General features: G+C 49.6%; 7 protein-coding genes across 9 annotated transcripts; 6 read left to right on the top strand and 1 right to left on the bottom strand.

The window, feature by feature from the left end:
- The first annotated feature begins 17,605 nt into the window (after window positions 1-17,605).
- On the top strand, window positions 17,606-21,399 carry LOC116495700. Of its 2 annotated transcripts, none has more exons than XM_032198368.1 (6): window positions 17,606-17,787; window positions 17,880-17,939; window positions 18,188-18,493; window positions 19,210-19,285; window positions 19,488-19,574; window positions 20,272-21,399. In XM_032198368.1, the coding sequence occupies exons 1-6, from the start codon at window positions 17,613-17,615 to the stop codon at window positions 20,714-20,716; spliced, it is 1,149 nt and encodes a 382-aa protein (XP_032054259.1). In that variant the 5' UTR covers window positions 17,606-17,612; the 3' UTR covers window positions 20,717-21,399. The 2 variants fall into 2 exon arrangements, with proteins under 2 accessions (XP_032054259.1, XP_032054258.1); XM_032198367.1 differs by having other exon boundaries at window positions 18,185-18,493.
- A 59,678-nt stretch (window positions 21,400-81,077) lies between these two features.
- On the top strand, window positions 81,078-140,659 carry MYT1 (myelin transcription factor 1). Of its 2 annotated transcripts, none has more exons than XM_032198433.1 (23): window positions 81,078-81,121; window positions 102,231-102,331; window positions 108,840-108,894; window positions 110,433-110,463; window positions 113,450-113,512; window positions 114,244-114,488; window positions 115,336-116,211; window positions 116,786-116,920; window positions 118,356-118,446; window positions 119,965-120,078; window positions 121,541-121,755; window positions 124,392-124,516; window positions 125,230-125,499; window positions 126,024-126,178; window positions 127,416-127,478; window positions 127,694-127,762; window positions 131,411-131,473; window positions 132,092-132,175; window positions 135,796-136,017; window positions 136,612-136,703; window positions 137,557-137,660; window positions 137,750-137,893; window positions 139,349-140,659. In XM_032198433.1, the coding sequence occupies exons 1-23, from the start codon at window positions 81,097-81,099 to the stop codon at window positions 139,487-139,489; spliced, it is 3,483 nt and encodes a 1,160-aa protein (XP_032054324.1). In that variant the 5' UTR covers window positions 81,078-81,096; the 3' UTR covers window positions 139,490-140,659. The 2 variants fall into 2 exon arrangements, with proteins under 2 accessions (XP_032054324.1, XP_032054323.1); XM_032198432.1 differs by having other exon boundaries at window positions 124,311-124,516.
- Window positions 140,660-153,081: 12,422 nt separating this feature from the next.
- PCMTD2 (protein-L-isoaspartate (D-aspartate) O-methyltransferase domain containing 2) lies at window positions 153,082-164,450 on the top strand. The gene is made up of 7 exons (XM_032198198.1): window positions 153,082-153,161; window positions 154,401-154,595; window positions 156,682-157,014; window positions 157,966-158,068; window positions 159,864-160,035; window positions 161,045-161,168; window positions 162,655-164,450. The coding sequence occupies exons 3-7, from the start codon at window positions 156,708-156,710 to the stop codon at window positions 163,032-163,034; spliced, it is 1,086 nt and encodes a 361-aa protein (XP_032054089.1). The 5' UTR covers window positions 153,082-153,161; window positions 154,401-154,595; window positions 156,682-156,707; the 3' UTR covers window positions 163,035-164,450.
- Window positions 164,451-170,718: 6,268 nt separating this feature from the next.
- Window positions 170,719-212,984, top strand: LOC116495699 (peroxidasin homolog). Its single transcript, XM_032198366.1, has 23 exons — window positions 170,719-170,882; window positions 180,136-180,207; window positions 187,528-187,599; window positions 187,828-187,899; window positions 190,670-190,741; window positions 192,255-192,326; window positions 194,049-194,218; window positions 196,374-196,491; window positions 198,016-198,185; window positions 198,591-198,863; window positions 199,037-199,153; window positions 200,432-200,590; window positions 201,958-202,070; window positions 203,279-203,435; window positions 204,897-205,005; window positions 205,742-205,899; window positions 207,005-208,508; window positions 208,986-209,120; window positions 209,747-209,955; window positions 210,480-210,594; window positions 210,968-211,061; window positions 211,380-211,497; window positions 212,747-212,984. The coding sequence occupies exons 1-22, from the start codon at window positions 170,719-170,721 to the stop codon at window positions 211,473-211,475; spliced, it is 4,221 nt and encodes a 1,406-aa protein (XP_032054257.1). The 3' UTR covers window positions 211,476-211,497; window positions 212,747-212,984.
- Window positions 212,985-216,340: 3,356 nt separating this feature from the next.
- On the top strand, window positions 216,341-222,931 carry LOC116495736 (tyrosine-protein kinase Srms-like). The gene is made up of 8 exons (XM_032198416.1): window positions 216,341-216,696; window positions 218,761-218,882; window positions 219,650-219,816; window positions 220,793-220,931; window positions 221,349-221,507; window positions 221,944-222,125; window positions 222,280-222,436; window positions 222,738-222,931. The coding sequence occupies exons 1-8, from the start codon at window positions 216,341-216,343 to the stop codon at window positions 222,929-222,931; spliced, it is 1,476 nt and encodes a 491-aa protein (XP_032054307.1).
- A 4,254-nt stretch (window positions 222,932-227,185) lies between these two features.
- On the bottom strand, window positions 227,186-229,713 carry PPDPF (pancreatic progenitor cell differentiation and proliferation factor). The gene is made up of 5 exons (XM_032198375.1): window positions 229,591-229,713; window positions 228,769-228,858; window positions 228,052-228,126; window positions 227,760-227,856; window positions 227,186-227,528 (listed from the first exon to the last, which is right to left on the bottom strand). The coding sequence occupies exons 2-5, from the start codon at window positions 228,821-228,823 to the stop codon at window positions 227,417-227,419; spliced, it is 339 nt and encodes a 112-aa protein (XP_032054266.1). The 5' UTR covers window positions 228,824-228,858; window positions 229,591-229,713; the 3' UTR covers window positions 227,186-227,416.
- An 8,754-nt stretch (window positions 229,714-238,467) lies between these two features.
- Window positions 238,468-251,460, top strand: EEF1A2 (eukaryotic translation elongation factor 1 alpha 2). The gene is made up of 7 exons (XM_032198270.1): window positions 238,468-238,648; window positions 242,478-242,657; window positions 243,518-243,814; window positions 247,522-247,672; window positions 248,983-249,239; window positions 250,188-250,422; window positions 251,097-251,460. Exons 1-7 carry the CDS (start codon window positions 238,505-238,507, stop codon window positions 251,222-251,224), a joined length of 1,392 nt encoding a protein of 463 aa, XP_032054161.1. The 5' UTR covers window positions 238,468-238,504; the 3' UTR covers window positions 251,225-251,460.
- Window positions 251,461-257,604: the final 6,144 nt, after the last annotated feature.

Genomic DNA, 257,604 nt, shown 5'->3' with positions numbered 1-257,604 from the left:
AGGGAGGGAAAACACAATTACGGTGCGTGAGACACATAGTTAACGTAAAAGCAACAAAAGTGACCCAAATGGCAAGCCAGCAGCTATTGAGCTGGCAGCATTGTCAGTAATGGAGCTGCTCTGATGTGCTGCTGTGCCGGCTCCTTCCCCGTGCACCGGGCTTTTATCGCCGCTGCGCATCCCAGGCTGCTCTGTTGCCATCGTGCAGCCTGTTCTTAGAAAACAGGTCGGCTCTTTTAACACTCTTGAGCATTCGAGTGAGTCCAGGAGATGTCGGAATGGGTTGATAAGTGGCTCTGCATTGTCTTGGCTGTTGGGTGTTTTGCTCAAATTGCTGCTTCCCGAGGCTCTGCGCTGTGATGGAGCTGTTGACTCGCGCCCAAGCAATCCCAGGCACGCAGCTTTTGAGGGAGGCGGAATAGCTGAAGAGAAAAACGGGCTGGGAGATCACCTGTTCGGGGGAAATGGCAGAGAAAAGATGTTCTTGGATGAGCTCCTGCCTTCTGGGGTCCCGTGGGTGCCGTGGTTTGTTCCTGCCGGGGCCTCCTGGCTGGGCAGGTTTGTCACCGCAGCTGTGCTGCTTGGAAAGAATAAATCGAGGCATGTTTTCCCCTTTCATCTCCCTTTTTTTTTTTTTTTTTTTTTGTCAGGAAAACCGGGATGTCTTCCTGCTGGATTTCACAAGCAGGAAATCAATTGCTGAGAGGTTCCCGCTGGGAGATTTGTGTCTCATGAAATTCATGCCGGGGGCAGAGAGGCAGGCTGGGGAGCTGGGGAAGACAGCTCTGTCTTCCTCCTCTCTGCTGCTTTAATTGTTTGTAATGACTTAATAAGCAGCACTAAACAGGAAAGCTGATCCTTCCCTGCAGCAAGCACAGGCATGAGGCATTTTATTAACTTTCCTAGAGCCTCTGCTTGGAATTTCTTTGCTGTATTTTTCTTTTTTGTGGCCTCCATCCAAAGCCTCTGGAAATTGATAGGAAAGCTGCTGTTGACTCTGTGGTATCAAGGCTCCAAGTACTGAGCCAGAACCAAATCAGGTGGTGATCTTGGAGGGAAATAGCATGGAGAAATGGCATAACTCACAGCCATGAAAGTGTCTGCGCCTTGGCACCCTGCGTATGCAGGTGTATACCAGGGGGAGAGAGCAAATTAAGCATGAAAAGCACTGTTTGCTGAAGGATGGCTGGGAATAGCTGGTCGTTCAGGCTGGGAATGAGGAGGAACTCCTGGCCATCAGCAAGAGGAGATGGATGGAGAGCTGCTGTGCATCCAGCAGTTCGCTAGCTCCTATTTTCAGCTGCAGACACTGCCCCAGCTGTGAGTGTGTTCAGTGATGGTATACAGGTGAGGCGAAGGAGTTTGCCAATGATAACTTATGGAATTTTGTCCAATGGCTGGAAAATCCAGCCTTTGATTTCAATATCCCAAGAAATGTCCACTGCCTTGTACAGAAAATCAAATGAATTTTATCTTCCAGTATTTAAGTCAGTGTTAAGCATTGTCCCCAGCAGATGCCACCTCCCTTCCACACAGGGATGGAGGACAGCATCGCCCAGCACCATTTGTGCCAACAAACATTAACCCTCCAATTTATTCTCGGTAACAGCACGTGGGGCTCGGCAGTGAATGGGTGCTCTTCTCTGGCCAGTGGGCATTTATCACCCGTGAGCTACCCTGCAGCAGTGATGTGGAAGAAAAGCAGAGCCCAGCTCCTGCCCTGACCTCAGGCTGGATCCTATGGGTCCCACCTCACCCCTTGGGTGCCCCTGGCTAGATTTGCATATGCCAAAATCACAGCCACACGCGTCCTTGCGAGGCTGCGTGGGCCTTGATGTGACATGGAGACATGCACCTCGGTGTCAACAAGGTGACACATTAATGCTGCTGCTGTCGGCTTGTCAGGCAGTGCCCACACAGCCTGTCAGCAGACATCAGGGGAGGAGAAGGCTCAGGAGAGCAGGGATGAAGTGCCACACGCCACCCTGTGCTGCCAAGGGCCGGCTGGGAGCCAGGACTGGGGGGTGACCCGCGAGGGGCTGTTGGCCGTGTCAGTGACAGACTAATAATTATCTTTGCACAAAGGTGAAAAAGCAGCAGTTCGCATGGCCTGAATAAGCAGATCTGATGATTCTTGCTGCGTGTTCCAGGAGCTGTGCCGATCTCATTTGCTCTGAAATATTCTCTGTGCAGCTTAGCTGGGAACAATATTGAAGTCCTGAACCTACTAATAAAAGTCACACATAATCCAGGAACAGACCTTTGCCACCCATGTTTTCATTTTGGGTTGGTTTCTGCTCTGTACAGAGGGTGCCCAGGTTGCTGCATGGGTGGGAAATGGTGGCTGAGCCAGGTGGGTGTGAGGACTCTTTTTGGTGGAAAGCCACACTTCACAGGGCCATAAAGTGGGTGTCCTGGCACTTGGCAAAGAGGAGAAAATCCTTTCTGCTCAGGCTGAATGGCAGCGAGCTAGATAAGCAGGAAATGAAGCTGGAGGATGGCAACTAGCACGAGAAAATCAAAGGGGAAATGACAGCCCAGGTTTGTCTGTGTCACACTGCCGAAGATTAATAAAAGCAGAGGGGCAGATGGTGTGGCAATCTCTCACTGCTTGCTGAGCTGATTAATGCTGTCTCACTTTTCTTGCTGCTTTTGTCTGTTATGCTGACCCACGTTTCTGTATTTGATAAGGAACATGGGGCTGGGGCCAGGCTCCTCCTGCTGCAGCCCGTGTGGGCTGCAAGTGTACTGGTGGTCCTGAGCCCACCTGTGCTGGGGGTGCAGCTAAACCCTTCCAAAAGTCACTTTGGGTAAGGCAGGCCTGGTTTACGTTTCCTTGAGTTTGGTGTTGTAAACTTCACTGGTTGTTTCTTTAAAAAAATAAAAATAAAAAGGAGGTGTTTGTCTGTACTAGCTGCGTGGGTATTGCAGGCTGTGTATGGCTGATTCCTGGGGGATCAGCGTGAAAGCCACATTTACCAGCTGCTCCAAAATAAAACTGACAGGAGAAATATAAAAAGTGATGAACAGCAGCGAGCTGCAGCTCTGTTGGGGTGAAAGAGGCATGTGGGGTGGCTGGATCTGGCATTCCCCTGCTCCTGCACACCATTAGATCCTGCTGGAAGCCTCTTGCACAACCTTGCTTTGTTATAAATCATCCCTGCAGCATGGTTGTTTCCTGAGGTGGATTCAGGCCCAATCCTTTTGGCTGCTGAGTATCCATGGAAAGTCCTGTGCATCTTCAGACCCAGCACTGTGAAACAGCTTAGTCCCCTCAGGCTGCTCTTCAATGGAGGTTTTCAGTCTGCAGGATTTTTTTCTGCCCACAAACAGGACTTGATTTGTATAAGATGAAGCATTTTGGGTTCCTTCAGCTCCCTCATTGTTGTATGCAATTGTTCATGCACGTGGATGAAGTTGGGTAAAGAGAAATCATATTCCTGGATTGCCTTTCTACCTACCAGTCACTCAGATAAGCACAATCCTCCCTTAATGAGGATTAGACCCAGGGTCTGAAAGCTCCTGTGATGCCTCCAGCACTGCTCTGTGCATGGAGTCAGAGTGTGCAGGATGAGCAGTGGGACAAAGGCACATGAAAGGCTGGAGAACAGAGGGTGTCAAATCAATCCATCCTCCTGGGAGGGATGCAAAGACTCACTCACAGATCGCAGACTCAGGACTGTGCTTTCAGCCAGCTTCCAATTCCATGTATTAGAAACACCAATGCGTTTTCTCATAGTAATGAAAACAGCTGAAATAATTATGATAATAATACTTATAATTAAAATAATAACATAATTATTCACCACTCACAATTTGTTTTCTGGTTTGTCCTCACCCTGCATCTGGCTTCTGGTTACCTCTGTCCCCACAGCTATACAAACAGTGTGGTATAGCCAAATAAACACAAAAAAGACAAATAAAAAAGACAAACCTTATTCTGCAGTGCTTCGAGCAAACAGGAGCACGAGGTGATGGAGTGTGTATAAGGGCTGTGGGTGTAACAGCTCAGAACGTGGCAGAGCAGTTTTATATTATTTTTAGAGATCTGAAAACATTGTTCCCAAAACAATCTCCCCCTCCTCTGTGCCGTCGTAAAACAGAAAAAAAAAGGAGAAAATAGCAGAGGTTTGATTAAACTGGCTTTTTTCGGTCTTAAAATAGCGTCAGCTTGATGCCTGATATTTTAGAAATTGGATTAGTAGCATCTATTTCATCCCACCAGAGGGGTGGATTTAAGGCTTCCATCAACAGAAACGCTGGGTGCACGAGCGCAGTTTGCCAGCCCTGCCACCCTGGTATCTCGTTGTACTATTTTAAGCAGCCTCAGCCAGATGTATAAATACACCGGTACAAACAACAACAGAAAGCAAATGTTCCACCAAATGGGGAAAAATAAGAAGGTGGGGTGGCAGCCCTTTCCAAAGAGCTCCGGTTGATTTTGAAGAGAACAAAAAAAGGCTCGGCGTGCTCCTTTCCGTGGAAAATGCAGATGTTTAATAGAAATATATTTTTGGGGCTGTTGGTAAATGCGCTACGCTTTTAGGTCTGGGAGGAACAAACACTTTGTTTTCCTGAGATGCTGCCTTTGAGAGGAGAATTGCAAATATCCTGGGTTGTTTTGTACGGTGGATCAAATGGTGCCGGGCTGTGATTGCCTCAACTTTGGGATGTTGGCACAAGGCAGGCAAGGAGCAGCCGGGTGTCTTTGCCAGGACCGCTGCATCCGCAGCATAATCCAGCGGAGCTTTTTCCTCCTGCAGTCTCATTTGTAACCCGAGGTACTCCAGGGCTCTTGAACTTGACGGCTGTGGAAGTTAATCAGTGTAATTACTGACAAATGAACTTGCTGCCTTCTTCCGAGCATGGGTGTGATGAGCGTGAGGTAACCCCGGGAGCGCTCGCCAAGAGGGGGCTTGTTCTTTGGCAGGGAGGGGAAGGAAATTGGGCTTGTAGTAACCAGGGCGACTGGGCTTCCTGGGAAGAGGGAAAGAGGCAATTAAAGACGTGAGCTCTGCTTGGGATTATTTGCATTGTTAGCCTCAGCACTTGGAGACGAGGCTGCTGCCTCGAGAGCTGTGGAGCGCAGCATGTCCCTGACCTGCTGCAAGCACCAAGGGCTGAGTCAGTGGGCAGAAAATTGACCCCATGCCAGCCACTGGCTCTCACCTTCCTGGTTTTTGGAGGTTTTACCTGTTTTTTTGAGACTTTTTTTTTTTTTTTTTTAATGTCATCTCTGAGATACCCTATCTCTCAGGTGCAGCCCTGATGAGGCACAAGGTTGTGCCTTGTGTACCATGCAGGATTATTCTTAATAAGCCACATCTTTCCTCACCTTTACTCTTATGCTTCTTGACTCCTACCTTGTAATGCAAGAAACTATGAATAAACCAAAACCAAACAAAACACAAAACCCACAAAAACAATGGACAGGGAATGGGTTAGGCATGTAGGAAAAGAAGTGGAGGCATGCCTCGGGTTGCCTCTACCTCTTGTTCCCCTCTCACACAAGCCCCCTTCACTTCTCATGTTGCTTGCAGCATGTGCTCAGCTGTTTTCTCATCGTCTCCCTGGACTTGTTTCTGCTCTGGGCATCATGTTTGCTATTTGTTAGTTGCTGGTGGTTTTTTGTTGGTGTTTTGTTTTCCCCGTGTTTCTTTAAATTGTTTACCTTCATTTTCCGACCAGTTGGAGTGATGTGCTTTCCTTACCTTTTATTGTTTGATTTTTTTTTTTTTTTCTCTTATTCATTTTATTCTCTGGATTCAACTTCCCACTTGCCTTGTGGCTGTTATGTGTCAGTTACACGCATATCAATTAATTCTCTGCTGCCTGCCTCAGCCAGCTCTTGCAAGGGGCCGAGCAGCTCTCTTGGGTCCATCCCATTTTATGGAGATGCCTTTAAGCTGCCCATGTGCTTGGACAACTCTGGTGGGGAAAAGCCTTGATGTTATAGGTGTGAAGTGACAACTTGCAAGGACAGGAATTTCCATGACAAATCGACCACTTCAGTTTGGGGAAGATCTGGCTCAGATTGGCAAAAAGGAGCCTGCCGGAGGCACGCAGGCTTGGTGGGATGGCAGCAGCTCCTCGGGATTTGCGGATTTGGGGCTGGGCCTGCTGCACCACAGGGTGTTGCTTTGGGGTGCTCGGGCAGTGGGATCAGGCACCCCTGTGAGATGTGTGTAGGGAAGGGTTATGAAAAGCCAACCTGCTTCACTTAGGTTGCCAAAGCTTATACAGAAAAAAAGAAAATGATAATGGTATTTTGGAGAATTTGGGGATCCTTCTTGTTTCTTTGCCCCCTTTGTATGAGGGCTGGAAAGGCAGAGCTCATGTGATGAAAATCCCGACTTTATTATTATTATTTTTTTGCAATGTTTTCATCACAGCAGGAGTCAGGCTAAGAGGATGTGCCTGTCTTTGCCTTAATGACAGTAACGTTGACAGCGGGAAGCTGGTCAGAGGTACATCATTGCTCTGTCCTTAATTTTCCCTGCAGAACCGAGGGTGATTTAATAAATGAGGCACAGCCAAGACCTTTCTCTCATCTTCTGCTCATCAAGCAAAACACCCCCCCCCCCTCCCCAGTCACACTTCAGCTTCAAATACGTCATTTGCATCTGGCTGACCTTGGCTCTCCCCTACCCAGGGGAAGCTGAAGAGGTGGGAAGCCAGAGGCTGTGGTGGGTGAATCATGAAATAGCAACCGGTGCCTGCTCCTGAGCAGGGTGTGCTGGAGAAACATCGTGTGCTGTGCCACGGGAAGACGAGAGCAAATAGATTAAACCGAAGATAAAAAGATAGGAGGGCACCTAGTCAGCTATTGTTGAAGAAAACGTGGAGAGGGGAGTAAAAAATAGCATTAAAAAGTGCCAGAGATCATTATTAACTGCAGCACAGGTCCATGGCTCTTCTAATAATAGGGTATGTAGTGAATGCTAGAAATAATACAAGAAGGTGTTGAGTGGGGGCTTTTACTGAATGGTTAGGTGAAACAAAGGAATACTCTTATACTCATTCTGGTAGAAGTTTTATTCTTATTTGAGCAAGATGCTTTTTTTTTTTTTCTTTTTTTTTTTTTTTCTTTTCCCCCTGAGATAATAGCCACACTGAATATACTGAAATATCTTCCCTATTAGCTCCTGCAGGATCTGGATAAAGCCCTCATTCAGGTAAACTTGAATCTAATGTGTGTCTGCATAGTAATAAGTTAAATTGGAGCTATCAAAGTGTGGCAGGAGTGCGGATGTGCTGAGGGCTGCTATAACTCGCTCGCCTGCAAGTAGGCAGAGTAAATTAAGAGTGGATGAGCCATGAGTTTGAGCAGAGCAATTATAAATTATGTCAGTTTAAGGGGAACATTTAAGTAAATTAAGCTAAGGGGCTGTCTTTAGTGCAAGCCAAGGTTTAAAACAGGCTTCTGCTGAAGAGGACTTTGTAGACCTGGCTCCGAACAGACCTGCAGATATGAGCATCCAGCATCTCGAGGCAGCTCAGGGCTTGAGCAGCATTTTATGGCCTTGGCCTTGACTCTTGGGCTATAAAAGCTCCTGTGAAATGAGCACTAAAGTTATAACTCCCCGGAGAGTTCTCAGAGCCCCAGCTGAGAAAGGTCTACCTGGATTTTGGGGACAGGATCTCAGTGCAGAGCACATACACGTGCCATCAAACTGCATCAAAACACCTTTATGGGGGGTTCGTTCCCAACACCGGTCACCTGCCGTGTTCTTTGGGAAGGAACAAACTTTACAAGGCATAGTTAAAAGAATTTCTCTGGCAGGTTCACAGCTGTGCGAACGTTAATAAACCCAACTGGCTATTTACTGTGCAGTAGCCGCTAAGCAATTATGTTTTGTCTGTAGGCAGCCTAATGAAACCAGCAGTTAACGACCTAATGAGAAGAATTTAAACCAGCCCACTGTTCCGCAGAGGCATCACTTTGCTCTCCCTGGCTTCCCTGTACTGTGTGTTTTCTGGAGGAGTTTAGAGCTGGTAAAATAAAAATAAACAGCCTCATTTTGGAGGAGTGGTGATGCATGTTCCTGTAGTGGAGTTTTGCACGTGCGTGCCCAGATGTTATGGCACTGGGGTCACATCACAAAGTCAATGTTTCTGCAGGAGCTGGCAAGCAGGGAGCTGTGTGCTAACACAGCACGGGAAGAGCAGAGTGATTTTTATTTTATTTTTCGGCAGTTCTCTCTGAGCAAGGCAGAAATCTCCTCCCCTCCCAACACAGCGTGTCGGTGTCACAGCAGGGCAGCAGAGTGCTGAGGGCAGGATGCGTCAGTGAACAGGAGATGGATGGAGAGCCCAAACCATGACTTGCTACTAACCGCAGATGCCCAGCATGCCCTGTCTGTTCCCCAAAGTGATGGTTTTTGGAAAGCATCCACCGTTTTTGTGCTGCTGGAGTGCCCGGAGCCTCTCTTCCTTTGTACGAGGCAGCCTGAAGGGTCACGCTGCTAACGAGCAAACTTGTTCAGTCCTTCTCCGGCTCATCAGCGAGGAGAGGACGAAGTCATTAGCCATCTGTGCTGGGGTAATTACGCAGCACAGCCTGGCAGGCAGCCAGCAGGCAGGCAGGCAGGGGCTGCTCTGCCCCTGGGACTGATGCTGATTTTCTCCTCTGGGGCTCAGTGCAGCTCTGGCAAAGGGGGCTCAGGCTGCTTGTCCTCTCAGGTGCCCTCCGAGCCCAGCAGAGGTGGGCAAGGAGACTGCCAGCATGAGCTCTGACTCTCTGCAGTCCCTCTCCTATTTTGTTTCTGGTTTCTGTAGCCTAAAAAGCAAAAGTTTGCATCCTTTACTGACCCAGCTCAATGTGGATATTGTGGTATCTGTATGGATAGCTAACCCTTTTTGTGTAAGTTGATAAATTTTTAGATCAAAGATGCTCTGAAAGCTGCTGTGCTGGTTATAATTCCAGGTTGTTTTTGATACAGCTTTCCACTGACAGCAGTGAATTGTTTTCTGGTTTCTTTGAATGGTCTGACAGTCTTTTGGTACGTAACGAACAGAAGAATGTATTTTACCTTCATTATATAAATTATTATATGATGTCTAGCCTCTTTGTCTTTCTTCTTCAGTCCTAAACAGCATGCTCACTTCAGTGTGTGCTTTTAATTGTTTCCACTGCTTATCAGTAGACTTTTTGGTTCTGCCACGCATGTTTTGAGCCAGGTGTCTGTGACTCACTGCAGCATGCACTAGGCATCAAGTCAGTCTAAAGAGGAACTTCAGGATGTGTTCAGCCCTATTTTCTCTTCCTCCCTGTACACTTACTATAGGTTTGTTATGAACACTCTTGTTTGCCAAGCCCTTGCTTGTGGCTTAATCCCTTTCCTGAATAATCAGTTGTTGGGTTTTAATCCCTTCTCATCTGTGAGGTCTGAATTTTGAAGTGCTCTGCACATGCTCTCATACTCATCCTGTGCTGTCCTTGATGGGAATGTTAGGCCTTCATGGATCACTTTTCAAGCATGTCCTGAGAAAGGTTTTTGAGATCTTTGAAGGGTTTTTGGTGTGGGAATTGCATCCCTAGTGTTTGATGGTGGTGGCTGTTGCCCGAGTTGTGAAGCCTGCTGAAAAATGCTGTTTCTTCCCTTCCAGGTGACTGTTTTCTTCAACAGATTACGAGCTTTGGGGATTTCTTTTGAAAGGAAATATCAATGAATCTCTGTTTTGGGCTCCAAATTGGAATGGTCATTTTTTCACCAACACCTGCTTGTTATCCAGTTAGGCTTATTATCCAGTTATTATCCAGCATCTCCTGTTAGAAGCTGGGCTTAAACAAACCTTTAAAATCTATAACTGATCTCCTGCTACCTGGCTGGAACTGGAAACAGAGCTCTCAGGCTTTACTCAACTTAGCTGAACGTGCTATTGCACATCTAAAATGAGTGGATAGTTGCCTATACTGGTCCTCTCCACCAGTGTAAGATATGCATTCAATGAACTCAGTGCCCCAGAGGTATTTGGTTATGTGTTTTCCTCACAAATGTATTTAGATGAGGTATGTGGGACTCATTTCTTTGAAAGAAGGCGAGGAAGAACAGCTGAGGCTCCCTCTGTCAGGCCTCGCTACCCAGCAGTCTGGCACAGATGTGCTTCTGAAGAGCTTTGCAACTTGTCCTTATTATGTTCTATGTTTGATTTGATGAAAGAATTTTTAATGAAAGACCTTTTCTGTACTGTAACTGAGCTCCTAATCTTATCTGAAAGCAGAGCAAAATCCCTTCAGAAATGGCATTTGAATAACAGCCTATTTGCATTTCCCGCACCGCGATGTCACTCGCAGGAACAGCTCTTTATTTAGGGGAAGACAATCAGCAGATTTCTCTGAGTTAAAAGTACATCAGTGATGCCATGTGGAGTAGGTATGAGAAACAAACTGTCTCACTTTCCAGCTGAGCAAACAAGACCTTCCTTGGTCCCAAGAAAATGAGAAGTTAGCTTTTCCTTAGAAAGCACCTGAGACTTTGTGTAGGTTTTCCATGACATCCCTGGTAGGTCTTTTCATTTACTGTTGGTTGGAAGGAGACCAAGCCCCAGCCTGATGGGTGCCTGTTGACCTGAACTCTGATGGACAGGGCCAAAAAGTCAGCGTTGGATTAACCTAAAACCAGCATCCAGAATTTGGATGGGGCTACGTGGAGCACTTAAGACTAGAAAATATTTGATGGTGATCTGTGGTTCCCACTCCAAAAACGATGGGCAATGCAAAGAGAGACCAGTTTGCTGCCTGTTCTGTGCAGAACTGATGGTGTTGAGCAGCAGAGACACGGCGTGAGTTGGTTGCTGGTTTGTTGGAGCACATGAAGACCTGCATCTCTGCTTTGGTCCATAGAGCAGAGCACAGTGTTTTACTAGACAACTACCTGCACAGCAGGCAGGATGAAGAGGAAAACCTTCCCCTGCCACTGGTAATGCTGTTCTTGTTGCAAACACGAGTTACATCTTGTAGAAGCCCGTGAAGTTCATGCAGTGAAAACTGGGCTGAGCTCAGATCAATTCTGTCCTTCACTAGGCAAGTGAGGACTGGACCCTGCCCCACATTTCCCCAGCTGGAGCTGAGAGGAATGAATTGCATCCATTGACAAGGTGAGAACTGTGTCATGTTTTTGCTTGCCCTGTGCAAGAAATATCCTAATTTAAACCACCACTGTCTTCTCAGCTTTTGCTCCTTCCTCTGCCTCCTTGCACAGATGTGCATCTCTAGGGAGAAGACCCTATCCATTTTGGTCCTGTCAGCTCCTCTCTCCCCCTCGTGCTTTGTGCTTGTGTCTCTTTGTACTAATTCACTCTTCCCTGAGAAGACCTCCATTACCAGAGTAATAGGTACTATTGAATCAGCCTTTGATGTGACGAGCAGTGGATTTTTGCAGTCAACGTGTCAATTTAAGCTGTGGCTGTCATGCTAAAAATAAAAGATCAATTCCCTCTTCCTGGAGAAGAAATTAAGGAAAAAACCTTTTCATGTTTTGAACCGAGTGTGTAAGGCTGAAGAGGGTGAAGATGGAGATGAGGATGTCTCCTGAGAGGAGTAAATTTGTCAGTTTAGCAAATTAGAGAGAGTATGCTTACACCTTTTAAGTAGTCAGGTACCAAAATAATGTCACTGAGTAGGCAGGGCTGGGGTGGGGTTGTTCTCCCTGCTAAGCAGAGCCATGGATTTTGACAGATTATTCACACAAGAGGCCCAGAGAACCATCTGTCCGAGGACGATTTCTCTGTTTGTCTGATTTTACAGTGTGTTGCTGCAAACCTGTTCAGCATTTTCCTTTCCCCTGTGTCCGGGGTGCTTGGTGGGACCCCCATGGCCCCTTTGTGGTGGCACCTCTGGGCCCTGTGTGGTGCCAACCGCGCTGGGCCTGCAAGGCCTCGGTGCTGCTTCACTTGGTGCTGTGACGTGTAGGAGGGGATCTGATGAATTATTCAGCAATATTAAGCACCCTGTGAGGAATGATTAGCAGCTGTGGTTATGTAAGGTGAAAGCAGAGGATTTCACATGTTTTGGTGTTCAGGTTGCTGTGCCTGGGGACATTGTGGGGGGTGACACGTCCCTGTGGCACCTCAGTGCAGTGCTGTGCCCATGCTCCCTGACGAAAATAACTGCTCTTTGTAGCCCACTTTGTGCTTTCTGCCAGAAAGGGGAAGAAATGGGGGAAAACCAGCCCAATAGAGCAAAGCTGTGGCCAAGAGCTGTCTTCTGTCTGGACCCCATGGAGGGGGCTGGTGGCAGCACCCTACCCTGCCCTCCTCCTGGGAGCTCGTGCCCCATGTGCCCCCCCACCGGGCTGTACTTGTGCTATCTCACTGACAAGCTCACAAAAGAAGCCCAAGGAACCAGCCAGCCAAGCAGATAAGGAAACAGATGTTGTAGAGCGCAAAGGTCAAATAAATACAGACAGCTCAGGAAATAGGCATTGCAAAATGATGCAAAGCTGAATAGGTGAAAAGAAAGGCTTCTTTGAATGGAATTACAACGGGGAATCTCTTTTCTGCAGAGGAAAAAAAAATATTCTGATGAATTCAAGGCAACAAAGAGAAGAAAGGGCTTTACATTTACCAAACTGCAAGATATTCTGCCAGGCCTGCGGACTGGAAAAAGCATTTGACAAACTGCAGTGGGTAGGACTTACGTGTACCAGACTAGGTGACTGCTGACCTGGGACTTGCCTTGCTCCCCATTTCTGAGTGATTTAACTTATTTCTAGCCTATTAAGAAAGAGACAAATCTCTAATTAAAATACATTTAATTCCAGCCTTATTAGCCTGGATCATGTTTCGGTGTTCTCGTACCACCAGCAGAGAGGGGACTTGTACTTATTGTCATTAAAAATGCAGAATGCCACCAGGTGGTCTCTCTCTGGTACAGGCAGTGACTTATGCCACTGCGTTTGTCTCACAGATGGCCACAAAATCACATCCCAGATCCATTCTAATGACTTCCGCAGCCCTAACAGCCATCCCAAGTGGGACTGGGGACAAGGGGGATTTGCTAAATGCCTGGGTCCTTCTTGCAGCTCGTGCCCTGGCAATGTTCAGGTCTGCTCCCACCAAACCCCACTGCTTGGTGTTTCCCACATTGTTGCATTGTGGCAACAACAGTCATGAACCATGCAGCTCTTTTCCCTCAGTTATCCATCTATGGCTGTGTCTTGAAATGGTGAAGCGTGCACGCTGAACGAAAAGGAACACTGCAGAGGTAAAACACAAAGGGAGATTAAAGACACCTACATTTGCTATTTAAATCCCATTAAACATCAATTATGATCATCCTGATAAAGACAGGGCAGCATTTGAACAGCCGCTGGTCTTGGTTTTGTAAAATGCTGATCATGGTTCCTTCAGTGCTTCTCTAGACAAGTTTACAAAGACTCTATCACTGTCCCTTAGTCACAGCTGAAACTTAAATCTCGGCACATACAGCTTACAGGGTGGAAACGTGCTGGTGCTGGGGGGGCAGGATGAGATTTGTTTTCAAAGAGCCAGGAAATGCAGAGCTGGAGGTTCCCAAAGCAGCAGCTCTGGTACAGCCCCCAGTCAGAGTCTGGCAATGGATTTCATAGTCAAACACAGCATGGCAAAGCTAATCAGGACTTGCTAATTCCCATGAAGTCATATGCTTCAGATTCACTTCAGACTTGTATTTTCCTGGAATAACTCAACAATAACACCATGTTTACGAATGGAGTCTTGGTTTATCTGCTGAGACCACAGTTTGTCTTCCTCTTGTGGTCACTGCAACCTTTCTTCTCCCACTGCTTGCAGTAGAGCCCCTGCCCACTCCTGCCCCCAGGACTAGTCATCCACTGGGCTTTGCATACTGATGGATTTTCAAAGCAAACCAAACAATATTTGCTTCAGCAAGGCCACTTTGCAAGCAGATTTTATTGGACCACATCCTGCATAAAAACAGAAATCCAATCTCATATCCATTGTCATGTGCCTATTATTTTTCTTCTCATCATTGCTTTTTCAATTCTTCTTCATGTGTAATTCTCCTTCAGCAACATCATTCAAAACGTCATAGAATTCAAATATCGCTGCTTTTACACTTGTATCTGCAGTGATATGTTTCCTTATCTTGGATCTCTATTTAATATCTTGTTTTCCTGGGCTGACAGCTGTATTCTTTGAGCTGTGAATATTGCCATTCAGGGATAAAGACATTTTCTTGCCCTGTGGTTCTGTATGATGTCCTTTGCTGATATCTCACTGAACATCTGAAGTCTCCACAGCATCCAGAGCTGCTTTTGGCTAAGACAAGACAGACAGCCCTGCTGGATTATTCACTCCTGTGCTGTATTTCCATGTCCTGCAGGGGCTGGAGCAGCTTTTGTGGACTGGGCTGAGGTGGCTCCAGTCCCTGTGCCTTTTCCTGCAGGGATCCAGCTCAGACCATGGCAGGGTGGGTGCCACACAGCAGCTTTTCTTCACTGCGGGCTCTGACAAAGCTGATGCCTTGTATTTTAGCTGGGTTTCTGGGAAGTGGCAGCTCAAGGTATTGAAAACCTGTGTCACTAAACCCCTGGCTGAGCTAGTCTGTGGGATTTGGGGTTGCTGTGCTGGCTGTCTCCTGGTTCTTGAGATAACTGATTGTTAATGAGCATCCCAGCAAAGTACCTGGGCTGCCCTGGGGCTCTGCCCTCAGCCCCTAGCAATGTCCTAGGTGCCCACACCAACCTTGGGACCACCCCAGCAGGGGGATTTTTTTTGTGATGCCCCCACTGGCTGCAGGCTGTGACCCTGCACGCACCAGTAATTAAAAAAAAACACTCCGGTAGCAAACTCTAGGTGTTGCAGGGGTGGCATTTTGGGGAGAAATTCACAAAGACTGAGCTGTTCCTCTCCAGCTTAATGTTTGTGATGAACCACGGGGGAAAACGGTGCCCCAGAGCTGACTGCCACCAGCGTGCGCTGCGGCAGCCAAGGGGCTGAGCGTGTTTGTACACACGTGTGGGGACAGATGGGCGAGTGGCAAGGGGAATCCCTCTGCTTCCTCAAGCAGAGATTGCTTGTATTGTCCTTTTCTGTACATAGCAGGTAACAAATGAAGCAGCTGGCGTGCATCTTAACCAGCCAGAGATCCGGAGGCAGGGGGAGAAGGAAAGGCGCAGCCAGTCCAAAAGATGCTTTGAAAGGGAGAAAACCTTGCTGCCAGGCTTCCTTCCAAGAGCAAATTCTCTCTCTCTTTCTCTCCCTTTTGGTGCTGTGTTATTCCTCCATGGCCAGGAGGCTGCAGGCATTTCAGATCTCTTCTTCAAGCCCATGTTTCAAAAAAAGGGCCTGCAGAATGTTTGCTTCTCAGGCTCAGCAAATGGGAAGTGCACAATGCAGCCGTCTCTAAGCCTCTCTTCTCCTGTCTCGGGGAGAAAGGAATTTGCCAAGCCCTAGAGCCTGACTCACTCGCTGTGTGAGCATGAATTAACCAGGAATGTTCGAGAATTATTCCTGAATAATTCATGAACCTGAATTAATCATGCATTTTCATGAATTATTCATGAATAACTCATGGAAATGCAAGGTTTATTCATGCTCCAAAAAATCCAAGGCTTTTTCTCTTCTCTTCTGCTTTCTCTCCCTGTAAGAAACAGACCTGAAACAAGCTAAGGAAAAAAATATATATGTATATGGAAAAATAACAGGAAAAATAATGCTGAAACAAAACAATCGAGAAAAAAAGAAAGCAAAGGGGCTTTTTTTTTCCTCCTTTTTTTTTTTTTTTTCCTTCTTTTTGTAATGCAGTGGGGACAGCAGGTGGGAGCTTTCTAAGCCAGACAAAGGAGACCTGAGAAGGAACTGTGGTGAAGGGACAAGCCCAAGGCAAAGGACTGTCCGGCCACCTCCTCTCCTGGAGCAGGCAGCTGAGATCTGCATAGCCAGGAGACATTTTGCAAGACTCAACACCTGGAGCAGTGCTAACCAGGCAAGGACGAGCTCTGTTGCTATCAGGATTTTGATCTCTCTCTCTCTCTTTCTCTCTTTCTCTGTTTGTGCATTTGTGTAGTTTTGTTGTGTTCGGTAAGGGAAATGAGCACCTGGTAAGTGGGGCAGGAAGGAGCAGCAGCAGCAGTGAAGATCAGTGCTTTTTGCTTTAAATGTTACAGAAAGGAAAACACCTGTAGGGAGATTTGGGGGGTTGGGGTTGTTTGCTGTTTAGAATACAGGAGCTCTTGAAAACAGCTGTGTTTTGGGGAGGGAGAAGTCTCAGCTTTCAGTATATCCCACTCTGCTTGGTCTCTGTGCCCTTCCTGGGGTTACGCAGAGGGCTGGGTGCAGCCGCCTGCTGCAGAGCATCCAACCTCCGTGGCTGGCAGGGGGACGTGGGGAGCAAGCCGTCAGCGCATGGCGAGCTGCTGTATGGTGCTGCCTTATAAAAATAAATGGCACGGCGTGTCTCGGTCAGGGGAAAACGATTGGAGCGAGCCAGATGTGAGTCTGTGCCAGCAGGGCAGGCTGGCGGGTTCAGGGAGGGTTACAGCTCCTGCAAGCAGCTTTGCTGCAGCTGCTGGATGGTGGAAGGGGGAAGGAGAAGGAGAAAGTTGTGCAGGGTGAACTGAAGCTCCCAGGTGAGGGGAGTCATGGCCAGGCTCAACTTTAATGGGGATATGGATGCAAAATGAGAGATGGCAATAAATTGGGGCATAGCTGCCTGTCTGGCCAGTTTGTCTCTGCTCCACCACTCCTCTCCCTGCCCCAGCTCCCTGCCATTGGCGTCGGGCACTGAAGCCATCCTCCATGTGCTGCCTGGCACTGGGGCTTAGCCCCAGTCCCCAGAACCCTTCTGCCAAATGCGGAGCAGGACAGGCTGAGGGATGCTCTGCCAGAGCCCTTAGGAGCTTGGGCAGCTGGTCCCTGCCTGGTTTTGTGCTCATCTGTGATGTGTGGGATGAAACCTGGAAAGAAATCCTCACTGAGCCTGGTCCTCAGCTGCCCCTGTGGCTTGAGAGGGTTTGAAAGCTATTTGGCTGTCTTCGATGTCTCCTTTGCTGCTCTGTGCCTCAGTTTCCCTTTGTGTGAAATGGAGGTAAACTGATGTCCTCTTTATCAAAGCAGTTTGACATTTCTGAAAATAGCTGTACAGACAAAGGGAAGAGCATTTCCTGGAACACACCTGGGTCTTTTTGAGTCTTTTCCCTGTCCTGCCTGGATATTGCACAGATCTGGTCCCCCTCTGCAGCAAATCGCTGTAGCCCCATTGATGTCGATTGAGCCGTGCTGGTTCATGCTGGCAGAACCAGCCCGTGCCTGCTCAGTGGCTTGTCCAGGGTCTGCCCAACACATCCCAAGTTTGAGCAGCCCCTGCCTGACCCCAGGTGATACCACATGTGGCTGGAGTCCTTCAAATTAAGTTCAGGGACACTGAAAGATCATGGGGCTGTGCCCCAGTCAGGACAACCCCACAGGGGAAGGATTTAGGACAAGACAAGCACAGCAGGAGAGGGATGGGGAAAGAGGAACAACAGGTAGAAAAGATGAAAGAGGAAATATTTTGTACCTACGGGGCTTGCAGCCTCAGGCAGAGCCCCCTTTATGAATTTCTCCCGAGCACAAAGCCGTGCTGCGATGCTCTCCTCCTGCTCTCCTGCTCCAGGTGGGCAGTCCCGATGTCGGCCAAGCTCTACGTCCTCATCAGCTGGCCCGACGGCAGCCGTGTCATCAACATCGAGAACATCAAGGAGCCCCGCAAGCCCTTCCACCTCTACACGGTGGGCGAGCAGGTGCTGGCCCGCTGCCCCGGCTTCAGCGGGCTCTACTGGGGCATGGTGGAAGGCATCAGCGGTGAGTGAGGGCCCTGTCCTTGGAGGCTGACTTGGGGCTGCTCAGGAGGGAACAAGGTTTGTGCTGAAAAGTCCTCTCCTCTCTTCCTGCAGAGCACAAAGATGTCCTGGAGAAGAAGCTGCAGGAAGACAGACAGCTCCTGGGGACGTTAAGTGAGTAGTGTCCCGGCTTTTGGAGCTTTTAGTACAGCGGGATGATGGGTTTGGGGTGAAAGGAGTTGAAGATGGCACCTTTCTACCTTCCCTGGGGCTTTCTGGGTGGGGAGCTGCTGTGTGTGGTGCTGTCCCATCACAAATTTCCCAGCCCTGCCATCAGGGTGAGCAGTGGCGAGCGGGAGGTGGGGGATGCCCAGCACCGACCCCAAATTGTACGTCTTGAGTGTCCACTTTGCTTTCAGAAGATGAACCGGCCAACCACAGCATGATGCCACCTCAGGCAAAAAAATCCAGGAAAACCTTCCCGAAATGGACCCCGGGGAATGCCTCCAGGAAATATGGGGACCGGAGTTACCCCAGCAAGCCGCTGCTGCGGGCAGCCGAGGCTGGCCTGCCTGGTGATGTTGGCAGCTCCTCCATCATCAAGGAGAGACGTGCCCTGGGGCCACCCCACCCAGCCAGTGCCTTCACCCCTCCGGCCCCTTTTGTCACCCTTGCTGTGCCAGGGACATCCCAGGGTGAAGAGGACAGGGCTGGCACCGCTACCAGAGGTAAATGGGGCTGTAAATCAGGACCTTGACTCCTAGCCATCTCCTGCTGTTGGGCTGGGAACCTGTGTGGCTGCCAGGACACCTCCACTTTGCTCCAGGTCTACAAGGGTCAGAGATGAAATTTTCTGGTCCTTTTCACCCGTGAGATCTTCAGGAGGGTTGTCTACAGGGAGGTGCATGTGCAACAGCATATGGGATCTGCTGAGCCAGGCTCCAACTCTTTCTCCTGGGCTAGCAGCTCTTTCCCTGTCAGCCAAGAAAACAATCCAGCCTGCCTGAATAACCGTGACACCCAAAAGTCCTGTCCCTTGATTAGCCAAGTCTTCTAAGGCTTGCCTCTTTCTTTGCCTGCTTTTCCATCCACCAGTGCATGTGCTAACCAGTTCTAGAAATGCATGGGTGCATTCTCTACGTGCTGACTAACAGCAGGGTCCAGAGACACACTGGTTCCTCCTGCCTTGCCCACTGTTGTTTTTGTTTTTTTTTTGGTTGAAAGCACAAGCAGCCCTCGAGACACCACCTTTTCTAAAAACAAAATCTCAATTGTTCAGTCCTGGAAAGCAGGTTTGGGTCATTCTGGTTATGCAAAGAGAACCATGTGTTGCCGTGCAATTCGGCACGAGTGCTAAGATAATTTGTCCTGGAGACAAAGGGATTCAGGTGCTGGCCTGGTCAACAGCAGGCTTGTTCATTTTGTCCCCCATTCCTGCCTCTAGATTACGTTGCCCTGGCAATGAAGAGGAAGTCAGATGGCATCTTGTCCCCGTGCCAGCAACACGTCTGTCTGAACAGGTAACACCTGGCAGCACGGTGAGGACCCCGACTGTCTCATGCCATATAAAATCATTTCATGCGATGTTTTGGGTTTGCTGTAAGTGAAACCAGAGTTGACTTTGCTGCCAGCCCTTAAATTCCAGATAATTCTCAGCAGGAATGAATGCAACAGGAACGTGGAGCTGGTGGCAGTGCTTCTTAGCTTGCTTGTTTCTTCCAGCTGTGAAGAACGAAAGCTGGATGCTTTGCAAGAGACGGATGCCTTTGAGAGAGTTCAGAAAAAAATCGGTCCTGGTGAAATGGAAAGGTAATTAGCAAAAGGAGGCACTTGTTCTTAACTGTATTTCCCTCACTACAGAAATGAACACTGAGACCACAGCTGGGTGACAAAACGGTGCAATTTTAGAGCCAAGAGCTGCTGAATCTCAATGTAATCAGAGCCAGGTGTTTCTGATTGTAGGGCTCAGTGCTAGAGATGCAGGAAGGCTCTAAATCAGTGCAGAAACCACAAAGCTCTTGCCTATAACCATCAAAATGCCACCTATCGTGTTTGAACATGGTTGTGTGTTGCTTGCTTTATTGTCCATTACTTTAACGACAAGTACCCAGTGATGAAGTAGCTACTAGGGACAGTTTTACTGCAAAGAAACATGTGCCAAAAATCATGTTATGGCACTGGTATTGTCATTTCTTGTGTGCCCATTGTTTTGTACCATGGATAAGTACCCCCTGGGAATACTGGCCTTGTATCTTCCTTAAAACTGAAAAGAAAATTGGCCATCAAAGTCACCAGGCATGCATGACGAGGTGGGGTTGAGAGTTGAATGTTTCTGAGCTTCTGGAAAGCCTTGACCATGTCATTTTTTGCTCCTCACCCAGGCATTCTGGCAGAGACCCTGTCCTGGGCCCACTTGCAGGACGCACGTCAGTGCTGCTTGGGTTTAGCAAGAGCCATGGGGCTGTCTTCCCTCTGCCCATCTTATCCTTTGGCTTTAATTTTTCAGGGAGAAGGTAGAGCAGCTGGAGAGGATGGTCTTGGACCTGCAGCAGGACGTCCTCTCTCTGAAGAAGAAGGTGCAGAGGCTGGAATCCCTCTCCTTCCAGGAGGAGCCCCATCGGCCGCCCTGCGAGGTGGTGGAGCTCTTCAACGGCTACACCAAGGAACAGCTCAAAGAGGCCATCCGTTTCGACCAGAAAATCAGCACGGCCTGCAAGACTCTGCTCTACAAGCTCTTCACCTCCGACTACATCCAGAGCCACTCCATCACGGGGCGGAGGGGCAACACGTTCCGGGAGGCGAAGCCCATGATGGACGAACGCTGCATCAAAATCATCCGGGTGCTGTTGAAACAGAAGTTTGGCGATCACCTCAGCGACACGGTGATCACGGAGAAGATACAGAACGTGCAGAAAGCCCTGAGGCAGAAGTTTAAGACAGAATGTCTCTGACAGATGGGGGATTGGTGTCTCTGGTCATGGTGCACCTGAGGAGCCCTTCCAGGGAAGATGCGGCTGCAAGGCTCCCCTGATTCCCCTGGAGGAACTCACCCAGCAGATCTGGGTGCTCAGCACAGCACAGACCTTTCTTAAATGTCTGTCTGCTTTAATCCGGGGGGAATTTTGCCCAGCTTGGCTAGAGTTCTGCACAGCTGCTAGCACTTTACAAGCCCCTTCCTCTGTGGTCTGTGTGCAAGCCTCAGGGTGCTGTCTGCGTGATGGGCTCCGGAACTTTTGGGTGGATAAACTCAAAAGCTTGAGGGTAACAGAAGGGCAGACTCATTAAAGTAATGCCATAAAACCTCCAGAGAAGGATTATTTCCTTCCCCCCCCACCTCGCCCCTTGTTTTAATGTGGTTGTATGGAAGAAGTGTTGAAACGTTTGCGGTAATGAAATCTGCTGAACAAGAGAAGTCTCCCGTGGAAATTACATGACATGAATTTTCCTTTCAACACTCGATTATCTCCATGGAGAAATCCTGCACATTTTCAGGTGGGGAGGAGGGGGAGAACAAAATTTGTCCCAGTGCAGCTACACCTTTCCACCTTTCCTTCAAAGAGCAGACATGTTATGAATGCAGTCATTATAATTTAAATACAGTATTTATATCTTAGCTAAGAAATTCCAGGTACAATCAGGGTGTTTTTTTTTTTTTCTGTATGAGAGGCTAAGGAGAAGGACTAGAAAAACATGTTTGTTTGTCTTTTTTTTTTTTTTTTCCTTTCTAAATAGCTTAGAGCTGGAGTTTGGGTCCATTAAAAGTATTTTTAACACTGAAAAAGTAACATGCTGGCAGCTGTCCACCTAACAGAAGGGCCGCAAAATACCAAACATTCCCTTTTAAACAGGCTTCTCAGATAAGATTTTTTTAAGTTTAATTTTGAAATTATTGAGGAAAGGAAACATCACTGGCTTTGAGTTAATCAAAACATTTGGTTTAATTCATATGTTTTGCAATGTTTTCAAGTAATTACTTTCTTTAAAATTACAGGAGAAATAATAGTGAAAAATGGATGTACTGAAAAACACAGAGCTACTTTGGAAAAGCAAAAAGAAGTGTGTGATTTTCAGAGCTTTCCTCCCTGCCCCCTTATTTCTAATTGAAAAACAAAACCATTAAGTAGGGTTAGCACCGTGCAGCATGTTGATTTTGGTGGCAGATATGCCTGCCAATATTTTTGGCGCTGTTTCCATCAGATGTGTTCAACACTCATGCCAGACTGCTGTAGCCAGGAACTGAACATATTCCTTCTGTTTTCCCAGTGCAAATGCCCCTCCAAACTCTCATGCAGAAGTGTTTTTTGGCGTTTTTTTTTTTTTTTTTTTTTTTTTTTTTGCTCAGAGAAGAACCCTTGGGATGCTTTGGATGGGAAAGCTGGAGGGAAGGCTACAAAGGCACAGGTGGCTCAATTCTGTTGTGCTGGTTTTGGCAGCAGCCCCTGGGGCTTTGCAGACCTTCCCTGCAGGGTCGCTTTCCAGTTTCCCCAGCTGCACCCTGGCCGCTGGGCATGATGGTGGGGATGCTGCCTCGGACCACCTCTTCCTCCTCCAAGCCACTTCCCTGTGCACTTGTTTCACCTTCAGCCAGCCTCCTGGCTCTTCATCATATCCACCTCAAAGCTGCAGCCTCACAAATATCATTTTTTGAAACATGCTGCTGCCTTCCTCCCCCAGCGAGCCCCCTCCGACGAGCTGCAGATCATTACTGCACGAGGAGAGAGAATCAGACTGCAGGGATGGGCTTGCTGCGGGTACCGACGGCTCCTGAAACAAGTCTTTAATCAGCTCCTCTGGAAGCAGCCGAGCCAGGCGACCTTTCTGCTTGCAAGGCCCTTTGGTGGCTCCCTGGGAGGTGAACTTCACAGCCTGATGCCCTCACTGATGCTCAGCCAAAGCTCCCCAAAAGCATGGCTGGTGGCACGGGCTGGTGGCTGCTCCCTGACTCCATGCAGCAGCCTCAGCACAAAGGAGTTGATGCTCAAATGGACCCTTCCAGGCAATAAACCTTGTCCTTAGCTGCTTTCAAAGGCTTTGATATGGCAGAGAGCGCTGAAGAAAGGCTACACAGGTGGCTTTTCGTTAAACTTCAATTTTAAGGTATTTGTGAAGTGGAGGCAGCATTTGCAGGCTAATTGGGAGCACTTGCAGACACCGATGATCAAGCAGCACCACGAGGAAGCCCGTGCTCACAACTCCCTGAACTCCAGCTCTGGCTAATCGGCCTCGAGAGAGAAGATCAGAGCACAGGGATGTGACATCCCTTCAGGGATGAAGGGGTCAGGGAAGATGGAAGAGGAGGAGGAGGGTTTATGCCAGATCCACTTCACCTGGGGATGTTCAAAGCCTGTCTCTCTGAATGATGAAGGGCAGCCTGACTGAATTGTGTTAACCTCTCACTTCTAAAAGAATCGCTGGCAGAAGCTGGACAGGTCTTTCTGCTGAGATGAATTGTGTGGGTGGAACCGTAGCATCCCATTAAAATCAGCGCTCCCCTCCTGTTCTGGGCACTCCAGGGGCAGCAGGGCACGGGCAGGGAAAGCTGGGCTCAAAACGCAGGCTGGGCTTGAAGGGAATTTTGCAGTTGGTGCAGAAACAAAAAGGAATGGGATTTGTCCACCTCTGCAACATACACGGCAGGTCTGAACTGTCCAGTTCTCTTTCCCTTCAGCAGGACACAGAGGTCCTGCTCCTCCGCTGCTTGCTCCCAGAGCAAACCCAGCAAGGCAAGAACAGCCAGGAGAGATGCTGCTGAGGAGAGTTCACAAGGGAAAAAAAAAAAAAAAGACAAACAGCCAAAACAAGAGGGAAATTCTCTGGTGCTCAATCCCGTTTGTTTCAATTTCATCTCCTTGACTCTGCCCGGGGGATTCCAGTGTCCAGCACAGGCAGATTTTAATTTGCCCATTTCTGGGCTCATAAGAAACACACACTGCTAAATCTCTCAATATCTGCGCTGTGTGAATCCCCTGGAAAATGTAACACAGTTTATTGAAATCATGCAAACTGTGAGTATCGGTTAAAGGAATAATGTTTAAACATAACTAAATCCTTTCTTGGTTTTCAATCAAGTGTTACAGAAGCTGGCTGCAGTTCCAGGAGGCCCAGGCAGCTTGCTCAATGCACTTGGAAAAATCTTCTGGTGCAGAATTGGAGGTGGAAGTGTTTTGTGTTTGTGGCTTCATCTGGTTCGAGATGCTCCATCACCCAGCCCGAGGAACTGGGACGTGTCCTGGGGATACCTCAGCTGCAGGGCCAGTGGGATAGAAAATGCCAGAACTTGGTCTTGAAACTGTCACATCCTAGTGGCATTCAGCACACAAATAGTGTCACAGGATTTTATTTATCTATCTATCTATCTATCTATCTATCTATCTATCTATCTATTTATTTATTTATTGATTCTTTCTCTTTATCTTATATGGCTTTTAAAAGAAGTGAAAGACAGAAAATACACATAGAGCTGTGCTATACGTGTATATGACATTAGCACTTTTGAAATATTTTTAAAATCTGCAAGTCACTTTTCATTGTTTTGAATTTTTCTTGAAAGCCTGACTGCATATTTTGGAGAGTGTAGCCACAAACCTGGTAGGTGTGCAACTACATCAGATTTTATAACTTTCATCTCTCTGCTTCAGTCATATACTCATTACACATGATTTTTACCAGTATTTCTCTGTCTGCAGTACATGATTACATTATTCAGCCTCATCTCTCTCTATCTCCTCCATCTATTCAGAGTCAAATGGAGCTGGGGAGATCATTATTAAAACACAGAAAGCACAGAAATAAAATTAACCATAGCACCAGTTCGCTGTGTGCTGAATACACTGAGGAAATAAAAAGGTCTTCCACGTCTAATAAAATCTGGATATGAATTACTTCATAAGAGCTTAAATGAATTATATTCAGAGGCCAAAAAGAGCTCAGTGCCCTCCGACTGATGACAGCTCTCGTTGCCTTGGCGTGCAGCGCATGGAAAGATGCCATAAAATCTTCAGAGTCAGGTACTGTCTTCTGCTCAGATGCTTCAGGAGTGCAGACATCACTTCGGTCCTTGCCCAAGTGCCTGGATGGAGGAGGAAGGACCCTTCAGAGGAGCGGTGGCATCTCAACCATGTGCTTACCCCAATCCTGTCCTCCCAGGAAGGATTTGAGGCATGGAAGTGGCTTCTCAGCTTCTTCTCCTTAGTGCAGGAAGAGGGCTGGTGTCATCCTCCTGTTATCTTCTTTATAAGGCCCCAGCATCCCCTTGTCAGTGTCTTGCACCTCCCATCCCAGCACATCCCACTCCTCCAGCACGCTCTCTCCGCACCATGCAGCTTGGAGGCACGCTCTCCTTTAATCATTTGTTGTATTGGGTGTTGTTTTTTTTTGTTGTTTGTTTGGCAAAAGGACTTAGCTGGAGCCGTGGGGACTGTGTGCCTAGCTCAGAAAGGGAGAAATTAGCACCCCACAAAGCCTACAACCGCATGGGGCTTATTGACTGCTCCTCGTAAATACAAGCGGCGTAGCCCAGAGAGTCGGGTGTGCGAGGGAAGAGGAGGCTGCAGAAGCAACTCACTCTTGCTAATGAATAATCGTTAAACTCTTATGATCTGAAGGAGATAGGAGTTTATTATTATTACCATTAATTCTAGGAGTACCATGCCCAGAGATTCAGAAGGTGGAGATGGATGAGTTCGTGACCTACATATTACAGGCCAGAATTTATCCCGGTAATATGAGAAAATCAATCATTTCTTAAGTGAGAGAACTGATAAAATCACTGACTTCAGTGGAGCAACATCATCGCTATTATATTTTCAATACATTCACTGGAAAGGTGCTGGGGAAGGGTCAAGCCCCTCTTCTGTATGTCTTAAGTGTATGAGTTTGTCCTGTTTCTAGGAGACAGGAGTGATGTTTTCATCACTCCTGCATCCTTGCCTTCGTTTGCAGGCAGGATTTCCCAGCAAAACCAACTGCAAAAGGTCTTTGCAGAGCATGTTTCCTAATTCTTGAGCCAAACCAAGAAGTCATTGGGTTTGCATTTTCTGGAAGCCCTGCCTCTCTGTTCAGCCTGTCCCTGCGTTGCTTGCCTCAGACTGGCATCGCTGTATTCATGACACTTCCAATGAGACCATCAGAGTGAAAAATGAAATCAGCCAGTTTAATGAGTTGTTTTGGTAGAGGAATTTTACAGCTTATTGTAATCTTGCCATTAATTTCAGTAATTCCTATTTGTATAATATACACCGCTGGTTTCGTTTATACTCCAAGGAGTGCACAAGGAGCTTGTGTTTTCAGGAGGGAAAACCATCCCCGAGAGACCCCGCAGCACCAGGGACAGACCTGCTTTCTGGTGCATGATTTGAAAGCTGAGAATGTCTGTCCTGTGCTTTTTTTCCCCCCTGTGTTGTGTACAGGCCATAACTCACCCTTCTGTGCTTGCTGGATTCAGAGGGCTGCATTTACAAGGTCACTCAGGAGCCAGAAATACAGACCTGAGCAAGGGGAGAAATGCCAAAGCACAGATCCACGGCAGGTGCCTAGCAGCACCTGCAAAGCTCGCTCAGCATCTGGCTTTACTGTTTTGCTCCCAAATGCTCTTGAACACCCCTTGGATTTGGCAAAGTTCATATTGCTAATAGAAGAAAATGATAATTCGCAGACTCCGATGGTTTGCCCATTTTTATCCGGAATCTGCAGCGGGTTGAGATCTGGTCCCATGCTCATTAAGTGAGCACAGAGGGTAAGGAGTGGAGAAGAAACAATCAATAGGGAGCAGCCTTGTTTGCAGACAGTGCCGGGGCGAAGGTTTATTTCTGCCTCTGCAGAAGGAGGCTGGTGCTCCGAAGGGCTCAGGAGTAACATGAAATAGGTGCTGAGCTCAGCAGCTACCTGTGAATTTTGGCTGTGGCTCCTGAAGTGTGCTTGCAGGGCCCGTACAAAGGCAGGTGATGCCAATGTTAGCAATGTTAAACATCTTCACTTTAACTGAATTTGATGCCTGGGCCAAGGGAGCAATTCCAAGGCGTATCTACCCGCTGTTCTCTTTAGAAATAGCCCACTAACCCTGCCTGCCCTTGCGAGACTGTACCGTAAATCTGCAGTCATCTGTGGTGACAAATGGCCTGAAAAGTGGGGAAGAGGGGAACCCATGCTCTTCTGTGAGAAGAAAGATAAGTTAATTTTTGATTAGGGAAGACAGCAAATGGAGGCATTTCCAGTTGCATGGACATTATCCTGCCATTTCTTATTAAAATTAAATGCCTAACAGTTCCAGTTACCATAAATTAGCTGCAGAATATGTTTTATTGTGTTTTGTGGTCTCTGGGGCTTACATGCCAGAAACTTGTAAAGAGGATAAATACGTAGAAGGGAAGCCTCCATTTAGGCTCATTTTGAATTTGTAATGCCTGGTTATTAAGAGTATCACATAGCAAAATGTCACACGTGATACCCATATGGTGCAGCTCCAGCTTCGGAGAGCTCCGTCTTTATGGGTAACAACATGGACAAGTGAACGGGTCCCCAGATGACAAACTGAGACACAACTGAGCACAGAAATTGTTTTTTTCCTTTCTGGGGCTGAAAACAGGGGTGATGTTTTTGGGAAGCCACTGAACTGCTATCTCTTCCCATCTCCTTCACATAATGCCAATGAAAGGTCTGATTTTCATTGCTGAAGTCAGGGTGAGTTTTATTCAATACCTTCAACCTGCAGGAGTTCATCTTCAAATAAAATAAAATTATGAGAACTCAATTGGATTCAGTTTATAGTCCCTGAATTTCAAACTGAAAATAACGATCCATAGGCAAAATGCAAATACGATTTTTCCTGCATAGCGAAATGAGAGAGGCTGTTGAGAACCTCATGTTCTTTGCTCACATTAAAGCTTTGAGTGCAGAAAGTGAATTGGCCAAATTCTGCCTGAAATATGCTGGATGTGTTTTCAGGCATGTAAAAGAGATGAGTAAACCTTCCTCAGCTTGGAACATCCTCCTCCAAACCTTCATGTTTATGTGCTTAAAGCAAAGGCAAGATTTCTTCTGGCTAATCTGTGGGTTTACCCTGTGTACTTGTCATTGAGCAATCCACTTCACCATGGTAAAAGAATCAAAGAGGTTTCAGCTTTTTCCCCTACCCTAGCCTTCCCTGTCTTGTAATGTTAATGAGTGATAATGCTTCCAGATTTTTTCACAGGCTATTGCTGCTGAAAATTGCTTTGGTGCACTGGGACTCTTATTCACTGGTATAACAAGAGCTTTCTACAAAGCAGAGGAAGAAAGACCAAGGAAATGTTGTTACGAGAAACCCTATGATGGTCTGTCTGACTTTTATCTTGTCTCAGGATCAACTTTTACCGAGTGGCTCCTGTCCCACCTTGCCAGGCATGTGCCAGAGCAGTGGCACAGCTCCTTCCCTTGCACGGTGCATGGTGACGCACGTATCCACAAGGCAACAATTCCCATCCAAATCGAAGAGACTCTAGGACATGGACCACAGCCAGCTTTTTGTGATTAATGAAGCTTAGATCTAGAAGATAAAATGCCAGAGAGTGTATTACCTGGGGTGAAATCAGTGGTGAAGAGAGGCTGGGGCAGCTCTGGGACCATGTCCCTGTCCTCTCCTTGCTGCTGCTGTGAGCGCATCTGGCTCTGGGTACTGGGGGGCTCTGTGGGATTTGGATAAATGATATTTCTTTTGAAATGGTGGTAGCTGAAGCATTAATGCAGCGAGGAGGAATGGGAAAGGCTTTCTGATGTACTGAATTATTTGTCTGTGATGAGTCTGCGACAGAGCAAACCCCAGCCTCTCCTTGAGGCTGTACCAAAGGAACCTGGCTCGCAGGCAGCTGCCTTGCCCTTAAACTGGGCATCACCGAGATCAGGAGCTGACCACCTGGACCTGTGCAGGGAGACAAAGGAGGAGAACTTCTGAAATCCTTTTGCCTTTCGATACAAAACCAAGTCCCCCACACTCCCCCTCACTGTCCCCAGTGCTGACTGCACCAACTTCATGCCCCCGGATTTCATAGTCCCATGGGGCGCTTGGAAGAGGAGTGGATGCACGCGTGGTACACTGGGGGCAGACTCAGACCTGAAGCTGCCTTTGCAGCTGCTGTCCTCTAAGTGCTAAAAAAAAAAAAGTGCTCAAAGCAGTAAGAAGCAGAGGTCGTACGGCTGAGTGCAGACATTTCCCTTCCCAGTTTGGCACTGAGCAAATGCATTTGGCCTCTCCTGTCCTTCAGCATCTCCCAAGGGGGCTGGCCGCAGGTGTTTCACAGCTCTGCAAAAGCAGAACAAGAGCCATCCAGCCCGTGGGCGAGGTGTAGCAGTGCATTCGGAAGGACGCTTCAAGGCAGCTGTATCCCAAACTTTGGAGGCGTTCGCTCTGCTGGGAGGCAGGGCGTGGGTGGCACCAGGGATTTCTAGACTCACGGCGTACCATTTCTGAGGAGATAGGAGCTCTGGATATTAAATAGCCTGCAAGGGAACAGGAACAGCTGCAAAATGTTTTTGTAGACCAAAGGTACAGCTCTGGCTGCGCTGAGTCTGAAAAGTCAACAAGTAGATTAAACAGAAGCGTTTAGCTCTTAGTGCTGAGATATCCAGCCTGGGGCTTGCCACAGAAATTGATTGTGAGAGACCATAATTGAAAGGCTATCTGATATTTCTAAATCTCACAAGATATGGAAGCTGCAGAAGGACACAGGCAGAGAGACAGCGTGTGTATGCTGTGTGTGTGTCCATCCTGCCACGAACACAGCCTTCCTTGTGAACAGCCGCAGATCCTCTTGTTCAATACAACAATTAAAATTAGTAATTGTTTCCATCCAAAGGAAAAAGAAAAAAAGAAAAAAGAAAAAAAAAAAAAGAAAAAAAATAAAAAAAAAGAAGAAAAAGGAGAAAAAAAAAAAAAAAAAAAAAGGAAAAGAAAAAATAAAAAAAGAGGTAAAAAAAAAAAAAATTTACTATTTGCAGCCAGCTGAGCAGGAGACCAGTGAGGGATGCACCACGATAACTGCAGAAAGAGTGGATCCACATACTGGACGTGTAAATATGATTGGAAATATCACTGCATAGCCATTCTTCAGGAAAAGGGCAGGGCAATAGTGACTGCTCTCCTTTTTCATCTACTTGGAATAGAATTGCTCAAGGTGCCAACCCTTATTTCTCAGAAACAAATTAACTTATTTTTTTCTTCGCTGGACATAAATGCGCCTGTTTTCTTTTATTTTTTAGAAAAAAAATGAGGAAACAAACCTTCCCTTATTCCCACAGTTCAACTTTGGTAAAACTATAGCTTAGAAAACTCTACATATTAATAGTGTGAATCACTTAAGTGAGGTACATTATGTTTTCAATTTCCATGATGCTTTTAGTGTAGGCAACTTATCAAGGACTACCGTTTAATCTGTTGTAGCAATCTTGAACATTAAAGCCAGGTTATTTCACAAAGGGATATATTCCTTTCACTGGGGAGGTTAATATCACCCATCATTATATTTGACATTTGGGCCTGGCATATTATTTTTCCTGCCGTGTCTGAACGTAGCTACCCACTCCTCGCAGGAGCAGTGTTTGAAGTGGGTACATTTCAACCAGCTGCACACATCCACAAGTGTCATCCTAACAGCCTCATCACTGTAAATAAGAAAAGACAATTTAATGAACAAAATGGGGAGGGTGAATTCAGGAAATGAAATTTTCTCTAGTGGGTAAGCAAGCAAAGGGAAAAAAAAATCTCATTGCTGTGCATGCCTGCAAAAGAAACACCGAGAGGGGAGTGGGTGTCACGCTGTTCGCAGGAGCATCTCCAGAACAGCGTGAAGGAGAGCATCCCTGAACTAATGCTATTGAAATGCAGCTGATGTGCCTCCCCCCGTTGCCTGCAGGGGTTAATTTCATAATATGGTCGCCAACAGGGCTCAGAGGTTGCCCCTGCTGAGAAGTGGGGCCGGGGCCAGGAGCTGACGTCTGACACCGAGCAGCACTTCACGTCCTTCAAAGCCAACGGGCTCCGGCTGGCTGTCACAGGAGAGCTGCTTGAATCCGAGCCTAAAAGGACTCTTCAGAGCTGAAGATGGGAAAATCCACTTTGAATGTCGGTGCTGGCCTGGTGAAGGTACTAATTCTCATTTAGGTAAAGTGCCCTTCATTCAACAGCCAAGGGACCCTGTCTCACGGCCGCCAGTGACTCACCTGTGGCTCTACACGAACACTTCTGCTTGGCTGTCAAGTCCCTTTTTGAATCCTTCTTGCTCCCTTTTGGCTTTGGCAAGTGCAGACTACTGAAGGCGAAGCTCTAGAAGCTGTTCTTGAGCACAAACAACTTGGGGACCTTACTACTGCCACAAGATGTCAGCAAGATATAGAGCTGAGCAAGACCTTAGCAAAACCAGCGCCTTTCTGCTTAAAATATCAGCTCCTTGAATTAGCTAACCAGTTGTGATGGGTGGAAGCCAGCAGGACCGTGATGTAACCTTTGCATATTAAAGAAAAAAATAAAAAATAGTCCTATTCCTGGCTTTGTTTGTTCAGCCTTAGAGCCTTAGTTATGTCTTAATGAGCTATGAAAGCAGACCAGTGGACGGAAAAGGAAGAATAGGACATGAGGAGACAGCAGTTCAGGAGAACGAAAGAGTAAGTGGAATTAAATTACCACCAATTTCTGAGGCACAACAATGTACTCGTGGATTTCATGGGGGATTTAAACAACCAATCTTGAAAAAATTCTCCTCCCCTGAAAGCCATGTTATCAAACATCATTTCCACAGTCCCTTCCTTTGATTTATTTTCAAAGCCAGACAATAATGCTCCCATAATCTCTTCTGCTTTCATTTTTTATCTGTTCCTAACACTGAGACGACAGTGGAGGAAAGACCCCAAACAGCAACAGCAGCAGCTCTGTCCTTCATCTAGTGCAGCGCAGGCGATTTGAGACCAATGGGACTGCGCAGGACTGAAATATCGGGCTGAAGCAGCCAGAGAGGGAACGAATACTCAGCTTCCAACCTCTGAGCACTGCTTGGATAAAGAGACCAATACGCAGGATCAAAGGCAGCTGCCCTTTGCCATCTGGCACAGCCCTGTGCTCCTCTGGGCAACACAGGGACTTCTGCCAAGAAAGTTCTCCTTGTCTTGGACTAATTCGAGCAAAGTACCCCTACAGAAGCCATTTGGAGTGACTGTAAAACTCGCTGAACTCAACAGGGCTGGGACTTCAGCATGAAATTCTCTTAATGCTTAGGTCTTAGTGCTTAGGTCTTAGAAATTCTCTTAGTGCTTAGGTATATTTTAATACAGTCACAGAGTCATAGAAAATGGGGTAGGGAGAAGGCACCAGGATGACACAGAAATCCACTATTCTATTTTATTTTATTTTATTTTATTTTATTTTATTTTATTTTATTTTATTTTATTTTATTTTATTTTATTTTATTTTATTTTATTTTATTTTATTTTATTTTATTTTATTTTTCTTCATAAAACACACCTTTGGGCTACCTGCTGGTTTTCATTCCATCAGCCCAAATTTCTTCATTCCTATGCTCTGATTTAACCCATGACACCTCTCTGCTCCAAAGGAGCTACCGATGGAGGAGGGCAGCTCCAGCCATTGCAAGCCCCTTGTGATATGCACCTCCAGGCCCCTGTCTTTCTTCTTGTCCCCACACAAATCTGCATCTGCCTTCAGACCCAACTCTCATGGGGATTGCTGTATTTTTTTTTATTTTAATGACTGCAATTTTGTTTAACTTCGCCCCTGAAGAGCTCTGCAGTGTTCGTCGGAGCTCCAAATACGAGTGCTCCTTGAATCTTTCCCCTAAGTGTTCCTATTGCTGTCAGGAAGGAATATTAGAAGAGTGTGTCCCTGACTTCCACCGCCTCATTTGGAGCCTGTGATTCATGTTTGATAGCATCCAGCTCCCATTACTGCCAGCTCTGCTTTCCCAGGGTTCACTCTGCAGCCTCGCACACGGCGTGCCGAGCAATAAGTTTTTATGTCCCGTGGGTTTTTATCCATTATCCCCTCTCTGCCCCCTTTTTTTCAGTGACTTGGATCCCCTGCCCTGCCCTTCACCACCCTGCTGACCTGGCAGAGCACGTGCTGGCTGGCCAGCAGGATGTTGCCAGCTGGACATGCAATGGATGAAATTTTTTGTTTCACTCCATTTGCTTCACTTGGGCCATCGTTTTCACTGAGCTTAAATGTGACACCCTTCCTTCCTTTCTTCTAGCTCTCCTTCCACACATAACTGAATGATTTTGTAAAACGGTAGTGAAGAGAACATGGAGAGAAGGTAGACCAAGCAACACATCTGCAAAAGCCTCATCTCCTTTGGAAACCAGGACAAAAATCTGGTTGCAAGGATGTTGAAAGTGCAGGGAGAGGATTCATCCGCAAGTGATGCCACAAATAGTTCCTCCTGGGCGATGCTTGTGAATGCCATTTGATTAGAGCTCGTCAGCATTGTGGGGTGGAACAGCTGGGCTTGTTAATGAAAAAGCCTTTCCTAGCAATATGCAGCTATTTTGCAAGGCAGGATTAGTTGAGACAAAATAATGATTTGTGAAAAAATTAAAAATAAATAAATAATAAATTAAAGATTTCTATAATATTGCAACATCCAATTGTGTTATTAGGGAGAAAAAATGTCATTTTGAAGGGACTTTTCAGAAGGAAACCAGTTATTTATAGGCGTACTTTGTAAAAAGAGGTCAGAGCAACTGTCTGGGTTGCAGAGAAGCTCATTAATCCTTTCTCTCCCTTCCCCATGCTGGGGCAAGCAGCTGCTCTCGGGCTGTGCTCAGCAGGGATCTGCAGACCTGCACTGGCCATGGACGAACGCTGCCTTCGGTCTCCTTGTTAAGGACAGTTCCCACAAGGAGTGAGCCCTCCAGCCCCAGAGGCAAGGCTACTTTCCTAATAGGTGCTAAAATCACCGTCTGGGTGATGAACGGCTTCATGTCAAACTTCTTGGGAGACCCTCAGATGATCCCGGCTCATTACTGCCTTGGGCCCCTCCTGGCTGCTGCCCTTAGAGCAATTTTTTGGATTTTTATTATTATTATTATTATTATTATTATTTATTTTTTTTCCCAAGTGCTTTGGTGAGCTTTGACTCACGGGCCAAGCTCCTGAGTGGCTGCGCTCTGCCTGACTGCGCCTCTCGTATTCTGGGAAATGAGATAAACGCTGGCACAGGATTTGCATTGCTAATTAGCACGCAGTAAATGAGCTGGCATCCCGTGCAACAGGCACTGACGACACACACTAAGGACGCCGGCTGGTTTTGCACCGTGGTGCCTGCTGCAGCAGGGCAGGGGTGGCTGGGACCAGTTTTATTGAGCATCTCCCCTGCACGAAGCCTGGTACTGCCCCAGCTGGCACGGAGGGGACACGTAATGCAGCAGGACATCAGCACGAATTAAGGCCAAAAGGTCTGGTTACACCACGAGGGAAGAGAGCAGTTCTGAAAATTCAATTAATGCAAGGATTAGGAGATGAAAACCAAGCAAGGAAAAGTTAGACAGATGGTTCTTACTAGGTAGGAGAATAGCACAATGATTTCTTGTTCTTGGAAAATTAACAAGAGCCTGTTTAATTGCCCTGGGAGAGCTGTGGGTGAGTGTGCCTGGGTGCTTGGATCTTCATGTTGGCTTTGCTTTATTTTCAGCTGTTCCAACCAGCATCACTTTGAGCTGTTTCTTGTACAAACAAGAGGGAAATCAACAATAAGTCCTTCACCATGAAGTAGAGAAACATTATTCTTCTCTCAGGCTTGTTTATAAGTCACTATATGTTATGTCTGCAAAAGCAAACACCAGTCCACCTGTGTGACCACTAAATAATATTAAGCTCATATAAAATACAAGGCTTTCTCCATGGACACAAAGTACTTGTTGAGAAGCCCAACGATACTGTGAATTAACCAAAGAAGTGAAGGACTGAACTTTTTTATTTTTATTTTTTTCTTTCAATGTTTCTTTTTGGAAATCCTGCAGACCGAAGCCCTGTCACTCATTATTCAAGCCATCTGCTTCCTAGAGCTGATAACGAAGGGCAGGCTCCAGCCTCCAGTTCTGCTGGTTATCACTTGCTGGCTAATCCGAGCTGCTTTGCTTAGGAAAATAGGTGTAGCCACATGCAAGGCTGGTCAAGATGTGCTTTGCTCTGGCTGCCTGGGTACTGTGCCTGCATTTTTGCACACAGGTATGTATGTGTGTGGCTCCTCTTTTCCTCTGAGACCCTGTGCAGTCTGTAGGGCAACGGGGGCAGCTACATCCCAATATCTATCTGGGGGGTGAAGCCTGCAGGCTCAAGCCCTGGGCTGTGCCATGCTCTATCCCCAAACTTCCCAAGAAAATCGAAGCCCAGAGATCTGCAGAGGGAGGATTGTTTGCTTGTTTGGGATTACAGGGTCAGAGGAGCTTTGGTGTGGTTCAACCTTTTAAGGACACTGAAGCACCATGCTTCTAGAAGCCAGGAGATATTTCAGTCTCATCACGCTGGTTCAAGAACGTTATTTGTTGGCGATGACAGCTTTGTTTTACACGAGGGAGCATTATTGAATGCATCTGACAAATTCAGGCAGGAGAGCCCTCCGAGGCATTACCCCCAGGAAGAAGGGCTGATGGGGCTTTTTTCCTCTTGTGCTCTTCCTAATCCCACCAAGACCTGGGAAAGAGACAACAAAACCTTGGCTGTATAGAGTGAAGTGACATGATTAGAGCACGCTGGAAGCGGTACCTCCTCGAGGGTCGATATTTGACTCGAGGTACTGCAGGGGCGGCATCGATTGTGCGGGGTTTTGGCTGTGATGCATTGGCACTTCAAAGCACCAGGCTCTCTCCATAGCTCAGGCTCCAAGCAGATGCTGGCAGGTGATTATAAATCCATGCTGAGACGGGAAAAACAATCTTTGGGGACAGCTTCAGAGCTGACACTGAGAATGTCGCAAATGTTCCGAAATAATTCAAAGTCTGTCAAAGTGGAGCTGTGCTTTCAGCTCAAGTTAAGGAACACGTGGGCCAACTTTGTGAGACTCTCTAGCACTGCTTGTGGATCGCAGATTCACATTTAATCTTTACATAGCTGCACTTTTCTTTATGCATTCATTGAGTGAATTATACAGGGCCGTTGACTACCTAATAAAAATGGGCAGAAAGATCTAACGAGGGATTCCCAGAGCAGATCCTGTTCCTCTCCTTGCACAGGGAAGGAGCCAAGGCCAGGACACTGCAGCCTTTTTGTTCCTGCCCTGCTCCGTGTCCTCCTGGTTTGCTTCTGATGCTCCTGCAGGAATGCTGTGCCCATGCTGGAGACAGAGCCAGTCACGGGTAGGAAGGAGCAGGGGATTTTTGCAGTTTTGGAGAAGTAATTCTTAAAAAAAAAAAATGGAAATGTAGAATCTTGCATAACCCTCAAGCCCCTGTTTGCACGATCATAGTCCCAGGATAGTTTTGGATGAGGTTTCTGAACCAGGATGGCTTTGTCACAGGGAATTAGTCCTCAGCAGGGTGAGCTAAGTGGCTTAAACAACTCAGAGGGGCAAAATATTCCTGGTCCCAGGGAAGAGAAAAAACAAACAAACAAACACAAATTGCTTTCAACCTCCTGTTGCTTTCAGGATCCTCTTCTGAGATATTTACCTTCCCAAAAAAAGAAATGAGTTTATCTAAGTTTGTTTTGCAGCTTGTTTTCAGTATGTGAATGTTTTCATGAAAGGCAGAGGTAGTGCTGCAACAGTTCATGTCAAACTGTTCTTTTGCTTAGAAAGGAAATAAAGAAGTAAGAAATCCTTGCTAAGGTACAAGCCAACTTCAGCTTGTTGTTCTGAGATTTTTAGAAAATGTTTTATTAATTAAAATAAATATTTTAAGTAGAATTTTCTCCATTTTTTTAAAGTGTTTTCAAACTAAGAAAAAATCATTTTAAAGAACAGCAACAGTTTTGAATGGGGAGAAAACAGCAGTCAGTATACTCCCTGCTTCCCATGCTGCCTTCAGTGAGGGGGGAAGTGATGACGTGCCAGTAACACCTTTCTTCTTGCTACTTGGAAAATTGCATTTTGCCAGACGTGCCACAGTGTGCATTGCATTGCAATGAAGGGGGCAGGCAGCTAGCCAGCTCTGCAGCTGGCTCAATAGCAGCACGCAATAAACCTTATAGTAGTAAAGGGATCAACATTTTCCACCTGTGCTTTTTACTTATTTAGCTTTGTGTTCATTTTATTAAGGAAACTAATTATTTGATTGCATAAAGTTCTGTAGAGATAGCTTTCTTTGGAGAATTTGAGAATTTTATTAGAAATTTAGGGTTTATTTCTCTTGGCATGATCCCCCCTTCCTGCCATGCGTGTACCAGTTCTCCCCAGTGCCTCACCATTAGCTCTTGTCAGGTAGAGGAGCTAGGTTATCATGTGAATATATATATTATTTTCTTACTCCAGTGTAAATCTGGACATTTCCTTCAGGAATAATGCCCTTTCTCTGTGTGTATGCATTACTTCTCTATTTCACATGCCTGTTTGCAGCACCACTAACAAGGGCTGAGATTTAGTTGAGTATTTCAGCCCAAGAGGTTGGAGCACGACAGCCTTTGTGCTGTCTGTGGCTGTTTTTTTTTTGGTTAGAGCTCATCAGGAACTGCTGTCCTCCTCCTCCTCATTCACTCTCTCTCGCTCATCATGAAAAAGAGCAGTGTGTTCATTTCTGATGTTAATCTGTGGATACAAACCCCTGCCCGTCTCAGTACAGGGCACTGCAATCAACTTTGTGGGTAATGAGGATATCTCACCGAAATGAAGAAGTGTCGGCTGCTCGAGCTGCCTGACTCAGGCAGGAGGAGAAACCAAAGGCAGTCGTTAAAAAGAAAAGAAACCTCATCCTGGCACATCTAATGGGGATGGCTGATCCACCCCTTGTGTCCAGCTGAGCCTGGGGGATGAAGAGGGGCTGCTGAGCCGAGGGATTGCAAGGGGTGAGTGATGTGAAACTCGAATCAGATGAGAGGACCTGTGGACCCTGTGCTCTGATCCACCTGAAAATAATCCCTCCCGAGCATATGGCCTTGGTGAAAGCCCACAGCTGGGTGATGCCGGAGAGCCAGGACCTGGACCAGGGCCTAGCAGCCAGCAGCACGCCTGCTTCTGGTTTGCAGAAGCCAAAAATAAATGCAGCTTGCATTTTCCGGTTCAGTTCCTCCTTTGTTCAGAAGATGTCAGGAATATGTTAACATCACTTGGGCACCCAGACACAAATACAGCGCTTTGTTATTAATAATAGATTGGCAGACAGACTCGAACAATCCTCAGGTGTCTTTTTATCAACCCCAGACTGCCAGTCTGTACACGATCCTGCTAAGCCCTTCAGGTGAAGGAACATAAATGAGTCAGGTTTTAAATCTGAGTTTCTTTCCGTACTCGGCCTGCTGGAAGAACATCAGCTCTGGGATTGCTGCTGGGCACCTGGGATCAGCTGAGGCCACAGGGGATGCTGAGGGATGGGGCAGGCCCCTGGGAAGGGGGAAGGTGAAGGGATGCTGCCTGAGTGCTCTGGTCTCATGCAGGGGGGAAATTGGCCTCTGTGCTCACCGTGACACCAAGTTTATTCCTCCACATGTCCCCTCTTTTCTGTCCTTGCTCAGGATGCATTCAGCAGCCCCACAGGAGCAGCACAGACCTTGGGGAGGACCTGGGCCACCCTGAGCAGCTCGTCCCCAGCAGAACCCCTCTGTGCTCCAGCTGTGAGCCCCCCACCTCCTGGCCATACCCACCTGCACCAAAATACATTCCAAGGGGCCTTTTTCTTGGGTGAATCATCCCATTTAGAGTTTTTTAACCACATCAGTCCTCCTGCTAGATACGGCACCTGCCTAATTTTAGGCCTGTGAGTCCCAGCACAGCTTCTGAGAAGGAAATATTTACCGTCTTGGAGTGGTGCAAGTGCCTGCTCCACACACTCCAAGCACCAGCACGTCTGCTTCTGCTCCAGCTTCGTTGGTGGTGTCAGGGTAAACAGACAGACAGCTTTGGACTTGTGAGGAAAGGCTTTTAGCAGCATGCATGGCCACGGCCAGCAGCTGCTAATTAAAGTGCAGAGAAGGACCGGTTGCTAGCGGAGTGCCAAGTGAAACACTTCTGTAGCAGGTTTTTCCCTTTTCTTTTCTAAATACAGAAAAAAGTAAGAGTGGGGTTCTTGAACCTCTTCATTTTAAGCTTGTGTGTTATTTGCTTAAAAGCCTGTCAAAATCAAGAGGAAAAAATAATAATTTCCATGTTCAGGTATATGATTTTTCCCTTTAAATTGAAGCATTGTTTTAAATGGTTTCAACCATCAAAGCTTATCTAGCAGAGATTTAAATTCAAAACATATTTAAGAAAGATAAAGAACCATTTAGCTTGTTTATTTTTCAGTTGTCTTTGTGAGAGTCAGTGTGAATGAACAGGAAGGAAACATTCAGGTATCAGTATTGGTAGAGAACAGAAGACACGAATTTGAGACTAAAAATCAACATGTGTTTGCGTAGGCCTGATATTTTGTTCTATAGGAATCCTCTATTCAAAATACTCAAGGGGGCCAAGATGTTACAAAAATAATGAAAAAGAGAGGAGTCCTGCACAAACCCAATCTTGTAGGTACCTTCTGTATGAGTAGGCACCTAAAGGTCACAAGCAAGGGTCACTGTTCAAGAGTGGATGAAAAAGCTCATTTGGGATTTCATTTTGCAACAGTGGCTGGATTTCTTCTCAGTTGGAAGAAAGCATTTCACGCAGCAATGAACCTTGCTCTTTTCTTGTGTGTCCAAAATGAGTTCATGAGTCTTCAATAAGGAAAACAGAGTGAATCACTAAGATATAATATTTGCTGATGAGTCTCCATCGTGGAGCAGATTGCTGTGCTTTATCACAAGGAAGCTCAACAGGAGGATGGGGCTCAGCTTCCTCAGCCACAGCAGCCTGCAATGATCACAGGAATCTGCAGCACAGAGTTGGGAAAAGAAAGTAAGCCTGGTTCAGTTGCAAGTAATTAATGAATTAACACACTTTGCCCTCCTCCTCCCCAGCCTACAAACAGCAAAGGCCAGGGAAGGAGCAGAGATGGTTCTGGAAGGGCTGGAGGTGATGAAGGTAACGGTAATTATTTAGCAAAAAGTTTGGCTAGATATTTTTTTAAGTGAATAAAAGCTGGGCTCTGAAGGAATAGAGATTTTTATTATTATTATTTTTCTATTTAGTAATATTTAAGCTATCAGTTAGCTCTCAAAAAGCCTGGGAGAGCAGGGAAGGTGCAGCCTTTTCCTCTTCTATGGGGTGGCAGGGTGTTATTGTGCAATCAGGTGGAGTTTTAAAGGGTTACTTGGTGTTAAAAGCTGAGAATCTGTAGGTTGTTTCTTTTTGCTGGGTGAAGAAATGCTTTCTGAGCTGCAGCCCTAGGTCCAGACAAAGCCATATGCTTGCATCTTGAGTTGGGTTAGGGAAGTTTACCTCTTCTTGCCTTGTCCTTTATCCTACATAAAGAAAATTAAAAGGGGATCATTAATCCTAGTGATTAAGTGTTGGAGTGCCCCTTTTTCTTCAGGGTTTCTCTGTAATTCAGTGTCTGATCAGCTAACCAAAGTACTTTTGAAATAAGAAGGGTTTTGGGTCTGTGTCCTGTTTGCACAACACCTGTTATAGGGCAAGGTGTTCAAATACCCTCTTGGCTTCAGTTCTATTGATGCTGGCTAATGCTTGGTATCTTCCTGGGGCTGCCCAGATGTGAGGGAAGTAAGCTGGAAAAGTTTTTCACACAGAAGTTCCTAGAAAATTATTCAATATATATATATATATATATATATATATATATATATATATATATATATATATATATATATTTTTTTTTTTTTTTTGCAGTGTAAAAGTATTTGATTCCTAAACTCTAATTTGATGGATGTGTGCATTGTTCCAGCAGTGAAAATGCTTAATTCTCTTAAATTCTCTCATTTCTCTAAACAATCCTCCTGTGTTTCATGCATTTTCTAAAAGCCTCCACTTCAGCAGCCTTTCCAAACAGCTCAGCGAATGTGTCAGAACCCCTTACAAGCTGTAAAGCAGGTGATGGAGATTACAAGGACGATTTCACCCATCACTGAAACACTCTTTGCTCAGGGAAGGAAAGCAGCATCCCTGTAGCTGTGCACCACCAGGACACCTCCAGCTGCATGGGATGCAGAACACTAATACAAATACAATTTGGGGACTGAGAGAGGTGCAAGCAAGGTGGGACAGGAGGCAAATAAGTGGACTGGAAGCTGGCAAGGAGCCTGGGTACTATGGAGTCCCTAGGGAAGCTGGGCAACCCCATTTACTTACTATGGAAGCAGCAGATAGATTTTGGGGGACAAATGAGGCACCTACACCCCAAAATTGGGCACCAGGTGGTGTGTGGCCAGCCAGGGAGCCTGGAGACACAGTTCCAAGGCTCCTTGCATTCAGACAGCAGATTTCAGCTCCCTCTGAGCTGAGCAGGGACCTGGAGGACCATCCTGCAGAGGAGAAACTAATTAATCCACCAGGCTGAAATCCCTGCTGTAAACCACTTCTCCACCTGGGCATATTTCTTGCAGAGCCTTTGAGCAGCCTGAGGATGACAGAAACTGGGGAGCAAGATGAGGGGGTGGGGAAAAGAACAGTGTTTTCGTGGTGAAACTCAATGCAGATGCTGCATAGGAGTCAAGAGAGATAAAACAAGCAAACATTAGGTGCCATGGGAGGGAAGGGAGAAGTGAGCATTTTTCTAATCCCTGAATTTGACAGCTAGTTTATATGAAATAAGCTCCGAAGGCTCCTGCCTTCCCCAAGGTATTTTCTTTCTAAATAGATCTATAGATACACTAATTAGCCAAAGGAGAAGTACAGGAGTTAATCCCTAATCATGTAAATGTGTTGTTTCAATTAATTAATGCACGTGGCACTTGTGCTCTAGTGATAGGCACCCTAAGGAAAGGCAGACATGAATGAGAATAATCATATTTAACAGTCTGCTCCCATTTATTCCTCCAAACATGAGCGATGTCAGACCTTCCCATAATCTTTCTCCATAATTCATTGTTGCTCGGCAGTGCCGGGTTGTAAATTAGCCGGAATCACAGCCTGGAAATGATAGTTTTGCAAAACAACAACAACAAGAAGTGTTTACTTGATGGATTGGCGAAGGGACACGAGCAAGGGAGAAGGGAAACACTGGGTCTGCGTTGGCTCTCAGCCCTTGCCTGGGGGTCTCTGTCCCCTGGGATGGGGACCAGCACCCTGTGGGTGGGTGCAGGCAGGGGGTGGGTGCCTGAGGTTTGGGTGCTGTGTAGGGCGATGGCTTGAGAAAGCAGGGAGACTGGGAAGAGGAAAACAAGTCATTGAAGAGTATTTGCAGCCATTAAAAAACTCTTCCCTTAATAAGGGCATCATTGACCTCCTTAACAGCTGCCCTAGCTGTGTTTGCAGCCTCGTGCAAGCACGGTAAAAGAAAGATTCAATTTCTCCTGTTTTCTTTTTTTTTCTTTAAACTAAATGCTAGCATTTTAGCTCAGACAGTCGCTGCGAAGGATAATAAACAGGCCCTGTTTATATAAACCTGAGGGGACTGCAATGTCCTTTCCATGCCATTTCTCAGAACTGGAAGCACCGCGGCACAATTAAAAGCTACTTTGTTAAGGAAAAGCACAAGAGGGGCATGGAGCAAGGCAGGAGGGGCTGCTGGTGGTGTGGGGAGAGGTGCGTGGAGGAGCCCTGCCCCATGGAAAGGGGCTCGTGGGCAACTTCTGCACCCTCAGCTCAAGCTGTTTCCTATCAGCAAGATAAAAATACCTACGAATGGTACAACGGAACATCTGTGCAGCAAGTAATTACCTCGTGGACTGGGCTAAGGCTGCTTTTATTAAAAGGCAGTGTGCTGTCAGGTTTGTCTGAGGACTCTTTGGAGGGCTGGGATGTTTGCTGAGGTTGTTCCTGCATGTTTTCTGAGACTGGCAGCAAACACACCTTTATTGCAGCCTGTCTCCTTGGGCTTTGGAGCCCCAAGGCAGGGGATGATGCTCAGGATGGAGGATGCACGTGTAGCATCAAGGTACAGGAGCAAGGCCCTTGAGGTGATGCCAGGGGAGCTGAGGTTTGTGGGCTTTTGAGGTACATTTGATTTTTTGGCTGCTGTATGTCTGGCTGTAGCCTTGCCATTGCACTGCTAAAAAAGGTAATAAATATATCTGTTAAATACCATTTTGAGGAAACTTTGGAAATACACTACTGGGGTGTTATCCTGGCTGAGAGCAAACACACTTGGAGCTCTTTGGCCCTGTGGACCACATCCCTCTATCGTAAACCACAATTTGATTTTTGAACCTCTTTTTCCCTGTCTTTCCTGGGGCACTTGCACTGTGTTTTCCCCCAGGCCCTTCTCCTTCTCTTAGTAAGCCACTGAACCAATCTCTTAAGAAGTCAACCAGGGTTTCTCAGCATTCCTGAGACTGATGAAGAGGAAGGGTTGGCAGTCCCACAAGCTCTGCCTGCAGCATCGTGTTGTAAACCCTAAACCCCTGCAGCCCACGTTAGCTCCACTGCTGTGGCCACCTCTCTACCTACACAGCAGCAATGCTCACTGCAATTAGAAGTTGATTTTTTCCATTCAACAGGAAAAGAAAAAAAAAATCTGAGTTTTTTTTTCTTCCCTCTGGTTGCTACGGTAACTATTTTGTCAGGCTGTTGGTTTGGGTGTTTGAATGAGGGAAGGTTTAATTTTGCTTCAGCAAATTAGCCCATTCCTTTGAGTGCGATTTCCTCCAGTGGAAAATTCCTGCTGCAGCTTCCCAATGCTTCAGAGCATCCGTTCTAAAGATTGCATCTCTCTGGTTTCCACTCAGAGCATGAAATGTTTCCGTTGTCTCTTTACCTGACGGGCTGCAAAACATTTCTCTCTTTTGAAGACCTCTCTAGGCTGGTACCTTGATGCTTATTTAAAACCACAGTCACTTCTGAAATGAGTCCATGATAAAAAAATTAAAAAAAAAAAAAGACTTAGGACATGCTGAAAGTGAGAGGATTGCATGGAGGCCTGCTCTGAAGGCTGAGGATATCAGTGAAAAATGATGTCTGCAGGAATTTGCTGCTTTACCCAAACCCAACTTGCCTCTGCTCAGCGCTAGGTGGTGACTAACCTCGCTGATGGCATAGGACTATGAAGGGTTTCTAGGTGCAATTGCTTTGCTGTAGCAGCTCTTCCTAAACTGATTGAGAACTACATCAAAGTAGCAGTTTTCTTTCCTTCCTTATTTTTCCCTTGCTTGTGGGTCCTCCTTTCAGACTCTTCTTGGAATTTAGTAGTTTTGAAGTTCAGAAACAGTGTTAGTCTCCTGCTGAAGTGAGTTCACAGCCACTTCATGTCAATTTGTTGAACTGGGCTGTAGTGGGGCAGCTCCAGAGAGGAAGAATTTCCTGAGCTGTTCAGAAACAGGCAAAGAATCTGAAAACCTGATGTTAAAAAACATCGATGTGAAAACCCAGCAAAATCCCCCCATTCAGTTCTGGAAGTGCTTATAATTTATCACAACCATTCTTGCTCACTTAAGTGTTTGCATTTTCATTCCCAGTTTAAATCTCCCTTGAGTTTTAGACCGGGAAACCTCAGCAAAGACAAAAACCCGGTCCTCCTGCCCCTGTCCCCTCTCTCCCCCAGTTGCAGATCCCCAGCATCGCTTCGTGCCACCGATGAGCGAGAGCGCCCTGCCACCTTGTGGGGTGCCTCCGACACGTCCCGGCCTTGCTGCTGCGGAGAAATCCTACAGAAAGTTCCCCAAAAAAACCGTAACCAAATAGAAATCATTGTTAAAACTCCTCACACGGCGGCTCTAGGATGATGGGGATGGCCTGATGCTAAAAACCCTACAATATCAGTGCAACCTCTTGGGAGAAATATGATCTTAATGCCTGCAGTGCTCTTCCTTGATTTTTTTTTTTTTTGGTATGTGCAGGTCTCTGAGGATGTGAGAGACATCAGTGCTTGACGTCTCGGGATGCTTGCTCATTTTTGGGAGGAAGGTGTTTGTACAGGGGGCTCCCTGTGTGCTGGCCTGGGGCTCACGCTACCCGTGGGCAGGTCTGGCAGCTCCCAGCCTCTATCTCCCACTGCTTCTGCTCAAAAATCAGAGAGGTTCTGCTATGAAATGGGATGAGGATGGCAGGGGGTGCTGCTGTGTCCCAGCGTGATCCTGCCCTGGGAATGCTGAAACACAAGTGGGAGATGATGGGGGAGATGGACATGGTCCTGTGCGTAAATCTGGGTGTGAGGATGGAAAGAGAGAGGATGGGGAGTGCCGTGCTTGGGGCTTTCACTGGGGGAAGAGAAGGGGTGAGGAAGGATGCTCACTTGAGCAGCAGCTTCTGGGGGGGCTAGAAGCCAGGTTTTACCCCCTCCTGCAGCGTGGCAGGAGCTGCTGTACACGAGCAAGTTTTTGGCAGTGGGCTCTGCCACTGTGTGGCCCTGGGGCTGCCACAGAGGAGCTCCTGCTGCAGCACCGCCTGCGAGCACCAATTAGGATTAATGCTCAGATTGTCTTTTTGAGCCTTGGAAAGACAACTAAAGGGGAACGAACTAGTAGGGCTGCTGAGATCCACTAATTGGCATTTCCTTCCCTCACCCATATGCTCGCTTCCAGAGCGACAGCGCTGTGAGCACCGATGTAATTGAATTGTCAAGTGGCAGGAGCTATGTGGCCGTGCAAAGCTCAGCCCTTTGGTTGGTGATTTGTCGTGTTTCCTTACACCAGTGTGCTTCTGGCTCCCAGCTGCACAGATGTGGCAGGCTCTCCATCGCTGCTCACCCCAAGCATCAGTGCTGTGGTCCTGAGAAGGACAGACGGATGCTCAGCCACCAGGAGGAGGACTTGAACTCATCAGGCATGTGTAGTGAGTTTTATTTCGAAGTTCAGATCACTGTTGTGCATTCTGATCCTGTGCTAAATCACTCACTGGGCCTGTTCTTCCCTTTGAAACTCTGAAATCTGCTGCTGGAAGATGGGGGGACCCTGGGCAGGGGGTGGAGGCGCAGAGCAGGGATGTGCGGTAGCTCTGCGTGGTTTCCCTTCTGGCTTTGTGTACAAATACTTTTCTCCCAAGTTGTTTTGCTCTAAACATCTGCTCAAACAGTTGTCTTCAAGGGGTGTGTTTCTGAGAGCATTAAAGCTAATTTTGCCTCAGAAATGCCACATCCAGGAAAGCAGGAGTGTTCTTCCTTGAAGCCACCCCCAGCCTTGTAAACAAATTCTTAAAATTACAAATGCACCACCTAAACAAGGGCCTGAAAGACTTTAATTTTCAGTGAGTGTGCAGCACGTGTCCCTTGGCAGGCTGATGGAGAGGGGTGAGCCGGAGCTCCCGGTGCACACTGCTGTCACGGGGGCATCATCAGAAATGTCAAATTCCAGCAACCCCCACGCAGCCCCTCAGGCCTTGAAGATTTCTTTATCCAACATGGATTTTTTTTTGTCGGGATCTGTCATGGAGATTTATGAATCTGATCTATTGGGCAACAGCCAAGTACTCTGTGGCAATTATTCTGAGATAAAACTTTTATTTTAGCAGCAGCCTGTCTGCTCCGGGAGTGACAGAGCTATTCTCCTGTTTCTTCAAGTTTGCCACCTGGGAAGTTTTCCAGCAATAAATAGTCATGAGCTGCTATTCTGGATGCATGTGGTTGGTTTCAGATCTGTGTGACAGGTTAAAAACAAACAAAAATAACCTTTCGTCTCAAAGAACGTGTTTGTGATCTCTGCTACCTTGCACGCCTACGGGACTTGCTGGAGAATAAACTCCTACAGGCTTGATTTTCCTTAAAAGAATACAGCTGCTAGCTTGGGAGGAAAGAAAGCTGCTCTGATTTTTTTGTTGTTTAGGTGGTTGCTATTGTTTGCTGCTTTGGAAGGGGATGAGTCACCACCTGAAATCGCTGTGTTCTCAGAAAATGTTCCAATTGACTAAAAAGTCAACAAAATTAATTTCCAGCCAACTACAGACAATTTGCGGTATCAAATCTAATTTCTGACAGCACAGAATAAAATAACATATTTTTTCCCCCCATCTAACCAGAAAATTCCTTGTAATTCATGAAGGAAATAAAGCAAACAAGAGAGCTTGAGCTAACACCACCAAACTGTAGGATAAGCTGCAGGATTATCCTCTAGGTATTGATCTCGAGAAAAAGAGGAGCAGCTGCAGAATCCTCCCAGGGCAAAATAATTGTGTCTGAAAGCTTGTTTGCCAACTGATCTGTATCCAGAGCAAAGGAATTATTTTGCCCTTTTGGGAGGGGGGCTGGAATGTCAAACATGATAATTTAGTTTGCAGCACTTTGCGATGCTGGGAAAGCCTCGCAGCACGCTGAGCTCTGCCTACCTGTGCGTGGGTGAGAGACAGCTGGTTTCACCCCGAAACAAAGCGTTTTTATAGCCCTTGGAAAAGCCACGCTGTCCTGTTCCTTGCTTAGCTGTTTCTTGGAGGGAAATGGGTTTTGCTCAGCAGGATTTTTTTTGGCACTGATGGATGCGGCAGCGCGCACACCCCTCTGCTCTCCTCTTGTGCTGGCGCAGGGAGGAAGGCTTCCTGTCCCCACGGTGGGGACAGCAGCATGGTGCTGGGCTGGCAGCGTTGGAGGATGCACCAGGGTTTGGGGCTGGGCTCGGAGGAGCTGGAACAGAGCATGGGTGGGTGATGCTGTGCTGAATTTTGGGCTGGAGCTGGGAACCTGGTGATTTATGCTGTGGAATCAAAGCAAGAAGCAGAGGGGGGCTGTGAGCGGGGGCAGTCGAGGAGGGCCGTGCATCTGGGGGAGATGCTGTGTGCTCCCTTTGTGCCTTCCAACAAACCTGGCTCTGTTACGGCCCCCGGGGCTGGAGGAAGACGGGGCAGGAAGGAATATTGCCTGTCCTCGATGTGCGAGTGCCACAAAGCCTGCATTGAGGGAGGGGGCGGACTGAGATGGTCCTTTCTGTCCTTGGAAACCTTCCCGAGCAAGTCCGAGGTGCTTTGGAGCTGTCTTTGCTTGCTGAGGGATTCGTTTATGGAGCCTGACCTCATTTCCCCCAGCACACACCAGTGTGTGTTCTCTCCGCTTTATTAATCTGAAGGCGTTATCGCTCGCGTTTGTTTGAACAAGTTCCCCACAGATCTTCCCCAGCCGGGTCTGTGCCACTCTCCTTCCTCGTGTGCTCCAAAAATAAACCAGCTCGAAATTAACTTTGGAGTCCTTCGTTACCGTTCTCCCCAGATGTCCCTTGGACCCTCTCTGAGCACCGTGGCACTAATCCTGCTGCCTGCAGCTGGCCTTGGTGCAGAGCTCCCTTCCTGCAGGCTTGGGGGGAAATCTGCTGCTGGGGACGTGGAGGATCACGCTGGGGTGTTGGGTCCAGGTCAAGCTGAACGTCAGTGTGAGCTTTGCACCCGCAGGATGAAGCCTGGCACAGCTCAGGGGTCAGGCAGCAAGGGGCTGATAAGGGTGGGCAACACCAGCAAGGGAGGGAGAAAAACTGCTGCAAGGGAAGGGAGAAAACCCTTTGAAAGCTGATGCAAAGCAGAAATGGGAATAAAACATCGTTGCAGGTGCAATCAGGTATTTGGAAACTGTTTCGGAGACCATATGTGATGAAGTTATTCCCACCTTTTCTGCACCCCCTCGCATCAGTAGATGGCAGCAGCCTCCCGGCTGCTGGCGGAGGAGCCTTTGCTCGGAAGAGCCGGAGCAGCTCTCTGCAGCTCTGCCTTTCTCTTGCCTGCTTCTCTCCCTTTTCTCCTCAGCCCATCCTCCCGGCACGACCCGAACTGTAGGTGGCAGCAGGAAAGAGATTTTCCTATTTCTTTGTGACTCCGGCTCTGGATAGTATTTTTCCGCTAATGGCCGCTGTCTGGTGGAGCCCCTTGGCTCCGATGCTCCTGGTGGGTGCACAGCCCTGCCTTGGCTTCAGGCCAGCCCGCAGCCTGTGCCAAAACCTGCACGGGATTTTCCACGTGTGCTCCAGCTCCGAGCAAAGAGGCTGGAAGCGTCTGCAGGGAGCAGAGGGGGGTGCTCCCACTGAACTTCCCATGGAGCTGTCCCGAAGTTTGGTCCCAAGCTGCTGCATCACGGCCTGGAGAGAAATGTGGCTGCTGCCTCCTGTGAAGGGAAATAGAGAAGATGAAGCAGTGACTTGTGGCACCTCCATCCTTGGAGATTTCCAGAATTTGGGAATCTCCCTGCTTGGACCAGGGATCTCCAGACTTTGCTGTGCTCACCTGGCACCAGCCTGGTCTTTGACTCTTTAGTCTCCAAGTGCTATTTGTACCCATCCGGGTCAATATAATGGGGTTTTCACTCCCTTTAGCCAATCATGCAGCCACCTAGCACTTTGAGCAGGGCTGAGTGAGCCTTCAGAAGCATTGTCCTGGTCCTTTGCAACCTTACAATTAACCATCGGGGTGGCCCAGATCTGTTAGCAGGACCCTGGGCCCACGTCCATGTGTCTCTCCTGTATCCACATTGGGCTGTGACGCTTCCTGACGTCTTTTCTGAGGCTCCGTTTGGTGATTTGATTTAAAGTTTCCCTCTTGGTTAATGTGACAGTTGTTTAATGAGCTGATGTCCTAAGGAACACGTCATTTTAAGTAGACATTACTCAGTGGAGGAGGAAATTTTGATGTAATACCTGCTGGCTATGAAGAAAAATCAAGATTAAGGAAAATCATAGAAAAATCTTGCTCAAAATAAGAGCCACTAACTCCCAGAGTAACTCACGAGGACAGAATATTCAGGCTACCTCACGTGCCATATATTGCATGGGGAATTCTTATGCTTTAACTCAGCGGCCACTTGATTTAAACCCGCCTCTCTCTCCAGCTTCCCATAATTACAGCGGAGCTCTCAGCGCGTCCCGAGCCACCTGCAGTGCCTGTTCCCAAGAAAAGGGCCCCCAGATGCTGGACACCTCTGGGCACGGGGCCCTGCAGCTCTGGAGCCGCTGTGGCAGGGCTGCTGCTCCCCGCTCTCGCTCGCTGCTTTCGTGCTGTGGCTCCTTTTGTGGCACCGGGAAGGGATCCAGAGCAGCTGTGCTGGGACCCGTCAATCTCAAACTGCAAAGTCATAAGGAGGGAAAATAATCATCGTAGTAATGATAATAATAAAGTCATCAACTTGTCTTAGCCTCCAACAGAAAAAAAAAAAAAAAAAAAAAAAAAAAAAAAAAAAAAAAAAAGGGTTTGGTTGGGGGTTTGCATTGGTTATAATTTTCTCCGAGCTGATTTCTCCCTGCGATGCCACCATACAGCCCGTGAGCGATACTCGAGCAAAATCCCCTCTGACATTCATCTCTGTTTACAGAGCTCATCCAAAAACAAGAGGCCTTTTCTTCACTTGATTCAGCATCACCACCGCTCGGTTGCCAAGGCACCAGCTTTTGATTCCTGCACTCTGGCTCTAACCGCAGTGCCCGAGTGCTCCTGCCTGTGTCCCAGCACTACCCCACAGCCAAGCTCTGTGGTGTCCCCATGGTGCAGAGGCACCCCCAAGCCATGGTGGGCTCCTTCCAGGGCCTGACACCAGGATCTGTCTTCCAGCTTGGTTCATCAGGGCAAAAAAGATGAAAAGCGTGGGGCAAAAGGATGTTTTGCTGCTGTGCATATGGAGCTGCTCAACCCGAGTCTGTGCTGGTCTTCTAGAGGAAAGCAGTGGTCAAGAAGCCCCTGAAGTGATGGTGATGCCACCCTAGACCAGCTGGGAGCAAAACAAGGTTGTTTCTAGCTCTCCTGCCTGCTCACTGCCTCTCCCACAGCTCCACCGCCTTCACCAGCTGATGCACATCTGCCTCAAATGCCCCAAAATACCTCAAATAAAAGCAAAGTAATTTCTAGCTGCCAAAGTCGCTGTCCCGAGCCAACCAGCTCCCCTCTTGAGACACCTGTCCATACATTGCTGCTAAAGCTTCCGACATAAATACCTCCAAATTCAAGCCTTATCGGTGGAAAAAAGATGTTTCTGCTTTTTGGTTTTACCATTGGAAAAGAATCACCTCCTAAAGTGAGGGAACGGAGTGGAGAGAAGCGAGGCCGGCAACGGGCAGTGCTTCCTGATGCCTTTAAGTCACTAGATGAAGTTCATTTCTCCTTGTCTGAACAAGGCTGGACTCTTTGCATTTTCATGGTAAATTTGTTTACCGAGCCGTTGTTGAAATTCTGGAAGCAGAGAAAATGCATTTGCTCCATAACCTTTCCGGATCTGACAAGTCCTATAAAATCTATTAAAGCCTTTAATGAAATCCCCGCTCAGAGCCAGCTCCCATGAATGAATGTGGAATCGGAATTTAAATTAAAATGTTGTTTTTGTAGTCTGTGGGCTTTAGCCTTGACAGAAATTAAAGGGACAGTTCACGTTTGGGGGTGTGCAGCCTTCTCCCTTTGGTTTTAAGCCTCCACGAGCCGCCTCTCCGTGCTGAGGGTGGGTGTTTGGATCTCCTCTCGCTGGGAGTGACTCAGCTGCAAGAACCAAACCCCGTACGCTGTGTAATTACAATTAGAAAAGACTGAGTTGGTTAAGAGGCAGAACTGGCCTTTAAATGGGATGTGGATCTCTCGTTAGCAAGCACAGGGGTGCTGCACGCACCCTGCCTCGTCCCTGTCCCTGCTGCCAGCCTGCGGGGACACTTGTAAGGCTGCAAGGAGCCCAGTGTAAATCCACGGGATGTGCTCAGCTTTGCACACCCACGGCTTTAATTTCCCTATGTAAATACAGGACTGTGCACGCAGGGGGTGTGCAAGCAATTAGGTGTTTTGATCGTTTCTGCGCAGAGCAAAGCGAGAAATCCCCAGTGAAATATGGGTTTCTGAGCCTAAAACAAGGGGTGTTCTCTGCCTTGCACGCCGCTGCTGTGCCCCTGGGGGCCCCTCTCCTTGCAAATTTGCTGGATTCCCTGCTTTTGGCTTCCCGTGGACATACACCAGTATCTGTCCCCACTGTCTCTTGGGGTGCCTGTGTATCTGGATGTGTGTTTTCCAGCAAAAAAGTGACAAAGTCTGCATGTCTTTGCTTACACACGTTTGCCTCTTTCTGGCACATTTTGGGTTTGCTTATTTGCTCACAATTGCATCTTCCCTAGGCACCAAAGGGCTTTTCAGCTGCTTGTTCCCTTCCTTTTCATCGCCTTGCTTCTCTTTGCCTTCGGGTTCCTTGCAGAACTCGCGCTGCAAAGCAAAGCTTTGGGGTCTGCCCCTTCATTTCCCAGTCCAGACACACAGCAGGCTCAAGCAGTCCTTCTGGAGGGAGTTTGGGGTTGCTGCCTGACTCCTCATCACCCCCATGAAATATTAAAGTCCTGCCCAGCCCAAAGGAAAATAAAAGCCACTGAGAACAGCAAAAGGGTGGCAGCTTCCAGCACTGCACCCACCCCCAAACCCGCTGTGCTCGATATCAGGCTGCACGGGCTCAGCACAGGATATTAACTATTATGAATTCTGCATTACAAGAAGGGCTGCAGATCACAAATAACTGCATAATAAACACATGTAAACAGCCGTTCGGTTCATGGCTGATAAACTTTCATGGTCCGTTTTATCTCCATGTATGCAGGAGAAGGAGGGCTGGGGAATTGGGATGCTGCCGGCCAGCCGTGGACCAGTGCTCGCCCCTCTGTCCTGCCAGAGATTTGGGTGCAATCCTGACCCTTGCACCCATTTTTTTCATGCACCAGCTCCTCCTTTGCCTCCAAAGTTGGGCAGGAGACTGAGGGTATGGGGTGCTTGTGGTGCACTTGCAGAAGCTTAATTTCTCTGCAAGCAATTGAGCAGCAGCTCCTCTCCCAAGGACGGCAAGCGACTGCTGCTTGAAATAAAACCTCTCTGGGGCAGAAGGAGGTTGAGGACACCCATGGGCAAGGGGATTTTCCTCGGCTTCACGGGCAGCCCCACGCCTGCAGCAGGGCCAGGGGTGGGAGGAGCAGCTCCAGACTGAAGGCAGGTGAAGGCGTGAGGCTGTTTTCGGTGCAGAAAAGCAGGGGAACTCATTAGTGCAACATGAAGGGAAACAGAAAATGCTTCAATTTGCTGGCAAAGTGGCAGGAGGAGGGAAGGAAATGCTCTTTCCATGTCAACACGTTGCTGGAAGGATGACGAAAAGTTTGTTTTGTTTTGGTGGCTGTCGAGCCTCTGCATTTTTCTCCTCTTTCCTTTCTGCTTTAGCTCAGGTTATTACAAAGCAATCCATGCTGTTCCGAAGAAAAATATCATTAAGTTTCATTTTGAAAATGTCAAAACAAAATGTTTTGGCATTTCTGAAGTGAAACATTTCATTAAAAATGCTGCATCTGAGTGTTTTGACATTTTTTAAATCCACTCTCCTCCTCCTCCCATTTTTTTTTTCAACCTAAATTTGTTAATATTTTTAGTCCTTCTGAAACTTAATTTCCCAGCAAACATTTTAGTAGTTTAAAAAAATAAATAAATCCGTGCCTTGTGTGTTTTGAAAGCTGTGAGGGATGGGAAACCTGGGCAGCTGGGGTTGCCACTGGTTTGCAACCCCCATTGTCATTTCCACGGTGCAAAAAGGCGTGTGACGCGTTGTGTCATAGCGAGAACTTCATTCAATTGCTATTCACTTTGAGACAGACTGCCAAGATTTCCCCAAATGTGAAGGTGAAGCAGAGCAGGGCCGGGAGCAGGGCGACTTGCTGCTGGCATCTCAAACCCTCCTGGCGTGCCCTGGGCACGGTGAGCTCCAGCAGCAGCGCGCTGCCGATGCTCGCAGGCTGCTCAGATCCTGGCCGGCTCAGGCACGATCAAAAGCTGCCTTTGAAGGGTTGGTTGCTTGTTGTGTGGCCGAGGGAATAGCTCGCAGGGCACGTTGCTTGTGGCAGAGCGCGATAGTCGCCTACAAAGGCTGGAGGTGTTTGTCAAAGGGGCTGGGGAAGACTCTGAAGCCGAGAGGTGCTTTCAGGAGGAGAGCGGCTGCAGACGGGGGGGACAATAAGGAAGTTTTGCTGCTGCAAAGCAAGGTCTGAGCCCAGATCCAGGCTGGATCCTGCTTGTCCTGAGCGTGCCGGGTCTCAGGCTCCCTTTTTGCCGGTCCCCGCTTGGCTTGTTGCAGTTTCAAAGGTTTGGATAAAACAAGTAAGGTGAACAGATTGAGTCCATGTGCATTAACTTCCAGGGAAAAATATCCCGCAGGACTCTAAATGTTTATTCCGAGGCTGTTCCAGGACTTCAGGAAGCCCTCCAGGCTGCCTCAGCAGTATGAAATATCAGCAATAATCCTAATCTGCTAATGAAGGATCCAGTTTAATCCAGCTAAGCTGGTTATCTCCAGGCCTGTGGCTGCTGGGGAAGCTGCGGGCGCTGTGGCTGGGTGAGACCTGTGGTCCCAGCGCTCTGCTGACGGCATCCCGGGTAGGCAGAGCACCAGCCCAGGACCTCCTCTAAAGTCTACCCACTTACAACTCCACCTGGACAAAAGGCAAGCCTCTTCTTGGGTTGGAAAAGAACTTTTTTTCCTCTCTTCTTCTGCAGCTGCATGTTAATTTCCACATGGTGGGAGTGGATCTGGGTCTAGACGCGGCAGAGATTTCTGATTGTGCCCCACTTTGCTCCTCCGGGTGATGCTGCCTTGCTCAATGCTGAATTCTTCCAGCAAGCAGAAGCTTATATTTGGTGGGATTTATAGGGGCAAGCTCAGGAGTGGGGACAGATCCAGGCTTGGACAACTTGAAAAGTGAATTCAATCAAAGGAAAACACAGAAAACTGCCCCCTTTTCTCCTCATCCTTTGGGTGGATGCTCTTCTTGAACAGCTACAATCATTTTCCAGCCTCTTTGGTGCCTACCTGTGTTCTTGAGGCCGTGACATCCTCGTCCTGCATCGCCCTGCCCCGACCTCCAGCTCACCGCTGCTCCCCGAGGCCGTCCGCTTCTCCTCTCCAAACAAACATCAGGAAAAAAGGCCGGAAGGGAGGCAGTGGTTCAGGAACATAAAGTCCCACAAAGAAAATTATCTGCCTTTCACTTGGTTTTTATTTTTGAAAGCTTCTGGGTTGCAAAGGAGGTTTCTGTTGATTGCAGTTTCAGCCTCTGATTATGCAGTAATGGAAGCATCAGAAATCACCGAGCTTCCTTCCTCAATTTGAGTTTGCCCTTCATCCCGTGGTTTTAGGCTAAGGAGAAAATGGTCATTTGGAAGAGGAAGGGGGAAAAACCATTGTCTCGTTCATCTCCCTTAAAGTCACAGCTCTTTATTTGCCATTCTTGTTTTCCAGCCTGGCCCTTTCAAGAATCAATTAACAGCTGTCTTATACACAAAGAAGAAAACCTTTCACAGAGAAACTTTTCCCCAGGCTGAAAAGTACTTTTTTGTCTCTCCTAGATGAAGAGGAATGGCCAGGTTGTTCCTCAAAGTGGGAATTCCCAGGTAAAAAGCTGCCAAATGCAGGAAGGAGAGGGAAGGTAACGGGAAGGTCTAGCAGGCTTTCGGGCTGGGGCTGTACTGTGCTCCCATCAGAAACCACTGGGAAGAGGAAAACACCTCTTACAGAAGGAGGTTTGGGGGTTGAGATGATCTTTTCCATCCTCTCCCTTTCACCATGTCCATCCTTTAATAGTTGGGATTGCCCAAGAGAGGACTAAACAGCGGAAACCACTGCTTTATGCTCATTCTGTTTGGGGCAAAGGTGTGGTCTTTATTTCCAAGTTTTATAAGAGATATCCAGATGCACGAGGCCTTACAGACATTTGTGCAAATCAAGCTGATCAAAAATTCACAAACCAGGGACAAAACAACCACAAAATCCAATTCCAGGCCATGGTGGCTAGGTAAAGCCCAGCACACTGGGGCACTGGAGCTGTCGAGGGTGCCCAGTGCTGGGGGCAAAGCAAAACCCTGCCCATCCTCATGCACCCGGGACATGGTCCCCACTCTGCCTGGGGCTCAGCATCATGGCCAGCGGTGAAACTCCACGCCTGCCCCTCTCAGCTCTTCTCTTTTCACTCTTTTTTTTTTTTTTTTTTTTTTTTTAAACTCCAATCTGTTTGCACTTCTCCCCCCTCCCCGCTGCCATCCCTTAGGCCTTCTGGGGAAAGAAAGAAACAGCCTCTCTGTTTTTAATCAACCTAATTAGTGTATCTTTAATACAATTAGAGGGAAATTTTACCGCTCCCCCCCCACCCCTCCTTCCCTGTGTATCAATTAAAGGCCCACAGTTGCAGGGTAAATTTCTAATCCATTTAGGACCGTCTCCCCCCTTACCCCTCCCGCCCTCCTCCCGCCTGGCAGAGTGTTGCTTCCTCCTCCGTTTTCTTTAGGAGCCTGTTCAAACAGCACATTGTAAGGAGTAAATAAATTACTCTCTGCCCCCGTGCCCTCTCCTGAGCGGCAGCCGGCCCCGTTCCAGGCAGCTGCCCCGATTGTACGCCCGGGCGCTGGGGGAAGGGGCGCGCACAAAGCCGGGGCTGCGGGGCTGCATGCTCCGGGTCGGGGGGGGTCGCGCTGTTCATCCCTCCTTTCTTCTATTCTTTGCCGCCGTCCTCCCTTCTTCTGCAGCTTTTAAGAGAAATGCGATAGTCTCCGGGGGTCTTCGGGATGGTTCGCTTCGGTTTCGGGGGGCTCAGGGGGTATTTTTTGGGGTGTGTGGGGTTTTATTCCTGCAGAGGTCGCAGGTGGGTTTTTCTCCCCTATGGGGTCTTGGTGGGGTGGTGGTGGTTAGGGTCCTACTGTTGTGCTCATGGCTCCTGCCCTGAGATGCTGTGCGGGGAACTGGGACCCCATTCACCCTATGGCCTCCCCATTCATCCCACAGCCTCCCCATTCACCCCACAGCCTCCCCATGCACCCTGCTGCCTCTCCATACACCCCATTACCTCCCCATGCACCCTGGTGATGCCCCTGCAAAATCACCCTGGGCTTACCCAAACCAGGGGACAGCTGCCCAGCCCCAATCCAGACCCTACAGGCAGCCTGGACTCAGCACCAGCAGGCCCAATCCTACCCAATGCTCCGTGAGAGCAGCTTGGGCAGCACCAGGTACCAGCTGGAGGGCCAGCACCCAAGTATCAACACTGTTTTCTCAGGCTTCGGGGTTGTTTTGTGTTTTTTCTTGACATGTAGTAAAGACAGACGGCCTTGGGGCCCGTACAACCTGATGGAGTTGATGATGTTTCCCTGTGCTGCCTTCCTCCCCGCCTGGCCCACGACGACACGGGCCTGCCTTTATGGATCACCGAGTCCCCGCGCTTTTTAATGAACCTGTGTTTAATGCTTGACTTCTCCGTGTCATGTTTAATTACAGCCGCTGTAACTTCCTCATTGGCCGGCATGAAATAATATCTAAGTGCTTCGGAGCTTCAGAGCCTTGTTATTCTTCTATAATTAGAGTTTTAAAGCTGGTGCGGGCCGTCTCTATAAAATAGGCAGGTGTATTCCCTATGCACACCTCTTGCAAGTTCTCAGCTTTGCCAAAGAAAGGGAAGAGATGCTGTTGTCCTAACGCTTGTAGGGTCAGGTGGAAGGGGAGGTGGGCCTGGGCTGCAAGAGGTGCAAGCCATGCTCTGTGTCTTGACATCGGTGGATCATCTCAATGAGCACTTCAAAATCTGATATTACCAAGGATTGGATATAAAAAAAGCTCCTGGGTTTGTCTGAAAGGGGAGCATGAGATTTTTTTTTGCTTCAGGTTGAATTTGCCACGTTTTATCCCAGAATATTCCCCGTTACCCCAAGAAGGGTTGAAATCGGGAGGATTTGGGATCCTTGCTTCATGTGCCCTCTGTTTGGTGACCCCCTGGGAAAAGGAGACAAAACCGAGATGGGGAAGGGGTGAGGACAGGCCAGGGCGACTGCTCTTTGAAGCCTGAGGTGAAGGTGGCAGCCAACTCGCCAACAAGTGGCCTTTTAGGACCTGCCAAGTCGGGAGAGAAGAGGGCTTTGAGAGGGCAGAGAGCAGCCCATTGACAGCACATCTGCACGCCCAGCGGAGCAGCAGCGAGTGTTCCCTCCTCTCAATCTCCCTCTCTATACTCGCTGCCTTTTCAGGAAAGGTTTTTTTTTATTCTGGTGAAAGCCAAGGGATTGATGTCTCTTCCTCAGCTGGTGCCCGGCTACCTGTGCCGCAGGGCAGCTGCAGCGGGAGCGTGGGCACACACAGCACCCAGCTGCTGGGCTTTGTGCCTGTTTGGGGTCCCTATCCTGGCTCTGTGGGGGCACTTGGGGACTTCCCAGCTGGGGGATGGCTCCTGCGATGTGTGGGGTGCTTTGCTGGGGCTGCGGGTGGGTTGCAGGGGTGCCAATGCTGTGCCCCAAGCAGTGGCATTGCAGGAGCCAGTTCCACCATCAGAGGCAAGGTGAGAAGAGCAGTAATATTCCTAGTTTTTATTAAGTGAGTGCACTACTAAATTCCCTAAATCTGCAAGGTCTTACTGCCCCAAACTGGGGATAAAAAGCTGCAGTGTGTGGCAGGTACTGAGACAGTGCTGGGGAATGATCCTGCCCGGCTCATCTCTGGGCACACACGAGGCTCCAGCCCCACGACACCTCGGGTCCCATGATATGGGACAAAAACCTGGCACTAAACTGAACTGGAGGCCTGATTCTGGTGCTGGGCTCACAGGGGCTGGGGCAGATGGAGAGACGACCCAAACACAGCGTTTCCCCAGGTGCTTAGGACCATTCCCTGATTCCTTGGAAATAGAGCCCTTGGGGGAAAGCAGCGTCCCTAAATCGGGATGAGCTGGAACACGCAGGGACGAAGCACCAAATTTACCCTGTAAATAGATGCATTGGGATTCGGGATGTTTGGAGACAACATCCCTGCTCTGGCAGAGCCCAGGCTGAGCCCACGGAGTGGATCTCAGCCTCTCAGTGCCAGAGCCTGGGCAGCCCGCTTGTGCCCAGCATTAGGAGGGCTTTTTCCGGAGAGAAGGGGATGGCGGGGAGTGACAGTCTCTGAATTGCAATTTGAAACGTTTACAGCCCAGTCAATCCTAATTCATTATTAGCTGTAATTGTCTCAAAGAAAGTGTCCACTGTTATGTAAAATGCAGTCCCAGATGCTCCTAATGGTTCAGGCTCTCTGATTGCTGTAATTTGCAAAGCTTTTGCCTTTTTTTTTTTTTTTTTCCCCTCCCTCTGTAGTTATGATGTGCCTTTTATGAGCCAGCGAGGAAGAAAGAGAGAAAAGCACGCCATTAGAGGAAAATAATAATGTTGTACCTGAAAGGCCATTAGTGAGGCTCGTATGGAAGTATGCATCTGGTCTGCGCCACGCCTGGCCTGGGACAAGGGACCCCGCAGGGACACGCAGGGATGGGGACACACGAGGAGAGGGGACACAGCCCTGGGTGTGCAGCCCAAAGCGATGCTGCACTGCTCTGGGCATCAGGACACATAAATAGCCAGCGTGCTTCACAATTAATTTTCACAATTAGATGCGGGCTCTGTGCAGATGAGAAATTCAGCTGGCAAATGGAACGGGGCTGATTTTGCTGGTGATGGTTTTGTCTTTTTTTTTTTTAATTTTTTGACACGAAGGAAATATCTCCTTCCCAATTCCATCTTCTGATGTTGCTCTGTATAAAGGCAAATCTGCAGGGATAACAAAGCTGTGCAGTCCAGGGCATTTCCAAGCCCTAATTGCTTGCTGTCTCCTACCTCCACCTCTGTTTTTGAGTCCTTTGTCTGTTTTACCCCGTCTGTGTCAATCCTGTCACCAGGAGCTTCTTAAGTCCATAATATCAACCTAATTCAAGGCAGGCATTACGTGATGAGGCAGGTCTCAGCCCCTGCTGCGTGCAGAGGAGAGGAAGGAAGGTTGGGTCGGTATTGCCATCACACCCCGGCCAAGGCTGAGGTCCCGCAGGACGAGGCAGTCTGCGCACCGAGTTTCTCAGCGCAGTTTCCTTGGAGGAGCTGCTCCAGACCTAAGACTGGGAATGGACAAAGAGGTCCTTTTAGTGCTTTTGGGGGTTCTTTAAAGCAAAAAAAAAAAAAAAAAAAAAAACCACCAACAAACCCTCAACTCAAACTCATTGTGAAGGAGGACGTGAAAGCTGAGATTAAATATAGTGCCTGGCAGATGCTGCGTCCGTAAATTATCCAGGAGTGAAATACTTCACGAACTGTGCTGGGGTTTCCCCGTTTCCAGGGCCAGACTGGGGGGAGCAGCACGACGAGGGAGCAAAGGCCAAGGGGAGTGAGCTTGGTGGAGGCTATGGGGTCAAGGATAGGGTTGCCCCTTCCCCTCTGCAGCCCTGCTCCCCCTCCGCATCCCTCTGCCTGTGACCCTGGGGTGCTGCTTCCCACCAGCCAGCCCTGCCCCGGCCCCCCAGGACCCGCTGCCCCCCGACAGCCTTTGTCCGGGGAAGACTGAGAGGGCTGATTTAGTGGGGCAGCCGCCTTCCCCTTCACCTCCGAGGAGGGTGGTCCTCCGGGGTCATTGCCGGGGGCACGCGGGGCGGCGAGTGATGTTATTGTCTGCTCAGGAGCCTCCGGATGGGTTTTTGGCAGGGCAGAAAGGCCGGCAGCATCCGGCGCTGTCCCCTGCACATCACAGCCCCTCGGATGCTGCAGTACCTGGCCCAACCCCGTGCCTGTCTGCTCTTACTTACAGGAAGGATTTCATGTGTTAACTCAGGAGCTGTGGGTCCAGCTCTGGCAATTGGCAATACGTGTGGTACACAGGGTCTCTAATTAACACAGGGTCTCTAATTACCCTGACCTGCTGCCATGGGGGTGCTGAGGTTGGCTAACTAAACACATACAGCTTTTGAAGGGAAGTTGGGCTCTATATTGAGAGAAAACCCCTCTCCACAGCCAAACTGATGTTGTTTGGGAATTTAGGGGAGCGTGGTGCTGCCTGTCCTTATGAAGGGTCGGGGTGGAGATGCTGAGCAGCCAGCCCAGCCCAGGTGCCCCACAGGATGCTGAAGCAGGGAATGGGGCTGAGCTTTCCCTGTTTCCTCCAGCAGCTGTGGCTCCTGTGGCTGCGCTGGTGCCGGCCGTGGTGCGGCTGCACTCGCCAGCCCCGGCAGGAGCGGGGAGGAAGCGGTGACAGCAGACAGACAGACAGACAGACAGACTGACGGCATCAGGCAGGGCTGTCTGGGGGCTGGGGGGGCAATCCGGAATCACAGCATTGCTTTGTGAGCCACCAAAATACTGGTTCGGGGTGAGGAGAAACACCCCCAAATCCCCAAATCAGAGCTGGAGAACGGGCACCACAGTGGGGAGCACAACGGTCACCGAAACCAAAGCAGCCTTTCTTGTTTGATTTTTTTTTTTTTCCTTCTTCCATCTCAATTAACTCTCTTTATTATTTCATCACGGAAATTGTTTGTGCCTTTAACGAATGGGAGGAACATTTGCAAATGCCTTTTTGTCTGAAGGCAAAGCTGCTTGGTGTTACTGAACTTCAAGGGATCGTTCCCTGTTTCCGCTCCTCTCCCTTTCTCTGCTGAGGCAGAACGTAGCGTAACTTAAAAGTCAGTGATTCAGACTGCAATTATAACCTAAAAGCACAAATAAAAGATAAGCTGGCATCCTACTGTTCCCCATTTGCATCTGTGTCACATGGGATGAAGGGAAAAATAAAATCTGCTTTTATAAAACGTTGAGCCAGAGAATCTCATCCAGCAGAAAGCAGAAAATAAACAGATCCCCCGAGGCAGCGGCCGTTTGAGTTGCAAATGACAACTCCGTTGGAAAACGGGACCCCCCCTGCTCCCCGAGAGCAGTTTGTGCCCAGGGCAGATGCTGGCCGGGCACCGAGCCCTGCCAGAAGCCCACTGCTGTGTCCTGCTCATCCCGCCAGCCCTGCACGCCCCGTGCTGGGGGCTCCCATCGCTCCCCAAATCCCACGGTGATGCAGGGGGGGTGTCAGCCTGCCAACCCCTGTCTGATGGCTCCTTGGGGCCAGATCCTCCAACGCCGCTCTCTGTTTTGGGGAGCAATGGCTCATTTCAGCGTCAGCAGGGATTTCTGCTGCTCCGGACTTGGTAGATTGAAAAATCAGCTCCTGGGGTGTTGTGGGTTCCTCTGTTTGCAGAGGGGGCTGGCTAATCACTAGGGCCCTGTGAACACTTTGTGATGAGCATGAACAGTTTTTGGAGAGAATAGGATTTTTTTTTGAATATGATGTGTTTCTAATAGGAAAAAAAAAAAAAAAAGTCCAAGAAGAAGGCTGAGATGGCAAAGAAAACCCAAGCTGTCTTACCCAGAAGCTGCACTCTGTGTCTCCTGGCAGGTCTCCTCCCAGCCAGCACTGCCCAGCTGGACACAAGGAGCCACATTGGTCCAGAAGGCATTCGAGCCTGGTTTCCCAACCTCATCTCTTTCCTGTGCCATCTCCTGTTCCCTATAGACCTTCCCTGGTGCTTTATAAAAGCAGGTTGCATTTTTTTTCCTGCCCCTATCCAAGACCTCTTGGTGAATGGGGACACACTGGGGGCTCACAGCAGCCTGAGGCTGCGGGATGGGCAATCTTGGGATATTTCTCTGAAATCCTACAGTGCCCTGGCTGACATTTCCCCACGCCCAAGCCCTGCAGTGTGGGCAATGTTGGGGCTGCTTCCAGCCTGGCTAGGCCCGGGAAGCATCGCAGCTGTGCCGGGGCTGCTCCGAACAAAGTGTCCCCCCTGGTGCCGGCAGCCCACGATTTGCATACAGATGCGTGGGGAATCCTGGTGGGCCCTGGCGTCAAGGGGGACGGAGGCGATGGCATGGGCAAAGAGGCAAGGCTGGCCAGCCTGCAGCCCCCAAAATCTCCAGGCTGGGGGGGGCCAGGTGGCCAGACAAAGGCCATCAGCCAGGCTGTCCCCACAGGCCCTGCAGTGGGGTGCGGGATGTTCCCCGCCCCGCAGCACCATCCTGCCCTGTCTGTCTGCCTCTTCTCCTCTTCCTGATGCTTCTCTTGTTCCTCCTCTCACCCTCTTTATCAGCCTGTTCTCCTGCTTTTCCCCTACCTGCAGGGGTTCTTGAAGAGCTGGGGTAGTGCTTTAAAATGATGCTTTGATCCTGCTCACCTGCTGCCCGGCAGCTTCGTGCACTCCCCAGTACCTTGCCTGGAGCACAACCCATCCAACCATGCCAAGGGCATGAAACCCTCACTTTTGAGTGCTCAAAAAGCAGCAGATTTTGCAGGCTAAGGAGGGCTGAGCAAACCATCAGCAAGGGGGAAAAGCATCAACCTGTGATTCATGCATCAAAGGAACTCCAGCGGCAGCCTGGTGTGGCCCATAACAGTCCATTCGCTTTATTTTAGAGAAAAGTTATCCATCAAACACATTTGAAGAGCAAATAAAGAGGGGGAAGCTGTGAGCGACGGTGGAGGGTCCTTGGGCAGAGGGGAGGATGAATTTGTCAAACCTGGATGTTGAGCACGTAGCAAGCGGAGGCTGCACGTGGAGGAAACACCGAATCCATCACCCACTTTCTGCTGCTGGGGCTCGTTGCAACCCATCAGCAGCCCGAGTTTTGAAGGCTGTCCTTTACCAGGGAGGCAAAACACAGAGCCACAGCACCGTGCCTTGGCGAGGAGCTCAGCACCCCCTTCTCCTATCTCCGCAGCATTAATAGGAACAAAACCCCCACGACACAGAGGTGCTGGAAGTGGCACGGCTCCCTTGCCGTCCTTGTCACTCCCGGTAGCAAAAATCACCCCTGGTACCCCCAGTGCATGGCCTCGGCGAGTGGTGAACGGGGTCTGATCATCACATGGCTCCTCGAGAGGTGCTCGCCTGGTGAATGGCCTTGGCATAACATTACGTGAATCAACCGCGGCATTGTTCGCATCCTTCAGCCGCTCTGCTCAGTTGACCCGTTCAATAACTGTTTGTTTGCACAGATTTCCCCCCACGAGTGCAACAAGCTGATCCCTGGATCTGAGCAGATGTGTTTGGAGTAGGCTCTCTCTCTCCTCGCTTCCTCCCCATCAAGGTGTATTGTTGTGGCTTTTGAGAGCTCCAGCGCTCGCCCGCGTGACTCATTCAGGCAAAATTTCCGTGCTGTTTTCAGGGACCCTCGAGGGCTTCCAGGAGTGCTTTACCTCTTCCGCGGCTGTGTTTTGAGCCTCAGACTGACCCCAAGCTTCCCCTTGAGAGGTCTCTCTCTCTCTGTTTTATCACAGCATTTCCGCACCTGAGAGGACAGAGGATGCAGCAGGGCACCGGAAAGCTGCGCAACCACTGCCTGGGGCTGGAGTGGTATCAGGGCACTGCATTAATGCGGTTAGACCCCATTTAAACCCTTCTTCAAGGGCAGACCCTTGCAAGCACCTTCATTTCAGGAGCCCCATCTTTTTTTTCAGACACGGATCTGGAGGATTTTCACAAAGACAGCACTTTTCCGTTTGAAAAACGGAGAGAGTTTGGCTTGTAAATTGTCTGCTGCGCAGCTCGCGCTGCTTGCACCTCATGTCCTCTGCCCAGAAGTAGCAAAGCGCTGTGTAAATGTCATGAATTCAGGCTGAGCAGGCACAATCTCTCCTTGACGCAGAGACCAAGTGGCTCAAAGAGGCATGGAAAAGCAGACTTCAGCAGTAAAAGTGAAAGGATGTCCCCAGGTATTTTAAGAATGTGGGAAATCGGGCAGGGAGTAGGGGCACATTCTGCGAAACAAAGAAACGTTGGCAAGCTCTGGAGCGTGTGATGCTGCTGCCTGGAATCAAAGTCAGCCCGAGGTTAGCTAAATATACAGCAGGCACGTTCCGGGGGACTGTGGGTGCCAAGACCCAGTAAGCTATTAAAAGTTCTGGAGATTTAAAATCCTTTTTCCCATTGATGTATCACATGAATCACAAATACCCTCAAACGAGCCATTTGTGCGTCTCCCTCCAGACGGAGCTGACAGGGGGATAAAGCAAACGCATGCAAATATTATTTCAGGGCAGGCTGAGATTGGACGGGGTGACAGAGAGGAAAGTTAAACATAGCAGCATATTTATTTCTGCATATTTTCGTCAGCCTTCTGCTGGCAGCGAGAGACTAAACTTCGGAGGAGCCTGACCTCCGCCTTCTCCGTGGGAAGACGTGAGCTCGCCTTCTCGGAGTCACCATCTGGGAGCGAGATTTTGGGGAGCGAGGATGCTCAGCAGGGAGGCGGCTGCATCAGCCCGGCACGGAGCGGGACCGCTCAGACCCTCAATTCCTCAGCATCTTCCCAGCCCTGCCCCTGCATTTAGCACCGCGACGAGTTTCTGCTTGGCAGGGGGGGCTCCCAGCTTTTCTTTCTCTCCCCCACCAACCCTCCGGCCCAGCTCGAGGGTCTTTCACCCCCTGCAATCAGCCCGCCGGGTCCATTTGCTTTTGTCTCCCATTAATTGCTCGCTACTTTTCCCTGCCTGCTCCCCCCCCCCTCTGCCCCCTTTTAAAGATAAATTTTAAAGCCGGAGCGGGGTGGAGAATGGCTGGGCCCGCTGTTAGTTTTGACATTCGCCCCGGTGACAGCTGGACCTTGCAAGGCTGGGGCCGTTCGCACACAAAGCCTATTAGCTGTGCCCACTCACTTAATGAGCCCTGAAGTCTGGAAGGAAAATTTCCTCCCAGAAGTGTGGCAGAGCCCTTTGTCATTGTAAGCAGGGGCTGCTCGCTGGGCGCTGCCGTGCTTTTCTCCTTCCTGCCACCGTGGCTTTTCTATTTACTCAGCAAACAAAAGCGAGGCCGTGTCAGCGTGCAGAAGAGGAAAATGCACCCAGCGCCTGGGGCTCGCACGCATGCATGCACACGCGCGCCCGCCCACAGACCTCAACCGGGCCCCCCCCCGGTGCACACTTGCAGGCTGCAGGATGGGAGAGGAACCATATAGGAGCCATAGGATCCGCTCCTATAGGAACGTGCTGTATGGACACCTGCACCGGGTCGGGGCAGTGATGGGAAGAGGAGCAAGATGCCTCCCCCTGCGCCCGTTACCTGGCCACGGGGATCCGCGGCTGCAGAGATTCCTGCATTAGCCACAAAGTCGCTTCTGATGGATTTTTTTTTTTCCCTTTCCAGTTGTTTTTTGAGTTTGCTTCATTATTTATTTATTTATTTATTTATTATTGTGGAAGGAGATTCCTTCCTGCAGATCCTCTCGCAAAGGAATATCTCCTTCTGCCTCTTCTGAACTTGCAGCCTGCCCACGTTTGATGCTCCGTAAGGCCCCAGCATGTCCCAGTTTATTCCCATTGCCAACAGGAGTCACTTCCCAACAGAACTACACCAGAAGTGCCCATAAACCATTTTACAAATGGAAACCCTCATTCATGGGGTCTATTAGCAATATACAAGCAAGCAAAGATAAATCCCACAAACATTTCCCTGGGCATGTCCCAGGGCTCACAGACCATCCCCCCATGGGGCCCGGATGGCCGCCCACTGGACACGGACACTGAGAGCAGACAAAGCAAGCAGGATGCAAGCCTCCAAATACAAGATATTATTTAAATGGGAAGATGAACCCCCTAGGTCTTGTGATTTGTGACAACCTTCGATGCCTTCGAGGCTGACTTGAGAGCTGGACCTCCGAGGACAGCCTCGTGCCGTGGCTTTCCCGGGCTGTCCCCGGCTAAAACTTCCAAGAGGCTTCAGAAAGGCAGCTCCCAGCCTGCGGCATCTCTTATCTCCTGGCACCCCTTCCCCCCGCTTCTTTTTGTTCCTTCTTCTCCAGGGATTTGCTCGCGAGTTTTTAAATATTTGCATATTTCAGTGCCGGCTTTCTGTTGGTAACCAAGGCTGTTTGGTAAAAGCTGAGACATTTTCTAAATGTAAGTCAGGCAAAAAATTGCCTTTTTTGTGTGCTTTGCAATTATCACAGCAAAATGATTCCTTTCTTCCTTCCATAGTCAGTAATTTATTTTTTAACAGAAAAAAAACCTAAAACGTTACTCGAAGAATGCCGGGTTAATGCCGTTCTTGTTTTCCCTGTGAAGTTAAGCTGGCTTCGTGACTGAAGTGTTTGTCTTCAATTTGCGAAATTGCTTGTGGGTATGTCCCACTTTGGGCAGACACAAGAAGCATTCACAGGCAGGAAAATCTCAGGTTCCAAATGGGTTCTTTAGGAACAAAGGGAGGGAAAAGACTGATTTTTACCCTGCGTTTTTAACTTGCTTTTGCCAGTATGCTTAACGTGTCTTTTCCCTGTCTGCTTCATAAATCCTGGGGCATAAAAGTGACTGTCTCAGGAAGCACACAGAGGTCTTTGGTCTCTAAACTCAGGAAATCCTTCTTGCTCCTGCAGGTCCTGGTGCTGACAGCAGCCCTCAAGTGCAAAGTGTCCGGCACCTGCTGGGGTGTCTGCACCTCCTGGGCTCCTCTCTGCTTGTGCAGAAGACGAGGAATGGAAAAGAGAGGAACAGAATGAATGATGGTGATGAGAAGTCGCTGTGTCCCTCTGCTCCCACAATCTCATGAGATGACCCAAGGTGGAGGCCAGGAGCCTTTCTCCATCCCTGGTGCCTCTTCGTCTCAACATCCTTCTAATATCTGCTAATTGCCTTTTCATTTGTAGGCTCCGTTTTGATTCTCCGGTGGCCGTACCTGTGACAAGAAGTTGCCAAGCTTGTGCCTGGGTGCAGGCTGTAAGTTAGGACCGGGCAAACTGCTCCAGGAGTGCCTGGGAGCTTGACGTGTGTCGAGGAGATTTGCATTGTGCAGATGGAGCTAATCCCTTTTCTACGGCTCGCGCTCGCAGGCAGCTGCCCCAGGAGCTTTCTGCCTGTCCCCTGCCTGTCCCCTGCCTGTCCCCCTATTGAGTGGGGTCTCAGACCACAGGGGACATGGGGCAGGGTGGGGACACCAACCTGGCATGCAGGAGACCTGGTAGTGGTGTTCTGCTCTCATGCAGCCTCCCAAGGTGACCCTGGATAAGTGTCACAGATGCCATCCACACGGGTGCCAGAGGAGGCTTAGCAGCCCTCGTGCCTCCTACCCACATGGCTGGCCTCCAGCCCGGGCATGAGAGCTTCTGAGGGACATGGCCAGACCCGAGAAAGCGAGTAAAAACCTTCTTGGGGCTCCCAACCAGCTTTTTGAAATCAGAATTGCCGCCGTTCGATATTGCTGGGGCTGTATTTTGAGAGCTCTGTCAAAATCTGGGCACAAGTTTCTTCTCCTCCGGTCTGCAGAGCCCTCTAAAGAGCCGGTATTGAGCGAGGGTGGGATTTTATTTCAGCTCAGCTTAAAGCCGAGCAAACTGCAGAAGCTGCCGTGCATCCAGCAGCTGACGGGGGAGATGTTCGGAGTCCCTGGATGAGACCACGGCTTTCAAAGCCAACTGCAGGATGTGGCCTCTCAGCACTCACTGAAATGAATAGGAACGTTACATCTAAAGATCCAGCCGGCTTTGCCAAGCGAAAAAAATTCTTGTGAACCTCCCTCTGCCATTAGGTGTATTAACCTCCAGGTCTGGCCTGAAGTTGGGGGAATCAGATGCCAAGAAATTTGGCTGGATTAGGCTTCTCTGCTTCATTTGCAGAGGCAAGGATGACCTTCCCACACTGTGGGTGATTATTTGCCCCAACCCCATGCAATGGCTTGCTTTTAGGCAAGTATGAGAAGCTTGTGAAATGAGGAAGGGGTTTTAAATCATTTCCAGACACATTTCTGGTCCATGAATGCTTCCTTTTCCAACAAATCAACATTTTCCAATGATGGGGGAAAAATATTTCTCTTGGAAAACATCTCACCTGATTTACAGCTGTGGACCCAACCAAGTCCATCAATGTGTTCCTGGATATTTGCAGGCATTTGGGCTCTGACTTCTCTTGGTGTGGGAAGACTTGCACCAAAGCAAGTGGTCTGCACCTCTGTGACAGTCCCAGAAAAAAAATGTCCAGTTCTGGCAGCCTTTGGCATATTTCTTGCAAATCCCAAGGTTTCTGGGCAGGGAGATGCCTCCAGCTCTGCCAGGGCAGGCACAGGACACCACCCAGCACGGCCAGGTGGCTGGTGGTGGCCATGCAGGAGCCCAGATTCCCCCCAAGCAGGGAAGAAAATAGAGTTGGGTTGCATGTGAAATAAGGCTCGTGCAAAAATTTGCATAATAACATGTAAAAAAATGTGATGTGAAACTAAATATAGTGCAGTGCTATTTCACCAACCTCTGGTTAATCAAAGTTAACTGCATTATAATGTAACATGCGTTGTCTCACTGCATATCAAATTTCCATTCTTCCAAACCATGGCTGCGTTTGTCAAACACGGCTCTGCAGAGAAGAACAGCAGAAATTAAAATCCCAGCCATGCTACACCTCGAATCGTCAGTAAACTTCGATTTATACCGCTTAAAAAAAAAAAGTTCTGATTCTTTACTTGAAGTTTCACCACATCTTTTGAATCAAGCCTGGGTGGGAGGGCTGGGTGGGAGGGGGAACATCAAGAAACACCCATTTCCAGTGCTCTGGAAAAAAACAAAACAAAACAAAAAAAAACAAACAGATTTGTCTGTCTTGTCTGGAGCAGATATACAAATGTTTACTTGAAGCAAAGATCCAGTTTCTGTAGAAAGAAAGTTTTCAGGTAAAGCCTTTCAGCCAGCCCTATTTAATCAGCAATATTTTGAGTCTGTGAGAGGAGTGTTGCCGCTGTGTGAGCATTAGCTGGTCCTACAGGAAAATCAGAAGGAAAAGGAGCACCAACCTTCTCTTTGATTTTATTTTTTTTTTTAGATATTTGTCCCCTAGATTTCAAATATTCCCCTTTTATCCTCCTGCAGCTTCTATTAAGAGCCATCATCTGTGGCCTACTGAGTTCTCCCTATGGCTCCGGTGCGGAATTAAACTCATTTCCATGTAATCTTGCTGTGAAACACGGAGGTCATGCCGCCTGTAGGACACACAGCTCCCACCCCACTGCCCCCCATGGATCCCAAACCCTTCCCAGTACCCACAGCAGGGCCGCGGGCACCCAGCGGCAGCGAGGCTTTGTTGTGTTAGGCCCTACACAAACACACAGGACGTGTGGCCGCCCACCAGCCCGGCACATCGACCGCCTCGCTGGGCTCTCACGGCACGAGCAGCATCGGCGCTGGGCACGCTGCTGGGAGCATCCCGAGCCCAGACCCCCGCGGGATGAACTCCTCCACGGCTGCTGTTAATAGGTTAATGAGCCCCTCGTCTGGCGGAGCTGGAGTGCCTGGCTTTCCAAGATAAAACTATCCAGTGCCGTTAGGAGGCTGGGCCTCTTTATGACTGAACGCCATTCATCCTGAGTACACAAGAGCTCGCAAATTTAATAAGCAGAATCCATTTCAGCCCCGTGGCCTGCCATGGCAACAGGAGAGAGGGGCTCCAGCCTCCGCTGCTCAGGCATCATTATCTCCAGGGCCATCTGCTCCCGAGAAGCACAATCCCAAACTCATTTAAATAGAGCCAGCCTGAAATATGTGACGATTTTTTCCCAGTCTCCCCCCTCCCCGCGTGGCTACACCTCCGTGCACAAGCAGGAGATGTAATATTCAAAGGGTGAGGAGAGGGTACGGGAGATAAGATTATAGCGATAATGAACTGAGGGAGGGTGGCCGGGGGAGGGAGGAACTTTCCTCCTTTGGCTGCCGTTCCCAGAGAAAGCAAGAGGTTGCAATAAATTATAAATGTATCTTTTTTTTTTTTTTTTTTTTTTTTTTTTTTTTTTTTTTTTTCAAATCATCTTCTTGGAAGAAATATTTCATAAACAATGATTCATCACCCACCCCAGAACTCAGCCTCGCTGGAACAATTAAGCGGCGGAGAAAACTAACCCGGCTAATTCCTTTCTCCTCCTGCTTTCTGAAGGGGCAGCATCCTCGTATGAATGGAAACAATAAATTGTTGTGTCCCCACGTGTGCTCACCCCCACGACCAGGGATGTTTTGGGAAGGGAGCAGGAGGGGTTAGGGGGATGAGGGGGGTTCAGTCCCTGCTCTTTGGGGCTCTGGTTTGTGTAGGACCCGCAAGGGCTCGCTGTGGGATGAGTGGCTTCAAGTGCACTGAAAAGGGATAGGAGAGGACACGGGCTTTGACAGCAGGACAGAAACACGAGCGTGCAAAGTTGTGCTTCTGGACAAAGTCATTTCTAATGCGTTTGTTTTATTTCAGATGTAAGTCACCGCCAGCAGGGAGCTGTTAGGGGGGCACGAGCCATACAGGGACAGTGGGGGATGCTGATGGGGGCTTTACGGGCTGTTGTCCCACAGCGTGTAGAGCTGGAGGAGCCCCCAGACTGTAGCTGGGAGGAGATGGGGACCCCCAGGGAGGTGCCCCGGCAGCACCCAGGTTGTGAGGGGCATCTCTGTGCCTGGCCCCTCTGCTGTAAAGGGAGAGGCACAGCAGCTGGTGGGGGGGAACACGTTTCCACAGGAATTTCTGAAAGATGCCATTTCTCATTGGTTTTCTGCCACGGTCTTCTGACCTCTGCCCACTGGGTCACGGGAGTAAATCCATCACGGGGTGAAGGATGAGTTTCCTCCACTGAGGTGGAGTCGGGACCCCTGCCCTGAGCATCCCTGCCTCTCCTGATCATCCCCGTCCCTCCCGAGAGCCAGAAATGCCCCTGCAAACACCCACCCTGACTGTTCATGTGCCTGCACCCATGGGATATGCAGCTGTCACCAGTGTGCATATACATGCACAGGGGTGCTGAGGCTGCGGATGGGCTGGCTTGGGATGGGAAACCACGGCCCTGCTGGCTGTCGGGGCAGGCACGCAGTGTGATGTATGACACGGCCAGCTCCCCACTCATGCATATGCAGCACCGGGGTCTCTTTTGCCTTGAGCTCCTACCTGCCAGATCCCCGGCTCTGCTCCACAACACGGGGCGTTCGTGTGGCTTACAGGCAGCGAGGCTGCGGCACGTCGACCAGATCAAACGGCAGCGTAGCGATGCGGCCAGGGGGAAAATGCAATCATATATATTCATTACATTTATTTAGCCATGTTAAGCCGCCCAGTGCCCATAACACTCTGGATGTGCCGTCATCATTCACCTAGAGCGGAGGCAGCCACCTCTGGAGGCAGCGTGGCAGATGGCCAGAGTCGAGGCGGGGATGTGACGAATGCCTGCGCAGGGCGCAAGGCTCCGTCATAGCCCCGTGGAGATCAGAAGGAGGCAGAATGGAATTAGGTCTCCTGGGAATTGCGAGTTTTCCAGCATTGGCTGAGTCCTGGGGTATTCCAGCAGCTGTTTCTGTGGCTTTTTTGCAAGGCATTTGAGGTTACCCCTATGCAGGTCCTTGGCATGGCAGCCACACGTGCACGAGGTGGCCTCGGTGGTGAAGGTGCCCAGAGTCCCCTCCTTGGTCACACACCTTGCTTTGCACGGTTGTGATCCCTAAGCCACATTGTCAAGTCATTGTCCAGGAATGCAGACTCAGCAAACCCCAGCTAATAAGCAGGATAACTTACATTAACCTGCGGAGAAAGCTTCTGTTGCTTTTAAATCTTTTTTTTTTTTTTTTTTTTTTTTTTTGTTGTTGTTGTTGTTGTTGATAAATTGGAGGATCTACCACAAAATCCACAATATTTTTTTTATTATTATTTTTTCTGTATCTGTATGTAGAAATTATAAGGTACCAAGTTTTACCAGAGATGAATAAGTTTCAGGGTATTTGCAGATGTATTTATATCTATTAGATCTGCAGAAGAGGAACTTTTCATAAGAGCTGTTCTGATGCAAGTTTCTCAGCTTTTTCTCTTTCTGGCCAACACCACATAGAGACCTGAATTGAAAGAGGACTTTGAGTTCTTGTTCCTTTCAGAGACTTGGCAAATAAACAAGCAATAATAATAATAATAATAATAATTAAAAAACAAAACAAAACAAAACATGTTTCTGAAGACATGAATTCGGCTCCTGTTTTGTCCTTTGAAGGAAAAATGATTTCCTCTAAAGAAATTTTGGCTCTCTTTATCTCCTCGTGTCACGAAATCTTCCTTCTGATCTTCCTTGTCAGAAACGTCTCGGGAACGGAGATGCATCTTAATGGGCGCTGTCCACTCCAGATGGAAGGAAAGCCAGATGTCCTTGCCAGACAGACTGATGCCACGCACTAAATCTGATCCTCTGTGAAACCTCAGCCTGGCGTTTCAGGGACTTCCTTTCACCAGCCAGCCCAGGCTCTTGCCTTAAGCGCATGCATTCAATTATTTAGCAAGGAAAATGGGCTCCTGTAACTAATAAAATATCCGATTCAGCCCCTTAATCCCGTTCTAACATCTTTAAACCAGTGCCAACACAGGTGAGACCTCTGGGATAGGAAAGCTAAATATTGCTCTCTGCCTCGTGGCTTGCTTTCAAACGTACATTTCATTCCATCTCCCTTGTCCAGAATTAATGTTGCAAGGAGAGCAGCGGAGAGCTTTTCTAGGAAAGCGTGGCAAGTGCCCAGCTCGGGCAGAAAGGAGCCTACCACTGTGCGGATATGTTGTAACACGGCAATTCATCCCGGCCGGCGGTGGCTGGGCTTGTTTTCGAAACGCTCGGCTGTTAGCAACACGAGGAAACCAACTCATGGGTCAGAGCTCTCGGAGCAAATCATTCTGCCTTGGTTTTCAGGTTTTAAGAGCGAAAGCCCAGCAGGTGGGCAGGAAGAGATTGAACAGGGCAGTTTTTCATTCTTCCATAAGCAAATTCTTGGCTGCAATCTCGCCAGCTCCTGATGCGGTGGCCTAACGTAAATAGACAGCACAGACCGAAAGCTTTCCTGCATAATTGTGTGCTTCACTGGCCTGACACCGGGAATGAATTTAGTTCACCCGAGGCTCAGCTGGAGATGGGGTGGCTTTCGTGGAGCTTACTCTCCGTCCCGGCGCATCGCCCAGCACTGATTGATCGCCTTTTCTGCCGCCTCTGACAAGAGGTATGAAATTATCATTAAGGAAGCCCCTTGGAAAGGCTCGAAGCCATTTTCTCGTCAGATTTACTGGGAGGAGTGGGGCAACAAGCATTTCTCTCTTCATCGGCTTGTCCACTTGTGCAGCTGATGGAGCTGGTGGGGCTGAAGGGGCGGCAGGGAGGAGAACCCACAGTGTGAGCCAGGCATGGACGAGCCCTGGGAGATCGGTGGGTAGGGGAAACCATCTCAGCTCTCAATTTTGTTCACATTAGTGTGAGTTAAGACATTAAAGAATGTCAGAAAATTGACAAAACCAAACAAAAAACACATGGGGAGTGCTTGTGGTGAGGAAGTGCCCGCTTAAAGGTCCAGCACCACGTGGGGCTGACTATACCTACAAGCAGACCTAACGTGCCTCCTGGTATCCATCACACGCAGCTTCGTTTCCTTGCATGCTTTCTATTTTTATTTTCTTTGCTGGCTTTCTGCAGAGACACTTTTCTGCTTATTTTTCTGCAAGCTCCATGCACAGCAACTGCCCTGGCCATGGGCGACGTGCGGGGTTGGTGCTGGGACCCCATCGGGCAAGGAGGTGCTGATGGCAGCCAGGCAGCTGCACCCAAGGGATGCTGAGCCTCCTCCTAGAGAGCTCAGTTACCCACACACGCGCTCAGGTCTGTAGTCTTTAATGTGACAATTTACCGCCCGAACAGCTGAACTCTCTCCAAATTAGCCGGAAAAGCGAGCGGGACGATTTGTAACGCAGCGCCAGCAGAGCAGCTCGCTCGTGCTAATCAAAAGGGAGCGATCAGCTTGAAAATGTCCCTTCTTAATTTAATTCAGGGGCTTCAAAACTAAGTTCCTTCAGATGCAGGTGCCTTGAGAACAGCCGTTTTTAACTCATTTGAAGCAGCGGATTCCTCTCGCCGGACTTAATTAGGGACAGGTATTAAAACAAATCGAGGAAGAAGATCTTAGAAGGAAAGTGGTTTTATTAGGAAAGAAATGTAGAGCTTTTTAATTAACGCCAGAACAGCTGTCCTTAAACTGTTTCTCTCATACGAGCAGATTATCCCAGCGAAGGCTGGGGCCATACAAAGCAAGGAGCAAGCTCTGCTCCCAGCTCCTGGTGCCCGTCTGTGCTGCTGCCTGCAGAAACCACCCAGCATTTCCCAGGCCCCCCTCGGATCGCAGCATATTTCTGTTTTCTTCCCGTGTAGCCTCATCCCAGTTTGTTTCTGAGCGAATTGCTTTTTTGTTCATGTTGCATATTCCCTAAACAGTCATATTAGTAGTGACAGCATGTCATTTTGATGGTGTTATGACAGTATGACGCCAAACTAGTATTAACATAACATTTCCTTCTAAATCTTGTCTGAAAACATATTGTTCTCCCTTGCCAGCACTTCGCTGTTTCTCTCACCCTTTACCACGGGTGCTGGGTTGTTGCCTTTGGGGTTTTAACTCCGCTGGTGCAAGGGGCAACATAACACAACCAGTGCATGTGGAGGCCTTTTGCTGGTCGTTCAGGTGATGAGACCGAGGCAGAGAAACACAAACCCATTTGCCCGTGGTTGTCTAAAAATCTCTGCTGGGAGAGAGCCCCAAGCCCGCTTTTCCCTGGCTGCCTTCCTCCTTCCTCTTCTGCTCGGCCGTGCTCAGATTTATGGAGTTGCGATTTATGAACTTTAGGTTTAAAGATCCACGTTGCTCCCACGGAATTATTTATATTTCTTCTACATTTCCTTTTACAACCTCATTTAAAAGGTGGACACTGATGTCCCCCGAACGGTGAAGCCAGTCTTAAATTCAAGAAGCTTGCGAAGAGGGAGAGCTGTGACTTGGGGACGAGAAGGCCCTGTGCACACGAGGAAGACAAGTAGATATTTCTATTTCTTTGACCATAATGCTTGTCTGATGTGAGGTCTGCAGGATGCTCGCTCATAGATTGAGCTAGTGTGGCCTGAAAATCAATTTTTTTTGCTAAATAACAGACTTATCTCCTCCTCAGCAGGCAGGTGTGCCCCTGTCCAGGTGGCTGAGGTGATGGCTGCAGGGTTTTCCTGGCAAATCCATCCTCAGGTTTAAGTTTTCCCTGTTTGCTTTCCCCTCCCTCCTCCTGCTCCCTGACCTGACAAGCGCTCCTTTTAGCAGAGTATTAATTAACAACGCGGTGCTGGGAGTGGTAATTATCCCTCCCGGGTGCTTTATGGGCTTCCCATCATGGCTCGCAACGAGGACAGGGTGAAGTGGCTCAGCTGGCACGGGGCTCGAGGTGGGTGTCTGGGGCTGTGGTAATGGTCCTGTGCCAGAGAGAGCGGAAGAAGAAGGAAAAGGAGAAAATTGTCCCTTTGGAGAAGATGAGGATTTGGGGAACTTGGCTGGTAGCCTTTAACCAAGGTGTTCTCTTCCCCATTGTTCCCACAGTTTGTAAGGGAGAAGAGAAATGGGAGCAGCCTTAGGACATCCACTGGGAGATGCAGAAGTCCAGGAAGGCTGGGGGGTGATGGCATTAGCCAGTGTTAAGAAACTCCTCTGTAGCAAGGTGCAGGAGAAAAATCCCAATAGAGACCCACAGAGGGGTTGTGGGGGGAAGCTTTCAAGGCCATGGGTGTACCTACATGTTCCTATGTGTGCTTGTATGGGACAATGGCAGCAGGTTTTGCTTTTGTGAGGGGCCTCAAACATTTCTTTGCAGGGTTTGTGTGGGCTGCCCGGGCATGGCTGGCAGCAGCAGCACCCATTCACCTCTCTCAGGGAGATTTGCTGCCACGTTTGGTCCCAATTTACAGGGTCTGTCCGAGGTCATACTCATTTAGGGCACTGCACCCTACCCAAGCCCAGGGCAGAGGCACCAGGGGATGGCAGAGCCAAGCACGGCGCTGCCACTGCTGCCGGAGACCCAACAGCTTTTGGTCATGGATAGGGTAAATAAAAAGAAACCCACACCAGTCTCTGGCCCAAACTGGGAATTTTTCTTCAGCAAAATGACAACACTCTGCTAGTGAAAATTGCCTTTCATTACAGCAGGGAGGGGAAAGGGAGATAAAAATGAAATAAGCCGTGCTTTTCTCCCCTTTATGTTCTTTTTGCAAACCTATAAGTATTTCCCCTGTCTTTTTCCCCCCAGTTTCCTCCAGCAGTGAGAAGTTTTATTACAATTTATTGTGTATTTGACTAGGAATTTAGGGATCTCAAGCAAATCACAGCCCAGCCTGGCAGCGCTGCTGACAGACGTGGTGAGAGGCAGGGAACGCTCTGAGCTCGTTTTGCTCTAAATAGAGAAGCCAAGTGTCAGAGGGAAAGCGGATGAGGAGACTTGACCGTGGCCACGCTCAAAAATCAGTGGCAAAAATGGAAATGAGATGCAGATCTCGGCCTCCTAGGCCCTTGGACAGCTGTCCACCTGGGGATTTTTTCCAGTATCAAGGAGTAAATGTAGTGATGGAGCTGTGATGTTGGAGTCCTAAGCCAGAAGCCATCCCCTGCCCTTCCTGCTGCTCTACCCCGTGCCTGGAGCTGTGACAAATGGCATGTGTGGGAACCCATACAATATGGGTGGGGGGCACTTATTTCCCTGGGTGTGCTGTGCAAGTGAATGTCCCCAGTCCAGGCTGGAGACCCGGCCCCTGGGGAATTAGGCAGAGCTTCTTTGCCGATCTCTAATAGGAACAGACCAAAAGATGCCTGCCAAGGTGGTGATTATCCTTCTCCTGAAAAAAAAAAAATTAAAAATAAATAAATAAAAAATATATATATATATATACAAGCATTATATCTCTGCCTTTGCAGCAAGGGAGCTTTTGGCATTTGCTCTGCTACTGTGGAGCCACCTGGGTTTTGGGGACTCAGGGCTAAGGAACACGGCACTTGGCTCTCAGCTCTGCCAGCAGCAAGGTGTAACGTTGATCAAATCACTGGGCACTTTGGGATGGGTGGAAGGAGACCCAGCTCAGCAGCTCCTGGGCATGGGCAGCCCCAGCTCGTCCCAAAACTCCACGTGCCTCAGTTTCCCTAATCATCACTCTCAGTTTTGTGCTATCAGCGCTGCATTGCCATGCCAAAACCCAACAGAAACGGGCTTCTAAGTGCGAGTAAGCAGCACCCTGGAGCTGAGCAGCCCCCCTGGTCTGGCACCCCCTATCCACGGTGCCTCTGCTCACCGCAGGCACCCGCACATCCCTCACACGTGCTGCAGTTGGATAACGAACTGGCTCGGGAAACCACATCCATCCTCCGCCTCGTCTGAAGGCAGATTGCTCACGGGCGCGGGAAATCTCCTGGAGAGTGAACCTTGTCAGCAAAAATGCAAATATTTGGAGACAAAGTGTTCATTACAGCAGAACTTGATTTCAGGGTCAACCCTTTTTGCAGCAAATTGTTAGCCAGCTAAAATGTTTATTGTCACCACACTCTGGCAGTTTTGACAGTACCTATCAAGTTGAGCTTGACAATATCTGCATACTGCTTCCCCGTCTCTCCCTCGCACTGTGATCTGCGAGGTGGTGGAGGAAGCGATTTCAGGCAGAAGCAAACACTCAACAGATAACTGGAGCCGTCCCCGTCTTTGTGACAAAGCCGGGGCTGCTGGGGACCAGGGTAACTGTGTTGGGTGAGGAAGGTGTAACACAGGCTGTGGTAACATGGTGGTGAAACGTTTTGGTGATTTTTTTTTTTTTTTTTTTTCAGATGCAAAACTGCACACATGGAACAATAAACTCCCCCCGTCTGGCAGTGCATCAGCAGAAACCGGGCTACAAAGGGACAGAATTTCCTTCGGTCTTCTTCCACGGGAGCCATGTGGCTTCCACGGACACGTGCCAGGGAATCTTTCAGATATCAGTGGAGTTTCTGTGATTTTTTTTCTCTTCCCATTTGTGCTCTCTTTGGCTTCAGGGTTGGATTCTGCTCCTGTTCAGGCTGCAGCAGGGAGGAGGAGCACACCCCTGGGGGATCCGGAGCCCAGACAAACCAACCCCTGTAGCTTTGTACTGAGATCTGAGGCTGGAGGGAGCCAGGGCCAGCCCTGCCTCGCTGGTAGAGGGGAGCAAAGGGGAGGCAGCAGCAGGAAAAGCAAGGATGAGGTGCTTGAGAAACACCAAAAAAAGAATGGAAAAGGCAGATGCCGTCACAAGACCTGCTTATAACATGGTGGGGCTCCCTGTGCCAGACAAAAGAAAATTTCCCAGCTCTTAGATGAACTAATTTCACTCTGCTTTTGTCTCCTCGGAGTCTTCACCTTTTTCCCCAGCTAATGCATGGGGAAGGTGGGCCGTTCCAGAGCCACTGTGAATTGGTTTCCTTTCCTTGCCTGCCGGAGCTGAGCAAGGGCTGTTTCATCTCAACAGGCTTCTCCCAACACACCTTAATTTGAGATCTCCTGCATGCAGGCAGCAATGAAGTTAAGTGACCTTGCTGAATCCCGGCCGTCGCAGCTGCGTGAGAAGAGGGGAGGAAAAGAAAAGAGGGGAGGAGGAAGAGGCACTTTGCTGTCTCCCATTAAAGCCCCAAGAGGCTGAAGATGAGAGAGTGAAAGTTTCAAATTGCCAGAATATAATTCTGAAAGTCATTTTCCAAGCGCAGAGCTCTCCGCAATGTCACCTCTCATCTTCCAAGGTGGGGACTGAAGGAACAATAAAGCGCAGAATATTCTGAAGAGACAGAGCTGCTAATACAAAGACAGAAGAGGTGCTGGTCCCCAAACAGCCAGCCTCACACCCTCTTGTTCTGGGAGATCCGTGCAGCTCAGACGTACCTGTACTGGGGGACCATTCCCAGCTCCCTTCCCAAGCTGCGCAGGTGAGCTGGATGTGGTGAGCATCACTTTTTCCAGCCTTTCTAAGAGCAAGAATCGCAAAAAAAGCTCACCAATTCAGCAGTTATGCTTTTAATTTGAACCAAACTCCTGACTTCCAATTCAATCCACTGCTTATGATAATGATTATTATTATTATTAATTTCTTAGCCCTCCCTGAGATTACCAGAAGATGATGATGGATGTGCAAGAGAAAAGGTGCACTTAGATATTCACCTCCATGCCCCGATCCAGCAAAGCTGTTCCTCCAGGCTCCCCCTTCCAGCCTTCTGCCTTCAAAGAAATCTGAATTAAGGAGCTCGATGCATTCAGCAGAGAGTTCAGCCCGGGATCTTACACCAAAGAGTGAATTAGCCCCTTGTTCTACATTCTTTGCTGGCCTTTATTCCAACTGCACCCCCCTATGTTTATAAAATAAAAAATTACCCAAATATACAGGCGTACCCTGCTGAGATAAATTGCATTCAACTCTCCTTCAGCTAATATCAGCTTTGTCCAGCACTCCTTGTTACTGGTGCCACCTGTCCCTCCAAGCCCAGGCTTTTCCCCTTTCCCTCTCCCAAATTACTCAAGCTGAGGCCTGGGTGGGCTTGCCCTCTGTCTGCAAGTGCACTTGTCTCCCCATCCAGGTCTGAGCACTGAGTTTTCATACTGACAATTGGGCTTTTTGCCAGGCAATCCCTCCCCTCTCGCACTTTCAGGAAAGGCACTTTCCCCTCTCTGCAGGTCAGAGCTGACTCTCAGAAGGAGCTGGCCTTGTTTTTGTCAAGGGTGATGCGGAGAGGGCACGGGGCCACACAACCTGCAGAAGGCACTTTGCACTTGGAGCCAACAAGGTAGCAAAGATCGGTGCTACCGCACATTGTAATTACAATCCTGGTTAATTTTGCTGGTTAATTTTTATTATCATCGTTATTATTATTATTTCCTGGTAACTATTTCCCTGCTTTTCCATCTGGGAGGCCAGCGAGAGCGTTCCTCGCTGGCCCGTAGCCAGTTTTCTCCAGCTGGGATCGGTTGAGTCCAATGTTGCCATCTGTCCTTGGAGACAGAGGGACGTCCTTTTCCATTTCGGATCTCTCCCAGAAGCCATTCCCCTTCCCCCACGCACTCTGGACTGGACCAAAGCATCCCGTGAGCTGCGTGTGGCCACGATGAGACCCATGTACACCCAGATCAGACATGCGAGAGGTTTCCTGACCCAGCCACCAAGCTCCCTGGGGTGCCCTCGGGGTGAACTGGAGGGGGGACACTGTCACCCCACAATCAGCCATGGGCTCTCTTGGGGTCTCCCTGACCCAGGAGAGGTGGATGGGGCTCCGGGGATGCTCAGCCTGGAGAGGGTGTTGATTATAGGATTATAACCCCCGACTGGGACACGCGAGTTATCGCTTCGGCTCTCTTCCAATTAAAGACACGGAGATGCTTGGCCTTTGGGAGGTGGGGGGGTCGGGGGGTGGGGGGGGGGCAGAGCCATTGTGCCGGGCCCCGGCCCGCCCCCGCCCATTGGCCGCCGAGTGCGCTGCAGTGATTTGGCGGCGAGGTGCCATTGGCCAACGGCGGGGATAAGTTTTTGCTCCGGCCGGGAACTTTTCCCAGGGAGGGAGAAACCCCACGGAGCCTCCGCTCCCTCCCTGCCGCCGTCCAGCCGCTCCCCCCCCCCCCCCTCCCCAGGCCCTCTCTGTTCCTCTTCCCCGGCGAAGGCAGCCACCGCTCGCCGGCAAGGATGAAGCTCTGCGGGACTTTCCTCGGTTCGTAGCCGTTCGCCGGCGGATGGGGCGGAGTGGGTGGGTGGGGGGGGCGTGGGTAAGGGTGGGGAGTGTGCTGGGTGCCCCCACTCTCCCCCTGTTTCTGCAGCTCTCGAGAAGTTTAACTCTGCCCAAGCCCCTCCTCGCAAAGGGGCTCGGTGGGCTGGGGGGGAAGGCGGTCCCACAAACGCTCCCCTTGTTCTGGGCTGATTTTCGGCTTTTTTTTCCCCTAATGTCATAGCGGAAAGAGTGTTTCAGAGCACAGGTTTCCCGAGTTTGCGTTTAGCAGGCGTGATCCCGGCCCCGTATCCCCTCCGCTTCGCTCCGGGCGCGGCCCCGCGGGGCTACAGGTGCGCGGGGACGCGCGCGGCCCCGGGGCTGCTGCTGCTGCTGCGCGCCTCCGCCGGGCTTTGTCCCCGCTGCCGCGGCTCCCAGCTGCTTACAAAAGGGCAGGGGGCGAGGGGAGCAAATCCCGTTTTCTGCCACTTCTGGCACAGTTCTGCTAAGTTTGGGTTGGGTTTTTGCTCTCGCACACGGGTGGGTAACGGAGGGGAGAGGGTGGCACGCGACAAAAGGTGAAGTCGCTTCGCCGGGGAGGGGGGTGTTTCGGTGCCTGCCTTAACCGAGGTACAAAGGGAAAGTACTGGGCTAACGCAAGGTGCCTCTTGCAAAAGCCGCCGATTGCTTCAATTGTCGCTTTTTTAGGGAGAAAAGAGCTCTAGATAGGGGTGAGACAAAGGCATCGCCTCTTCGGGAAGGAACCGCCCAAATCGGGGAGAAGGGGCGCGCCAGAGAGCGAGCAGAGGGTTATTAAAAGTTTTTTTTTTCTTTTTTTTTTCTTTTTTTTTTTTTTTTTGTGCCTGTGCATGTTGTTCCATCTGCCAGGGGCCTGTAGTGGGCAGGTTTCTTCGCAACCCTTCAGCTGTTCCATATACAATATTAATGCTGGCCATTTCTATTCGGCATACAACGGCACTAATTGTAGTCTGAGGCATTAAGGCAGCCAGCCCATCTGCATAGAAGCTTTCAGAAAGAAACAAGGAAAAAATCTTTCACCCCCAGCTGGTAACCGGAGAAGCTGGTGCCAATTACAAATGCATAAAGTTTGAGATCTAAATTACTTCGGAACAGTCTCAGCGAAGCAAGCGAACTGCAGCACGGCGTTTTTTATGCCTGTATTTACACGAGCAATTGCAGTTTTATTTTAAATAACCTGAAACTTGAAATGCCTGATCTGAAAAGCTGAGCATAGAAAGGCGTTAAAATAAATAAAAATACTGCATGGGGACAGAAGTGAAGGGAATCCACTTAAAAAAAAAAAAATAAACCCTTCTGGCATTCATTTCTGTAGGCGACGTGCAGTCAGTGCCCTCAGCGTACCCGTCTCAAACAACGCTCCAAAGGCGAAAATATTGGAATATTTTTATTTTATACCTTTCCGCTGCACGGCTCCCCTCGGGGATGCGGCAGCTCTTTCAGACCTGGGAGCGCACGGTAATTACTTGCTGCCTGAAAACCGTCTGTGAAGTGACTGTGGAGCTTAAAAATAAAATAAATAAATAAAAAGTGCGAAAATGCCTTAAAAGCCGGACGGGGGCGGCCGGAGCTGTCCTCTGCCGTGGTGCTGAGCCGCTGCTGGCACGGCTCGGCCCGGGCTGCAGCCCCCCCCCCCTTAGGGCTGCTCCCGGAGCCTGGGGGGTGCCGGGGAGGTCTGGGGAGTCCCGCTGCTTGCTGGAGCTCTTGGTGGCGACTGGAAGGTGGGGGTAAGGGGCCGGTTGGTTGCACCGTTTTGGGGAGGTTTTGAGGCTGGAGGACGGGGAAGTTGGCGAGTTTGGGAACAAAGGGGAACCAAGCAGCCTCTGGTAACCCCGAGCTTAGGAAAAGGTATCAAAGCTGCGAGCTCGATCCGCCTTAGGGCTCCCTGGGTGCACCGCGTGCTAATAAATGCAAGAGCAGCAATAATAAAACCCCTCCGTGCTGATGCTCAGAGGCACAGGTATGTTTGCACATCACCCGCATTTGTATACGAGCGGCGGTGCACGCACAGATTTATGTGGGAGCACAAGCGAAAGCACCTCCCTCCTGCCTCCCGTCCTGGCTATTATGCTTTTGTTTCTCAAGTTTTAGCGCTGCGTGTCTAAATGAAATAGCGGTGGAGAGCACCCGGCAGCATTGTGGGGAGAGGCGCTGAGCCCTCCCGGCCCTGCCTTTGATTCTATCGCGGGCGCAGAACAATGGGGCTGCGGTGTAGCACCGGGCCTGCTGCCTGCAGATAAGAGTTTAATAGAATTTCTGAATGCCAAAGGTTTAGGATGTAAAATATCCCCGTCTTCGTGGTGTGTCCAAAGGAGATAGAAAACGGCTTTTCAGGAGCACTCTCTGCTGAATACCTCCTTTATGCTCACGGGTTAGGAGCACACCAGGCTTGCGAGCCATGGAAATGAGCATCGCAAGAATTTCCAGGACTACCTCAACAGTTTAAAATGAGTGTTTTTATTTTTTTTTGTCACCCTTTTCTCAACAAAATGCCCGAAACGATGGATTTTCTCAGTGTCCCCCTGCCATGCCCCTGTAACAGTTCGTGGGCAGGACGGGGCTGCATCCTGCGCTCCTTCCAGCCCACGGTGCCTGGAAGGGTCCCAGCAGGGCTGCTGGGACTGAGTCCCCGAGCAGTGTCCAGGGCTTTTTCCAAGGTTTTTCTCTTTCTGTTCCCCCAGGAGCCGCTCCGATGCGGGGCTGGGGCTTCCCGGGGAGAGGGCAGGACCCGGCTTTCCATGCCTGGGGCTCCCTTCCACATCTTTTCGGAAATCTTCAGTACAACAGCAAAGTCTAAATCAGTGCTGGGGGAGGCGTAAAGGTGCAGGAAAAAGTGCTGGGTAGGAAGGCGAGCCCCCCGCTCCTCCTGCCCCGTTTCCAAAAAGTTGCCAGCAAAGTGTTAATGCGCCCCTCTGCCGGGGGGGCTCCTGCGGGGGTCTCGGCAAGCAAAAGAGCGGCTCTCCCCGGGGGGAAAGCAGGGCAGAGCACAGGGCTTTGCTCACTTAAAACACCCCCCGAACTCTTTCAGCCACCGTTTTCTTTTGGGACTTATCCTCACGGTCTTCTCCTCCCCGTCCCAAAGTCCTGAACGAGTCGGGATCCGTCCCTCGTGGGGTGAGGCGACGTCTGCCGGGAACACCTTGTGCCATTTATTTTCTTTAAGGGGAAGGAAAAAAAAAAAATATTTATACACCTTTTAAGCGCTCGCTTTTGAATATGTATATCAGCTAATATGCAATACTTCCAGGTTCATAGAGGCGATAAATTTCCCAGTCTGTTCTTTATGGTGATAGGTCATCTTCCTAACCACCAATAAATATTGTAAAGTACTTTCGCTGGAGCTGTGCTAACCCAGGGCATCTGTCACTCGCTGCTTGCTGCTATTAGGAATTATTGGGCTGTACCACGCCGAGGGATGCGCGGGGGGGACGGCACGGTGCTCGTCGCGCTCGCCGTCCTTTTGTGTTGCTGCCATCAAAGGAGCCCCGAGCCTCGTGCATATTAATTATGAATCAGCTCGGGCAAAAATCCCTCACCTTCTGCCGGCTCTCGGCGAGGGGGAGCGGGAGCGAGAGGGGCCGGCGGGGCTGGGAGAGCCCCAACTCTCCGTGCGCTCAAGTCAGCAGCTCCATCTCTCTCTCTCTCTCTTTTTGATGCTATACTGTAAATTTATTTCACCTCGGAGAGTAAACAGATATATTGCAACCCCAAGGGTTCATGGGTAGTGTATTTACAAAGGGAAGGCGCAGCAAGCCCCCTCTGTGCCATTTCCATTAATGAGAGCGGTCATTAAGTAAATGAGACATTGCCTTTAGCAGGCTTAAGAGTTCACACACTAAGGAGTATCAGATATTTAATTGAAACCAACAACCCGTCTTACACGCGTGTTACTGGTGTAGGGAAGTGGGCTGCCCTCCAAGAACTCTCCCCCCACAACCTCCCCCATGCAAATTTCATGATTGGTTTCCGTGATGTCATTTTGCAAAGGGGCAGACAATAGCTGTGGGGAAAGGTAAGTCAATATTATGTTCTTTCGCTGACAAAGGCAGATAATGCTGGCTTTTTTTTTTTTTTTTTTTTTCTTTTCCTCTTTTTTTTTTTTTTTTTTTTCTTCCCTTGGATTGAGACAGAGGGGAAAGGCTTTCGGAGCACACAGTTGATGTAAACAGACGCAGGCGTTTCGCCTTTAGAGCACGAAGGCTGGGTTGTTGTTTTGAAAATTGCACTGGAGAACCGAGGGGATTTTATGATGATCATCATGCTCCTAGGTCCATCTTTGCTCGCTCGCTCTCTCGCTGGCTGCGAGACGCTAGTGGACATATTCTGCTTCTGACTGAAAAGAGCTTGAATAAGACGAGGAAGGAGGAGATTTTTTTATTTTTTTTTTAATACATATATATAAACAAGACATCGTTTTCAGCCGGGAAACTTTCTGAATATTTCTGGAAGAGGATGCTTGCCGGGTTTGCGGACCGGGGGATCGGTGGATGTTTACCCGGAGGGCAGCGAGCGCGGTGTTAGCAGAAGACGCCGGGGGCGCCGGGACGCGGAGCTCTCGGAGGTGCTGATCGCGGTGCGCGGCCGGGCTCGGCTCGTCCCTCTCCGTGCTCCCCCCGAGCCCTCGGTGCCCTGCAGGGCCCCCAGCCCACCCCGGGGACCCCTCGGGGCTGGTGGGGGGGGGGGCAGCGCTGCCAGCAGCGGGGCTCCGTGTGCGGGGCTTGCGCTTGCACGCCCCAGCCTCTGCCCCGCTCTTGCCATGAGCGCACTTTTGGGTTTTGTTTCTTTATTTTTTTTTTCTCCCCTTCCTTCCCCCCCCCACTATCGACTCCTTGAGACTTCTCTATTTATAGCAGCGAGGAACAAGGGAAGCGTGCCATGTTTGTGGATTTCTTCTCCCCGTGCGTTGACCGTGGCAGAGATCTGCGGGCTCTTATTTTTAGCTAGCTCGGAAGAGGCTTTGCTCGCCTAATCTCTTTATCAATTTCAGCAAAGTTTGGTGGTGCTGCTGGTGATGTTGTTCTGTCGATAATTCGGGGGAAGGGGCTCGGTGACCCGGGGAAATGCAGCCGCTGCGATGGAGCCCGGCGAGTTAGGCTGAGTTTGGGGCGCAGCTCCCCGGCGGGCAGGACCGACCCCCCCCTCCAGGGGAGGTGTCCCCAAGAGGGTCCCGAAACCCCCCGAGGCTCTCCCGCATGCCAGGGGCAAGTCGCGGGCATCAACCCCCGATACCAGGAGGCTCGGGGGGGGCGCTAATGTCAGCCCCCCCCGGAGCCGGGCTGCTGGGGCGTTGGGGGGGGGGGGGCAGCTGCCCTTTGCTTCCCAGACCTTGCCGGGCCGCCTCTGGCAGGGCACCCGCGACCCCAAAAGCGGTGGGGGGCAGCCGCAAGCCCCCTCCGCTGCCCCCCCCTTTCCCCCCCCCCCGCTATTGTTGAATCCCCTCTCTCCGAGCAGCCTCTGCAAACAAGTGCAAAAAGCCCCGGGTAAATCTCTCGCCCTGCCGCTACTTTTAGTTATTTCTCTTTTCTTTCCCTTTTCCCCCCTCTCGTTGGCTCATCTGCTGTTATTATCAGCCTTTTCCATATGGCCACTTTAATTAATGGCAGACAAAAGGGAGGGGGCGCGAGGGGAGAGGGGGGGGGGGGAGGAATCTAGGAATTAGAGTTTATAGTTGGGTTGTCTCCGATGCTGTCATAGAAACCAGAAGCCAAGATGCCGCCTTTCCACTTCTTTGTATGATCCTGTTTATTGTTCCCGAGCGGCACAGGCTGGAGCAGCCGCGTGTTGCAAAGCTCAGCCCCGCGCCTGCTGCTCGGAGCCCCCCCCCGGACTCGCCCCGCACAACTTCTGCCCTTCGGCTCCCCTTCTCCCTGCCTGCCCTCTTTCCCCCATCCTTCCCCTCTTTCTGCCACCTCGGGGAGGCCGAGGATCTCCTCCCACCCTTTTATTATTATTTTTTTTAAAAAAAAGTGGTTTAGCGATCTGTGGCATCCCAACCGCACAGAGGCAAGGAGTAGGAAAAACTCCCCCAAAGTTGACTTTGTCCCGATCCCAAAAGCAGGCGGGGACGTCCCCCTCGTGTCCTGGTGGAATTTGGGGCTGGGGTCTCGGGAGCGGTGGGTCCGGCTCCATCCCGGACCGGTGGCACTGTGAGGGGGGGGTCTCCGTGCCCTGGGGGTGGGCAGCAGCTCGGGGCTGACCGGGGGTCCAGTCCTGGGGAGGTCTGTCCGGGCTGGGTCGTTTTGCCCCCTGAGCAGCCCGAAGCCCCCAGCCCTACTACAGGGGGTCCCGCTGCGGGAGGGGGGCTCCAGGCAGCGCTCAGTGTCCCTGCGGACTGTCACCTCGGTAGCTTTGGGGTGGGGGGGTGGCGGTGACCCCTACCCTCCGGCCAAGCCCTTGGGGCTGGAGGGGGGAACACCTCGAACACCTCTTCCCTTCCCCTCCCCTGTCCCTACTGTTGTGGGGCGGGGGAGGCGACAGCGGTGCCACCACGCTCCCTTTGCCACTCTGAGCTCATCCTTGTCCCCAGAGCCTCCCACGAAGCCGGGGAGGGGGCAAACAACCCGAGGACCCCCCCCCCGGGCTTCTGTTTTATGGAGCTGGGCTGGTAAATCGCTCCGGGGTGGGCTTGGGGGCGCAGGGAGCCCGGGTGACATCCAGCCGGGGGAAGTCACCAGATCACCGAATAACCCAGCCGGGCCGGGACTTCTGCGAGGAACCGGGGGTCGGGGAAGGGGGTCCTGGGGGGGGGGGCGCAGCTCCGGTTCTGCCCCCGGCCCGGGGTGGGGGGGGGGCGGCGCCGGGAGCGGGCCGGCCCCGGTTCCTGGCAGTCAGATGATGGGGAGGGCAGGGCTGACTTTGCAAGACGTAGCGCGGCGTCAGAGCAGCTGCCATTTTAGCAGACATTGTTAAACTGCCCCCCCCCGCACCCCCCTCCATATAACTTGGCTTTAGGGCGCCGCATCAAATCGGGCTCCTTGGGTCATGCTCCTCTTCGGGTGCACAGCGACCAAGTGCACCCTGAGCAAGCTGAAGGACGCAGCTTTAGGGGCTCAGGAATATAAATACGTCTTTTCCCCCCAAACCCCAACTTGCTTCTGTCTTGGGGTTTGGGAGGGGGGGGGGGGGCAGGTGACTTTATTCCCCGAGCCCCAGAAATCGATGGGTATGATGCAAAATGGGCCCTAGCTCCCGGTCTGGCGAGGGGACGGTCTCCTTTTGAGTCCTGGGGGGTGCTGATTTTTGCCGGGGGTGCTTGCATCTGCCCCCCAGAGCTGAGGGACGAGGGGGAAGCGGCTGGCTTACAGTAAAGGCTGGAGTGTGCAGGGGAAATCGCCTCGGCTGGGCTGGGCTTCCCAGAAGATGTGAAATCAGCCCTGGGAAAGGGGGGGGGGAGAGGCCGGGGGAGGCATCGCCTTACCGCTGGGAAGTCAGATGTGAGAGCTGATGGTGAAGTGGGGGGCAAGACCCGCTCCCCCCTTCGCTTTGTGTCCTTGTGGCAGCCTGTGAGTGGCAAGGGCTTATTTTTACAGCTGCGAACCGTACGGCTTAGTTGCTTGAGCTCTCTCCTTAACGACAAAGGACGTCTCCTGTCACTTTCTAGCTGCTGCCCTTTCTTCTGCGTGGGAGCGGAGGGTGGAGGATCCACGCTGCAAACTTACAGAGCTGGGAGTGCTCCCATCGCCTTCCCCGTCAGCTCTGTGCCGTGCAGATGCTGATTTACCCTCAGCCGAGCAGGCAGGGGTGCTGACACCCAGGAGGGCTGAAAAGGTGGCCCCAGACCCTGGGTTTATTTCTCATGTGGGGAAGCAGCCCTACAGCAGCAGTCTGAAGGATGCTAGCCCCGATTAACTCCTGCCCATCCCCTCGGTTCCCAGATACTTCTAGAGTTTTGACAGGGTGGAAGTTGCTGTCAGGAAGCCTCACTCTTTGCACTTTTCTTTCCACTTTTTTTTCCTGATTTTTGCTGGTTTCTGCAAAGAACTCCTGCAGATCTGTGCTGGTGTCCATGGGCACGTGCTGCAGGGTCCTTGGTGTTTGCTGGCTGGCACCGCTGGCAGCCTCGGGGCTGTGTGAAGCCTCCCACAACCTCAAACACTCCGTGGTGCTGCTGAGGATGCTTACCTCTGCGAAATAAACTCGATCCAGCAGCTAGTCCTTAGCAGATGGTGGCGTGAATACAGAAGCGTGGCAGTAAGTGTGTGCTGTGAAGTTTTGGGGGTGAGGTGAGATGCCCCAAACCACCTTGCTTCTAGTGAAATGAACTCACATGAGGCTCCCGATCTGGGAACCAGGTCATGAGTAATACCAAAGAGCGGGGCTGTGGCATCCCTCCGGCTTCAAACAGAGGTGGGAGGAAATCTGTCACCCTTCAGTCCCCCCGGTTATTTTAGCCGAGGAGAGAAGAGCTCCGTGTGTGTGTACGCTTGGAGGAAACAAGCTTCCCCTCTCGGTAGGCTGCTCTGATCATTTCTGAAAGTGCAGCGTTTGCTCTTGCAGAGCTCGCGAGCTGCTCGCTGGGAGCTGCTGCACGGTGGCTTGGCCCTTGGGGACAGGGCTGGGACACTAAATGCAAAGGGCATGTTCCAGGGGTGTCCTCTCCGTGCAGGTCTGCTGGGTTTTCCCTGTCTGAGAGCAGAGCTGCCTGGTGTCCCCCAGGAGGGGATCCCAGAGCTGCTGTGACAGTGGTGTGTGCTGGAGGGGGGGGGCTGCTCCTGCCCCGCCACCAGCTGGGGAGGGGACACCTTGGTAGCATGAACACATGCTAAATATTCATGCGCAAAGACTGTAAGCATCAAAAATCACCCGAACGGGGTCATTCTTGGGAAATCTGGAACACTTTGCAGAATTTTTTTGTGGACGCTTATGGATGGCACACGCTGGAGTTGTAAGGAAAAGTGGCTGAATACACAACACAAGCCTAGCGTGGAGGTTACTCGTCCCTGCAACGCTTCTGTGAGGTCTTGCTGTGGTTTTGCAGTGGGGACGTTGAGGCAGAGGAGGATTTGGGGCCAGGAAGGCCCAGGCCAACTGGCTGGGATGTGAGAGTGAAATCTGGGACCCTTTAATCTGGGCATCCTGTGGTTTACCTCTTATGGGTCTGTGTTTCAGATAACAGCTTCAGAAATGCCCCTGTCCATATTACAGGGGTGTGGAGAGGTCAGGAAATTGGGCAGACCCCTGGGCACACACAGCTCTGTGGAAGCCATGGGAGAAAGGAGAGGCTGGGAAAGTGATGGGGCTCAGCCCCCTGCCAGCCCCTCTTCTGGGCTGCCCGGTGTGTTTTATAGCAGCAAGGAAATGCAGGTAGCTGTGAAAGAGTCTAGAAGCTGGTCTGGTGCAAAAGGATATCAGGAAAGGATGCAGGGAATTTCCAGCACAATTTTATTGAGGGAAAGGTGGCAGAGATCGCCTCCTCTGACCGGCTGTAATGCGGTGACACGCTCTGCAATATCTGCTTTTCATTTTGGCTCAGTTTAAAATAAAATACAATTTTCACCTGATTTAAAATACTTTTGATCTGCCTTTCATTGAACTTTTTGCTTCAGAAAGAATAGATTAATAAACACTTTCAAATGGAAAAAACATAGTTTGGAAAGGTTCCCCTTTCATCTTGAACGTGGAGCTTTAATGCTAACCTGGGTACGGGCTGGCTGTCCCTCAGTTCCTTTTGTCTCGCTTTTTTATCTCGACAACAATAAACTTGCTTTTATTGTGATCATGCTGGCCTTTACTGGTCACTTTTTTATTCTTTTTATTCTTCCTTTTTTTTTTTTTTTTATTTTGAAGTCAGCACATTAAAAAAATTGCAGTGTTATTTTAATCAGACCAAATGAAAGAGCAAATCAGAGCGAGAACTTTAATCTGCCCCAAGCAAAACTGCCTTGTACATCTGTCATGTTGGGATTAGTGGAACTCTTTAAAGAAGCTGAAGACTTTTTAAACGAAGTATTAAACATTTGTGACCTGATTTCCATTCTTACAATATTCTCATTAATAAGAGTGCAGGCTGAAAGACATCTGTTGGGTCCTATTTGTTTTAAGAATATTAAAGAATAATAAGAATATTTAGGGAGGGGGGGGGGAATGGGGGACCTAAATGCTGTTTTTAGAGCCAAATGTCTAAGCTGCAGCCTTGCAGAGTGGTTCTGTGCCCAACTTGGGGCAGGGTGGGTGGGAAGGCAGCGAGGTTGGATGTGGTGTTGCTGGCTTTGCCTGGTGCTTCAGCACGTTGGTGTTTGGGGCAGCTCTCCCCATGGGCTGCCAGCCTTGCCTGGCTGCTGGACGCTTGCCTGGTGCTCCAGCATCCCCTTGCTGTATTTGTGGGGTGGGCAGGATGGACCCCAGCAAAGCCCTGCACCAGCAGCCAGCTCCTCGTACCTTGGCTTGTGGGGTTGGATTTTGGGGTGGTGGCAGCATGGGGCTGGGCTGGCCCATAAAATGGTGTGCACGCCCCTGGTGAAACACTGCAGGGGGGGATAAAGGACAACTCCACAGCCCTGAGATAAAATCCAGCTGGGAATGTGAAACCCGTGGAGCTGCAGCCTTACGAGTCGTGCTCGAACACCACTTGTGTGCAGCACCTGCCTGCATCCACTGCTGCCTTTGACCTGCCAGGAAAGTGAGCAGGAAGGGAGTGAAAATGTCCTCCCTGGGTTTGCTGCTTGTGTTCTGCTTGATGCTAATGCAGTTAAAGTAAATGGACCCTGAAAGGAGGGGGGGGAAAAAAGCCAGGCGTGTGTTCGGTAAAGGACCTGCTGAAAGAACCCTCCGCTATTAACGCGGGTATATGGTTTAAGAGAAGGTTGCTGTCGACTGCAATCTTTGCATCTTGTTTATGCTTGCTGGGTAAAATATTAACTAAAGCATCTGAACATAAAGTTCTGGTGTGAAAGAATATCAGCAGGGGAGAGCCATATGGTGCCAGCATGCTAACAAAATACCAAACGTTGGAGATTCCTTTTTGCAGAAGACTGAAAACTCTCGTTCCCATCCATAATACATGAGTTCACGCCTTTGATTACGCTAAACATTAGTCCAAGTGGTACAGGAGTCTCTTTGGAGCTAACACAACTTAGGGCACACGGTTGTCTTCCCTCTCTTCCTTCACATAAAAGAAATCGATGTCGAGCTGTTAAGATACAAATACCCAATATGCTGTAAGACAATATGTTTCCGAAACTGCTGCATAAGCTGCCTCTGCTCTAATTAAATATAAACTGCAGCGGGGACTCGGGTTTCTTCTGCTTCGTGCCTTCGCTTGAGACCATTTGGCACGCGTGCGGCTTTCCCTAGGCCAGCATCTGCAAGTCAAGCCTCTTCTGAAGAAGCCTCTCCCCCCCTTGGTGGCACGCTCAGACCCTTTTGCTCAGCGTGGAGGTCAGGACCGAGGGCTGTAATCGTCTCCTTGAGCTGTAGCTCGCGGGCGTGTTTACCTGAATGCTCTCTGCAAGCGTGGCAGTCAGGTGGATTCAACAGCAATGAATTAAACCCTGCATTAGGAGGATCCCCTGGTGAATATTATTATAAGGTACAAGAGATGGCTCTGGGGGAGCTTTCATGCACATGGTATTTAAAAACGGAGGCAAAACCTGCAGGTGACACTCTGAACGCTTTTGCATTTATTTTTTTTTTAAACAATCCCACAAACCTGACAATTTGGTGCTGAGTAATTCTGCCTTGTGCTTGTCCCTGGGATCCCCAAGTGTGGCTGGTTAAGTTTGGTGATGAGTACTGAGTTACCTGCACGTGGAAACGACTACGAGGTGTGGATTAACCCTCCAGCAGCTGGCTGGGATTAACCCACCTGGCGTTGGTGTTTTGGGGCTGGAGCCTTCCCAGCCAGGGGAAGGCAGCACAGGGGGTGGAGGACAATGTCTGTTTGGCAGCTGGGTGTTTGGGGCCAAACCTGGCCTTTTAGTCACTTGTATCAGTGCCTGTGCCTCCAAAGTTGGCCCAGCTCAAGCAGCAAGGATGAAAAGTTTGTGCCTCTGTAAGGAGCCGTGGCCGTGAGCCCCAGCTGCTCCTGCTGATGCACACATTTCTCCTCTGTAATCTTCAAGCTCTGTGTCTAGCAAGCTCCTGGCAAGTGGAGCTAAAGGTTTGTTTGTTGCCCTCAATATTTTGATGTAATTAGTCAGCGAGCAAGTAGCTGCTTTTGCTCAGAGAAATGCTCTCTGCAAGTACACAAGTGACAGGAGAGGATGAATGGCCTTCTGGAGGGAGCTGCTGGTTCAAAAAAAAAGAAAAAAAAAGGTGCCTGGGAGCCATGTTGTTGCTTCAGAAAGGAAAAAGACAGTCAAAACAGTTAACTTTGCCTGCAGCATCGCAGCAGAGCATGGGGTTGTCATCTCCTCTCACACATCCCCTGGAAACTTGTGGCTTCCCTCTGCAGAGGAGAGGCCCCTGGCCATGGGCAGGGTGCTGCGGTGCCATGGGGGTGCTGGGTGACAGCAGGAGCGAGGGGAGGGCAGGGGGGAGAAGGAGGCTTGCCAGGGTGTGAGCTAAACCCTGCCTGTGTCTGAGGCTTGGGATTTGGGTCTGTACCCCCATCCTGCAGCGTTTCCCATGCGCTGGGCTCAGACCTTGGGCTGGGGCTCAGCGTTGTGGCTAAGAGGTGCATTGAAGGGGGCTCAGCCCATGCCAGAGGCTGGATGTGGGGATGGATGACGTGCAGAGAGGCACCCAGCCGCTGCCCCATCCTCCTCCCCAGGCGTGACATTGTCCCTGCTTCTTATTCACAAGCAAGCCCTGGCTCCCATGGGCAAGGCGGAGAGGTGCCACTCGCCTCCATTTAATCCCAATTACACGGGGCTGCAGGAGCGCTAAGAGTGCTGCCAGCAGGGCTATAAACTCAGCATATCTGATGATTCCTTGCGAGCGAGTGGAGCTCAGCAGGCGACTGTCCTGGCAGGCCGTGGCACGATACCAGCAGAGGGTCCTGGCTCGTGGTGGGCAGCGTGGGGACGGCCCCGGTGCGAGCGCGGCGCTGCCGCTTCCCCAGGGGAGCTGTAGGCGCACGATGAGCTCACCTCCTCTCCTGCCTTATTGCTGCTGTCTGTTGGACTCCGCCTGACACACGCTTACGTGTCAAGTTTTCACTTCTTATAAGACAGCCGAGAGGAAAGGCTTAATATCGCAAAGACAAGCTGGCAGCTGGGAAGTAGCCCACTTAGTCATCTAGCCGTGCGTCACAGCGCTGCCAGCATCTTCCCCTGCTCCTCCAGGCAGCCTCTCCTCCGGTGCCTGACCTGCTGCTGCCTGCTGCAGACCCCCCCCCAGTGCAGAAAAGGGGCTGCTCCAGCAAACACCAGCAGCGGGACCTGGTCCTGTGCTTGGGACAGAAGGGCTCTGTCCCTCGGACACCTCTGTGCCCGGCTTGGTCACCAGCAGTGAGCCACATTCAGGCAGCAGCAAAATTGTTTCATTTTTTCTTTTTCATTTTTTTCTTCCAGTTTTGTATTTTGGTCCGAACCCGGGGGGCCCAAGGGTAAGCTCCCCAGGCAGATTCAGATTCACGTGGGCTGTGACAAATTCGCTGGGGTATTTCTGGCAGTTTGGAGCCCAGAAGGAACAAGAGTCATTGACAGACAAATCTATAGCTGGCAGATGATGGAGGAAAGATCAGTTTGTACCCCAGCAGTTTCTTCAGCTCTTTCCCTACATGCTGGGGAAATCCATGTTTGCTGTTCAAAAAAAAAAAAAAGTGCAGATCTAACAGATCTAAATGATGCTTCAGCCTGTCCCAGGAAGGCTGTCTGGAGTTAGTTTTTCCTCACTTGCTGTTTCTTCATGCAAAGACCCCCATTAGTTACCTTTGATTTAAGCATTTGGCTTCCACCACTGTGCAAGCACAGTGCTCAGGTTTACTCCTCTTCTTTCTTGATATCCAAACTGGTGATGGAGCAGCTCGGACAAGGGGTGCTGTGAATACCTGAGCTGTCTCAGTGCACCCAGCTCGATCTGTTTGCTATCCACCCACACTGGGAGAACCTCCCCGTGCAGGCACAGCACTGCTATGCGAGAGGGGAGGATCTGGTTCCAGCAATCACTGATGCCTCCCTTTACCCCTTAAGGGGCGAGCTAGGTGGGTCTTGGAGCTGAAATCCCCCCATATGGTTTGCTCCTCTCCATCACCTCATTGTGGCCTGCTTCCCCACCACCTCTTTCCTTAGCCACCCCTCTCTCTACTCCTCCTCATCCCCAGCAGCCCTAGTGCTGCACCTCTTTTCCACATGTACAAGGTTTTACGACACAGAAAACATTTTTGTGGCTTCACCCTGAGCCATCAGTTCATTTGTTTCAACAGCGGCTCGACTCGGAGCTGCTTTCTTTCCCCTGACCCAAGACACACTTATCCAAAATCATCTCTAAAAATCCATCCGTGGTGAATTCTCCTGCTGGTGTTTCGACACATCGGCTCCATGGAAGCTTTCGATTTGGTATGAAAAGTAATTATTACCGGGGTGCAGTTTAGCAGTTATTTTTCACAGCACTGGTAAGGTTAAAAGAAATAATAATAATAATATAAGAAAGACTCAGCCAGAGTAACTGTCTGCAACATGCTATTTGCATTTTTAAGGAAATACTTCTTTGAGACAGCTTGGGTGAAAGGTCGACATTTGCATATAAATGGAAAAGAAAGTGTGTGGTGCTGGAAGTTACATCTATATTATTTTCTCAGCAGTGAGCTGCTGTTTCGGCGATTAAGGGACGCAGTTTGCATTTGGCTTTTATTGAATAGAGAAGGGACCGGGAAAGCCAAATTAGAACAAAATAATGAGGAAAATGTGCAAGAAGAAAGGAGCGGCATCCTGTGCCTTGCTTCTCGGAGATGCGCTCTGCATGCCTGACGTGTTACACGCCCGTTTGCACATGCATTGGGCACGAGCGCGCGTCTGAGCACGGCTGCCTCTGTGCACAAAGGGATGCAGGAGTGGTCCTGTTGTGGAAGAGTGTGGCAGAGGAGGGCCCTGGCACTCCCAGTTTGGAAAGGAGAAGCCAGGGCTTGCTTGGTTTTTGTCCAGGCTCAGGTATGTTCAGCAAGGAAGGTGCAGCTCCTGAGACAGCAGTAGGAAAATCCGCACTTTGGGCAACCTGTAAGGGCTGGAAGGGTGAGGGCAGGAGGGAGATGCTCATCCTTCAGACCTAGCTCTCATCTCGGTGGGGTCAGCATCTGCTTTTCCAGGCCCTGCTGTTGCCCTGGCCCTTGGGAACCCCAAAGGGGTCCTCTCGTGGAGGATCTCACCACTTTGCTTTTGCTGTTGTGGTGGCCTTGCTCACCACGCTGAGGGTGCCTCGTATTAACAGCAAGAAGCCAAGGAGCTGGGGACGGATGGGACGTTAAGGAATGTTCACTCTTTCTATTCTTTTTGATCCATATATTCAAGGAACAGTGCACAAACAGTGATGTTACTGTGGGCATGCAGCATTCCTTCTCTTGAAGAGTTCACAGTGATACAAGGATGGAAGGCAAAAAGCCCCTACACCTTCTGCAGCACCGTGTGCTGTACTTCTGCCAGCCAGCAGGAAAAGGAAAATAAAAAAGGCTCCAACAAAAAGCCTTATTAACTGGCTGTGAACACTGGAGCATGAATATTGCTCTTAATGAGGAGAGGCTGTGGCCTCATTTGCTTTCTTTGCGTTGTAGGTGTGCTGAGGGCTTCAGCCCCTGCAGCTCAGGGTGAGGCCAAAGGTGGGTCCTGGTGCTCGGTGCGCAGAGCTGCTGGGTCTGGGGGTGGTGAGATTGCAGAGGGGTGGTGGATGGATGGACAGGAGCCTCCTGGGCTTTGTGTGGTCCTGGAGAAGGGATCCCAGGCAGGGTGCTGCTGGGTGGCCCCTGGCACTGCAGCAGGCAGAGCTGGAGGGAAGGTGGCAGCACCAGACACCTCCGAGCCCCACTGGTGCTGAGCTGGTTGGTCACACGTGCTGTGCTGCAAGCATTGGTCCAGCAGTGAGAGCACCAGAAAGACTTGATCCTACTAAAATCCAAACCTTTCTTTTCCTTTGTGTAAAGGAAAAGGTCAGTGTGCATCATGGATTTTGTAACCTTTGATGCTACAACATGTGGTTTGGTAGAGCAAACCACATGAGCGCATCAAGCCAATGTTGCTTGTCTGCTGGGGCAGAGGGACCAAAAATTCATGCACCCAGTGAGCTGCTGGGGCTCTGCATGGCTGGGGTGAGCAGTGTGGCTGAGCAGGAGACCAAGATGTGGGTGAGCTGCCCTGGAGACCAGCCCAGGGTGTAGGAGCCATTTGTATCCCTCATCAAAGGCGCTAATGTTTGCCAGCTTGCTTTAAATAAGAGCCACAATCAGAAGCACGGGGCTGCTGTGGTTCTGGCACGCAGCAGCCTCCAGGTGCCGGGGGAGGACGAGCATCTCTTGGCATTTGCTCCCTGCTCACCAGTTCCCCACTTTCCTGCTGGTGTAGTCGTGGGGCCAGCTCCCTGCAGCTTTATAAGAAGGAACTGTCTGTGGATCCTACATCTGTCCTTTCGCAGAGATAATAAACTCTTTGGGGTTTGTCCAGGGAAGCTCCCCATCTCCCAGCATCCAAGCTCAACATCTGCTTGGCAATTGCTGAGCTCCTTTCCCAACCTGCTAAATAAAAGTATCTTTAGGTCAACTTCCGAGCAACACAGACCAACCTGCAATCTGGCCGGCCCTGCTCCATCTCCCATCCATACATTCAGTCTAATTGATTATTAAATCATATTTGCTGATAAGTGTGAGATGTAATATCTATTATACAGCTGTTAAACCCCAATTAATATGTTTTAACGATCAGTCATTTACTGTGCAATATACAATTAACATCCGGTATTAAATCTTGAATTAAATGCATGTTTGGGAAGCTAAATTTGGAGCGCTGAACGTGGCTGCGCTGCAGTAAACAGTGATCATCGCATGGAGTAGACAGTGTTTCTGTGCTGTGAGAGGGCATTCGTCACTTCTCTCGGAGATCTTGGGCAGCACAATTAGGAACTGAAGGGTTTTCTCTAGGCAAATGCAGCCCTGCACCAGGCTGTTTGCCCCGAGGGCTATCAGAGGTGCTGCTGAGAGCTCCCTGCCTTTATTCTGTGCTGTTGGGTGCAAGAGTTGGTGTGCGGGTGTGTAGTGGCAGCAAAAGCAGCAGATTGTATGTTCAGCCACCTCCACAGAGTTGTTCCTCCCCGTGCCATTGCTGTTCCTCAGTGTAGCTGCAAAGGAACCTGCGGAGGCATTCAGGGACCTAATGACAAGGTGGAAAACTCCCGTATTTCCTTGTAAACCTGGCAAAAGAGCCGAAGTCTTTCAGCATGTGGCTGAGACCGCGCGTTTCCCTTCTACAACGGCACGTGCAAGCTGCAGCTCAGTGCAGGGGTTTGCTCCCCCTCTGGCTGGCAGGGAAAGGTGTCCATTGCCTCCAGGAGTTTGGGTGCAGAGAGTGGTGAACGCAGGTGGTGTGCTGTAAAATGCACCCCTGTGAGCCACCAAGAGGTGTGGAGGCACAGAAATGATGCAAAATTTGGACCTGGGACTTTTTTTTATTCATGTGAAAGACGGGGTCCAAAGGATTTGTCCCAATTGGACAAATTGGGGTCCAAAGGATTGGTCCAAATTTGTCCCAAGGAGCAAGCCCGTGTCATCTAGCAGGATGCAGAGCGCCTGGGCTGAAGGACCCAGCACAGGGTCCCTTGTGAACACAGCGCTCCCCTTTCCCGTGAAAAATGTGCCTGAACAAAGATGAAGAAAAATCTCACCCTCTTCCTCTTTCTTTCCTCTCACTTGGGGGAGCAAATGAAGATTGATATGTTTTTCTTCTGGTCTTTCGGTTAAAAATATGCGGTGATGCATCTATGAGGAAACGAAGCCTTTCCCCCATCTGTTCTCCGAGAGCCCCGTCTCTCACCCCGTCGCTTTGCTGGAGCAGATGTAACCCCGTGCAGGGGCAGCTCTGGAGGCACGGCCGTGCTGCTCTGCCTGCAAGGGGGCTGCCCTGTGCCGGAGCTGGCTGCCTCCCAGCAGCCTCCCTCCATGGCCACCTTGCTTTCTGCTCACCTTCTGCACTCCTGAGTTTCATATGGGCTTATTTTCGAGGGAAATATCTGCTTTTCCTTGGAGTTTTTTTTTGTTTTTTTTTTTTTTTTTTCCTGGAAAATCAGTGCTTTCTCTCCTTGGAAAGTGAAATACTCCAAAGTCTGATCCACCTTCTGACTTGCGTGTGGTCTCCTTCTGAAGTTCCCAAATTTTCCTTTTTGGACTTGATGAGGGTGACCAGAGGTTTCGGAGACCTTGCTCTTCCGTGTCACGGTTTTGCACATTTTGCAGTGCTTCAGTTCACAACCGCCCTTCCTCGGTGGTTATCTCTGAAGGAGAGGAGGGGACAAACAGATTCAAGGCTTGGAAAAAGCTCTTTCAGAAGAGGACACGGTGATGCTTTGGTGATGGACTGACATAAATGTTGATGGGAAAACATGATCTTTTTAATGAGTGACCCAGACAGTGGGCACAGAGGATGGGCACAGTGGAGGAAAGCTGGTTACCTCCTTGGGATGTGAGCATTGGGCTGTGACCTCCCGGATGGGCTGAGCATCTAGGGCTGCTTTTCATGGGGAAGTGTTTGTAAATGCTCCGGGCTGTGAGCTCTGGCAGTCCCAGCTCAATGCCAGGAGGGGAGCTCAGAAGGACCGGTTCCCTCGGGGATCTGCTTCCCGGCCACAAAATCTGTCATTTAAGCCAATATCCCACATCTCAGCTTGGGTGGTCCGGGCAGGGTTAACAGGAGTGTCCTTCACATAAACGTGCTGCCTTTCTGCTGAATCCGGGTCCGGAGGCGAGGGGAAAGGGCACAGCCAGCACGTGCAAGCTGATCCCCTCTGGAGACCGGAGAGATGCATTTAAGCAGCACAGAGGAGAGGAAATCTGATTCTGGTGGTGACGGCTCAGATGGCCACAGCAGCTCCGGGCTGGGAGCAGTGGCTGGAGGGTGCTGAGCTGGTGGGGAGAGCCTGGCCCCGTCCCCTTCTCTTTACCCTGGGTCCAAAGGCATGAGATGCGATGGGAAATATAGCTGGCACCTTGGTCTACGTTTACCCCAACAGCTCCAGGGCTCATTCTTAGCCTCCTACTTAGGGAAATGTTTCCCTTCAGACAAGCAGTCAGGCCGTAATGTCCCATGTAAGTGCTGTAGAAACATCTTTTATTATTATTACTTGGTGCCCTCACCCCCGTTCTCCTTTCCTCTGTCCCTTTTTTAGTTTCTTTCCCACGTTATGTTGCATTTTTTATCATCTGCCTGGCCATCTGTGCCTCCCCACTTCCTTTCCTTGGAGCTTCTCTAAAGGAAAATAATGTTTCAGCAGCTCCTGGATTTTGTGTCCAAGCCCTGTGCCTTTCCTGGGGATCCAGGCTGGACACAGTGCTTTAGACAGTATTTAGAGCAGAGTCTCCAACATGGATGTTTTGCCCGTGAAGCCTAGAAAAGCCCCCCTAAACTTCTCTGCTGGCTTCAGAACAATTTCATAACAAATGCATGAAGGTGACTTTCACAGTCAGCGGTGCCGGGCGCTACCTTGGGCTGTGTGTCACTGCGGGATCGAATTATCCCAGCCTTTCAACGTGCTCATCCTTGCAAGAGCACCGTGGGATGTGGTTGTTCCTTAATATCTTGTAGATAAAGAACAGGCACAGGCAGGGCTAGGTATTTCCCTTGGTATTTGTTGTGCGTTCTCCTAAAAGCTGCTCGGTGGCAGAGCAGCTCTGAAGTCACTCAGCTGGTGTCCTGCACGCTCAGCAAGTTACCCGTGATCCTTATCCGTTTCTGAAAGCCCGTCTCAGGTTTCCTTCAGTGCCTGTTAGCCTTCTGCCTGCTTTCACATAGAGATCACCCAAATAATAGACACATCGAGGAAGCATGGGAGCCTGCTCTGGCATCACTCAGGGAGCCCAGAGCTGCCCTGGGCTCTTCTGCAGGCTGTTAGCACCCGCGATGGATGCGCTTCCCCAGCTCCCTCCTGCTGGGGGATGCTCTCCTTCCCCTCGCCTTGCTGCTGGAAGATGAATGGAGCGAGGCTTGGAGAAGAGGCAGTAAATTATTCACTGCTCAATGCCACAGGGAGCCGCAATTAAAGATTGAAGGGGAAGGCTGGTGGTGGCGGCAGCACCCAAAGCAACCCTGGCTTGCCAAGGTGAGCTCTGACCCTGGGGACCTGGAGTCTGGGGGCGAACATTTTTCATCTCATTACCACAAACAGGAGGGGAAGACCCACAGTGCAGCTCCTGCTGCTGCAGCAGGGCTGGCGCCTGCCCCTTGGATGTGTTTGAAGTTGTGTAAGAGAAAAGGAGAGTGCCAAGCATCAGCTTGTAAGGTGCGTGCTTCCCAGGGCTTTCCCCTGCTCTACCTCCAGGAGCTTTAACCTGAATATCCTCATTTTGCATCTTCACCACGAATCGCTGCGGTGCCCTGCTCCCAAAAAGCTGGTGGTGCCCAGAGTTGTCATGGAAAACTGCACCAGGAGCAGGGACCCTGCTCGGCTCCCAGCGATGCCCAGCAGTGGGTCCCATCTGCTGCCTTGGATGTGTAAAATTTCTGGGAAAGAATAAAAAATAACTTTAACTCTGGAAAGAGAAGAGAAGAAAGTGTGAGGGTAGAGCATGTGGAGAGGCTTTGCTGGTTGTCACAGGCACTACGAGGCTGCTGGGCTGCTGCTGGTGGCCACTGTGGGCAACCTGCGGGCTGCAGTCACTTCTCCTGTTGGTTTTTCCATCAAAAGACCGAAATGAGCAGCATTGTGCAGAGCCTGCACCAGGCTGAGGGCACCCATGGGTGCTTCTGCGGCTTGGCTGCTGCATGGGAGCCTGTCAGGTCTCTGAGCCTTCTTTTACCCTAACTGCAAAGTCTTCATGGTCAGGACTCATGGCCCTGGAGTGTCACCAAGGGGTCCTGCTCTGGGCATGGAGACCCCTGGCATGGTTTAAGTGCCCGTTTAAATAAAGCAGGAAATAAAAATGGCATTTTCACCTCTGGCTGATGCTGTCAAAGCGGTGCCGGGCTGACTTCACCTCCTGACCCCGTGTTCCTCTCCCCCTCCCTAGAAAATGAGTTTCGGGGTGAGCTGCTGAACCAGAGGTGGACCTGCGGAGAGAAGATCAGCAGCTGCGAGGGAGCCGCCAGCCTGCACGGCACACGCATCAAGGTGAGCGGAGAGCCCTTCCTCCTCCACGAGCATCCTCTTCCTCACTGTGGTAACAGCAGGACAGGGCTCCACGGTGTCACAGCCCTCGGGGACCAGCTGGGCCAGGGGGACGGAGCCTTTCTGGCACCCAAACCACAGGCAGGAACTGGGTGGCTCTGTCTCCTTGTTAAAGCCGAGCCTCCTGCGTGGTGCGTGCAGGCAGAGAGGCTTCCAGCTGGCGAGATTTGGCTTCGGGGCCAGTTATTTAAATCCTTCCCTTCCTCTCTGGTGCCATCCTTCAAGGACAGCTCAGGATATTTAGCTCGGTCCCAGGCCCGTTAAAAGAGGCCCTTTCTGTGAGGGGCCGGCTGGTCGGAAGAAGCCCCTCGTGGGCCAGGTGAAGCCGTGGTGTGTGCCGAGGGGACAAGCGAGGCATTCATCCTGCCCGGCCACAGAGCTGCCCATTTACTGCTGCAGCTGGGGCTGCTGAAAGGGCTCCAGCCCGCGCCGTCAGAGCCTCTGCCAGCAGATGAGGAAGCTTTATTTAAGCACAGAACGGGGCTGCTCGTTACACAAGTGATGCTTCCTGCCCGGTTTTGGACACTTGGTAATGAGGCACAGGCTGGGACAGACGCACAGACCCCCAGGGCAGTGGAGGGAGCCCTCCTTGGGTGACTGATGTTAGCCACTCATCCTCGGTCCCCAAATAAATGGAGCCCCAGGAAAAGTCCATATCAGCAAAAATCCCCCCTTAGAAGCATCCTTCTTGGCTAACAAGCTGTCAGCTGCGTGCAGGTGTCGCCAGGAAAGCTCACACCTTCTTAGAAAGCAGAGTAAGCAGTTGTTGCTATATTTAAAAGCGGCTCAATTAAGGCTTTTCTATTGAACCTGCCAAATAAGCACTTAGATTAGATTTAATAAGATTGTTGTATGTTAATAAAGCGATGATTACAAAAGGTAATGTGCCTAGTACCTGGTGCTCATCTAGTGCTCTGCCTCTGCCAAGCACGTTGCTAATATTAACCATTTCTCGCAACCCTTGCCACTCTGCCCAGCTGTGCTTTAACACAGGGAACCTGGTTTGGGGCCAGGAGGAGCTGGGAGGGGACATCCAAAGTGGGAGCAGGATTTGGGGTGGTCCTGCAAAGCCAGGTCATGCTGAGAGCACCAAATAAGCATGGACTACATTTATATGTAGCTTTCCATGGTAGTTATGGCTCATAACCTACAGGATGTGCAGCTTGAAAGGACAATCAGATGTGGGACACTCTTATTTATTTTTGTCCCTAAAGAAGTCTGGGTGCAGGATAAAATTTCCTTTGACAGGTCTGAAATGAGAGGCGCTCCCTGCACGCATTCAGCTGCGTCTGTCTGCCCAGACACTCCTGCTTTTTCTTGTCCTGGCCCCAGCAGCTGGAGGAAAAATGAGCCTTTTTCTCCCAAATCTCCATTCCCCTGTGCCTTGGAGAGCTCCCTGGCCCAGCGAAGGCTGGCAGCTGCTAGGACAGGTAGGGCTGGTGGTGATGGGGCCGCCAGAGCCCCTTGTCGGAGATGTGCTCTCATAGTCTCGCTTCAGCAACTGCCTCAGCTCGTGCCACTTGAGGATAATCTTATGAAAATGGCAGCTTATTACCGAGCCTGAAAACAATGGGGTTGAGGAACTGCAATTTTTTTTCCCTCCCCCCCACCCCTCCTCTTTTGGCACGAGAGCCGTTTGCACATACCGAGCCACTTAGGTCTCTGTGCGCGTGAAATGGCGTTTGGATTGCATGTTGTAGCACTTCCAAACAGTCAAGAGGAAAGTAGATGTCAACTTAAACTGCTGCGCGTGAAATCACCCCAGCCTTGAAAGCCAGAGCTGCAGAGGCACACGGTGCAGCTGTGGCTGTGCCAAACGTGATGCTCTGAGCATCTTTTCTGGTCCGCTTCACTCGTGTGGAGGATGCCTCTGCTACAGAGCATTAGCGCTCTGTAAATGTTTAATTTGCAGCATTGTTGTTGTTTTTCTTTTTTTTGTGGGGGGTGGGTGGGTGTAGGACCCCTTTTTGCAAATGAAAACTGGCAGCACAGCTGAAGGAGGCTGGTGGTGACAAAGCTACAGGTTTTAATTTGGGGGAGAGGGCGGAGGTACAAGCTGTGGTTTTGCAATTAAAGATGTCAAGGCGAAATCCTCCCCCGGTTCGGAGCACAGGGTGTCCTTTCTCAGCAGCAGCGAGAGAGCAGAAGGCAGACGGTAGCTTGTACAGCTGAGGACGGGGCTCTCCATAGGTGAAACGTCAGGAGGATTTAAATCAAGCAGCAGGGGAAGACCCTAAAGGAGGAGGGGGAAAAAATAAACAGCCCCAGAGTGCGGTTATAAAATAGTACCTGGGAGCTATGGGGCTGGTGCGGAGGCTTTCAGCCACTTTCAGCCCTTTTTAAAAGAAGAGCAAGACTCTTGAGCAAAGAGTATTTCTTCCTCCATCCCCTCTTTATTTATTCTTTTAAAAATTAATAGCTAGAGAAGGTGCAGCAGGACGGAGCCCTCCGCATTACCTGCAGTGGGCGGTGATGCCATGGCACTTGGCAGAGGGGGATGTGGAGACCCAGATCCAGGTCTCTCCACCCATGTGCAGCCTGCAGCAGCCAAGGGGGATCCTTGTGGGGTTAAAAATAAAACTTAAAATAATCAGGCCAGGCCATTCAACCCCGTTTTTGCTGCCTGCCTTGGGTTGGCCCCATAGCCCCCCACGCCGGCATCCAGCTGGACCCTGGGGCTAGCTCGGGCAGGTGAGGCAGCCCCTTGGTCCAGAGGGAGCTGGGCGACCACGGTGCAAATTAGTCAGAACGTTAATTGTCCCTGGTGAGAGCCTGAAGAAGTGTGACTGCTGGGATAAGGTTATTGGTGGTGGTGTTTCCCATTTACCACCCTTCTCCCTTCCCTTAACTCATCCTGGCTTTGAACCCAGCCCCGAAATGGGGCAGAGGGAACTGGGCTGTCCTCCCACCCTGCATGACCCAAGAGGAAAAACCAAGAACAAAACCACCATTCAACCCTTCTGTAAAACATCATTTCTTCATCATTTTCTCCCCTACCTGCTGAACAAATCTCAGTTTTGTTTTTTAATTGAGCAGAAGCTGTCTGCGTGTCCCTCAGCCCCAGCTTCATGCAAAAGGCTTTTTTGCAACCTCTGCAGATAGGCGCTGATGGAAGTTCTGCTGCTTCCAGAGTAAAATAAATATTCCTGCTGAATCCTCACCTCTCTTTGGCCAGCTGAAGGCTTTTTCAGCGTGTTTATTTTCTCTGAGCTCCGCGCTGCTCTTGAATACATATAAAGTATTACTGCTGACCGTGGGGAATTTCAGCATGGCCCTTAATGGGGGATTTGCATAGAGCTGTCGAAGCCCTGGCGCACCTGGGTGTCTGGGCACGGGAGGCTTCAGTGGTTTTATGTTAACGCCTCGGTCTGCCTTCAGAAAATAAATGTGTATTAAGAGGAGAAAGGAGATGAAAATATCAACCGTGTAGGTGCTCCGTAAAATTAAACTTTGGATCCGTTCCGCTGTTCCCGCACCTTATTGCTGTAGTTTTGGCAGCAGAGCCAGACAGCTACTGCACCAGGAGGCTTTTAAAATTCACCTGGTGCTCAGGTTAAACTGTCTTTCAAGTTTCTCTCTCCGAACCTCATTGATTTAGGTGTGCAGCATCAGGACAGCATCGGTACTGTTTGTGTTATGTCGGGAAGTTCCTTAGTGCAGGGCAAACGTGGTAAGAAATTGTCCCTGCACCAAAGCACCTTCAGAGAAAAAAGGGCAGGAGGGAAAAGAAGCCCAGGGGAGGAAGGGATGCTCTCCAGGTTACCGTGCCTGGCAGTGACAGGCCATGAAGCTGAGTCCTGATGTGAGCATCCTGACCCAGTGCAGGGTCTGGTGTCTGCCTGGTTCCGTCTGTTGGCCTGAAAAATCCTCTCGGTGTGCGAGAGAGCATCCAGCCACGAGGCGAAGAGGGGCTGCACAACCCCTGCCTTGTTCTAGCTGCTCTAACATGCACTGAGGCCAGCACCTGGTAGCAATAATTTATTTCCAGGTTTCCTTGCCAATTAATTGTGTGCTTGTGCGTGCAGGGTTTTTGTTAGGAGCTGGACTTGGGAAGAAAGGACCCTCCTGCCCCTTCTCCACAGACCCTGTGCTCTCATTGCCCAGGGAAGACAGTTCCACCTTGAAAGAGATCTTGAAGGCAATGGGAAGAATTGCTCTGTTGAGGTGTTGTGGTGTAGAGAGGAGCTTGGTGTTAGCTCAGGTGTGATATCTAATATTTTTTTGCAGCGGGATCTCTCCCGTTTATAAGCAAACAGCCACAGCCTGGCCCACCTGCTTGTCATCCAAGGGCAGGTTTAAGAAAAATAAAGTTTTGCCCTGTGTTTCCCTCAGTCCCAGCCCTCCCTCTGGGCTTTTTTGAAGACAGGCTGTGAAACCAGAGCCATGTCCATCAGCTCCACTGGCCGCGGCCAGCACGTCACAGGCACTGCCCGCAGCCCACCCTGCTCTCGCTTTGAATAATTTATCCGCAGGAAACCCGTATTGCCAAGGCACCAGCCCAAAGCGTGCCAGTTCCCTGGGAAAACTGTCAAAGGGAAAAAAAAAAAAAAGAAAAGCCCTCTCTGAAATTCATTTTGGTTGAACGCAGGCTCCCAGCAATCAAACGTATCAGGCGCTTTGTCGGCGCGCGGCGCACGCTGGCTTTGAAAGGCTCATAAATGTAATGAAGTCCCTTTGACACCTGCTCCTCTCCGCACTTTAAACGTAAGCCATTGGTCCGCAGGGAACCGGGGCTTTAAAAATAGAAATTATAGTAATTGTCTGCTGTGTTATTGGGAAGATTGTAATAAACGCGGAGCACAACACCGCGGTGCCACGAGCTGAATGCTGACAGGATGCATAAATTGCTCCAGGTTTTGATTTTTTTTTTTTCCTTTTCTTGAGCCTTCCTATCCAGCAAATCACAGAAATGAAGGTGTGTTAGTGCCTTGCTGCCAGAGGGAGGCAGTGGGAGGGAGAGAGGCGCTGGGGAAACTTCAGCCCTCGCTTTGAGGGGTTTCCAGCTGTGGTGCCCCATCGGCTGGGACCTCCATCCCCAATAATCCCTGCCTGCCAAGGATCCATCCAGACAGTTTCGAGGTGCTCGTAGGCTCTTGGAGGCACCTACTGTGTGTGAATTGTCCCCACCAGCAGTGGAGCAGCTCCCATGTGTGTCCTGTCCCACCTCCATTGGGGTACCAGAGGGTTTGCTTTTGAGTCTCCTCGTTTTGGGGTGGCACAGGAGCTGGTCTCATCCATATGAGACCTGTAAAGGATGCTCCAAAGAGCACATGCCAAAGAAAATTAGTTTTTATTGCATCAAATTGCACTCAGAAATCCTTTTTCACCCTTTTCTCTCTTTTCCAGGAGGAAATATGTTGGAGTGTAATGCTCTGCAATAAAACCTAAATCATCTCCCCGGTCTACCCGGATCCCATTCACCTCCCTGCTCGCACCCTGATCCCCCACACCCGATAGGCATTTGCTGCCAAACACACCCAATGACTCAGATTTTGTGACACTGGGATTTTCATCCTTGCTGTGGGGCTGCACAAAGAGATTTGGGCTGCCCGCATAGGAGTGGCTGCAATCATCTTAGGGCAGGACAAGGGCAGGAGATGAAATCGGCTCTCGGGCCCCTTCAGCAGCTTCCCTGAGAAGCTAATTGCAGTGCCACTTCTGTTATCCCTGCCGTACCTTCTCCCCTCACCTGGCCATCCCCTCCTTTTGCTGTCACCTCAGGCAGGGCTGATCTCAAAGCTCCCACCTCCGCCACGGTGCGGGCACGGAGACAGCGCTGCAGCCACGCGCTGCTGCATTCAGCCCTCCGCTACCTTGTGGCACGCTGTGATGTTTAATTAATAGCGAGTGCTTTGAAGTCCCTGGCGTTACTTATTCATGCCCATATTCCCCGCAGACCCTCCCATTTGATGTCCATGTTGCAGAGGTTATTTAGATGCACCCTCTGTGTCAAATCTGAGCACAGTGGAGAGGTTGCTCTTTAGAGCGCTACATGAGAAGTTGCCCTTCCCGGGCACGAGATCAGCTTGACCCAATATTCAGAGATTTCTGAAGGCTGAGATATGCTGGCTGTTCCCTGAGTTGCACACACTATTTCTGAATTACTGGGTTTGGTGTAAATACATGGAAATTTGGTCTGGCCTCAGCAAGGGAGTTGTTTGCCTCTATCGGGGTGTTTTCTCTTGCCTCTTCATCCCTCCCTGGCACCCCGAGCAGGGAGTACTTGCTGTGCCCTGGGTTGGGGAAATTAATGTAAGGCTGCTAAATCTGGCAATCCAAAAGGAGATTGTGCCTTCTGCCTTTCAAATGAATAATTTGGGTTGAATGATAAAAGCAACGCAAGAATTGTCTATCTCAGGTATTTACCCAGAGCAGCAGCCATGTGTGCAAATTGCCTTTAATGATAGTTTTCACGTTGTCTTTTAACCAATACCTTCTCTTTCCATCCCAGATGAGTTTAGAAAATGACGATAAGAGAGCACGCACGCGATCGAAGTCTATCAGAGGTGAGCAGCTGATCATCCCCCTGCGTGGGGAGGTGGTACCCGGGCTCCCTGCACATTGCTTGTTCCAAAAGGGCTTTGGTTTGTCAGGTCTCCAGGCTTTAAATTACACACACTGCCTCTCCTCCAGCCCCACTGAGATTTGTCCACGAGCCTGGAAAACTCCCAGCTACAAACCATTACAGCGCCTTGTAATATTTAACCCTCCCTCCCTGCTTCCCTCATCCCCGCTGCCCAAAGAAAAAAAAAAATTAAAAAGCAAAAAGCAAAAGCCCTTTGCATGCTTTGCTTGATGGGGATCGCAATCGCTGTAGCTTCAGATCAGCTCCCGGGGCTTTCATCATGCACACTCTGCCAGCGGCTTTGAAGTTGTACATCTGAGAGCGCCTGGCAGAAGTAGTGCATGCTGCAGAAGCAAACAGGGCTGTCTCCCGGCAGGGACACGAGGACAAGTGACTTGTTAATGCAAAGCTTGATTGATATTTATTTTCCACCTTTAAAAAATTGCTCAGTTCGCTCTTCACGTGTTTCCTCTCCGGGAGGAGGCGAGGCGGTCTGGTGCAGAGCACGGTGCATCACCTCGTGTGATGGGCGCAGGGCATCCTCGCAGTATTTATTCCTTCTTGTGGACGTGGATTTGATTAATTGCGAAGGTGGCTGGCAGCGAGGGATGAATGGGGCTGGCTGACATGAAGCGGGAGGGCTGCAGGGGTTGCAGCTTCATGCACGCAGCTGTGCTGGCCCACCTCACTTTGTGCTGGCCTGCCTTCCTCCTTGCACTTTTCAGCATCTTTTTTAAAACCAAAGGAAAAACCAGATGCTGCCAATTGTGCTGAATCAAGCTGGATTATGTGGGTTTTATTGTCTTGCTGCACGTACCTAAAAGTGCTCGCTCAGGTTGCTAATGAGAGCAGCCCGATTCTATTTATTTTCTCACACCCTGCCTTCGCCACACTTGAATCTGGGTTTCTGGATGTGAAAAGGTAATTTATCGAATACACCGTGGGATTTGCCACTGCCTCCAGTTTGTTGAAGCTTGTGAGTCATCCCACCGGGAGCTGGATCCCAGGAAACCCAATTAGCTCAAACAAATTGAGCAAACGTGTTATGGTTTTTAGCTTGGGCAAATTTAGCTTGTGTTGTATCTTTATTTTCCCTCCTGATTATTTGGATTTCTGGCTGAATGGAAGGTTTTTGGCAACGATGCGATGTTGGTGTATGTTGTTACTGAAAGCAGTGGGATGTCCTCTTAACCACGAGTGGGGAATAATCCCTATCCCCCCCCAAACTATTGTTCACTCTAAAAGCCAAATGTCTGAGCATAAGGATTTCCAAGGCAAGTGTATGATGGCACATAGCAAGTATTGGCAGAGTGGGTTGTCCTTTCTTGCCCAAGTGGGATGCCTCTGGGTGCAATAGGAATGGAGCAGCTGTAGGAGAGCATCCCCCAGGGAGGGGAGATGCCCCACGAGGGCTCAGCCCCTTGATGTGTTTTTGACCATGTCTTTGTTTCCATTGCTGCCTCCTGCCCCTTCGGCCAGTGCCCACGGAGCTCATCGGCCAGGAGGTGAGGTAAGGACCCTGCTCCTCCTCCTCGGTGGCGGTGGGAGGGATGGAGACCCCAGGCTGGGGTCAGCTCGGGTGAAACCCTGCTGCTGCTGGCCCATCTGGGGACCAGGGTGTGGGGAGCAAATGTGTGGGACTTAGAGGGTGGAGATCTTGCTGGATGGCTTATATTGGACCAAAGAGCCTCCATCTACCTTTTGTCCTTCCCGGTGTAAACTCCAGCAATGCCTGATGCCCCTATTTTATGTAGGGTGTTGTCTTTGATGATCTTGCAACAGAGCAGGATTTCTTTTCCGTGTTGTTCCCATCCTCCCCTTGCCCCCAAACACAGCCACGTCACATCACTCCTCATGCCAAATGCTCCTCCTCCTGCCCTGCGTCCCCTGTCAAGCCACCGAGGTCTCGTTGTCACTCATTTAGCAGCGCTGGCATGCGAGCAGCAGCAGCCCAAAGAGCTGGAGCGAGCCTTTGCAGCCCTACAGAGCTTCTCATTATAAATAACAGCCTCCCCCACCTCTAAGCTGCCTTTAAACCTCGCGCAAGGGCTTATGCAAGAGGTAGGAGTCTTTAACCTGGACAGGCGCTAATAGCAGGGGCTGCCTTTCCGCTAGAAAGCCGTGCGTGTCAAAGAGTAATTGGACCTTAACCAGCCCAATCTCAGCGCGTTTCTGCTCCTCCGCTCCCCGATTGCTCTGGAGAGATGGAGGAGCGAGTGGCAGGCACGCCACTTCTCCAACTTTTATTGCTGAACACTTGAGTGGAGGTGGTAATTGGAGCAGGTGACATATATAAGGGGCAGGACGGAGCGCTCCACAAAGCCATCTCTGCAGCTGTCACCTAATTGCCTGATTAACTGGACGATTAATCGACTAATTGGAAGCAGGGCAACGTCTGCATGACAATAAGCGGCCCTTTTGTCAAGCAGATGAAGGCTTCGGGGAGAGGGGAGCAGGTCCGGCAGTGGCTGTGGCAGGGAAGGAGCGAGGCTTTTACAGACCCCAGAGACCCTTTCTGCTTCTGGGACCCCAGCCAAAACGCATGAAACCCCCCTGGAGAAGAGCGGGGACAGAGGTGTGGGGATGGCAAAGCCTGGCCCAGAGCGTGGTGAGCATCACCTCTGCTTTGGGGGCTTTTTAAGGGATTAAATCCACGCACCGGAGACATCCCAAATCACCGCCTGCTTTGGGAAACCCCGATGCTGAGCCGCTTGGCTTGTTCCTTTTTATTATTTACTGCAGGCTTCATTTCACCACATTAAAAATGAGGTGGGGGGAACGAGCTTTAATTGATTCAGGAAAGCTTATAAAAGCCCGTAACATCTTCATCAGAGCTGCTTTTGTTTCCTGCTGAATGAAGCCTTTTTCAGGCGAGTCACTGGCACCATAAACACCGCTCTGTCTTCTGCCTGCGCTCACTTAACGTGTGTCTGGGGCTGCTCGGCACAGAGCAGCCTCAGTCGTGGCTGAGGACAATTAAAATTAAATAGACTTGAAGATCAGCAGCAGAGGGAGCAGCGAGGGGGCAGCCCCTGATCATGCACATTAGTGGGATGAGGTGCAATTATATATGGCCCTGAGCATTTTGCTAGGGATAGGTGTGTTGTTTGTAGGACCCCCAGTAGTGGCAGGACTCAGTTTTTAAATTCTCCAAAAATGGTTCAGTTTGTACCCAAAGGAACCATTCCTACTGCCCTGACAATTCAGCAACCCATTCCTGTCCTGTTTTGGGGTTTAATTCTTTTATTTGAATGCAGCAGCCCAGCTTGTGCGTGGTGTTTTTGGGAGCTAAACCATTAGGAACCCACTGGTGTGCTCCCATTCACCTTTTCCCGAGCTTTTTGCAGGGGCTGGGCTCTCTGCTGAGAGCAGAAACTCTGCGTCCCTAAAGCCTGACTTGGCACTTGCTGCTATTTAATATCATCCCATGTTTTTACTCCAAGACTAAAAGGCTGGCCGGATCCCCTCTGGGCTGGCGATGCCTTCTCCCTTTGCACTGTCATCAGGAGATTTCATTAGCGCTTCCAACTTCCCGGGCCGAGGGTGATACGGTGCTAAATGAGGTTATTAATCCTACACGACTCCAGAATCCCTCAGACGTCAGGCCGAGTCACTTGGGCATCCTATAATCAATGCCGTAATCTGGTTTTGCCAGAAAATGTTTGCTTTAATGCTTTTTATCTGGAGCCCTTCTTGCTCTTGGAGCTGGGATTAATTACCCCTGCAGGGGAAGCGTGCGGCCCCGCGCCGAGGGATGCAGCAAGCAGACGGCGTGGATGCAGCCCCTGGCAAGGGCAGAAGCGGCTGTGAGCACTGCCCAGAGACCCCAGGAAGTCTTTAATGAGTCCTCTTCTGCAGGGCGGCAGGAGCAAGTGCAACGAATTGGGATTTTTGTCACCTAAATGCTATCTGTTCCCCCAAAAGCGAGCTTCTGCAGTGCTCTGGAGGATTTGCCTCCAGGTGACTTTCACCCACCATGCTCTGGCTAAAAGCTGAACATCCTCACCCCGTTCCCTGCCTGCTCTTTTCATCAGGGCTCCCATTTCTTGGTGCCAGGAGCCCCAGTTCCCCAATAAGCCATCACGCAAGTGGAAACCCATGTTTCCCTCCAGCACCAGCGAAAAAGAAAGCTGAAGAGTGGGGAGGGGGGGAGGCAGAGTGTAGTAGTTGTCTGGTTTTTAAAAGCTTGCTCTTACACATGCAAATCTTTAATTAAACATACTCATAAAACTATAATGAACCGTTCATCTAATTAAATGGGGTGAGTCATTTCATTAATTTTTAGCAAACTGCAAAGCTGCTCTCCTGCCCTCCTCAGTTGGAATTCAAAGGGACAAGCTGAAGCATTTGAGGGAAATTATCTTCCTTTTTTTGCGGTTATTTTGTTCTTTGTGCACAGAACCTGTTTAACTGACCATAGCTTATACTCTTCTAATTAAAAAAGAATTCTTCGGGTCCTATTGCTGTTCTTGATGGTTGCTTGTTTCCTTCTCCAGCTGTCCTACCCCAGGCTGTAACGGCTCAGGACACATCCGTGGGAAGTATGCGAGGCACAGAAGGTAAGGCTGGGTCGGAGGTAATGGGGATGGAAACATGCAAGCAGGAAACCCAGAGACAGATGTTCCCTGGAGAAGCTGGTTCCTTGGAGGATGGTTCAGAGCAGGAGCCAAACTCCCTCACCCTAAATCCATTTCTTGCTGTGTATCCATCAGTCCGTGGGGTCTTTCACCAGGCTGACAGCAGCCTTAACACCGACCCCAAACCAAGACAGCAGTGCCCGGTGGGAGCTGTCAGCAGGGACAGATTTTGGTCTGCTTGGTACCTTTATGGACACGGAGAGGAATGAGAGCCCACTGGCTACGGTGGAAGCCAAGACAGCGGTAACCAGTGGTTTTCAGATTAATTTAGTTACAGCAGTCGGTGGACAAGCCCCAAAGGCTGATTTTGTGTCCCCTGCCTGGTTTCATGATGGCACTGGTGGCCAGCACCAGCAGTGCTGCTGGGAACCATTGGTCTTGCTGCTCCCTGGACACCAACTGTCCATGGGTGGACTGGTAGCATGAGTCCGGCAAGTTTGTGCTGGCTTCTGTGTAAAGCCAATATCAGGAGATGCACAAAGTCAAGGCCCGAGAGCAGATCTTCTGGCCATAAGATATCAGAAATGATAAAAATCTGAGCTACTACATGTGTTATTTTTTAGTATTTGTGTATTTATCCCACTTGCCTGCCTGGTTGGGATGCCGTAGACATGCCTTCTCACCGGGCAATGCCTCCTTGCTCCCACCCGCAGCCTACAAAGCTGCCCTCTAGCAAAGAAGAGGAAACTTCAGGATGCGGAGGCCGAACACCTGGTGTCGAAGCGAAAATCCCACCCGCTCAAGCTGGCCTTGGATGAAGGCTACAACGTCGACAGCGACGGCAGCGAGGAGGCCGAGGCGAAGGAGTCCGGCTCCGATGAGTCGGAGGGGACGCTGGAGGAGGATGAGGCGGAGGCGGTGGAGCAGGAGGAGACCCGCAGCCCTGAGCCGGCAGAAGGTGCTTTGTCATTATTGATTGCCAAGCTGCATTGTGGAGATGAATAAAGGGCAGCGAGTGTTAATAACCAGGAGTTATAGCTCCTCTGAATCGCGCGTCCCGCAATTATTGTGTTTGGTGGAAGCACGGCAGCAGAGCTCTGGTTAAGTGGTGATGGGTTACACACAGATTGTCTCTCGAGTCTTCAAAGCGAGAGCTGCTCCATCAGGGATGCTCCCTGGGGAAAGACCCCTGGAAGCACAAAGGAGCTCCAAGTGGTGGCGAGGGCGGCAGCCTGGGCTCCTCCATCACCTCCCTGGTGCAGGATCCGACCATCCATCCTCTTTCCAAGGAGAGGAGTGACGGACAGACGGGCTGGGTGTCTGTCCAGGGTCCTGGCATTGCCTGGTGGAGAGCCCCTGGTTTTGGGAGCAGGGGAAGCATGGGGCCAGCTGGCTGCTGATGGTTGGGGGCTGGGAAGCAGCGAGCGTCTGAGCACCGGGAAAGCTTTCGCAAGGAAATCCCCTTTCTATCTGCCGTCCCCGAGTGCAATAAATTAGGCTGCTCCAGGGGTATAACAGCAAGGCTCTGGTTTCAATTAAGCTTAAGGAAGACAAAGAGATGTTTACAAGCTTATATCATTACTTTATTTTCCTTTTTTTCCCCCTCTTTTTTTTTTTTTTTTCTCTCCTTTTTTCTTCCTCTCTTTTTTTTTCTCTTCTTTTTCCTCCCTTGCTTTCTAATTTTTCTCCCTATTTTTCCATCTTCTTTTTCTTCTTTCTTGTTTTCCCCTCTCTTTTTTCCTCTTCCTTTTCCTTTTTTCCTTCTCCTTTTCCTTTTCCCTCTCCCCACCCCCCCGCCTTCTCAGAGAGAAGCCCAGCAAAATCAACCCATTACGGACAAAAACCAGCAACAAGCACATCTGGGCCCAGCAAGGCCAACTATAGCAGCTATCAAGAAATAATCGCCAACTCTCTCCTAAACCTAGGCCAAATAGCGGAGGAAACCCTCGCCATCGAAGGGCAGCTGCCCGAAGCGGAGCTGCAGGTCTCCAAGCCGCCCCAAAACGTTGTGCACCTGGTCCACGAGGATGCGGGAGAGGAGATGGTGGAGGAGTGCGACAAGGAGATCATCATCCAGACGGAGGACGCGGAGGAAGTCATCGAGGTCACCAGCGAACGCAGCAGCAACGAGTTGTGTCCGGAGCACCGGGACGATGCCAGCTGCGAGGAGGCCTGCAAGCTGCCCAAAGCCATGCAGGCTGAAGGAGAGGAGGAGGAGGAGGATGAGGAGGAGGAGGATGAAGATGAGGAGGAGGAGGAGGAAGAAGAAGAGGAAGAGGAGGAGGAGGAGGAAGAGGAGGAGGAGGAAGAGGAAGAGATAGCTCCCGAAGTGATCTGTGAAGAAGCTCCTCACACTTCTCAGGATGCCCAGAAAAGCCACTGTGAAGGGCAGTTCAGCCCGAAGCCCGAGTACTCAGTCATCGTGGAGGTCCGCTCGGACGATGACAAGGACGATGACGCCCGCTCCCAGAAGTCAGCCGTGACCGACGAGTCGGAGATGTACGACATGATGACGAGGGGGAACCTGGGGCTGCTGGAGCAAGCCATCGCGCTGAAGGCCGAGCAGGTGAAAATCGTGAGGGAACCCAGCCGGCTGCCGGGAGAGCACGTAAAGCACTTCCAGGTGGACGAGAAGCAGAGCAAACCACTGGACAGCATCCGAAAGAGCTACTATGGAAAAGGTGGGGTATGGGGGCGAGCCTCTGTGTGTCTTCTTCCTTCCCATCCCCAAGGGCTGAGCTGCTCAGCTCCAGGAAAAGGGGGATGCTGGGCGGGGGGTTCATGTCCCACAGTGGGAATTTAGCCACAAATCCATGCCCAGAGAAAGAGGGACATCCTGGAAGTCAGCAGTGAATGCATAAAATGATGGTGGCCTCCGTGTCTCAGCAGGGGGGTTAACTGGTTAAAGAGCTCTGTTGGCCTTGCAAATCTCAGCCTGGGCTGCTGGAGGGTTGGTTTCAAAGCCAGATGGGTTTTGGGGTAAGGGCAGGCATTGGGCATGGCCAGGCAAGGGACTCTGTGCACTGTGAGCACTGCTGCTGGGCTGCCTGCTTGGTCGGGGGAGTAGCTCTTCACTGCTGATTTGTTTCCAGTGTTACAGTTCCACTTTCAGAAAAGTATCTCCAAACCCAAAGTTTCTCCCTTATTAACTGGAAGAGTGGTGGGAAGCATCCGGGGCAATTTTTCAAAGAAATATTCCAAACCTTTACACCTCTTCCCCTCCAAATCCACTAACCTGCTTCCCACATCCCCTAGATCCCTCGAGACCCGAGAAGCGAGAAATCAAATGTCCGACGCCTGGCTGCGATGGGACTGGCCACGTCACGGGACTCTACCCTCACCATCGCAGCCTCTCTGGTTGTCCGCACAAAGACAGGATCCCCCCTGAGAGTGAGTACATGCTCGGGTGCCCAGCAGGAGAGCACAGGTTGCTTAAATTAGTCTGGAGCCATATTTCCTAGAGGGATTTTTACATCTGATGGGTAGAGCCATCCCAAGGGTATTGGGCACTCCATAGAATACCAAATGGTGTGAATTTTGCAAATGAGTCCCTAGTAGGAGTCTGATGTTAACCCCTGAGGTATAACAGGGTCTCTGGTGTGGTATGGTGATTTTCCAGCTCATTCCAGGATGCTTCTGTCCACCAAGGTGGTACTGCACTTCATGGGAAATGCTAAGGAGATTACGAGAAAGTCAGACCCTTCTTAAAGATTTTAGCACCATCCTGTGGAGGATGAGGTCCTTTCTCTGCAAATCAAAGGTGCTTTGAAAATGACTGCCCACCCCCTGAGATGTGTTGAGCGGTTCCCACCTTTACACTGAATTTCTTGTATTTTTCTCTCTTTGGGATATCATATTTGGAAGAAGGAGAAAATGTTCTTTCCTGATGTCCAACTGTGATGAGGGTGTTGCCATCTGGCAAAGGAGAGGAGGTGCTCAGGACGTGTAAGGCAGCTGAGTCTCCTCCTATGCTCTTGTTGCTGTAAAATTCATGAAGCGCTATACTGAGATTCATCTCTTCTCCTGAAAATATTTATCAGCATCATAACAGATTTTTATATACATGTACAGAGGGAGAGTTTATTTCTACCTCTCTACCAGCATCCTAAATAGTTTTCCTTGTGCATATACATAAAAATCAATGTTGTATGTTTACGATAATGGCATAATAGACCAAAAACTAAAACCACCACACTTCCTTATCAGTAATTTCAAAGGTTGCAGACCTGCTATAAAGACAGACTTGCAGGAAACAAGGAGGAAGTACAGCTATCTCTGCACAAGTTCAAATGCAAGGGAAAATATTAATAAATAAATAATACAAGCTGTGTGCTTCAGAAAGGCTTGCAAATCAAATTATTTTCTCTACTTTTAAGGTCAGCACTGCAGGAAGCAATAATCCTGAAGATTAAAACTTAAAAAAAAAAATAAAAAAAAAATCAAACAAAGACTAGTCCTCAGGATAAAAGCAGAGATACAACTTCAATCACTTAAAACTACCTGAAATGGGGAGGCCTGGCTCCAAAATGATGGAGGGGCTGTTGGGGAGACTGGACTGCAATCAGCAAACAGGGACAAAGCCCAGGCTGTGTGCAGGGATGCTCTGACCTGAGCAGTTCTCCTTTGAACATCTCTTTTTTTTTCCCTCTACGCAGACAAATTCTAATTACAGCATTTCACATGCCTTGATTTCTAGGAAGCCAGTGTACAAGCCTTGATGATTTTGTCTTTTTTTTTTTTTTTTTTTTTTTTTTCTTCTCTCTGATTTTTATCGAGTTGTTTTTTGCCTCCCTTCCCTTCTCCCCTTCCCCTCCTCTCTCCGAAGTCTTGGCGATGCACGAGAACGTGTTGAAATGCCCCACGCCAGGCTGCACAGGACAGGGTCACGTCAACAGCAACCGCAACACGCACAGGAGGTACTGCCTTCCTCTTCTTCTGCCCTGCAGCCAGCCCCAGGGGTGCAGGATTTGTTCTGGAGCTGCAGCCCTCCTGCTGGGAGATGCTCTAAGCAGGATGGGCAAGGAAGGGATGATCCTAAGACAAAGAATAATATGGGAAAGCAAAGATGGGGCAGGGGTTTCTGGCTGGGCAGTAGGGCAGAGCAATGCTTCCAGGCTCAAAGGTGGACTACAAGGGGTAAGGGCTCAAGGAGGAGACACATGGAGCCAGGGGAGCGGTGGCACCTGGTGATGTTTGCTTGTGTGGCACTTTGCAGGGTTTCTGGGAATTGCCACAATATTTGGGCTGAAATTAGTCCACAGTACAGGTGGGCTGGGAGTTTAGGCTGCTGTAGGACCTCAGCCCAGGTATGAACAGGAGGGGACAGGCTGGCACTTTGGGATCAGTAATTGTACCCCATGCTCTGGCTTCAGTCAAACCCCAGAAATTTTACGAACGGGAAGGCTACAAGAAGAGGGGATGGTGCTGTTCAAGCTATAAACCATCCCAAAAGCCAGACTAGGTTGTGCTACAGGGATCTGCTCACCAGTTTGTGATTTATTCATTATGCCCACGCTTCATTAGCACAGAGTGCCAGCTCTGTGAACATTACCGTGCTGCTGGCGCGAGGTGAGTGTGCGCCGTCACCCATCCAGACGTGGTTGGGGACCACGGGGGCAGCCACCCTGGTGATACCTCCTTGTAGCTGTAATTGCTAGAGGGGAATTAGGGAAATCTGCTGGGTTAATTGAGAAATGTGGTTTGCTGCAAGCAGTGAGATCGCAGGGAGGCTGAGGTGAGCAGCTGCTTCCAGGGGGTTATGGAGAGGGCTTCGAGTGGGGCACTTTGCTCTGCCAGACCCAGCCCTGAGCCTGGAGGGGATCCCTTGGTGCTGGATGCTGCAGGGATGGGGGCACCTGAGATGGTTTGGGGCTGGGCTGGAGCATGCAAGCACTGCTTGTAAGGCGTTTCTACCTTCCCTGAGCGATCACTGCAAGAGCCAAGCTGGTCCCAAAGAGACACAGCCAAGCTCATGCAAAGGATGAGGGCGAGCAAAAGCCCTCGTAGCCCCCGAGTGACCCCAGGCACCATGTGCACATCAGAAGTGCAAATGTTTCCCATCCAGCACCCCTCAGAAGGCTCCCTTCAAATAGCCTCAAAAGAGACAAATAAACACAAATCAAAAATGCCATTTAACTGTTAAAACTCCCCAAAGAAAGCAGCCCGGCCTCTGCTGTGCTCAGCCCTGGGCAGCTGCCTCCCTCCTCCATCCCCAGCACTGGTGATGCTCCAGGGCTTGCCCCAGACGTATCTGACAGCTCTGCAGCTTGGCAAGACTAACAGTAAACTGGGATAATGCTAACCAGAAAAACCTTAAATGCAAACATTTTTCTCATGGGCTCAGTGCAGCTCTGGGTGTCTGAAATGAGAGAGGATTTCCGTGCGCATCCCTCATGCTCTGTTTCCTCCCCTCTCTCCCTTTTCACCTCACACAGTTTATCTGGGTGCCCCATTGCTGCTGCTGAAAAATTAGCCAAATCACATGAAAAGCAACAAACCCAGTCTGGTGACCCTTCGAAAACCAGCTCCAATTCTGACCGGATACTCAGGTACGTGGCGTGGGAAGCCAGCCCCGGGGACCCGCGCCCACAGCGGGAGCCGGCTCGCTCCAGCTGTATGCTGATACTGCTGAGTCCTGTTATTATGATCATAGGTCTCGCCAAGGTGGGGAGATATTTAATTGATGATCCCAGGGAGGGCATTGAGGACAATGAATTGCTTCTGTAGCATCAATTAATGCTGAGGCTACAGGCCAAAGGGTTTCAGCAGCGCAGCAGAAGGCATTTGTGCCGATAGCGCTGCAATGCAAACTGCCAGAGAATTATGGCTATTATATTAGCATTATAAGTAGGGTGGGCCTGGGGAGGGGGAGGAGGAGATTTCGGCTACATATAAATCACTCGATCACAGTTTCCCACAAGTCCTCCCACTTTTCTTCCTTAGCCCGCACGGGTCAGAGGAGAGGAACCTGCCACTCATTGCCAAACCGCCCGCATTTATTTTGTTATTTCACCCATCTCTGTCTTCCCGGGAGAAAGGGCTGTCTCACAGCAAGGATGTCCCTGATAGATGCTGGCTTCCGTAGCCGACGTGATTCATGAGGCTACAGATGGATTGTAATATGCTTAGTTATTTCGCAATGAGAGCAGGAGGATAGGAACCGCAGCACGAGCCCTTTCCATGCTGCGCTGAGCAGCGCTCCCACCAAGGCATCGAGGTCGGATTAATTTATTTATTTGCTCCCCAGGACTGCTGAGCACCCTGGTGCACCGGTGCTGAGAGCTCGGTGCTTTGCAAAGGAAGGCCATTCGGGGCGATTACTTATTTATTTGCAGCGGAGCCTGCGATGGGCGCAGCGTGCTCTGAGCGCATCACGAGGATGTTCCATGCTCCAAGGAGCTCCCGCTCCGAGGACTCGCTGGTGGAAAGAGGTCACGGGAAGGAGAATAACAATGGGCCATTTATATACAATTTATATGCAAGACAAATTGATTCATGATAGGCAGCCCAGCAGAAGCAGGGGGACTCTGTAGGCAGGGGAGAGGCGCACTCGGCTCAGCTGTGCCTCAAGCTCCCCTTTGCGGCCAAGCTGCAGGGGGACTTGGAGCTGGATTGGGGTCCTGATGCCTTCGTGTGCTGTCCTTTTGGCACAGCTCCCATGGGCGAGTGGCACCTGGGTGTTTACTTACTGCTATTGGAAACATGCTGCCATGTCACAGCAGCCCACGGGGGTATTTTGGATGAGATGGACACCTCAGTTTTTGGTTTATAAAGAAATTAAAAATGAAAAAAAAAAAAAAGAAAAGAAAAGAAAAATTAATCTTATGGACCCAAACCAGGTGCAGACTTGCTGAGTGAACAGCCAAAGGGCTGGCACTACCAACTCTTCCCCTGCAGCCCCTGGGGATGTCCCCACCACATCAGTCCCCTTGCACTACCCCAGCCACTGGGTGTCACCTCGGTCACGCCGAGGAAAAGAGAAATCACTGGTGCTCGTTGTTCCGTCCTCAGGCCTATGTGCTTTGTGAAGCAACTGGAGATCCCTCAGTATGGAAGCTACCGGCCCAACATGGTCCCAGCCACCCCCCGGGCCAACCTGGCCAAGGAGCTGGAGAAGTACTCCAAGGTCACCTTCGATTATGCAAGTTTTGATGCTCAGGTTTTTGGCAAACGCATGCTTGCCCCAAAGATTCAGACTAGCGAAACCTCACCTAAAGCCTTTAAATGTAAGTTGGGTGCAGGGGAGGGTTGGGTTTTGCATTTTCTGCCTGTCTCAGCACCTCGCATGCTGTGAAGCCCTGGGGAACATCGCCTTGGGGTGCGGGGAGAGTCCCAGGGCTGAGCCTTGTGGGGTGGGAGGAGAAATGGGGACGGGATGGGGAGGCTGAGTTGGGTCCTGTGGCACATCCCCATCACGGGGAGAAGGACACGGGGCCCGTGGCTGCTGTGAGAGCTTGGCCTGGGGGAGAGGCCCTTGGGCTTCGGGTTTGGGAAGAATTGCCTGGAGTGGTGGGAGCATTAATCTGAGCGATGGCTCCAGGTGGGATAAGTTACACAGTTGTCCTCAGTTGGTCCCCACTGCTTTGCAGTTCATATCTATTGATCTGTCTTTTCTCATCTAGCTAAATGGATTATAGTTCTCCTCTCTTCCATCTTACGTATGACCCACTCCCCCCATTTGTCTTCTTGGCCGCGCTGGGCTCTCCAGCGCTGCTCCTATCGATCACCCCCTCCCATCCTCTGCTCCCTGTCGCAGCCACCCACCTCTGCTCCGCACCGAGGCTCTTGCCCTGGTTACAGCGCTGTGCGATGACAGTGTGGGTGAAAATGAAATGGTGAAATGAAATTAAACCCTCCGGGGTGGGTTCTCAGGAGCTGTGTAGGGAGCCCGCCTGCTCCAGCCCTGTGCCGGGGGACCGACGTTTAACGTCCCCCCTCTCTTTGACACCAAACATGCTCCTGAGGACATCTTCCTGAATAAAAACATAAAGATTTAGGAGACCAGTTTGCAGAAGTCAGCAGCCTCAAGAGGGCTTTCTGTCTGGCTAATCCCACTTCCACAATCCTGTTTAATCCTGATGCAGCTGCTCTCTAAAAAGTGCTCGTACTTGAAAGCATCCCGGTTGTTGCACTACAATGGAAGCTGCCTTTATTACAGTACTAAATCTGTAAAGGATCAGACAATGAAATTGGATGGAGGCCAGAGAGCACAACTGCCACTGTCATCCTGGGTTAGGGCTGATGGAAAAGTAATTTGTTTCCCAGCACAAGTGATTCTCTTGCTGAATAGATTGTGTTATTTGCAATATTAGCAAAGAATTTTCAGGGTAATTGTACTGACAAAAATAATTCCAGCAAACCCACTAGGATAATCCTTTCTATTTTTTCTCATCACTTATTTTACTAATTTGCTGATTGCGAGTCTATTAGTGGTAGAAATACTTATGAAATGGAAAAGCATCGCTGAGTCTACGGTGTGAAATTGAAATTGGCATCTTGCGATCCTGGATATTGTCAGGTTGGGCTGGCAAACACCCGCGTTCCGCAGCGAAGATGTGGATTAAACCGGACTCAAAAATAAGCAGCCATACACAAGAATAACCATTTGGGCAAGCTTCCAATGAGTTAATCAAAGCGACAAGATGAATATGATTGCCAATCATAGCAGGGAAATCTGTTCCTTTCACTGAGAACTTATTTTAAAGAGATCTTCATCCAGAGGGATTTATACTCTCCTGCATGTGTGTGCATCCTTCCCATTAATGTCAACGTGCATTATATACGCACGCAGCCAGGAAGAAAGCAGTCCTCGGGAACATTAGCATTTTATGGTGCCTTATATTTCCAGTTTGTGATGGCAATCGTGAAGCTCTGCAGCCACAGCTGCCCGGGTTGTCCTCCTGCTCCGCTACCAGCAGGACAAACCTCATGAGTCTTCTCCGGGTGAGACTCCTGGGTTTTCCCTCAAAACCTGCAGAGGAAAATGAAATGAGAAATGGAAAACTTTGCTAATTGATTCCGAATACAATCCTGTGGTGGTTCAAAATCAGACGATCCTGTCTGCACCCCCTGAAACTGCTGACTTCTGAGCCTTCCTAAATGGGTCCGGTTTTTAAACTGGGGCCAGTTTAATTGTGGGTTAACCTTGGGAAATACTGACTTTGATTTCAGAGGGTGTGAAGAGAGGATAACACCTCCAGGATCGCGCTGCTCTGTGCTGTGATATACAGTGCCAGTGCGGAGTAGTGACCATGTGTGGCTGTGCAATAAATCTGGTTACTCAGACGTATTTAAATTATATGTCAGCTGTCGTAAAATCCATATTTCACCACTGTCATCCTCAGAAGCTCGTATTTCATGGCCGTGGGTTTCCTATAAATGTAATTTTTTAACTTAGAAGTGTTCAAACGTGCTGCAAGAAATCTCCCCGCAAGTCAGCTCCGTGGCTAAGTTAGGAACAGAGAGAGAGCAAAAAATAAAAGGGCTGGGAAGCTCCTCTGGGCTTTTTCTTTCAGTGTCTTCCACTGAGGGGTAGCTTTAATGAAGGAAAGTGGGTTCTGGGAGGCTCGATGGCAGAGCCAGCTAATGAATTGACTTTTCCCAACAAGAAACCATCACACAAGATCGTGGCAGCAGCCAGCACTGCTCCTATTGCACCTCCCTGGCAATCCAGGGCTGGTAATAGCAGCGGGCTGGTGTTGCTGACGCTCTACATCACTGATTTTCCCGTGCCAGCCATGCCTTAGCCTTGTGTTGTTCCTTCTCTTTTTTTTTATTCCAGCCAAACCTTTTCCAAAGGCCTCCTCCCCCAGCCACAGCCCCTCCAGCAGTTACGTGAAGAGCACTTCATCTTCCTCCACAGGCTTCGACTACTCCCACGACGCCGAGGCCGCGCACATGGCCGCCACCGCCATCCTCAACCTCTCCACCCGCTGCTGGGAAATGCCCGAGAACCTCAGCACCAAGCAGCAGGAGGCCCCCGGCAAGGTGAGCGTCCAGCTGCAAGGCTCAGAAGGCAAAAAGACCTTTTTTTTAAATCCTTTCCTTTCATTTTGAGCTTTAAATAGAGAGGAGTGGATGGCTTATCGCTTGCCAGCCTTTGCCTCCTGACGTGCTTTGGGTGATGTAGAATTTGGAGGATATAATCTTGGCTCTTAGTGTGTTCTGGAGCTGCATCATAGTTTGAATTTACCCATTGGAGGTGAGACTCTCCAAAGCAGATACCCATGGCTGGTTCCAGTTGCTCGCTGCTCAGTGTCTGGTGCCATTGGAGGTTTCCCAGTTGCATCCAGGCTGACCTCCAGCTGCTTTTCAGAGGAGTTTGGGTTTTCCAGAGGTCCTGTGCCACACTCCCAGCTTTGGGCAGATGTCCTGAATGCCATGAGACGTCTTACATGGCACTGGATGTCTGTATTCAGGCAACCTTCTGATACACCATGCTGCTTTTACTGGAGGGTTGCATTTGCACAGCACATTTCTGAAAACCTTTAGAACCTTCTCAGGTTGTGCCCATGGCAGGGGCAGGAGCTGGGTGGGTTTTAAGGACCCTGCCAGCCCAAACTGATCCGTAGGTCTGTGACTGCAGAGAGGATAGGACATGAATAACCTGTTCCCTAACCTCCTCCACGACAAATGGGGACAAGATCCCCTTAGGGGATTTCTGGCAGATGCTGATGTTGGGCGTATTTCCCCCTTTTCAGTCCATGGACATTGAGGTGGATGAAAATGGGACTCTGGACTTGAGTATGAACAAGCACCGCAAGCGGGAGAGCACCTTTCCCAGCAGCAGCAGCTGCAGCAGCAGTCCCAGCATGAAGTCCCCAGATGTGTCCCAGCGCCAAAACAGCACCAGTGCCACGAGCAGCACCATGACCTCCCCCCAGTCCAGCCAGACCTCCCGCCAGGATGAATGGGATGGGCCCATCGACTACACCAAACCAAACCGCCAGCGGGAAGAGGAGCCAGAAGAGGTGAGCTCTGGACCTTAGGTAACAACTCACGGTGGATTGAAGGCCATATTTTCTTGCACGGTTCTCCTCTTTTCCTCCAGTATTCCTCGTTTGCTCCTTGAGCCTAAGAGAGGAGTATTACATCAGCTGCAGATTATGGGGCAGGAGGCAGAGCTGTCCTGGGGTAAACACGTGCTCTTGGCTCCGTTGAGCAGCTCTTGCAGAGAAAAAGCCCACTGTGTGCTCTGTTCTGGGCCTGTGGTGCTTGCTTTGCTGTCAATCCTTCCTTCATTTGCACATGAGGTGCTCCTGGTGATGTTCCCCAGGCTGATTTCTCTCTGCCGTTAGCATGGGTCCCTACATTTCTCCTACAAAAAGGGGATATTGAAACTGTTTGGTCTGGGGACTGAGGTGTTTACAGGGCTCAAGAGTTTTGCCAAAGCTGCAGGAGCTCTGAGCTGGGATGAACCATTACATCCACTTCTCCTGGCACCCTTACATCCACTGCACCCCTGCATCCCCTTCTCCCGGCTGTTCTCTTGCAGTCAGAGCCAGCAGCCCACTCGTTTGCCTCCTCGGAAGCTGATGAGCAAGAAGTGTCGGAGGAAAACTTTGAAGAACGAAAATACCCAGGGGAAGTTACTTTAACCAACTTCAAGCTTAAATTCCTCTCCAAGGACATCAAGAAAGAGCTGCTCACGTGAGTCCTTCTCGCCTCTTTCTCTGATGCATATAAAACATGCACTCAGGGCATGTAGCAGACAAAAACTGGAGGAAATACATTTTAAAATGTACCTTCTCACGGAGGTGTTGAGCTTCAAGGTGTTTTGTTGAGCAGACAGGACTTCTGCTTAATGTGGAGCAAGGAGCTCCATCACTGTGAAGGTGCAGGGCCACCAAACGTGAGCTCTGGCTGCAGCAGGATTGCTGACATTGCATTTTGCATTGCAGAGGGGGCTTAATTGAGCCCCCATATGTGTATTTACAGCATTGGATGGGGAGAAAAAAAGGCCCAGATCTGTTCTATCCATGCTGACCCCCCCAAAGGTTAAGGTTTAGAGCTGGACACAGGCGCTACAGCCCAGACCTGGCTCTGCCCCAATGCCCCTCGGGTCCGCTTGGAGGTCGTGGTGCTGAGGTTTCCCCTCCCAGACCTCCCTGCAGATCTTTTTCCTGCATCTGACCTTCCCATATGCTAAAGAGGGAAGTCTGGCGAGCCTCGTTTTGCTGACCCTATACAAGCTGCTCGTTATTTGGCTGCGCAAGCAAGAACCTGAGGGAGCTGTGCGGACAGGCAAGGAAGAGGTCCGAGGGAGCAGAGCAGCAGCAGCAGCTTCCTAAATGAGCAAAGCATGCACCAGCTGCCCTGTACAAAGCTCTCTGGGCTTTTTTAAAACCCAGCAGTGATGTGAATAGCAGTTTTTGAGGTAGAATCCTTTAGTTGTGTTATGAAGGTAGAGACATTTCCTAAACAGAAACAGCCCTGGAATAAATAAGCGATGTCATGGCCAGCCCAGAGCCACCTCTCCCCATTTAGCATCCTTGCTCCTTCCTGGCCCTAACAAATTATCTGCAGTTAATCCAGGAGCTGGCTGTGTCTATCTGAAGCTCTGTGTCTGGGTGCAGAGCTTGGGCCACCTCCCGGCACCGATGGAGGTGTGGAGGTGCTGCTCACCTCTGCCTGCCGGCACACAGCAACACACCACTTTCTTCACATTTGCCACATTTTTTTCAAAATTATGGAGGGTTCTTGTGATCTTTTTGAAATAAAAGAGGCATGAAAAGAGGGTGGAAGGGGAAGAGTTGGGGTATTTGCACACGAGCAGGGCTGATGGCAGGGGAAGACCCCAAGGAGGGCTTTACTGGCTGCGTGCGCGCGTTTTCGGGTGAATTCATTCCCTTCCAGCACTTACACTTGTGGTGTTGTTGTTGCCCAGTTGCCCTACCCCAGGCTGTGACGGCAGCGGACACATCACGGGAAACTATGCCTCTCACCGCAGGTGGGTTCGCCTCTTTTCCATGGCTCAGACTCTAAATACAACTTTATTTTTTAGTATATTTTTTCACCATGTGGAAGATTTGGTTCTGTTTCCTCCCCGCCTTCTGTTGCCCCTCTCCCTCCCCACACCCCAGCCCTTTTTCTTTTTCCTTTTTTCCTTTTTTTTTTTTTTTTTTTTTTTTTGCTTATCCAGATATTCCATCTCTTCTCTTTCAGCCTTTCTGGTTGTCCTCTTGCTGACAAGAGCCTCAGAAACCTCATGGCTGCCCACTCTGCTGACCTCAAGTATGTTTGCGCTCAACTTGGATCTCCTTTTGTTTTTCTTTTTTTCCCCCTTTTTTTCTGTCTTTTCCCTCCCTGCCCCCCCTTTGTGCTCTGCTTTTGCTTTTTTTATCCCTTCCCTTCTCCTTCCAAAAGCCGATAAGTGTCTGCCTGCGAGGAGCTCTGGTGGAGCCCAGCCTCTTGATGTCATTTTGGGAATGCAATGGAATGAGGGAAGGAGTATTTTGGGGAGAGGGAGATCACAGAGCTGTTCAGCAATAACTCGGACCCTTGGCAATTTTCCTTTGGACACCGCAGAAATAAGCTAATTTCTTTTTCATTTGTTCCCTTTTAATTCGTCATTTCTGTGTGGCTCTCAGAGAATCCAAAGCCAGGATGAAGGCACATGCTTTAGGACTGGGTAGAGACACAGCTGGGAAAATAGCAAAAAGAAGCCAACTCTTGGAGAACCCGGAGTGCTAATTTTTTGCTAAATTTAAGGGGCTGTTGGGGATGCAGTGACAGGGACTTGGGTGTCTGATCAGTAGGGCAATGACAGCAGGACCAAGCAAATGGTGCTGGGCAAGGCTGGATCCTGAGCAGTTGCAAAGGGGCAGATCCAAGTGTGCATCTGCTAACTGGGGGCAAAGGGCTGTGGGCACTTGGATGTGTGTGTGCACAATTCTGCTCCCAAAGGGGGGAATCTAGCTTCGGTATTTCCATTCAAATGTGTTCCTCCAAATCCCATTTTCAGCTTTGCTCCTGTCTTCCCAATGCTCCTCATTTTCAGGAGGAGCTGCAGCTTCACGGGGGAGTTTTCCTACTGCTCCTTAGTTTGCATCCCCTATAGGAAGGTTTATTGGAAATTGTATTTAAAATCAGCGGAGACCATGGGGGGACCTGAGCATTTCTTCTCCCAACACAACCTATGAGGGACAGAACTAATGGTGAATGTTTTTCCCACATCTTTGCCATGGAGCCAGCCTGTCTTTGCAGGCTGATTCTCCTCTTAGCGTCCTGCTTTGCTGAATCCAATTTTAGGATTATTTTGACGGTGAGATATTCATAACCATAACCAGGGAGGCCTCTGCAGGGGGCTTTGCATTGCATAGGCTCACCATAGGAAAAACTCAGTCCTGTGTCCTGTATGCAGCTGGTGATGCTCAGAATAAATAACAGCCAGGTGGGAGCCCCTTTGCTCAGTGAAGGTGATCAGCAAAACCCCAAATCCCCTTACAGCATGGGTCTGGGACTGCTGCAGGTGCTGGTGCCAGAAAACCATTCGTTAACCTCCTGTTCTGCACCAGAGAAGTGGAAAAAGTAGCTGGATTAGGTGACATTAATAGAATATGCCAGTGGATGGCAAGGACTCTCCTGATTAGTGCTAAGTACACTTAATTGTGCATTATAGATGATATACATTTTGAAAGAAGCTCTTAAGAGAGCTTTGCTGAACTGGTGTTTCTCCAACAGCCTTAAAGAACAGCCTGGCGAACAGGCAATTAGTGGTAAGATATTAAAAGCTCTCAGGAACAGCGCCCATGCCCAGTATGGACGTGGTGAAAAATGGACCAGAGTCATCATTCAGCATTCTGAATAATGCACTTCGGGCATCTGAAGTTAGTGCTTTTTGATCAAAATACTACATAAAACAGGTAACCCCTGGCCAAAACAAAGCCTTTCAGTGTTATTTTCCAAGTGTTGTCCTGTTCATATATCCTGGTGAGGATGGAGGCAGGGAGAGGAGGACGGAGGAGGATTCGGAAATGTTACGGATCCCACAGTCACAGCTCTTTCACAACTTCAGATAAGGCCATGTCAGCATTTCCATTATAAATTCTATTTCAGGGGGTTAATATCCCTAATATAAAAAAATAGCTCCAGGCTGGAACATGCAATAAAAGGTCTCTGTCGGAATGATTTGTCTCCAGATAATTAAAAATAAAAATCAAATCACTTCTTTCACCTCTTTAAAAGTCCTGAAAGGCAGGAGGAGTTCGGTGTTGGTGTTTTCATAATTCCATCCCAGCCCGAAGCTAGAACAACAAAGAAATAGTTTTGCTTCCTACTCTACTAGGGTTTAATGAGGAAATGTCATGAACATGTAGTCATCTCCCAAGCCTCTAATGTTTGAGTTGGAGGATTTCCATCAGGTCCTGCTGGATGTGGCCCTGTCCCTCCTGCACCAGACCCGGTGCTTTGCTGGGTCTGCAGGTGGAGCTGTGCCCTTACACCATCCCCATGTCACCCTTCTGGGACTGGGACAGGTCCCTGTTCTCCCTGCAGCCGAAATTTTCCTCCAGCAGAGACTCTCAGTGACCTGCAAACCCCAAACCTACACTCAGAGCTGACACAACGAGGAGAGTTTTGCTATTTTCTGATTTTAGAACCAAACCAAACGGGCGTCGAGAAAGTGGGATATTTTCTGATTTTAAAACTAAACTAAACGAGGATCGAGAAAGTGGGGGCACAAAACCATTCCCCTGAGAGCAGGGGCCCTCTGCAAGCAGGGAGCGGCTCAGCACCCCCCCAGGGACCGCCTCCAGCCCCACTCACTTGACTGGAGCAGCGCTGGCTAGTTGGCAGGCCGGCACACGCGTCCTCGGCGAGGACTCCTCACCTCTCGTGCTGGTCCCCATGACAACTTTTATGGCTCACCTGCGGCGTTCGGAGCGGGGCTTTGTGCTGGTGGCACTTCAGAGCCCCTCACCTCCCTCACTTCGGTGGCCTTAATGACGCCGTGCTCGACTCGCACCATTATCTGTGCTGCCGCCCGCTGCCTTTGTGCAGCTCTGTGTGAACATGGATGTGTTCTGCCAGGCTCAGCTCTCATTCGTGTGCCTGAGTGCTGGCTGCTTGCCTTCAGCCCCGTGGTTGTGGGTGAGGTCTTCAAAGAGCCCTCTGCAACAGGCGGAGGTGGAGAGGGGGCACCTGAGGGTGCTGGTGACCCCACCTGAGGACCCCTGTGGGACCCATGTCCCTTACCCATGGTGTAACAGAGGGAAGAGACCAAAGGTTAAGCTCAGCTTTTTCCTCATTCCTTCTTCATTACTCTCCATCAGAGGCATTGGTTGGTTTTGGAGTCTGTTTTTGGGTCTGCTCCCAGTGAACTTAGCCCCCACCGTCACCTAGACCTGAGCTAAAACCTCTCGTTGGGCTTCTTCTTGGCATCGGCCAAGGTGGCCCAGGAGGAGAAACCTCAACAGCCGAGTTGTCCATGGCTGAAAACATTTTTTCTGGTTTCTTGGCTGGGCTCACATTCAACCCAATGATCCGGGAGGGTACCAGTGTCTCCTTGCATCTTCCCCAAGAGGATGGGCACTGTCCTGGAGGTCTTTTCTTGCCTTGTTTTTTTTTTTTTTTTTTTTTTTTTTTGATGTTTTTCTACCATCGCCTGAGCTGTCCCTATCAAGAAGGTGGGGATGAGGCCAGGACTCGTGTCCCTCCCCATGTCCCCATCCCTTCCCACTGACCTTCTCCCCAGTGCCCACACCGGGCATGGGGGCCCTGACGCTGCGGATGCCACGGACCTGACGTTGTTCCTGTGGAGTGAAAAGAGGCAGGGAGAAAATTCTGCTTCGGTGCTGCCCGGATTTCTCTGGCACGAGCAGTGCAAAGCCTCCAGCCTTGTGCGTGTCCCCTGGCTAATGGGAGCCTCCCTTTCTTCTGCAGGTGCCCTACTCCTGGCTGTGACGGCTCTGGTCACATAACAGGAAATTATGCATCGCATAGAAGGTAAGATCTTCCCTTAAATTATTTTATCCTTAGCCTCTTACTATTTTTTTTCCTTTTTCCTTTTTTTTTTTTTTTTTCCTTTTCTTTCCTTCTTATTATTTTTTTCCCTGCAATGGGCAGAGTTGTAAAGTTCTGAATAAAACATTAATGTTACTGACAACTGAAGCCTATTTTCATCTCTTTAATCTGACTTTCTTTTTCTTTTTTTTTGACGTTTCCAGCATCTGATTAGAAGCTCCCTTCAATAGAATAAAAGACAAAGGGTCAGATTTTAGCTGATGCAATGTTCCTGTTAATAATGCTACCTATTTATGACTTCTATTATCACTTTAGAGCATTAATAGCGGAGATCTGAGCCTTCTGTTTCAACAATTCCATTAAACATCGCAGGCTGTTAGCAGATATCTTCTTATCTAGACACCGTTAATTACTGTCCATCTCCCTCAAATATATAGATTTTTTTTTTTTTTTTCCTCCTGACTTCTGGTGATGTGAAGCTGCAAATCGAGAGAGATCAAAACAGTGTGCGAAGTGCAGGGGGAAGCTGACTGGAGCGGGGGCATCGCGTGCGCGGGGCCCTGCCTCTCAGACAGGCCTTTCTTCTCTTTTCAAACACAGTCTGTCAGGCTGCCCTCGTGCCAAGAAAAGCGGGATCAAGATAACCCCGACAAAGGATGATAAAGAAGACCCGGAGCTGATGAAGTAAGTCTGGATAAAACCACCCTGCATCCCCACCGCTCAGAGCATCGCCGGCCTGGGGCCGGGCTCCGGCACCATCAAAGCTCTTCCACATTTTTCCCATGATTTTTTCCTTGATGCCACAAATGCAATTCTGAAATTGGATGGGAAAACTGGGAGGTGGGGGAGGTAACGGAGTGGTTTTTTTTCTCGTTGTTTGCAGATGTGAAAGGTAGGTTGGCAGGGCACTAACGTTTCCTCTCCTTCCCATGCTTTATATAATTCCTGAGGAAATCGCTGGTGTTGGGAATGAGGGTAAAAACCCACAGCCAGATGAAATATTGGGGGTTTTCAGGGTGGAAATGGGCATGTGAGGGGTGCCGGTGGGCTTGCTTAGTTCCGCAGGGTAAGGACCTGGTAGCAGTGAATGTGTTGTAGAGTCTTTGCCACCGCTGAATGTTCAGAGTGAGCTGAAAAAGTCCTTCTCTGCTGCCTCGGGCTGAATTTTTCAACACCATCCAGGGGAATACTCCGCCTGGGAACAGGGATTAAAAAAAAAAAAGCCCACTTCAAACCCTCTCATCCTGGCTCTCGGCATACTGCAGCACCATGGGCTGGGCGCCCAGGGGCTGCCCTGCGACCCCTTGCACATCTCTGGGATGTCAAAACCTTTACGGCAGGATGGTGCCAGCCCCAACTCCAGGATCCTATTTTTGGTTAACCCAGCACATTCCCAGCCTTGCCAGAACCCATCCACTAACCCAGTGTGTTCAGGTGGAGCAGGGAAAAAGGGAGCATGGGGAGCCAGAGGAAACCTTTTAGTGAGTTTCTGGATGCTGCCGGAGCAGCCAGGAGTGCTGGCACTTCTGGTCAAACCCCTTTCGCTCAGCGAACTCTCCCCAGACATTTTTCTCCCTATTTTAGCCCTTCCCTTGCCAGGGCAGCTCTCACCCTTGCCGAATTTTGGAGGTCCAGGAGCAGAGGCTGTGCTGGCTGCTGCTGTCCCCTGCGCTCTGCCAGGGCTGCGGGGAGCTGGGGCGCATGAGCTGGGGAAAGGAGCTGTACGAAGCAGATGATATTTGAGCCATCTGCTCTGTTCTCACTCTGTCTCCAGGAAGGAAAGCCTCCGAGTTAAATGAACTGTGTGCCTAATTAGCAGGAGTTAGCGGAGTTTATTAAAAATTAAGCAAACTGCTCAATAATCTGCTGGAAAAAAAAAAAAAAAAGAGAGAGAGAGAAAAAAAAAACATTTGGACTCAAATATCCTAAATTACTGGTGGCGTTGTGATGCTGCTCCGTTACCTGGTGTCATGGTAAAGGACAGGAAAAGCAGTAAGTGTGGTCGCAGGGCTGCTGGGCTTTTGCAGTGCTGAATGCACCAAGTGGCTCCCCCAGCACAGCTCTTTGGCAGGAGATCTCTTCCCAGGGCAAAGGGAAAAGGGGCTCTTGTAGAGATGAGATTTTCTGGTTCCCAGAGAACTGATGCTGTCCATCACCAAACTGGCCTCAGAGACCTCACTGGGACTCTGCTCCCCTGTTTGCAGCAGGATGGTGGGGTGCAGGGGGCCATGAAAGCATCCCCTGATGTGCTGCAGTACAAGCAGCAACCCCTGGTCCTCCGATATCCCCAGGATGAGCATCATCTCCTTGAGATGTGCAAAACAGCACTGTGCAATGGTCTCTTCACTGCTGGCTTCCTCCAGTCCTTGGCAAGCTGGAGTTCTGTCTCCAGCACAAGGTGCACCCGGTGCACATCCCCACGGGGATGTGTTAAGGAGTTTTGCCTCCAAATCCTCTCCTCTGCCTGCACCGCATGCCTCTTGGCGCCCGGCCGAGTTTTGCACATCACCACCAAGGAGAATGTCATTTAGTCCCCGTTGTTTTGCTGCTCAGCCTTCGAGCAATTTGCTACAGATGTGATAGAACAGATCACCTCAACCTTCAGCCCAGCCCTGGCACAAAGCGGAAGCATCCGTGGCTGCCTAATTGATCGAGCACTGCCGTTACTTCCGTTAAATAATAATAATAAAATAAAATATCCAAGCCAGCTGTTTTGCACAATAAGGCTCTGGTTTATTTTTTAAAAAATGGAAGTGTAATGAAAGTTAAATTAACAGTGTAAAATATGTAACGGTTGGGCCATAACAGCTGCATGCTAAATGCTGGGGTTTGTTTCTCTCTCTCTCTCTCTCTTTTTTTTTTTTCTCTCCTTTTCCTCCTGAGGATTCAGTAATTTGCTCATGATCATATAAAAGCAATGATGTTATGAATTTAGTGAGGATCCTGCTGGCAGGGATATTATAAGTGAATTGTGCTGCATTTGCAGCTGATTAAAATTGAGATCAGCATTTTTCAAATTATCTTGGGAAAATAATGGGTGTGCGGCTCCCCCTTCTGCTGTCAGCTCCCTTTTGTACCAAACATAAACAATAAGGGGAATCATTTCTGTGGCGAAACCGCTGCGATTTTCAGGAGCAGCTCAGTGGCTATTTTGCTGGGGAAACCTGAAGCCCCTAATTGCTTTCGAACTGAGGACAAGAGGTTATTTTCGCCGTTTCCTGCCTCCTTTTTTTTTTCCTCCCCTTTTATAGGGTAACCTCCCTCAAGTAATAAACTTTTAACTGTATTTATAATTGACTAGCATCCTTAAGCAAGTGCAAGGCACAGCAGAAACCTTAATAGACACTCAGGGCTGTGCTGAGCGGCCGCGTGTACTTGGTGTGCCATCGGGCTGGCGAGCAAGGGGACAGCGGCTCCTTTCACAGCACTTATTGCTAATTAACACTGGCCATGTCAGCACTGCCACCACATCTCCAGCACGATTTAACTGGCCCTAATCGGTGCTGGAGGCACAGGGATGGAGGGTTTGTGCTGGGACAGACAGCAGTTCCTGCTCCCAAAGGTGTTTGGTGCGAGCGTGTCCTCCTTGGGGGGTGTCCAGGTTCAAAGTCAGGACCCAGCCAGCCACCTGGCACCCGAGGCGCCCACCCAGCACGGTTTTTGACCTTCTGTGTGATGGGTTGGGACTCCCCAGCAGCTGCTGTTTAGCTGTTTTGCTGCAAGTGTGGCGCTGATGTGGTCTGCTGGCTGGCTTTGGGTCTTTTTAGGGGGGCAGCCATCTGCCTCCCATACCCATTGCTGTAAAAACAGAGCTTCTATTCCCTGAAGTGGGGTTTCCATCACATATTTGGTAGAAGTAACTACATGTTTGTGTCCCTGTCCCCTGGTTTTGGACTTAGAAAGCACCTCTCCTCCCGTGCCATGCAGCGTCTGCCCCACAGCACCAGCAGTCTGGTGGGGAAGGTTCCCTCCAGCATCTTCCTGCTCTGCTGTCCTCCATCCCCTGCTCAGCTCGGGAACGAGCCCCTGCAGTGAGAAAAACTCCCAGCCTTGTTTTGTTGCCATCTCTAGCCATGGGAATAACAGGCAGAGCCCAGCAAGTCCCACAGATTCTTAAAACCCATGGGAAGAAACATCCCAGCTGATGCAAAGAAGTGTGACCCTCTCCGTCATTAAAGCACCGACCAAATAAAATCCAGATGAGGTCCCCAAACATGAGCACTCACTTCCTACACTTCATCATCCATATTTTCCTTCCATCCCTCTTCATTTCTGTGCTGTATTTTTTTTTTCCCTGTGCCCAGGTGTCCGGTTCCTGGCTGTGTTGGGCTTGGACACATCAGTGGCAAATACGCCTCGCACCGGAGCGCATCTGGGTGCCCCCTCGCAGCCCGCAGGCAGAAGGAAGGATCCCTCAATGGCTCCTCGTTTTCCTGGAAATCGTTAAAAAACGAAGGCCCGACCTGCCCTACCCCGGGCTGCGACGGCTCCGGCCACGCCAACGGGAGCTTCCTCACTCACAGGAGGTAAAGGATGGGCTGGAGGTCACCACAAGCATGCCACCAGTGATGGTGTGATGGTTTGGGGACCAACCTGCCTGCCTGTGAACACTGCCCAAGCATCGTTCAGCTCCTGCTGAAAGGCTCCATAATCGCTGCCTCTGATGCTGGTCTCTGCCAGGTTGTGTTTTCTGCAATGGATAAAAACACTTGGAAATGCTTGGTTCTTGTAACTTTTCAGCAGTGAGGTGTGAATTGACCAAAGTCATGAAAAGCAATGATATAATGTCATTTAGCACGCCAGCTCAGGACTTTGGCAGCCAAAATGGGGGCTTGTTGCCCAATCCATCCAGACTCGCTTCACCTTCCTTGCCTGTCATGCCCTCTCTTTTAGGAAACAACACATTTTTTTAAAAATCTTTGCTCAGAGAAAATTGCTCTTGCTTTATAAATGAGGACCTTTGTGGCATTATTCATAAAGCAATTTCCTCTGCACCATAAAAAGCTTTTAGAAGGGCTGTCTCACAGCGTGAGCTCCACCAAATGGTACGTGCTCGTGTTGGGAACATAGCACCTATAAATACGGAGAGTTTATGAAACCCATTTTTACTTGCTTTTCAGTTTGTCAGGGTGCCCACGAGCTACTTTTGCTGGGAAGAAAGGAAAACTCTCAGGGGATGAAATTCTCAACACAAAGTTCAAGACCAGCGATGGTAAGGATTTGCACTCATTTTTTTCTAGCAGGTGTGTCAGGTACCGAACCCCTATGGCTTGTTCTTCGCAGATTGAAACCTGGCCTCAGTTTTACTAGCAAATCCTGTGCTATGAACACCTCTTTTGGGGCCTCCTCAGTGTTGGGGGTGGTGTGGCACTGATGCTGCTCCCTGAGTGACACAGGTGAAATGGCAAAGGAGATCCCATAGTGAAGTAGTGCTGAAACTGAGATGTTTTTTCAAGTATTCTCTGGCATTTTCACAAGTCCCTTTCAGTCATTTTGCTATTTTCACCTATTCAAGGCTTTTAATCCCACAGATATTTCTGGATCTGGAGTTTTGTTAGCGATGGCACTACCACTGTTTCTGGTGCTATCACTGAGGGGGTTTGGTAATGGGCAAGGTTTGGCTGTTTTACTTGAATTCTTATATACTTTGGAAGATAAATTTCTTCCAGGAAAGCTCCCTTATTTTACTAACCCTGTAATTTCTAGTTAAGACACACATTCATTTTTCAAATGATGTATTCCTGACTCAGGACCAGACAGAGCAGTTGTCGAGGCGGCCAACCTTGCAGGGCGTGCGGATGCACTGGGCTCCAGCCGCTATGCTCTACTTTATATGTAATGTTAATGTAAATGCTTTTGCATTTACATATTGACCTATAAAGCACTATTGACCTATAAAGCATTGAACCGTGCTGCTGAAAGCCTCGCTTAAAAAATAAACAAAAAATAGAGCAAGCGAGATGTGCATCCCGTGCTGAGGACGTGAAAGCAAAGGCGAGGACGCTGGGAGGTGTGATGCCTGCCCATGTGAAGGGGCTGAACGCCTGCCGCTTTCCCTCCCGCAGTTCTGGAGAACGATGAAGAGATCAAGCAGCTGAACAAGGAGATCAGTGAGCTGAACGAGTCCAACTCAGAGATGGAAGCTGCCATGGTGAAGCTGCAGTCTCAGGTTTGTGAGCGTGGATGTGATCTCCCAGAGGGTGGTGGTGGGTGCCCTCGATGGAGGGCTGCTAACCCTGCCTGCTCCTTGCTCTGCAGATCTCCAGCATGGAGAAGAACCTGAAGAACATTGAGGAGGAAAACAAAATCATAGAGGAGCAAAACGAAGCCCTGTTCCTGGAGCTCTCAGGGTTGAGCCAGGCTCTAATCCAAAGTCTTGCCAATATCCGCCTTCCGCACATGGTAAGAAACTTTGTCGGCATCCAGCCCCAGTTGGGGTGATCGAAGGAGCAGAGCAAAATCAGGCTTAGATAAGGCTTATGGACCATTAAAAAGGGGGAGAAATTCTCTAAGTACACCTACCCGTCCTTTATAAGATCAGTGCTTTTGCCTTATCTCTGAAGCTTGCATTATATCTCCCTTTTGTTGTCATTTTCTGCTGATCTCCTTTTGTATCTATTGTTCTGTCTCATTACATCTGGGAGTATTATCACAAAATAGGAAACTTTATCAAGGGCACCCAGAGCCTTTTAGGCTAAGACAGCACAAGCAGAGATCAGGAGGGATTGGATTTCAACGTCAGAGAGATCTTACAGCTCCCATTATAATGCAGGTAGTTTCAATTCAGTTTTGAATAGCTGGCAGCCAAAGAATAGCATTCTTAAAGAGAGTGTATTTTGTTTAATTTAACAAGGTCTAACAGCCCACAGCATGTTACCATAGAGTTACTGCAAAATGAAAAGGCTGCATTAAAATAGTAAAACCACAAAAGGCTATTAATTACCTTCCCTCTATTCCCAGGAATGTAATTACTGTTGTCAAAAACAGGTGTGTGCAGGGGGGGCTGCGTGCTGGTGGGGAAGCTGTCCTCTTACAAGCCATAACGACCATCACGATGATCAGAGGAATGAGCTTTTGATTTATATTTTTTTCTGCCATCATTTTTTGGGAACCCTTTTCATTGGGGGCTGTATTTAAATTCAGGCTGGTTGGAGACGCGCCATCCTCCAGCAGAGCACTTTTGGACAGTATTCACCCAGCTGCCTAACTGGCAGAAAACCGCTCACTGAGTGCTTTTTTTTGGTGAAGTATTTGACTCATAAAGGTCAAATAAACTGTTCAGCAAATATATTTTCAAGGTTTCAGGCAACTCCAATTAAATAAGGCCCAGGAGACTTGTATGCTTATTTTATTCCTGTTCTTTTTCTTCCTCCTCCTTGTTACTTTTTTTTTCCCTGTTAACCCTGAGATAGATGTTGGCAAGGTTTCCACGATGCCCCTCAAAAGCCAAAGCTGTCCAGCAGCAGCAGCACACTGGCGTGGGCAGACACGAGCCCAGGGTGACCTGCTCCTGTCCTAACTTTGCTTTTGATTCCCCCTGTGATGCTCCAGCAGTCCCTGCCTCCTCCAACCTTTCATTTCCATGCCTTGATTCAGCCTCAAGCCCGTCAAACCGCCAAACAACATTAACCTGATGCTGTTAATTGTTCCTCATGGCCAATGCATTAAAAATTGAGCAACCAGTGAAGATTTTGGAGGATCAGGGGCTGCACAATGAGTTTCCCGTACGCACAGCACCGCGCACAAAGAGTCTCTGATGTCGAGACCGTTGGCTGTTGGTATGATTAATTGCAAAGAAAGATTTCAATCCTTTCCTGCTCCGCTGCTAACACTTTTATTTGGCTTTTTTGGCTGCAGGAGCCCATTAGTGAGCAGAACTTCGATGCGTACGTGAACACGCTGACCGACATGTACACCAACCAGGAGTGCTACCAGAACCCGGAGAACAAGGACCTGCTGGAGAGCATCAAGCAAGCCGTCAAGGGCATCCAGGTTTAGTGCCGCGGGATGGAGACGGGCAAGCAAACAGACTGTAAGACGGAACTTTCCCTCCAAGTATTCAGGTTTACAAGTTGTAAAACTTGTTTAATGAATGAAAAAAAAAAAACAAAAAAACAAAAACACACAAAGGACCAAAACGTAACCAAGAGGCCATTTCTGAGACGTGGAACTGATCGAACTCAATGTTCTCGTTTACTTAACTTTGGACCTTCTTAGGAAAAGTGGGATTTTTCTCCCTGGACCACGAGGTAGACCAGGATGGAAGGTTAAATTCTCCAGTAGGTTGTGGGGCTCGGTAGCTGGTGAAGAGCAGGCGTCTTTCATAAGCTGCCGTGCTTTCACAGAGTTGATCCAAGGGTTAAAACGTTACAAGAACAGGGTTTTGTCTGATCCAAGACTAGCGTATGACTGGCTCAAACCCTCATGTTGTCTATGGTCGTATGTCCAGATCACCTACTCACCCATGAATTATGTTATATGTTGCTATAAGTGCTGGAGCTGCAAGCTACCTGTAAATCTGAACCTGTGCTGGGCCTCCCAACCCCAGGAGTTCAGATATCCACTGGGCATGGGAACTCTTAAGTATTATAAAGTAGCTTATTTTTATTTTCTGAAAGAAATCTGAAGAGCAGTTCTGGATCTCCAGTGGAAAGCGCAATGGATAAAAGGTTCTCAGGGAAGCTTTTGGAGTTTGCAACTACAGTATTCCTTTGTCTGTCTTAAATATGAGAATAGCTATTATGAATAGGCCAATACCAGATATTTCATACAGAAGAATTCTTAATGTGTCATGGTCCGGTGTATATGATTTTTTGGAAGTCTGTTTGATGACGGTTCTGGTTCTTTTCATTATTGTGATCATCCTTACAGTGGCGCAGTACTGCCAGTCCAGAGATCATACATCAATGCCAGAGAACGTTTGAGATTGCGATGAACAAAAAAAAAAAAAAAAAACAACACAAACAAACAAGCAAACAAACAAACAAAAAAGCAACAAAAAGAGAAATGTTAATTGATGGCCAGCAAAGTGCTTACTTAACGTGAATCAGCAGTTTATTTCTTGCAGATATCCACAAGGCAATGGGTTTTTCTTGGTTTGGTGTTCTACACCTTGTGCAAAATCACAGTACAAGCACCGTTCTGGAGGAAAAACGAAAAGAAGAAAAAAAAAAAAAAAGGAAAAAAAAAAGCATTCAGGTATTGGGTATTGTTCCAAAGAAGCATTTTGTAAGCAGCTCGGTACGTGCAGCTCCGTGAATGTCTCTGCGATGCTCCAGCATCCAGGCTGAGCGCGGTGGGGATCGGGGGGCCATTTCGGCACCTTTCCAAGAAAAGGAGAGGTGGGAGCTCCTTTTTTTTTTTTTTTTTTTTTTTTTTTTTTTTTCCATTACCTCCCACCCAGGGCTTGCTGCCACCCTGGTGCAAACACCTTGGAAGTGGAAGGGGCAAAACCCCTCTGGGGTCCCCCGCATGGCTCCTGGTGGCGTTGGGGCAGAGCAGAGGTGGGGAGGATTTTGGTGACCGATGCTAAAGACGAGGCCGTGGTGGTGTTTCAAGCCCGATCCTGCAGCTATTTGGGGCAGAATCTGTGATTTGGAGAGGCTGGTGGGGAGCTCAGCCTGGGCTGGCTCCCCTGAGGAGCTCAGTGGGTGCACGGCCACGCTGAGGCCTCCGCGGGCTCAGGCTCCATGAGTTTGCTTATTTTAGAACCCATTCCAAGTGCAAAACTACAAAAGAAAGGGGAAAAATAATAATAATAATAATTTGAAGTGTTAAAAACACAATGTTCTTAACATGTAAATAGAGTCCAAATTGATTGTGACTGCAATTCAGTTAGTATTTAAAAGTAGAGAAATTGCACTTCCTGGAAGAAAGAGAGGAAAAAAAAAAAAAAGTAGTTAGTTTAATTATCCTGTAAATTATTTAATTTTGGCAAGATGTATGTAATTTATATTTACAACACCTTATGTTAACTTTTTCTATTTATTTAACTTTTTTATTTATTAATTTTATACTTACTTTAAACTGGACACCGCACCATAGAAAAGAAGATAAAAGAAGCAAAAAAAAAAGTTTAAAATTAAAACTTTTGACCATAAAAAATGATATTCCAAAAAAAAAAAGACACCCTATCTACAACTCCTACTTGTAATTTTGATGCAACCAAGTTATTTTTTATATATTTTGTTATTTATTCTTTTAACGATGGGAATTTTTTTAAAGATATTTTATAACTGAGACATTTTGATAATTTTTTGGTTTGTTTTTTTGTGGGGGCAGGGGCACCGGGGGAAGAGAGACTTTTTCAGTTTTTCTTTTCTTTTTCATTCATATTGTTTCAGGCACTGATAACAGGAAATGAAAATTCTGTATTTATTATTTATTTAATATTTAAGTCGAGAAAAAAAAAATGAACTGTGCTCTTGTTGTATATTTATTTTGTCGTTTGTGTGTCGGTTATGTGATGACTGAGTACTTGTTTATGTGAAGGAATACTGTTAATATTTAAATAATAAAGAGTCACATTGAAAGTTATAGCAGGCTACATGTTATTCTGTGAAAATGAATACTGTGATCTACTTTCCTCAGGAAATGTATTTTGCAGACAGAACTTCCTTATGTACTGGCAGGGTTATTTCGTAATAAAACCCAGTTCTGTTTGTGACTTTAGTTCCTATGGTCTTTCTTCGAGCTTCTGCCAATGTCCCCGACGTGTCCCCGAGCAGGGGTCGCATCCTGCACCCCCAGCACTCAGCAGCCCTGCGTGAGCAAAGGAGGTGCCGGGGGAGGACAGGGTGCAGGATGGATGCTTTCAGCCTTTGGATTTACTAAAAAAAAATCACAAAATTGATCTTTGAGCTTTAACTTAAATGCTGGGAGGCGGTTGTTCTTCTCGACAGGATTGCCTCGCTTTTATTTGCTTGGCTCCCAGGCTGTCCTCGTCAAGGAGCAGAGATGATTCGCTGGAGGAAAAGTCTTGCTTCTGAAGCTGTGGCAATGAAGGGGATTCATCACCGTGCTCTTCGTCGGAGGAGGCATTTCAGAAGTCGCCGAAATTCACTTTAGCTCTGCTGGAGTTGCAGCTTCCGAGGTGAAATAAGGTAAATCACATTAAGGCCGCTTGGAGCTGAGCGAGTTGGGGCGAATGGGAATTTCAGGCAGGTCTGTCATTGAGAAATTCATTTCTCTTATTAAGTGAGCTGAGCCTCCTGGCTGTCCCCACGCAGGGGCACGAGGGGCGCTGGGTTATGTCGGAGGCGGTGGCAGTGCTGCGATGGCACGGGCATGAAAGGCAGAGTGAAATGGTGGCAGAGGGGTAAGGACTGGAGCCAGAGAAAGCTGGAGCAAGGTTTTGGGATAGAAACAAGATTCCTTAAAGCCTTTCCTCAAAGATGCATGGCCGTAGTGTTCACTGGAAGCTTTTTTCTCTCTGTTGGGTGTCTGCGAGCCGCAGACTGGGCGAGCGGCAAAGTTTGGAGCCCAGTAGTGACTGTGCCACAGTGTGACCAGTCACCAGCAGCTCTCCAGAAAAAAAAAAATAAAATAAAAAAAAATGAGGCTACTAAGTTTCGGGGTGTGGAAGCCACTCCAAACACAAAACCAAAAAATTTATATCTCAATGAATTGGGGCTCACCTCCCTCAGGACAAGGACTCTTTGAGGTTTTGCTGGAGACCTCGCAGAGCTCATGGGGTCCTGCCCCCTCCACAATGAGCGGCACAGCTTAAATGGGAAAAGGGGGCAGACTCGCGTGATGGCACGCCTAAACTGGCTGGCATGGCTTTTTTCTGAAGGACACGGCATTGTTTTGGGGGGGGTGTTGATAGGCTTTGCACCACGAAGCAGTTCGTTGTGCCAATATTTGATGATGATGATCGAGCTAATAGGCACACTCGCGCGTCCTCTCCTAACGAATTGGCCGCGCTGCATAATGGAGCGGTTGGATTTGTGTTAAATTGCAGCTTTGGGAGCCATCACTGTGAGATGTTATCTTCTCCGAACTGGCGTCCTTTATCGCAGGGAAGGGAATTGAATTGGTTTAAGATGGTACACTGTGCGTTTATAGGTGTGCTTAGGAGAGCTCTTAAGCCTCCTCCGACAAGTGGAGGGTGAGAGCTGCGCGGCAGAGGACAGCGGGGCTTTGCTTCCAGGATGAAGGGAAAAGCTCCTTGTTAGCGTACGGTCGTTTCTAAACACGTCGATAAATCATTGACCAACGAGAGCATCATTTGGCCTCGCTGATGCCACTGTTAATTGTTGAAAGCTGCTAATGACCCTTCCCTCTGTTCTTCTGCTCAAGCCGTACCTTCCACTCACTCCGGCAAGGGCTTTTGGGGGGAGCAGTAAGGGGTTTCTTTCCCAGCCTTGTATTTTTTTTCTGATTTTCTTCCCCTTGAGCTCCTCTGGGTGATGTCTCAAGGCTCCCACCTGATGTATGCCCTCCTTTCCATCTGCATCCTCGCCACCAGACTGCCCTGTAATGCCCAAGCCCCTCGGTGAGCTGTGGTGGTCCTGGCACCACCTGCATCCTGCCCACCCCACCAAAAACCCTCATGGGGACAAGGGGTGATGGTGCACGGTGGCCTCCAGAAAGGCCAACCATGATCACGTCAAGGGTCTGAAAAGACTGGTGTGGTTGGGATGGGGTAGCCTCCTCCTCCATCAGGTTCTCCACCAGGAAGGGAAGACAACTGTGCTCTCCAGAGCTGCTTTTTGGCAGGGACCTCACCTCCTTGGGCCCCGAGAAGATGGTGCTGAGGGTGCTGGGGCCACCGCAGCCCCCCCAACCAGCACTGAGCCCAACAGGGCCAGCTGAAGGGCTTTGGCCTGCTTTTGGCAATGCACTCACTTCTCCTACACTTGGATGAGGAGAAATATCCTGAAACGACCTTCCGCTTTGCGCGGTGGGGCTCGTGGGACTGGGGCTGTAGGGAAGCGCGAGGATGATGCATTTGTCAAATAGCTCTCGTTATTCCAGATGCCTTCACCCCCTTCTTTCTGCAGGACGAATACATCACCGGCTGCTGTAAAAACGGTGCTATCAGATTTAAAGGCATTTTCATCGCTGTCAGCTGGGAAGTATAGCAAGCATTAAAGCCTGCATTCATTTGTGGAACGGCAATGCTCTTTTGTTTGAATCTCAGTGATGATCTGGAGAACCACGAGCCATGAAGAGACAGAGCAAGGACATGAAAACTCAAGCTCCAGGACTGGCACCAAGGGGCAGACCACGCCAGGAGGAGCCTGGACATGCTCAGGTTTGGTGTCTGACCCCACAGCATCAGGGGACATATGGGGAGAGACTCAGCCAGGCATGACCATGGCTAACTCCAGCACGTCCTTATCGAAGTCATGATGTGCCAAAGCATTTCCCTGCATCTCCCTACTCCCAGCAAGTCCCAGAGTCCCCCCAAATGGCATGAGGCCAACTAGTCTGGACCCAACCAGGGGCTACCCTGGACTTTGCACCAGTTTAATGGTGCTGGCCTCAGGGGATTTGGGTTTGGCCCGAAGCTCATCGAGCCCAAGATCGAGAATCAGCTCCTCAGGTTTTGCCATTGCCAGAGGACTCCTCGGGCTTCAGCATTTAATAATCCAGCCCAACCATGCTGAGGCTGTTCAGCAATTAAATAACATAAATCCAGAAGCTAGATTAATAAACAGTCTAGTCCGTCTAGAGCAGTCTACAGGGTGGAGAGATAAAACTGTAAGATATTTATTACTGTCTCGGGGATGAAGTCATTAATTTAATAACTACCCATTGCTTTCTTCTTGCAGTTGTTAGCAGTCTGGAGGTTACAGAAGATTAGGTGGGAAACTCGCTGCCTCCCCGCCGAGAGGAGCCTTTCCCATGAAAGCCGGAGCCCAGCTCCCATCTGTCACCCCATTACGGCGGAGGTGGTGAATGTATTACCCAAATACAACAAAACCCAAATTTCTGCTGGCCACATGGCAACCCTCCACGGAATTTAATGAGGATGCTGCCCTTTGTGCGCGGGGCCATTTCCAACAGCTGTAGAGATGAAGGCAGAGGACATTCACCGGCGCTCGCTTGTTGCTGATGCCTTTGAGCACCGATGCTCTGCTGCCTCTGGTCCTGCAGCGTTGGGAGTGTCGTCAGCTCCCTCCTCTGTGCTTTCTCAGCGGGTTTGCACGTTTTCATGGGAGGGAACATGGGAATTATTTCGGTCCCTGCTGTGATCTGATATTGGGGAGCTTCCAGGACTTAGATATCAGCATCCTCTTTAGAGTGATTACGGATGGAGCCTTCTGATGAGCGTGGTCTCCCGCTGACAGCTCCAATCCACAGCGATGCTGCGGCAAAAGTCGGGCGAGGGGGGTGAGGGAGGATGCCCATTTGTGTGTCCTTGGTAGATTTTGTCATCGTTTGACCCGGGGACAGAGAAGAGCTTTCATCCCAACGAAGCGCCGTGGGGAGGCCGGGTGTGATGTGGGAACACATGCTCCTGCCAGCTCCGGCGAGGAAGGGACTGAAACACTGCTCATCTCCCTGCACTGACTGTGGAGGCAACCAAATTGCCTAAATAGCTTAATTGAACCATTAGCCTGCTTTGGAAAATAAATAAAATACAACCAGGCGTGTTCTGTGGGCGCGGGGTGCAGACCGGCGGCTGTGCGCACACAGGGACGTGGGTGCAGGCACAGCCAGCCCTGCCAGGGCAGCCTCCAGCTGCAGCATCGTGGGGAGGAACGGCTCCAGCAGCACTTGGCACCCTTCCCTGTCCCTGTCCCTGCCACACGGCACGGCAGGGTGCTGCAGGGCTCCTGGGCAGCTCTGTCCTGGAGGAGCCACAGGTCCCTGGCATTGCTTATGCTCCTGGCTTAGCTGCTGGCCTTGGAGAAGCCCCTTGCTCCTAAAGCCTTAGAGGGTAGCAGAGCCACACGGAGCCATTCTGAGCAAAGCAGAAACAGGTGGGATCCCCGAGCCTCTCAAGGAAGGATGAGAAGTTGACAGGAGGGATGGCAGCAATGGGGAAAGGCACCTGTGTGCTCCAAAGCAACAAGGAGCATCTGCAGACCAGCAGCGAGGGATGCTGAATTTCAACTCGCAGTTTGGTGTGGCTGAGGAATGCAGCAAGCACCGAGCAGCCTTGTTTTCAGGTCACATCCAGGTAATCTGTTTGACTCAAATTATTCTCGATGACTGCCCAGGGCAGAAAGCAAAGCAACGTCCCTGAAATAATGTTCTGGCTTCTCTGCAAAGGAAACGCTCGCGTGAGGTTTGCGGGCAGCTCGGAGCAGGTAGGTCTGAAACTGGGTCTCCAGGCACTGGAGATGAGAAGCTCTAGGCAGGTGGATTCCTCGGCCAAGATCTTATGCTATGGCTCAGAGACATCAGGCTGTGTTTTAGCAGAGACAGAGAGAGATTTTAGTGGTACCTGAAGCAGGAGGGGAAGGGGAAAGAGAGAGAGAAAATGCTTGTGCACCAGCCGGGCTTCCTGAGTGCAGAATGGCACAACAGACCCGCAAGACATTTCTGTCATCACCCAAAAAAATTAACAGAGGCACTTCTGCAGAGTGCTAACCTCAATTTTCCCTTACAATGGGCTAATTTGCAACTGTCAGCATAAGCACCTTTGTCCTGACCATCCTGTACTCCGGTCCACGTCCAAGACGGGCAGGGCTGATGCAGAGGCCCTTCCCCGGTATCATGTCATCGCATTACCCTTTCATTTCTCTTATCAACGCCACCAGTCAGTTCCGCTCCTTATTCCTGGCCGTTATCACAATGAGCCAAGAAAGTGCAGAGTTTCAGCCAGGAGGAGGAAAAAAAAAAAGAGAAAACAGGTGAAATTCTGATGTTGTCAGCTAAAATAGTTTCCAGCTGAGCTCTGCCTGCGAAGAGGCTGAATCTCAGGGATTTAGTTGCCAAATGTTGCATTTGCTCCCCGTCCCTCCTCTCGGCTTCTAGCTCAAAGTGGAGCCCTGACACTGCAAAGTGTTAATAGAATTAGCCCCCTGCTACAAACCGGTCGCTGGGGCTTGTTAGCTCAATTGTTGATGCTAAATTCTTATCAGAGCCACCTAAAAGAGCGCTAATCTAGAAAGGCTGAACTCCCCGCCTGGGTCGGAGAAATTTAATTAAACCCCAAGTAAAACTGGAAAATCGTTTTGAAAAGAGAAGAGATGAATGCAAAATGGTTTTCATCGTTTGACTCTGCATCTTTGCAGTTCAAACCCTCGCCCGTGATTGCACAGAGAGTTTTGCTGGAGCAAAGGCTGAGCGAAAGCCAAGATGAGACTGATGCTCACCCAGTGAAAAGAGAAAAATACCGAGTAAGGATTGCTGAGCACCGGGACCCACAAATGTAAAGGAGCACAATGCCCTTCCAAGTGAAATAGTGATCTCCTTGCGTACAATTGTGTTATGGCTATGGGTTTAGGGATTTGTAACTATTTTCCATTTGCTGTGCAAAAAGACTCGTGCAGCTTTCACACTAGTTGTTAGCAGACACAGCCAGGTATTAGTAACAGCGTAGGCGGTGCAGTAAGACCTTGTGCAGGATATTGTGGGCAGTTCTGGGACCTGTCTTTGGGAAAGGAAAGGATGAATTTACCCTTGAACAGGTGCAGGAAGGACTGGCGGGGTGATTAGCAGAATGGAGAACCTATCTTTGGAGAGGAGATTAAAAGAGCTCGGCTTGTTTAGCCTAGAAAAAACAAAGGTTAAGAGGGGATATGATTACTCCTCATAAATACATGCAGGGTGGGAGGAAGGGGAATGATTTAAGTTAGAGGATAATGCTGGTGGGAGATCAAATAAAGTGCACCTTGGCCGGGAATATATTCCCATTGGGAATGTGAAGATGCTCTCCTATTGCTGGAGGAAGGGAATTTGGGGTAGACCTGCTGGCTGGGTCTTTTAGGAGAGATGGATAAAAGTTGTGGCTGGCGTGGTCTGACATCAATATCAAGAAGAGCTCAAGCACCTTGCTGCTCTATGTCCCCAGCTGCAGGCACTTTTGGTAACTCTTTCTCATCCCCAGAGCAGGTGGTGCAGGCAGGGGACTGCTCCGTCTGCTGGCTGTTTCCTGCCTTTGACCACGCAGGACTTCATAGCAGCTGCCCTCCTTTCTGCTCTGACATCTCAGCTAAGTGAGATGAATCCAGGTCTTTATGGGGCCTTTTTTTCCAAGTGGCAGTGGTTATGCATGGGGCAATACGGTGGAAATCAAGACAGATGTGCTTCCTCTTTGCGCAGCAATTACTCACAGAGCCCTTCGGTAAGTGAGACAAGAGGAAAGCTTTCGGAGACACGGACACACACATATACCCTCTGTATGGGCAAGAGGATTTAGGTGATCTGCTGCCAGTCTGTTTGTAGGAATACTTGTGTAAATGCACATGTGCCTGTGTGTATTTACATGTATGCATGTGTGTGTGTGTTCATATGTATAAGCTTCTGACCGTGGTGTAGTGCCAAGGTGACCAGAAAAGGCAACAGAGGTATTGTGCACAATTTAAAAAAAAAAAAAAAAAAGGAAACGGTGAAAATGATTTAATGATTTAATGATCCTCCAAATCTTGATTTACATGAGCCATCCTGTCACCCACAAATTGCTGTGTTGACTTAGCCACCTGCACTACAAGGCTGCAGGTCAGGCAGAGCTCAGCCTGCTGGCCCCCAGCCGGGCACGAAAATTAATTGTTACTATTTCCTCTTTCAAATGAACAAAACCATCCCATTTTAACTGGCCGTCCCCACCGCGGAATTCAGGAAGTTAATTCATGTTGGCTGGTGCTTTTAGAAATATTTATAAAAGAAATTGGGTTTTAAAAAGGAAGGAGGAAACAGTGGAAAGCAGGGAAATCAATACAGCAAAAGCAAAAAAAAAAAAAAAAAAGCTATCAGCTCGCCCTCATGAAAACTGCTTGCTCTCAGCAATTAGGGATGTCAGCTAATGAAGGCTGCAGGCCTGATCCTTGCTGGTGAGCTTTGGAGCTGGGGGGGATGCTGAGGGGCAGGCGCTGAGCCCTGCAGCAGTGGCCGTGCTGCTGGGGCCACCTGCCGGTGCTGCTGCCGGAGGCGCTGGGTCCCTGGGGTCCCAACCCAACCCTTCTGTTTTCCTAAATGTGGGGATTTTCGCAATAATCCAAATTCTCCGCATAAACGGAGAACTACGTGTTCAAAGAACCCAGAGGGGAAAGAGCTGGCAGGGGAGCAGAACAAGCAGGTGCCAAGGGGAAAGCTGGGGGTGAAGCCATGCGGCAGCAAAATGTGCCCGTGTGGTCACGGCTCTTCTGTTACTCATCCCTCCTACACCGTGACTCGGGCCAGGTACTGCAGACACACTCTGAGTTAGAGCTGCAGAAAATAACCCATCCCTTAGGGGTGCTCATCTTCCTTTGGCCAGTCCCTCCCCAAGGCTCCATCCCCAGACACGTTTGGGGTGCAGGCAACGAGGCAGGGACTCGTGGCGTGTGTCTTCCCTGGTGCTTCTCCTGGCTCACTCCTGTAATTCTCTGGAAACAGGCAGGCTGCATCTCACAAATCCTGGAGGCAAAAGGCTGTTAGGAATCACAAAAAACACCTGGGAGGTGCAGGTGTATACTTGGGAATCTCTAAAACACTCCTCGAGCTCTTTCTGGTCTTCTTGGGGTCTTGCTGCAGGAAGAGGTGCTGCTGCTGGATCTTTCTTCTTCCCTCAGTAACAATTTGCTGGGAGGTACAGCAGTGCCCCCCACCACTCCTGCTGCTCTCACATCGCTGCTGACCTACTGATAATGGGAAATTTTTACCCAGCTTTTAACTATTTTTTCAAGCAGCTCTACTGGGAAGGGGAGCAGATGCTGAATGGAAGCCCAGGAATCATACGTGCAAGGAGTTTGTCGGTTCTGTGTTTGCAGATTTCAACCGTGCTGCCATTATGCTCGGGTGCTTTTCTTATGAAACAAGACGAGGCAAGCACAATCAACATGTCCTGTTTTGGTTGAATCAGCAAGGAGGAGTTCAGTGCTCACTCTCCACAAATAATCCCATTCTCCCAGGCAGCTGTCTTCTGCAAAATGAAAGTGCAGACATCTACAGTATTACCCAGTGCCTGTTTGCACGGAGTCTGCTGTTATCATGTTAATGAAGGGAGCAGAGATAATCACCTTAACGCATAAATACGCGGATGCTGATTCACTTTCTCTTATTTGAGTCCAATTTGCCAGGCTATTTCTTTTTTTCCCCCGCTGCAGGCTTGTTGTGTCTGGAAGGACAGCTATTTTATTTTTTTTTTTCCCCCACAAATCATCTTCAGACAAATCAAGAAGCCTCTTGTCTAGATGTGGTTATTCCTTCTCATTTCACAGCCATACACAGCACCAAGTCCCTGATCTAAGGCTAGTTCAGACAATTTTGTCTGATCTGCAGCCATAGAGGTCAGACCAATCCCACAGCCTCAGCTGACATCGTGTGGGTCACTTATGGATGGAGACACACTTAGAGGATAATTTCCCTTATCCTGAGATGGGTGAGAGAAATCACCTTTCCCCCATGTTTTCTCAGACCCTGCCAGGTTGGTTACAACCAGAGAAGGAGCCCACATGGTTGGGTATAATCCGAATTATGTGTCTAACACTCAGGCAGATAATGTCAGGGGACAGGATCTCCCTGCTGCACAAATGGGGAGCCGGATATTGAGGCAGTCTGGCGATAACCCTACATGTTTCCTTCAATCCCCAACCCTGAGAGTCAGGTTAAGAAGCATCTCCCTTATTTACTTCTCAGAGAATTTCTTTTTCATATTAATGGGTGCTGAAAATAATAATAATAAAAATCCTAGTGTGTTGGATGTTCATAGGCTCAAAATGCAGAATATCAATGAGCCCCCAGAGCAATGCTTTTTCCATGTTCCCATATATATATATATATATATATATATTTTTTTTTTTTTCCAAGCCTGACTAATGATAGCAGAACATCTGGTGTTGGCCATGCTTCACGTGGGAGGCTCAGCTACGGCGCGAGGACTGCATGTGCCAGCCGGAGGCTGGCATCTCCCCAGCACCGCTCCCACTGCTCCCACACCCCAGGGAGCCCTGATCCCAGTGGGATCTGGGACAAGGCACTGCTGTCACAGCGGGGTGGCAGGGCATGAGGATTTGAGGATTGGGACAACTGGGAGAACTGGGAGGGCTGGGTGCTGAGCTCAAAAAGAAGCTGAGCCCCAAATTAGGGCAGTGTACGGGGTATGGGACTGGGGGGAAGGCAGCCACCATGGGATGGGGACATGGGCACGGGGTTGTATTTAGACTTGGGCCATATTTAGGACAGATCTGTGGGTGCGGGCTGTTGGCACAGCCTCTCTTTAGGCCTGGTCTGCCTTTAGGTCTGGCCGGTGTCATAAAACCGCGGAATTATCCCCGCTCTGCTGGCCCCGCTGGCACTGAGCCCCGGTCTGCAGCTCTGCTCCATGCTGAAGGCTCAGCCTGTGCTCAGGCCCAGTTTGTACTTGGGCCTGGTCCATATTTAACTGTGCATGACCGGGTTTGAGGTAAGGCCAGGTCTGTAGGGCCCATATGTAGGCCCCATATGCAGGCCCTGTTTGTGCATGCCTCACACATAGACCCCATGTGTTGGCCTCAACCAGGGGTCTCATGTACAGGTCCCATATGTGGATCCCTACACAGGTCCCATACACCGGTCCCTATATAGACCCCAAATACAGACCCTATACACAGGTCCCATACATGGTTCCCTGCACAGATCCCATACACAGAACCCGTACACTGGTCCTATACAGGGGTCCCATATACAGGTCCCATTTGCGGGTCCCTACACAGATCCCATGTGCAGACCCCATACATTGGTCCTATACAGGGGTCCCATACAGAGATCCCTACACAGACCCCCTGTGTTGGTCCTATACAGGGTCCCACACAAGTCCCATATGCAGGTCCCTACACAGGTCCCATACATTGGTCCTATACACAGGTCCCATAAATGGGTCCCTACACAGATCTCATGTGCAGACCCCATACATTGGTCCTATACACGGGTCCCACATGTGGGTCCCTACACAGATCCCATGTACAAACCCTATACATTGGTCCTATACAGTGTCCCATACACAGGTTCCATATGCGGGTCCCTACATAGATCCCATACACAGACCCCATATACTGGTCCTATACACAGGTCCCATACACAGGTCCCATGTACAGACCCCATACATTGGTCCTATGCACGGGTCCCATATGCGGGTCCCTACACAGATCCCATACACAGACCCCATACACTGGTCCTATACAGGGGTCCCATACATAGGTCCCTACACAGATCCCATACATTGGTCCTATACAGGGGTCCTATACAGGGGTCCCATACACAGTCCCCATCCCCAGGCCCTATATGCGGGTCCCATCCCCAGTCCCCAATCCCCTCCCACCCCCAGACCCCATTACAACCCCCCCCCCCCCCGCCCCACAGTGGTACAGCCCTCCCCCCGCTCCTCTCCCCCATGGCACAGCCCCGCTCCCCCTCCGGCTCTCAGTGGTACGCCCCGCTCCCCCCCCTCCCCAGCCCGGTGGGACGGGCCGCGCGTGCGCAGTGCGCGGCCGGCGCTCAGCTGGGCTCTGTTTACAGCGGCGGGGCCGGAGGGGGCAGAGCCTGAGGGGGGGGCCCGGCCTCAGCTGGGTTCTCGCAGCCTGCGACTGTGGAGGTCGGGGGGGTCGTAATTTGGGTTTGGGGGGTCTTAATTTGGGGTGAGGGGTCGTAATTTGGCGATGGGAGGTTGTAATTTGGGTTTGGGGGGTCTGGATTTGGGGTGAGGGGTCGTAATTTGGGTTTGGGGGGGTCTTAATTTGGGGTGAGGGGTCGTAATTTGGCGGTGGGGGGTCGTAATTTGGGTTGGGGGGTCTGGATTTGGGATGGGGGAGTCTGGAGTGGGGGTGAGGGTTCGTGATTTGGCGGTGGGGAGTCGCAGTTTGGGATGAGGGGGGCTTGATTTGGGTTGGGGGGCCGTAATTTGGGATGGGGGGTCTGGATTTGGGATGAGGGGGGCTTAATTTGGGGGTGAGGGGTCGTAATTTGGGATGGGGAGGTCTTAATCTGGGGAGGAGGGGTCTTAATTTGGGGTGAGGGGGTCGTAATTTGGGATGAGGGGGTCGTAATTTGGGAGTGAGGTCGTAGTTTGGGATGGGGAGGTCTTAATTTGGGGAGGAGGGGTCTTAATTTGGGGGTGGGGGTATTAAATTGGGGAGGGGGGTCTGGATTTGAGGTGGGGGTGGTCATAATTTTATGTGAGGGTTCATAATTTGGGATGGGGGGGTCGTAATTTGGGGGTAGGGGGCCTTAATTAGGGGTAGAGGAGTCATAATTTGGGGTTGGGGGGTGCTTAATTTGGGAGGTTCGTAATTTGGTGGAGGGGTTCTTAATTTGGGGTGGGGGTTCGTAATCTGAGGTGTGAGGGTCTTAATTTGGAGGGGTTTGTGTCTTGTTGGGGATTCTTAATTTGGGGAGAGGGGTCATAATTTGGGGGGTTTGTAATTTGGTGTGGGGTTAATTTGGGGGGATTCTTAATTTGGGCTGTGGGGTTCTTAATTTGGGAGGTTCTTAACGTGGTGTGGAGTCCTTAATTTGGGGGTGGGAGGGTTAATTAGGGTTGGGGGCTTCTTAATGTGGTGGTGGGGAGGTTAATTTGGTTGGAGGAGTTCTTAATTTGGGGTGGGAAGGATGGGATTGAAGGCTGGGGCGGTTGCAGCTCATTTTTAGTGGGGAAAAAAGGTGCTGCCCCTCTGTTGGGGTGAGGGGTTGTGCTGGTGGGCCTTGTGCATTGTTCTGGGGCTGCTGCCGCGCATCTGCTGCTCCCTGCTTCGTACCAAACCCCTTTAATTTCATTGTTCTGGGCCGGGCGTCTGAATGCAGCCACTCATGTCAGCCTTGTTTGTTTGTTTTTAAGGAGGAAGATGGCAACGGGCAACTGAAGGGATGCTTCAGGGCTGGAAGGCTGCTTGATTCTGAACCTGTACCGTGATCAGCTGCTGATCATCATTTCTTCATTTCAGCAGAGAGCTGTGGAATTCAGTATTCTGCCTGAGGAGTGTGAAAAGTGCAACAGTGCTAAGTGTGGATGGAGAGGATCTCGTTTTAAAAGGTTTGTTACGAGTAAATCCTGCTCCAAGCCTGTGTGCTCCCTTCCTAATTAGAAGGAGGCAACGAAGGTAAACAGAAACATGGAATTACTTGAGGAGGAATTGAAATGAGTGAGGTCTGTGTTCTGCTCATAAAACACTCATTTTATTGGAAGCCAAGTAGCGTTCAGTAAAAGTAGTTGTTTCAGAAATAACTGCCACCTGTTAGAGCTGGGATATTCCTTGATCCCCTTAGAAAATGTCTGCTACTTGTAGAACGTGGAAGAACGGTTGTTGATCGCAAAGCTGAGCTAAAACCAGGTCGGACCAGTTGTCCCAGTGGGGATTGCATACGCTGGGAGGAATTTGATTGGCATCCAAAGTGGAACGCCGTTAAAGACTGTGGATTTACGCTTTAAATCTGAAAACGCAGATTTTAATTGCAAGAAGAGCTTAAGTGGGAAAAAAGAAGCAAGTGTAAGAACTAAATGTACAAAAGGTCAAGGGAGTTAACGCCTTCAGGGAAGAGAGTGTTTTAATGCAGTGTTAGAGGGAGTGTATTAAAGACCAAAGCAGCCCTCAGTGAGTATTTGCAGTGCGATGATTTGTATATAAGAGGGGAAAAAAATTGATTTGGCTGATGAACCCACCTAGGCCTTAAATTTGTGGTGTTTCCACTGTGAAGTAATACAGCACAATAGTTTTTCTGTAGAGAAACTGAAGGATTTGCGATAGAGAGGCAAAGGGAGGCTTTTTTTAAAGTTGTATTAATAGTCTAAAACTGGACTGATATGTTTGAGACAAGAATTTATTAAAAACTGCCTTGAGTTCCCTGTTGAAATATGTGTTGTTTTGTGTGTCTCAACAGCAGGTAGTCAGGATGGTATGTTATTTGAGTAACTGCGAAACTTTCTTAGATTCCTGCAGGTTTTTTTTTTTTTTGTTTCCTCTGAAACTGAAAGTGTACAATTTGCTCTCTGCTGAATGTAACAAATAAGCCCCAACAATTTAGCTGTAGGCAGATCTTCTGATCCCAGGAATGAATTCTAAAGCTGCTGCTTCTGTGGTTATTATTGTGAGCTACGAAAGGCATTGTAAATAAATGCATTTAAAAAAAAAAAGTTGTGCTTTCTGAAAAGGGATTTTTTTGTAGGTGGGGCCAGGGGAAGGAAAGCTAGAAGAATTCGGAGTAATAAGTTCTTTTGTGTTCTTCTCCCTGTATATTTTCTTTAAAACCTGCAGATATTGTACTGCATGAAGCACATATTTCTACTTAGTATTCCGCACAGTCAAAGAGGGTGCTCGCTTTTCTTTCCCCCACATCACAAGGTCTGAATTTGTTGCCGGAGATGACAGGAAAATCAGAAGTGTTTGTAATTCTGCAATCTGTGTCACTGCAGTGTTTTCAGATTGGGGGCTAGCTCATCTAGGATTTAGGAGGACCTAAAAAAATTCCACTGGCTTCAGTAAAACTTCTCTCTGCAGTTGCTGTCCTTGTTGTTGTCCTTTACTGATGACGATGGTGCCAGCTCTAAAGATGAGCTGTGTGGAAGTGTATTTGCTAAAGGAAGCTTGTGCTTATGTCTAGGCCAGAGGTTTTTAACTTTCACGAACCCAAAATCCTGATGTTTTCTTTGAATGTGTAGCTTGAGATTTTCTGGTTCTCCCCGCCTGCCTCTTAATTTCCCCTTGACGCTCTTGGAAATAAAAGTCTACGTGTGGCAAGAGCTCTGGCAGGGAAGCCAGACTTACGTTATTGCTCGGATTTGCAATGAAGAATGACCTATAAGCATAACAGCTAGAGTAATCTGTTATGTAAAAGGGTTCAGTGGAACAGCTGACACACTCGTAACGTGTTGCTGTTGTTTTAAGACAGGCGTTGCACATCTGAATTGTCTATTATGATTTTCCCTGCTAGCATCAGGTACTAGATGCCAGATCTGCCTTTTGTTCATTGTTTGACAGGGTAGGGTGGTGGTGGTAATGTTTCTCTGCTGCTTCTTGCCCTTCATGTACCTAAAGGTTTATCTCAAAGGACTTCATATGCAGCAGCAGAACTTAGCATTCAAATGCATGCTGTATTCCTCACCTTTCCTTTCTCTTCTTTAGTTTTAGCATTTACAGAAAACTTGAAGATGGGAGGTGCAGTGAGTGCAGGAGAAGACAATGACGAGTTAATTGATAACCTGAAGGAGGCACAATATATCCGGACAGAACTGGTAGAGCAGGCGTTCCGTGCCATTGATCGAGCAGACTACTACCTGGAAGAGTTCAAAGACAATGCTTACAAGGACTTGGCGTGGAAGCATGGAAATATTCATCTTTCAGCACCCTGCATTTACTCGGAGGTGATGGAAGCTTTGGATCTGCAACCCGGGCTGTCGTTTTTGAATCTTGGCAGTGGCACTGGCTATCTGAGTTCTATGGTTGGACTCATCTTGGGTAAATACCTTTTCAATCACGTTAACTACTGTCATTAGTTTTAAAAAATGAAGAAAGTTTTGCATTTAGGAGGGAAGCATTCCTCAATTAATGAAACAAAATGTTAGTAAACAGTGCATTAATCCAGCTGGCCAATTTATCGGGACTCTTGCAGCCTTCTTTCTGGAACTGAATGGTGTCCAGATTTTTGTGGCAAGTTGGAGCAGGCAGCAGTGAAGTTACATGGGTGGCTTTAGTAAATTCCCACAGGACTGGGTGCAAACTTGGGTTTGTTGCCAGTTAATTGAGTTTTGGTTCTTATCAATGTATAGGTGGGAATAGCTTGTGGAAGAGCAGTTAGTGCATCAGAACTGGCTTTGTGACTGCAGGTACGAAGCATCAAAGTACAGTTTTATAATTGCAGTTTGCCCTGAAGTATTTTTGAAGTGATCAAGTCAGTCCTGAATAAAAAGCATGGATGTTGAATAACACTATTTTTTCCAATTTATTTTTGTTGCTAATTGAAGTACAATTTGTGGTAACTCTTCCTCTTTTCTTGGATGTGGATATTTTTAGTATATCAACAAGCAGGTATAAAATAACATACTTCTGAGGGATTTGCTAAAACATGCAGGCTATTCTACACGTGCAAGTTTTTTCCAGGTGGTCAGTTTTACAGCAACAGTATTTCTTCACTATTGGTGTTCTCTTCCTACAGAGGAATTTCCTGCCTGGTTAAGGCCAAATGATTCAAACTTGATGGTGCAAAACACCTTTATTTGCTGACAGGAGCTGTGAGTGTAGGGTTTCACTTCCTATTGTAGTAGTAAGACATCTAGCCCTACACAAGCACTGAATTACATTCAAGGAGTAATCTGATATAAGAAGTAACCAAAGCCATGTTTGATTCTGCTGGATTTTGTGTTGTTGCCCGTTAGCATTACCTGTTGCCTATTTTCTCTAAATTTTCAGGTCCTTTTGGTGTTAACCATGGTGTGGAGCTCCATTCCGATGTGATTGAATACGCAAAGCAGAAATTGGACTTCTTCATCAAAACAAGCGACAGCTTTGACAAGTAAGAACGTTCAGTGCCTGTTCAGTTTCATTTTGTGTGCTTGGCTGTAGTCGTGGCAGTTCTTGCTCCCATGTGGCAGCTCTGGATTCAGGGTAATCTGAGGATTCTGGCTCCTTAGGCTTGCTGAGCTTCAGTGTGTGACCTTCTAAGCTGATGTGTGTTTGGGGGGTGGTGGTGGTGGTCAGAAACTGCTGTGGTGTTTTCAGCAGCAGTTGTGATAGTGCAGAGCTCAGAACAAGCTGAAAACGGTTGCTTATTTTAAAATGCAATTGCAGGTAACAGCTTGAAACAACAAATGACAATAATAGTTATGCTTGTAATCTGAGAGCACGCATGGTTATTAAGAAGAATATGAACTGATTTCTGTGGTGACCTAATGTGTTTTATCTGAGAAGAAGAAAAATGGTATTTTAAAACAGGAAGGTATTTTTATAATGATTAAGTTAGTACTAAAGCTGCTTGGGATTTGATTTATGTTCTTTCTTACACCATCCATTCTGCTGCTGTCAAAAGTAATAACTTTCTAGCAAGATAACCACTGCCAAAAGCAACCTCAGCAATGAAAGTTGTAGCTGTCATATTTTTGGATCCATCTCACAGTTTGTTCAGACATGGAAGTAAAATATCTCTGGCTACCTGAAAGTCATCTTGTTGTGGGAGGAAGAAAATTAGTCTTTAAATGCTGGAATTTAAACTACTCCATTTTGAAACTGCTGGTACTGCAGTGCTGGGAAGCTGCTGATGAAAGGGCTGCATTTTCCTGATGCTGGCAACCAGCTGAAATTTTTTCTGCATGGAAGGTGCTTGCACATTGATGACCCCACCTCCCCAGAGAGCCACATTGCTATTGTTTGAACAGGTGTTTTTAAGGGAGGCTTTTCTTTTCTCTCCAGACAAGTAAAAGCAAAAGTCAGCTGAATTCAGAAATCAACATGACTGGAAAACTGGCATTGCTGAGAGAAGTGGCTGCTGAGTTATTACGCTGCTAAAACACCTCGTGTAGGAACTGTTAGCCAGCTGCTAGGAAAGTCTAGCATGCTTGGCAAAAGCAAAAAGCTTCAGGAAGTATTTAGGAATAAGTAGGTGTTATACTGAGGTGCCTCGCAAGATACTGGTAGACAAATGGATATGACGTACAGCTTCAATCAAGGTCAGCCCTTGAATGTAGGGCTTAAAGCTTATGTAGATTAGAGTGTGTAAAAAAAAAAAAAAAAAAAAGTGTCATGAAATTACTCATTTTGCTTCCAAACTAAATCAGAAATTCAATGGACAAAAAATCCTTTTTATGAAGGATGAAATCAAGCTGCTTTTGAAGCTAATGGCAAAACTCCCATTGGCTTCAGCATGTATATTTTCTGAAGCATCAAGCTTCCCCAGAACATCTGAAAACCATATAAAAGGTTTCGAAAATACCAAACAACTGGTACAGTAGTCCTTGAGACTTCTACATTTAGAATTGCAGGCCAAATGTTTATCTTTAGATATTAGAACTGAGTCAGCATTAGCTAACTAAAAATAGCTGCTTCTAAAGTTAGATGCAAATCAGGTGTGCAGTCGTGCATCAATACCCTTTGGAAATTTTTATGTGTGAGTTCTCACCTCAAGGTTTTTGTGGTTTCAGGATTTCCAGCTGTGGTCTGTTCTGGCAATCTCTAGAATACAAGGGCTTGGGAGGAGAAATGCTATGAAACATTTTTTTTTATTTTTTTTTTCATTGTCAGTTTTTTCAGAATCGAAGTAATTCAGTTGATAAGTTGTAATATTCCTGTATGATACACATCTTCTTAATTTTCAGATTTGAATTTTGTGAGCCGTCATTTGTTACCGGCAATTGCTTAGAGATTTCCCCGGACTGTACTCAGTATGACCGTGTTTACTGTGGTGCTGGAGTACAGAAGGAACACGAAGACTACATGAAGAACCTGTTGAAAGTTGGGGGAATTCTTGTCATGCCTCTGGAAGAGAAGGTTGAGTGCCTTTCTAGTCATGTTTTTCTTCCAGTTACTTTTAATTCTGATCTCAGAGTAGTCAATAGCTCTTCCATCAGTTTGCACTTCTTACCAACAGCGATTTGACAAATTCAAGAAAGCCTAAAGTACACCAGCTTTCACTCAGAGTGGTAGCTGAACTCTACACACTTCATAACATTTAAGTTCTACCATAATATTCATTGTTGTACCAGTCTTCCATGCGTGCTGGTCTTTTGTTGTTAACTGCAGACTTACTTCAGTGCTGCAGGAAAATGTAAGAAGGCTTTGTTCAAGTCGTATAGTCAAATGTTTTACCTATGGCAAAGTACAGAATTGCTGTTAGAAGGTTTTACATCCAAACTGGCTCATGAACGAGCTTGCAAATCGTCCCTATTTACAAGTATCAACGGATTTGGTTTCAGTAAGAAGTGGGTAACTGCCCTGTGTGCAAACTCAATCTTATAATTCAGGTGATTGTTTCGATGTAAAAATGTGTTGTTTTAATGGACTTGAATGGCCAACAACTGATCTTTTAGCTCTAGAAAGGCAGCTGAGATTAGCAAAATGTAGTTTCTTCCCAGTAATATGCTGTGCAAGATTTAGTTAGTGCAAGATTTGAGCTGTAACAGAAATATAGTGAGCTGCAGGCTTCTCTCAGGAGGGATTGTTCGTTAGTGATTAATGCTTTTTCTCAGTAGTCAGGCACGGCTGTTTTGGTTCAGAACTGGGGGAGAATTGGGAAAGCTGGGTGACCCAAGTTGCTGGTGTACATATTTTGTGCATATTCATATTCAATGGAAAAAGCTACCTGGGGCTAATCCCACCAGGAGTTCTGAACTTTCTGGAGGGAAGAAAAGTGATCCCTCTTTACCTTCTAGTTTCTTACTATTACAGTTTCTAGTACTTTAACCACATGTCCAGGCAGAGGAGTTGCTTGTTCTTTTTTTTATGTTTAAAAATCTTACTAGTTCACACACAGTAAAATAACATCCTTGTTTTGGTTTAGTTAACTAAGATAACCCGTACTGGTCCTTCTGCCTGGGAAACCAAGAAGATTCTTGCTGTTTCTTTTGCTCCCTTGATTCAGCCCAACCACGCAGATTCAGGAAAATCAAGGCTTGTTCACTTGCGTGAGTACAAATTTTCTTGGCTACGGGGGAGATTTTGTCTGCTCTTTGTTCATAAGATGCATCTTGCTTCCTTGTTCTTAACATCGCTACCAATCCTTTCCATAAAAATTACTCCATCTGCTTCCTTCTTTGAACAGTCTTTAAGACTCCTGTGCTGGATCCCAGTCTGTCTTGGAGTCTATCTGCTGCTAGAATCAGAATTACATAATTAAAATTCTAAGTACAAATGATCTGTTGTGAAATTGTACCTAAGCTTCGTGGGATGTTTGGTCATTGTTTTTGCATGTTCAGACATCTCTTTCAATCTGGAATCATGTGCTGTCACAGTTCTCAGGCCCTGCGCCATGGTGATGGAAAACACGTGGGCAGTACCTGTGAAAAAACATCCTCTACCCAAAGGCTCTCAGCAGTTAAGAATAAACCCAAACCCAGAACACCTGAGAGAAGTAAATTGTGCAATTTCTGGTTCGTTGTTTGAAATGCAGTCATGCAATGGCCTCAATCTTCAGATTAAGACTTTGTAGAGAGGCCTCTTAAGAGCGAACAAAGACAAAGATACTCATGAAGAGATTAGTCAGGCTTTATTCTTATTCTGGAAAGGTGTCTGTGTGTGACAAAAAGCACCTCAGTAAGCAGTCCATACAGTACCATGAAGTCCACTAAGTCTGTGTTTGAGCATACTTTTTATGATGTCTTTGTAGAGAGACCTGCATTTATTACATGCTGTTTTTTTCTGATTCTTTCATCCAGATCACAGGAATGCTTGCTTTTCAGTTGAATACAGTTCCGAATTTTTTAGCATATAGATGTATACATTAATATATTACTTTTTTCTTTATGCTGCATAGGTTATGTTATGTGTTTATATGCTGGCAGCAAATAAGTGCAGAAGACAGTAGTCTTCCAAGCCATTAATGTGGAAAGTATTTTTTTAATACAGTAACTTTGCTTCTAAAGTTATTTTTACCAATAGATTTCCAGCCAGTCTTCACCCCATAAGTCTGGAGCAGTCTTTGAAGAGCATAAATAGTACTCGTTTGTAAAAAGAACAACTTGGCAAAGCTGAAATAACTTCACAATAGGAAAGTCATTGTGTGGAAGAGTTAAATAGACTTCACTTCTAGTTATCTACAATAGGAAAATATATTGGTTATTAACTAGTCACAGTATCAGTCCCTAAATCTACATTCTTATAATCTTTAAGATGTGTATATTAAAATAATTGTGAGGATTTGACATCAAAACACACAACTCTTCTTTCATCCCATTCTTTTTCTCCAGTTAATGAGAGAAATGCATAATTAAATTTTGTTTGGAAAGTTACAATACAGTTTATCGGAGTTGACAGGAGTTGAATAGAGCTGTTTTCGAAATCACAGCAGGGAATTCAAGTGGCCTGATTTAATCTGAGCAAATGCAGCTTTTCCTGTGAGTGCTCTTGAGGGGAATTTCTCTGTATCTGTTCATGGTTTTCATTTTGTTTTAGCCCCAGTGGCTGTTCGCAGCCTCCAGGATCTGGCTCGCATAGCCATCCGAGGAACCATTAAAAAAATTATACATCAAGAAACAATGAGCAAAAATGGAAACGGGCTGAAGAACCCCCCAAGATTTAAACGAAGACGTGTGCGTCGCCGTCGCATGGAAACTATTGTTTTCTTGGACAAAGAGGTCTTCGCTAGTCGGATCTCCAACCCATCGGATGATAACAACTGCGACGAGCTCGAGGATGAGAGACGAGAAGAGGAGGAAACCAAACCCTCTGAACTAAAGCCAGATCCCCCTGTAAACTTTCTGAGGGAAAAGGTCTTGAGCTTGCCTTTGCCTGATCCCTTGAAATATTACCTGCTTTATTACAGGGAAAAGTAAATTGTTCTAGAAAGTGGGGAGTAGGCAGAAAATAAAGTACTACTTAGGGCTTGACAAATGTATACCACTTGCTTGCCTGCTAATGTGACCACCCAAGGCAGTAGGCTAGCTGGGGAATGTGGCTGCTGTATACTTAAACATTATAGCTTTTTTTTTTTTTTTTTTTTAAGTTTCCTCTTTCTTCTTGGTTGTGTGCTATAGTTTGATCCTACAGCAGGGATTCCTTAGGAAGCAAGTTGGTGAAATGCTTGGCTGCTTACGGAAAGGAGGATTTAATTCCCTGAAACTAACTGCAGAGAGATGTTCTAAAATCTCACGACTGCTCTACCGAATTGCAGTTTTTAAATATTCTTATGTTCTTAAGCAGTTCCCTGAAGACCTTTGCTGTCTGTGCACTCTACCGCTCAACCTGCCATGTATTTACCGTGGCGTGTGTTTAATGGAGGGTGAAGATTACTAGTAAAAAGCTGACCCAGCAAATCTTTTTCTTCCAGAAACGTGAAAAAGCACAACTTTTATGGATAAGAAAGAAAAGAATATTTGGTGTTACTCTTGAGGCATCCAGGTTTTGAATGCAGAAGGAAAGCATCAGCTCCCCTTTGGTTGGTCTCAGTTTTACTTTTAAACATTATATCCGTTTTCAGTAAAAGGTAGAAATGATTTACAGAATATTGGTTTGCTTAATGGGAAACACCTCTTTTAGTGAATTACAGCTCAATGAGTTGTGAAGCTTTCTTTTAAAGCGGTGGAGTCAGGTGAAGAGTTGTGAAGCTGATTAGCTTTGACAGGATGCTCATGTAGTCAGGGTTGTGACTGTAGTCTCTGGAAATCTTTACAGAGTAATTCTGAATGGGGACGAGGGTAGAGAGGAGATGCGTAGGAGAGTTTGTGACTACTGACAGTGAAAGCAGAATCTGTAGATTTTGCAGTAAGCGTGAGAACTTGCAGCTGCTGGGCTGAACAGAGTGGAGTGCAGGGCTCCAGCCTGGGCAGAGTGGCTTGTGCCCTAGGAAATCAGCCAAGCGTAGTTTTGTGGAGGGTGTACGGAAACTGCCTAAAAAGCCAAATTGATGCAGTTCGTAGATAGCAAGGTGGCTAGAATGCAGCTCGTGCACATCTAATCCACATACAGTAGGTAGAAAGAGGTGGATTGTCTCGGTTTATTTTATTCCTGCAGCAATTAAATAGATGCTTTACCAGACTTGCATAGAAGGACTTTACAGTCTGCAGTTTTGTGGGTGTGGACTTCTTTTTATTCCCCGTTCTTCCTGTAATGCTGATGGAAGGAGATACTGTGTTTGGAAGGGGAAGTTGACTTGGTTCAGCCTGTTGGAAAAATCTACCTAAATCAGCATAGGCTGGAAAGAAACCTTTAAGCTTGCAATGATGAGTAGTACTCCTGAAGCTGGGAGTAAAAAAACAAAGCAAACCCTCAGTAGATAACAAAGCTGTTTAAGAAAAGGGTTGGCCCATCAAAGCACTGAAGGTGGTATCACTTTGGTACCTGTTTTGAAGCTGTCTCCTCAGTTTCTGAGGAGGAATGAATGAAGACTGTCTTGCCAAAAATATGCTGGGTGTTCAGTTAATGGTACTGAGTTGCACAACTTGTTTGATAGTGTTTCAAAGTTCTATGCAGCTTTGAAAATGTACAGATAACTCTTATACATCTAAGCCCAAGCTGGAGAACTCTTCCTTGCTTAATAGGCTTTTTTTTTTTTTTGTCTTCGAGAATATTAACTGATCAGAGTCATGTGGCTGGTGGCCACGTGATATGAAAGAGTTGTAGGCTGTATTTTGCCTCTAGTTTCCTAAGTCTTCACCTCTGTAATAAATGGTACCCCAAGCTATCCTGCTCCCTCAGGTTTTTGTTTGTGCATTTGGAATGGGGCAGTTACGTGGCCACTGAGCTGATGGTTTCCTGGAAGCTTGCAAGTGCCCATCTTGTAAATCTGGCAACCACAAGGAATTTTTTTCTACAGATGAAAAACCTGAATATGGTGATAAATGGAGGTGTAACAGAATTTATATAGAGTTCCTTTGTGCTTCCCCAAAGGCTATCATCTCTGCAGGTGTTAGGCATTTCTGTTTAATAGCTATCCTACCAGGTAGGCACCTTTCTGTATTGTGGCACACTTTACATGTCTCCACATAGTAAGTACAGGGGGCTTCTTACTTCTGGCTAGCAGGTTATCCTTTGGTTTATCAATTGCAGAACTTCTCATGGAGGTCGTAAAGAAGTCACTTTAAAAAGAGATGTGTAAAGTACTGGTCGTGCTAGTAAACCTTGCTGAGATTGTGTTAAAGCTGACAGTTTGAGGGAGAATCTTTTCTTTAGCCCTCTTTGATTTTTTTTTTTTTTTTACCACACCCCATCCCCTAATTTTAAAAGATATTTTTCAGATTTTTCACCAGATTTGCCTTTTTATTACATTTGCTAGATTTTTGTAGTCTTCTATAAAATGCATAAAATACTGCTATTTTTCCTGGATACGGATAAGTAAATATATATATACAGGAAATGTGTGTTCTAGCTCGTCAGGTTGTCCCATTGTCCAAAAAAAAAAAACCCACAACCCACAGATCCAAACAAACCCATAGTAGAATTTTTTCCGTGTAATAAAATTGTGAAGTAGTATTGCTTATAGTGTATAAATGAAGGGGAACCATAAATGCATTTTTCCCTGTGCACAAGCATTTGCACTGTAGTTTTGTATGCATTTTTAGCAGAGTAATTGTAGCATAACTGTTTTTGTATAGCCTGTAAGCTCTCTAGGAATTTTATCTGCTTTGACTGTTTCTTTTTGTTTTAAGTAGTTTTCACTTCAATTGTATCTGACTCCTTTTAGGTTTGACAGTTCAGTAAACGTGCAAAGAGAAATGAACTTCAAACTGCTTTAATAATTAGTGTGTAAGCTGAAAAATCTGTGTATAGAAACGAGTTAAATTGGCCTGAGGCATGCGAAAGTGTTACACAACTTAAAAACTTTCATTAATAAGTGTTTCTGTATCAATAAATTCAGTAAAGACTTTTTAGCCTTCTTAACATGGCTTTGCATCGTGTTGTGATTAGAATACTTTGTAGATAAGTGCTGATTTCCATAATTGAAGGTTAAGACACTAGAACAGTAGAAAAAGCACTTAATGATATGGTGCAGGTGTGTAGTTTTAGATGAACTCCTCGGAATATAATCAAAAGAAACCTGCCCATCTGATGATTTCCAAATCCTTATGTAATGGAGTTGTGCAAGATGTGTTTTGGAGTTAGCGTACGCAGCACTGAACTTGATTTTAATAGAACACTTAAAGAGAGCTCGCTTACCCGGCTGATAGGCTTGTAGACAACAGAGACATCAAGAGGTCATCAAGTCTGTTCCTCTGCTTTGAGACAAGATCACCTAAAGCAAGCACGATGGTACCTTCTTTAATGCATTCTGAGCTACTGTCACTTCTGCAATTCCCTTTCTGTCTCCTGTGCTGTTTCTCTGTTTAATTAATGCAGATTTTAGGAGCTAGTTTGAAAGCTTCCTTCTGATAATGTTGAGAACAATGCTTCAGCTGTAATAGAAAGCTGTTCATAATAGCAAATCCAGCTGTTGCCAATTAAATGTCTGCTCACCTTTTTTCCATGTGATAGTTCTTTGTAGACTGTTTCTTCCTGTTGTCTGTATGATGGATGTCCTTCTACAAGCCATAAAACAAGCCCAGTACAGTGTTAATGCATTCCTTCACATGATGCTTGCTGAAAGAAAAAAAATCCTTTCCTGCTTCGGAAAGCTGTGGATGTGTCACATCAAGTAGATTGAATTTGTCAAGACAGGTAATGTTTATGTTCATGTCCTAGTGAAATGCATATCACAGTTCCCAGGGAAGTAGTGAGGAACTCTTTGGGGGGAGTACTCCTGTGAAATCTTCTTACTGGGACAGAAGCGATAGTTAAAAACAAAGAAGGGTGCTTAAAAGAGAAAAAGCAGCACCCATGCAAGCAAAAATGATCAAACAAGCAAAACTTCTGGTCTTCCAGAGTGGAAAAAGCCTTTCTAGCACAGGCTGCAAGTGCTGAACCATGGGACACAAGCATTAACTTTTGTTCCTGTCACTTAGGAGTTAATTCTTGGCTCTTGTTCAGACCTGCAAACTTTTTTTTTTAAACAATTTGTCTTGTTGTTGGAAAATAAAATGAATTGATGCAAATATAAGGGAACTATGATTGCTAGTGTTTTGTAACATCTCACAAACATCCCATTTGTCATGAAGGGGAGGTAAGGTAGAAGAGGAATGCTTCAAGTGAAGATTGCTCCTAAATAGATTTAGGTTGCAGAACTTGCCTTTATGCACTCAAATTATTCCCTGTTGTATGGCTCTTATTAAATCTTGACTGCTAATTATCCATATCCCACAAAATAATAAGTAAATACCCATCAATCCTTCCAAAAGCTACAGTCAACTATACCACCAGGCCCTGAACTAACATTGCAAAGATAAGTGCATATAGAAACATGACTGATGCATAGCACGGTTCTCTAAACTATAAATAAACCTGGAAGGAAATGTATGTTTTTTTGCAGGTGGTTGGTTTAGAGCACATAGTTCATGAAGCTGGGCAGAAGTGTTGTATTTGTGAAGCATCCAACAGAAGGTGGTGAATTTCATAAATGCTAAGAAGAGAGTGGTTTTGCTTATTTTCCTAGAAATACTTCCAGAGCAGCTCCTAAGTGGTTATCCTGTTGTAGTGGGTTTACGTGGCAAGGTTTTGGTAGCAGGGAGCCATAGGGGTGGTTTCTGTGAGAAAGATCTAGAAGCTGCCCCATGTTTGGGAAGGGCCCCATTGTTTTCCAGATCCGAGCCAATAAGCGATGTTGTTTTGCGCCTCTGTGAGAGCATATTTAAGACAGGGAAAAAACGCTGCGCCACACAGCAGCCGGGAGAGTCAAGGGAGTGGGAGAACAGCCTTGCACCAAGGTCAGTGTAGAAGGAGGGGGAGAGGTGCTCCAGGCGCCGGAGCAGAAGTCCCCTGCGGCCTGTGGTGAGGACCATGGTGAAGCAGGATGTCCCCCTGCAGCCCATGGAGTACCACGGTGGAGCAGGGTTCCACGCTGCAGCCCGTGGAGGAGACCACGGTGGAGCAGGTGGCCCTGCACCGACGGAGGCTGCCGCCTGTGGAAGACCCCTGCCGGAGCAGATTCCGGGCCGGACCTGTAGCCCGTGGAGAGGAGCCCACGCAGGAGCAGGTGACCTGGCAGGAGCTGCTGCCCGTAGGGGAGCCAGGTTGGAGCAGTTTTCTCCTGAGGGATGGACCCCGTGGTACGGACCCATATCTGGAGCAGTTCTGGAAGAGCTGCTGCCTGTGGGAAGCCCACGCCGGATCAGTTCATCAAGGACTGCATCCCGTGGGTGGGACCCCACAGCACAGGGGACGAGAGTGACCGAGAAGGAGCGGCAGAGAAGAAGTGCTGTAGACTGACCATAACCCCCATTCCCCGTTCCCCTGCGCCGCTCGGGGGGAGGAGGTGGAAAAGGGTGGATGGGGGGGGAAGGTGCTTTTGGTTTTTTTTTTTTTTTCCTTTGTTTTCTCACTTCTCTCGCTTGTTAGTTGTAGGCAATAAATCTTACTATCTCCTTATGCCGAGTCTGTTTTGCCCGTTACAATAATTATTGCGTGATTTTCTCGTCCTTATCTCAATCCTTGAGCCCTTTTCACATATTTTCTCCCCATTCCTCTTTGAGGAGGGGGAGTGAGAGAGCGGCTGTGGTGGAGCTCGGCTGCCCACTCGAGCGGAACCACGACACCTGTCCTGACAGAGTTCATGTTTCACAAACTTATGGTCTGGGGACCAGCGTGGAAGACAATACGACTTAATTCTCGCAGATTTCGGTGACATAACCTGCGTCATCTTTTTTAATTCAGGAGGGAGCTGCACTTAACCTCTCAAATCGGGAATTAAAAGCTGTCACTTACCTGGAGCACTCAGGATGTTATTTAAAGGCTGCAGCAGATGCTGCTTCTTTCACGACCTGCCTTGGTAAGAAAGGGCTGGGTGGCCACTAGAGGACACTGTGCTCAAAAGCATGAGTTGCTTCTCGGGGGAATTGGGGGAGTTCAACAATTTCCCTGGTTTTCGAAGTGGTGCAAGTGCAAGCAACCAGCAGATTGCTTGAGCATCAGAGGCAAGAAATCTGCGTAATGTCCTTTGCTGGCTAGAAGAAAATAGCTTTTACTGTGTATTAAATGACTCCTGCTTAAATTTCTAAGTGCTCGAGGATAATGCATCAGCTATTGTATAATGGCAATTTGTCCAACGTGTCAGCAGAAACTAAATACCTACAAGTTCTCTGGGTGAGGAGGAGACCAATAATCTTATTACTGTATCCTGGAAGATGCTTTCTAAGCCTTGATTTACAGGGTCATTGAGAGAGGGAGACTGGCAAAAATAACCACCTGAAAAAAACACTACAGAAAACACCACTAGGACCACAGATACTCAAGTGACAAAATATCTGAGGGGAAAAGAGACCGGGGAGGCGATGTTGCTCTGGTTAAGTACCTTTTTGTCATACTAATTATCTTGCAGTTCACGCCATAAAGCAGACCTGCAGGTTCATAGAAAACTTTGGGTTGGTCCTGCAGGTAATATGAAATGATGCCAGGTTTGGACTTCCTGAGGTAGCTTTTTATCCTAACGAGCCTTAATGTTCCACATTTCTGTTAAAACCACACATTTCGGAACTTGTATAGTAATAACTGAAAACTTAAAGACAAGCTATTGGCACTCTTAAGCTTCTTTATAATGGTAGAAATTATTAATTAAACTGGGAACAGGTCTTCCTTTTTGCACCTCAATTTTCTTATCCTTCAACGGGACAAACAGAAGCCTGTATCTCCTGCAGGAGTTACTGCAGTTCAAATGTGGTTGTTTTCATTGTTTCTTTCCCTCTTCACCCCTCAATTGCCCTTGGTTTTTCCAAAGCCCTAACATTTTTCTAAATTGCATCTTTGTAGTATGAAACTACATTAGCTAAAAAGTCTTTGAAATTAATCAGACTTTATTCTGTATAACATGGCAGAAAGCGTACAGCCAGGTTTTTTTTCCTCTTTATTTGCAGGTTATTTATCTGTGTTAGTGGTCTCCCTTTTAAAATCCCTTATCTGTAGCGCTCCGAGGTCCCACAAATTGTGGGAGATGTATTTTACCAGATGTTATACGTACGTGCAATAACTATCCTAAAAGTCGTATCGTCTGCTGCATTTGACAGAGGCTATTAGGTAAGATGCCATCCTCAGTCTGAAGTGTGTGCTAAGGCAAAAATTTTGCCCTAAAAGCACGATCCCAGGCTATCCAAGTCCTGGCAGTTTTTTGTCATTGTCCACAAAGGTGCATTCTGTATGTTTTTTAGATAAATGGCTAAGGAGTTAGCCTGCTGTTAAAAAATCAAGAAACAAGGCAAAAATAAATCAAAATTAAGACTTAAGGTTTCAACACCACAATTAAAGAGGGGTGGGAACAGTCTGATCTTCAATGATGTACATAATGGCAGGGAGGGTGGGCGGTTGGACTGTCAAACTGCCTTAATTTAATTGCAAACACATGCTGATGAGTCCCCTCCTCCTGGACCTCAGGGCTGGGAAACTTTTTTTTGTCAGCTCCCTGCAGTTCAGAATTGAGGAAAATCCACTCGGGCAAACACCATGCTGATCAAACCTTCAGCTCTCCTAGGCTTTTTGTGCTTTCTCCTCTTGCTTAGTTTCTCCTGTTCCTGCCCCAGTCGCTGCCTGTGCTTCAGGACTACGGTGAGATGCATGCATCTGATGCTGGAAACCATCCCCGACATCCCACCCCAGACAAACATACTGTGAGTAGCCGTTTCGTTTTACTGCCTTTCTTACCTGCTTGGTCTCTAGGAAGAAGAAAGAAAAAGCTTGCTGGTTAAAGGCATGCTTTTTCTCCTTTTTGGTGCAGTTGTCTGTGCTGCAAACTGTTTCAGGCTTTTAGAGCATAGAAAAGAAACTGCTTCTTTTGGCATCAGTTAATCGTTAACAGGACAATCAAGGGAGTTGAAAAATGCAGAAGAAGAATGGCATGAAATCCCTGGAAGATGGTTTTGGGGAATCAAAGGTCACAAATATTAAACTGTGCTTATAGAAAGGTACACAGTTTATGTTTGAGAAGGCTTTGTATATGGGTGTAGGAGAGAGAGAGGAAACACAGCAGTTTGGGCTTTTATCTCTACAGAACAAAACACCTAATTTTTCATACATACCGCCCTATTTCTTTCCTAGGCTTTAAGTTTTGGCTTTCCAGATTCTATCTGAACTATACAAACCACATGCAAGGCTTATTAGGAAAGCAGCAATCGAGGCATCTCACAGGCTCCTTGAGAAGTAAAACTATACCTGTTGGGTTGGATGTGCCTTCGGGGGGGGGGGGGAGCTGCTGGTGTGTCCATTCAAATGGAAAAGGTGTAGGAAAAGGGCACATAGCACTTCCAAACCTCTAAACAGCTCCTACTGACAGGTCCAGAAGAGCACCTTCCTCTCATTCTGTGGTCTATCCTATGCTTAAGGGTGTCCTTAAGATGCTGTGGCATGTGACAAAATGTTTCTCTTAGCTGCTCCCTTGGTTTGGAAGACCTTTTTTTGTAAATAGCAGGAAAGACTTGTCAAAAATTCATCTCAAAACCGTTAAATCACTGCTGATTGTCAAACTTTTCCAACTCTGGTGGGTTGAGAAGCTGTTCTCTCTGCCCATAACAATCCAAATTTGGTCTCAGCCAGAACATCCATACGAGCATGTCTCCTGTAAACATTTCTCTAATATTACTAATGCGATTTATCTGCTGGCAGCCTGAGGAGCATAATGCAGGCAGGATGCTGGCATTTTAATTGCTGCCATCTAGATCTGCTTGGGTGGATGGAAAAAAAAAGCACAGAGGTCCTAGCAGGACTGGCACAAAGGAAATGCCTACTCTAGCTCCATCTGCCAGAGCTGTGCTGGTGCAGAAACTGATTGCAGCTGGGCTACGTGGGATTCACCCCGACTTGGGGCAGACCCAAATCTGGACTTGCTTTCTATCGAGGCTGGTGATGCTGTAGTTATTGTGCAGGGTGATGCTGCCTACTCCATGGTTTGTTGCACATTAGCTGGGTTGTAGCTATCTGCCCTACAGGAACTTGCAGACTTTCCCTCTCCAACTTGTCACCAGCCTTTTTTTCTCCCCTTACAAGTCTTTCTTGAATGGGAAACTGGGGTGTTAAGCATTAGCTACATGGTATAGTTGTGAGATATGAAAGCAGTCGTGTTTCAAGATGACTGTCTTTACAGACTGATATTTTTGAGGGAGTTTTGTGTGGTATATTCTCTTCTAATACTTCCTGCATAATTGTAAGTAAAACCCATACTGCTAAGTAGTGATTCCCATAGATACAGAATAATAGGAGCCTGGTAAGTTCTCTGTTGGCAGATCACATGCCTTTGTATGGTGTGCAGCAAACAGAGATACTGACTTTCTGGCAATCTTGAGGATTTAGTGTATGTAAATGCATTTGGCATCCAGCATCCCATTGTATCTGTTATAAATACCATTTGAATAATTGAACTTTTTTTTAAAAAATCTGAAAGATCAAAATGCTTCTTAACCCAGGCCCTGACTACTCCAGCTTTTAGGTATGTTAATCTTTCTCTTGGGAGAACTGTTACTGCTCAACGCGAGCACTCAGAATTATAGCAAGAATATCTGATCGTGGAGTTACTCTGAGTAGAAAATGTGGGATTGTGATATTTTCCACATTTGCCCTTTGGTATGAACAGGACCAAGCCTGTGCCTGCAGATTCAAACACCGATGCGAGGCTCCAGCTCTGTTCCCTCGCCGAACAGCTGCAGCTTCCAGATGGGCTTTGCTTTGAAGTCGGGAGTTTGGGACTTTCTGACTTCCGTGACTCCGTGCCACCCTCTCTCGAACAATCCTTGAAGAGCAGGGAAGTCTTCGAGCCGGCACACGCTGTGCTTCAACAAGCCCTGCTGGCAGATGGCCCCCTCGGGGCGCTAGCCAGCTGGCGTAACTTGGAGCAGCCCATGGCCGTCTCTGAATGATGCTGGGACTGGCATGGAACCAGCTCCGGGATTGATGAGCTGTTACTGGCTCCTCTTTGGTCGCCGTTTCCCTCCTCCCTTCCCAGTCCCAGCTGGGTGCAGCCGAGGATCTGGCCCAGCGTCTGGTTTTAGCAATAGCCTATTTGTCTTTGGTAACAGAGTCTGCTCGTTTTGTCCCGAGCAGAGAAGAGGATGGCAGGCATGGCTACGTGTGTACAGATAAGTAAGCTATAAAAATTTGTGGTGTTTAACTGCAAACGTATTTTGGCTGCTGTCTGTTCAACTGGAACGCGATTATCCAGATGTGATCTGCTGGTTACCGCTGGGATTCAAGCAGTTTCTTTAGCCAGCAGCCCAAAGAAGGGAACAGCTGCGAAACATACACTCCGAAAATTTCAATAGGTCTTTAACCTTCGAAGTCATTTGTTCTACAGAGTGACATTTGAAACAATAAACTTTGAAACGTGTGGGCACGAGGGGAAGAAATCCATGGAAAGAAGTCCCCCTCTGGCTGGCAGCTAATGGATGGCAATCCAATTATCCGTGGGCTAGTCTCCTTTCTGCATTATGCGTAGCACGTAATGAATGGGGACTTCGAGGGAAACGTAGCTGAGGGCACCAGCAAAAGACGGCGCGGTAGCTGGGACGTGAACACGCTGCTGGCATGAACGGGAGGTGACCCAGTTGTTCACAGACCTGGCTGCTAATTGGGCAGCGTGGGCACGGCCGCTTTGACGAGCTTTGTTTCCCATCGTGGCTGTGCAGGGTGCTGCGTGGTGGCTGCCTGCTCGGTTCCCCTCTTCCTGCAGTAGGATGCTACGCAGCAGGAATGAAGGCTGTGCTGGGACAGGCTGCAGCACTCTCTGTGTGTCTTAAGAAGCATATTTGCAGGAAAAGCATCTACATTTGCAGGGGGAAGGCTTGCTGAGCAAATGAGTTCTTGGAAATGCTGCTCCCATTGTGGTCTCTGTCGTGCACTCTCGGTCTTTCAGATGAAGAATGGATTAGTCATTTCCTCTGCCTGTGATAGTCCTATGTGCAGTCATTGAATGTACACCCACACATTCTGCATCTTCCAGGTGTGATCTCCTTCCGACTTCTTCTTTGCTGCAGTATTTAATCATCATTAAACATTTTGGAGGTGACCGAAGTCTTCTTTATGTTCTATTTATAAGTCACTTCGTCAGAAGGAAGATGGGGAGGGGAGGTATTTAAAGGTTTTGTGTTTTTTCTTTCCTTCCTAGAGGCATTCCAGTATCTTTTAGTGAAATCACCCAAACTCTTGGGTTTGTGGAAACCTCAAGTGTTTAGAAATCCTGGCTTCACTGACCTGTAGTGCCTCTTCATCTGGTTCTCACTTGAATATCTGCACTTTCCCTGACTGCTCTGCTCTCACCACGTCCCTTTCCCCATACTTGTACCAGGACCATCACTGTGCTCTTTAAGGCCACTTTCTCAGAGTGGGCTACAGCAGTAGGTTGGAGAAATCAGTATATTTTGGTGCAAGAATGCATTTATATTCTGGTTAAAGACTGAAACGGTCATGCTCTTAAGAAAGAAAAAAGCCAACATCTTTGCTGCAAGGGACTTGGTATTTGAAAATCCCATTAACAGTTCATTTAAGCTGACATGGTGCTACTGCTTTTTGGGTTTCCTGAAAATATAAATATATCTTTGCACTCTGAAACTTCCTTTTACCACCTTCTGGATCAGGGTCAGGATACAGTTCAGGAGGAGGGAACGTTGTCTTTATTTGATGTGGGCAATATCTTGAATAGGTGGTGCAAAGGAAATATGTATTAGGCTAAGAGACTCCTCCTTGCTGACATGAATATCCGAGAATAGATTTAGCTCATTTGATTAGGATCAGACCCTAATCTCCATACCAGCTGCTAATAGATAATGGCTCAAATTATCTAAGATTGATGAGGTCAACAGTTTGCAGTGTAATCTTCCTACTTTAAGACGTGTTCAGGGCCAAAAGTGTGTTTTGGAGGTATTTGGTGCACCTGCCTTTTACTGCTGAAAGCTATGGGGTGCTTGGTGGCACATGGCAAAATGGTTCCAGCAAGGAAGGAGCACCAGCAGACACCTTGTGCAACTCTTCCAGGCACATTGTACAGCCCAGTTTCCTCCAGACCCTGACCAGAATCGCATCTTTGGTAACTGGGCTTCCAGGGGGGCTGTGGGGAGTGCCTGTGGTGGTCCTAAACCACCCAGAACTGCCTCTAACCACTTATTTTTGTATGAATGAGTCTTGCACAGTTGAACATGTGCCTGTGAGTGCGTGCTGGCTTGTGTGCACGGAAAAAGGGGGATCAGCACAGCAGCAGTCAACACACCAAGCTGAATTACTGTCGAGTTCGTGCTCCAGCTGACGAAGAGGGAGCCCTTTTAAAAATCCTGACCTGTTTGTGGGTGCTGAAATTTTAAAACGTTTTTCTGCAGGAATGCCTGTGGTGATTTCTTAATTAAAACCTAGCGTGCCCATCCCTCTACTTTCAATCCGTAAGTGTACAAAAGGGAACAGCAGCTTGTTCTGCAGCATGAGGCTCTCTGTGTATGCTTGCTTTTCCCTGTTTCATCCGTGATCTTACTGACTTCTTTATCAGTATTTCCATACTGAATGTATTTTCCTTCCTCTTCATTCCTCGAAGAGTCAAATCTTGATGTCTTAAACAGTTACACCCCAAAATAGCAGAACCTTGGAGCCCCCCCAGCCCTGAGCCCCCCTGTGGTCTCCTCTCCCTAGCAGAGATGACAACGCTCAGCTGTCCTTGTAGGGATTCACAGATGAAAGCTGTCATTTATTAAAGCCATTTGGGGACTTGTGTGCAAGAGGGACATTCCTGAGCCGGGGAGCTGATGACAATGAGCCTGGAAGACTTCATTCCCATCTCAGCAAGGCTGTTTTCCCTTCCTGCCAGCACTGTAGCTGCTTGGCAGCGTGGAGGAACCTGCAGAGCTGACTCCGATGTTCTGTGGATGAGTTAGACAAACGAGCATCTTCCTGACAAGTGCTCTGGCTCTTATTAGAAGTGGGAAACTTGACTTAAAATTATGTGTAGAATGTCCTACACACCCCAGGAAAAACTGGAAGGAACCTCAATGTCTTATCTCCCTTTGTAAAACAACCATTACTCTCGGTGTCTTTGGTGATGATGGTTGGTTGGCTGCCACTTACCCAACCGCTTCTGGGTTAAATGGCCCCAAACTGGCAGCATCATTGCTGTGCACGGTGTTTTGAACACAGAAGATACTTCAGTGAAGCAAACCCAGTAATTTCCACAGAACTGCAGTAAAACACCTCGTGTAGCTAATTATCTGGTTAGGTAACATGGTAATATATATCTCATTCTTTAAAAGCCGAAATAGGTTAAACAGAAATGGAAGCTGCTTGTAAAAGCCGTAGATTGCTTTATATGCTAATCATTGTTAATTATTTAACATAGTGATTTCAGGAACGATTGCTCTGATCACAGCTGGGAGGATCGGAAAGATTTGAGTGTAAATACCTGTGTCCTCAGTCCCTTTGCAAATTCTCTCAGTCTTGATAAGCCTCGGGGACAGGGCTGGGAGTTCCCACAGTCAGGAAAGGTGAGTGATTTCACTAGCAGATCCGAAATTATCCATGCATTCCACCCAGTTTCCTGCCAGAGCCGTGGTGCTTTGGCACGAGGATTTGGTGAGGTTTTCTGCAGGGGCAGGCAAGCTGCTGCTGGCTGGAGGGATCCGTGCTGAGTGGTGCGGCACAGCCGCTGTCCCAGGGCACTGGGTGTGCCCTGGTTGTGCGAAGGTAGGAAAAGGTCTGGGATCCTCTCTTATAATCCCAGACTGTCCGCTTTGAAAGCATGGTGGAGAGGCAAATCACAAGGGATTCCCTCCTGGCCCCCAGTTTTGCAGATCCCAAGGTGAAGGAAGCAGGCGGGAGGGAGGGAGCCCAGCTGCTCACGTCCACAGCAGCTGGGACAGGCTGGCACCCAAGCAGCTGCGTGGTGGGTCCTGGTGAAAAGCACGCTGCTTTGTGAGGAGAAATGTCGAGTTTCCAACGCGAGTACCCTGGGAATTGGGAGAAACAAGCGTTTCTGTGTAAAAAGGGGCAAACTCTGCAGGGAATGGGAACGCTCTCAATCACTGCACGCAAGCCAGGAATTTCCCAGTGCAGCCCTACATGGTGTTATTTCACCAGCTAAGCTTAGGGCTAAAGCAAAGTCTGGAGGAAGATGCTGTGGATGAGCCAAAGTTGGATTTTTTTTCTTTTTTTTTCTTGTTTAAAATGCATTGGTAAGGATGAAGATATGGGTTGCTCTCAGACTATTGCCGTTGTGTGATGGAAGGCAAACCAGAGTGACCTTTCCAAAGGAGTGCAAACCAGATGAGTTCAGAACTTGGGGTCCTGGGATTCATTTGAAGATCTTACCTGGAATTGAAAAGGGGTGAAAAATCAAGACGTTTCATTAAAACAACATGCTAAGCTTTACTATTTGCTCCTCGAGGGTGGTGGAGGGGAAAAGGTCCTGCAAGTTTGAAGTGTGTGAAACCGGACCCATTGCTCACCCAGCAATGGGAATATCAGGAGGCATCTCCATCCCTGTACTTCTCGCCAGCAGGGGAACTGCTGATGGAGGAAGTGCTGCCAAGCAGCAGTGCTGGGACCTTTGTTAGTGATGCATGATTGCTCTTGCCAGGCTCTGCAGCCCAGGCTCGCTTTATTTGCTCTCACAGGTGAAAAATCCCACTCTCTAGGAGGTGAGACTTGCTTAGTGAGCTGCAGACTGCTCCAGCACCTTTCCATAGAGTAGTTTTCGGCAAGTGACCCAAAGTGAAAGCAATCCTGGGGGTGGGGGAGCTTGTGTTTTATTTTTGCTGGCTTTTCAGAGGTGTTTTCAGTCACCCATGGTTCTGGGTTTTGCTTCTAGTTTCAGCTGGGGAAGCTGTGCTCTTATGCGTGAATGCTGGGGTGTGAAGGATTGTAGTTGTCTGTTTGTTAAAATAGTTGGATGTTTTTTCCACCAGCAGTCTGTGACCCAAGGTGGTATTTTGCACCTCACTATCCGCTTCCCACTGCCTTTCACGAGCATCAGCAGCCTCAGCCTTGACTCCTGTGTGTTTCTTCCATTTGTTTGTTCCCTCCCCTATTACCTGTAGCCAGCTGCCAGGACTAATTACACTGTCCTCACAGCCCCCCAGGGAGGCAGAGTTGGTGTCTGCGTGTTACAGTGCATAAATCAAGTTTGCATTTCTTCACCTTTTCTCATGGTCTAGTTTTTCCCTCATTTCCTTTTAATGAGACCATGGAGAATAGTGCGTTGTGCTATTGCCTTTGCCAATACTTAATTGTATTTGGCTTTACGGTGTCAGCCATGGCCTCGAAAGCTCTGTACAGATACCATCAAATTCACATCATCAGTGAAGAGGGATCTGTAACACCTTCCAACAAGGCGAGCAAGAAATGTTTGAAACACTTTTCAAAATGCTGAAGCTGCGTGCCTTCCTGCCCTCTAGCTCTTCAGCGTGCAAGATTTACCACTAAGAAAGAGATGAAAGTTTTCTTATTTGGTCTTCTCATGTCTTTGTTCAAAGCTGAAAAGCTAAAAAAATGGGAAAAAAATAACAGGAGAGACAACTTCCACTGTCATTCTATTGCATTCAGTGATTAATGGGGTAACAAGGCAGAGATTTAATATTTCAGCTTGAGTTCAATAAAAATACTGTATATTTTCTGCCTAAAAGTAAGAATGCTTAGCGGGATTCTTTTTAACATAAAATAACCTTCTTTGCAAGCTGTTATGCTGAAGAAACATTATATCTTAAACTAAAATCAGCTCTACTTACTGGGTACCCTCCTCTCAAATACTTGCTCCAAGATCTTTCAGCCCCCTTGGATGCTCACTCTGTTTGCTTACAGCTATCTGCAGCGAATGCACTTTGTTATAGTCTTACATAGGCCACAATTCTTGTCGAAGCTCATTCTAAAAATAAGTGTTGAACACTTAGCAGTGTGTAGAATTCTTGTTTTAAGCTGTGACTCCAAATGCTCCTTGGTTTACCACCAGAATGACAGGCATTTCGGCACATTCATGTGTTTTTCCCCTCGAAGCAAGTGCCCTTAAAAGGCTGTCTTAAACAGAAATAGCTGTGTGTTCACTAAAGGTAGTATTGCAGAAAAAAAAATAATTAATTGTTGTGCTTTGGATGGAAACTAACAGCAAAAACCAGTTGTCAGTCTTCTGCAATTTGTTATAATATGCTGGACCATGCAAGGTGCCAAATCGATGCGCATTCCCTATAGAAGTGTTTCTACTTGGTTAACCAGGTTAAACCACTTAGCTCTTATTTTATTATCTCATTAGCCATCAAAACAACATGTTTTAGGGTTCCAAATCAATGTAGATACATGGACAGCCCTTGAAAATTGCCAGAATCCCCTGGACTCCACTAATTCTAATTGAAGTTGGCACAAATTTGAAATGCAGGCAGCGATAAGCTGTTCTGAGTCTTGGAGCACTGTGGAGCAGAATGTGAAATGCTTATTATATGAGGTTATTTGATCAGATTTAACCATTTTGGGACAAAGATAATTTTGCTGGGGACCTAAAAAGTGGGTCAACATGATTATGTGCATTCCTCTACAAACCAGCATGAGGTGCAAGAGCAATTGTACATGAACTTGGGGTGCCAAGAAGCAGACCTTGTGCACTGCTCGTGGAATTGATCACTTGAGTCCTTTCAGCCTTCAGTTTTCTATGAAATGTAAATAAATTTTGTACATTTTGTAAATGTAGGGTTGGTTGTGCAGGCTTTTGGCAGACTTTGCAGGCAATGGTAGCCCCCCAGCCATCATCCCCACGCCTCCTCCTCTTCTTCCCCCTCTCCATCCCTGATCGTTGTCTCCATTTCTCCAGTCCTGTAGACCTGATACAATAAACTGTTCCAGAATTCCTCCTCCCTTTGTTGCTGTTTGCTACTGCCTCATTTATATTATGAGTGTACTGATTGTGTTTTCTGCTTTCAGAGATTTACGTTTCAACCACATCAAGGAGATACGACCTGGAGCCTTCAGGAGACTGAAGAACCTCAATACTCTGTAAGTCCCACTCAGTGATCCTGCAGTGAGCTTATTTATTTATTACATTAGTGCTATCATAGTTTAAGGATGGCCTTGGTCTTAGTTATTTCAGCCGATTTGCCCATACCCAGTTAAAGCTTTAAAATTCTCTCTGTTCTACCCTGGATCACATGTCTTACAATTTTTAATTAAATGAGCAATTTAATAACTTTCATTTTGGTAGTTAATCTGTCTTTAAAAAAAGAAGAATTTTGTGCATGCTCTTACTGCCTGAGGATGTTTCAGCAGGTATGGCTGGAGCAGCCCATAATGGCCTGGATGGCAGAGGGATGCATTAAAAGTGTCTTTCTTTCCATGGCTGCCTCAAATGTTTCCTGAAGTGAGCGTGTCCTTACAAATGCCAGTCTGTCACTGTGTTTTGCCATAGAATAAATACCTACCCCTAACCTACTGCAGATAGGGATGGGATTAGAAGGCAGTTCCTTGAGCCTTGCATCCCAACCAGGGCAGGCATGCTCACGTCAGTCTGCTACAATACTTTACTAATGAATTTCTTGCTCTGCTCAAAGGAAATAATGGGAGCCTTTGCTGCTTCTTGCTGCCTTAAGGCTGAGGGTTTGAAGATAGATATGAGTACATCTGCACTGTGTAGCCAAGACATTGAAAACAAACCAGCCCCCAAATCAGAAACAGAAGCTGTGTCAGCACAGCACTGTGCTGGATGTAATTGGCCTGGTGAGGCTCAGATCTGATTATTCAAGCTGTTACATGGCGCTAACAGCTATAGGATTTCTAGGTTCAAGCTCTTTGTGAGGCAAACCAGCTAGTCTGAGAGTCTGCACTGCGTGACAGACGCATTCATATTTCCTGGATTCAGACATTTGTGGCCCCAAAAAGCAAGAGAAAGTCCAGATTATTTTTTCTCTGTCTGACCTTGAAAGATCTGAAGTCCCTGATCCAGTAAAGATGTCAGTGCTGAAAGAAGGCAAACCCAGAAAATAAGAAGTTCAGTCAGTTGTAAGAAGTTGTAGAAAGAGTAGCAATGCAGGAGTAATTTGTCATAGAGAGCTGTTTAAAAGCTGTATTTTAAAAATCAGCGTTTGCTAAAGTTTGTTCCACTGTGCATAGGGGACTGATTGGCCAAACCAGCAGCACAACAGCTAGTTTGAGCTGAACCTTGGGGAAACCAAGGAGCCTGGCAGGCTTGCACAGGAGAAATGCTTCACGTAATGAGTTCTGTAAGAGATGCCAGGTGCTGTCCTCACAGTGCTTAAATGTAGACAGGTCCCTGGCACGTGCAAGACTTCTGCTTCTTTCTTCCTGACTCCTGCTACTTTGCTAGATGGGGATATGCAGCCTAGCTGAGAAAGAAAGACCCATCTCTTGGTAACATCTGTATGCTCCATGACTTAGTCCCGTGTTTTTGGTTACTGCTTACACATGTTCCTGGGAAGGGACCTCCAGGGCAGGAATTCCATGAACTGATACTGAAGGAAATAGGTGTGAATATGCACCTACCATCCCTAATCTCAGCATTATAGATGCCAGGGCAGTAAGAGGGATGTGTTTTGCACAGATGGTGGACAGGCTCTCATGCTTTCCCTAAACAGCATCCTACAGCTGTCCCCAGAGCCAGAATACTGGGTTGGCTAAAAAACACTGCCCTAAGAAAATACGGCATTTTTATATTTCAGTTTTAAAATTCAACTTTTTTTTACAAATGAAACCTTTCCATTTAGATAGTTCATTTACTTTGTTTTATTTCCTGCTTTGGCCAGCAAGCTGGAAGAATTGGTTATTCTCATGCTCGCAGGAGTTATCGGGTTCCCCACAGGTGGGAGTTAACGGAATGGAAGTCAGACCTCACGTTCCTCGGGCAAGGTTCTCTCCAGGAACTTTGGTTTCTCCAATTCCCATATCAGAACCGACAAGAGCCAAAGAATTTGCTGATGTTTCCTAGACAGTAACCTTTTGGCTCAGGACTTGTATAGGTTTTCAAGTGATAAAGAGAATAAATCCTTAAAAATCCCAGAGAGAAGTGTTGGGGAAGTTTGGCCAGAGTATTTGAAGCACGTGGTTTAGAGGACAGAGCAGCTCAGGTTCCATATGCAGGAACTCTGAGATTGCCTCTATCTGCCGTGGGATTTACAGAATAAAGTTCCTTAACCAAGTAAAAGCTTTTAAAAGAGCCTTTTCCTGAAATCCTTTGGCCTGGCAGAGGAAGGGCAACAGAGCCTGGTGCAGTTTCCGTTTTGCATCTCCTTTTGGGCAGGATGGCTGTAGAATATCCAAGTTTGACAGTTTATAAACCACCCTGATAAGGAAGCCTTTGTACTCTGCATTTGGAGGGAGAGGTGCAGAGAGGTGGGCTGAGAGAAGAGGAGCCTTTCCTGAACATCCCGTGGAGCTTTTAAACATCCTGGGTAAAGTTCAAACCTTCCCCTGGCTCTTCTCTCTTCTTTCCTCTCCCTGGTGCAGGGGATTTGATAAATTACAGAGCACTACTGAAATTAAAAACAGGAGCTCTGTTTGTCTGTGGAGGAGCAACAGTCATTACATGCTCCTGCCTTTGGGCTCCTGGTGCACCACAAGAGGTAATAAGCATTTATTACAAGCAAGCACTGAGAGCTTGCTTGTTGGCTGTCCACAACGTCGCGTGCACCAATTTTTTCGGGCAAAAAGTCTTAAATCTGTGAGGTTTTCTCATCCAGTCCTATCCCTTTGCATGTAGCTGCTGGTCCCAGAATCTCCTTTGTGTATTTTTAAGCCGTTACTATGTCACCGTAGTAAAAAATGTAGAGCAGCAGGGAGCAGGAAGGAAAAAAAAAAAAACCTCTTGTATGCCATCCACAGAGTGCCAGCAGCTTTGCAGCAGCTGTTCTGCTCGAGTTGGCTGACGCCGGCCTCATTGCTTAACCCAGCATTAGCTCACAGCAGGTGCCGGGCCCTGGCAGAGAGCAAACACGTTGCAAGCCTGTGGTGAGAGGCAGTGTCTCATTGCTTCCCGGTCTTTGCTCCTTTAGCTCATCTCTGGGTGGGGATGGATGACAACACCGCTGTGTTACGGCCCTCCTGTGTGCTCCCCAGGAGGCCAGCACCCTGCCGTGTTGACCCAACTGGGCGATTGCTGGTTTCACACCAGTGCCATCACAGCCCAGTAGTTGCTGCCATTTGTCCCTCCAGCTTATAGAAACCTCGAGCCCTGAGACCAAAGCAGTACTTATTAACTTCCCCAGTAGGTTTCTTTGTCCTCCTGCCCATGTCATGGGCACCCAAGCGAACAGGGGCTGAGAGGAGACCACGTACTTCTGCCCGTGTCCTTGTTCTGTCCATGTCCTCGCTCACATCGTGTTTCTCTTTCCGCCTTAAGTTACCTGTTTTCACACTTGTCTGTCTCTGTGAGTGCTTTGAAAACTATTTAGGAAGCATTATGTGGAACAAAAAGCACTTCTGGTGAGCTCTGCAGCTCTCCTTTAGGTGCTGCTTTCAGGGACAGTGTGCAGGCCGCCTCGGATCCTCTGGTGGCTCCTCAGAGAACGTGTCCCTGTGAGCAGGAGGGGATGTTAGAGCCTGATGGATCCTGAAATAAAGGTTTCTCTCTCACATATGGGAAATGGCTATTCCAAATCATCCTGTCAGCAAGGGAGAACGCACGGCTGAACATTAAACTAACTTTTTCTCCCCCTTTAAATGCGCTACGTGATGACTTCTGGTAACGGCGTGAGGGAAAAAAAGGAGCTGCTATGTCACGCCGACTGCAGCATGTCGTTTGTCAAAGGAAAGGAGGAAAGGGAACATGTTTTGGGTATGAACACCGGCCTGTCACATCATCTAATACATTCTTCAAAATAGAAAAACGACTCGGTGAATGCAACTTAAGCCTGCGCTTGGCAACCTGGAGGCAGGGTGGGGATGGAAGAGGGAGGGACGGTCAGAGAATAAATGAAACTCGGTGGGAAATGCTCTCTTAGAGGATATGGGCCAGCCTGTGTGGGGCTGGTGTTGTATCCCAAGCCTCCCAGAAGAATTTTCAGGAATAAAACCTGTATGGTTGAGTCTGCCTGTTCGTTCTGAGCCAAATTCGCCAGCTGTCCTGGAGGGGAGCACCACACCAGTTTGCTATCTGTTGGTAAGCTCCAGGAAACATACTGCTGATATTTTTAATCGAGCTCATTTTGCAACGGGGTGTGCTTGAGACATACATCAATAATGATCTTTCCAGCTTCTGTCTGCCAAAGCGTTTATTCCCAGCAGATCCGGTTAGCGGTAGGACTTAGCTTTCAATTCTCTGCAACTTAAACGGGTAATTGGGCATTTTGCTATTGATTGCAGCTGGGATCCGTATCCAGGTCATGCAAATCGTGGCCAGGATTTCACACACTTCTTCGCTTGGGTGAACTGCACAGGAGTCAAGGAACAGACAGCTGTCCACAAGCCATCTGAAGTCTTTCTAGGATCCAGATGTGCTGTCTTGACTATGCATTTCCCTGAAAGTAGCTCTTTGGAATATGTACAGTATGAGGGACTTCATAAATTATCTCAGTTTTGAGTGTATTCCAGGACATATCCGTCTGTTACAATAGGGAATCCTGAGACAGGAAACAGAGATGGCTCCTTCCATACGCTTTTTAACCTTTAATCAGGCAATGAACAATTTAAGTATCAGGCCATGAGATGAGAGGCCTGCACGGTGAGTGCTCTTTGAACTTCCAGAGTTTCTCTTGTTTGGCTTGGATCACTGATTCTGCCCCCTTTTAACTGCCCTAAACAGCAGAGACACCGAAATGGACTTGATGAATGTTTTTCAATAGCACCAAAATTCAGCCAGTCGACAAGCTGCGATTTAAAATCTCCCTGGGTTTCAGTCCAGGTCTAAACTCTCTGCATTAAAGGGTCTGTGTTAAAGGGTCAGCCAAGGATCCCAGCCCATGGTGGTGCAGGGGGGGCTCCTCAGCCCATCAGCATGCCCCTGCCCCAAGGATCTGCTTGCTGGTAGCCCTCTTGTGTCCTCTGTGAGTCGAGCAGTTGATGCCAGCCGCGTGGCAGGGGACAAGTGCCTGCATCCAGGGGAGTGATGTCCCAGCTGGCACCTGTTTATCAGCCTATCCAGCATCCTCAGAAGTGGGGCCAAGGATCAGATAGCAGAGAACAAGCCACTTCCTTTCACCCCTGGCTGAAGATGAAAGTGTGCTGATAGAGGGCAGGGAAGGAAGCGTGCGCCGCTGGTGCCTGTGTTGTCTTTGTCCTGTGGGTAAATAGACAAAAGTCCTCTCCTGCACCGCTCTCGAGCAGTCCTCGGGTGTTCGATCATCAAACAAACCTTGGGGTTGCTTTTCAGGGGCTGGATTTCCACTCAGCATATCTGGCTGTCAAAGCACGAGAGCGTGTTCCAAGGGCTTGACATCATTTTTGCATCCTTATGAGCGAAATCGGGTTTTTTAGCCTCAGTCGTGTGTGTTGAGCCATTGCTCGCAGCTGTGCAGGAACTTGCCAGCATCCTTCTGCCTTAACCTCTTCGGGCTGCTTGTCCACGCTGCTGCTATGTGCAGCTTGGAAGTGGCACCTGAATGGTGGCAGAACAGGTCAAAAGAGGATAGTGAGATTTTTCTCAAATCTTTATTGCTTTGGCTTCCAAAAATGTGTGTTTTTTTTTTGTTTTGTTTGTTTTTTTTTTGTTGTTTTTTTTTTTTTCCTCTCCCCTTCACTCAAGTACCATCTGTGCTTTTTGCACCTTTAATGTAATTCCTCACCTGAGGACAAGCTGGTGGAGGGCTGGCGCAGCTCAGGTGCCTTGTGAAGCTGCCGTAACACATCTGTGTTTCTGAGATCTTTCATCCTTGCATCCCTGGGGCATTCGATTGTATCTTCATCTTCTTTTCCCACGTGTTTTTGCCATTTTTCCCCACCTCTTTGTCTTTTCTCTCTATCCTTTACCTGCACAGATGTTGCTCCCAGGAAGGGACCTTTGCCAGAGGCTCTCTGACGTGCTGTCTACCCGATTTTCTTCATCAAAGGGGGGGCAGAAAATTGGGCTTTCTGCTGGGAAACCACTGAACCGTCTTCCCATGTGCTATCAGGTGGTGGATCATTTCTGAGGAACAGAGCTATCAGAAAAAAAGGAAAGAGAATGAACTTGTGAAATGAGCTCCATGGGCAGCCTGGCCTGGTTTTGTGTTGAATTTGACCTGATACTGTAGGGTCTGGCTGCTTACAAGGGGAAGAGCAGTTTTTCCTAGAAAAACAGATCTTTGACATGCAGTCACAGCTCTTCTCTGTCCACATCTCCATTTAAGAACTTAAAAATAAGCATAGCCAGTGAGATCCTTAATCCTAGCTACGAAATCCACCAGCAGCCACCATGAGGTTTGTCGGATCCAATACCATGGGGAAAGACCCCAATAAGTGCGGTTCAACAGCCGCAGAGAATAGCGAACCCTCATCCATTCAAGAGCTATTTGTAAGTGATTTATTTAGTTTTCTCAGCCTTGGGCTTGGCAGCAGTCGCAGAGGAGGTTTCTGCAGGGTTCGGCCGTGTGGTCACTGCTGTTGCACCCAGCGTCGCTCTTACAAGGACGGGCTGCTCTCTGCTCCTTGGCACAGGCTCGCATTTGCATGCACAGTCATGGTAACGAAACACACAAGTCAGAGGCTGCCTGCCAATGCGATGTTGTCCATAGGTTTTGTATTAAAATCTGGCACGAGGCTCTCCAGATTGAAAGAGGCTGTTTCTGACTAGCTGTGGGACTCAGATCTATATCATTTATTTATTTTTCCTGTGTACATATTTGTATACAAAGAGATTAAAACAATGCCTTACCATTTAATGACTCTTATAACCGATGAAGTAGCGTTTTGAACTGCTTTTGTGCAGTTAAAACCCGGTTCTGCATGCCCCTGCTCACACATTAACACAACCACGCATCCCCAAAAACCTTCAGTAATTGTACAAAAATGGCAGCAATTATTTAATTTGTCCCTTCTCTCTGCTTTCGGCTGCCCATCTCCCTTCTCCTCATTCTTTTCCTGGCCAAAATTGTAACTTTTGGGTGAAAGCCACCGTGACAAAAGGTAAGGAAATGTTTTTGAACGTTCCTTACTGGAATGCACCTCTGGGCAAAAAATGTTCTTATTGACTTAACTGTTGTGAGCATCCTGACTTCAGGCTGATAGCCCCTTTAGATTTAAATTCTATGAAATCTGTGGATTAAGGATTTTTCAGTGGATTAAGGATTAAGGAAACCTGTGGATTAAGGATTTTCTAGTTTTCAGGAGTACAAATGCCGTGAGTCTCTCATGCTGAATTCACCAGCTCTGTTTTTTCTGTCTTGATTTGAACAGGCTGCTGAACAACAACCTGATAAAACACATTGTGAGAAGATCCTTTGAAGATCTGGAGAACCTGAAATACCTGTGAGTTGCTGTCTCGGTAGTTTCTTAACCTCTTGGAAATTGAACAGCCCACTCCCAACGTTGTCCAGTGAACTTTTTGTGCTCAGAATTTCTGGATGCTGATGTTGCAGATGTAAAACATTGCCCTTGAATCCAATCAGACAGCTCTGCTTTGGCTTCCTGTGTCTCTTAAAATACGACTGCTGAACGGGTTGTCCTAATGCTTTTTTCTTTCTCTCCTCTTGAAAGCTACCTTTATAAAAACGAAATTCAGAGTATCCAGCAGCATGCCTTCAAAGGACTCCGCTCTCTGGAGCAGCTGTAAGTACAGACGAGTGCTCTTTGTCGCTTGAGTTTGTTGTGCAGAAGAGCCAAGCTGTTGGCTTGTCTAATCCCAAAGCTGAATTGCTGTGTACCAGCCACTTAGGAAGGAGTAGGATGAGGCTTCTGCTGTTTTGAGGTCCAACTTTGCAACACTGCACTGGCTTCACTTGGAAACAGCTGGTCCCAGTAGTGATTTGAGGTAGTTAATACCAAGGGCTCTTCCTACTGATGTCCCGTATGTTTTCTCCTGACCCTAAGCCTCTGGAGCATAAGAAGAGCCCAGCTGTGCTTTTAATTCCCTCTATGTCCAAAGAACTTCCAATGGGAGGAAACCAGGGATGTGTAGGATGGCTTGAAACAGGAGGCAGCTGGCCTGCTGTGTTTATGTCTGCTGGGACTTCTGGAGCAGTGTAGGGTCTGGCCGTTCTCCTGAACTGCCGGTGCTGGTTCAGTTTCTCTCTTATCCAAACCTTTGCTGAAAGCGAATGGATGAAGTGCAAGCTGAGAGCTGGGATGGGGTATTTATGCAAGCCACCAGGGTGGTGGTGTTTGCATGCGCTAAATCATCTGGACATTGCAATGGGGAGAAGAAAAGATGGAGGTAAACCAAGTAATGACCTTCCCTCCAGGCTGTGAGGCTCTCTGGGATGAAAGGAGCCTCATGAGTTTTCCTGGCAGCTGGAGCCTCTCACAGTGACATTCCTGCATCCTTAATTGCTCCCCTTCTGTGTATTGCAAATCCACGCTGTTTATTCTGTCAAAGAGGTTTTGTTTTTTGACCGTTCGGGCTCCATGCTAAAGGTGAGATGGCAAGACTGAGGTCTGACTCTTCTAACGGGGCTTGCTGAACTGGGGTTGGATTTTTCATGTCAGGTGTCATGATATATGACGTGCGTGTGGGTGAATTTGTGTGCACTGGAAAGAATGCGAGCATAGGTATTTGAAATACAGCAATTATTTACATCACTGGAGAACAGGGAGCAAAGGTGAAACCACTAATTCATGGATTGTCCCAAATGGCAGAGTTTATGGGGCTGGAATGCAGCTAACAATTTTGCTGTAAAAAGAATAGGATCCAGCTTGTTCTCTAGGCTGACAGCAGAAGTGGATGGGGGATAGCTGCAAGCTATAGGTACTGTAGGTATTATAGCTGTAGGGCATTACAGGCAAGCTTAACAACGGGTGTGCTGCCATCCTTGTGTATGGTATGCTTTTTCCATCAGCCAGCTCAGCAGTGATTCCTGGGAGAAAACGGGAAGCAGAGACGGGCTCAGCTGTGCTCAGGGAGATGATGCTGGCCTCGGTGATATTTTAACAATGAGCGTTCCAGACTTGATGTCACAAATAAAAGAAAAAAAAAAAAAAAAACACAACAAAACCACAAAAACAACAAACAACCCTTGGAAAGGCCCATCTGTTTCCAATCTCGAAGGCAGGCATGGTTCCAAAAGAATTAGCTTTGCTCAAATCCTACCCCGTGTTCCTGTACCCCACAAGCCAGCTTTTCAAGGAAAGTATAGCCCGATTGATGGACAATATCAGATGCTTTCCTCAAAGGCCAAAGCAGTGACAGCAGACATCTGAGACTTATTACAGCACATGCGTTTCCCTCTCCCTGCTCTTGCCCTCCACTGCAGGATCTGAGTCACCGTGCCTGTTTTGTGCTCTGATAGCGATCCATTTATTGTGAATCCTTCCATTACAAATCAAACAGCCATGCGGAGGCTTAGGCAATTATTTCTCATCCCAGGCAGCTACAATAGCAGCGAGTATTTGTAGACCCACGATTAATCAGTGTCTGCTGGAGAATGTATGCTTTTGTGTAAAAATCGGGGAAGAATTTGGGCAACTTGGAAACTGCCCTGAGATGCGTTTAAAGGTCAGGAACAGGTTGGTTATGTCAGTGCACACCACAGCTAACGGGAGCAGGGGATGTCAGGTTCCTTGCTGTGGTGCTGCAGACCCCAGATTTGTTTTGCTGATGGCAAGGGGTAACTTGGGGCAGTGCAGGAGGTCTCCTGGAGCTCTGCTGATGGAGCAGCAGGTTGGTTGCATGAGCAATAGCAGGGCTGTTCACATTAATGTACCATTTAGATGATGGTGTTCTAGCTGACTGCATTATCTCTGTCTTTGGAGGCTGTTTTCCTTCCACAGAAACAGAATAGCCCGATGACAGCAGTACCTAAATGTTCCTGCTCTTGTTTCTTGTTTCTGGGAGCCCCTGCTAGCATCACAAACAAACAAAGGCTGGAAGAAGCCTCTGGATGCCTCTAGCCCAACCTCCAGCTCCAAGCAGGACCGACTTCAAAGTTTTATCAGAATGCTCAGGGCCTTTTTCTAAATATTAATTCTTGGAAAATTCATGATCCCTCTCAGAAACGTTTAAATTTCTAGGCTGGGGACAAGTGCTTCATAGTATGGCTATTTCGTCTCAGTGATCCAAGGCTGTGCAGGGGGATGTCGAGGCATTAGGAGCAAGGCAGGGAAAGTTCTTGGATGGTGGTTGGATGGGGAACAGCTGCTGCAGGCTCTTCATGAGTTTCATTCTTTCACAGTTTAAGGGAAGAGCAAATCTAATCTCCCCAGTGCGTGTTACAGTTTATTCAGAGAGAGTAAACAATTGACAGCACAGGGAGAAGCCAGTGTTGGCTACTATTTTTGCATGTGAAAATTGAAGATACTAAAGAGAATACTGAGATGTGTGGTGAGTGATTATCTTTTAAATTGTGATCCTTAACCCTGTCCCTTGTGCTTTTCTGTGTGACAGCTACCTGCACTTCAACAACCTGGAAACCCTGGAGTCAGAGACTTTTAGCGACCTGCCTAAACTTGAAAGGCTGTAAGTAAAGATGTGACTTTCCTTGTGAGTAAGTGGGGGAGAAGACAGGTAAAAAAAGAAACCTTCATTTCGTTTAACAGTGATGTTTTTGTAGTGTGAAGCAAAGTGCAGTGATCTCCAAAAAGGAAAGAGGTATGGAGAGAAGCATCCTTAAAGAATCAGATTTTGTATACTTGAGAAACAGGATGGTTACTGAAATTATGTGGGAATTTCTCACCTTGTTTAATGTTCGCATTTCCATCTAAGTAGGAGTAAATCTAGAGAAAGTCAACCTTATTCCACTTGTAAGGTCAACTTAAGTCATTGTTGGGCAGTGTATACAAAAAAGGAGATGGAAAAGGAACAAAGTCATAAGAATGTCCGACAAGAAAAACATGCATCCTTCTTGAAAGCATTAGGAAACTAAGTCCCGTGTCCCCTGCTCCCCAGCATTGCTTGTAGTAAAAATATACCCACCAGGAAAAAGGCTCATGGGGTGGTTCCCACTCCATGGTGAAACCAACAGACCCTTCTGTGCTGCATGCAAACATGCATTACACCCGTACTTACTAGGCAAACAAAACCGAGGGATCCAAACAACACCCTTAGAAAAATTCAGACCTGGATCAGTACGCTGTGGCTGATCTCAGTCTCTGTATTTGATCCAACAAAAATTCCGAATTTAAGTTTCAGAGGAAGGTTTGTCAACATCCAGGCTGTGCAGCTAGGCTGAACCCCCCTGTACATGTGTGTCTACAGACAGTTGCACTCAACTCACACTGCTTTTGTATTGCTTTCCTGGTCCACCATCTACTAAAATTACTTCTCTGTAGTCAGTGGTCTTTTGAGAGTATTAGACGTAACTGACATAACTAAATTTCCTCCATTAAGGGAATGGAGAGTTAATTATTCCATCCTGCTCCCCCCTGCTGTGTTTCAGTGCAGTTTTTTTTCCAAGAACTCTTGAGTCTTATCTACATGCTAAGAACCTGGAAGTGAGAAGTTGCTTTGGCTTCGTTCAGAGTAAACCCAGGTTTGGCTGCTGCTGTCTGAATTAGATTTACTCATGGATTTGGGTCTATAACTACACTGAGTTGTCTACTGGAGCCTTACTTCAACAGCTGCCCCTGTAAACTCCCATATCTTCTGCAGGGGGGAAAGGTCTCTTGTAAACTGGAGCTGACCATGGCACAGAAAGCACAGGGTGGGTCCAGCCTGCAGGGATTTTGTGCCCTTTCTCCTCCCTTTGCACAGCATAAAGCAGATTAACTTTGAGGTTCCAGTTTAAATCTGTTACATCACATCTTGAGTCACCATTTCCAGTACACACCCGCTCTCTGCTTCGGTGTATTGCATTGCGTTCTCACATGAATAAAATCCCCATAGCTCATGGAAACAAACACAGTCAATTTAGAACTCCGAGCTCCATTTCGGTGAGCAACCTTTGTACTTCAGCTGAGTTCTGACCTGGGTTGTTATCATCCATGTAGTGCAAATACTGAATAATGTTTTGGCATGGGTTCTTCCATTGCAGATTCTTGCACAACAACAAAATTTCCAGGATTCATCCAGGGACATTCTCTCAACTGGAATCCCTCAAACGACTGTAAGTAAAAAACATTGCCTGCAAAGAGCAATTGTTTATCTTCGATCAGACGGCCAGGATCTGAGGAAAAATGTGCCTGGTTGGCAAAGCCTTTAGTTGTTGCACTTCTAAGGCCACTGTGAAGTTTATAAAACAGTTTTGGTTGGACGCAAGAGCTTATTTAACCAGTTAGGAGTTGCTTCATGCTGGTGTCTAATTAAAGTCTAACTGGAAGCTTACAGATCAATAACACTGCAGGAACGAATGTTCCTGGAAAGTCATCCCAACCCTCTGCTGTCCTACGTGCTTTAAACTATAAAAAAAATATGCAAAAATGTGGAAGTCCAGGCCACGGATCGTGTCTTAGATCAGTATCCTAACACAGGAGGAAAAATCATAGCTGTAAAAGAAAAGAAAAAGGCCGTTTTGCTCAGAAGGGTACCACAGTGCATGATTCTCACCCCATGAAGGAATGCCCTGCTATGTTATTCCCATGTAACCTGTCTCTTATTCTTATTTTTTGCTTGCTTATATCTCCTAGTGCTTAGCTTTGTTTGGTGTTTTATGATGTTTGGAAATGATGCATTTCCAACGGGGGGGAAGGAGGGAAGCAAAACCTGAAGAATTTGGGGGTTCTGCCATGATTTTATACTGCAAGAAAATCATGTGCTTCTCCCCACAGTGCTCTGTGATTTCTGCAAGCGGGTAAAATGCTTCGTATATTTTTAACAGAGAACAACTTTTGTCTGTGTGGGTCAGAGAAAAAGGCACGGTGTCTATAAAGTGCTGTATCATGGCCTTGTGCGAAATCTCACCTTCTCAAATGTTTGTCCATTAAGCCATTAGGCCTTTCTCCCGTGTCTTTTTAGATGGCTAAGGCTCGTATACTGTAAAACTGTCAGTGGGGAAGGAGGCATAAGCTAATCTCCCTACAGCCTCCTTTATCTGTGCGCACAGCACTGTACGGCGTAATGAGGTCAGTGGAAGGAAAGGCACCAGGAGGTCACCTTTGCACCCATTCGACATGGTTCAGGCATGTCTCGCAGTAATAAAAGTCCTTACAGTTGTGCAGAAATGCTGCAACCTCTAACACCTGGTCACAGAAAAAGATCAGTCCCAAGCATGCTAAAATCAAGGGGTTCTTTGAGCTGATTTCAGTGCTCCAGCTAATGCTGAGGGAATTCCCGTGTGCTCATTTGAAAACATCACACCTTGCACTCCATATAATCTATGTTGTGCTTTGTACTCCTGCAAATAATCTGTGGAATTAGATTTTAGCTACCCTAGGGCAGCTGTCCTGGCCAACTAGGGCAGTTAGGTGCACAGCGTTATGGTTGCAGGCCAGGAGGAATATCCACATGTCACACGGTGATATCTGACCCAAGAGCACAGAAATCTCTAGCAGAGGCAGTGCTACCTGACAGAGTTAACAAAGGTTGAAATCTCCATCCTCTGAGAAATTTCAATATTTCATTTTAGCTCGTTAAATAGAATAATTGTCATTTAAAACTAGAATGACTGATAGACGACTGTGTTTCAAAAAAATCATTCTGACTTGGTTAAGAATTTAAGAGCTATGGGAATTCAACATTTCTGATTTTAATTTGGGATATAATCAAATGCAAGGAAGAACAGCCGAGTGGTCCTTCAGTCCAGGGCTATTCCATTCTCATGCCCAGGGGAGAGGCAGCAGGGACACAGGTGGGAGGCTGGGACTGAAATGTCTTCCCCTTGCTTTTGCAGGCGACTAGATTCCAACTCCTTGGTCTGTGACTGCGATTTGCTGTGGCTGGCCGAGCTGCTGAAGAAATACGCGGAGCAGGGCAGCATTCAGACAGCCGCAACCTGTGAGGCTCCTCGGGAGCTGCACGGCCGCTCCATCGTCACCTTGACAGCTCAGGAGTTCAACTGCGGTGAGCCCTGCAGCCACAGGGCTGGGCTCTGGGCTAGGAAATGCTTCCCCTGTCTCTTTCCCTTCCTCTTTTCCATCCCGGGATCCTGCTTTCTCTCTCCTGTCGCTGCCAAACCAGAAATGTCTCGCTGGGGTCAGGCTGGTTATCAGCGTAACGCGGGGAAAGTCAACAGTCGCGTGCATGTTGAAAGCCGCTCTGTTTTGTCTGGCGGTTGTTGTCTTGGTTTTTAGAAAGCGTAGGGCCAGCACAGGATCTGCTGCAGTCAGAGGCTAAACCAGAAATTGGGAAATCTTGTCCCGCGTTAGGCTGAATGGAGTTGGGAGCGCTGCAAGTCTCAGTGGCTCCAAACAGCTGCAAGCCCAAGTAAACACATGGTGGATGAATGGCCGGATGCTTTGCCTGTGGCAGTGTGTTGCGTTTGTTAATCTGTTATTCTTTAAATTTAGATAATTTCTCCATGAACTAATCCATTTTGAAACGAAAGGCTTTGTTCTGAAAAATGACAAAATTAAACATTTCGTGGAGAGAGAATGACAGAACGCTGACTTTGGTGTGCAAGCATCAGCAGGGCTTTAGCTGTGGATCCCCGATACTTCCCTGCAGCGGGCTTGCTTTGAGGTGTTGCCCCTCACCAGACACCAGCAGCCCCCCAGTACGTGCCAGTCCAGCTGTTTGTGTGGCCCTGCTGGGAGCCAGATGTGTGACATCAGCTGGGGCTTGAAGAAATTGAATTCTCCCGAATTCCACATTTCTCCTACAATTTTATTTTATTTTTTTTTTCCTCTTTGACCATGCTGCAGCTCCATTTAGGGCGCAGCTGTGCAAAGGGCTGAATTGGCACAAACAGGGCCCATAACTTCGAGGGGGTGGAAGGAACAAAAAGGGTCCAAGGGCAGCAGCTGGAACACGGGCTGGGACTTGTTGCAACGTGTGTGCTGCACCACGAGCTGTCCCTGCCGTGCACCCGGTGCCGTGGTACAGCCACGATGGAAATTTGTCCCGGTTCAGGCATGGGCGCACAGCGGGATGCCTGTCAAATTAGCCAGGGCACCTGGTGGGAAGATTTTGCTGGCATTAGGCTTTTACGCTGGTGTTGTGCCAGCTGGGGAAGACAAACGATGCATAATTCAGCATAAAGCCCTAATGATGCAGACAGCTGATATCTGAGTCAGTGTGGAGCCTGCTGGCATGGAGTTAACCCACCGCTTCGGAGCAGATGTGAGCCAGCAGCGCGGATTTGCACCGGGTCAGCATTTTGTATCATGGCTCGTGGTGGTTTTGGTCTCTCCCTGGAATCCTGGAGGCTGGCTACCAACTCGTGGACTTGCAGGCTAACGAATAAAGGCACCAGCCTTACACTGGACAAGTTAGCAGGTTCTCACTTAATTTTTTTTGAATAATCCACCTGGTTTTGCTGGTGAGCGTAGAGATTGTTAGATGAGAAAGTATTCTGCTGAAACACGATCGAGTGCGTCAGACCATGGGCACGAATTCCTTCCTATTTTAGCACGTCCTTTCAGCCCGTTTGGCTCGCTGAGTGCTTGAGTGCATCTCAAAATGAAGCACGTAGTGAAAGGCTCAGCTGAATAGGGCTGGGACGATGAATTAGGGACATAATGAATGAAACCCTGTCAAAAGAGAAGTGGTGTGATTTGCGGAGAGCTGGCACCGTTCGGATGGAGCAGGCAGTTGCTGAGAGCAGCAGGATGCCAAGGGCAGAAAAACGACCCACGTGAGGGTGCTGCTGACTTACAGGGTCATTTGGGGGAGCCAGGGACCAAATTTTGGGGCAGCTGTAGTGATCCAGCATGCAGGCAGGTCTGGTTTCTTCCCAGTGCTGCCTTGGGCTTTGCAGGGAGCTGATCTTTCTTAGCAGCTGTTGATAATAAGAATGGCTACTGCGGTCCTCCAGGGCTTGAATAAATGATGCTCTTCTTTTCCCTGGCACCTTTAGTTTTGCTGCTCTTGATAAGAAGTCGGGCTGGTTTTGTGTTAAATGCCCGTGTGCCTGGGGCTCTGCTGGTGCCTCGTGCCCAGGGGCTGCAGGATGGGGCTGCAGGATGGGGCTGCAGGATGGTGTTTTCCCCCATCCGTTTGGACTGGAGGTGCTTTTGTGCTACTCTCGACTGGGTTATGTTAAAATGGTCTTTTGCAGAGAGGCCTCGCATAACCTCAGAGCCCCACGATGTCGACGTCCTCCTGGGAAACACGGTTTATTTCACGTGCAGGGCAGAAGGCAACCCGAAGCCTGCGATCATTTGGCTCCACAACAAGTAAGTCGCACGCAATGAGCCCCGGGGTAGCAAAGGTTTCTACCAGGCGCTGAGCTCCTCAGCCTGCAATTACAAAAGCTGTTTCATGCAATGTTAAAAACTAGAAATGAATATTCCATGGGTTGTATTTACCTTCCTTTTAACAGCGTTCTCTGATGACCGTGTAATCCAAGCTATCATCTGTATTTAAAACGTTTCATGTGGATTGTAGTGGATTCCAGGAGTTTATAACTTTCCCATAAACACGCTCTGCAGACTGAAATTAAAAAAATAAAAAATAAAAAGGAGAAAGGTATTTTGTGTTGCTCTAAGCCACGATGCTTGCTTTTTCTCATTGAAGGCCCGGTGTGCTGGGAAAACGCTTTTCCATCAGAGGGAAAATTACCGTGCTCCTCCGAAAGACAAGACTTTGCAAAGCAGCCTGCAGATTAATGCTATATGCAGCAACGCTGAAAAAAATATATGGCTCTGCTAGATGCCAAAGCATTTCTGGGAAATGCTACACAATAAAATATTCTGTGCTCAAGCAGTTACCCACTGAGGAAGCGAAGTTACTTAGCTGCTTTACGAGCTTCTTGTCTGTGGGAGTCTGAGTAGGGCCTGGTTATTAATAAAAATGATCAATGTATGCTTCTTCAGCTAACTCCCCACCAGGCAAAGTTTCAGCACGGAGCAAAAGTTTATGGCTGAGTGAAGTCCCCTGGAAGGAAGGTCTTGTTAGGGAAATGCTGGCAGGCTCCCAAAGATAGCATTGTAAGAGGGGTAATGATAATAAATGTTCCTCAAACGAGATACGACTGCAGCGAGGAGACATCGGGGGAATTAAATAAATGCCCAGCAAGCATATTAGTTTGCATAGTGGATTCAGCTTTTGTCCTGGGGGGGAGAGAGGTCCCCTCTCCCTTTTCAATCATCCGCAGCCATCCAAGATTCCTTCACGGTGGGACAAATGGGATGCCGTGGTGGGACCTTCTGCCGCGGGCTGGGCTCCAGGAGTCACAGGTCACTGCAGAAAAAGGGAAGATGCTTCATAGCTTGTAGGTCTCAGACTGGAATCCGAGCCAGGGTAGGGTCCCGTTGAGACTTACTTGGAGGTTTTTGCCCCCTCCTGAGGCCCTTGAGCCTGCTCGAATAGAAATGGCTGCACACAATAACAATATGCATTCATTAGTATATTTGCACTTGGTAAATAATGAGAACAAGCTTCGCAGGCCTCGACGGCTGACAATAGCAGCGATGCTGTTGCTCAGGAACAGTGCGCTCTCCTGATGGGCTGTAAACGTCACACGGAATCCGTGGTGAGGGAGAAAGTCGCTCGCCCAGGGAGTGAATCAGAGCTGGAGCTGGAGTTCAGAGCTCTAAATCATAACTCTTGCTATAAACTTCATGAGGTCTCAGAGCAGTGCCAAGGAACGCCAATTTACTGCAGTGCGTGCAAAGCCCCCCTGCCCCTCTGGCAGCTCGTGGGAGGACCCCTTGGGCTTTTCCCCTTTCCAATTTTCCCTGTTTATGGCTGTTTTTCAGCAACGAGATCGACATGAAAGATGACAACCGCCTGAACCTGCTGCAGGACGGTACCTTGATGATCCAGAACACCAAGGAGTCGGACAAAGGCGTCTACCAGTGCATGGCCAAGAACATCGCCGGGGAGGTCAAGACACAAGAAGTCGTTCTGCGCTATTTTGGCACCCCGTGTAATTGAGCCTTGTTTATTCCTTCCTGGCCCATCTCAGAGGCATGGGGAGGGCTGGAAGGGGAGCTGAGCAGAGCTGGCACCCTCTTTTGTAGGTGCCAAGCTGGTCTTGATGCGCTGGGGAGGAGAGTAATGGCACGGCACGGGCTGAGCTGTGGGGTGGCTCCTTCGTGGGTGTCAGAATTTGGGGGGTTAGAGACTGGGGGTGATTTGGGGTTAGAGAGGGACTTGGGAGGATGGGAAGAACTGTGCAGCATGGGGGCATCAAGTGGGGAGAGGACATGGGAGTGGGGAAGAGGCAAAAGACAGGGCAGTAGCTGGGCTGCATGAAGGGTTCAAGCAATTTCCGTCTGCGACTGAGCGGGCAGCAGGGCTCCTGGTTTCTGAAGCACTCCTTTCCTTCCAGCCAAGCCCACTTTTGTGATCCAGCCGCAGAACACTGAAGTGCTGGTTGGGGAAAGCGTCACCTTGGAGTGCGGGGTCTCTGGGCACCCCCACCCCCGCGTCAGCTGGACCCTTGGCACAGGCTCTCCTTTACCGCAGGATCCCCGTTTCGCCATCACCAGCTCTGGAGGACTCTTCATTCAGAACGTCACCTTCTCCGACCAGGGGCAGTACAACTGCAACGCCAGCAACACCGAGGGGTCCATCCAGGCGACAGCAAGAATCATAGTGCAAGGTGAGGAGCCCCAGGCTGATGCTGTTTTGGGGATAAAATGCTCGGTCCAGGTGTGTGCGTTTAATCCCTGTGCGTTGTGACTCGTTAATTTTTACGCTCCCGTGAGCTGAGAATTAACCAGAGCTTGCTGGCTGAATTCTTGCCTGCTCCTCAGTCATTGCTTTCTCCTCCAGATTCTCCCAGGTTTCTCCTCGTCCCCACTGATCAGACGGTAACCGAGGGGCAAAGTGTGGATTTCCTCTGCTCAGCTGAGGGTCACCCTCCACCCGTGATTACCTGGACAAGGGCAGGTACTGCCTCGCTTGGCTTGGGTTTTCTCTCTCTTCCATGCCACCACCCATGGGATGTGGGTGAGAAGAGCTAAGCTATAAGGTCACCCATGGAAACCCATGGAGAGCCTTGAGCTTCCTCCTCCTGGGACTTCCTACAGCCTTTGGAAAGGTGAGGTCTGGAAAATCCAGGCTGGTGGATATCACTGTGTGCCAGCTCTGTAAGTCTCTGATCTGCTCCTCCTGAGGAGCAGGAAGGCACTGGCTCTCTGCTAACACACCTCTGAGGTTTCTTTTAGCTCAGGAAAAACCTCTTTGGGCCAACAGGTGGTGGGGAACTTTTAAAATCTCTAATGATTGTTAGCGCTGGCTGCGCTGAACTGATCCCATCTAACACGCTCTGGGACAGAAGCCAATAACGCTTGGCCCAGAGGCCCTCCAACTTTTCCTTATGCTTCACAAGCCATAATTAATGGTTTAGTGCTGCGGAGGATTCGTGGCTATTGTATTCCAGCTTCCACAGCAATAGCCCTGACGCAGAGTTAAGGACCAGCTGAAATTTCCCTCCACCTTGTTCCCCATCTCCTTTAACCTGATTTCACTGCTGTGATCTCTCGGAGAGATGTAAAAAGTCACGGTGACAAGAAGTAAAGTTAAGGTGATTTTTGTAACCATGTTTGCTATGTCACTCAACAGGGCAAAAATTAAGCAAGCTTTGAAGTACTTTTACAGGAGACATGCTAAGACCAGGACAATAGGAGGAGAAGTACTGGAGCATAGCTCCCACAGAGCTCTCATTTGGAAGAAAGCAGAATATTAAAGTAACTAGATAGAGAAGTTTGGGTGAGGGTTAATAAAATATTTTCATGTTGAACTTTCCACCTTAAATAGAGAAAATATGAATGATATAGTTTCCAACCTGGAGAAAATCAAAATACTGAATTAAAAGCAATGTTAAATATTTCCATGTATTTGACTGAACAGACAGCTTGGATAACTGAACGCAGATTTGCTTTCCATCAGGTGTTGGTAAATCTGCAGTATTCACTAAGAAAAGGCTTGAGGAAAGAAAGCACCATCTCCTTTGTGTTGCTTAGACAAGACAACTCAGTCATCTTCCTGGGTGTGGGAAGAGCAGCATCTGCCCACTCCTCCCTCAGCGTGCTGAAGCTGATATTTCAGGGTGCCTGATGCCATGTCGGGAAGGAAATGAAATTTTTACTCCTCACACAGATACCTGCAGTGATGGGGAGAGAAACCTCGCAGCCAATTAACAAATTGCTCTGCTCGTTCCGTCAGGTGGGCCGCTGCCAAATGACCGGAGGCACAGCATCCTCTCCACGGGGACCCTGCGGGTGATGAGGGTCGCGCTGCACGATGAAGGCCAGTACGAGTGCCATGCCATCAGTGCCATCGGGGTGAGGACCCTCCCCGTGCAGCTGTCCGTGACCCCCCGAGGTAAGCTGCCGGGAGCTGGAGGTTGTGAGAATTAACCTGGCAAACCTTAACTCGTTAAGTTAATGTTTTGGTAGATAACAGTTTCTGACAAGGCAGGGATTTGCCCTGATGCCTGTGGGATGGGAGTTTGCTTTTGCCAGGGAGCAGACGTCTAGCCATGAGAGCTCGATCTGTTGGTGGGAAACTTTAAAGAGGTTTCCCTCGTGCCAAGATTTGCAAATTGGAAGAAGCTGCTTCGCTTTTCCTTACTTGAAAGTTTGTCTAGTTGTCTAGAAAGAGTATAATCGTGGGAATGCAATCATCTGGGGTGGTCAGTGAATGGGAGAAGGGATCGTATCAGTTGCATAAAAACTAAGGCAGGGGTCTGTGAGCAGAGGTGACCTTTAACACCCATCTGATGAGCTTTGTTATTGGACCAGTTTGGGTGAAAAATGGGGACCTTTAATGTGTTAGGGAGTTTTTATTAAGAAAGTGATTTTTGGTAGAGGAAACAAGACTTTTGTTGGAGAATTTTAAAAAATTATATTAATTAAATTCTTAGTAATTCTTTTTCTTTCTTTTTTTTTTTAATGTTGGCTTTCCTACAGAATAAATTGTGACATTCTTTTTTTTTTTTTTTTAAATTAAGTATTCTGCAAAACAAAACAACAACAAAAAACTGATTACTTCTCAGTAAGATTTAACTCAGGCTCCAGATACATTTATCTTAAACATTAGCTACAAGGCCACAGGTTCAACCTAAATTTAGGTATTCTAAAATCAAACCGTTGTGAAAACAAAAGTCACACAGGAATGCTTTCGTGTTTTCATTTTCTTTTTTATTCCCATATAAATAATCTTTCAAAACAAGCAACTGCCCTTGCTCTTTCACAAGCATGACAGAATTTTGGTAATGATAGACTGCATGGAAGGAAACTACAAGCATGAAATTAGTAATGCTGCAAAGAAAGGATTCACAGAATATTTTAAGGCCACCAAGATTGATATAATTCCTTAATCTGGCCTAACACTTCCCAGACAACCTCACCCAATAATCCCTGAGTCAATCCACAATCAGCATTTCAGCTAGAGCATCTCTCCTAGAAAGTCCTTTAATAAAAGACTTTAAATGACAGAGAGCCTAATGCATTCCAATATAATTGCACCAAACAAAGACACACGGGAGTAGAAAGTAAAGTAATGGATGTAAATGATGGAGGACCTGGTGTAGGGACAGACTGTGCATCTTCTGACACTTTTTGAAGAGCCCTTGCAACAGCAAAAGGAGCCCAGCAACTCTGTGCTCTCAACAGTGAGAAGTTCTGCACACAGACTTGTTTTTCTTTGTGTTTATTGTGCTTGTAACATTTTTTCCCTGTGTCTCACAGTGATCCCCGTGTTCCTTCATCCGCCCCAAGACGTGGTGGCAGAGACCGGCCAGGATGTCGCGATCACCTGCGCTGCCCAGGGGGACCCACGGCCCACCATAACCTGGGTCAAAGTAAGAGACAACACTACTCAGTATGGCTCAGGAAGCCTCAGCAGCTCCCTCATTAAACTCTCCCAGCTGAACTACTTAAATCAGTTTCAGCAATGCACAGGGAAGAAGCCACATTCACTATAAGGACCAACACTTCCACTGATTTGTGCTGTTAAATGGTTTCTTGGGCTCAAAGCCTCGCAGTGCACATGCCTGCTTTCTCTTGCTCTTCCTTCCAAACGAGTAACTTGAAGCCAGTGACCTTCCAGGATGTTAGAAACGCTTGATTGACTATTCCTGGAAATAACCGAAAACTGAATTTTTCCTAAGCAGTTTGTCCTTATTTCCAGGATTCCCAGTGGTGGGACTGGATGATGCTGGTTGGCCTCAGCTTTGGTGGGGCAAAGCCATGATCCCTCACAGTCATGCTGCAGTCTGGCTGTTTTTTTTGAAGAATTCATTAGATGGAGCTCTTCAGAGTTTTTCCTTCTGTGCCATATCACACCTGTGACCTTCACTGGGACCTGCCTTGGCTGTGAGCACAGCCAGGCATGGAACAAGTCACAGGGGAAAAAGCTTCAGCCTCATTTACCCCGCAGAGGTCTGGTGGGAGGTGACCTGCAGCTTGCCTTGGGCTCCAGCCAGCAGTGGAGCAGAAGGAAAGAGTCTGGGAGGGCAGCACAGTGAGTTTTAGATTGGGCCAGGGCAGCAGAAAGATATTAAGAAATAAAAGAATAAAGAAGTAAAGCTGGAGCCACCTGTGCCACCAGGCAGGTTGAGAGGTGGGGTTGAGCGTGCTGCCTTCTGCAGCACTGCAATCAGTGATGCCGCCCAGAGCCAGCAAAAATTGGCATCTGCAGTCCAAAGCCAACAAAAATCCCTCAGTTTCAGGCTGCCCCCAAACTGCAGACATTGAGACTTAGCTATGTAGCTCAGAACTTCTGTGCCAGGCTGTCTGTGCACAGTGCAGGGAAACTGTGCTGCATGTGTGCCCTGCAGCGAGCGCCTGGGGGCAGCTCGGGGTGAGGGAGCTGAGCAAGGAGGTCTTTGCTGTGGCTCCAGGCAGGAGCAGCTGCCCTCGGACGGCTCTCTGGTTCCTCTGGAAGAGCAATGCTAACATCTGGTGGCCGCCTTCGCTCATCGCATCCATCTGCGGGGTTGCCGAAGGTTGGGCTGATGGAAGCTTTCCACCCACTGACACCTTTTTATGTATCTTGACGGTTCAACAGGAAGGGATTCAGATCACCGAGAGCGGCAAGTTCCACATCAGCCATGACGGGACCCTTTCCATTCAAGACCTGGGGGTGGCCGACCAGGGCAGATACGAGTGCATAGCGAGAAACCCCTTCGGCTTCACCTCCAGCACCATGCAGCTCACCATCACCGGTAGCGTATCTCCTGGTGGTCCTTTGGAGCCTCCTCTTGCTCTTGTGCAAGCAGAGGCTGTAGCATCATGATGGCTGCAATTTGAAGGGAAAACACTCTTATTTCCTTAGCTTCTTTGCACACAGGTCACCCACAGGCGTGCTCGAAGCTGTGCACCTCCTCGCTGCTGCCTCAGCTGAGCCGCAGTTGCTCAACGCAGAGCACAAGGTGTTGTCCTAAACCACCGGCTTTGTCTCATGCTGCAGTGAGCTGTCAGCGTGCCTGGAGTTCCTGCCTCTGCTGAGGGGGAGAAACTTATTAAAATGTGCCAGCATGCTCACAAGTCAGCGTCTGACCGTAACCTTGCACACCAGGGGATGGGGAGTGAGAACAACACTGTCACTGCAAATACGGGGGTTGAAACATTCCCCGCGTCCCTTAGGGATGGGAAATAAGTCTCGGGTTTTCAAGCAAGTGCTCTGTGCATTAGGGAAACTGTAATGAATAAAGAAGAGCAGCACTCCTCCGCTAGTCAAAGCAGAGGTCAAGTGTGGCCATTGTGCTTCTTAGAGGGTGAGGAAGAACTGGTAAGGGAAAAAAAAATAAAAGGCCGGCAATAAGGTTAAGAATTTAAGTGGAGACCTTTTCTCAAGCACACAGGAGTGACCATCATGAATACTGAGGAGCTTATTAGGTGAACTTAATAGCATTTTCTATACAGGGTCAGTATGCACGGAACTGAGATAATCGGAAATTTCTTTTGTTGCTTGAAATTATTCGGAAGATAATTTCTGTGATTTATTCTTGATTCCTACCTCATTCTCCAGCTGCCCATTGCATACACCAGTAGTCAAATGAGAACTGGTTTGCTTTCCTGTGAAAAAGGTGCTGGCTCAAAAAAAAAAAAAACATTCTGTAGTCATCTTTCAAGGATTTTTGTTTACTTCTGAAGGTATTCAAACAACAGCTTTCATTTTTGTTTTAAAATGATGTGGTTGATGTGCTAACACTAAATTTGAACTGAATTAGAAGTGTTCCACAAACAGAAAGTGAATGTAGAAGCAATGCTTTCAAATGAATTTCATGAATTTTAGAAGTTTCCTTTGTAGGAAGTAAATGCATTTGGGGAGGGTTAGCCCACTGTGATTTGTAAATTTTCTTTTTCCACTTTAAGCACCAACCAGAACTGGCATTTATTTGCAAAGCTGTACAGGAACAGATTCTGAATGAGTGTTCCACAGCCGCCACCTGGAAAAATCACCTTTTTCAGTCAGTTAATTTCTTCTTCAGAATATCTGTTAAAAAAAAAAAAAAAAAAGAAAAAGTTTTATGGTATTTAAATTGCAAATGCAAATGGAATTTGACGTGCCGTGGGGTTACTGTGGTGCCTGTTCTCATACGCAGATTTTTTTTGAGCTTGGACAACAAATTAATATCAAAATAAATTTAGAATTTTGTATTTTCTCTTTGTGCTTCGGAAAGCCACAGATGTCGGTCGGAGCGGCGACACGTTTGTAGCCACCTCCATACGGGAAGCTATCAGCAGCGTGGACTATGCCATCAATTCAACACGTACTGAGCTGTTCAGCAAGTAAGTGCATGAAGGGCCAAGAAGTGAGGCGTGAAGCAGAAACGAGATAAGAGGCACTGAATGAAGCTTTCTGAAATCTCATTTTATTGTTGACAATCCGCAAATGAAAGCTACGGTGCTGTTTCAGGTATTGGAGGTTGAAGCTATACCGTGTAGATGTGAGGATGTGCTAGAAGGCATTTGGGGTCCTGGAAAAATCTGATATACTAATACCACTTCTTATGTCACGTATATCTGCTACATGCATTTTGTCAGCTGGAGTTGGCTCCAGAGACAGAGGGAAAAAAAAAAAAGGAACATAGTCATATTATAAATGCAATTGGCTTTGTGTAGGGAGAAATACTAATATAATCCTTCTTAGAATTTCCTTAATGAAAAAAGACTTCTGAGAGAATGACAATTCCTTCCTCTTCCATCCCAACATGTGTTTTGTTGAAAAAATAAACACTTTGTATTAAGCCCAAAACCTTGGGGTTTCAGCTGTTAAAAAATAAATTACTGTATAGCAGGAAAAAAAACCACAGAGATACTGAGGAAATTAAATATGTGCATTTTCATGGGGGGAAATATCTTTTATTTAATCATCTGTAATATTCAGGCAAACCACATTCATATGCACTAGTTTTGGGGGTCACGCACCAGACCAGGCTTAGAGCCTGATTCCTGCAGTCTCATTGCTCTGAATACAGCCTATTTATTTTAATGTTCCTGCATCTCTTCTAATTCCTTGGAACAGACGCCCCAAGACACCCAACGACTTACTGGCTCTCTTCCGCTACCCCCGGGACCCCTACACCATTGAAACAGCCAGGGCAGGTGAGATCTTTGAAAGGACCTTGCAGCTGATTCAGGAACATGTGCAGCAAGGCTTAATTGTGGACGTGAATGTCACAGGTAGGAGAGATTTCATTTCCCTTCTGAACCATGTGATTAATTAAAATTAATTAAATTAGAAGAACAATGTATAGGTATCTAGAAAGCTTTAAAAGTACAATGTTCTGCCAAGAGTATAGATTAATTATCATTATTATCAAGAAATGTGCTGTCTGGGTCCTAATTCTTTCTAACATCTAATGGTTTTAATGACAGCTGGGGGCTGTTCCCGTGGTTGCTGTACCAACCTGGTACCCGTGAAAGTGGTTCAGTTCCCCGTTTTGCTGAAGATCTCCCAATTGGCTATGAAGACCCTAATCTTTACAAATATTTACCCATCTACCTTCCTCAGCCCTAGAACAAGGGGGTCAGGCATCTGAGTGACCTTGTGGATCTGAGTTTCAGCTCCTCAGCAGCACAGGCAGAAGTGATTCCTGCCCTCCAAGTGGCAACAAGAAAAATACCGAAAACTGGAGTATTTGGGTGCTGTAACGGAGGATGGAGTTTGCTAACTGCGTCTTCCTTTGTACCCATCAGACGTTCCCATCCACCTCATGTTTCCACCTCTACGTGTTAGTCAGCAGGCAGCAGGCACGTATGTTTGGGCCCGTAAATACTTTTACCTGCCTGGATCTGCTCCAGGCTGCGAGGAGCTGCGGGGCTGGTCCGGGCTCGTCGGACCGCCAGCCTTCCTCCTCGCTCCCCGCCAGCATCCACACGGCTCAGCATTATTCAGCACTTTCGCTCTGTGCAGTCGCCCACAGCTTCCCTGCTGCTTGTCACGTAGAATTGGGCTCATCAGGGATGCTCAAGGTTGCGGCAATAACCCAGAGAGATGGGAAATAAACCCAGAAGATCGCCCCAGCAGTTTGGTCTGCCAGCCACAGCACTTCTGGTTTCCATCTCTGCACGGTTTATACTAAATTATTTTCCCTTCTTATCTGTGGGTCTGATCTAATCCTGTGCATCCAGACTTTCTGTAAATTACACGGTGACACCACGCTGAGACACGGCCTCCCCGTGCCCATCCTGAGGATCCCAGCAGCAGGTTTCAGGCCAGAACCCTTATGTGGGACAGCAGGACCCGGCTGTGGTCTGACGTGGTGCTCTTTGCTTTCCTTCCCAGGGTATCGTTACAATGACTTGGTGTCTCCTCACTACCTGAACATGATCGCGAACCTGTCGGGCTGCTCTGCTCACCGCCGTACCCCAAACTGCTCCGATATCTGCTTCCACAAGAAGTACCGGACCCACGACGGCTCTTGCAACAACCTCCAGCACCCGATGTGGGGCGCGTCCCTCACGGCCTTCCAGCGGCTCCTCAAACCTGCCTACCAGAACGGATTTAACCTCCCCCGGGGCTTTTCCTTATCAGAAGACGCCAGGGACCTGCCCCTTCCTTTACCCCGCCTCGTCTCCACCGCCATGGTCGGCACCGAGACCATCACCCCCGACGAGCAGTTCACCCACATGCTGATGCAGTGGGGCCAATTCCTGGACCACGACATGGACCAGACGGTGGCAGCCATCAGCATGTCCCGCTTCTCGGACGGGGCTCCCTGCAGCCAGGTGTGCAGCAACGACCCGCCGTGCTTCTCCGTCCTCATCCCCGCCAACGACCCCCGCGTGAGGAATGGGCGCTGCATGTTCTTCGTCCGCTCCAGCCCCGTGTGCGGCAGCGGGATGACCTCCCTGCTGATGAACTCCGTCTACGCCAGGGAGCAGATCAACCACTTGACCTCCTACATCGACGCCTCCAACGTCTACGGCAGCACCGAGCAGGAATCGAGGGAGCTGCGGGATCTCAGCAGCCAGAAAGGGTTGCTGAAGCAAGGGCAGGTCGTGCCCGGCTCGGGGAAACCTCTCCTTCCCTTTGCCGTGGGGCCACCCACCGAGTGCATGAGGGATGAGAACGAGAGCCCCGTGCCGTGCTTCCTGGCAGGAGACCACCGTGCCAACGAGCAGCTGGGCCTCACGGCCATGCACACCCTGTGGTTCAGGGAGCACAACCGCATCGCCGCCGAGCTCTCGGCCCTCAATCCCCACTGGGACGGAGATCTCCTCTATCACGAGGCGCGGAAGATCGTGGGTGCCCAGATGCAGCATATCACCTACGCCCACTGGCTGCCGAAGATCCTCGGGGAAGCTGGGATGAAGATGCTGGGTGAGTACAAAGGCTACGACCCCAACGTCAACGCAGGGATTCTCAACGCCTTTGCCACCGCTGCCTTCCGCTTCGGGCACACTTTGATCAACCCCATCCTGTACCGGCTGAACGAAACCTTCCAGCCCATCCGCCAAGGCCACGTCCCCCTGCACAAGGCCTTCTTCTCCCCTTTCAGGATCACGCAGGAGGGTGGGATCGACCCCCTCCTCCGCGGGCTCTTTGGGGTTCCTGGGAAGATGCGGGTCCCCTCCGAACTCCTCAACATGGAGCTGACAGAGAAGCTCTTCTCCATGGCCCACTCCGTCTCACTGGACTTGGCCGCTATCAACATCCAGCGAGGACGAGACCACGGCATCCCACCGTACAACGACTTCAGGGTCTTCTGCAACCTCTCGTCTGCACAGGAATTCGAGGACCTCAGAAATGAGATAAAGAACTTGGAGATCAGGGAGAAGCTCAGGAGGTACTGCAGCCGGGTCTCGGGAGCATCAGAATCGCTGCAAATCAGTCGGTGAAAAGCGTCTGCTCTTGCCAGAGCACCCCTTAAATAACCTCCCAGATATTACTGCCCACAGATATTAGGATAAGTTAATAGCTGTGGTTTAAGAACAGGGTAAGATAAATCAGGTCCCTCCGAGTGATCAGGCTGGTTCTGAGTGAGTTGTCATCAGGCACTGGTGTGGTATAGTTTGGGAGCAGATTGAGCCTTAGAGCTGTTTTCCAGTGAGACTAAACTGCCTCCTATATGCACTGGCTACCATTAGCTTACTCTTTCCAGGACAGATCTTTATCCCATTTTATTTTAGATAAGACCATTAGAAATATTGTCCAGCTGAGTTCCTGGCATATGAATTCCTATGGTGGGATCAGATTTATTTTGTCTCCATTCTTTGATAGTCTTTAAATTATTTTTTTTAAATATATATCTTTTATCCCTCAGTTTATATGGAACTACCAAAAACATTGACCTGTTTCCAGCACTGATGGTGGAGGATCTTGTCCCTGGTACCAGAGTTGGACCAACGCTGATGTGCTTGTTAACAACACAGTTCAGCAGGCTGAGGCATGGAGACAGGTACAGTCATCAGAGTCAGCCTAAAGTCTTTGATGTTCTGTTTGAGGAGGTTTTTCCCCTTTGAGGAGCAAGGAGGTAACAGAACGTGTCATTTTTGACTGTGGCTTGTCTTTGATACTAGGCAGGATTTCCTTTGCCCGGTATTTGAGGGAGGACTTGCCATAGTTACTGTCAATGTGTCCTTTCATGATTTAACAATTCCCTGTCCACAGGACACTGGACACCACTGTGGATGTGTCCATTGTCTCCTCAAAATGCTGAAAATATCCGTAGGAGCAAATTTCCCATTTGCTCCTTGTGCAAGTGAGAGCCTTCTTGGCCTGATGATGCACTTAGGGCAGGAGCATTGCAAACCCACCCATGCATCTCCCAGCCTGCTGCAGCAGAGCTCCTTGAAGCTTGGGATTCCCCTGCAAGGGGCTGTATATGTGAGGTGGTGGCACTCAGATCTGCCAGCAGCTCATGGGGTCCGTGGCTTCACAGTTGTCTGACAACCAAATAAAAGCCCATTTCAGTGGTCTCAGTGCAGCCACGCAGATGTAGAGGAACTCTCCTCCTGCTCCCAGCCTCACTCCCTGTCCTCCTCTTCTACTCCTGACTCACTCTGCTATTACCGCCCACTGCAGGTTTTGGTATGAGAATCCTGGAGTCTTCACGCCGGCACAGCTGACTCAGATCAGGCAGGCGTCCCTTGCTCGTGTCATCTGTGACAACAGTGATCACATTCAGCAGTTGCAGAGGGACGTTTTCCGGGTGGCATCGTACCCCCAGGGCATGGTCGGCTGCGAGGAGATCCCCGCGGTGGACCTGCGCTTCTGGCAGGACTGCTGCGAAGGTGGGAAGGAGGCTGATGGCCCTGGGGGGCATCACCCAGCGCCATCCCTTTGTATAAAATGCCAGGAGCTGGTTTCATGGTGCACCGTGAGAACCAAATGTCAGGCAAGGAGAATATCTGTGATGGATGTGGCCAAGGGTCCTCCGAGTTCAGTGCTTCTGTCTCTGGCAGCAGCTGATAGCTCGTGCTTAGGGGTGAGACTGAAACAGGATGTAGGCATGGTGATCTCCATCACGTATAACCAAACAAACACATTTGGGATGTGTAAAGCTCCTCCGTTAAAGCGCACATCCTGCCGTGTTCTCTCTGGGCTATGTTCTGGCACAGATGTCCTCCCGAGACACGGGAATCCCCGCGCGGTGCACGCCCTGTTATGCACCTTTGCTGTCTCCTCTGCTCTGCTGTAAGAGAGGCACCAAGGGTGGGTGGGGAAGGCGAGCAGCACTGACTTGTTCACACATCACTTCAGGATGAATGGTTCGTTAAAGACGGGTGCTCATCTGGGCTTTCCCTTCCTTCCCAAGACTGCCAGACACGTGGGCAATTCAGGGCGCTTTCCCAGCGCTTCCGAAGCAAGAGGTCTCCTGGATTCAGCTACCCAGAAGAAAACCCTGCCAAGCTCAAGCCTGCCTTCCCCAGGTGCAGTATTGCCACTTCTTTTGTTTCTGTTCTGAAGCGTAAGAGAAGTTTTTAATAACTCGTTCCATTCATGCCTTTAACATTGGCATTCTGCACTGAGGCCTGGAGAGTTTCAGTAAGTCACTGCTGAGCTTGATCAAAAATCCTCCACCACTTTAGCACAGAGCATGACTCTGCTGTTTAAATAGCTGGGCACATCAGGGACACCGTAAGTGGTTGTTTAACTGACCTCCCTTGGCAGGCGAAGTGGGTAGTTGGGCTCTTCTGCACCCCATTTGTGATTTGGAGGCTGGTGTTGGAGAAGGCAGAACGATTCTGCAATCCGGGAAGTCAACGATTCCGTGATCCCTTTCATTTTTATCCCTCTCCCCAGAAATGAGGTGCCTTCTCTGAGCCCTTCTTCCAGAAAGAATCTCGAGTCCCTTGTGGGTGAACTGGAGAAGACAGTTGCTTCCCTACGGAAACAGGTAAAACTGTGCTTCAGTATTCGTCTTTTGTGGCATCTGGAGCAGGATTTAGCTATCTACAGCCTCTGTGCCCTCCAGAGCCATGAGCAAGCATCTGACCCAAGGGAGCTAACAGGTTCAGAGAAGGTAGAGCTCGGAGAGGAGAGGGAGTCGAGCTCTGTGAGCTCAGACCCCTACAACTGCAGGGTAAAATGCAGGTTTAAAGCTCGGTGAGATTGACTTGAGCTGCCACTTTTTTCTTTAATTGGAACAAGTTACAGATGGTCTCTGTAATAGTGCAGACTCCTCTTAGAGCTGCTGGTTTTTCATCCCCACCAGGTGAATGTCCTAGAGAGCCAGCTGAGGTGGCACCACAGGAACTCCAGCGCATACGGACAGGGGAAGAAGACTGGAGACAAATGGAGAAAAAGATGACGGTGCTGCCTCTTTGTACAAGGTAAGGGTGTTTGTTCTGGGCTGGGGTCCTCCAGGGGGATGTGGTGGGACACCCGAGCAGTCTTCACCTACAGAAGAGACTACAGAAAGGGATGGAGCAATCCAGTGGTGAATGGGACAAGAGGTAATGTGCTTAAATGCAGCAGGTTAGACACCATTTCTAACAGCAATGATTAGTGACTCACTGCAATGGGTTGTCTGGGGACCTTGTGGCATATCCATTCCTGGAGGTCTTTTAAGAACTGGTTTGGCAAAGATGGGGAAAGACATAAGTATAGGATGGACGAGGTGGACTGGGTGAGGTGTCTGAGGTCTGTTCTCTGGGACTCCGGGTCGATTTCTTCTAGCAACACCACAACCCCAAATCCACCAGAGCCTCCCTTTGCGGGGAGAGCTATCAGAAAGCCTAGCGCTGGAGTAGGTGGACTGGTTCCTCCTCAGGGGAACGAGGACACCTGGGCAGATGGAGCAATCCACTATTTGCTTACATATTGACAGAGATTTCCCCCTGAGTCACTCTCAGCCCCAGCCAAGGGGGCAGGAGTGCTGGAAGCACCGCTCAGCGCGGGGACTGCTGCCGCTGCTCAGCTGTGGTCTGCAAGACCTCTGGTTCCCTGTGCCCAGGGTCACGGTGAGCACAGGCTGAGATCCTTTACCACTTCCCATAGAGATCCCTGCAGCTGTGGAAGACAGGGTAAACAATTTGCTGGCACCTGCCAGTCTGGAGGAGGCATTTAATAGTTTTTTTACATGTTGCAAATGATCACTCCAGGGACGAGAGCGGAGGAGTTATGCAGAAGCACTGCTTTGCCAGGCAGTCTGTGCGAGGAGGAGCATCCTCTGGAAGTCACATTACAGGAGAGGGCAAGCAAAGGCTGTTCTGTGCTGATAATCTCAGTGGAAAACAGAAGGGGAAGCCTGTAGGCTGGCCATGCCATTTCCAGCCTGGTTTGGTATGTGGATTCTTACAGATTTACTGGCCAAATGTTGATCCCCGTTAGAAATTTGACAGCCGTGGGTTGCAGCGTGACCCGTGTAAATTGGCTTTTCCTTGACATCGTTTGTAGATCCCTGAGGAGCACTGTAGGGTCTGCAGGGTCCCTGGAAAGTGCTTGTGTGGTTTTCAAGGATTATTGCTGGTTTTGTACTGCAATCATGCACAGCCCAGGCACGCCAGGCACTGTACCAATGGTGATCTCAGCCTCCAGCTTCCTCCCGTGGAGTTTTTCTGTTTTTCTTTTCAATTTCAGGTGCCCAGTGACCTGCACTCCTGCTCTCCACCAGCCAGCCCACCCCACTCCCAGAGGGCTCCGAACGAGCACCCCACGAGCCCCCGCGATGCTCTGCCTCCCCTCCTGTCTCCTGCACCGCCTCCGTCCCAGCACGACCGTACTTCTGCCTGCATCGAGCCCCTGCACTCCCTGCTCCGAGCCCTTCATCTCCCGGACCTCCTCTGCTTGTCAGCCTCTGGGGACGGGCTCTGGCACTTGCCCCGTGTGATGGTGGCAGAGCAGCGGTCTGCCGAGATGCCACCTTCTGCCATGCGTCCCCAGGAAGTGGAGGATAACCGAAGCTGCTTTAGTGTCACTGTCGTGCCCTCCTCTTCCCACGCACCCCATCATCTGCAACATCCCCTGGGCACCCGACCAAGGTTCACGATGAAGCACGACCTCTCTTAAATGCTCTGTTTCCAAGCCCTTGTGCTAGGAAGCATCTGGAGAAATCTGGGTGGGGTTTTAAAAAAAAACAAACAAACAACAAAACAACAACAACAAAAAGAGAAAAAATGAATAAACATGAAACCCCAAACAAATCTTCTCATGCCAGCAGAAGGAGCAAAAAGGAACCCGAGGGCTGGAAAGCACCCTTTTGGCTGGGCTTGGGTCTGCGCCACCAGCGATGAGGCAAATCCAGAGCCTGGGGAAGGCTCCTGGCTGGCTGAGCCCTTCAGGCCAGGATGGCAGAAGCAGCAGACCACCACGGCAGCCCGGGCTGCTGACAGCAGCCACCGTCCTGTGCCATCTGTTTGGTAACAAGTGGCACATCCTGAGTTATATTACCCTGCGAGTGACCTCCCGTTACGTTCCCAGCGCTCAAAAACATTTTCCTCAACATGAACTGCATCCTCCAAGTTTCTGCCCTTCTGAGGGTTTTAATTAGATTGATGTTTCCCTCCCCTTTTTATTTTTATTTTTTTTTCCTCCCAAAAGGCTCTTCGCTGGAAGATGTGTTTTGAGTGTAAACGTAACAGGACCTGGAACAGAACCTCGGATAATTAGATGTAATGGGCGCCCTCGTTAGTGGAGGGGAGCTGCTGGTTTCCGTCAATTAGTGCGGAAGAACATGATGTGCAGCGTTTGACACATGGATGAATGCAAAGTGCTGTTTGTGTTTATTGCTCCTCGGTGCTCTGCAACCAAACCAGGACTCTGTAACCAGCTCCACAGAACAGGTCTTCTGGTTTCCTTGCTCTTCGGAGGTGCTTTTTAGTGGTGCTAGAACTGAGGTCCCTGGGTGTTCGCCACAGCCACAAATCCGCGGGCAGGTTGGTTTTAATGCATCTGTGAAAGCCAACCACAGGGACCGAGAGAAAATACTTGACCCATTAGGGATCTGTGCCGTCCTTACCTTTTTCACTTTTCCCTCTGTCCTCCCACCTTTCTTCCCCAGCGCAAGGATCCAAACTTTCTTATGGATGTGCTTTTCCTTTTCCTTTCTGTTTTTAGGTGTGTGATAGTACCAAAGGGATTCAAAGCAGCAGGGATGCTCCTGGAACTTAATAGAAAAATAAAAAAAAAAAAAAGATACTGAAAAAGGTGGTGATTTATCAGCTGCTTCCTGGCGTGGGACTCGGAGCCGTGCGTGCGTGTGCTGTGTAGACAGAGGTTTGCAGTGATGAGTGTGTGCTATGCATGTCTGGTGAGCCCGGCTCGGAGGCAGTATTTAGTCCTCAGGGATGTTTGTCATTTTGAAGTACTCTTTCATTTAGGTGCAAATCAAGGTCCAAAGCCTTGTGTGTTATAAATCAGCTGCACTCGTCTATCGGTCGTACCACTAGAGAGTCTAATCCGGCAGAGGTCAATAAAGGTAAATCAGGCTCCAGTCTCCTTCTGCAAACCACAAGTTTACCAAGTCCCCATTCAAAACAGCGAGGCATAAACGTTTGGTGCTCGATCTGATCAGATAATCTCTCTAAATGCATAAGCAGGCAGCCCATTTCCTTCCCCGTGGAGCATGACGTGAGGAGCAGGCTTGTCAGAAGAGCTGCTGAAGGACAGCAGAAGGAGGACGGCCGCTGCTTTTTCCCCCACTGGGGTTGCAGACCCTTTTTGTGCTCCATCCTCTGTTTTTCTCAAGTGGGAAAAACACACAAATTAAATGTCTGTCTGTGCCACCAAGAAAGAAGCTGAAAAATCCCCAAAGTCATTCTGGTGGGGATTTCTAAGCTGGATGGCACAGCCCCATCTGGGCAGAGGCTGCTTCAGGGCCCGACTGAAGTCCTCAGCTCAGACCCACTACAATAAATCTTCCCTTTTTTTTTGCCAAGTAGCTTTGAAAACCCAGCTGCACGCCCAAAACGAGCTATCTGCAGCAATTACAGCAGGGGAGGATCAAAATAACAGGCTCAGGGCCAGGAGCTGAGTCCCTGGGGGAGTAGCTCGCACCGAGCACAAACCTCCCCCTAATTAGATGAAGCAGGGAAGTGACAAAACCCACGCGGGGGCGACCTGGGGGGGGCCGCAGTTGGGATTTCTCAGCGGAGAGGAGCATTACAGACAGTTTAAAGCATGCAACCCTTACGTGAGGTGTAAATCTCCATCCTTCTGCAGCTGCTGGGTGTTGGCAGGGGCTTTGCTGTGTGGTTGTGAGCGGGGCTGCTGGCACCACGGGGGTGCAAATCGGCCACGTGGGGCTGGGGGTGAGGGTTTGGCTGTGGGGCACATGCGGGGGCCTGGGGATGATGCTGGCACTGTGGCTGGTGATGTCCAGCGGGTGCTGAGGGGGACCCATCCCTGCCACAGGCTGGGCAAGATCCTGAGGGGTCTGGGAAGCGGATTCCTTGGAAATCCCCGGTAATGAGAAAGGGAAATCAATGGGAAGAGGGGAATGCTTCAGTGGGGTGATGCTCGGAGGCCACTGCAGACCCAATGGAGAAGGCTTCTGGTGAGATAAACCCCGTGATATTCCCCCTCCAAACACCCAAACCACTTCAGGTCTCTTCTAGGTTATTTCCCTAATTCTTTTTTTTTAACCCTTGCGCATTTGCGGATGCAATTATTTTCCTCTAGAAAAAAAATAAATTAAAAAAACACCCTCCCACAGCCCCAAACTATTAACCGGAGCCTGCCACTTCATCACAAGAGCTGCTTACAGAGCAGAGGGCTGCGCTCCGGCAACGAGCGTGAGAGCAGGCGTTAAAATAATAATTAAATAAAAAAAAAAAAAAAAGAAAAGAAAAAGAAAAGAAAGAAAAAGAAAGAGAGAGAAGCCTTTCTCCTTGCTGGTCGTACTGCAGCTCCAGCTGTGCCGGTCTGCCAGATGTGCCCGCAGGTGCACGCCGGGGCTGCCGCCTGCAGCCGCGTCCCGCCCGCGCACCCACCCCAGCAGCCACCCCACCAGCCCGACCAGTTTCACTTTCAGAAATAGGAACTTGGCGGCGCCGGGCGCCCAGACGCACACGCGGCTCAGGACGAAGGCGGTGAGCTGCCGGCACGCGCGGGGACCCCGGGGCCGGCGGCATGAACCCCAGCACGCCCCTTCCTCCGGCTTCCCGAAGGATATAGGATAAAGGAGAGCCGCAGCGGCCAGGCACCGCTTGTCCCATCCCGTCCCGTTCCCCGGGGATGGAGCAATTTGTCCGCAAGCGTTTGACCTTCTTGACATCCTTCTGGAACAAGCTGTGGCCCCGCTCCGGCCCGGATAGCTGCTCGCTGGGGTACTTTGGTTCCGATTCTGTTTCGCTGCACTCGGAGCCCAGCTCGGTTTCCTTCATCCCCAAGTCCTCTCTCTTTATCGCTTTATACGCTTTCACAGCCCGCAGTGCGGACGAACTGAGCATAAGCGCAGGGGACAAACTGCGTGTCCTCAGAGAAGAAGGGGACTATGTCTTAGCCCGGAGGCTGCTTGGGGAACCGGCCATGGGTTACGTCCCCGCCGCCTACGTGGCCAACCTCAGCCAGGGCTCCTCCGCTCACCGACCGTAAGTACCCGGGGCTCGGACCCCGATGCGTGTCTGTGCTGGGTGGTTCCATGAGGAAAGGCAGCAGGAGCACAAAAATCCTCATCCCTGGCTTTTACGGGGCTGCCGTGGGGAGGTTTTCCTGCTCCTGAGAGGGATATTAGTGGGGTGGGGGTGTTCAGCACGTGGGGACAGAGATGCTGATTCCCTTTCCCGGTGCTAAACTCTGGGACCGGGTGGACCAGGAGATGTGCACAGGGGTACCTGTGGTGCCCAAAGAGCGGGTCACCACTTGCTCCAGTTCCTCTGCCTCTCTCCCTGCATTCCTGGGGAGGCAGCAGGGAGGGATGGAGCTGGGGAGGCTGCCAGGAGTTGTCTGAGCCCTGCTGGCTCCAAAAAGCCTGAGAACACGGGGAGAAGTGGTTCAGGTTGAGACCCACCGGGGAAGCCTGGAGCTTTTTAGGACCAAGCCGTGCCTGGGGTGTTCTTGTGCACCCAAAACCGGGGGCTCCCTCCCTGCTGCTGCCTCTCCCAGCCGCACGGAGCTGGGTTAGCCTCCCAGCTCTCTCCCAGCTGGGGAAAACCTGGGCTTGTCCTCGCACGAGGCAGCCCGGTCCCGACACGCCAGGCAAAGCGCCCCGAGAGGCGGCTGCTCCCCTGCACGAGGTCCTGAGTGGCGCTGAGCAGTGGGGATGCAGGCGGAGGTCATCACCTTGCAGGCTCCCGCTGCCCCCAAAGCTTGGGGGTAAAGGAAAATAAGGCTGCAAAACTCGCAGCCAGCAGGATGGGAGAGACCCTCCCTCCCCACCCTGCCTGCACTTTGGGGCAAATCGGTGAGATTTGGGACCACGCTGTTGAGAACTGGGGGGGAGTTCAGCTCCGTGCTGCGCTCCCGTTGCACAGAGTGATTCGGCAGGCTGAGGCTGACCACGGGTCTGTGCCCACGGGTTTGGGGGTGTCTGCAGGACCCCATCCCGGGGACGGGGGCGAGGGAGATGCCGCGGGGCCGCTGAGCAGCCGCCGCGCGCGGCTTTGCAGCCGGAGCGAGCCCTGGGCACACAGACTGCCCGGAGCCGCCGGTCGCAGCTGGGTGGTAATTTGTTCAGCTGCAGTAAACCCATCAGGTATAATTTCCTGCACGGCTTCCCAGACGCCGGGGATCCCGGCTAATGACGAAACCTTGGGCTTTGCACGTCCCGGCCGCGTGAGGCTGAACGAAGCTGCCTCTTCCCCGGGCTCGCGTGCGTCACGAGGGCGTTGGGCCCCAGCTGCCAACCTGCCTTTTCTTGCCGGGGGATTTTGGGGCATGAAACGAGGGGGGAGGTCGGCTGGGTCCTCCCCTTCTTGGCTCCGTGCTGCTGCAGCCTGGAGAGGTCTGCGTGGGTTGAGACATGGGTTGGAGGGCTCTGAGAGCTCCTTGTGAGCTGCAGGTCAAGCACTGAGGGGAGATCCTGCTCCCCTGGCAGGGCACATGGGTGCAGCCCCCAAAAAAAGAGGCAGAAATGCCTAATTTATGCTGTTTTCTGAGCCTGGAGGGAAGTTAACGCAGCCCACAGCCCTGCCTTGGTGCACGCAGAGGATAAGCTGGAAATTCATTTTACTTGGAGAGGGAGTGAAAGATGCCTTCTGCTGAGCATTAAAGAAAACAAAACCAACAACAAGGAAATGGTTTGAAGTTAGGAATTTGAGGAAATTGTGCCAAAATGCAACAAGCACCCATGAAAGCAAGGAAATGAAGCAGCCCCAGGCGCAGGCTGGCCACGGTGCACGAGGGCAGAGGCGTTTACAGGCTCTGTGCCACTCGGGAGGTGGCTGCCAAGAGGATGAGCAAGCAGGGGGGGGGCTGCTCCCATCCCCTCAGCTCAGCTGGGGCTGGGTGAGGGTGCTGGAGCCCTGGGGACTGCTGCAGCCTTGGCTGTGTGAACCCTGTGCGTGCATAACCCCGCTGCATCCCACCCCAACCCCTGGTCCTGGGGGTCAGGGACCAGATCCCTGGCCCTGGGGGGGTCCCTAACCCTTGGGGGGGGTCCCAACCCTTGGAGGGGGTCCCAACCCAGCTCTGACCGGCCTCTGCTCTCCCCCCAGCTGGTATTTCAGCAAGATCAGCCGCAGCGAGGCCGAGCAGCTCCTCCTCTCGCCTCCCAACCAGCACGGCTCCTTCCTCGTCCGGGACAGCGAGAGCAACAAGGGCGAGTACTCTCTCTCAGGTAATTTTGGGGCAATTACCCGGAGAAAATGAGCACAGGGAAAGGAGCCAGGCCGTTCCCAGGAGCAGCTCGTGGCTCAGCCAGCACGGGGGCAGAAAAATGTGGAAATGCATTTAGGGTTTCTTGTTGAAAGGAGCTGGCTGCTTCCTAAAGGCAGGGGGAGAGCTCATGGGTGCAGGCGTGGGTTGCTGGATGACCGTGGCGAAGGAAAGTGCCTCGCTCCTGCCCAGGGTACGAAAGCCACGAACAATTTACAGCGGTTTTAATGACAGTTTTGCAGCCCTAACTCCCAGAATTTCATTCCAGTGGCTTTTGTCATCTGGGGATTGTCTAAAAGCACGCTGCCACTCCGGGTTGCCAGGGCCTGGGCAGGTTCAGCCCAGGCAGCGTCGTTCCCCTCTGCTCCTCTCCAAACCAAACATCTCCCCAAAATTCCTGGCAAGCCCCACGTCCCCACAGTCCCCACGCCGCGGCGTGCCTTCCGCAGGCACAGGCGCTTCTGATTCATCGACCTCGGTGAACTCAGGTGCTCTCCGAGCAGCTCGTTTGCATGGGGAATGAGTTCCTCTGCCAAAGCATCGCCTCCCCGGTCCAAAGCCACCCACTGCCAGGAGCCTGCTGAGCCGGGAGCTGGGGGAAGGACGAGGTGCAAACCCCCAGGGAGAGCTGGGTGGCTTTAGGGGGAATTCAAGAGGCTGGGATTGGGAGTGAAGGGGTTCAGTGGGATGTACAGGAGCTGAGATTTCCCCCTCCTGGGCTCCCCGCAGTGCGCAACCACGCCAAAGTCAGCCATTTCCGAATCTGCAAGAGCCCCGGGGGCAGCCTGTACATCCAGAAGGGGCACCCCTTCCCCGACATGGAGGAGCTCCTCGCCTTCTACACCGAGAACTGGAAGGTCATCCAGAGCCCCTTGCTGCAGCCCTGCAGCCCCACGGTGCGTACCGGCTCCTGCCGCTGCCATCCGCCCCCTTCCCCGGATTTTTTTTCTCCTTTTGGCCAAGCTGGGTACATCTGCTGAGGTTTTTTTTTTGCTGGCAAGTGCCTGGCAGGTGTGACTTATTTAGTTACTTTTTGCCTAGAAAAGTTCCAGGATGGGAAGAGAGGAAAGGAAAAGGGAAAGGGAAAAGGGAAAGGGAAAAGGGAAAAGGAAGAGGAAAAGGAAAAATTAAAAAAGAAATCCTATCCATTTGGGATTCAAGCTCTATTAAACTAAAACTTTAAGTACTCCATTAACATAGCTGTCAGTTTCACATTTATTGGCCGTGTCAAGGGTGGAGGTGTTGTTTCTGTGTATGTATAGCTGCTTTTTGTCCAGCCAAAATGCACAAGTTTTTTTGAAATGTTTGTTCCATGACAAAGACTGGAAACCACGTTGCTGCAAGCCCCTTTGATGCTGAGTCAGGAAATAGCTGCGCTTCCAAATTTTTTGAGAATATAATAAAACCATAAATACACTCCTAAATCCAACTGCGATACCAATCCCAAATTACCAGTTCACGTCCTGATTTGAAATACATTCACCAAGTACAGCTTAGAAATAACAATTAAACATGGGAATAATTCAAGAGTGAGATAGAAAGGCGTCCGATAAAATAAATGTTTAATGACCTGAAGTCTTGATCAGACATTGCACGCAACGATATTCATTTAGTCACTTTTATTTAGCGGTGGACAGAGAGAAAAGCCCCTTTGGGGGGTGATGAGGAGAATTCGAACACCTCAAATTCCTGATATTTACGCAGTCCCCGTGCACACCGTGTCCCCTCCAGCAGCTGCCCCGTGCTTTGTGCCCCCGGGGAGCCCTTGGCCGCTATTGCACCATGCCCGGGGTGCTGCCACCAGCACCGAGAGCCGGTGCTGGCTGTGCCACAGGTCCCAGCGGGTCCGAGCGTGCCGTGCCCCTTCCACAGACCCCCCCCGAGAGGGACGGCTGGGAGCGCCCACGTTGGGAGTTCACCCTGCGGAGGAAGCTGGGCGAGGGCTACTTCGGAGAGGTGTGGGAAGGGCTGTGGAGGAACTCCGTGCCGGTGGCCATCAAGATCATCAAAGGTGTGTGGGGGGGAGGATGTCGGAGGTGGTCTATGGGGTCTTGGTCACTGACACAACGTTCAGCCCATTGTGTTTCCGAGCTGGCAAGTAGCCACGGGTCTGTGGATCCAGCCAAGTGTGGGCTGCGCCTCTCCAAAATGGCTCAGTCCAGCAGGCTTGTGATAATTGATAAGCCAAATTAAGCTAAGTAAAGCTTGTGATATGTCCCAGTGGAAGAATGATGCTGAAAATGGGATGCAAAGCCCCGTGGGAAACATCTCATGGGTGTTTGGATCGGAGGTGCTGGGTCGGTGTCAGCCCTGAAAACAGGGGTGGGCTGCAGGGGGGGGAGGTCCTCATCCCAAATTAGAGGTGCTGAGCACCCAATGTCTGGGTGACAAAGGGGTTCATGACGGCCGTGCCGGCTTTCCCCCCCAGCTGACATGAAGGCAGAGGACTTCACCAAGGAGATCCAGAACCTGAAGCGCTTGAGGCACGAGAAGCTGATCCAGCTGCACGCCGTCTGCTCGCTGGATGAGCCCGTCTACATCATAACCGAGCTGATGAGGAAAGGCAACCTCCACAGCTACCTCAACAGTGAGTGCTGCTGTGGGGAGCAGGCCTCTGGGCCAGAAGGGCTCCAGGTGGCCCTACAAACCCGAGAGAGGACCCTAAGAGAGAACAAGCCCTGGTTTTGTCCTGTTGTCAGCCGTAACACAGAGCAATCCGTAGGTGCTTGGTGGAGGAAGTCCTGGGTGACCCCAAGACTGAAGGACGCGGTCTGATGTCATCCCTTTGGTGTCCCACCAGCACGCAGGAACCCCTCGGTTGGGTTTGGGCAATGCCAACCTCACTGGGAGTGGTTGGGTTGGATGGTTACCTCTGGTTAGATGGGATCTCAGATTCGAGGTTCTTCACGTCCCCCTAGAACAACGGGTCCCATACTGCCAGCGCAGGGTCTTGTCCCAAACCAGAACACCTAAAACAGAAGATGCTAGATTGCCCCAAATGCCTGGGTCCTTTGGGTTAACAGGTCCTGAAGGGAAGTCCCTGGGCACCTCCCACCTGCTCAACATCGCCTGCCAGGTGGCGGATGGGATGAGGTACCTGGAGGAGAAGCACATTGTCCACCGGGACTTGGCGGCCAGAAACATCCTGGTGGGAGAGGAACTCACTTGCAAAATCGCCGATTTTGGGCTGGCCCGGCTCCTCAAGGTCAGTCAGTGGGATCTGCAGTGCCACCGAGCTGCCCCAGGCTGCAGCCAGCCCCCGCTGCCCCTTCCCAAACCCACAGCCCCAGCAAGACCCCAAAAGCAGCGGAAGCATTCCTCGTTCAGCCCCTCAAAACCCTTCTCCCTTTCCTTTCCAGGATGACATCTACTCCACCAGCAGCAGCACCAAAATCCCGGTGAAGTGGACGGCCCCGGAGGCAGCCAACTACCGCACCTACTCCCTCAAATCCGACGTCTGGTCCTACGGGATCCTCCTCTACGAAGTCTTCACCTATGGGCAGATCCCATACGAAGGTAGGGCTGGTGGGCCCCTCCAGCACCGCTCCATCTGCACTCTGAGAAGCTTTTCGGAGGTGGAAACACCTCCTGGGACATGAGATTGGTCACTTTGGGGATTGCTTAGAGGGATTTTCCGTGCACAACCCAGGGGGCTGGAGGGTGCTGTGGGCTGGATGATCCATTCCATGCTAAACCTGTGGCTGCTGCCATTTCGTGGCAGTGCTCCTTGACATCTTGGCCCGTTGTGGGCCGGGACACACCATCGGGATGTCCTCTGGCGACGATAGAGTGAGGGGAATCTTCTCCTTCCTTGCAGGAATGACGAACCAAGAAACCGTCCGGCAAATCACCAGGGGCTACCGCCTCCCCCGGCCCAGCTCCTGCCCCCCTGAGATCTACAGCATCATGCTGGAGTGCTGGAGCGGCAACACGGAGGAGCGGCCCACCTTTCTGGCGCTGCGGGAGAAGCTGGGCTTCATCTACAGGCGCCTGCTCAACTCCCTGTCCTGAAGCCCCTTCCCACCACCCTTCCTGCAAAGCCCCCTCCACGCCAGCTCTTGCCGAGTGGCTCCTTCCTCCTCTCTCGCCCTCCAACAGGGCTCCGAGGAAGGCACATCCCCCAAAAAAACCCACTGCCCGTGGCCCCTCTCGGTGAGGAGGCAGGGAGGTGGCCAAGGGACGAGGCAACGAGGTGGGGAGGATTCGTTGCCAGAGCTTGGCCGTGTCTTGAGAAGCCCCGTGGCAGTGAAGGCATCACCCCAGGTTCACATCTCCGTTCAGCCAGTAGGGAGGGAGGTCCCTGCCGCTCCCCAGGCCCACATGAAGGTTTGCAGTTTGTGTCCAGTCGTGGCTCTGCTTGATTTTCTTGTAGCGTGTGTCCGGTGTATTTATCAATAAATGCGTGCGCATCCATCCTTCCATCCACCCATCCTTCCATTCATCCATCCATCCATCTTCCACCCACCCATCCACCCACCCATTCATCCACCCCTCCACCCACCCACCCTGTTTTGCTGCAGCACAGAGGCTTTAAACCCTTTGGCACGACTTCCTAGGGCTCCCCTGCAACACCAGGGCACGGTGCCCACCACGCTCTGGCTGCCTGGGGCGAGCGGAGCTGGATGGGGACATTTTTTTTGGGGGTGAGGGGACTCTTCTGGCCTTTTGTCCAAAAATCAGTGCCCGACTAAAAGTGGAGGTGCTGGAAAAGAGATGGATCTAGACTGGGATTTAAAGCCACAGTTGTTGCTGTGCTCTGGGGGTGCACGGACACCCCCGAGGACAGCTGGCCATGGGGACACTTATTTTTTCATCACGCCATCGGTACAAAGCTCCCATCACCTCCATCACCAAACCCCTGCTCACTGCCGGGGTGCAGCACCCCAGGAGCATCCGAACCCTCCTCCCCACTGGAACTGGGGGCAGGGTTTTTCCTTTTTCCCACCCTGTGCACGCTCCCTGGGGCCGGGCTGTCCCTGGCAGCAGTGAAAGGACTCCTTGAAAGGCTGCCAAGGTGCCTGCTGCACGCAGCATCCCCCAGGACCGGGGGGCAGGTGGTGGGTGAAAGCCAGCCCTGCACAGCTGGGGCTGTGTGGGTTGAGATTTCCCCCTCCTGAGCCCGTTTTGCCTGATTGCAGGAGGGGTGGTGGTCACTGGGACTGAGCTGCTGGTGGGGTTGGAGTGTATAAAGTTAATAAAGTTCAGGCAGCCCTCTCCTTGTCTGAGAAGCAGCTGTGCTGTGTGAAATAGCAGGAAAAGAGCTGGTGGGAAGCCCTGTGGATGAGGGGCCTGGGAAGGGGAGGTGGGAATGTGATCTAGGTGTGCTGTGCGGGGGTCTGGCCACGTTTCCTTTGAAGCCCCTGGGAGCTGCGGTGCTCCTGAGATGAATCTGTGTCCTGGGAAAGCTGCAGCTCTGGGCTTGAGCGATCCCACCTGGATCAATCTGCTTGGATTTGCCACGGTGGAATGGTTTCAAGAAGCAACTTCCATCTTGCAAAGCGTTTTGCAGCCTTATCCAACACCTCCGTGCTGTCCCGGTCTGATGAGAAACCGAAGAGCGAAGCCGTGTCTGACAGGTAGGGGTTCGCTGCGTGCCGGGAAGGGGCTGGGAGGTGCACGGCAGCAGGAGAAGCAAATGTGCAGGTCTCGCTGCCACGAGGTGGTGCTAAAAATGAAATAAAATAAATGAAATGAAATAAACGGGTGTGCATGGGGCTGTTGAATCTCCTGCATACACCCTCTGTGCTTCTTCCAGGCTCTCAGCCTGGGCAGGGTGCTGCAGCTCCCTCCAGGACTGGAGATGTGGTGGGGCACCAGGCTGTTCCCAAAATCTGGCCGGAGCTGCCCAGACCTTTCTGGAGCTCCCTGGGGTGGGCATTGCAAGCGGTGCTGTCGCAGGCACCCTCCTGCTCTGGTTTCAGCCTGGTGTGTGCCCTGGCGATGGATTCAAGTTGGCCGAGTGGCACTTGAAAGCAGTGCCAGGCTAAGGCAATGCATTTCAGCTGTGTCATTTGTTCCTATTTTTAACGTCCCACGTTGGCCTTTGTGGAGGGTGAGGGGGAAGCAAAGCTTCTGGAGAGGAAAAATAAATTAAAAAAAAAAAAAGCCCAAAGCAGCAAAAGCAGGAAATGAAAGCGAATATTTCTCATGCTGGGCTGCTGCAAGAGCTCTGAAAACAGAGGGGTGGCACGAGGGCAGCTGCAAGGACCAAGGGCAAGCAGAAAGCACGAGCTATTTTTGCCCAAATATGTGGGTTAATCAACAGCCAAAATGCTGCACGAGGCAGAGTGGAATAGGGGACGCCCGTCCCTGGTGGGGTGCTCGTGGCGTGTAGCAGAGAAACCCCTTTGCTTTTCTCTCTTGAGGCACCCAGGGACTCTCCTGCTGTCCTGGGTAGGTGCAAAAAGCATCAGAGGGAGTGTGGGGGGGCCAAGCTGCCATTCCCAATTCATGATATTGCTGGTGCTGGTACCTGTGCCCTCTGGCACGACCCTGCCTGGTCCTGGCAAAAACACTCAGCCTCTTCTTGGGTCACTCACAGCATCTCTAGGTGCAAAACCAGAAAGCTGCATGTGGACACGGGGCTGCTCCAAGCTCTTCTGAGAGGTTTGGCTTTGTTAGTAGTGGTGAGAAGAGAATAGAAAGTTCAGTTGGAAGGGATCTTCACAAATCACCTCGTCCAACTGCCTATTTCAGGGCTGACCAAAAGTTAATGCATATTGGTTGAGGACATTATAATAATTATTATAAAACAGTGTGTGATGCTGCCTCGTTCAACCTAAGCTGAAATGGGTTTTTCAAAAGGAAACTGCAAAAACTTTGATTTCCCTGATACCTGGCCCCAGATGCAGCGTGAGGCTGGTGCTCTGGTGGCTGCTCCCAACCCGAGCAGCCTCGCAGCAGGAGAGAGCTCAGCCTCGAGAGGGGCCCCTGGGTGATTTGGGGAGGGCTCGGAGGTGCTGGCCGGGCTCCAGCCTGCTCAGGCGAAATTTCCCTGTGAGGTTACGCAGGGACGGGGCTCGTGGCCTCGCCGTGCTGGGGCTGCTGCCAGGCGAAGCGAGAAGCCCTGCCCCAAAGCACTTGTCAATAAAACGCAGCAAACGTGGGCCAAAATCAGCGATTTGGTCCCCTCTGTGGATTTTTTTTTTTTGGGTCTCTTACATGGAGAAACTTAAAATGGAGATGAGGTGGCTGCACAGGGAGGGTCCAGGCAGCCAGGACCCACTGAAGCACCCTAAATAGGGATGGGAAATAGGGATGGGAGAGCTTGAAGCCAGATGGTGGCATTGCCTAGAGCTGGGTGAAGCCGGGCAGAGGTCCAGCTGCAGCCCAGGGACGGCAGGATTGGTGCCTTTGCTTTGCCACAGCCTCCCTTGAGGCGGGGGCACTTGGTCTGGATTTTGGTGTCACAAGACAAACAAGCAAACACAGTGATATTGATTTGACCAGTGCATGTCCACCCTTTAATCTGCAGGTCTTTAAAAGAAAAAATACTTTTTTTTTTTTCAAACTGTGGGGCTTCTCCAGGGAATTAATAGGAGATACAACCCAGTCTTCCCCGTCCCAGGGGTGAGCAGCAGACACTGAGCTGCACCCCAGGGTGCTGCTTGTCCCCCTTGCCACCCCAGCAGCCACCAGCACACCTTGACTTGCCTTGCTCAAAAAGAACCCCCCCTCACCTCCCACCTCCTCTATTTTCCTGTGCTTTGAGATATTTAAAAGCTGTTGTGCTTCTCGTAGTGGGCAGCCACATGTCTTTAACAGAGCCCCCTGCCCAGACCTGACAGCCGTGGTTTGCTGTGGGCTGGCAGTGCCCCCGCAGCACTGACACAGAGCAGGGCAGCTGCCTCTCCCTGGCCTGAAAAAACTGCTCTGACAGCATCAAATGGGGCACAAAGCTTTGCCCTTTGCCCCCCGGGATGCTGGGGCACAAAGTCACCGTGGCCTCGCACAGACCTCGTGCTGGGACCAGGCTCAGCCCTGGCCACTTGCTCCCACCCCACGCACAGCAGGCACCAGCACAGAGAGAAAAAAGGCTGGGGGGAGGCTGCACGGGGCCAGATTCTGCTCACACGCAGGGCACACACGCAGTGAGTCACGCTGGCACGGCCACAGCTGGCTTGGAGCTGCTCAACCCCTGCAAAAATCCCTCCCTGTGTTACCCGGCTGGAAACGCCGTGGTTGGAGGCTGCGCTGCTTCCTCCACCCCATCTCCATCCCCAGCCTGGCAGGACTCCCATCCCTGGCGAAAAACAACCCGTAGGGTTTTTTTTTTTTTTTTAAAAGGCTGCTCGAGTTTATTAGTTACCATTGAACAAGTACAAAGTACAGAATCGTGTCGCTGAGTCTGCGCAGAAAGGTGTAGTTGCGTTAAGAAATAGTAAAAAAAAGCTGGTGTAGAAAGTGCTGGGGGGCTGCTGCTTGATTTTTATCCCCCTGCAGTGCTTCCATCTCCGAGCAGCCTGCCTCCTCGAGGGGCTGTGCCCGCTGGCACGCTCAGGATGAGGGCCCGAGGCCGGGCTCGCTGGTGTGCCGCCTCCGTTCTGCTCCTGCTGCTGGCACCAGCGCGCACGCCAGCTGCCCCGATGGCACCTGCAGCGCTCCCAAGCTGCGGGACAAAGCAAAAAAAAATATTAAAAAAGGGGCCAGGCCGATGCCAGGGCGTTCTGTTGTCACCCTGTGTTTATTTCCATAGCCCAGGAGTGGTTGTGCTGGGTACAAAGACCCAAGGGATGTTGTCCATCGGGTCAGGATGCACTTTGGGGATGTCCCCAGCTGCCCCAAGTGGCTCTGTCCCTGGTCATCTCATCCCAGTGCCACGCTGGAGGAACGTGCTCACCTCTCCGGGGACTCCGACACAGTTGTCATGGCCGGAGGATTCGTCTTCCCGAAGAAGAAGCTGGCCCACCACTGGCCGGGGTCAGATTTAGGAAGCCCTGGGGGAACAGCACAGGTCAGTGCACCCCAGGCAGCCCCACCACCACCGCGCTCTCACCCCGGAGAGGCTGGGTTTTGCCTCCCAGGAGATTTGCACAGCTCCATGCTTCCCCCAAACAGATTTCCAAGCGTGGGATGTTCTTGCTGAGACTTTTAGGGGATGCCCATGCAAACAGCCATGACCATGCACGTACCCGGGTGGTGTGGGATGACCTCCCCATAGTCCGAGCTGCTGCAGGAGCTGTTGCTGGACGTGGAGCTCAGGCGCCCTGCAGAAAACCCAGAGCCAGCCGTCAGCACTGACCCTTGTCACCATGAGACCCAGCGCCACGGCTCGGGCTCACCGCTGGCTCCGTCTCGCTTCGGTGCTCACCCAGTTTTAGTGCCAAGCCAGTAAAAACCAGTAGGAAGGAGTTACTGCAGAGATTACATGCTGGCCAACAGCAGGTAGCAGAAAAGCATGTAAAACCCATGTAGGAAACCACGTCCATCCCCAAGGACATTTCTGAGTGGCTTTGCATTGTATGCAACACTTGGAAGCCTTTACGGATGTCTTAGGGCCAAGAGGATGCAGATTTCTGCACATAATCCGTGCAGTTTTAGCCTGGCTGCTATAAACCTGTTACCAGTTTCAGCTCCAGGGAAATATTTTAATCCCCTCTGGTTTAGGCAGTCCCTAAAACCAGAAAGTTGCCCCCCCAGGAGAGGCACCAGGAGCTGCCATTGCCCAGGTTGGGCAATTTCCACAGCAATGGTGCACGAGGTGTTTAAATCCAGCCCCTTCCCCACGAGGTTAACAGCAAGGAAAGGGGGTGTCCAGCTGGAACGGGCTGCTGGGCACCCCCTTTCTTACCAAGGAGCTCTCGGGGGGCTCCCACCGAGACCCCATCACCCCCCCTCTAGGCTCTTACTTCTGCGGTAGTTGTGGGTGGCCATGAGCGAGCCGCTGGATGGGATCGATGCCATGGTGCTTGGTCTTGGGTGCTGCACGGACCTGAAACCTGCAGGAAAAAGGGTGGCCGTCACCGCAGGGGGACCCGCTGCAGCCCCCACCCTGCTTGGGACAGCACCCAAAAAGCTGCAGGGGGTTAAATCGGGCAATTTGGTGACTGCCCTGGGGATCTGACAGCACGGTGACCCTATATGGGTTATGGGGGCTATTGCACACCCCTGTGTGTGCCCAATCCCACAGCTGTGTGCGAAGCCAAAATCCTTCAACCATCTGCGTGCACAGCCCCTGTGCGGCCCCCCCCGGCCCCTGCTGGATGTTCTGCCTCTCTGCACAAAGTTTCTTTCGTGGTGTCAGCGTTTGGGAGTTACAAACCTCCGAGCTGAAAGCCCAGGAAGGCTTTGTGGGGGCATGGGTGGCCCCCCCAACACACAGGGCTGATCCCTGGGGGAAACTAAGGCACGGGGCTGGCAGGGCTGACCCCATGCGTGTCACCCCGAGGGGACTCGCAGCTGCTGCAATCGGGGTGCTCAGCCCCGACCCCCAATCAGACCCCCCCGAGCACCCCCCCCAAATTCCCCAAATCCCCACGGGCTGCTCCATTTCCCCACCAACTCCCCCCTACTCCAACGAGCCACCCTTGAGGCCAGGTGCCCCTCCACACACCTGCAGACCCCCGAACCCCCCCGAAACACCCCTAAACCCCCTATTAGCACCCCTCATTGCCCACTGCCCCCTCCCGGATCGCCTGCTGCGCCGAGCACCCCCCCCGGCCGCGAAGAACCTGGGCGGGCGGGCGCTAGGACCCTGCGGGGAGCCCGGCGGGCGGCGCTAGGACCCTGCGGGGCCGCTCGGCGGCGGCGGCGCCGCCCGAGGAGCGCAGCGAGCGCGTCCGCTCCGCACGGCCTCAGCCGCGGCGCTGCCGGCCCCGCCCCCAGGCCCGCCTTATATACCCTCTGGCCACGCCCCCGAGGCTCGCCGCCAATGAGGCTGCGGGGAAGGAGGGAGGGCACGCCCACTGGCCTCGGTAGCCCCGCCCACTTGAGCTGTCCCGCCCCCGGGCCGGGCTGGAGCTGGGGGCTCACGGCAGCGGCCGCGTTCTGGGTTTGGGGGGAAAAGGTTTAAAAAAAATAAAGGTTTTAAATAATGCGGGCGGTGAGACCTTTGGGTAGTCAAAAGCTGCAGGAAAAAAATCAGAAAATGCACAAAAAAATTCAAAAAATGCAGAAAAAATTTCAGAAAATGCAGAAAAAATAAAAAAATGCAGAAAAATGCAGAAAAAAATGCAGAAATTTTCAAAAAATGCAGAAAAAAATCAAACAAAACACACTAAAAGTTACTAAATACATAAAATATGCAGGGAAAAGAAAACGTTACAGCAAATCTGTGGGATGGAAACGTGGTTGGGAACATGGCAAAGCCAAAGCAGCACCGAAGGGGTGCAAAAACCCTGCACGATGTCCACAGGGGCAGCTCCGGGTCATCTTTTAATCATTTCATCATCTTTTTTTTCATCATTTTTGGGGAGTTTGGAGACAGAGGGAGCCCATTGCCCAGCCCCGAGTGGTTCCTGCACAAACTCTGCCGGCAGTGGGGGTTTCACCCCCACCAGCCCATCGTTTTGGTGATAAATCCAGGGTTATTTGGTTGCTGCATTGTGCTGACTTGGTGCTTTCCGGGCAATGAGTTTGCCAAAGGCTGCTCTGGACTTTGAATATACAAACACGAGCAGGCAGCGCTCACAGCCCCGTGGCTGGTTTCGTGCCCAGCATTAGGATTTGTTTTTCTGCCTCGTGCTCTGGCAGAGGTTTGGTTTCAGGGACCCCTGGGCTGGGTGTTTTGCTCCAACCCCCCTGGCTGCAAAGCACAGAGAGCCCTGGGGAATGGTTTCCAGAGATTTATTCAGCCTAGGAGAGGAAAGATTTGGGTGCTTCAGAGCCTAGAAGTCACTTTAATTTTAGTGAAGCCTGGCATTTCTCAGGTTCCTCCTCAAATCCTTCCTGACAGACGCATCTCTGCATCCTGTGCCCCTCTGACAACGTACAGAGCAATAAAAATCTGCCTAAAAATATACATAATATAAAAATATAATATAAAAATACACAGAATATATCCTGTAATGGACTATATTCTCCCCGGGGAGGACGGGATGGCTTCGTATCCCATTGAGCCCGAGTGGGCTAATTGCTTTAATTAATGACAGAGCAGAGAGAGCAGAGATGCACAAACACTTCCTATTCCCTTTGTGCTCCGACACCACTTCCACCCACGTTTGGGGCTGTTTTTTAGAGGATTTGCTCATAAAACAGCAGCGGGGCCACGACAGGCGCCTGGAGCAGTCGGGGCTGGGAGTGATGGAGCAGGGGACGAGGATCCAGGCGGGTTTCCCAGAACCAAGCCTGTGCTGGGTGTGCTGAGAGGAAGATAAATTTCATTTGTATCGATCGAGGATCAATCATTTTAAAAGCAAGCAGATGACAAGGTTTGGACAGATTTTTTTTCTTCTTTGATTTTCCACTAAAATCGAAGCCAAAACCAAAGCCTCTGACTGCGACTCTCCTTGCAGTTTGCTTTGGAGCGTGTTTTGTTTGTTCCCACCCATTTTTTATTATTTTATTTTGTAAAAAATCTGGTTCTTGGGGCTCTAGCTCCACGTTACGACTGGCAACTGGGTTTTGTTGTCTGCAGGTTTTGTGTGCCATCGGGGAGCAGCCTTTCATGTCACCCTGTTCTCGGCAGAAACATCTGGAAGGCAGCGAAGGCTTTCGGAGGCATCCAAAAGCTTTCAGAGCTGCTGGGATCCATCCACACTTGCAGAAGGGGACGGTGGATTTGGGAATTCACCCGGTGGCAACAAGCCCAGCAGCCCCTTTCCACCATCCCACCCTGCATCAGGCAGCGACCAGAGCCATCTGTAGGGCTCCAGATCCTGCCCACCAGGGATTTTTGCCCCATTTCTGCTCCGGCTACAACCCAGGGGGCAGGCACGACCCATGCACGGGTTGTGCCCATTTCTCTCATCCTGCCCTGCGTTTTTCCCGGCTGCTTTGCTCCAAGTGCAGGATTTGGGCAGCTGCTGCCACCTAGGGATAAAAACCACCCGCGATGTCCCCGGGACCCTGTCCCCCAGCTCCCTGTGCCCACCCACGAGTGTTGGAAGCTGGACGAGGGGGAGACGTGAGAAAGGAATTGCTCCAAGCTGGTGTTTGTTTAACCAAAATCAGGCAAATGGGAAAAATCCTCTTGAAGAAATCAGCCGTGGTGCTGAGCAGGACCTGAATCTCTGCAGAAAACTCTCAGAGCAGCGTCTCCCTCGTGGGGCTGAGGGAAAATTTCACTGCCATTCAGTGAAAACCGAACAAACGGGAAAAAAAATCATTGCTAAATACACTACATTGGGCTTCGAGGGGGGTGGCTCAGCAATGAATTTGCTCGTTAAGTTTTCTGAGCCTTATTTCTACCTCTGGATGCACCCAAAGCCTCTGCAGTTAGCCGGCCACCCCCGTTAGCAGCCCTTCACCAGCAGATACAGGCAGCCCGGGCTGTTTTCATTCAGCGGCTGTGGTTTTAATAAGAAAAGCTGTCTCCAGGATTAACTCAGGCTTTTCCTAACTCGGAGATGTGCCCGGCTGCCAAAACAAATACATCAATCTGCTGCAGCTCGGTGTGGCCCCAGATTCCTGCTGTAAAACCCATAAAAAACCACAGGGCAGAGGCTCCTCATCGCACTGGGGTTTGACCTAAATCAGCACAAAGCTGGGTGCTGCACCAGGGTCTGTCCCCTCCTCAGCACCTGGGGATATTTATGGGATCAGGTGCTGCACCTGGGCATCAGAAGTGTCCGGGCATCCCTAAAGAGATGCCTTTTAGGTGCTGCTCTTCTCCTTCCCCTGAGTTTAAAAAGATTTCAGAGCAGGGATGTGTGCAGCCTGCCTGCTTCCCGGGCTGGCAGTGGAGCAGATTGGGCTGTTTTATTCTCTTTTCTGTCAGCATCATCCCAGAGAGCAGGAGGAAGCGGAGTAGCGATGCTAAAATGCCAGCGGGGAAGGTGAGGAGGACTGAAGGAATGAAAATCTTTGGGAGAAATCCAATTTTAGGTGAGGAGCTGCTGCATTTGCCTGGGGGACATGGACCTGTAACCTGTAGTGCTGCTGAGCTTGGTGAGGTGGGTCATGGGGCTGGAAGGGCTACCAGGGGTCAGCCCCTTTCTGGGTTGATTTTTGGGTGTTTTTTCCCTCCAGGACCACCATCTGCCTCTCAAGCTGGCTGAATTTTCACACCCTGAGCACGTCATTTTGCTTCCTTCCTGACTCAACACACATCTTTAGCAACGTCCTCCCCTCCTCTGGGGTATTTTCATAAAGGATGGGAAGTTATTCAGGACAATGGGTCGCCCCGGAGGGAGGGGTTCACCCCACAAATCTCTGCTTTCTGGCCATGATTTAAATAGATCCAAACCTGGGCACCCAGGGCCACCAAGGCTCTCCATGACAGCGCTGAATTTTGGGCATGGATACACCCAAAGAATGGCTGGGGGGGAAGGAGGGGAGTCCTCCAGGGGGGGATTTCCCTGTCTTGACCCCATAACCCAGCTGCTTGGTGCAGAAGGGGTTTGTGCACAGCACGCTGCTGTCCCTGCAGGGGTGTCACCAGACACCGTCCCCAGCTGGCCGGGTGGTGAGAGGGTTTGGGCATCTTGTTATCACGTCCAAAGCTTATTTTTAAACTGCTGGCTCCAATTTAAAGCTATCAGCAGCATGTGCTGACTGCAGGACCTCAAAATACTCCCCCTCCCCTCCTCCTTCCCTTGTCTTTTTGCCCCATATTTCTGTCTTTTTTTGCCCCTCTCTGGGTCTGCAGCATGAGCAAGAGCTGAGAAACCTTCTTGTATGAATGATTTTATGAAATTTTGTCCTGTTTGGTGCCTGGAGTGCTCCTACACAAAGATACGGAGCTGGCCACAGTGTGTGCCATGGGGTGTGATATGTGCTGTTATGGGGGCCCAGAAGGGGGGACCCCAAAGCCAGCCCCGTGTAAATGTGCTCCAGAAATTACTGGGAGAAGCTATGGGGAATCCCATCCCATTGCAGCAGGGGGTTTGGGGTGATAAATGGGAATTTTATTCTTCATGTGTGCTGTTCTGGGGGCACTCAGGACTGCTGTGGGATGCGTGTGGTGTAGAGGAGAGGATGGCCAGTGCCTCAGTGCTCTGAGCCTGGTCACATCCAGCATGTGGTAACCTGTAAATGCTGGAACACCTGGGTCCAAAGCCCAAAAAAACATTGGGGAAGGAGCTGAAACCCCAACCACAGGAGGAAGGAAACCTGAGGGCATCTACCTCATCTGTAAAACTTCCCTTTGGAGGACAACCGCTGCCCCTGCACGCTCTGAGCACCTTTTCCAGTGGCCATCACATGAGGCCCCACAGCTCTCTCCAGATATCCCCAGTGCTCTGCAGGGGAAGAAAGAGAACAGGGTCCCTTCTGCTGCTCCTGTACCCAACAGGGCTCAGGGGGGCTGTTCCTGGGTGGGCAGCCCTGGTGGCACTGCCCCAGCCCCTGCTCCTGCCTCCCAAATCGCGGGAGCTCAGCTAGAAAGGAACACCCCCAGCGCCAACGCCAACCCCGGCAGGCAGCCCAGATCCATACCAATTACTGGCACTGCGGATTATTCACTCTCACACCATGCAGGGCCTCTTTGAAAAAAATATCTCAGTTTTTATGTCTGGGCAAAAGGGATGCTTTTTTTGCATGGTTTAATGCATCAGATCCTAACCCGGAGTTTGTGGGGTTGGAGGTAATTATAAAAGGGGTGCAGCACCTGCCAGTCCCCATAGCAATACCTAGACAGAATGGCCTTTTGGGGCTCTCAATTAATCTTGAATGATCCCAAATTATTTGGAGATGGATTTTCTGAGGGGTAGATCCAATCCTAAATAGGATCTGGGGAATAGTTTCAGCTGGGACTGAATCTGAAGCTGGAAGGATGGAGGCGAGGTGCTAAACTTCCAGCCACTGCAGGTTTTGCCTGCTCAGGTCTCTTTTATTTCAAATAGCTGAACATCAAAGGACAGATAAGCACTATTTTGGGTTTTTTTGGTCCAACCTTGCGGGGAAGCACTTCCACTCAGGAATAATGATGGTGGTGCCCGCAGGGATGGCAGGCGTTGGGTGTAGCCCTGCTCCCCGGCAGGATCCATCCCAAGCTGTGGCTTTAAGTCCCTCGGCGGCTGGCTGTAAGGTGGCTGAACCTCGCCCCGATTATCCAGGTCTGGCAGCTCTCTCCTCTCCCCGTCCCCTACTATTTATAGTCCGACGGGCTGTCAGGCTCCGCTGCCACTACAGGCAGCCCCGTTTCTGTGCAGCCCGCTCGCCAGCAAGGCTGCCCTTGCGTAAAAAGAGGAGATTATTTCTTGGCAAAGCCCTGAAAAGTGGGAGGGAAGAACAAGGGACTTGTACGCTCATCCCTGCAGTGCATTACCACCCGTGTCCATCCCCGGCACGTCCAGACCTGAGGCAGCACCACCGCTCCTGTCCCCAAAAAGGTCTGGATTAATTTATTTAAAATACTTAAAGCCTTCCTTTTGAAAGCTTCTTTTTACTTTTACTGGCACTTGGTGCAACGCTGCGTAAAAGACATCTTCCCTATCACGTTTCTAAGAAAATGCCAGTGAACTCTAACATTCAGAAAAAGGGAAGTCTCCCTTTAAACATTAATGAGAAGTTAGTACCATTTTAATCTACACGATGTTTAAGTGTTTAACCCTGAGACTATGAACTAGCAGTACCTGACTTCGCTGTTAAATTCACTGAGAGATGGTCAAGGCCATGCAATTGGTCTAGACTATTACACAGCTTAATTCAAAATTAGCATTCTTTTGACCTATATTTGGCTTTGGGACGCAGAAAATTTTGCATTACCTTGTAATTGCACAGCCGACACAGGTATAAATATTCTGACCACTACGTGATATTTTTTAACGCAAAGAAAACGTCCCGATAACACTGAAAGAGGTTATTTATGGTTTCCTTGCCCTAGGACTGGAACCCCATCCCCTGTTAAATGAAATGACGTCCATAAACCACAGATTCTTGAGCCAGAGCAATACATATTGTGAGTGCAGGGGCATATTTTGCTCTATTTGTTCCTTGCTTCTCTGTTTGCTCCTGGGCTAATGCGTTTGCACCGAGGCAGAAATGTGGGTCAGTGCCTGCAGGGCTGTGCCCAGGGACGTGGCTGCCCCACGTGTGCCCGTGCAGGGACCCCTGCCCACCAGGGACCCCTGCCCACCCCATGCTTGGGGTCAGCCCTCCGGCACAGCTGGCCCTAAGGGTACACAGCGAGGGCTCCTCTCCCCCACCAGTCCCATAAAATTGCCCCCAGGCTGCCACAGGGGGTCCAAGCCCCACTCAGTCTCTATCTGCCCCACTCCTCCAGATCAGGAGCTCCCTCATTTCCCCTCTCTTCCCCAAAGCCCTTCCTTCCACCTCCCTCTACCCCTCCATCTCCCCATCTTCCCTCCATCTCACTCACCCCTCCAGCTCTCCCACCTCTCATCCCTCCAGCTTCCTCCCATCCCATCCCATCCCTCTACCTGCCATCCCACCGGCTCCCTCCTACCCACCTTCCCCATCCTTCCATCTCCTTCTCCTCCATTTCCCCCATCCTTCTCTTCCTCCCATCCCTCCATCTCTCCTCCACCTCTCCTGCATTTCCCCATCAATTTCTCCCATCCCTCCATCTCTCTTGCATTTCCCCATCCCTCCATCTCTCCTCCATCCTTTCCCCATCCCTCTCTTCCCCCCATCCCCTTCCCTTCCCAAACCCTTCTCCTCTCCCCCCTCTCCGCCTCGCCCCGCTCTCTCCTCCTCCTCCTTCTCTTCCTCCTCCTCTCCCCGGCGCGCCTCCTCCTCCTCCTCCTCCTCCTCCTCCCCCGCCCGGTACCGCATTGCCGTAGTGCGGGGGGGTCGCTGCATTGCGCTGCCGCCGTCAATAGGTGGGCCCCTCCCGGGGAGATAAAGCCGCCGGAGCCCAAGCTGGCAGCCTCTGCCGCCCCGACCGCCGCTCCGGTAAGAGCTCCTGATCCCCCCCCCCGGTACCGGCATCGGGCTGCTAAGAACGGGAGGGACCGGGCTGCGGTGGGGGGTCCGTGGCATCGGGGTGCGGGGTGCTGCGGGGGACCCCCCGGGGGAGACCCCCCGAGGGAAGGAGGGGATGGGGCCGGGCTGCTGCTGAGCCCCGCAGGTGCCTGATCCCGCAGGTGGGAGGTGACCCGCACCTCCCTCCCCTCCTGCTCCTAGGGGAGGAAAGAAAAGAATCTAGAAAAAAAAAAAAATTAGAAAAAAAAATCTAGAAAAAAATCTAAAAAAAAATTAATCAGTAAAGAATGAAAAAAAATTTATAAAAATTAAAATTATATAAGGAATAAAAAAAACTATCAGGAATAAAAAAAATATAAAGAATATATTCTATAAAGAATAAAAAAAATCTATAAAAATAATTCTGTAAGGAATAAGAAACGTATAAAAAAATCTATAAAGAATAAAAGTTCCATAAGGAATATGAAATCTATAAAGAATAATAATTCTATAAGGAATAAAGAATATATAAAATATTTAAAAAAATATAAAAATATACTATAAGAAAATAAAAATGAGGGGACCCAAGCCCTGGGTGCCGCAGGGCACTCAGCGGGCGCTGGGGAGCTGCGCAATGGCCGCATCCAGCACTGGGGCTGCTCAAGGGCAGGGGACGGAGGGCTTGGGGGGGGGCTGGGGGGCCGTGGCCGCCCTCACGGCTGAATTTCCTGACCTGCTTCGCTTCCACGGGCGGATTCCTAAAATTGGATTTTATGAGACGTCAAAGGAAAGCTCCTAATTGTGCGGGGCTTGTGCAGCGCTGCGGCGCCATGGTAACCCCGGGAGATGCCAGAACAGCTCCCCGGCTCTATCGATTTTTCCTTTCGAGCCTCCTCCCTCCGTTTTATCCAAATTCAGGGCAGCAGAATTTAACCAAATCCCCCACTGGGGTCCAGCCTGTGCTGTCCCTTGCCCCGCTATGCCCTGCGGACGGGGGCTATTTTTGTCCACCCTGCTTTGCGGGCACCATGCTGTCACCCGAACCACGCATGGCTTTTTTTTTTTTTGGGGAGGGGGGGAGGTGAAGGCACCCGGCAGGGACGGGCGCCCACGGCTCCTCCCAGGACGCCCACGAAACGGAGGAGATGCCCTGGGGCTTGGAAAGACCTAGAAGGCAGCGGTGGAAGCGGGAGAGAGCCGTGCGGGAAGGATTTTCCCCGTGGGAAGGGCACCTTCGAGGCACCGGTGACGCAGCCCTGGGAACTGGGGGTCTCTGAGAGGGTGGTGGAGGGCAGACCCGAAACCGTGGTGTCTTGCTGAGGGTCGGAGGCTGGATGTGGTGGCCAGAAATAGCCCGGCCAGCCTCCTCCGGGGCTGGCTTGGATCTGTCCCAGCATGGGCAGAGCCGCCAGACGAAGCCCAAGCACCCCCCGGCCGGGTTGGAGCGCGTGGTCCAGAGGGGTGAGAGGAGGAGAGCCTGCCCCCGGCAGGCTGGGGATGCTGCGGAGGGCAGGGGGGCTCTGCTGACTCTTGCCTTTTTCCCCCTGCAGCCTCCCCAAAAACGCAGCTGCGCCCCCACAGCCCCCCCCGCCGCCCGCCCGCCACGCGTAGCCCGCCAGCATGGGGAAGGAGAAGACGCACATCAACATCGTCGTCATTGGGCATGTGGACTCTGGGAAATCCACCACCACCGGGCACCTCATCTACAAATGCGGGGGCATTGACAAAAGGACCATTGAGAAATTCGAGAAGGAGGCTGCTGAGGTGAGGAGCCTGCCCCCCCCCTGCGCCCCCTCCCCAGCTCTGCACCAATGCCCTGAAAATATCCCAGGGGTGATGCTCCCCTTCTCCTGGGGCTGCCCTTCTCGTACCTTCTCTTTCTCCCTTTGTTCCCATCATATTTTTCTGCATCCCCAACTCCCCTGGCTCCTCCGGCCTCGGTAAAATTGGGCCATTTGGGTGCTCGCCCCCCTCCTCTCCGAGCTGAGCCCACCACCTGGGGGGGCTCCCTGCTGCAAGCTGCTCCTGAAGGGGCTTGGCGAGATTTGGCAGGTGGATTAGGGATTGCAATTCCTAATTCCAGCAGCAATTGCGAGGTGTCTGGGATAGCCACAAACCCTTGTGCTTCTGGGCACGCAATTCCCTCTAAATTCTGTGCACGAGGAGGAAAACCAAAGGAAAATCTCCTTCCAGTGCCTGCTGGAGCATGCAGCACCAGCTGGACCCCTCATTTGATCCAGTTTGTTTAAAAAAACATTCCCATTCTTCTCTAGGATGGTGTCTGGTGTGTGCCTTGATTGGTAGCCTTTAATACAGAAAAGCTTACGTGAATTAGAAGCCTTTTAGTTGAATTCTTTTGTTTAACCTCTCTAAAGGAGGCATTTATAGCAATGTAATAATTCCAGCATTTATCAGGCTGCTACACTGTAAAGCACCACCCAACACCTATAGCGTGGCAGATGCAGAGATTAAAGAGGAAAAAATAATCCTGGGGACAGAGGAAAACGTTGTGGATCGGAAACTCCGGGAAATTAATGATGGTAAATTCTAGAGAGGTGGGTGAGGCAGGGGAAGCCGGGCTGTGCTAGTGATAGGGCAGGTCTGGTCTCTCACAAGATGTCTTGTCGTCATCGTTCCAGGAGCCTTTTAATGCAGACATCCCTTCATTCCCTTCATTTATTTTTATTTTGTATGGCCAAGATCCTATATTTAAAAAAAAAAAAAAAAAAAAAAAAGGAAAGAAAAGGGGAAAAAAAAAAAAGAAAAAGGAAAAAAAAAATCTCTTCAGCCATGCCATTCCTGATCAAATGTTTTTCTGTCTCTTAACCCTTTGAATTTGCCAGTAGCAGCCGAGCTAAACCACCCATTTTCCTGCCTCATTGTCAGCCTTTTTTTTTTTTTTTTTTTTTTCCAGCCTCCCATAGAAGAGCTTCTTCCTTAGCATAAAATGATTTCTCTCCCCCATTTCCAAAGGATTGCTGGTGTGCCTCAGTATATTTCCACCCCTTCACCTCCAGCTCAGGTGTGACGTGATGAGGTTGTTGTAGACACGATTGCGGCTATTTTAATTGAACAGACACTTCCCCTGACTTGCCAGAATATGCGGGGACTGGAAGCTGCTATTAATAGCCTATTGACTGAGCTTACAGACTCCATTTTCTGATGCAGGGCTGGGGAAGGGTTTTCTTCCATTAGGTGGCATTCGCAGGAAATGGAGGCCTGCGTGCACCCAAAAAGCTATCAAAAAAAAAAACAAAACAGGGTCTGATATTTTTTCTTCCCCCTAAAATAAAAGCTTTTATTTTCCTTTTGATTTCAAGGGCAGGGTAATAGTATCTCCAAAAGCGGAGTTGTTCTTTTTTTTAAAAAAAAAAAAAAAAAAGAAAAGAAAAATCATTATTTGTGGTCTCCAAATAGAAAGCTGTCCCTCTGCTGGGGTTTGATCAAGGAAAATCAGGCAGTTTCTGGCCCTGAACAGTGAAGGTATTGTGCAAAGCTAGATAATACTGTGTTTTTTCAACAACAGCCCTGGGTAACTGAATATACCCCATGAAAGGAGGGAAGCTGTTTGCTAAATAAAGGATCTCATTTGTCTTCACATTACGTCTCTTGGTGCGTTTGCAGAATATAGACAGCTTTTTGTGGGTGTAGATGCCTCTGATTCCTGCATGGGAATCCTATTTTATAGGAGCCGGGGTGCAGGGCAGCTGGGTGCCCTCATAACCAGCTCCACCCTGGGGCATGCTCCGTGCCTCAGTTTCCCCATCCGTAAGTGAAGGAAAAAGCTGCTGATTGCTGTAAGGCTGTAGGATCTGTGCTCATTGAGCTCCTGCCTGAGCACTCCCCATTATTAATGTATTGCACAAAATTAATTAATTTTCCTTAGCGCCCCCCCAGCTTGGGCAAGAAGCGATCACGCTCGAATGACGCCCTTCATCTCCCCCAGCAAGGGAGGGAGTGGATGTGCATGCTGCAAAGGGTTAACCTCCCAGCTCCTGTTCTGCCCCCCCCCCCCTCTTGCTATACTCGATGCTCAGGAGCAGAGATGTGATTCTGGATTGTTCCACCCCTCCCCGACCCCCCCTCCTGCAGGCGTGAGAGCTCCTGGTTGGGTTTGTGGCATCGCCCTCTCACCCGCCGTTCCCCCCCGAGGAAGGGGAGGCTCTCCCTGGCTTTAGGATTTTGCCTGTAATCCTCCCCAGCGAGCTGCAAAGTCATCGCACCACTCGGCTGTTACGTAAAGGGACCGGCACCATTAATTCCCCGTGCTGCCCAGCCACGGAGAGCAAAAAGGGGGGGGGACACAAGCAGGGATCAGGGCAGAGCGCTGCCCAGCACCCCGCTGTGGGTGGGATGCATCCAGGTGGGATGCTGCGTTAGCCTTCCTGGCGAGGAACAGCACTGGAGCGTTAGCTGCCTGCCAGCAGGAAGCTTTTCCCTCCGGAGAGGTGATTTATAATGGCCCATTAGGAATTTTATGCATTGATGCTCCAGAAGAAATCCCTGCTACAGAGAGCGCGGCTCTGGGTGAAGGGGGAGCGCGCTGTAACATCTCTGTCCTTGTGCAGCGGTTACAGCACATTACATCAGCAGCAGATGACCTATTTCTCTAGCTGAATTCTGTTTGCCATCTTAGCAAACTCCCCTCTCAGCCCCAGACCTGAAGATCGATGCCCGTTAACCCTTCGGTCCCTCTGGGCTGCCCCTGAGCACGGCGTGGCCAGGGGGGAGCTCATCCTCCCCCCATGCCCGCAGGATCTTGGCTCAGAGCTGGGGATGTCCAGCTCTCCCCCATGGCACGATGTCAAAGGACACTGAACGATAGGAGAAGCCAGTTCAGAAGTGACATCTTGGTTTTAGCAAGGCGTGTGCTTTATCACAGGACAGAGATTTATTTTATTTATTTATTTATTTATTTATTTTTTATGGCTAATCTCGCCCAGCATGATTTGCTGCGCTACAGTGTTGGCTGTGATTTTGGCCATTTGGCAATGACAGTTGGTCTGACGGCAGCTCGCAGTAGCTTTCCGTGCGAATTCACACACTCTGTGGCAAAAATCAATCACATTTCCCTTCAGCTCCTAGCAACAGTCTTTGCATTTCATTTTCTTTTAACCCGTTCCCCTGCTGCACCCCTGTCACTTAGGGGCTCCCTCACTCCTTTCCTTCTGAGCAGATGTCTCACAGGTTGGGATAATAGGTTAAAATACAACAATAAGGAGCCTTCCAGCACCGCTGGGTAATTCCACACCAGGATGATTTCACAGCAGCCGTGCAGGGCCCTGATATTTCATAGAGGAGACCTTGAGGAGGCTCCAGCTCCTCCTCATCTGGTCCCACCACAAAACCACATCACAGCTCCTCCAACTTCTTCTCCATCCCCTTAAGGATCATGTTGAGAACAATATCTGCTTTCACCTGTATTTATTAGTAAACAGATCACAGCAAACGCTGAATTTAGAGGGTTTTACCCTCAATGTTTGCAACGTGACCCTCTGCCTCCATGGCTCTGGGAGCTGGGATGGGTCCTGGTGCTTGCCACACCTTGGGCTCATGTTTTGTGTCTCACTGCTCTTGCCTTTGTGTTGGCCAGATGGGGAAAGGGTCCTTCAAATACGCCTGGGTGCTGGACAAGCTGAAGGCCGAGCGCGAGCGTGGCATCACCATCGACATCTCGCTGTGGAAGTTCGAGACCACCAAGTACTACATCACCATCATCGACGCGCCCGGCCACAGGGACTTCATCAAGAACATGATCACCGGGACCTCCCAGGTGAGGAACGGTGGCCACAAACTACTGGAGAGGGGGAGGCTGAGGCTCTCCAATGAGCCTGGGGTCACGTAGGTGCTGCTGGAGCCCTTTTGGAGGAGGTATTTGGGTGAGCAGTCAGCCAGTGGTGTTGAGCAGGGTCTATGCAAGAGGCCAGGTGGCACTTGGGGACCTTGCTGTGATCCTGCACCTCCTGGATGTCTGGGGGAAAGGGCCTCCTCAGCACAGAGGGGTGGTTAATCCACACCATTTACCCTACTTGGATAAATTGGATGAATACGGCCTCCCTGAGCTACAGGCTGTTATGAGAGGGTGTCTCCCATGTTATTTTAGCCTCACACAACTCAGATGTACAAGACACTTCATGCAGTCCCTTAGCTTCTATTGGCCCAACGAGACTCTGTGGGTCTTTTTTCTTTCCCTCAAAACATCTCTGTTCCATAAATCATGCTGCCATACTCCATAGTTGACCCTCCCAGGGCAGGGCAGAGTCCCCTCACTGCACTGCAGGGCATTCCTGCCTCCCAGTGCCGCTTGTGGCCCTCCCCCAGGGACACTACTGGAAAATCTTTGGTGAGTTTTTAGGCTCTACACTCCAGGGTGGACAAGATGAGGTCCTGGTTGGACTCACACAGCCTAAAGGACCCACCCTGATTTCCAACACAGCTTGCGAAACCACGTGTGGTTGGCAAGCATAAAATAACGCAGGTCAGGTTTGAGGTAGATCAGTGGGGTTTTGGGTAGCAGCTGGCAGGGAGCCCGCCCTAGCCGTGCTTTCATCCCACATCCATCTGGGGCATACTCAAAGCTCCCCAGAGCAGCTCTCTGGGGACAGGAGCAGATCACGAGCTCTCTCCTCCCAGGCCGACTGCGCCGTGCTGATCGTTGCTGCTGGCGTCGGCGAGTTTGAAGCCGGCATCTCCAAGAACGGGCAGACCCGCGAGCACGCCCTGCTGGCTTACACCCTGGGGGTGAAGCAGCTCATCGTCGGCATCAACAAGATGGATTCCACGGAGCCCCCCTACAGCGAGAAGCGCTACGACGAGATCGTCAAGGAGGTCAGCGCCTACATCAAGAAGATCGGCTACAACCCGGCCACGGTTCCCTTCGTGCCCATCTCGGGCTGGCACGGGGACAACATGCTGGAGCCCTCCCCTAATGTAAGTGTGCGTGGTGTGTCGGATTTTTTTCCCCCCACCCTCGGCCAGGCTGAAGATGACTTTGGTGCTGTGGAAGCCACAGGCACGTTTTGTGTCCCCGTTGTGCGTAATGGCCCGTGGTGCCAACGTGGACGTGTTTGTCACGTAGCTGTGGTGGTGCTGAGCTGGGATGAATGGGCGCGCTGTGCGTGGCCACGCTTGTTGCTGTGCCGTGCCCAGATGTCCTAGTGGCTGCCCACGAGCATCTCCAGGAGGTGATCTGCACGGCCGTGCTCCTGGGATGTCAGCTGAGGGGTGCGCATCGTCAGCCCCCTGGTGACGTTAGAGCCGTCCGCAGCGCTTGTCAGGCTCAGCAGGAACACCAGGTGTGTTTTTAGGGCATTGTTTTCCCAGGCAAACAGCACGATCTGGTCGCCAGCTTGGAACAGCTCCTGCTGCACAGCTGGGCTCCTACACGCCGAATATTGGGTGCCTTTTCCCACCAGTGTTATATGGCACTGTGGCAGCTGTGCCCCATGTTCCAGAGCTGGGACCCCACTCCCTAAGATAAATTTTGCTTGGGGAAGTATCAAATTTACCATGTGAAGACCATGGTTTCCTTGAGCATCCATTTGGGGTTGCTCCTTGGCTGGTGGAATCTTAAATGGCCTCCTCCTGCATGCATCAGTGATGGGGATGGTGGGGACACGACAGCAAGGTGCTTTGGGATGGGGGTTCCTTGGCAGGCAAGCTGCCAATAGAAGTTGTTACTCGGGCATTTTTTTTGGAGAAAAAAATACCCCAGCTGTATTTTTCTAAAGAAATTAGGGGCTGGGCAGTTCTGGCCCGAGGATAGTCCCTGCTCTCCCACTGGTTTCTGGTGACCTTGAGCAAGTCACTCAGAGCAGAAACCCCCAGCAATCCCCTGGGGAACCAAAGGGAAATTTGATGCTTAAGGGGGCATTAGGACTTGTGGACTAGGGGTCAGAGCTCCATGGAGAGGGAAGCAGCATGTCTGGGTGCGAGGGAGGTCGGGCATTGTGGTCCTGAGCTAGAGGAGAGCTGCAACGCAAGCTCACGACCCGAAATGTTGCTCATGGGCTTGCGCAGGAAAGGCAGCTCACGGGAACTTGGGGCTGGCTAGGAACGAGCATTTTTGGGGGTGTTGGGGAGATTCCTGTCCCCTGAGGAACAGGGTTTGGATAAGGTCAGCCACGGCCGTGCCAAACGTGGCCGCATAGTTGCTGGGTGCCTCCAAATCGGGCTCCAAATGTCAGCAGCTGCTGGGCCGGGAAGATGATCCTGAGCAATTCTCCTATTAATAGGCTGCAGAGGGCGGGCATGGAGCAGGATGGGTCCTGCTGGCCCTGCTCCTCCAGACGGGTCTCAGGGCGTGATCTCAATGTGACGTGCTGCCCAGGAGGGCAGGGGCTGGGATAAGCAGCAGAGGAGGAGGCTGGGGGCATCGGGAGGGAAGGAAGGCTGGAGAGGGCGCAGGGGCTGCGTGCTCGGCAGAGCTTTGCTGGAAGGATGCGGGGACATCCCACACCGTGGTCCCCAGGGGTCCCCTTCCCCCTTCTGTGGGGACAGAGCTGGGGACAGAGCCCCCTCCCCACCGCTTCTAGGGGAGTGTGGGTGGGAATCCGGCGTGGATCTCTCCCTTCCCATTTCTCGCTCGAAAAATCTCTGATTTTTCTCACTCACGTACTTCTGGCTGGGTTTCACTGAAGCACAAGGCAGTCGAGTGATGTGTCTGCCCACCAGGGGACTCAGCGGGGAGCCAGGATGAGAGCTGCATGGCTGCAGCAGCCCCAGCCCACCAGGGTGCAGGGATTTGGGGCCGGAGCCAGCCCCGCATGGGGGGCTGCATCCCGTGGCCCCGAAGCGCAGCGCTCCAAGGCCAAACGACAGCTGGGCTGCGCTCGCATCCAAGTTTGACATTTACAAGCTTTTTTGGCAAGCGGGTTTTTTTGCATCCAGCCAGCTTTCTGCTGCTGCAGCTGACAGATCTGGGCCACTCGGGGTGGGTTTGGGAGGCTCTCTGGGGGATGCTGCAGCTGAGGGCACCCCGCCTGCGGTGCCAGGAGCGTGGTGGCCCCGTGGCTGCAGTGGTGAGGTTGGGACGTGGGGTGCACAGGGGTGCTCAGGAGGTGCCAGGGGGGGTAAAATCAGAGAAACGTGACTGCTTTGTGAAACGAATTTGGGGCACAGTAGGAATAAGAGCTCAGCTCTGAATTAAGGCTGCTTGAGCTTGCAGCACCCAGGGCTGGCGGCACAGGGTTAACATTTACCCTTTCTGGCTGGGTTAGGGTGGACTCCCCAGCCAGGGAGTGGTGGAGTAGGAAGGGCTCTTAGGAAGTATGGGGGATACATGAGCGAGGTTTTAATTGGGCAGCCCTAGGAGGCAGCACGATCCTATTTTGGTAGATGCTCCTCATCCTCAGGCTGCACGGAGGTTTTGAGGATGGGTTTTCCCCTGGGGCATGTCCAAGTGCTGCTTTAGCCGGCTCAGGACATCAGATATTCCAGGGATGTCAGATGCTCTCGGGATGTCAGATGTTCTCGGGAAGTCAGATATTCTCAGAATAATGCATGGAAAGGAGAAGGGGGACAGCTCCCACAGCCATGTGCCACGGGGCAGAGTCTGCTGGTCCTCCCTGTCCCCAGGGCAGGCAGGGGATGGGGCGCAGGGTGCACAGGGGTGGCTGTGCCCCCACCCTGGGTAGGGCTGTGGGCAGGTGGCCGCAGGGACAGCTGCTCTCATGGGCATCTGCTGGCATTTTGGGCCACGAGGCAGGGAAGCTCTGAGTCAGCGCAGGATGGATCCATCATTTCCCGTCACTCCATCTATGCACTGGTGCAGGCTGCAGGGTGGGAGAGCAAATTTGGGTGGCTGGGGCCTCCGGGGGTGGGTGTAAAACAGGGGGTGCTTCGGGGAACCCATTGCACCCCCCAGTCCCATGCCACTTGTGATGGTGCCTAAGGGAAAAGCCCCATCCATAACGCAGGCAGCATTTTAAATCCACGTGGAGAAATATTGTGTAAGCCCCTCTCGGTGCAGGAAGGGGAAATGGCCTTGCAGGACTCTGGTCCCTGATGTCTCAGGGTGGTTTCAGACCCAGCACCGAATTCTTCCTTGCTGCAAGCCCAGGCACGGCTGCACCTTTCAGGTGTGCAGCATCACTCCAGGAAAGTACCACGGTTCCCTGCATCAAACCATGCCCTCTGCTGAGCACATTTCATTACATCTCTGTTCTTTTTTTTTTTTTTTTTCCCCTCTTTTATTTTTTTTCCAGCCAGTTTCAGCTTCAAGGATCCAATGTAGGGCAGAACTATTTATAAAAAACAATCCTGCCCCTCAGCAGCCTTGAAATTCAGTTCCCAGCCTGAAGGCCAGGCGCTTTGTGCTGGGGGCAGGATGGTGTGGGGAGGCAGCACCCATGGGTTGGGAGTGGGGGCTGCAGGTTTGCTGGATTTAACCCTTTCCACCCTTTTTCTTGTGCTCAAGGACGTCTTGCTTGTTTCTCGGAGAGAGGGGAGAAGGTGGGTGGAGGTGGAGCAAGGTGTGCAGATGAACCTAGAGGGATGGGAAGATTGGAAAGAGCACCCCAGCCCCGAATAAAGCCAGGACACATCTGGGCCATGTCCTGGTGGGACACCTCAGTGGGATCATCCTGGGAAGCTGAGGATGGCACACTCAGTGAATGATTTTTCTTCTCTGTTTCCAGATGCCTTGGTTCAAAGGCTGGAAGGTGGAGCGCAAGGAAGGCAACGCGAGCGGGGTGTCCCTCTTGGAGGCCTTGGACACCATCCTGCCCCCGACCCGCCCCACAGACAAGCCCCTGCGCCTGCCCCTGCAGGACGTCTACAAGATCGGAGGTGAGCAGCAGCCCCACCAGCATCCCTCTTTAACCCTAGCCTTTCTTCCACAGGAATTTGGGAATGACGTTTCCAGGTATTGGGAAACTGGAGGGACTGGGCTCCTTGAACTTCAGATACGGGGGAGAAGGGTGGTGGCTGTGGGGCAAAAACCCCATTTGGGTTGGAGGTGCCCAAAGGTACCCGGGCAGCGGAGAGGGGCAGCAGCTTTGTGAGCTCACCCTGGAGAACACCCGGTGCCAAAACGGCTGCAAATTTGGGTGTCCCAGAGGTCACGGCTGGTGAGGCGAGGTGGAGACCTGCCAGGAATGAGGCCCAGCAGCAAAAAAGCCCTGGGGCCCGGCTGAGGGACGAGGCCAGCGGGGAGGGCCACCGGTGAGGCCGCTGCGCGTGCCTCCCAAATGCCGGTGTCCGTCACCGGCACCTCCGCCTGCCCAGCTGCATCGCGACACCAGCCATGTAGGGAGACACTTCTCCGAGCTATAAATGTCCCCCGGGCTCACTGACCTGCTGGCACCACTGGGCAGTCCCCGTGATGGCTGCTGGGCTAGGCGAACATGGCCATTTCCAGCTCTTTTCCACAATTTTCCAAGGGCGGGTGTGCTGCAGGAACCAGGCGGGTTGAGAGTTGTCCCCGTGGTCTTAAATTTTAAAGTGGGTATTTCAAAGGTGAGGGGTGGTGGCCAGCTCTGTGTCCTCCCCTAGCTCAGCTGGAGAAAGGCAGGTAGGGTTTTGCCATGCGGTTAGAGAGGTCCTTAGGGAGCAGAGACACTGTGGGACTGGGGGAGGTGGAGGCAATAGGGCTGGTGTGGGAGACTGGATGGGTCCCAAAAGCCTCCCCTTCTTCACTTGACTCCAAAGGTGAGTTTTCCCAAATTCTGATGATGCAAGGTGCCAAAGGTCCCATTTATTTAATTAGCCACCCTCGTTCCTCACAGCTGGGACCGTGTGGCCAGCAGGGCTGTGCTGTGGCACACATGCTAGGATGTGCCTGGTCCTCTGCACAGGAGGGCTGTGGCTGCTGCAAATGAAAAGTTTTCAGTGTGCATGGGTTGCTCAGAGCCTTCTAGCAATGTGCTACCCCTTTTTTACAAAACATTGGGTAGAAAGGGCTGGTTCTTGGTAGTTCTGAAGACCCTGATGCTGATCTTGCAACTAATAACTGATTTTCGGTTTGGCAAGAGACAAACATAGTCTTTGGTGAAAATCACTGGAGATACCTTGCTTTTATGGCAGCCAGGCTCTGGCCATGCTGCTTGGGGATGCACCAAGCAGGTTACATTTTGTTCTACTCTGTCCTTGCTCCACAGGGATCGGCACTGTCCCCGTGGGCCGAGTGGAGACCGGCATCCTGCGGCCCGGCATGGTGGTCACCTTCGCTCCCGTGAACATCACCACCGAGGTGAAGTCGGTGGAGATGCACCACGAGGCGCTGAGCGAGGCCCTGCCCGGGGACAACGTTGGCTTCAACGTGAAGAATGTCTCCGTCAAGGACATCCGCCGCGGGAACGTCTGCGGGGACAGCAAGTCGGACCCGCCGCAGGAGGCGGCACAGTTCACGTCTCAGGTCTGCCGCATAGGGTGGAATTCTATTCTATTCTATTCTATTCTATTCTACTCTATTCTATTCTATTCTACTGTACTCTACTCTACTCTACTCTACTCTACTCTACTCTACTCTACTCTACTCTACTCTATCCCATCCCTCTCCTCTCCTCTCCTCTCCTCTCCTCTCCTCTCCTCTCCTCTCCTCTCCTCTCCTCTCCTCTCCTCTCCTCTCCTCTCCTCTCCTCTCCTCTCCTCTCCTCTCCTCTCCTCTCCTCTCCTCTCCTCTCCTCTCCTCTCCTCTCCTCTCCTCTCCTCTCCTCTCCTCTCCTCTCCTCTCCTCTCCTCTCCTCTCCTCTCCTCTCCTCTCCTCTCCTCTTCCCTTCCCTTCCCTTCCCTTCCCTTCCCTTCCCTTCCCTTCCCTTCCCTTCCCTTCCCTTCCCTTCCCTTCCCTTCCCTTCCCTTCCCTTCCCTTCCCTTCCCTTCCCTTCCCTTCCCTTCCCTTCCCTTCCCTATTCCATTCCCATGGGAGGATCCTGACCACCTCTCATAGCTGAGCTGGAGGAGATAATATGCTGGAGAGCAGTGTAACTTCCAGGGAAAGTTGAACATTTTAGATGTGCGTGGCAGCTTGCCCAGGGTTTAAGACTTGGGTTTGCAGTCTGCATGCCACTGCATGTGAAAAGGGCTGCTCTCTTTCCAAAATTCACCTGGCTCTGTGGTAGAGCAGGACTTGGTAACCTCCAGCATCCGGGTACCTGCCCCCACATCCTTCTGCCCACTGAATAAATAAATGAGAGCTTAAATGGCATTTTAAACAAAGAGAGGGTTCTGCCATTAAACCAGTTCGCTTTCCTCTGTGTGTGGCATGAGAGGGCATCGATTTCCCCACCCTGTTGGTCCCTGGCAGTGCAAGACCCTGTAAAAAAGTCCCCTTGGGCGGTGACCCTGACGCTGCTGTGTCCCCCAGGTGATCATCCTGAACCACCCCGGGCAGATCAGCGCCGGCTACTCGCCCGTCATCGACTGCCACACCGCACACATCGCCTGCAAGTTCGCCGAGCTGAAGGAGAAGATCGACCGGCGCTCCGGCAAAAAGCTGGAGGACAACCCCAAGTCCCTGAAATCGGGCGATGCGGCCATCGTGGAGATGATTCCTGGCAAGCCGATGTGTGTGGAGAGCTTCTCCCAGTACCCACCCCTCGGTAAGGGAACGGCTCCTTCGTGGTCTCCCGCGGAGGAGCGTGGAGGCTGCGTGGGTGCTGACCTCGCTCTAGCCATGCTGAGCCTCTCCCAGTATCCCCACTGGTCAGACTGGGGAGGAAGGGGGAGCTGAGTGCATTTCATTGCTCCTCCACATGCAAAATCTGATGCATGAATGGGGTTAGGACAGCTGGGCTGGGACAGGCTCTCTGCTGAGATGTTTTCAAAGGCAAGGCTGGGTTTTCCCTCTGGGAATATTGGAGCTTTTCCTCCCAAATTACTGAACCCCAAAAGTGCAGGAACATTTCTCAGCTTCCTTGTCTCTGCCCTAAGAAAACTGGTCGGGAGAAGAAACAGGGAGAGGACACCTTTTAGTGCTTGCTTGGGTGACGGTGCACATCTGGCTTAGCAACGCAGAGGGCAGCTGGGATTTAAATCTAATAAATAGCCATTTAGTTATTTATTCAATAAATAGCCATTTAAACAGAGAGGGGCACCAGGACGGTGCTCCTTGGTGGTCAGCACAGGCGCTGGAGGCTCAGGGCTGGTTCCTTCTCCCAGGACATCGGTAACGAGGGCTACATGGGGTGGGCTCAGCTCCGAGGGGTGCACATCCCACCTGGGGGAGGGGGGTGGCGCGGCCGCGTGTCGCTCATGTCCCCCCCTTTGCCCCCAGGCCGCTTCGCTGTCCGTGACATGCGGCAGACCGTGGCCGTGGGCGTCATCAAGAACGTGGAGAAGAAGAGCGGTGGGGCCGGCAAAGTCACCAAGTCGGCCCAGAAGGCCCAGAAGGCTGGCAAATGAATCGTGGGCTCCCAGTGCATAGCGCAGAAACCATCCCTGACACCAGGACGCTGCCACCGTCTCCCCCGGGCGCATGTGTGCACATCAGCTTGTAAGAGTTTATATGTCAACGACTGGATGCTCACCATTAAGGTCCAGTGGAAATTCTTTAAAAGGAAAAGCATGTTCCAGCGTTTGTGAGGCTTCATGTTAATTTTACCAATAAAACTGGTACAACATCCACAGTGGAAAACAAACAAGCAAACAAACAAACAAACAAAAAACAAACCAACCGACCCCAAAGGTGTGGAGCTCTGTGTGTGTGTGTGTGTCATTGAGAGGGGCTCGTGGGGTCCTGATTAGGGCAGGTGATGGGCACAGGCAGGGCTGGGATGGGTGGCTGGAGGATGGAGGACCCATGGGTACCCCGGTCAGGGTGGCACCCGGTGCCCAGACATTCCCCAGCTCTCACCCTTTGACCAGTGCAGGTGTACGGGCTGATCTCCCCTGCATAAAGCAGGGGCTGGTTTTGTAGCAGGGGTTTTACATTCTCCTTAACCCACTCAATCCTCTAATATCAATGATCAGGGTCTTTATTATCATTTTTTCCATGCAGATTAAGCTTGAGTAAACCCCCTAAAGTTATGTCATTTAAAGAGAGAAAATAGCATACCCCTATGTCCTCGAAGGGCTGTCAATTCTACGTTAAACAATAAAATAACCCCCAATTTTGGGAAAAGTGGCCAAAGCTGCCTCCCCTCTACACATTTCCTTCCCTCACCCATAGCGGATCCCCCACTGTAACAAAAACCTTCCTGCCCAAAGGATGCTGTGATCCAGAGCCCAAAGATGCCCGAGGGCTGCCAAGAGCCCCAGACCTGAGGGGGCCCACCCAGGACCACATCTTGACCCCATGCAAACCCGAATGTGGGTGAGGATGCCCTGATCCATCCCCACCCAGCACAGGCTGCTCGAACGCAAAGGCTGCGGGTGCAGATGCTGAGGGGTGACCGAAGTGGCTCGGAGGGGAAAGGGTGGGATGCTGAGCATGCCACCATGCTCTGGGGACATTCCCAAGGGATAATTCCTCCTCAAAGTTGGGGTTAGCAGCTACCAAGGCACCCTGGGCTCATGGAGCACTTTTCAGAAGCAACAGCACTGGGAGCTGCAGGGCAGAGGATGCCACGTGCGGGCTCTGTGAAGGGCAGCACCGTGCCAGGTCCCTCCCAGGAGAGCTCCAGAGGCATAAGTATCATTACTGCTTGTGTTACAGGAGCTCTTAATGGTCCTAATTAACAACTGATGCTCTGCAGCACTGAGTGCCCCAGGCAGAGCCCCATGCCACAGCTCACCGAGCTGCCTCCCCCAAAACTGCACTCACAGACCACCGGGGTTCCCCCTCACACCCCCAGCACCCACCAGCTTCATCCACAGGGATTTCCAAGCCGGGCAGGAGAACATCTCCATGTGCATGTTTTCTTCTCCATCCCTCAAGTAACAGGGACAGGAGCTCCTCTGGGGATGTCCCTGTGCGGGTACCTGCAGCTCGCCAGCCCCCAGCAGGAGCCAGTCCCTGGTGCCACAGGAATGGGGACAACTTTGGGATCAGATGGAATAGAAGAGCAGGCACAAGGCTGCACCTGGCCCTCTATCGCTATTTTAAAAGCAAAAACAAGCTCCACAAAACCCCAGCTACGTTTCCATAGAGATACGCCAGGGGAACCGTGAAGGATGCTTTGGGAGTGATGCGCAAGCGGTGTGGTAATTAATGGGGTAGCTGCAGAAAAGGAAAAACCGAAAACCCTGAGGATTTAACTCAGAATCACTTGTGGCTCACAGCAGGTTCAGGTTTTCAGACCAATTTCTGTGTGGTTGGTACCCCAAGCAATCTGCAGGGTTTGGAAGAAGAGAGGTGGCCTGAAGTGAGATGCCTGCAGTGGCAGCATCCCCTGCTCTGGGACGTTTGGGTTGGGCTCTGTAGAAAGCCAGGATAAACAGAAATGCTCCGATTTAGGCCCATTTCAAAGCACGAGGTTCAAATATATCAGGTATCCTCCATTTCTGGGAATCTCAAAATAAAATGAAGCCACGACCTGCCTCCACCCAGGCCTGGGGTTTGAAGACTCATCACCTGTTTGTGGTGACCCAGTCAGTCACCAACGTGCAGACCTCTGCCCGATCCCACAGACGAGGGAGATGATGCCCCGTTTGGGGCTGGGGGCTGACCCGTTTGGGGCTTCTACCCACACTGAGAGCGACCCAACATCGCTCTGAACTGGGCCACAGATGGCTTTCGGCAAAACCTTGCAGCAAAGTGAAGCCGATTCGAGAGCCATCAACAAAAGCAGGCGGGTGTTGCATTGCCTGCGGCAGGTGACATGTAGGGCTGTGCTGCCGAGAGGCATCTTAAAACACTTCTCCTCCTGTTCCTGCCATGCTCAGGGAGGCTGGGACCTCACCAAAAACTCAGGGATACTTTTTTTTCTAGCAATTTTATTATTTTATTTTACTTTATTGTATTGTATTGTATTGTATTGTATTGTATTTATTTTATATTTTATTAATTTAATTTAATTTAATTTAATTTATTTATGTTATCTTATTTCAATGTTATCTTATTTTATATTTTATTTATTATTTTATAGTTTATTTTGTTATTTTATTTTATTTTTATTTTTATTTTTATTTTATTTTATATTTTATTTTATGATGTTATCTTATTTTATATTTTATGTCTTATTTTTTATTATATTTTATTTATTCCCTTTTATTTTATTTATTTCCTTTTATTTTTTTTTCCTTTTATTTTATTATTTATTTCCAGGCGTCCTCCCTTTTCCCCCGGCAGCAGCCTCCGCGCTGCCCTCTGGTGGAAGCAGCCCCGCAGTCCTCCCGCAGCCGCTGCAGGGGCTGGGGGCGCACCCAAGGGTGCCACCTCTGCAAAACCCGGAGCAGGACACGGCCTGAGGAGCTGCAAAATGCTTGATAATTTTTTTTTGGGGGGGGACTGGAATTTATAAATGTGATTATGTTACCTGAAATGGGTAAAAAAGGGGGAAAATGCCACCCCTGTGCCACCCTATGTGTGCACCCGTGCACAGCAGAGCTTTGATGCCCCGGTGGGTTTGCAGATGGGGAAGGGGTGACCCCAAGAACCGTGGCTGCTTGGCCCCATCCTTTTGGCACCCACTGGAGAAGGGGAATGAGTGACGGGCCTGGTGGCTGCCTGTGCACTGTTAATAATTTAAGGCAGGTTTTGTTAATCCACCGGAGCCGATTGGGCGGCTCAGCAGGCGTTTTGGGCTGAAAAATTCATGAGGCTGGTGCGAGGCTGCAAGTGGAACCCACGCTGCAGGTGCTGAGAGGGGTGAATTGGAGCCGCCTGCTGCCGGCACGGGCAGCGCCGCTCAAGGAGGCTCCAGCACACCCATGTAGAGGGTTACGTGGCAGCTTGATCCCATTCCTGCTCCCTCGGAGGCCGAGGTATGTATGTACGCTTGCAGCATCCCCAGGGGACACCACCCAAACTGGCCCTGATGTTGCTCGCCAGTGGCAGAGGTGCTGAGCCACCTCCGGCAGCTGCTCTGCTCCCAGGCTCATCTCTCCACGATGCAGGAAATCCCCCCATTCCTGCTCGTGTCTCCTTTCTCTGTCCTTTTTCCACCATGCCCCACTCACAAAGCACATCAGCCCCCCCTTGGCCGTGTCCCGTCCCAGGGAGTTACAACTCCAGGGGAAAGGAGGCAAGGGCCAGCCCTCCCAGCGTATTTTAACAAGCCTCGGAGGGCACCAGCAGGGACTTTCTGCTCGTTTCCTTTAACCAACTCCCCCTGTATCCTCCCACTGTATTTAAGAGCTGCATTTTCAGCATGAGCCTGGGATGCTTTGGCAGCTGGGGTAGCACAGAGCAGCAGCTCTCTGCCAGGGCGTTGCACCATGCCCAGTCCTCTTGGCCTGGCCTTTCAGCCCCACACAAAGATAATGCTGATCCAAAGGAGAAACCCGAGCTGTAACACAGCCCAGGGCCAAGCTCCTTCAGACACCTGCCCCCCACCTCTGGTCACCCCGCCCCAGTGAGTGTCTTGAGACCAAAGCTCGGGTGTTTCACGGAGAGATGCTGCAGCATCTTTCAGATAAATTATTTCAGCTTCGTTCACAAACAGCCCTTCCATGTGCCAGCCTGCCTGCAAATTTCGGATGGCCTGGTTCTGCCTAGCCCAAATGATTCCTAATTTCCCCTTGTCTGGCACTGCCTTCATGCCTTCTATCTGCTAAATGCTTTTTGCAGTCCTGGCCAGCTGCAGCGAGCGCCTGCCTGCGGAGCACTTAGGAGTGATGAGGCTGGAAGCGGCCAGCCTTCAGGACAGGGCATGCCAAGGGGCTCCAGCAACAAGGGCAAAGAGGGGGAAATATGACCCCCAAATTTCACTGCTGCAGGTTTCTGAGCCCTTGTTTTGGAGCAGGGGGGTTTGCTGCCACCCCCAGCCCCTGCTCACACATCAGAGCGGTGAGCACGGTGGGGACATCCCCTCCACCGTGTGCCAGCTTCCAGGGCATGCAGTTTTGGGGAGAGGCAAAGCCCCCTTCAAGGTGGCCTGGGCAGTTGAGCCCTTGCCAGCTGCCAGCTCGCTCAGGCTACAAACACAGCTCGTTTTTTACAGCCTCTGTGCCTGCTGTCTGCACATGGAGATGCTGAACGAGACATTTTGCAGGCGCAGCCAGAGCACGCAGCTGCCCAGAGGACAGGAACATCCTTCGGACCAGAGTGTGCAGGATGGAGCTGCAGGAACAAAACGGGGACTGCATGAAAATAAGGCTGGGAGGGAGGAAAAGTCATCCTGCAAATGCTGCACCAGGCTCACCTGGAGGAACCTGCCCCGTGGCACGTCCTGCCTGCCCTGCTGAGCACCCATTTGGCTCGGCACCTCTCCGGTGCTCCCCGTGTGGGATCCAAAATGAGCCCACAGATAAAAAGTTCGTGAGCAGTAGGACCAGGGGAGTCTGATTTCCTATGGCTTTGTTATGAAAAGATGTGGCTGGGTTCTCTGATGTCTAATAATGCCGCATGTCTGCATCGCCATCTCCTTCACGGGAGAGATTTCAGGATTTCTGTCCCCTCTGATCGCATTTTTTCACTTGCAGCAACCTGAAATGTCTCCCCTACCTTTAATGAACTAAGATGAAAATTGCCCACAGGCTCCACAGTTATTAAAGGAGGGAAGAAATCGGCAGATCCAGAGCTGAGCCGTGTACACCAGCTTTCCTTAGGACTCCAGGTTAAAAATAAATAAACCATAAGCCCTCATCCCTTCATGTTCTCTTGATTTCCCAAGCGTCCCGGCTGAAAGACTGAAGCAGGCCTGCAGCAAGGCTCACAGAGCACAGAAACCACAAATTCAGTTCCTTCAGGAGTTTGTCTGTGCATCTGCCAGCTCCGTGTGCTGTGACAGGAAGACAGCCCTGGGGGCTTCCCGAGGGGATGTGTGGTTAAACCTCACTGCTGCAGGACAGGCCTCTCACCTGGCACTCGGATCAGAAATGACCCTCTTAATTAAAGCCACCAGCTAAGCTTTGATTTTTAGTGTTTTTTGTTTGTTTGTTTGTTTGTTTGTTTTTTGAAAAGGGAAAGATTAAATGGGAAATGGGAAAGTGAGTTTTTGCATTCAGAAGTTCTCTTATCTCTCAATAATGAAGAGATAAAGGATTTAGCTTTAAGTCTTTTCGCTGTTGTAGTGATGGGTTCTGGCTGTCTTACTTGTCGAACCTGGAGGTTTTGACATTTCAGCAAAAAAAAAGGAGCCCCCTCTGAGATCCAGTACCTGGAGCCTCTCCCCTAAGCCCCTTACACATCCCAGCAAAGCAGGAATTTTTCCTGCCCCCTCTACCAGCCTCTCTTCTCCTACCCCAAGCTCCCTTTCTTTTTTCCCTACAGCAGCTCAGCAAGGTTTGTCAGAGCCCAGATCCGCAAGGTCACTCCCCTCTTAACCCAGGACACCTGGGATCATTTGGAGCCTATTTATTTTTGTTGTCTGGGCTGTTCTTATTCTTTCTTCACTGCAGAATGAGCGACAGAGGAGTCTGGTGTGCAGCTTGTCTCAGCTAAGGTAGATATGTCAGCATTGTTAGCTATTTCAGTAGATTTTTATTTTTTTTTAATATTTTTTTCTGATGACAACCTTCAGTCCCTAAATATACATGTGGGTTTCAATTCAGCTTTGAAGTCAGTGGGAGGCAGGTGTTTGAGTGGGATCAAAGCACTTTGTGGGCTCTGTGAGGCTGGGCCCTTGTGGAGGTACTGCTACAGCCCCAGGAGGTGCTTGGCTGGGAGCGGGGTTAGTCCTGAGCTGGACCCCAAACTAATGAGATTTGGTAGGACTGGAAGAGCTGTCGTGCAAGACCAA

Source organism: Aythya fuligula, chromosome 16 (genome assembly GCF_009819795.1).
Source record: "Aythya fuligula isolate bAytFul2 chromosome 16, bAytFul2.pri, whole genome shotgun sequence".
NCBI lineage: Eukaryota > Metazoa > Chordata > Aves > Anseriformes > Anatidae > Aythya > Aythya fuligula.
Note: the sequence above shows the minus strand (reverse complement) of the source record. Positions and strands in the feature narration are given on the sequence as shown.

Excerpts from the sequence above, each read along its gene's own strand:
- PPDPF (XM_032198375.1), bottom strand. The coding sequence starts at position 228,823 with ATGGCATCGATCCCATCCAGCGGCTCGCTCATGGCCACCCACAACTAC. Across the intron at positions 228,127-228,768 it reads CACCCACAACTACCGCAGAA|GGCGCCTGAGCTCCACGTCC; the intron begins GTAAGAGCCTAG and ends GGTTTTCTGCAG. Across the intron at positions 227,857-228,051 it reads GGTCATCCCACACCACCCGG|GGCTTCCTAAATCTGACCCC; the intron begins GTACGTGCATGG and ends CTGTTCCCCCAG.
- LOC116495736 (XM_032198416.1), top strand. The coding sequence starts at position 216,341 with ATGGAGCAATTTGTCCGCAAGCGTTTGACCTTCTTGACATCCTTCTGG. Across the intron at positions 218,883-219,649 it reads GGGCGAGTACTCTCTCTCAG|TGCGCAACCACGCCAAAGTC; the intron begins GTAATTTTGGGG and ends GGCTCCCCGCAG. Across the intron at positions 221,508-221,943 it reads CCTCCACAGCTACCTCAACA|GTCCTGAAGGGAAGTCCCTG; the intron begins GTGAGTGCTGCT and ends TTGGGTTAACAG.
- MYT1 (XM_032198432.1), top strand. The coding sequence starts at position 81,097 with ATGAAGCTCTGCGGGACTTTCCTCG. Across the intron at positions 102,332-108,839 it reads TGCACGGCACACGCATCAAG|ATGAGTTTAGAAAATGACGA; the intron begins GTGAGCGGAGAG and ends TTTCCATCCCAG. Across the intron at positions 136,704-137,556 it reads AAAGTTCAAGACCAGCGATG|TTCTGGAGAACGATGAAGAG; the intron begins GTAAGGATTTGC and ends TCCCTCCCGCAG.
- EEF1A2 (XM_032198270.1), top strand. The coding sequence starts at position 238,505 with ATGGGGAAGGAGAAGACGCACATCAACATCGTCGTCATTGGGCATGTG. Across the intron at positions 242,658-243,517 it reads TGATCACCGGGACCTCCCAG|GCCGACTGCGCCGTGCTGAT; the intron begins GTGAGGAACGGT and ends CTCTCCTCCCAG. Across the intron at positions 250,423-251,096 it reads CTCCCAGTACCCACCCCTCG|GCCGCTTCGCTGTCCGTGAC; the intron begins GTAAGGGAACGG and ends CTTTGCCCCCAG.
- LOC116495699 (XM_032198366.1), top strand. The coding sequence starts at position 170,719 with ATGCTGATCAAACCTTCAGCTCTCCTAGGCTTTTTGTGCTTTCTCCTC. Across the intron at positions 202,071-203,278 it reads CCACCATAACCTGGGTCAAA|GAAGGGATTCAGATCACCGA; the intron begins GTAAGAGACAAC and ends ACGGTTCAACAG. Across the intron at positions 211,062-211,379 it reads TTGCTTCCCTACGGAAACAG|GTGAATGTCCTAGAGAGCCA; the intron begins GTAAAACTGTGC and ends CATCCCCACCAG.
- LOC116495700 (XM_032198367.1), top strand. The coding sequence starts at position 17,613 with ATGTCGGCCAAGCTCTACGTCCTCATCAGCTGGCCCGACGGCAGCCGT. Across the intron at positions 17,940-18,184 it reads ACAGCTCCTGGGGACGTTAA|AAGATGAACCGGCCAACCAC; the intron begins GTGAGTAGTGTC and ends CTTTGCTTTCAG. Across the intron at positions 19,575-20,271 it reads GGTCCTGGTGAAATGGAAAG|GGAGAAGGTAGAGCAGCTGG; the intron begins GTAATTAGCAAA and ends TTAATTTTTCAG.
- PCMTD2 (XM_032198198.1), top strand. The coding sequence starts at position 156,708 with ATGGGAGGTGCAGTGAGTGCAGGAGAAGACAATGACGAGTTAATTGAT. Across the intron at positions 157,015-157,965 it reads TATGGTTGGACTCATCTTGG|GTCCTTTTGGTGTTAACCAT; the intron begins GTAAATACCTTT and ends CTAAATTTTCAG. Across the intron at positions 160,036-161,044 it reads TCATGCCTCTGGAAGAGAAG|TTAACTAAGATAACCCGTAC; the intron begins GTTGAGTGCCTT and ends GTTTTGGTTTAG.